General features: G+C 47.6%; 16 protein-coding genes, 1 long non-coding RNA gene, 2 other non-coding genes and 1 pseudogene across 31 annotated transcripts; 5 read left to right on the top strand and 15 right to left on the bottom strand.

Moving 5' to 3' along the window:
* The first annotated feature begins 20,575 nt into the window (after positions 1–20,575).
* BSDC1 (BSD domain containing 1) lies at positions 20,576–44,121 on the top strand. 2 transcript variants are annotated; one of them, XM_005906209.3, is made up of 11 exons: positions 20,576–20,732; positions 21,043–21,103; positions 26,507–26,623; positions 28,648–28,815; positions 30,090–30,144; positions 32,089–32,204; positions 32,601–32,669; positions 32,833–32,911; positions 33,904–34,383; positions 40,571–40,674; positions 42,142–44,121. In XM_005906209.3, the coding sequence occupies exons 1-11, from the start codon at positions 20,626–20,628 to the stop codon at positions 42,172–42,174; spliced, it is 1,389 nt and encodes a 462-aa protein (XP_005906271.2). In that variant the 5' UTR covers positions 20,576–20,625; the 3' UTR covers positions 42,175–44,121. The 2 variants fall into 2 exon arrangements, with proteins under 2 accessions (XP_005906271.2, XP_005906272.2); XM_005906210.3 differs by having other exon boundaries at positions 20,728–20,776.
* A 139-nt stretch (positions 44,122–44,260) lies between these two features.
* On the bottom strand, positions 44,261–46,345 carry TSSK3 (testis specific serine kinase 3). 2 transcript variants are annotated; one of them, XM_070384745.1, is made up of 2 exons: positions 46,134–46,345; positions 44,261–44,960 (listed from the first exon to the last, which is right to left on the bottom strand). In XM_070384745.1, exons 1-2 carry the CDS (start codon positions 46,243–46,245, stop codon positions 44,296–44,298), a joined length of 777 nt encoding a protein of 258 aa, XP_070240846.1. In that variant the 5' UTR covers positions 46,246–46,345; the 3' UTR covers positions 44,261–44,295. The 2 variants fall into 2 exon arrangements, with proteins under 2 accessions (XP_070240846.1, XP_005906269.1); XM_005906207.2 differs by lacking the exon at positions 46,134–46,345 and adding an exon at positions 45,672–46,112.
* Positions 46,203–47,595, top strand: FAM229A (family with sequence similarity 229 member A). Of its 3 annotated transcripts, none has more exons than XM_070384768.1 (3): positions 46,203–46,525; positions 46,607–46,753; positions 47,439–47,595. In XM_070384768.1, the coding sequence occupies exons 1-3, from the start codon at positions 46,389–46,391 to the stop codon at positions 47,593–47,595; spliced, it is 441 nt and encodes a 146-aa protein (XP_070240869.1). In that variant the 5' UTR covers positions 46,203–46,388. The 3 variants fall into 3 exon arrangements, with proteins under 3 accessions (XP_070240869.1, XP_005906270.1, XP_070240863.1); XM_005906208.2 differs by lacking the exon at positions 47,439–47,595 and adding an exon at positions 46,910–47,177; XM_070384762.1 differs by lacking the exon at positions 47,439–47,595 and adding an exon at positions 46,838–47,177.
* A 614-nt stretch (positions 47,596–48,209) lies between these two features.
* LOC138991243 (uncharacterized) lies at positions 48,210–55,077 on the bottom strand. The gene is made up of 4 exons (XR_011467215.1): positions 54,847–55,077; positions 53,284–53,349; positions 52,495–52,702; positions 48,210–48,341 (listed from the first exon to the last, which is right to left on the bottom strand). It is a non-coding gene; the product is annotated as an uncharacterized lncRNA (long non-coding RNA).
* A 12,202-nt stretch (positions 55,078–67,279) lies between these two features.
* Positions 67,280–69,650, top strand: MARCKSL1 (MARCKS like 1). Its single transcript, XM_005906206.2, has 2 exons — positions 67,280–67,566; positions 68,375–69,650. The coding sequence occupies exons 1-2, from the start codon at positions 67,480–67,482 to the stop codon at positions 68,882–68,884; spliced, it is 597 nt and encodes a 198-aa protein (XP_005906268.1). The 5' UTR covers positions 67,280–67,479; the 3' UTR covers positions 68,885–69,650.
* Positions 69,651–69,840: 190 nt separating this feature from the next.
* On the bottom strand, positions 69,841–101,866 carry HDAC1 (histone deacetylase 1). 2 transcript variants are annotated; one of them, XM_005906205.2, is made up of 14 exons: positions 101,709–101,866; positions 94,284–94,396; positions 82,143–82,260; positions 77,634–77,708; positions 75,800–75,938; positions 75,198–75,339; positions 74,031–74,123; positions 72,737–72,845; positions 72,515–72,655; positions 71,842–71,950; positions 71,613–71,743; positions 71,238–71,390; positions 70,672–70,720; positions 69,841–70,395 (listed from the first exon to the last, which is right to left on the bottom strand). In XM_005906205.2, exons 1-14 carry the CDS (start codon positions 101,755–101,757, stop codon positions 70,368–70,370), a joined length of 1,449 nt encoding a protein of 482 aa, XP_005906267.1. In that variant the 5' UTR covers positions 101,758–101,866; the 3' UTR covers positions 69,841–70,367. The 2 variants fall into 2 exon arrangements, with proteins under 2 accessions (XP_005906267.1, XP_070240815.1); XM_070384714.1 differs by lacking the exon at positions 101,709–101,866 and adding an exon at positions 94,700–94,843.
* A 4,440-nt stretch (positions 101,867–106,306) lies between these two features.
* Positions 106,307–127,813, bottom strand: LCK (LCK proto-oncogene, Src family tyrosine kinase). 2 transcript variants are annotated; one of them, XM_005906204.3, is made up of 13 exons: positions 127,695–127,813; positions 115,134–115,243; positions 114,741–114,822; positions 114,499–114,589; positions 114,183–114,281; positions 113,925–114,028; positions 113,593–113,742; positions 113,133–113,285; positions 112,801–112,980; positions 110,397–110,473; positions 110,152–110,305; positions 109,938–110,069; positions 106,314–107,487 (listed from the first exon to the last, which is right to left on the bottom strand). In XM_005906204.3, the coding sequence occupies exons 2-13, from the start codon at positions 115,236–115,238 to the stop codon at positions 107,285–107,287; spliced, it is 1,530 nt and encodes a 509-aa protein (XP_005906266.1). In that variant the 5' UTR covers positions 115,239–115,243; positions 127,695–127,813; the 3' UTR covers positions 106,314–107,284. The 2 variants fall into 2 exon arrangements, with proteins under 2 accessions (XP_070240804.1, XP_005906266.1); XM_070384703.1 differs by lacking the exon at positions 127,695–127,813 and having other exon boundaries at positions 106,307–107,487; positions 115,127–115,221.
* On the bottom strand, positions 124,531–124,603 carry TRNAR-CCU (transfer RNA arginine (anticodon CCU)). The gene has a single exon. It is a non-coding gene; the product is annotated as a tRNA-Arg (tRNA).
* Positions 127,814–129,390: 1,577 nt separating the features above from the next.
* FAM167B (family with sequence similarity 167 member B) lies at positions 129,391–131,709 on the bottom strand. Its single transcript, XM_005906203.2, has 2 exons — positions 130,730–131,709; positions 129,391–130,103 (listed from the first exon to the last, which is right to left on the bottom strand). The coding sequence occupies exons 1-2, from the start codon at positions 130,985–130,987 to the stop codon at positions 129,873–129,875; spliced, it is 489 nt and encodes a 162-aa protein (XP_005906265.1). The 5' UTR covers positions 130,988–131,709; the 3' UTR covers positions 129,391–129,872.
* A 2,943-nt stretch (positions 131,710–134,652) lies between these two features.
* On the top strand, positions 134,653–142,498 carry LOC102264329 (myotubularin-related protein 9-like). The gene is made up of 10 exons (XM_070384630.1): positions 134,653–135,604; positions 135,784–135,892; positions 136,103–136,228; positions 136,344–136,517; positions 136,980–137,206; positions 139,208–139,369; positions 139,553–139,694; positions 139,777–139,997; positions 141,976–142,127; positions 142,201–142,498. Exons 1-10 carry the CDS (start codon positions 135,420–135,422, stop codon positions 142,332–142,334), a joined length of 1,632 nt encoding a protein of 543 aa, XP_070240731.1. The 5' UTR covers positions 134,653–135,419; the 3' UTR covers positions 142,335–142,498.
* A 55-nt stretch (positions 142,499–142,553) lies between these two features.
* EIF3I (eukaryotic translation initiation factor 3 subunit I) lies at positions 142,554–150,411 on the bottom strand. The gene is made up of 11 exons (XM_005906201.3): positions 150,289–150,411; positions 150,103–150,195; positions 148,771–148,858; positions 148,403–148,468; positions 147,173–147,322; positions 146,960–147,087; positions 144,134–144,244; positions 143,934–144,023; positions 143,552–143,625; positions 142,945–143,037; positions 142,554–142,817 (listed from the first exon to the last, which is right to left on the bottom strand). The coding sequence occupies exons 1-11, from the start codon at positions 150,289–150,291 to the stop codon at positions 142,736–142,738; spliced, it is 978 nt and encodes a 325-aa protein (XP_005906263.1). The 5' UTR covers positions 150,292–150,411; the 3' UTR covers positions 142,554–142,735.
* Positions 150,329–155,779, top strand: TMEM234 (transmembrane protein 234). 2 transcript variants are annotated; one of them, XM_070384693.1, is made up of 5 exons: positions 150,329–150,427; positions 150,707–150,858; positions 152,032–152,098; positions 154,650–154,831; positions 155,009–155,779. In XM_070384693.1, exons 1-4 carry the CDS (start codon positions 150,412–150,414, stop codon positions 154,787–154,789), a joined length of 375 nt encoding a protein of 124 aa, XP_070240794.1. In that variant the 5' UTR covers positions 150,329–150,411; the 3' UTR covers positions 154,790–154,831; positions 155,009–155,779. The 2 variants fall into 2 exon arrangements, with proteins under 2 accessions (XP_070240794.1, XP_005906262.1); XM_005906200.3 differs by having other exon boundaries at positions 150,331–150,427; positions 154,650–154,742.
* DCDC2B (doublecortin domain containing 2B) lies at positions 151,232–160,794 on the bottom strand. 2 transcript variants are annotated; one of them, XM_070384656.1, is made up of 11 exons: positions 160,235–160,794; positions 159,300–159,351; positions 158,783–158,859; positions 158,468–158,599; positions 158,004–158,150; positions 157,861–157,900; positions 157,094–157,229; positions 156,587–156,690; positions 155,989–156,194; positions 154,405–154,524; positions 151,232–151,369 (listed from the first exon to the last, which is right to left on the bottom strand). In XM_070384656.1, the coding sequence occupies exons 1-9, from the start codon at positions 160,495–160,497 to the stop codon at positions 156,120–156,122; spliced, it is 1,026 nt and encodes a 341-aa protein (XP_070240757.1). In that variant the 5' UTR covers positions 160,498–160,794; the 3' UTR covers positions 151,232–151,369; positions 154,405–154,524; positions 155,989–156,119. The 2 variants fall into 2 exon arrangements, with proteins under 2 accessions (XP_070240757.1, XP_005906261.2); XM_005906199.3 differs by lacking the exon at positions 151,232–151,369 and having other exon boundaries at positions 153,857–154,524.
* A 177-nt stretch (positions 160,795–160,971) lies between these two features.
* Positions 160,972–163,863, bottom strand: IQCC (IQ motif containing C). Its single transcript, XM_005906198.3, has 5 exons — positions 163,775–163,863; positions 163,063–163,206; positions 162,589–162,853; positions 162,249–162,367; positions 160,972–162,128 (listed from the first exon to the last, which is right to left on the bottom strand). Exons 1-5 carry the CDS (start codon positions 163,814–163,816, stop codon positions 161,292–161,294), a joined length of 1,407 nt encoding a protein of 468 aa, XP_005906260.1. The 5' UTR covers positions 163,817–163,863; the 3' UTR covers positions 160,972–161,291.
* Positions 163,864–164,085: 222 nt separating this feature from the next.
* On the bottom strand, positions 164,086–168,207 carry CCDC28B (coiled-coil domain containing 28B). The gene is made up of 6 exons (XM_005906197.3): positions 168,117–168,207; positions 166,716–166,903; positions 165,407–165,573; positions 165,115–165,308; positions 164,877–164,899; positions 164,086–164,302 (listed from the first exon to the last, which is right to left on the bottom strand). Exons 2-6 carry the CDS (start codon positions 166,877–166,879, stop codon positions 164,248–164,250), a joined length of 603 nt encoding a protein of 200 aa, XP_005906259.2. The 5' UTR covers positions 166,880–166,903; positions 168,117–168,207; the 3' UTR covers positions 164,086–164,247.
* A 4,544-nt stretch (positions 168,208–172,751) lies between these two features.
* Positions 172,752–185,414, bottom strand: TXLNA (taxilin alpha). 2 transcript variants are annotated; one of them, XM_005906196.3, is made up of 11 exons: positions 185,267–185,414; positions 184,532–184,741; positions 183,338–183,676; positions 181,496–181,587; positions 180,742–180,912; positions 179,200–179,394; positions 178,055–178,174; positions 177,723–177,797; positions 177,118–177,210; positions 176,724–176,819; positions 172,752–176,024 (listed from the first exon to the last, which is right to left on the bottom strand). In XM_005906196.3, exons 2-11 carry the CDS (start codon positions 184,707–184,709, stop codon positions 175,698–175,700), a joined length of 1,686 nt encoding a protein of 561 aa, XP_005906258.2. In that variant the 5' UTR covers positions 184,710–184,741; positions 185,267–185,414; the 3' UTR covers positions 172,752–175,697. The 2 variants fall into 2 exon arrangements, with proteins under 2 accessions (XP_005906258.2, XP_070240723.1); XM_070384622.1 differs by having other exon boundaries at positions 185,226–185,307.
* Positions 185,415–190,474: 5,060 nt separating this feature from the next.
* KPNA6 (karyopherin subunit alpha 6) lies at positions 190,475–250,046 on the bottom strand. Its single transcript, XM_070384595.1, has 14 exons — positions 249,890–250,046; positions 209,641–209,774; positions 208,697–208,789; positions 206,407–206,506; positions 205,166–205,260; positions 204,046–204,177; positions 202,523–202,611; positions 201,653–201,752; positions 201,169–201,332; positions 200,922–201,000; positions 199,171–199,296; positions 198,728–198,855; positions 197,590–197,768; positions 190,475–195,675 (listed from the first exon to the last, which is right to left on the bottom strand). Exons 1-14 carry the CDS (start codon positions 249,891–249,893, stop codon positions 195,488–195,490), a joined length of 1,611 nt encoding a protein of 536 aa, XP_070240696.1. The 5' UTR covers positions 249,894–250,046; the 3' UTR covers positions 190,475–195,487.
* Positions 211,513–211,660, bottom strand: LOC138985038 (small nucleolar RNA SNORA79). Its single transcript, XR_011462275.1, has one exon. It is a non-coding gene; the product is annotated as a small nucleolar RNA SNORA79 (small nucleolar RNA).
* LOC102285949 (large ribosomal subunit protein uL1 pseudogene) lies at positions 228,396–229,111 on the bottom strand (annotated as a pseudogene).
* A 3,415-nt stretch (positions 250,047–253,461) lies between the features above and the next one.
* TMEM39B (transmembrane protein 39B) lies at positions 253,462–272,898 on the bottom strand. 4 transcript variants are annotated; one of them, XM_005906193.2, is made up of 9 exons: positions 272,750–272,898; positions 270,781–270,907; positions 270,052–270,271; positions 269,408–269,491; positions 268,948–269,102; positions 260,555–260,891; positions 258,970–259,157; positions 255,472–255,592; positions 253,462–253,876 (listed from the first exon to the last, which is right to left on the bottom strand). In XM_005906193.2, exons 1-9 carry the CDS (start codon positions 272,751–272,753, stop codon positions 253,634–253,636), a joined length of 1,479 nt encoding a protein of 492 aa, XP_005906255.2. In that variant the 5' UTR covers positions 272,754–272,898; the 3' UTR covers positions 253,462–253,633. The 4 variants fall into 4 exon arrangements, with proteins under 4 accessions (XP_005906255.2, XP_070240678.1, XP_070240682.1 ...); XM_070384577.1 differs by lacking the exons at positions 270,781–270,907; positions 272,750–272,898 and adding an exon at positions 269,606–269,688 and having other exon boundaries at positions 270,052–270,190; XM_070384581.1 differs by lacking the exons at positions 268,948–269,102; positions 269,408–269,491; positions 270,781–270,907; positions 272,750–272,898 and having other exon boundaries at positions 270,052–270,188.
* Positions 272,899–278,144: the final 5,246 nt, after the last annotated feature.

Below are 278,144 nucleotides of genomic sequence, written 5' to 3'. Positions count from 1 at the left end.
GGAGTAGACTCACAGACATAGAAAACAAACTTATGGTTACCAAAGGGGAAAGGCGGGGAGGGATAAATTAGGAATTTGGAATTAACAGATACATACTACTAATAGAAATAAAAGCAAAAATAAACAAAAGGAACCTAATCAAACATAAGCATTTGTACAGCAAAGGGAACCATAAACAAAATGAAAAGACAACCTCCAGATTGGGAGAAAATATTTGAAAATGATATGACCGACAAGGACTTAATCCAAAATATACAAACAGCACATACAACTCAAAAACAACAGAAAAACCCAACCCAATCAAAAAATGGGCAGAAGCTCTAAATAGACATTTCTCCAAGGAAGACATTCAGATGCCCAACAGACACATGAAAAAGAGCTCAGCATTACTAACTATCGGAGAAATGCAAGCCAGCACTACCATGAGGTATCACCTCACACTGGTCAGAAAGGCCATCATTAAAAAATGTACAAATAACAAATGCTGGAGAGGATGTAGAGAAAAGGAAACTTTCCTGTGTTCTTGGTGGGACTGTAAATTGGTGCAGACACTATGGAAAACAGTCAGGAGGTTCTTCAAAGAACTAAAAATAGAGTTGCCATTTGATCTAGCAATCCCACTCCTGAGCGTATATTCAGACAAAACTATAATTCAAAAAGATGCATGCATCGCTATGTTCATAGCAGCACTGTTCACAATAGCCAAGACATGAGAACAACGGAAATGTCCTTTGACCGATGAATGGATAAAGAAGTTGTGGTACATATATAAAAAGAACAAAATAATGCCATTTGCAGTAACATGGATAGTCCTGGAGGTTATCATACTAAGTGAAGTAAGTCAGGAAGAGAAAGACAAATACCATATGGTATCGCTTATATGCGGAATCTAAAATATGACACAAATGAATTTATCTACAGAAAAATAAAAAAGACTCACAGATAATAGAAAACAGACTTGTGGGTTCCAGGGGGAATGGAGGGTGGGGAAGGGATGGATCAGGAGTTTGGGATTAGCAGAGGCAAACTTTTATATATAGAGATTGGATAAACAACAAGGTCCTCCTGTATAGCACAGGGAGCTATATTCAATATTCTGGGATAAACCATAATGGAAAAGAATATGAAAAAGAAAGTATATCTATGTATAACTGAATCACTTTGCTGTACAGCAGAAATTAAAATATTGTAAAATCAACTATACTTCAATAAAATAAATTTGAAAAACCAGGTACACATTACACTGTATAGTACATGGAACTGTATTCATCCTGCAACCAAGAGTTCTCACCCCAAAATGAAAAGATCCTGCATGTCGCAATGAAGATCGAAGATCCTTCATGCTGCAACTAAAACCTGGTGCAACCACATAAATAAATAGATATCAATATTTTTTTAAAGCCTCTGGAAGTCATCATTTAGGCAGCCTTGGCAAAGGGCAAGAACTTATGATGCTCCATCTCTCATTGGGCAACCACAGTACTGGCGCCCCAGGATTTGATATGTGTGTGACCAATTGGGGACACGCATGCTCAGTCCCTCAGCCGTGTTCAACTCTTTGTGATCCTATGGACTGTAGGCCACCAGGCTCCTCTGCCCAGGGGATTCTCCAGGCAAGAACACTGGAGTGGGTTGTCATTTTCCTGCTCCAGGAGGTCTTCCTGACCCAGGGACCAAATCCACGTCTCCTGCATCTCCTGCATTAGCAGGCAGATTCTTGACCGCTGAGCCAACTGGGAAGCCCCATGTAGACTATGACAGGGCAATTTATGAGACAGAGGTCATAGCAGCTGCTACCGTGCTGAACCTAAAAACGCTGACAACCATATTCTTTCCAGTATAATCTCTGCACATACTGTGACCCGCCACAATCAACATCTGTTCTAATGAGGAGCACCTGGAATAATGAGATTGTTTCTCTCCAAAGAGAACCACTTGAGGAACAACAGATAATTCATCTCTTCTTGAGGGTTTCCCAAGGTTTTCACTGAGAGTGCATGTGTAAAGTAATTGAACAGCAGAGTCAGGAGCAGCTGGTCAATTTCTAACAGTATGCAAGGACAGAAGTTGCACACCTATCAGGAGACATCTGATTTGTCCTGAAAAATAGGGTATGAATATTGTGCACTGCACTAAGGTATGTCCCACCTGTCTCTCCCCAACAATTGATACCCAGGGCAAAGTCACCCCCTGGCATGCCACCTGCTCTGCATCTCCAGGTGCTAGATCATCATTTCTCTTCATCTCGGGGGAATTGGGAAGTGGTCACCACCAAATATGCTACTCCTCAATGGAAGTCAAGATATTTTTTAATATGTATCATTTTAACCCAAGAGCAACTCTGGGTTGACCTGCCAATGTGAGCAGCCAGCCTTATTCTTAAGTGAACACATTTTCCCTTGGGTGAAACACTGTGGATTTTTCCCAGGGTTGAGTGCTAACTCCTGGGTGACATCCCAAATGGCCCCTCAGTCCGTATTTTACTCCCAGTTGAAACCCTGACCTCATTGAGAATGGTTAGGTGGATTTTTGGCACCCTGGGAGGCACACAAATGGTCCTCTGCTCTGAGCAGCTCAATGTTGTTGCTGTTTTGTTTTGATTTTACTTTTTATTTCGGAGAATGTGTTTTCCACACTGCAAGGCTTGTGGAATCTTAGTTCCTTAATTAGGTATTGAACCTGTACCCTTGACAGTGAACATGTGGGGTCCTAACCACTGAACCTCCAGGGAATTCTCTGGAGAATTTTAATATACAAAGTACATTTATTGTAAATATGCCATGGGGGATTAAGGAAGTTCCCTAATGGGAAGAAACGAGTTAATAGCAGGCCTGCAACCCACTCCCTCTTTCTCCTGAGATGAAAGGGGAAAAAAATATCCCTGGTCAAATCTTGTATACACGCTAATAACCCATGCTCTTGGTAAACACAATAAGAGTATATACTTACTAGCAGGAAAGTAACAGAAAATCCTTATCTATGAAATGTTTTTAATAGGATACACCTGCCCTGTTTAAACTGCTTACTGTCAATAATCCTGGATTTTATGGATTTATGGAGAGCATGGCTAAGCAGAGAATGGGGAATATAAGCAGTGTAATTAATCCAATATAAGATGGAGATGTTCCACAACCAAAAGGAAGCAATGGCTCCCTACATATTGCTCAGAACACACCTCACCTGTTAAATCTGAAACTAAGACACATCCTTCTTTTCTTTTTTGTAATATGAATTTATTTATTTAGCTGTGCTGGGTCTTAGTTGCAGCATACAGGATGTTCCATCTTCTGTGCAGCATGCTGGATCTTTTATTTTTATTTAATTCAATTCATCTATTTTTATTTTGGCTGCACTTGGTCTTCGTTGTGGCACACTGGCTTTCTCTAGTTTCTCTGTGCAGTGTCTTCTCTCTGCAGTGTGCAGGCTTCTCTAGTTGCCATGGGTGGGCTTAGTTGCCTTTGGCGAGTGGGGCCCTAGTTACTGGACCAGGGATTGAACCCAAGCATCCTGTGTTGGTAACCATCCCAGGTGGCACTCGTGGTAAAGAACCTGCCTGCCAATGCAGGAGGTATAAAAGACATAGGTTCAATCCCTGAGTCAGGAAGATCCCTGGAGGAGGCATGGCTACCCACTCCAGGATTCTTGCCTGGAGAATCCCATGGACAGAGGAGCCTGGTGGGCTACAGTCCATAGGGTCGCAAAGACTCTAACACAACTAAATCAACTTAGCACACACACACCCTGCATTGGTAGCTCACAGTCTTAGCCACTGGATGACCAGGGAGGTCCCTAGAACACATCTTATTGTTAGAATGGAAGGACACGCTCTCTAAATGGGGAGCTCCATCTGCCAGTATTGGACTTCTCCAAGGGAAAAATACTTTACCTATGTTTTGTGACTGCCTTTTTCCTTTAAATCACTGGTCTAGTATAGGGTAAGACTATGACTTACATGAGTCTGATTCAAAAGTTCAGTTCCTCTTATTACCATTCCTTTCGTTTTTTTAAAAATCATGAATAGATGTTGAATTTTACAAACAATTTTTCTGCCTTTATTGAGGTGAATGCATGATTTTTCTCATTTAATTTACAAAGACAGTGGATTATGTTAACGGATTTTTAAATTGTCAAATGAATGTTGCATTCCTAGGATAAAATTAACTTGGTCATATGCTGGGAGCCAGTGTGAGGAACTCCACCCGTGGCAAAGGTCATGAGGAGGGAGGCTCGGCATACGTAAAGGCGGGATAGAGCCTCAGGAGTCCCCCTGGATATTCTTAGGCATCTACCCCCAAAATCAGAGTCTGCCTACTTTACTGCTTTGTGCTCTCACCCCTGACTTTACGGGGTGGGGGGGACTGTCCCCCACCACCATCTCGCTCTCTCTGATGAGGAGTTTACTTACAGCTCCAGTTAATAAAGTTCCTGGGCATAATAGGAGTGTTTAAATCCAAACCCCTCAGATGGCTCTCTAACTTGCCTGACAATTTACCTGGACTCCTACATCTATGCATATGATTGTTTACAGTCTCCCAACCGCAAGAGGCACAGGAAGCTTAAGATATTCAAATAGCTTAGAGCCTCTCAGAGAGTTAGAAACAGTCAGAATAAAACTAGTAGATTTCCTTGATGAGCCAATGCTTGCTGCCAAGTTTCCACATCCCCTGTATTGTATCCTTGGAAGTTAGTTGGTATGTAGAAAAAATAAGTAGTGGCCTTGGTGTTAGCAACTTTAGACCCTTAAGGTAATAAATTCTTTCCTTTGTTGTAAATCCACTGCACCTCTGCCCTATAGGAATGCAACTTTATCTAACACCTTCGGAGGATGGCGCCAAACTTTAAAATAATTACTCTTAGAGAAAATAAGTCTTATGGTTGACAAACCTTTGTCAGAGTCATAAAATGTTAATAGGCCTTCTGGCCAGAAGATGATATAAATCACCTAAACCATTTGTGTACGATAAGTTTGCAGAAAAGAAACCCTGGTTTCGATAAGGATCAAAGACTGCTGACTTTGCATGATTTCACATCCCCTATTATCCTCTATGTGCAACTTACGGTATAAAAGCCCCTGTTGAAAATAAAGCTACGGGCCTTGCTCACCAAAGCTTGGTCTCCCCGTGTCATTCTTTCTTTCACATTCTGGCTGAATACCCATCTGGAGCGTGGAGGTCCTCTGCTACCACTTATTTGCCTGGGCTTCTAAGACCCACTCGAGAAGGTGCGTAAGGTGGGGCACCTTCTGCTATTTGAGAGGGCAACTGCGGCCTCCGTGGTCAGAGCTAACCTGATGTCACAGGTTATATTGATTTTCCTCGTAAACCAAGTTATTCAGCCTCTTTTCTCCGCTGAATTTTCCTACTGAGCTATCCTCATTCTATTACTCTTTATATCTTTGATTAATATTTAATTAAAGCTATTGTATCCAGTTCACCGAAGCCGTCTCCCCTTCGAATTCCCTGGATCAGCCGGGGCTGGACCCCGGCAGTCATAAATTGTCACCTTTTTCATAAATTGCTGAACTTGACTTGCTAATATCTTACTTAGGGTTTTTGTATTAATGTTTATGATTGAGATGGGTCTTTAATTTTTATGCTTGTCCTATCCTCAGGTTTGGTTTCATGGTAATGTCAAATTCATAAAATGCCTTGGAGAATGTTCCCACTTTTTCTCTTCCCTGGAAGAACGCGTGTAGGATGGTATTTACTCCCTCTCTGCACAGTCCACTTCTCTGGACACTCACATCCACATGCATTTATTCTGAAACATCCAACGTGCTTATCTCCTCCCTGACAGGCCATGTAAAGTCCCAGCCAGTTACTACATCTCACTGAAAGTCTGTCTGTGATGTGCAGTCTTCTCTATCAAGTCCAAACGTGGAAAACACTACCTGCCTGTCATTCAACACTCCCAATATACAAAGATAAAGAAGAAAAAAGAAACCTGCAACTCAAAAAAAAGCTACAGTAGAGACCATGAACCCCCAGAAGTCATGGCAATTGTCCAACACTATTATTAAACCCTCTGGGGCAGGAATAGTGAGGATTTCCTGCCCAGTCAATATTGTAAATTCTTGGGAGCCAGGCAGCCCCTGGATCTGTTCTCTGGATCCTTCTCTGGAAGGATCTTCTTAGTCCATCGTTTTCTGTATCCACATCCGCGGTGGCACTGGAGAAAATGTCCTTCTAGGCAGCTGCCCAGCTGTTCTGGTTATTGTCTCTCAGCTTCAAACCCACCCTCAAGGCTCCGCTTTGTGATGCCAGAGCTGAGACTCTGGGAAATCACAGTTCTTTTTTTGCCAGCTGGCAGTAGGGGACCCCAGAGAGAGATTACATTTCTGGAAGAGGATGAAGATGTATCCTTCTTGCTGTCTGTTCCTATTCTCTCAGCATCATTTTGGCAATGATTTTGATTCTGCCTCACTTCTGTTTTCCTAAATCTGATCTAGAACCTTAGCTGCAAGCGAGTCTGGGAAATGTTTTTAGCTTTACAGCTCCTCAGATAGAAAGATGGTGGCATAGAGGTCAAGAGTCAATCCATGTATCTGTCACTTCATCCCACAGGCAGTCATGCTGGAGGTCCCATATGGGCAGAACACAAAACATGGAAAACAGCAGGTGCCAAAGCTGTGTGAGATGAATCCAGTGAAAATATAATAGCCTGACACCACGTTAAAATCCTAGAGCATATGGCCTGAACACATCGGGACATTTACTCCAAAGCAAAGGGCAAGGTTGCTGCACTTTAGACTTTCTTCCTCATAGAAGGAGCCCAGTACTTGATGGATCTCTTTGGATTTGGAAGGAAACATACACCATGATTCGTGCCCACAAAGGTCCGAATAGTCAGGGTTATGGTCTTCCCAGTGGTCATGTATGGCTGTGAGAGCTGGACCGTAAAGAGGACAGAGCACCAATGAATTGATGCCTTCCAACTGTGCTGTTGGAGAAGACTTGAGAGTCCCTTGGACAGTGAGATCAAACCAGTCAATCTTAAAGGAAATCAGCCTTGAATATTCACTGGAAGGACTGATGTTGAAACTGAAACTCCAGTATTCTGATCACCTGATGCAAACAGCTGACTCATTGGAAAGTCCCTGATGCTGGGAAAAATTGAAGGTAGAAGGAGAAGAGGGCATCAGAGGATGAAATGGCTGGATGGCATTACTGATGCAGTGGATACGAACTTGGGCAAACTCCGGAAGATGGTGAGAGACAGGAAAGCCTGGCGTGCTGCAGTCCATGGGGTAGCAAAGAGTCAGACACGACCGGGCAGCTGAACAACAACAACTCACAGCATGACTGGTAAACTATTCCTACCCATCTAGCAGTTTCCAGCTTTGAGGAAGGTATGGAGAAAGCAAAGTGAGAGAGGCCTCTCCAGCTGATCCAGGCTGCGGTGTAAGTAGTTCAGCCTTTTCATCCTGATGACCAAACAGATCCACAGCTCAAACTGCCAGGTAAATTAGGATGCTCTATGGAGCCTGGAAAGCCCCATGGACAGAGGAGCCTGGTAGGCTGCAGTCCATGGGGTCGCAAAGAATCAGGCACAACTGAGCAACTTCCCTTTCACTTTTCACTTTCATGCACTGGAGAAGGAAATGGCAACCCACTCCAGTGTTCTTGCCTGGAGAATCCCAGGGAAAGGGGAGCCTGCTGGGCTGCCGTCTATGGGGTCGCACAGAGTCGGACACTACTGAAGCGACATAGCAGCAGCAGCAGCAGCATGGAGCCTATTGCAAACAACGATAGAGGAAACTCTGTAGCCAGATCCTTAGGGTTTAGGGGTAAAGCCATGTTTCGTTCGGGCTACCCTAGTGGTTCAGCAGTAAAATAAAAACCCACCTGCAATTCAGGAGATTTGGGTTCAATCCCTGGGTCAGGAAGATCCCCTGGAGAAGGAAATGGCAACCCACGCTAGTATTCTTGCCTGGAAACTGCCATCAACTGAGCGACTAAACAACATGCTTTATTCATAAGAGAGAATTTCTCTTTTGTGAGCTAGCTCCTGGAGTTTTAATGGGCTCTGATAGACTGCACACCTGACCACAGGGCTCCAAATGACCCTGTGACCTGAGCTGCCCATTGTGAACTGGATGTTCTCTAATTAATTCTTACACCTGCAATTCTTCAGGGGAAATGGTCCATGTAAAACCTTGCCCAAACAGACCTGAAGGGGCAATGCGTAGGTCATCCCCCTCCCAGTGTACCCATTCCTGCTACATTGTTACGATAACTTCAACCCAGGAGCTTGAGAAGGAAAAATGGAGAACTGCTTTATGTGTGGCTCTGTAAAATGTGCAGGTATCAGCCAGAAATGTAGACTGCTATGGCTGGAGCACCCCATTCAAGATGACCCTGAAGGAGAGCAGAGGAAGGAAAGTGTCCTGGTGGCAGAAGACGGAGTAGAGCGTGTGGTTGTTTCTACTTTGTCTCGAAGGAGACATTGGACCATAAAGAAGTCTGAGGGCCAAAGAACTGATGCTTTTGAATTGTGGTGCTGGTCAAGACCCTTGAAAGCCCCTTAGACAGCAAGGAGATCAAACCAATCAATCTCAAAGGAAATCAACCCTGAATGTTCATTAGAAGGACTGATGCTGCAGCTGAAGCTCCAATACTTTGGCCACCTGATGCAAAGAGCTGACTCACTGGAAAAGACCCTGATGCTGGGAAAGATTGAAGGCAGGAGGAGAGGATGGCTGCACAGGATGAGATGGTTAAATAGCATTACCTACAAGGCACATGAGTTTGAGCAAACTCTGGGAGATAGTGAAGGACAGGGAAGCCTGGCATGCTGCAGCCCATGGGGTCTCAAAGAGTCAGACACAACTTAGAACTGAACAACAACCACAACTTGAAGTAGAGATGGCCTGAAATCAGGATCGATACTGAATCCCAGGCGATGGCTACTGAAGAAAACAAGATGAGAGTCTTGGGAACAAAAGCTGGGGACAGAGGAACAAGGATGCTGCTGCTGCTGCTGCTGCTGCTAAGTCGCTTCAGTCGTGTCCGACTCCGTGCGACCCCATAGACGGCAGCCCACCAGGCTCTCCGGTCCCTGGGATTCTCCAGGCAAGAACACTGGAGTGGGTTGCCATTTCCTCCTCCAATGCATGAAAGTGAAAAGTGAAAGTGAAGTCGCTCAGTTGTGTCCGACTCTTCGCGACCCCATGGACTGCAGCCCACCAGGCTCCTCCGTCCATGGGGTTTTCCAGGCAAGAGTACTGGACTGGGGTGCCATCGCCTTCTCTGGAGGAACAAGGATAGACCTGCTGAAATGGGCCCAGACCATGTGTTCACCGCTGTGGGTGTGATTGCAACAAGGCTCCCTATATGGGAAAAACTATTAGAGATTGGCTTTCAGATGGCAGACCGTGAAAGAGCAAGAAATGGTTTCATAGAAATGGTTATGTGGCCCCAAAGTCTAGTGGAGAAGAAAATATCTCCCCAGGTAGAACTATAAGAAGTAGGTTTCATTGTCTACTTTGCCTGTAGGGAGACAAGACCTGAGCTCAGGATCTGTACCGGGTCGTGGATTAATGATGTGACGAGCTCTAAGTTTTAAAAATTAGAAGTTCACGAGAAAGAAGTTTGCAAAAGATAGATTTCTATGAATATCCAAGATCATAAGACAGGAGTATGCCATATAAATGCTCACCATGGCCCCCCACTGAGGGGAAGTTTTTAATAACCAGAAAATAGGATGCCCTGTGGGTGTTAACTGGATGTTAACCGATGACCTTTCCCCCAGCCAGTCCAGCTCTTGTTCAATGGGTTCACGCACAAAAGACCATGACGACAGGGGTGGAGATTAGCCATGGGCTCAAGAATAGGAATATCCCTCACCAAGGGTGGTCAGACAACCAACGGGATTGATACCCAGTTTGCGCAAAGCAGCTAACAGCACTGGACCCTTGCATGCATGCATAGTAAGTCACTTCAGTCATGTCCAACTCTTTGCGACCCCATGGGCTGTAGCCTGCCAGGCTCCTCTGTCCATGGGATTCTCCAGGCAAGAATACTGGAGTGGGTTGCCATTTCCTTCTCCAGGGCATCTTCCCGACCCAGGGATCAAAACCGCGTCTCTTCTATCTCCAGCATTGGCAGGCGGGTTCTTTACCACTAGCGCCACCTGGACCCTTGAACTGGTATCAGACCTTAAGGGGAGCAGCCGGCTACTTGGGCAGCTTGATTACAGAGGACTCCGTGATGGAGGCACGAATTTGTTTCACTAGAAGAGGCACTTATTCCGGATATGGATCTGCTTTCCTTGCCTCGAACACCTCTGCCAGAACCTCCACCTGTGGACTAAATGCACAGTCTTGATATCCCATACAGTATTGTTTCTGACCATGGAACTCACTCAAGAAAATAAATGAGACAGGACTCACTGGCCTTGTTATGTGCACCATTAGCCAGTCTAGAATGGTAGAAAGGCCTACTAAAGGCCCAGATAAAGTACCAACTGTTAGACAACACTTTGGGAGGTAGTGTACCATCTGCAAGATAGAGTAATCCTCTGAACCAGGGCACTGTCTCTCCTGTAGCCAGTCACAGAGTTCGAGAATCAAGGGGCTGGATGCAGGAGTGGCTTCTTCTAACAATGAAATCTTTTACTCACTCAAAAATTATCTGTTTCTTGGGCTCCCTGGTGGCTCACTGGTGAAGAATCCACCTGCCAATGCAGGGGACACGAGTTCAATACCTGATCCAGGAAGATCCCATACACTGAGGAGCAACTGAGCTTATGTGCCACAAATACTGAGCCTGTGCTCCGGAGCCAGGGAGATGCAAGTACTGAGCCCACGTGCTGCAGCTACTGAAGCTCACATCCCCCCCCCCCCGCCCCCTGCCCCCGAGCCCGAGCCCGTGCTCTGCAACAAAGAAGGCACCATAGTGAGACGTCTTCTCACCGCAACCAGCGAGGAGTCCCCTCTCACCACAACTAGAGACAAGCCCAAGCAGCAACGAAGACCCAGCGCAGCCAAGGATAAATAAATACAATTATTTTTTAAAAAATGATCTGTTTCTTGACCCCATGATTGCAGGGAAGCAAGGTATGTTAAAAGCTTCTAGAGTCCAAGGAGGGGAATCCTCCACCAAGTGAGACAATTTTTTCCACCAAACCAGAAGTTGAAACTGCCACTCAGCCATTTTTTAATAATTTTAAAAAAATATTTATTTAATTTTTGGCTGTGTCAGGTCTTAGTTGCAGCTGTGGGCTTCTCTCTAGCTGAGGCACACGTGCTCAGTAGTCGTGGCATGTGGGCTTGTTGCCCTGCACCACGTGGGGCGTGACCTCCACCAGGGATCGAACCCACACTCCCTGCATTGGAAGGTGGATTTCTTAACCGCTAGACCACCAGGGAAGTCCTGACTCAACCATTTTGAGTACCTCATGCTGCTGAACAGACAAACAGAAAAAGAAATCAAGGTATCTCGTAGGGTTCAGAACTCTGGCTATCAAGGGGAAATAAGTTGTTACCACACAACAGGGGCCAGAGACTTCGGGACAGACTCACCTGTATTCCCTAAGAATCCTATTCCTACTACAAACCCTGTGATCAAAGTTACTGCAAGAGCGCTGCAATTCTAAACAAGAGAATCTGTCTGTTCTGTGGGCACAGAACTTGACTATATTGCTGACCGAAGGCAGAAGGAACCTGGAATAGTTAAGAAGGAAAATCATAAATACAAGATCAACTTTTGAATAAGTCAAAGAGGGACTTCCCTGGTTTCCCAGTGGTTAAGACTCTGCACTTCCAAGGCAGGGGGCGCATGTTCCATTCCTGGCCGGAGAGCTAAGATTCCACGTACAGCACGGCGTAGCCCAAAATAATAATACTAATAAATTAATCGAGGAGGTGAAGATTATAGCCTCTACTTGATCTTCTTTCCCCAGTGTACATAGTTAACATTTTTACATACATTTTCTTCTTTCTTCTCTCTTTTCCCCACTTCTGTCTCTTTGTGATTGTATATGGAGACTACCTTCACCATCCAGTCATAGATCACAGATTTTCAAGAAGGGATTGAGAAAAAGCTAAAGGGGGGACATCAAGGCATTGGGGTGCCTTTCCTGGAGGGTTAAGAGTGTTTTTAATTATACTGCTTTTTAATAACAACTGCTTTTTAATAACAACTGCTTTTTAATAACAACTGCTTTCTACTCTTTGGGGAGCAAGTCCCAGTTTGGGACACAGGGATATATGTTTGGCAACAAATGGGGTACATCGACAGTTAATGTTTGGGCCATCCACACTGTAGAGAGGAAAAGACTCCCTCTCCCTCCTAGGTTCCATAGCTGTGTCTATGAAATAAACTGATAACAGATGGATTAACAGGAGAAAAGGTTTACAAGTTTATTAATTTTTAATATTGGGTGCATGGGACATAGCAGGAAAAAAAAACAGTAAATACAAAAAAAAAAGGGGGGGTGGGAGTTAAAAGATTATACACTGACTTAGGGTTTTCCCAGTGGCTCAGTGGTAAAGAATCCCCCTGTCAATGCAGGAGAGACACCGGTTCAATTGCTGATGGGGGAAGATCCCACATGCCATGGAGCAAGTAAACCTGTGTGCCACAACTACTGAACCTGTGCTCTTGAGCCTGGGAGCTGCAACTGCTGAGCCCATGTGCCTCAACTTCGGAAGCCCACACACCCTAGAGCCAGCACTCCACAAGAGAAGCCCCCTCAATGAGAAGCCCGTGCACCGCAGCTGGAGAGTAGCCCCCACTCGCCGCAGCTAGAGAAAAGCCTGTGCAGCAACGATGACCCAGCACAGCCAAAAATAAAAATAAACTTTAAAATATTATACACTCACTTAATAAGGAGACACTTAGGGGAGAGAGTAAATGATTTGGGGGAAAAGATGAATGGGCCCTCAGAAGAATATATGATACAATAGATATGACATTTTGTGACAGTTTGTCTGGGAGTGGGGTCGACTTCTAGTCTCTTCCCTGGGATTTATGATAACTGAGTTCCTTTAGGAGGATCTGTCCTTAAGTAGATGAAGTTCAGAGAAAGCTTTTTCCTGAATCTGTCATTTTTCAAGTGCCTTCAATGCAAAATAATCAATATTCCAAGGCAACACATTTTAGGCTGACATTTCCTGAACTCCTTCAGCGTGCAACCCCAGTCTCCATTTGGGGAAAACCCTCAGTGTCTGTTACAGTCACAGTACGGAGATAACACTAGTTCTCACCTCCACTGCTATGTCCTTCTGCAGAAGTAAAGTGGGCTAGCTCTTTTGTCTGCCCACTCTCAGATACAGCCATGGAGCAAGTTTATGATGTACCAAGTCCCAAGAACAGTGCTTAAAGCAGCTGGAGTATATTATTACCATTCCTGTTTTTTCAACACAAGAGGCACGGGAAGGTAATAGGGCTTGCTTCCCTGAGTCAGTCCACAGCGCCACCTTCTGGAAGCCTTGGTGACAGCCACCCTGGTAGACAAAGTCATCAATCAACCCTTTTGCAGAAACATTTGCCCTGTTTTATTTTTTCTTTTAATTTACTTTCTAAAAATTAATTTTATGTATTTATTTTTGGTTGCTTGAGTCTTGGTTGCTGAGCAGGGGCTTTCTCTAGCTGTGAACAAGTGGGGGCTAATCTCTAGTTGCAGTACGCAGGCTTCTCATTGCGGTTGCTTCTCTTGTTGCAGCGTGTGGGCTCTAGAGAACCGGGTTTCAGTAGCTGTGGTGCAAGGGTCAGTAGCTGTAGTTCCAGGGCTCGAGAGCACAGGCTCAATAGTTGTGGCATATGGGCTTAGTTGCCCCAAGGGATGTGGAATCTTCCCAGACCAGGGATCAAACCCTTGTCTCCTGCTTTGGCAGGCAGATTCTTAACCACTGGACCACCAGGGAAGTCTCCTTTTGTAAATTATAAAGTGGTGCATAGACTTATCAGAGGCTGGAAGGAACAGGGTTCTGCCCAAGATCACACAACACGACATGTTAGGAGTACAACTAGCACCAGAGGGGTGCCAGGAAAAGTTTAACGACTGGCTTAGGGGCAAGGCACATAGCTTGTAATGTCTGTAGATTTGATGATGTAAACAATCCCACCTTCGGAGATTTTAAACTACCAATGTGACATCACGTAATACAGAGTTGGGAAGAGATTACAGTAAGTCACACACCATTACTTGGCATTTTCTATACAAAAAATGTAAGTTATTTCAAAGGCATAGATGATAGAAAAATGTATAAAAATATGAGTTTGGGATATTTATTGCCTTTGTTTTTATATAATTTTATTTTCTATATCATTTATTTAATCTTAAGTTTCTGTAATTTACATTTTTGTAATGGTTTTGTTCGGGCTCAGTGGTAAAGAATCCTCCTACCAATGTGAGGGATGCAGGTTCAACCCCTGGGTTGGGAAGATCCCCTGGAGAATGAAATGGGAACCCACTCCAGGATTCTTGCCTGGGAACTCTCATGGACAGAGGAGCCTGACAGGCTACAGTTCATGGGGTTGCAAACAGCCAGACATGACCTGGTGACTAAACAACAACCATGGCTGTGCTCAACAACCAGCATACTCAGCGCTAGAAGGCTGAACCAGAAACTTTCTGCTGGCTTTTAGACGTGCCCTGTGCTGCTTCCACCAGCAGCTTGAAAGTAAAGTGAAAGTGAAGTCGCTCAGTCGTGTCCGATTCTTTGCGACCCCATGGACTGTAGCCTACCAAGTTCCTCCGTCCATGGGGTTTTCCAAGCAAGAACACTGGAGTGGGTTGCCATCTTCTCCAGGAGATCTTCCCAATCCAGGGATTGAACCCGGGTCTCCCGCATTGTCAGCAGACGCTTTACCGTCTGAGCCACCAAGGAACTCCGCCAGCAGCTTAGGCATTTTCATTTTGTACTGGGTCCTACAATTTATGCAGCTAGTCCTGCAGCCAACTCTATGCTGGATTTCCACAGCAGAACCAGGGCAGGCTTTGGAAACTTCACTTCCAAGGATCATCCTGGGCCTGGCTGTCTTCCACTGGGGAAGCCCAGACTGTCTAGAGGAATCAACCAGAAGGGCATCCTAGCACCACTCCCGTCAGCCCTGCTGGACACGAGAAGCCTACTTTACTTGAATGAGTCTACAGCACCATCTGGTGGCAGCTGGGTGTTAGGGCTCCCTGGGAGCCAAAGCTGGGAGGCTCCTGGGACAAGAATCGTCCACTATGAAGGATCCAGCAATGCAGGAGAGGAGACGTGGTCAAAGGAGGTTCTGAGGGTCAGGGACAGGGTGAAATGATGCATTCATACTTCACCTTAGAATTAGAAGAAAACTCAGATGTCCCTAGACTGGTGAAAAAACAATGCCAAAAAGAAAAAAGTGACCAATGCCCATAACCCAGGATTAAAATCTACTTCCCCTGGCTCTCAATCTAGTGATCTTTAACATACCATTTAGTTCAACAGATGCTTATGAGTCTCTAACAGTGCTTAGGACAAGGGTGAAGGACTAAGGCAATAATAATTACCGTATTAAGGGCTTTCATATAATATGTTAGGGGCTTTTTTTGTTTCGTTGTTTTTTTTGTTTTTTTTTTTAAGCCAAGCCTCAAGGCTTGTGGGAACTTAGTTCCCCAACCGGGGGTTGAACAGAGCCCTACAGTAGTGAGAGCACAGAGTCCTAAACACTGGACTGCCAGGGGATTCCCTGTATTTTACTTATTTTACTTAATTCTCACAACACCCAGAAGTTGTATCCCCATTTTAATGATGAAGGCTCTCAAGCGAGGGAACGTTAACCTGCCCAAGTCCACGTTGCCGGGAAGTGGCTGGGCTGGGATTTGAATCCAGATCTACTTGATGTCATTCAAGGGAGCCAAGGCTCAGGGTGCAGGGAAGGACAGATGGGGAAGACCAAAGAGATCCAAGAAGGTCCTGCTCAGTCCACACACACTGAGGACCTCACGCGCGAGAGCTGTGCTAGGCCTGGGGATGGGAGGGTGAGAGTGGAGGACAGTCTTTGTCTGCAGCTCACGGCTGGGTGGGGAGGCAGGACACGAACCTGGACAAAGTGAAGGAATATGCTATGGTCAGAGACTTGATTTTATCATAAAGCCTTGGGTTCAAATCAGAGTTCTGCCATTTCCCAGTTGTATGACCTGGGAAAAAGTTAATCTCTTTCCATCTCTCTGAATCTCATCTTCTTCCACTACAAAATGGAGAACAAAAACACTCCCTACCTCATAGGACAATTGGGAAGATAACACAAGGAACACTGTGTAAGATGATTAATAAAGAGCACCTTTAGTGTGCGGTCACTAGATCACATTGCCTTCACAGCACAAGTCATTTCCTTATTTTAAAACCTCTGGACATCCCTGGTGGTCTAGTAGTTAATACTCCATGCTTCCACTGCAGGGAATGCCCCTTTGATCCCTGGGGAATTAAGGTCCCACATGCTGCGTGGTGTGGTCAAAACTTAAAAAAAAAAAAAAACACTTAATAAAACTAAATTTTAAAAGCTCTGGTAACTCTCCTCTATCCATGGATTAGGTTTGAATTTTTAGCTCTTCATCCAAGGTTCTCAGGAGTAAAGGAGTTAATGATCTTTACAATCTCATCTCCATCTTCTCTTTTCAATTTTCTTTTAGCCATTCCAGCTTGCTCCCAATTAGACTTGTCTTTGTCCTTACTCTCCTTACATGTTCTATTTCACTTGCCCTACCGATATTCCACTCCAGGCACCATTCTGCTGCTGCTGCTAAGTCGCTTCAGTCGTGTCCGACTCTGTGCGACCCCATAGATGGCAGCCCACCAGACTCCCCCATCCCTGGGATTCTCCAGGCAAGAACACTGGAGTGGGTTGCCATTTCCTTCTCCAATGCATGAAAGTGAAAAGTGAAAGTGAAGTCGCTCAGTCCTGTCTGACTCGTAGCGACCCCATGGACTGCAGCCCACGAGGCTCCTCCGTCCATGGAATTTTCCAGGCAAGAGTACTGGAGTGGGGTGCCATTGCCTTCTCCAAGGCACCATTCTAGGAACTCGAATATCTGGGGGAAGAGCATTCTGAGCAGAGGGAACAGCAAGTTCAAAGGCCCTGAGTCAGGAGAGTGCTGGGAATTTTCAAGGAATGAGAGGCCTTAGTAGATCAAAGTCAGGTCAACTTCAAGGACACTGTGAGGCTATAGTGGCTTTTCCTCTGAAATAAGAAGACATTGGAGATTTCTGAGTAGAAGACGACTGTGGCCTTTTCAGATTCAAACTCTGAATCCATTAAACAATAACACCCCATTCCCATCTCCCCCTGGCCCCTGATAACCACCATTCTATAACCTGTCTCTATGAATTTGACTATTCAAAGCATCTCATATAAGTAGAATATTACAATATCTGTCCTTTTGTGACTGGCTTATTTCATTTGGTATAACGTCTTCATGGTTCTTACATGTTATAGCATGTGTCAGAATTTCCTTCCATTTTAAAGCTAAATAACACTCCAACACGTATATGCGTGTACACATTTTGTTTATCCATTTCTATGTCAAGGAACACTTGGGTTGCTCTCACTTCTCGGCTATTGTGAACAATGCAGCTGTGAACGTGGGTGCCCAAGCATCTGCTTGAATTTCTGCTTTCATTTCTCTGGGGTATATACCTAGAAACGGAATTGCTGGATCACATGGTAGTTCCACGTTTAACTTTTTGCAGAATCACCATACTGTTTTCCACAGCAGCTGCACCACTTCACACTACCACTGTCGCATGCTTTTCAAAAGATTGCCTTCAGAGTGAACTAAGACTAGACTAATAGAAGGCAAGAGTGGACGCAGAGATACCAGTGACCCAGGTGTGAGACGATGGTGGTTTGGACCCACATAGTGGCAATGGAGGTGGTGAGAAGCTACTGGGTTTTTATTTTGATTTAAAGGTAGCACCAACTAGATTTGCCAAGGGATTATCTTTTGAGTATGAAAAAAGTGAGGAATTAAATTGTCTCCCAGGTCTTTGGTTTGAGCAAGTGGGGGGATATGGTTGCTATTGACAGCTTTGGAGAAGTTTGCAGGAAGTTGAGGCAGATACATCGGGAGTTTGGGAACATGTTAAGTTAATATGCCTATTATACAACCAAATACAGATAACGATCCTGGTGTTGAGAATACATGTGGGTTGGAGAGAAAATTCGGAGAATTGTCAGTGTGTAGATGGCATTTAAAATCATGTGGCCTGATGACATCATCTGGGGAAATGATGACAGAGATCGAAAAGGAGAGGGTCAAGGGCTGAGCCTTAGGACATTCTAGGGATAAGAAGTAGGTGTGAAAACAAAACAGCAAAAAACACCTAGAAGGAGACACCAAAGCAGGAGGAAATTCAGACAGGCAAGATGTCCTGGGAGCCATGTGAAAAAAATGTCTGAAGAATGAAAGTAATAGATTGTGTTAAATAAGATACTGATGGTTCAAATAAGATAAGAATTGCAAATTGGCCACTGCTCTTGGTACCCTAACAAAAGTAATTCAAATGACTTTGGAGAGGCAAAAACCTCACTGAAGTGAGATCAAGAGAAAATGGAGACATGTGAGTATAGGGAGTGCTTCCAGGAGTTTTGCTGTAAAGGGGAGTAGGGAAAGGGTGATGGGTCAAGAGAGGGTTAGGTTTTTGTTTGCTTGCTATTAAGATGGGAGAGCATATTCAAAAGCAGAGACATTACTTTGTCAACAAAGGTCCATCTAGTCAAGGCTATGGTTTTTCCTGTGGTCATGTATGGATGTGAGAGTTGGACTGTGAAGAAGGCTGAGCATCGAAGAATTGATACTTTTGAACTGTGGTGTTGGAGAAGACTCTTGAGAGTCCCTTGGACTGCAAGGAGATCCAGCCAGTCCATTCTAAAGGAGATCAGCCCTGGGATTTCTTTGGAAGGAATGATGCTAAAGCTGAAACTCCAGTACTTTGGCCACCTCATGCGAAGAGTTGACTCATTGGAGAAGACTCTGATGCTGGGAGGGATTGGGGGCAAGAAGAGAAGGGGACGACAGAGGATGAGATGGCTGGATGGCATCACTGACTCGATAGACGTGCGTCTCAGTGAACCCCGGGAGTTGGTGATGGATAGGGAGGCCTGGCGTGCTGCGATTCATGGGGTCGCAAAGAGTCGGACACGACTGAGCGACTGAACTGAACTGAACTGAACTGAAGATGGGAGAAGTAACAGCATGCATGATGACAGAAATAATCTTGTAAAAAGGGAAACAAAATGGAGTGGGGGTAAAGAATTATTATAGCTACACTCCATAGACAAGAGACAATGGATAGATAACTATATAGGCACCTACTGAAGAGCACAGGGAACTCTACTCAGTACTCTGCTGCTGCTGCTGCTGCTGCTGCTGCTGCTAAGTCGCTTCAGTCGTGTCCGACTCTGTGCGACCCCATAGACGGTAGCCCACCAGGCTCCCCCTTCCCTGGGATTCTCCAGGCAAGAACACTGGAGTGGGTTGCCATTTCCTTCTCCAATGCATTAAAGTGAAAAGTGAAAGTGAAGTCACTCAGTCGTCTCTGACTGTTAGCAACCTCATAGACTGCAGCCCACCAGGCTCCTCCATCCATGGAATTTTCCTGAAATGACCCATACAGGAAAATAATCCAAAAAAGAGTGGATATATATGTATATACATGGAGTCTTCCAGGTGGCATAATGGTAAAGAATCTACCTGCCAGTGCAGGAGACCCAAGAGATGTGGGTTGGATCCCAGCCCATTCTTGCCTGGAAAATTCCATGGACAGAACACCCTGGCAGGCTACATTCCATGGGGTCACACGACTGAGCAACTGAACACAAATGTATAACTTATTCACTTTGCTGTACAGCAGAAACTAACACAAGATTATAAATCCACTATACTCCAGTAAAATTTTTTAAAAATTAAAGAGAGGACGGGATCTAGGCCAAAGTATGAGGGCGCAGATGCAGCCAGGTAGCAGATGAGGCGGTAAGAACAACGGAGGCCTCATTTGGAAAGTTAACCACACACACAAAATCTTCCTCCTCCAGACACACACATACACAAACACACACACACAATTTTTCAACCCTAGACTACACACACACACACACAGTCTTTCTCCTCCAGAGTGTCTCCGGATTTCTCCCGACCACATCCAGTTTACGTAGTTTTGATCTGGGTCGCCAAAAATTGAGCTAACTAAATGTGTCTGTCTCCCCAATCTCCTGAGAGCGCCTCCCCCAAAGGTTGCATCGAAGACATCTCCGAAATTTCCTCCAAACCCCGCCCAGAGCTCCACGGACTGCGCTTGCTCAATTAGCCCGAAGAGACCCCAGGCTGCTGCTACGCGGCAGGTTTCATAAAGGGGGGCGGTCCTAGCCCTGCGCTCAGGGATACAGACGTTCGAGCTCCAGGCTGGCTCGCTCCCTGCCTCCTCTCTACCCGGTTTACAATTCGAGCCCTCAGCCACCGGCCGATCTTGACCCAAAACGGCCACCGTATCCGATGTCAGCGGATACCGACCTGGGTTCGATGTGGGGGGGCGGGGCTAACATTTGGGGTGGGGCCTGGAGACAATCCTGAGAGCGGATTGGACCGAGCTTTCAGGAGCGGAGTTTTAAGTCCGAACCCTGGACCGAACCTGAACCGAGTTTAAGGAGGCGGAGTCTAATGATGGAGCCAGGCGGAGATGGGGCTGAGGACGATATCGGCGAGGGGATTGGGCCTCCCGCTCCGGGGTGGTGCTTGAGGGGGCGGTGCCGTGTCGGAAGTCAAAGGTCAGTAAATAGTGGTGATGTCATGCGGGCAAGATGGCGGAAGGGTGAGCCCGTCATCCAGTTCTCCAGGCGTTGGGCCCCGAATTCTCCCCAGGGCTGGGGTGCTGGGCCAGGGTCCCCCGGGGGAACGGGAGGCCAGCGCGGGCCTGACGGAACTGAAAGGGCGGGGTGGAATCGCAGCGTGAGGGAGTGGGGAAGCGGCCTTCGATGCCCCAGCCCACGGGCCACATCTGAGAGGGGAACTGAGACCCGATCATTGCGCGGCCCCGAGTCTCACCGCGGGGCCGCCAGATGTATCTGTCTTCCACAGGGAGGACGTGGGATGGTGGCGGAGCTGGCTGCAGCAGAGCTACCAGGCAGTCAAGGAGAAGGTAAGCTGGGCCAGCGCCCTTCCTCCGGTAGGGCCTCAAGCCACCTCCCTGCACCCTGTTCCGAGCCTGAACCGCTGAACCTTGTGGGTTCCGGGCCTCGGGGACCAGGCTGACTTGGGCCCTCTGGGAGGACAGACCCCCAACTCAGACCAGTGTGACTCTACCTACAGTGAAACAAAGATGGCCTTAAAGACTGGAGCGACCGTGTCGTCGGAATCCGTGGGAAAGAGTGGTGTATTCCCACTTGGGAAATTCAGTTTTGTAAAAGAGAGAACATTTGATCTAGGCCTTGAAGAGAAAGGATTCTGCGATAGAAACTTACTCCTATAGTCCTATATGCAAATAGGAGTGTATGCCATAGCCAGCACTCTGACTCTCTGGTCCTCAGGATACCGACATTAGCCCAACAGATGCAGTCGTGGGCCTCCCCACACTCATGGTCTAGTGAGGAGACAGCAGTCCCTGTGGGCTGAGTGAGGCTTGGCTCTGCCCGTGGACAATGCCACTGTGTGTTCCTGTTTCTTTCCGTGCTGGTTTGTCAAAACCAACTCATCTGAATTCTGGAAAAAGTTAATTACCATTTACCTCAAGCATCTGGGGTGAGTCCTGCTTCAGGGCAACTCCAGGAGGCTTCTGGCTTCAGTTAAATCAATGCTCTACTCTGTGAGCATTTTTATCCTCGCCTGGCCTGCATACTAGCCTTTCAGCTACAGCCCAGAAAATCTGAGAATGGCCTGAGCTGTTTATGTTGTTAATGAAGACTCAGTTTCAAACTGAGCTTGAAGCTGAAGGGGAATTTCAAACTGAATTCTAATAGAAGAGACCCCAGAGTAGTTTGCTTCTTGTTGAGCAGTCTTCGGGAAGGAGAGTCTGACATTCATTTAGCAAATGTTGTGTGAGGGCCTCCTATATATTACTGTCAAGGTTGGTCTTCCCATAACACGAAAAATAGGTAGTTGATTAGCCTTCCATCTTTGTTCTCTCATTTGAAGCAGGGGGAGTGGGTATTGTTTCTGCCTTTGACAGTTCCCCATTTGAAAAGAAAAGACTTAATTTCCTACACTTACATGAACTTTGGCAAGATATTTAACCTCTTAAAGCCCCAGTTCCTCATCTGTAAAGTGGGAATACTAATAATACCTACCTGACAGAATTGTTGTCATGATTAAATGATGATATATGTAAAGCACCGAAACAGTATTTAGCACACAAGAAGTATTAAACAAGGACCTTTTTTTAAGAACTGAGAGTAAATACCAGCTACCATTTTCTATTAATTTTGTTCTTGGTCTTTCAGTGCTCACTATCCTGGCTGCGTCTGGACCACTCAGTTCCCAGCAACCCCCCCCCCAATTTTCTTGCAGCATATGCTGCCCCAGAAACTACAGCTTTGAGATTATGCTATAATCTGCATTCCTCTTCCTCTTACTTCCTCCTATTGTGTGTGTATGCGTGTGCATGTGTGTGTCGCACTTGCCCATGCACACTGGTGGGAAAATTACGTTGCTCTTTGCCTCTACCACGGATTCCCCAGACTCATCTGGGCCTGGTCTTGGGCCTCTCAGCCTCCACCCCCTACCCTAGCAAGTGTTTTCAGTCTCTTATTTGCTCCTCCCCTTGCCTTCAGTAACTTTCCCCAAACCTAACTGTCCCCTCACATTCCCTGTCGAACCACTTCCTTTTTTAATTTGAGGTGACAGCCTCGCCTCCTTTTTAAAACTTGAAGTCAACAACATCATGTTTCTTGGCTCCCCACCCCTGAAGCCCCTACATATAGCCTTATCTTTGTAAACACTCAACTTCACCTACCACTTGCCAAATCCAGTGGATGTTTTTCAGCCCTTATCTTCCTGGACCTTTTGCTGCTTTAGACACTAGCGGTCACTCTCTCTTTCCTGAAAGTCTACTCCCTTGGCTTTTATGGCATGATTCTGTCTCAGTTCTCCACCTGCTTCTCCAGGCTTTCCTGTTCCGTGAGTTCCTCTTCCTCTGCTTGCCTCTTAAAGCTGGCGTTTGAGGAACCTGGTCCTCAGTGCCTTGCGCTGTTCACTCAACAGACTCTTCCTTGGTGAGCTCTTCCATTTTCATTTTAGGGTGACTCCTAGTCCTGTCCTTGGAGCTTTAGTATTTGAGAATAGCTCCTGCGGGACAGTTGACCCAAATATCCCCCAGTCAGTACAGATACTATATGGTTTTTATATAGTACTATATAGAGACTATAGAATATATATATCTAGCTATATAGCTTCTCTCTACACTTGCTCCCCTTCACTGTTTCCTCCCTTGGCTAGCAGCACTGCAACCACCCAGTCACTTAGTTTAGTTGCCAGTAGCTCTTCCTGACTCTTTGTTTCCCTCAGTCAACACATCTATTTAATCACCAAATCCATCTTTTTTGCCTAATATTTCTTGAACCAGTTCCATCCTATCATCCTTACCAGGGCTGTCCTTATTCATATTCTTCTGTTTTCTCTCGTGGACTATTGCAACAGCCTCCTGACTGGTCTTCCTCCATTTCTAATCTACTCAAGTCTTGGACCTGTCATCCTTCCCAGTCTTAGGAGTGACATGTCAAAAACACGAATCTCATCATGTCTTACCTCCTTCAGACACTGGTGGTTCCCCGTCACCAACAGGGCTGACCAGGCCCGCCATGGTCACCCTCTCAAGGTTTCTCCCTCACCACTTCTGCTTTGCTCTTTATTTTCATTTCTCCCAGGACCGAAATGCTTGTAGGCCTCAGTATACTCCAGGTGCCACCATGCCCAGGCTTCCTCAGTAACTCCTGCTTATTCTTTAAGGCTCCGTCCAGACTTCTTCACCAAGTCGCTCCAGCCTCCCCACAGTACACTGGTCACTGCTCTGCCCTTGCACCTCAGCACTGTTATGTGAGCATTTTCCCCAGGAAACTGACCTTCGAGAGGGCTGGCACCATGTCTGTTCATGTTGGTCCCCTCAGAGCTCACAGTCAAGGGAGGGAGACAGCCATTTGCCAGATAATCATGTAAATGGTTAATAATTAAAACTCCCTGGTACATGCCAGTCTAACTCTATGCCAGGCTCTATGTCAGACACTGGGAGAGTATCAATGGAAAAAAAGGCTTTGTGTTCACAGAACTTACTGTTTACCCAGGAAGATAGACAGTGAACAGGTAATCAGAAATCCAAAGTAGAGGAAATGTTAAAGAAGAGAACGTGCAGGTGCCATGAGCAGAAGAGCCAGCCTGGTCTGAGGTGGCATCAGGGAAGCCCCCAGGGGAGTGACATGTAGGTACAGCTCTGAAGGAGGAACAGGAGTTATCCAGCTGAGGGGGTTCGTTCATTGTGTTTGTTCGCTTGAAGAGTTAGAATGTGTCAAGGAGAGGGAATGATGTATGCAGACACCCTAAAATAGGAAAGATACTGGAACACTGGGGAAATTTTGAGCATGGCCAGCTGGACCTCAGTAAGGGGCATAGTGGGAGAGTCTCCCAGAGAGGAGATTATATGGACCTTGTAAGTGAAGGGAAAGATTTTATACTTTCATACTTGCCGTTGGATACCCTGTAACCACTGAAGGCTGTAAAGCAGGGGCATCTCTGTCTGCTCTGACTTACAGAGTTTCCCCTGTTGCCATGAGGAAAAGATACTAAAGCCATCTTATGCAACCTGGGAGAAGGCAGTGGCACCCCACTCCAGTACTCTTGCCTGGAAAATCCCATGGGCGGAGGAGCCTGATGGGCTGCAGTCCATGGGGTCGCTATGAGTCAGACACTACTGAGCGACTTCCCCTTCACTTTTCACTTTCATGCATTGGAGAAGGAAATGGCAACCCACTCCAGTGTTCTTGCCTGGAGAATCCCAGGGACGGGGGAGCCTGGTGGGCTGCCGTCTGTGGGGTCGCACAGAGTCGTACACGACTGAAGCGACTTAGTAGTAGTAGTATGCAACCTGGGGGGTTTCCCTCAAGCTCAGTTGGTAAAGAATCTGCCTGCAATGCAGGAGACCCTGGTTCAATTCCTAGGTGGGGAAGATCCCCTGGAGAAGGGATAGGCTACCCACTCCAGTATCCTTGGGCTTTGCTTGTGGCTCAGGTGGTAAAGAATCCACGTGCAGTGCAGGAGACCTGGGTTTGATCCTTGGGTTGGGAAGATCCCCTGGAGAATGGAAAGGCTACCCACTCCAGTATATCTGGCCTGGAGAATTCCATGGGGTCGCAAAGAATTGGACACAACTGAGCGAATTTCACTTTCATGCAACCTGGGAGAAGAGTCCAGATGAAAGAGGAGGTTAGCCTGGACTAAGGTGGCGGTAGTGTGCATGGAGAAAGAATTAATAAATGACTCTTCCAGTCCAGTTAAGGAGTCCCAGATCTGAAATGGAGGCATTCCCACTTGCAGAGAAACCTCTGGCTGATAGATGAGACTTGCCAGGCTGATGAGAATGAGGCAGACCCTTCCCCAAAGAAAAAAATCACCAGAACACTCAAAAAGACACTTTAAAAATGCAGGTAACTATCCCTTATAAAATGAAAGGGCTTGCAGAGGTAAGCACAGAGATAGTCCAGGAAGATGTCTTGGAGTGGGTGAGGATGAAGACAATGTAAGACTTAGACAAGAGCTGAGGGGTTGCTGTCACCACTGGGTCTGAGCACAGAGTGAGAGGCAAACTGTCCGACGGAAGCGAGTGTCAGTTCTGCCCAAAGGAGCTCTGTGCATGAACAGAGCTCTGAGATGGTGGAACCAGGGCAGTCTAGGAGAGACTCTGATCCAGTATTTCTTTTAACACCCCTTTTGTTGAATACAGAAAAATGGCACACCTTTTTACTGGTATTGTCAAAATTTGCTCATAAAAGCTTTCTAAACTATTGCTGTTCCAAATCCAGCCTGTTTGTGAAACCTTTCACACAAGTAATTTCACCTGCTGTCTCGTATTTCAACTGAATTTCCTTGTAACAAAAAAAAGAAGTAAAAATAGAGAACACTTTCCTTTGATTAAAAAAATCCTTTCTCTTCCTGTTTGCAATTGGAAACAAAGGTCATGGCTTACAGCATAGCGATGTGATGCAGTCTGTCTTGTTTTCAGACTACACCTGCCCCCTAGCCCAGTCTGCTCATGAGAACCACTGCTCTAGGCCACATCCCTCATTACCTAGGAGAAAACCGAGGACTTGATGAGAGTTCCTCCTGGCCACAGAGCTTCTAGGTACCTGGGCTGAGCTCAGTCCCCTGTTTTCAGACCAGCAGGAAGTTCTGTGCTCTCTGCTGTTGAGTAATCCCAGGTCGTGGGATTGGGACAAGGAAGCATTATTTCTGAGCCCAGGTTCCCATGTCCGTTGTTTTCCACGTTTCTGTCTGGTACTGAAGCGCAGGAAACAAAGGGTGGTGGAGCCGCTGGCTGTCAGCGCTTTCTGTCTTCCCTTAGTCCTCCGAAGCCCTGGAGTTCATGAAGCGGGACCTGACGGAGTTCACCCAGGTGGTGCAGCGCGACACGGCCTGCACCATTGCGGCCACCGCCAGCGTGGTCAAGGAGAAGCTGACTGTGAGTACCACCTCCACCCCCAGAGCCTGAGCGCCATGTTTCATAACCTACTTGTTTAATTAATCACTGCAGACCCAGTTCTGCAGCGTCAGAAATGGCATGGTATTCTTTTTTTTCTCTGACATTTTATTTATTCATTTTTCTGACTGTGCTGGGTCTTTGCTGCTGCCCAGGCTTTTCTCTAGTGGCAGCGAGCGGGGACTGCTGTCTAGCTGTGGTGCGTGGGCTTCTCATTATGGTGGCTTCTCTTGTCGAGCACAGGCTCTGGGGCGTGTGGGCTTCAGTGGTTGTGGCTCCCAGGCTCTGGCGCACAGGCTCAGGACTTGCAGTGCGCTGCTTGGTTGCCCCGCCACATGTGGGGTTTTCCTGGACCAGGGGTTGAACCTGTGTCTCCTGCATCGGCAGGCAGCCTTCACCACTGAGCCACCAGGCATGCCCACGGCATGGTATTCTATTATGTGGATTTGACCAGTTCCTAGTTTCCTGATTCAGTTTTTTCCAGTATTGTAAGCAGAGCTATAGTGAACATTCTGATTGCTTAATCTTTGCCTTTAATATGTTCTTCCAAATAAGGTATTGAAAAGGATATAAGATGAATGTAGTTTTAGACCTTTTAATATCTACTGTAGAACTACCTCCAAAAAGTTTTTGCCAGCTTGTATTTTTACTGGTCCAGGTTTTACCAGTCAGAGATGTATACTGAAATTCTCCTCTGAGATAGGAGTTAGATTCTCAAGTCAGCATGAAAAGTGAAAATTGTATACAGTCAGAGATACCCCCCTGCAGAGCTCAAATTTCCGAGGAAGTATAGGGTCCTGGTTTTGTATTGCAACTTCCCCTTTAGTAGTAGAACAGACTTCAGTTTCTCTGATCACCAGTGGAATCAGCTGCCTTGTAATTAGAGGCGATGTTATGAAAAACATATTGTGGAGTGTTTTTAACCAAGCTTCTTTTGTTGAATCTTAGAAAATACTGTCTGCCTGCTGACCACAGCCACTGATGAGCATGAATGACAAGTAGTCACCCAGCTGAACCGCTGCATGTCCAGCCAGTAGCAGAGACACGACTTGTGTCCTTCATTTATTTATTCCTTTTTTAATTCAACAAATACAATTATATACCTGTGCCAACGTGTGCCAGGCACAGTTGATAGGTTCAAGGTTTAAAATGCCTGGGCAGCCTCATTGGAAATAAATATGACACTTTGCTGCAAGGTTTGCGGAGCTTGGTCTTGTCTCTCAGCACACCGTCCCTTCTTGCTCAAGGGCATTCTGACCAGCATGGCTCCAGATGGGTGCCCCACTTGCCCCTTCTAGGGGGTCCATGCATTTGCCCTCAGCTGGTCCCAGGCTTGTCTCTAGGCAGGGCTGTCTGTCCTCATCCTGCCCATATTTCCTCAGTCTTTCATACAAAATACCTCCTGAGCAATGATGATGATGAGATTGTAATATTACAGTACTGCTAGTTATTAAATGTTTGCTATGTGCCAGACATTGTGCATGCCTTATCTCTTAAAAAATCTCCAAAGTAACCCCCTGCAGGAAGTATATTTATCTGCATTTTATAGTTAAGGAAACAGACTCTGAGAGGTTAGGTCTCATTACTAACAAGTAGTAGAGCTGGGATTCAAATCCCAGATTGACCCGAAAGCTGGTACCTTTCCCATCTCTCTCCCTCTAAGTCCTTTTCCCTGTTGAATGTCTGTGCCATGGATCCTCTCCTGTCAATCTTTGATCAGCTTGACTGACCTTGAAATTTTGGCGAAACAGCCAGTCAAGGAGCTCTGCTCTGACCTACACAGGCCTACTGCGGCCCTAATCTGCACCCCCATCTGGGGGTGGTGACCCTGGCTGCCCCTCTGTCCGTCTCCAGCCCCAGAGATGGGGTGAACCGTTGTGAACATTTCCCTGGTCCCCCGACACAGTACACTTTGACCCCTGATGCTTCACCCTTCTCTACCCCATACCCCAGATTGCAGCCTGCTCCTGAGCCACTTCACTTCCTCTATTGGCTTCTCTTTGCAGACTGAAGGCTCCTCTGGAGCGACAGAGAAAATGAAGAAAGGGCTGTCTGACTTCTTGGGGGTGATCTCCGATACCTTTGCCCCCTCACCAGACAAAACCATCGACTGTGACGTCATCACCCTGATGGGCACGCCTTCTGGGACGGCTGAGCCCTATGATGGCACCAAGGTATTCACTAGCGGCCCTGGGCTCTAGCTTCCAACCTGAGCTCACAAAAGCAGTACATGTTCATAAGAAATAATATGTGTATATAATTAAGTTGGAGAATACCAATAAACAAGAAGATAATGATTTCTAAACCCATAATCCCATCACTCAAAGAGAACCACTGATTCTGATTGTTTTTCTTTTTAACAGAAAAGCACTTTATATATGCAATTTTTTAACCCACTTTTAAAAAATTTATAACTATTAGCGTCTTTCCTTATCACTATCATTTTAATGTCTTTAACTTCTTGCAGGTGTATATAGCATAATTTATTCAGTCATTTCTCTAGTGTTGCACATTGAGATTCCTTTCAGTTTCATCCATAACAAGGAGTGCTCGAGAGCATCTTTACAGGCATGAGTTCCACATTTGTGTTGTTTAAGATTAATTTTCAATTGGAATAAGTGTACAGGAGGAGTATGTCTTCAGAGCAGTCATATCAGCAACAGTAGTGTGTTTCTGCTGCATTGCATTTTCTCACCATTATTCTCACACTCCCTGAGCATCTCCCACACTCGCGGTATGGTGTCACAGCAGCCTGGCCTGCATTGTACCGTGTTGAATTTCCACCCCAAACATTTTTCAAGCATGTTTTTCAGCCCTAGTGTTAGCACCACCACTTAGTACACATTGAAGTGGATTGTGATATTTTTTTTTAATTACAGAAGTTTAAATTATTACAGTGAATCAACCAAAATCACTTGCTGAAGTTCTGATGCAGCCCACCCATGCTTCCTGTAATAACAAGGAAGGAAGGATGGGCTTTCCATGTACCAGCTAAAGTTCACGACTCCTGTGGCCCTAATGGGAGCACAGCTTGCAGTTCATTTGGCAGACTGGCTATGAAATTAAGAAATTCTTGATGAATTGTTTTAACTTGAGTTAAATATTTCAAAATTTGCCAGTGAGTTTTGGACTTTATTAATATATTTGCACTACTGTTTTTTGTATATCGTATAATTCAAAACTATTTTATGTGTATGATTTTGTAGCCTGCTTACTTTATTTTCTTAGTCCAGGGATGGAATACTGGGTGAAAGACCATTTTTCTAGGAGCTCCAGTTTAGGACTCCTAGCTCAGTGCTCCACTCATAACCCACACTGTTAATTACCAAGTGCCCTGTTGGTATGGTAGCCAACAGGGGAGAAGCTGGGTCGTGGTTGATTGGCAGAGAGGCATTGCTTTCTGTCCCCAGCACCCCAGAATTTCTCTTCTTTTTTCTTTTTTTTATAGGCTCGCCTCTATAGCCTGCAGTCAGACCCAGCAACCTACTGCAATGAACCAGATGGTGAGGGGTTGTGGTGAGGGGCAGGCTTGCTGGGCAGGGAGGCCAAGGGGGTCTGGATTGTACGCCCTGTTTGTCTCTGTAGCAGTGGTCAGGTAGCCTCTGTGTAAAGGACCAGAGCCGGGGCTGCTTTGAACCCTGCATCTAGTGGGATGGGTTGATGGTTGCCTTTCCTCTCTGAACGCAAACTGTCTTCATCCCCATCTACAGAGGCTTTGCTCCTCTCATCCCTTATCTTCAGTTGGGCTCCCTCCCAGCCCTGCTGCCCTGCCTGCCTTCCCTCTGGCCTGTTTGCTAAGCTCCTGATGTACAGCAAGCCCCACATCTAGAGAGGGGAACTGGTGTCTAGGTGGGAACTAGACACCAGAAATGAGTGGAACTCTGAATCAACCCTGTCCAGACCTCCAGGAACCTGCCTGCCTTTAGGAGAGAGAAATGGAATAAAGCAAAGATAACTAGAGATGGAGTGACTGCTTCCACAGAGAGAGGGGAGCAGTGGGAACCCAGAGGATGGCACATAACCCAGCCTGGGAATCCTAGAATGTGACACCTGAATTAAGGTTTTAACAATGAATTAGAAGTAAACTAATTTTACTTGTAGAAGTCGGGGGAACAGTGTTGAAGCATGACAACAGGACATTTGAAGGTCTAGAAAAACCTAGGCATTCGAGAATACCAGACAGAGAGTACGTGTGAGGAAATGAGGGCAGTGAGAGCTGCCAGGGGCACTGGACTGAGGGCCTTGGGTACCAGACTAAGAAGTTGGAATTTTGTCCTGAAAGACTCAAGGTAGCGGGTCTTAACCTTTTTTTGAGTCACAAAGGCCTTTAAAACTCAGTTGAAAATCATAAGCCCGCTTTCAATAGAATTGTATGTGCAGTATGGGAGTTCTTGAACCCTTTGAAGCCTATCCTTGGACCATAGTCTAAAAAGCCGTACTGTAGAGAACTGTTGAGTCTTAAGACCTGATGTGATCAGATTTTGCATTTTATAAAAGAGCCTTCACGCAGTGTTTTGTTAAGGACGAAATAGAGAGGGAGAGACAAGACAGGAAGACCAGTTAGGAAGCTCGGTAGGAATCCTCATGTCAGAGGTAAAGCCAGAACCAGGGAAGGGCCGGGTAGACTGAAGAGGAAGATGTGCATGTAAGAGACACTGAGGAAGTGGAATCCAGAGTGACTGCAAAAGGGAGGAGCCTGGGAGGGCCCGCAGGTCTCTGGTGGATAGGTGGGTGGGACAGGTGCGGGAGGAAGAAGGTGAGCATGCGCTGTATTTGCAGCATCTGTGCAGGTGGATGTGTCCTGGCACCTGGACCTCTGGATCTGGAGCCCAGAAAGGTAGCCTCAGCTGCCAGACTGAGGAACTGTCAGTGGGAGAAGGAGGTTAAAACTCGTGGTTTAGCGGAGGTCATCTTGGGAGAAAATGGAGAATGAGAAGAGATAAAGAAAGGAGAAAGAGGAGCCCACTGAAGACTCAGATGGACCTACTAGAGCAGGAGGAGGAAATACAGGCAAGAATGAGAAGCCAGGGGAGAAGACGGCTTCAAGAGGAAGGTAGTGATTCCCAGGGCGGAAGGTATAGGATGGCCACATGACCAAGGACAGAGAAGTTGCTGTTGGATCTGGCAGCATGGCGTCACTGGTGACCTGAGAGCAGTCATTGCAGAGAGGAGAGGCTTCAGTAGCCAAGTGTAGTGAGCTACAAACCACGCAGGCCCTGGAGAGAGAGGAGACTGCAGCCCCCCCGAGATCACTGAGGGGCCATGCCCTGATAGCAGGCACACCCATCCCTTCACCCTGCCTGATCCCCCACCTTGGGCCACGTGGCTTTGGAAAAAACCTTACCCTTTCCTCGTTGTCCGTGTCCAGGCTTTGGTGTGTTTTCTCTAAGCCCAGGGTTCTTTCTTCAGCCCCACAGAACTGACCATCAGTATCTTTCCCTCTCCAGGGCCCCCAGAGTTGTTTGATGCCTGGCTTTCCGAGTTCTGCTTGGAGGAGAAGAAGGGGGAGATCTCAGAGCTCCTTGTAGGCAGCCCCTCCATCCGGGCCCTCTACACCAAGATGGTGAGGGCCTTCCCGGCTCCTGGCTGAAGGTGTGGGGATGTGGGAGGGTCATGTCCAGAGTCATTGTGGAGTCCTCTGGCCTAAAGAGCAGCAGGAGGCCCTGTGGAGCCTAACCAGCCAGCTCCTGAGCCAGGAATCCATGTGGGGGAATCTAAGTCACCAGGCTTCTGGCAATCACGGTGAGAAATAGAAGGGCCAGCAAAGCCTGATGGGAGTTCTCTTCTACCTCCTGGGCCAGGAAGGTGGGTCTGGCAGTTGAAAGTGCTGTAAGAATCACAGCTCAGCTGCTTAGACCCTCTGAAATCCAGAATGACTGGGAGCTGGCTGATAAGGCTGGGGACATGGACCCCACACAACCACTTCTAAAGTCCCATCTCCACTGTCCCCTCCCTCCAGGTGCCTGCAGCTGTTTCCCATTCAGAATTCTGGCATCGGTATTTCTATAAAGTCCATCAACTAGAGCAGGTATGGTGGCCTAACCAGGGGAGGTACTCCACTCAGCCTTGGGTAAGGGGCTGGGTTTTGTTGAGGGAAGAAGGGGACAGAGGGTACCAAGAGTTCTGGAGTCAGAACCAGAGTCTGGGGTTCCCTGACTGCTCCTGGCCGTCTACTCCTCCCCCACTTTCAGGAGCAGGCCCGGAGGGATGCCCTGAAACAGCGGGCAGAACAGAGCATTTCTGAAGAGCCTGGCTGGGAGGAGGAAGAAGGTAAGAGGTATTGAGAGGCGATGAGCAAGTACCAAGTCCTGCCTGTGGGGGGCTGTCTGGGCCATTCTCGCTGAAGCCTTGAGGGACGTGGCGCCTCAGGAAAGGAGGGATTAAACACGGTGTTTGCAGGTGCCAAGGATAGTCTGAGCTACAAGGGGGTGTTTACCAAGTCTGGTGGCCCGGGTTTAGGCACAGAGGTTGCATGTGTCAGCTGCCAGCCCATGGACCAGCTGCTTCAGAGTAGGAGGAGCTTACTGAAATTCCAAATGTCCTTCTTCTAAGACTCTGGGCATGCACAGCATGCGGCATGGGGGGAATCTTCATGCCCTAACCAGGGACCAAACCCCCCTACAGTGGAAGCGTGGAGTGTTAACCTTTGGACCTCCAGGGGCACCCCAGACTTGTATTTTTAACAAGCTCTGCTGGTAATGTTAATGCCCAGCCAGACTTGGGAAGCACTGGCTTAGGGACAGAGCTGAGCTTCCTCTGCCTGGTAGCTCAGCTTATTAGGAGTGTGTTGGAGCAACCTGTATGATATGTTAACACAATTACTAAGTGCTTATATTATATGCCCAACCCGTACTAAAAGCTCTACACGTATGGGCCTTACTACAACGTTATTATTCCTCTTTTGCAAATGAGGCAGGTAGGTCAACGGAGAGTTAGGTGGCTTGCCCAAGATCATGCATCCAGGAGGGAGCAGAGCTCAACCTGAACCTCATCCCGACTGACTTTCAGGTCTTGGCTTTCTAAGCTGTCATGTTACCTTGGGCTGCACTTGTAGAAGCTGAGTGCCTGCCAGACATGCACTAGGCCTCATGGGTAGGAGATACTTTGACCAGCAGGGAGTACCTACAGAACTACCATGGAGAGGGGGTGAGGAAACCGACTAGAGCAGACTTTGATGAGGACCTGAGCTCTGTCTGGTGGTCTCCATGATGGCCTTGGGACTGACCAGAGTACATCACTCTCCTTCCTTTCTCTCTTGACAGAGGAGCTTGCGGGCATTTCACCCACGTCCCTAAAAGAGGCAAAGGTTCCTGTGGCCAGACCTTTCACATCCCCTGAAGGAGGACCTGGTCCCCAGAGCCCCTGTGAAGAGAATCTGGTGACCCCCGTCGAGCCTCCAACAGAGGTGACCCCCTCGGAGAGCAGTGAGAGCGTCTCCCTGGTGACACAGATTGCCAAACCGCCCCCTGCCTCTGAGGCCCCAGCGCTGCCCAAGGACCTGTCCCAGAAGCTTCTAGAGGCATCTTTGGAGGAACAGGACCTGGCTGTGGATACGGGCGAGACTGGACCCCCACCCCGAGCTCAGTCCAAGCCCCACACCCCTGCTTGCCGCCCCAGCGGTCCAGAGCCCCGGCCTCCAGCCAGAGTAGAGACTCTCAGGGAAGAGATTCTCACAGACTTACGGGTGTTTGAGCTGAACTCGGACAGTGGGAAGTCTACACCCTCCAACAATGGGAAAAAAGGTGAGTCAAGGCCAAAGCCCAGGGAGCATGCGGGGGTAGGGCAGGTGAGAGTTGCCACCTCACAAGGCACACTCGTCTCCTTGTCCCTTGTGAGGATCCTAGGAGAGGTGGCCTTTGTTTGTGATACTGATAATGATGACAGCTACTATAGGTTGAGTGTTTATTACTGTATTCCATTAATTCCAACATGCATTAATCCTCTGAACTTAAGATGCATCTTAGGATGACAAAATAAGATTTATGTCAAATCATGGGTTAAGGATGTAATATTGCAGTTAATTTCTCAGTTACCAGGGGAGCTTGTTAATTTCTAATTTACATCTCATTTCCCTATATTACTGTCCTCATTTTATAGTTGAAGAAAGTGAGCCTCAGATGTTAAGTAACTTGCTCAAATTCACACAGCCAGAGAGTAGCAAGCCCAGATTCAGACCTAGGTCTGTCTGACCTGAAACCCATGCCCTTAGCTACCACAGGGTGCCAGTTCCTGTCCTTTTGGACAGTTCAGTTTCGGGGTGGGACCTCCTATGACACTGATTGCTGCCAAGGGTCTTCTCCCCTGGATGACCTCAGCAAAGTCATTTAGCTTCCCCAGGCCTTCTTTAATTATTATTATAAAATACATGAACAAAGCTTATGTGTACAGTTTAAAGAAGAATAAAGTGAATACTCATGAACTTGCAGTGACCTAGCTTAAGTAACAGAGCTTTAGTCTCTTGTCTGCTTAGTGAAATTTGAGACAGGAGATACTTTGACTTTGTGTCGGGGAGGAACCTCTCTAACTCCTGCAGTTAAAGAACAGTGGTATCGCTGGTGTCAGCTTGTTTTGTTACATCCAGAGTACCTCTGCAGAGGCAGCCGATTGTCAGCAAGACCTCCCCTCAGCTCCTCACCCACAGGCATCCTGTCTGCCCACACTCAGCACCAGCCAGTCACCCAGCTTGCCCAGCAGGTGCACACTGGCCTGCTGGCAGTGAGAGACTGGCTTGCTGCTGTGGATGGAAATGGGCCCCTCACACCCTGCCCTGCTCTGCTCCCTGATGGAAACTGCGAGATGTCTAGTTTCCAACACAGTGCTTTCCTTCTGACTCTGAGTCAGTGAGGTCATCCATTGAGCTCCTACCTACTCTTTATGAGACACTGAGGAGGGAGGGGCAAAGGCTATGGTCTTTTATGATGAAGCAAGAAGCAGTACGGGGCAGGCTTGGTACCGGAGGAGTTCAGAGAAAGAAGGAACCGCTGGGCATGAGCAGGTGTTTCAGCGAGGAGACAGGCATTGTATAGGCGGGTTGGAGAGTTTGGGGTAGGTGCGGGTGGGGGAGCTGTAGTCCAGGCTGCAGGGTCCTACAGAGTCCAAAAAGCAGAGGGCATGGGGCATGTTGAAGGGGGTAACCAAAGCCCACTTTTCTGTATTGTTCCCAGGTGAGGGAGGAATAAGAAGGGAGGTGGGGTTGGCTCAGAAATACAACTTGAGATCCTAAACCAAATTCAGAAAGTTGGACATGGTGCCACAAAGCAGCAGGTCGTGCTGCTTGTGTTACATGCCCAACCTGTACTAGGAGCTTTACATGTAGAGGCTAAGCTAAGGGCTCAGCCTCTGGGGTTCAGACAGTTCTGGGTTCAAATCCCAACTTTGCTCATAAGCCATGTGACTTCAGAAATGTTACTGATCTTCTGTAAGCCTCCATTTTCTCTATAAGTTGAGACTCATTGTTCCATGATAGAGCCTCAGTCAGGGAAGAAATTGGGGTAGAGCCCTGCTCTGGGGAGATGATCAAGATAGTAAAAGGTACCAACCAGTCTCTGGACACTTCCTGTGTATATAGCTCTGTGCTGAGCACTTGATATGCATATCACTCAGTCCTCACCAAAAATCCTATGAGAGCTGTGAGATTTTCCTTTTTTCTTTTTCTTTTTTACTGGTAGGAAACTAAGATAAATCACCCACCCAGTAGGTATTTAGAGAAATGTGAAATAGCCTTTAGGAGAGTGCAGAGTAGGTGGTGGGCTCAGCAGGTGCTGTGGGGTTGCTGGGTGGATGGTACGAAGGGTGCTTCTGAGATGATGGTTATGAATTTTGAGAGAGACCAGTCACCGCTGTTGTACTTTTGTCCTGCCACATTCAGTCACTCAGGTGCAGGCACAGAGCAGGTGGGGAGTTGGACTGAATCAGGGTTGAAGTTTATCCAGGTGAACTCAAAAGGACAAAAGTCGAGTGTATGCAGAAGTGATCAGAATGGCGGTTCATAGAGTCTAAGCTGGGTAAGGGTGGGGACAACAGTGACACAGTTGGAAGGTTTAAGAATTACTGGTTCCATTTGGAAACGGGCTCCTGGAGAATGTGATGGGTAGAGGCTGGAAGAAATGAGATTGTGGAGAAGATGTGGCGGAAGCTTGTAACCATTTGGTCCAGTGCGTCTCACACACTTAGTGGGGCAAAGCTGGGGTCTTGGACTGAGAGGGGACAGTGGGAACAGAGTAGAGAGTAACATCTTAATAGATTTTTTGTCCTGGAGGCAGTGACTCCTTTTCCTTCTTGTGTCCACATCCAAAGATGACATGAGCGAGGCTTGGTCTCTGGGTACAGCAGTCTCTGGGGTGGCCAAGCCAAAGGGACTCCTGAGGTCCCAGGGTGATGCCTGTCATTGCAGAGCTGCTTCCCACCTGCATTTTGTGCCGAGGTCCATTTGATTGAGGAGACTAGACTTAGCCTGCTCAGGCGCCCTCAGCAGGGAGCAGGGAGGGGAGATTGGAGCGGGCCCTGTGGACTGAGGACTGGAAAGAGCCTTGGGCTTATGGCCCCGCTTCACCACTGACTGACCACCTGGGAGGGATTTTGGCCTCCATTTCTTCTTTGGAGAAGCAAAGATCCAATTAAACAGAATAAAATGAGCTGTGAGTGACAGCACTATGATGTTAGTAATCACTCGAAAACTCCCCATTCCTTACAAACAAAAGAAAACAGTAACACTCCATGGAGATGTCTTAAATTGTTGCATAGATCAGTTCTCTGCCATGTGCCCAGAGTAATGGCGATCTTACTAGTACTCTTGTTGTGTGACAGGACAGGATGGTGGGAGAAGGCAGGTGGCAGAGAAAGCCCAGATTCACCTCTCTGCCACTCGAAGCCTTTGTCTCCTCATCTGTAAACTGGGACTGTTTACATCCACCCTCTGAGATAAGTATAAAGTGCTCCAAAAATGTTACCTGAGACTCTCTTCTACCCAACGGGTTTGCCCTAGCATTAAGCCCTGAAGAGAGTTTCAAATCCCTGGAGGGAAACCTGAGGTTAGGAAGAGCTGTCATGACCACAGCCACAGCTCTGAAGGGAGAAATCAGCTGGGAGTCTGGCTTCTAACCCACAGGAAGCCTGCACTGACAGAGAACCAGGCATGAGCCACCAGAGTGTCCTGACAGCACAAGGAACCTTAAACGTGGAGTCAGAAGATCTGGGTCTTTGTTTGAGATCTGATCCTGACTGGCTGAGGGACCATGTGCAAAATTACTTAACTGTAGGACCAGCCTTTAACAGGTCCATTTGTTGAATATCCACTGTGTATGTATGTTACAACCGACTCAGTGGACATGAGTTTGAGTAAACAAGAGTTGGTGACGGACAGGGAGGACTGGCGTGCTGCAGTCCATGGGGTCTCAAAGAGTCGGACACGACTGAGTGACTGAACTGATGTATGTTACAGGCACTTTACATGATGCTGCTATTTGTCACACTGCTGTATCTCATACTGCAGGCCAAGATCTATACAGAATCATCCAGATTTCTGGGCCACCACCTACACCTGCTAAATCTGAATGAGGGGAATGGACAGGGAGGAATCTGCTTTCTAATAAGCTCCTCCGGTGGTTCTCTGCAAAGAGAATGGTTTTATTCTTATTTTATCAGTATAAATAAACTGAAGCCCAGAATAATTTGCCCAGGACTACACAGTAGAAAAAAGAGGGTTCCACCCAGGTTTGCTTGACTCCAGAGATACCATGTGCTATGTGCTATGTGCTTAGTCACTCAGTCGTGTCCGACTCTTTGCAACCCCATGGACTGCAGCCCGCCAGGCTCCTCTGTCCATGGGTATTCTTTAAGGCAAGAATACTGGAGTGGGTTGCCATTCCCTTTTCCAGGGGATCTTCTCAACCCAGGGATCGAACCTAGGTCTCCTGCATTGTAGGCAGATTGTTTACCATCTGAGCCACCAGAGAAGGCCAGAGACACTACCACATGGCTAGATGGGTGACTAGAGAGAACAGTGCAAGAACCCTAATAAGGACTGTGGGGCCCAGGCTTGGGGAGGTCTCAGAGCCTGGGTACGTGTGAAGGAGCAAGCTAGACAAGAAGAAACAAGGTATTTACAGGTGGTGCCCTTGGGGGATCAGAGCTTGCTTTTTTTAAAGATGCTTAAAAAAAAAAATGATTACAAAGTAATATATGATTTTAGAAAAAAAGAAACATTACCCCATGACCTCATCACCTAGCAATAACGATCGTTGGATTCTTATGGGTATTTTGCTCGTCCTTTCTGTGTGTGTGCATGCATCTGTGAGCATATTTTTTTAAATGAAACCATACTGCATGTATTTTTTTTACAGGAACTATTTTTGTCATTTTCTTCTCAGTAATAACTTTCACATGTACTTTTTTTATATTGTCTGTAAGAAGGCATACCCAAATACGAATGTTTGGAGCAGTGGCTGTCAAACCTTAGCAGGCATCAGAATCACCTAGAACAGGGCAGAGCAAGTGTTTTCTGTACAGAGCAAGGTCACAAATATTTAGGCTTCAGGGGACATACAGTTTCTGTCCCAGCTTCACAACTCTGTCTTTTCAACATAAAAGCAATCATAGGCAATATGTCAACAAATGGCCATGGCTATGTTCCAAAATTTTATTTCCAAAAGCAGATGGTAGGCTGGATTTGGTCCACAGGCCATAGTTTGCCAACCCCTGATTTAGAGAAAGAGTCCATGGATGTTTATTTAGTACAAACTATTTGTTCTTGTCACTTGGAATACATAAGAAAATAGAAGATCCCTGTCCTCCAGGAGCTCACGTTCTAGTTTCTCTATTATTAGACAACAAGCACGGGGAACCTGATTATGTAATACACTAGCAAGTGATAAATACAGTGGAAAAGACCATCCAGAGCAGAGTGAGGGGGACAGGGTTGCAATTGAAAATAGGATGATCGGGGCAGGTCACATTTAGATGGTCAGATATGAGCAAAGGTGTGAAGGAAGTGAGCAGGTTGGCCTGTGGGTATCTGAAGAAGAGTTCCAGGTACAGGGAACAGTCCTTGCAAAGGCCTTAGGTGGGAATGTGCCTGATATGATTCAGTAGCAGCAGGATCAGTGTAGGTAGAATGGAGTGACTGAGGCAGAAGAGGTTCATTGTTTATTTCTTCTGAGAGATTTCCATGGCTCCCAAGGAGTTTCTGGACCAAAATATTTCTCCACTACTCAGTAACTTACTTTTTCTCACTTAATCAGATCAGATCAGATCAGATGCTCAGTCGTGTCCGACTCTTTGCAACCCCATGAATCGCAGCACGCTAGGCCTCCCTGTCCATCACCAACTCCCGGAGTTCACTGAGACTCATGTCCATCGAGTCAGTGATGCCATCCAACCATCTCATCCTCTGTCATCCCCTTCTCCTCCTGCCCCCAATCCCTCCCAGCATCAGAGTCTTTTCCAATGAGTCAACTCTTCGCATGAGGTGGCCAAAGTACTGGAGTTTCAGCTTTAGCATCATTCCTTCCAAAGAAATCCCAGGGCTGATCTCCTTCAGAATGGACTGGTTGGATCTCACTTAATAGTGTAAGATTATTTTGCCATGCATACAAATGTTCTGTAGCCTAACCTTTAAAAGCCACATAACATTCCGTCATAGGACTATACCCTTTATTTTTATAATTCCCTAGCAGAGGACTTTTAGGTGGTTTTTTAAGTTTTTATCAGTGTTACAGCACTATAGTGAACATTCTCTTGGTTAAATTTTTTTACTGAATCCAGGGTTCTTCCTTAAAATAGATTCCTAAAAGTGGGATCACTGAGGCAGAGATAGCAGCATGTAAGCCCTTTGGTGTGTATTTGTCAGGCCCTTCTGAAGGGCTCCATCAGCCCAGCTCCAGCCGCACCACGTGCCCTTCCCATCTTTCACACTGTGGATCATGGTTCTAGGCTCGAGCACAGACATCAGTGAGGACTGGGAGAAGGACTTTGACTTGGACATGACTGAAGAAGAAGTGCAGATGGCACTTTCCAAAGTGGATGCCTCCGGTGAGGTGAGTGGGCCTGCTGATGGTGGGCCACAGGGAAGCAAGCCCAGTGATCCCAGGTCTGAAGACTCTCCCCACCAAGCCCTACTGGCCCCTCACGGTGGATCCCTTCCCATCTGAGGTGGCCGGCTGTGGGAAGGGAGCCAAGGCCTCCCGCTCAGGCCCTGAGCAGTCATCAGCAGGCTCAGGCTCTGCTTCCCCTGAGTTCCAGGGTGGCGGATAGGGGAAGTTCTTGACATTAGTCCTATCAGCATCACCTGAGGAACCACCAAAAAAACCCAGGTGCCGGACCCTGCCCCAGATCTTGTGACTCAGGGTCACCAGGTGTGGGACCTTAAGACCCTGGCCTTGGAGGCAACAGACAGTGTGATCGCTAGACCTGAGCCTCTGCTGCACCATCTAAACGCGGCACTGGTCGTTACCAGCTCACGCGTGGCGGTGGTGATGCATGTGCACCCGTTAGCACAGAGCCTGGGACGTGGGAGCACTGACAGGTGTCCTAAAACCACCGCAAAATGGAGCTCAGAGCCCTATTACTCTTATTCCTCACTACCTCTCCAAATGAGAAATGACATGAAGGAGAGGCTGGGCAAAAAGCTCTCACAGCTAGTAAGGGACAGGACTGAGGCTCCAGCCCACACCTCTGATTCACATAAGTGCTATATCAAGAACTGTCACACAACAACCCCATGATTCCTTCCATCACATAGCTCAGGGAACCTGCGATAAAGAGGGAACAGATTAGAGAGATGGGAAGGGCCTTGTTTTTCATATTGGGAGACTGAGGGCTGGGGGCCACAGTGACCTACGTGAGTATTTTACACCTGTGGCCTCACTATACCCAGAGGAAAGAAGGCTCATGGTGCCCTCTCATGCCATGGGGCTTTCACGGCTTTGGTGTCTTTGTAGCCCTTTTTAAAACCTGACATAAAACATACCTGAACAGTCATTCTGTAACTCATTATACCAGGGGATCCACTGACAACAGGCCAAGAGAGTTGCCTGGGAGACTTCAGCAGGGGATTAGGGTGCTGGAGCCCCCAGTGAAGGCCCAGTGAGTCCCTCTAGTCCTGTGCTGCACTGGCTTCTGATCAGAGTGCCACTTTCAAGGTCGCTGCCTCTTGGAGCCATGTTTTTCTCTGCTCAGCAGGAGACAAGTTCTCCTTAAGGGACTGACTGACTGGGTTCTTGCAGGCAGGGCGTCCCCTTGTGTCCAGAGTTGGCTGGTAGAAGCATTTCCTTTGAGTCTAGAACCATCAGACCCACCCCTTAGGCAGAGGGCTCCCCAGACATTCCTTGAGGCTAGTGTTTCATTTTCATAGGAGGGAGGGTCCAGCCCGGGAGAGTGGGGCTTGGGGTTGCAGGGAGGGCTATTCTGAAATGGGGCAGCTGGGGAGCTTGGGTCTGGACTTGACTCAGAGGAGTAAATATGTGTTCGTGCTCTCCATTATCTCCATTGTCCCCCCTTTGCAGCTGGAAGACGTAGAGTGGGAGGACTGGGATTGAGGGGAGCCAGAGCAAGCAGCTCCCCCACCCACAGCACTTCCCACTTCCCTCGCCCGTCTCAGCCCGGCCCCGGAAGACACTGACTAAGAATGTCCCCCAGTGGCCTCTGTCAGCCAGAGCTCTCGGCAGATTCTGGGTTGTTCCTTGTTGGCCCTTCGGGCCTCTGCTCATGTCTGGGAAGGGCCTCGCTAAATCCAAACCAGGAACTCTGACTTGTGCCAACCGTAGGATGACATGAGGGGGAGGAAACTTCCCCCACCCACCCCACCCCCCACTGGAAGAGCCTACATTTCTCTGCTGAATACCCGCTGTTCCTGGGGACTCTTGCTGAGGAGTCCCAAGGGACAGCCCTCGCCCATGTGCCTGTGTAGACAGAGGCTAAACCGCCGGTCTCATGGAGGACGCCAAAACAACACTCTGTCACCCATGAGCCGGCAAGGAAGGCCGTGCCACCTGCCTTTGGCTTGACAGGGATGGCAGACACACTTTGGTTCCTATCCCAGCGGGTAAGAGGCATTCATTTCTGGGAAATCTGCCTCCCTTAGGAATCTGTCCCTCCCAGTCATTTTCCATTCCTGGAAGGGCTCCTTGTGGTTCAGAATCTAGAGACCAAACTCCCTCCTTTCCCCCAGTCCAGGCTGGTATGTCCCTAGCACCTTTCCCAAGCCGTCTTCATGTCGGATGCACCTGAGTCCTTAGCCCAGCTGTGCCACCTGCAAGAGTCTGCTCTTGCCCTTCTTCCCTTCCCCAAGAAGGGAGGGGGCCACTTCAGGCCCTTCTGTGTGTTGCCTGGCGGGATACCTTGGCCAGCCAGCCACCAACTTTGACTCCCCCGTAGCTTAGGACACAAGCCAGGTACCAGCGGTACAGAGCAGTGATCAAAGCCGAGTACTTACAACTCTGGTAAGCCCGACTTCTCCGCCTCAACCCTTCTGCCTCTTGGAGGGATACGCTGGGGGTGAGCTGCTCGAGATTCTCGACAGGCTTCTGCAAAAGCTCATCCTCCTGAAGGCAGATCCAGTCTTGGTGGCTCTCACCCTCCACGCTGGTAAAGCTGCACCTCTCTTGGGGGGACGAGGGGCTGCAGGAATCCCTGGAGACCCTGGTGCTTCATGATGCTGCTCTGGTGATTCTTGTACATAATCTGGTGTGTTCACCAATGATTTAAAGGGATCGTGGTCAGGGACGCCAAGAGAGTGGTGGTCACTTCCACTTCAAACCTTCAATGAGGGGGTGGGATGGAGAGAATGCTGAATCTTTTTTTCTCTTTTTCATGGGATGGGGTTTTTCTCTTTGTAATTATTTCTTTAGTTTAATTAACCTTTTGGTTGTTTGTGCAATATTATATATTTTAAATTATAATGTATCTCCCAGAGTATTTTGTAGCTGGGATAAGAAAAAAAAAAGAAAAAAAAAAAAAAAGACTCTAACAGCTGTTAGTTTTGTAATTAAAAAAGAAAGAAAAAAGAACTTTGTCCTGAACCTTTTCCAGACTTGCCGTTAACAGCTATTAAAGAGATTCAACAGAAGCTGGAAGGTGTCTGGGGCTCTGTTCTTGTCCCCTACAGCAGCTGCCCCAGAGCCAGGGCAAGGCAGTGTGCAGGGTGGAGCCCAGGGGAGGGGTCAGGATGGGAGGTGGTAGCCTGCGTTCCAAGGAAGTCCCTTGTCTTCATCCCAGACTCACCTTGGCCTTTGGGGTGAGGAAGGGACAGGGACCCCAGAAGGCCTCTCACCAAGACAAGAAGTCAAGAGGCCGTTTCTGCATTCCCAACGCTTCTGCTTTTATTTGGAAAGGAAGATGCAACAACAGTGGTTCCAACTGTTCTTGGTCATTTTTCTCTCCTCCCCCTATATGTGTATGATTCTGGGGTCTATTTTAAGTAACTTTAGTTAAACACCTGTATGAAAATCACTTGTCAGCCATAATAAAAGGGACGTCTGAATGAGGCCCTCTGGTTCCATGAAGATCTTTAAAGGGAAAGAGAAGTAAGGCTGGGGAGGGTGTAGGTAAGTTTAGGATAAGTAAACTTAAAGTGTAAAATATATATATCACCATTTTAGAAGCGGGTTTTTGGGTTTGCTTTCTCCCCCTACTTTATTGGGGAGGACTTGCCATTGCTTTTACGAAGTGCTTGCTAGCCATGGATGCCAACTGACTTCTTCAATTGAAGGCCGGAGAATCATGTCTGGTTCCAGGAGCCGCTTGAGCAAGTCCTGGCATTCAGCCGAGATGCCCAGATGAGTGGGGAAGGACACCCCCTTCTGCTGCTGCCACAGCATCTTGGGGATGTCTGTGTCGTCAAAAGGCAGGCTGGCACAGAGCATGACGTGCAGGACCACGCCCATGCTCCAGATGTCACCCTTCCTGCTGTCGTGCGGGATACCCTGCAGCACTTCGGGGGCGGCATAGGCAGTGCTGCCGCAGAAGGTCTGGCTCAGCTCCCGGCGCGATTTGGGCAACACCTTGGCAAAGCCAAAGTCTGTCAGCTTCAGGTTGAAGCCCTGCAACAAGGCGTTCTCACACTTGAGGTCCCGGTGGGCCACGCCACAGCCATGGCAGTAGCGGATGGCCTCGACCATCTGACGGAAGAGGGCCTTGGCCCGGCTCTCGGGCAGTGGCCCCCCATTCAGCACACAGTCAAAGACATCCCCTCCTTCAGCCAGCTCCATCACCAGGTAGATTTTCCCGTCGGCAGACTCCAGCATCTCATACACTTGGATGATGTTCTTGTGGTCCAGAGTACGGACGATCTGGAGCTCCCGAGGCAGGAATCTCTGGATAAACTCTAAGGAAACAAAAGAGATGGAGAATCAAGTCCAGAAGAGCCTAACTCCTCCCTCTGTCTCCTGTCTTCCAACTTCTGTCTGCCCACCACGTCTGGGTTGTGGGCCTTGGTTCCCTTTAACAGCCTTCAGTGTCCAGCCGCCTGGACACTGCAGAGTGTTCACTTCTGTCTTTGTAGTTAATATATTATTCAAGGGAACTAGTCCGTCAGCCTCAGGGACTGTTGTGAGCAGCCTGTGAGACCATGGATAGCAAAGTGCTTTGGGAACTTTTAAACAAATCTACTAAACTCAGTTATGAGGCCTGATTTGCCCACAGCATGGTAAGCTAGACCCTCTCACCTGTGCCCCCTGACCCACAGTTCTTTCCATGAGCCCTGTCTTTTCCCCATCTCTCTCCCTTGCACCAGCTCCTGCCCTCTGCTACCCCTGGCCATGGCCTGGCCAATCAGTTGACCTCCTAGAATAAGAAAGGCCTAGTAGGCTCTGACTCTGCTTCTGAGGGTCCTTCACCGCCTGCCACATTCATTTTGGAGTTTGAGAAGGTGTGATTTTCCTGGACTTTCTCTGTTCCCCACTGACTGACTCCAGAGCCAGAGCCTCTCTTGCTTTCTTTAAGACTAAAGGGGAGGAGGGAATTGCTCCTTCTGACTGGAGGAAGCACCCACCCACCTCAGCCAGCCCTCCCTTCCTCCAAAGGGGCCCCAGCTCACCTTCTGGCCCTCCCATCTTGTCTATAATTTTAATTGCCACTTTTCTTTGGTGTTTTTTGGAAACTGCTTCTTTGACTTTTGAGTAGGTCCCTTCCCCAATGGTCTTGCCCAGCTGGTACCCATTGGAGAGCAGAAAGTCCTCCATGCTGTCTAGCACCTCCTTCCTTCCTATCACCCTCTCAGCTCATGCTGCCTCTGCGAGGCAGCGCTACTCCACCATCGCCCTCGGCCCGCTTCTTTTCCCCCCAAGGACTTCATCCGCAGCCGCCCCCAGCGCTACAACATTCTCCGTCTGGACACAGGAGCCGCGGGTGATGGGAAGGGAGAGGGTCAGACATTTTAAAACTCTGGCCCAATTGTGATGTAAATGCTGTGTGACCCTGGGCCAAAATGGGCAATGCCCCTATCTGCCCTCACCAACACCACCACTACCACCGCAAAACCCAGCACGGGTTAAGTCACCTCCGTGCCCCGCCCCCGCGCCAGGCAGTGAGTCGTAGCCCCGCCTGTAGGGGTTGCTGCGATGTCTGCGCTCGGCCCGGGATGCCAGGCTCTGTTCCGTGGACGCCCCCATCGGGCAGCAGGGGGTCTGCGCCACCCATGGCCAGAGCCCTCCAGCTCCCGGCTCGCCGCCGCGCTAAGTGCCCGGGCGGCGCGGGGTTCTCCCGGGTGGAGGAACGGGTTCTGTGAGGTCAGCGCGCCGCGGCCCGGGTCACAATGCAGCCCTCCCCCTCGACGCCCGGGCCGGGACGCGCCGCAGACACCTGCCCGGCTCCGCCTGGACCGGAGCGTCCTCCCGCGGCCAGGGCTCGGGCAGCTGCTTCCAGCCTGGGACTGGCCTCGGCCTCCGGCAGGTGAGCAACGGCCCGGGGGGCGGGCGCGGGGAGGGGGTGCCCGGCGGCCCGGGAGCGGCCTGACCGCCACTCCCCGCGCAGAGCGCCCCGGGGCCTGGACATGAGTGCCCAGGAGCCCCCGCAGGGTCGGAGATTCCCCATTGAGGCCGGAGACTCCCCTGGCCTTGCCGCCGCCCCCGAGTCCCAGGACAGCCCGGAGCCCGTAGCTACGGAGCACAACCCGGTCAGGTGAGGCCAGCGCCCCTGCCCGCGGCCCCTCCCCTGCCGGTTTTCGGTCCCCAGACCAACCCGCACCCACGGCCGAACCTCTAGGACTGATGCGCCCCCTACAGGATGGGACCGGCCGCCGCCTCAGCGCCCCCTGTCGCACCCCGCTTTCCGCAGGCCGCTTCGACGCTGCCCCGGCTGCCACTGCCTGACGCTGCTGCACATGCCCATCGACGTCTACCTGGCCATGGGCGGGAGCCCCCGGGCCCGCGCCACCTGAGTGCGCCTGCGCACGGCGGCTCCGCGGGAGCCGGGCGGGGACGGGGCCCGCTGCGGGCCACCACGCTGAGGTCGCGCGCGCGCCGAGCACGAGACAATGATGCACATTTTAAAATAAAAGAATGATGCACATTTTAATAAATCACAGCATAAACTGTTCTTTCCACTCCGGCTGGCCGTGTCTCTCTTATCCCGTCGGCTCGGGCCCGCCGGCTGCTCCGCCCCATCCAATATCACCTTTCCCTCTGCTGCTTCCTCCCTTGGGCCCAGCCCCAGGGGCCCGCCCTTCCCTCCGGGTCGGCTTGCTTCTGGCTGGGCACCAAACCCTCCCCTTTTTTTTTCACTGGTCACGACGCCCTCCAGGGCCGTGCTTCTGCTTGGGCGCTGCCCTCATCCTTCTCCCCGACACTCCCCTTTGTCTCTCCAGGAAAATCAGCATTACTGTTCTGGACTCTGGGGGCCCAGAAAAGCTTGAGACTGGAGGAGATGGACAGACAACTCAGAATAAAGAGAATGGCCACCTACCCCGGGCCCATTTAATTCTCCAAAGATGGAGTTTGGTTTTGCTGCCTTCTGTTTTGTGACCCTGAGTCTCTCTGGCTTTGTTGGAGGGATTAGGGGCTGCCCCACCATCTCGACCCCTGGTTTCTCCTAAGGACTGGTGGGGTCAGAGAGAGACTGGGGAAGAAGTCGTTTGAAAAACTGATTTCTTATTCCTATTTTACAGGTGAGGGAACTGAGTCTTAAGCCACTTGGGCCCTTGGCTGGGGCCCCCCAGGTGGCTGGTGATGCTAGTGCACTCCTCAGTGGCCTCAGACTTCAGGCAGCAAAATGCATCCCTAGGAGGAGCCCATGACAGGAGGGCTGCCTGGAGGCTGAATGAGTATTTCCCACCTTCTAATTTTGCTTTAATGAACCCTGTATTATTTTAATATCAGAAAAAAAAAACGTAACCCAAAGGTCAGGCTCAGTCTCCTGTCCCCTGAGATTTAAGGACACTTGACTCAACGCGGGGTTTCCCAGGTGGTGCTTGTGGTAAAGAACCCGCCTGCCAATGCAGGAGATGCAGGTTGGATCCTGGGTCAGGAAGATCCCCTGGAGGAGGACATGGCAACCTACTTGCCTGGAGAATCCCATGGACAGAGGAGCCTGGCAGGCTACAGTCCACAGGGTTGCGAAGAGTTGGACACAACTGAAGCGACTGAGCAGGCATGCACGCACATACATCCCTGATTATCTCCTCTGGGCAGGGAACATGGCTGCCTCAGCTTCGAAGTCCTGGGAAGTCAGCATTCCCTGGCAGTCCAGTGGTTAGGGCTCTGCACTTCCACTGCAGGGGGCACAAGTTCAATACCTGAGTGGGGAATGAAGATCCCAAATACCACACAACACAGCCCACCACCACCTAAAAATAAATCCCAGGAGGGGAGAGCTGCTTCCCCCAACATGATGTATCTATTCCTGGGAAGGGCAGTGATTGGCCCGTGTTTGGCCCAAATCACAAGCATATTCTTTGGGCCAGTTACCACTGTCAGAGAGATGGAAGACTACAGTTGACCAGGCTGAGCCACAGGTAAACCTATCCTTGAGGTGCAAGCACAGTCAGGTGATTGACAGCATCGCTAGACTAGAAAATAACGGGTAATGATGGAGAAAAAAGCATTGCAGGAGCAGAGACTGCTTATGCAATGATCAAGTACCCCTGGGAGGAAAAGAAGCCTGAAAAACAATGGATAGAGAGTTTGATAGGGGCCAGGGAACAATACAGCTCCATGGCAATGAGGAGCCTTGGAAAGTGTGACCAGGAGTCAGGCCACTGGGTTCTCTTTCAGGTTTTGTGCCTGTCTCAGTCAATACAGGTCTACTAGCCAGGCCTGTGCGGGAGGTCAGCCATGAAACTGACAAACATGACCCTTAACTCTCATGAAATTCACATGGCCTGGCAATGACCTGATGGGAGGCAGGTCCCTTCCTTCTGGACCCATTTCCTCACTGGCTTAAAAAAAATAAAAGCCTCAGCTGATCTCTATGGACCTTCCCAGCCCACAGAGGCAGAATTCTTCCCATTCTTCCTTTCTCTCTTATCTCCCTCATTTCCTTTCTCTAGGCTTCTGGAACCCTCCTTTCCTTCAAAAAAAAAAAACTTACTGCCTGGGAGTTTCCTTAGTGGTTAGGATAACGGCATTTCATTCTCATGGCCCCGGTTCAATCCCTGGTCAGGGAACTGAGATCTCACAAGCTGTGAGACGTGGCCAAAAAAGAAGAGGGGAAATCAAAAACTTACTGCCACTTTCATTTGTTTGGTTAGTGAGGGATAACAAAAAATACAGACAAACACCTTGCCAATAGGCCAGACTCTGGAGCTAGATAGCTCCAGAATGGCCAGGAGCAAGAGGAAAGGGCATTCCAGGTGGAAGGAATACCGTGGGCAAAGGCCTGGAGGCAGGGAAGTTTAAGGAATTCAGTTCAACCAACTTTCACTAACACCTACCTGGGCCACACCAGGTGGTGACAGGTCCCTTCCCCTTGGAGAGCTCAGAATTCAAGGGACCCAGGGATGAGTTAACAGAAGAGAAGCTGGATGAGGGAGACCTTGTGTTTGAACTTGTTCTGTAGGTGACAGGTAGAGTGCCAGGCTCCAACCGGGGTCACTTAACTATTTTTCTTTTCCTTTTCCATCATGTTCTCTGTTGCTTCTTCCTTTTTCCCCCAGGAAAAACCACTGGCCTAAACTCTAGTCCTAGATTTGAGTCCTGATTGTCATTTACTAGCTGTGCAACCTTGGGCTAATTACTTAGCCTCTCTGAGTCTCTTTCCAAATCTGTAAAACAGGGCTAATAACATCTGGTGGAAGGTTTCAGTAAAGTCATGCACCAGGCAGGAATCTCAGGCACAGCTAGCACTGAGCAAAAGAGGACACTGCCTTTGGCTTCAAGGGGCAGCAGAGAGCCAGCTAGCCATGTCCCCAAGGGCTGGGTATCTGGAATCTCTCTTGCCTCCCTTTGTCAGGTTCCTATCAGTCCTGCTCAGGAGCTAAGGAACTTGGGAGCAGGGGGCATTTTCAGGGGAGTCCCCAGGTAGGAAAAGCAGAACTGCCTTCCTCACTCTAGAGGATAAAGCTGTCCCCAGACCCAAAGCTACCCAGGTGGCGCTAGTAGTAAAGAACCCATCTGCCAATGCAGGAGACGTAAGAGACGTGAGTTCAATCCCTGGGTCTGGAAGATCGCCTGAAGAAAGGAATGGCAACACACTTCAGTATTCTTGCCTGGAGAATCCCAATGGACAGAGGATCCTGGTGGGCTACATTCCATGGGGTTGCAAAGAGTTAGACATGACTGAAGTAACTTAGCATGCATGCAGACCCCAAAGCAGGACCCCCACATCCCAGCCTCATTTTATGCCTGAGGAATGGGGAGGGGCCCAGTCAAAGAAGGATACTCAAATCCCTGCTTTCCCCGACTTCTCTCTCAAACACCTTATTAGCCAGCCCCTCCCTAAGGGACCCTCTTTTAGAAGGAGGGGGCGAAGTACAGATGGACCCCCCCCTCAGGTTACCATGGAGATGGCAGGGAAAGGGTTGCTGTATCGCCATGGCAACAATTGACGTCAGCACTACCCTTTCTCATTGCTTGATATGAGAGGGGGGCAGCCACCCCAACCACAAGCAAATCCCCCACAAAGCCTCCTCCCTTTACTGAGCCAATCAACCAAGGGGTCGACAGGCTTAATATAGCACAGGAGTTAAAAGCACAGACTCTGATGTCAGTCAAACCTTGGTTCAAATCCTCTTTGTGCATGGTTTTAGCTGTTTAAATTTGAGCAAGTCCCTTAACCCTGGAAGACTAGTATGTACAATGGGGATAGAAAGCTACATGCCTTCAAGGGTTAATGTGAGGACTGCAGGGGATCATGCAGGTGACGGGCATTAGGCCAGTTTATGGGAAGTGCACACTGATGTTAGTGACTCTCTAGAATCCTGGGGACCTGTCAGGGCATTGTGGCTTTTCAGATATAGATTCACAGCCCCTAAAAGGCTTCCAGGATTCCTAAGGACTGGCCCTGAGTTTGAGCACCTCAGAACTGGCGGCGGGGAGTGGAGGGCAGGTATTTCCTTGGCGGGACAGTGGATAAGAATCCACCTGCCAGTGCAGAGGACACGGGTTCAATCCCTGGTCTGGGACGATCCCACATGCCATGGAGCAACTAAGCCTGAACACAACTACTGAAGCCCACACACCCTAAAGCCTGTGCTCCACAAGACAAGCCACCACAATGAGAAGCCCACGTACCGCAACTAGAGAAAACCCACATGCAGCAACAAAGACCCAGAGCAACCAAAAGTAAAAATTAATTGATTAATTAAAGAAGGAATGGGGGAGGTGAATCCAGAGACAGTGGAATTTCCCGACTCTGAAGAAACCCCAGATGCCACTTTCCTTGAAACCTCATCACATCCGAACCCTGACCCAACTTCCTTTTCCTCCGCCCATCTGCCTCCTTCTCCTAGGCCTTCTTAGCAGCCATCTACCTCTTGACACTCCACTTGCTCCTCTAGGAAAAAGCATGGATGAGGGCCATTGGGAGACATCAGGCAATCTGACACCAGGTAGATCAGTGGGTTGGACCCCACAGGGATCCACGGTCCTCTCCGCACCCTCCCTTGGGGTGAAGACACTGGAATCATTCTCACTCCCTCTCATTTCCCCAGGCCCCAGTCCAGGTGCCCACAGTTGATTCTCTAATTCTACTGTATTGCCCTGAATCAGACTCCAATTGCTACTCATCTGGATTACTCCAGCGGCCCCCCAACCTATTTTTTTCTTTTTTTTTTTAATACTTTTTATTGATTTATTTGACTGAGTTGGGTCTTCATTGTGGCCCCTGGGATCCTCACTGTGTCATGTGAGATCTTTCATTGTGGCACATGGGCTCACTATTTGTGGCACAGACTCTCTAGTTGTGGCACTTGGGCTCACTACTTGTGGCACAGAGGCTCAGTTGCTCTGCAGCCTGTGGGATCTTGGTTCCTTGACCAGGGATCAAACCCACAGCCTCTGCAAGGAAGTCTCCTTCTAACTGGTCATATGGTCTTGTACTTCCTTCCCTGCTTGATTCCTCCAGCCCCGAATTATTCTATAAAGACCACAACCCAGCCATGTAATTCTCCTATTTAAATCTCACCAATGGCTCCTTTACATCACTTGCCCAACCACGAGGACACCCCTGAGTTCACAAAACCTTCTTTCCACCTTTCAACATGCTGTTCCTTCTGCCTGGAATAGCCTCCTCACTCACTTTACCCCTCAGATCTCCACCAATTGTCAGTCCTCAAAGAAGGTTCCTCTGACTACCTGTCCGTTCCTTCCCAGAGCAGCTGCTTGTCCCACTGTGTACTCGCTTCTTCCCTGATCCTCCCACTGTGTACTCGCTTCTTCCCTGATCCTTGCTGAATGCCTATTTACCCCATTACACTACAGACTCACCAAGGGCGGAGGCTGTGTCATATTCATCCTGACATCCTGGGGCCAAGAATGGAAGGGCTCAGGAGTTGGTAGAATGGTTGTCATTAGACTGGCTACTGAACAATGGCTTGATGGGTCCACAGAGGAGAGGCCGAGAGCGGTGAGGTGAAGGAATAGCAGAGGCGGTTGGGGGATCTGGAATGGCCTCCCTAAGGAACTGACCCTGAAACTAAAATGAGATGCGGTTACCCACACAAGGACAGGGCAGTGGGAAATATCCCCAACCCCGAGACTGGTCTGTGCCACGATGAACATAGTGCTGATGACACTGTGAAGAGGGAAACATTCAAGTCTTGGAAAGACGGCCGTAGCTGCTCTGTAAGAACAGACCCTGGAAGAGATGGCAAGTAGCAGCAGAGAGATCATTCAGGAAGCTGCAACCTCCCAGATAAAAGGCGATGGGGCCTTGGACCAGGTGTGAGCAGAGGAGATGGAGAAAAGCAACTGCATTTTAGACATCCTGGAGAGGACAGGATTTTGTAACTGCTTGACTATGAAAATGTAGAGACAGGGAAGAATCTAGAACCAAGCCCAGATTTCCAGTTCAGGCAACGGAGGAAACAGCCAAGCTGGGGAACATGGGAGGGACAGGTATGGGGCATGTCTTCTGTGAAGTGCGACATCCAGAAGAAGGGGGCCAGGAGACAGGTCTTGGGGAAGGGAAGAGGGGTATGGGAGAGAGAAGTGAGTCTCTGACAAAGGTGGGCATTAAAGGCACAGGAACTGACAAGATCCCTGGGACATACTTACAAGGCCCAAGAACACCCATGGTTAGGCAGTGAGCAACAGATGAGAAATTTGCCACATGGCGGCAACCTGTAAGATAGTAAATAAGTCAAGACTGCAGTGTTCAGAAAAACAAAGGCCCAAAAATATTTCAAATAGGAAAGAGTGTTTGTGTCAAAGTCGGTCACTGCTAAAGGGTCAAGTCAGATAATGACTCATGAGCATCCCTGGGATTTAGCAACAAGGAGGTCAGTGGTGACCTTGAGGAGCTGTTCCCGTGGAATGGTGAGGGAGGGAGCCAGATTGCAGGGGCAGGGTGGGGAAGTAGAAACAACATGTGCACACAACTCTTGCAAGAATCTTGGCTGTGAAAGGGAGCTGGAGAAGGACCCAGGGTCGAAGGAAGGCTTTCTTCTTTTTCAAAGATAGGAAAGACTAGAGCCTGTTTGTTTGCTGCTGGGAAAGAGCCATCAGGGAGTCAGAGGTTGGAGACAGGGAAAGGAGGAAGGGATGAAAGGAGGGAAATTCCCCAAGGAGAGAAAAGAGAAGGTGAAATCCCCAAATATGGCCACACAACTGGGGGGAGGGTGGTGACAAGCCTGTACAGGATTCCGGGGACTCCGAATAGCTGCCCACTCTTCCCAGCAGCCAGTGTGAGTCACTGGGGGAAACAGCCCAAACTGGCAGTGTAGGAAAGGGCACAGGGCCAACATGTTCCCCAGGGGGTGGGGGAGCAGGGCCCAGCCTGGGCTATGAGCCCTGAACCCCATGCCCTGAGCAGGACAAGGGCACAGGGAAGTTGTCTCACCCTTTGTAGGGGCAGGCAGAGCAAACTGGCTTTTCACTGTCCCTTTCTGAATCTGTTTCCCTTTCTGCAAAAAAACTTAGGTTAGGGTTTTTAACTTTTTGAGGGGACAGGAGGGTGGGACAGGTGTCAGGGACCCTTTCTAGATTTCTAGATTCCTTCCAGAAATATATGTGTATTTGAACTTGGCAGACAGTTTAGTGAAGACCCACAGACTCATCCCTGGCTTCCAGATAAGAATTCTGAACTAGAGTTGGCTGAGGAGTTTTCTGCCTCTGATTTAGTTTCCTGGAGCAAGGGAAAGGCTCCTGTAAGGGCCAGGGAGACAGAGGTGGGGAGCTCTGAAGCCTGGAAACAGTGAGGCCTTTTGAGGTGTGGCGTCTTCCTGAGCACACCATCAGGGGTGTGTAAGCAGAAGATGGAGGCCCCTGGTTGAAATAAAAGGAAGGGTTGATCCAAACAGCAGCTGACCTTTCCTGGGCCCCTCTTGCTGCCTCTGTCCTTGTCTTTCTGTCCCTGACCCTGTGGGACTAGCGTCTCAGGGAATCCCCCGGCAGTGGTGACCAACCCCCGCCCCTTGAAGCGGCTGGTGAAGAAAGACCACCGACTAGACCCCGCCAGAGGGCCTGGTGCCGCCCCACTCCTCTCTGGCAGCTGAGGCCTCCTGCTAAAAACAGCGGGGCCCGAGGGGAATATGGGCTTTCAGGCCTCCCCCTCCACGTCCCAGCAGGTATTAAAAGAGGCCGAAGAGGACCAGGCGGCCTGGACACTATGCTATTCACCGAGACTGCCCACTTGGTGGTGAATTTTCTTCTGTCCTGGTGAAGGGGTCCAGAGGAGGGTGCCGGCGAGATAAAGGCCCCGGGTCTGGCAGCTTGGGGGGAGGAGAAGCGCAGGTCCTTGGGAAGATCCTGAGAGGGGCCTCCAATCTCCCTTCTCCCCAGCATGGGCCAGGAGTGATCCCGACCCTCGCCCCGACGCGTCTGATCCGAGGCGGCCGCCTCCTCCCAGCGTGCCGCGCCTCCTGGGGTGACCGCTGCCCTGTCTCCCCTACGGGCGCCCCAAGGCCACGCCCCCTTACTGCCTGGACTAGGAGTTATGTTTCTAGGGCTGCCGGAGCCCGGTCTTGCTGGCGCCCGCGACCCGCCGAAGCCTGGGCGACTACTGGATGAGCCCGCAGGGCAGCCGCCCCCCGGGCACCTCCTGGCGCTGGCCCGCGCACAACCTGCTACTGCTGCCGGGGGCCACTGGGGTGGCGGACGGGGCCCAGGTGCACTGGCCCAGCTGCTACGGAGCGGGCCCGCGCCTCCTGTGAGCGCGCGGGGCGGGGCGGGGCGGAGGCGGAGGCCCCCGGAGGGCGGGGCGGAGGGCCTCGGATGGAGGGGCGGAGCCTACGGCGGGGGCGGGGTCTGTGGAAGGGGCGGATCCTCAGACCCGAGGGTCCGTCAGGGGTTGGATAGGCTGGCTTGACTGTGCCTGGGAGAGAGAGGAGGGAGCGGAACTGGGTGGTTAAGGGCGGGGCCTGAAGCAACTGTCCACGGAAGGCAGTGGGCGTAATCCCAGAGCGAGTGGGATTTGGCCCCGTCCTGGCGGCCCAGTTTTTCCTCCCTAGGTGGAAGCACAGGTGGCAGAATATTAACTACGAATACCTGGGCAGGAAGAAGGGAGATCTAGCTCCCCGGCATCCCCGAGAGCCGGTGAAGGGCGGGGCCCAAAGAGGGCGCGACCTCGGAGGGGCGGGCCTATAGGCGGGGCCTGGCGGAGGTAGGGGTGGGGAAGGGTGATGCCCGGACACGAGGTCAGTCCGCCTTGCCTTCCAGACTCGAGGACCCAGAGGGAATGAACCGCAGTGAGAAAGGCCCCGCGGGCTGGGCGTGGGGTTTCTGCGGGGTTATTCATCCCTGCCCTTTTCAAACCACCACAGATATTTTTAAAGGAGATTGACAGATTCGTCTCTATTAAAAGTTCTGTTCATCAAAAGACAACTAAAAGGGTAGAATAGAGTTTCAAAGAGGGCTCTTCAAACACAATGCCAACTTGAGCCCAGCGCAGGGAGTGTGGAAACCAGAATAGATCATGCCCTTGGCCACCAACTGGGTCAGTTTCAGGACAAGAGTGACCCCAGCCCCAGGCTTGGTGACCAAGCTGAATGACCTAAGTGAATTGGTCTGCTTGAAGGACACTCCCCCGTGTGTCTGTGTGTGCTTCACATTTGGGGGCATCTCTGAATGTTGCATCACTTCTGCACATGGTTCTGTTTCTCTGTGTCTCTGTCCCTTGTCTCTGTGTCCATTCATTTATTCAGCAAGTATTTATCAGGGCCTATTTTAGAGGGTTGTGTCAGATTTATATTCTGAATCACTGAGTTCAAATTGGTGAAAAGAATAGTTGAGGCTCCCTCATGGAGCTTACATTCTGATGGGGAAACAACAATAAAGAGAAGTCAGAGATAAACACCGTGCTGTGTTTGAGAAGGATGAAGTGGGCCAAGTGCTGTGTTGTATGGAGAGGGCACAACCTGTGTCTTGTTCACAGATCTAGAACAATGCCTGACTCATAACAGGGGCTCACTAAAGGGTGCATTAATGGATGGGTTGGCCAGGAGGTCCTATCTGAGGAGGTAACTGTAGATCAAGGCTTGAAGGGTGAGAGAGCAGCCACTTCAGACTCCGGGAAGAATGTTCTGGCTGGAGGGAACAGCCTGCATGTTTGTCTCTTGGGTGGCCCTTTGCCTTTAGCTATCTATCTTGTAATACCCCTTTGGCTATGTCTCTGTTCTTTTCTGTTGTCTCTCTGATGTTGGGAGCCGGGGGTGGTGGGTTGGGATAGGGGAGTGGGGATGAGATGGGTTTCAATAGGGCCCTCCAAGGTCTCTGGAAGTGAGGTCACTGCTGAGTTGATTCACTCCACTGGCCCACTCTGGCCTAACCTGCCTGGTCTGGACATTCCCCTGGAAGCAACCCCTCCCCTCAGCAGCCTCAGTCCCACGATCTCTGGCTCCTTCCCAGGATAGCATCCTGCAGTCCGGAAGGAAGTCCTTCGTTCTGTCTAACCACAGTCCCTGCTGCGGCAACCACAGCCCTTTCCTCTCATTCTGCCCCATGGACAGAGGGGAGGAGATGGGCTGGCCCTGTGGCAGCAGATCCTGCCTGGACAGAGAGCCCAGTAAAAACCTGACAGAGTGAAGGTGGCAACCCCTCTGCAACCACAGGGAGGGGAACCTCAGAGGGGCAAAGACGATCACGGATCTTAGGAGCCTCTGCCACATCCATTATTTCTTTTAATCCTTCAACATTCCATTTTATAGATGGAAACTCAGGCAGGTCCAGAGAGGAAAACAGGGCAGAACTGAGACCACAACCCAGGTCTCTTGATAAAATAGTTATAATCATAACACTTAATATTTATTCCACATTTACTTTCGGCCAGTTATTATGCTAAAACTTTTCATGCTTCATCACAACCCTTGAGGTAGGTACCATTGATGTTCCCATTATCCACATATAAGGAGACTGAGGCTCAGAGCCATTAAGTGACTTGTCCAAGGACACCCACAAGTTCACAGTAGAGCTGCACAGGAGCCAGGACAGTCTGGTGTGCTCAGCTGCACACCCTGTGCCCCAGGTCCCAGAGGAGTGTCACTGATGTCTGTTTTCCAGGAATTTGGGGAGACAGCTTCAGGTTCATCACATGATGGTCCCGAGGCTAACTTGTGCCAAGCCAGGATGAGCAGGAAGATGGCCCAGGAGCACTGCACAGTCCTCTGTCCCCTTTCTGTGGGTGAAGATTGTCCCTTTGCCCTCTCCTGGATCTCTGTGTTCCCGCCCTTCACTGACCAAATAAAGAGCTCTCTGGCTCTCCCTACTTTGGGGGGTAATGATCTGTGTCCTCCCCAGCCACACACACTGAGTTAGACTGAACCCACAGAGCTGGGAGGAACTTTGCAGCCACCCTTGAATGTCCCACTGCACCCATGACCCCCATGGGGTACGCTGGGTGAACCCAATGTGTTCTAGCTCCCCAGACTCTCGCAGGTCATAGAAAAAGGCAGAGGCATACACTAGCTCAGTAAGGTGCCACAGGAGGGTGACATTAGTTTGTTTGGGGCATAGTGATTCCTCTGTGAGGTCAGGAAACCCCCCACCACCCTCTTTTTTTAACCGTACTACATGCCATGTGGGATCTTAATTCCCTGACTAGAGATCAGGGGTCAAACCCATGCCCCCTTCAGTGGAAGCTCGGAGTCTTAACCACTGGGCTTCCAGGGAAGACCCCCAGGAAAGCCTTGGAGGAGTTCCTTGAGTTGAGTCTCCACAGATAGGCAGGCCCTGGGTGCTACACAGGAAGTAGCAATCCAAGCAGAACTGGCAGCACGGAGAAAGGTTTGGTGATTTGCAGGCTGCAGTGGTGTTGTTGAAGCTGTCATCCCGCTGAGGGAACCATGAGATTGGCAGCCAGGGCTCTCTGTCTAAGGTGGAGCTAGCTGGGCCTGGAGCTTCTAGGACCTTGAAAGCCAGGATGAGGGGTTGGACATGCTCTGGGAGGAAGTAGAGAGCCATGGAAAGGTTTAAAGCAAAGGAGGAACATGATCCCCTCGTGGCATCTCTAGGCCTACAGCCCTCCCAGGGTCTCAGAGTCCACTCTGGTGGGCAATGAGTGGTCTCCGGCCCTCAGATAGGTCCAAAGCCCTAGGCAACTGTCCCTGTCCCCTTTGCACTCTCTTGCAGGTCCTACCTGGGACTGAGGCTGGGAGTGGATCAGCTCAAGCCTCCCTGCAGGGATCTGGCAGAGGGGACTGATGGTTTGAGCCATCTTTGGGCAGGTACCCTGACTCAACTGCTCTGTGGTCAACAGCATCCCACTCCCCCTTCATAAGACTCACTTGTGACCCATCCCCTGTCCTTTTGGGGGGATGTCTCAGTCATATTAACAGGTAACTGCAGGACAGCAGCCCCCACTTCCCATACCCAGAGTCGGCTCCCTTCCTCCTCTAGCCCCCCTCCCTCCAACGGAACCTCGCCCCCATCTCTGGTGCTCTCCACTCCCTGAATGTCTCTGCACTTTATCTCCACCTCTGCCCTCTGCCCTTGCTAGTTCAGGCCACCTTCACTGTTGTCTGGACCAGTCTGACCAACCGTTCCCTGCTTTATCTTGCCTCCAACTCTGTCCTTTTTTGATCTGTGTCCTGAGCCTGTTGTTCTGTGTCTTGTAGGTCCCTGTGGCACATCCAGGGTGGTCTCCAAGGGAGCCAGAGTTCTGGAGAGATCTGGGCTGAAGATAGAGATTTCATAATGGTCAGCATACAGATTCTCCTATAGATACACATAGAGAAGGACAGAGAAGAGAGACAGAGACAGATAGACACACACATACAGGGATCTTCTCTCCAACACAGATTTCATTCCAGATGCCTAGATCCTAACAACATTCCAAAGGCACCTCGACTTAACCTGTCCAAAGCTGACCTCTCCATTTCTGTGGTGCCCCACTGCTCCTCCTCTCGACCTCCTGTGTGCAACTTGGCACCTCCTTCCCCCCATTTCCCAAGCCAGACCCGCAGGCACCATCCTTGGCCCTCCCTCCTGACTCCCATCATCCTGTCTTTTGTTAAGACTTGTTACTTCTGCCCCCTAAACCCCTCTATATCTCTCCTCCTCTGTCTTCCTCCATCTTCAGCAGCATCTGACCTGGCAGATCACACACTCCTTCTAGAAGCCATTTCCTCCCTCAGTCTTCAGGATACCCTGCTCCTGGTTCTCTTCACTTCTCTGCCCATGAGCTGAATCCACCTGCTGGCTCCCCCTCCAGAGTCTCAATGCTGGAGAGGCCCTGGCGGTGTCTTCTTGAGCCACTTCTCTCAGTGGATCTCGTCCAGTCCTGTGGCTTCAAATCTGGGAGGCCTCCAAAGCTCTCCTTTGGAGTCCAGGCTCATAGATCTATTAACTGCCAGCCTGATGTCTCCACGGGGACGCTAATAGGCATCTCAAACTGAAGCTCCAAGGCCCTGCTCGTAGTCCCCAGCCCTGAGGACAGAGTCTAGTCTAACCCAGGAAGTGTTGGTGTTGGCTCACTCTCCCCTCTCTCTTTAGTGCAGGTTCCTACCATCTCTTCCCATCATGGATTATTTCAACATCCCTTCTTACATAGCAGAGAAGAAAGACAATTCCAGGTGAATAGAGGAAGGCGAGCAGGCTAGGTCTTGGGGGAAAGCCCAGAGTGTGCTATGGGGAATCAGTGAGGATCTCAAATGTAAGGCACAGACTTTCCTCTGAGGGCAGTAGGGAGCCACAGAAAGGTTTGAAGCCAAGCGGGATGTGTTTGATTCTACATTTCTTTCATTCATTCCTTCACTCATTTACTCCATCTGTCAACAGATTATTCATTGAGCACCCCCTACTGGAAAGTAATTCTCAGGTAGAGGAGAATGAATGGAGGGGCTGGACTTGTGCAGAGAGACAAGTGAGAAGGCTCATGAAATGGCCCAGGTCCAGGTGAGAAGGGCCAATCGTGGAGATGGAGATGGAGGAGGATGAGCTGATGGCGGTGGCCTGGTTATGCAGCACCAGGTTCCTGGTTTGGGCAGCTGAGTAGTGGGAACTCTCAGCCCAGGAGTGTGGAATGTGTGGTGGGAGAGCCATCTCTTCCTCCTGGGGAATCTGGAAAGTCCTTGGGAGTGGTTTAAGAGAAAGCAGAGGGACTTCCCTGGTGATCCAGTGGGTAATAAGAGCCCATGCTTCCACTGCAGGAGGCATGGGTTCTATCCCTGGTCAGGGAACTAAGATCCCATATGCCACATGGCAAGAAAAAGAGAGAGAGAAAGAGAAGAGCAGAAATTCAGCAAGTAGAGAAGTGGAAAGAGGCATTCTAGGTGGAGGGAACAGACTGTTCAAAGGCCCTGAGGTAGGAGAAGATCAGCCCTGAGGACCTAAAAAGCCAAGAGAGTTGAAGATCAATAGGCCAAGAAGAAAGAGAAGGGAAGTGAAGCTGGGAGTCCCATCTCTGAGGCACAATCTGGAGCATTGCAGGCTGGTCCCCAGAGATGCCAGACCCCCCTATGCAGACAGATGGGAGGGAAGGAGAATGTGAGGAGGAGCTGCGAGGAGACAGATGATGTGCACGTCAAGGGGTGTCCAGAGTATGTCTTTTCTGGGAAAAATCACTAAAAGAAGGTCCCTGGGGGATACTTCTGGAGTGTGAGAGAAAAGGAAGAGAATCCTCAGGGTTCTGGGGAGAGGCAGATTCCTTTACCATTTAAGGAACTGATTGAGCCCAGTAAATTTCCCTCTGAACACTTCAGCATCCTTTGAACAGTCCCTCCACCACCTGCCCAGGAAGAAAGTTGATGGAGGGAATACAAGGTTATCCCAGGGCAGTCCTAGATACCCACCTCCTCTCTCTAGGGTAGGAAGGGAAGAGAATGGCCCTGGCCCAGGATTTCACGTAATCACACTTAGGAACATTGTCAACTTTTCCCACATGCTGGGCACCTCAGGTGCTTAGTTCTTAGGGCTTTATGTCATGATATTAGGTCGTTCATCTCACAATAACCCTGAGAAATGGGTATAATCATCATTCCTATTTTACAGATATGGAGACTGAGGCTCAGAGCAGGCCTAAAGACACATAGCTGAGACATGATGGAGCCAGTTCTTTACCACTAACATTGCCTCAACACAACAATACCTACTGAACCCTTCAGTTCAGTTCAGTTCAGTTGCTCAGTTGTGTCCAACTCTTTGAGACCCCATGGACTGCAGCATGCCAGGCTTCCCTGTCCATCACCAACTCCCAGAACTTACTCAAATTCATGTCCAGCAAGTCGGTGATGCCATCCAACCATCTCATCCTCTGTCATCCCCTTCTCCTCCCACCTTCAACCTTTCTCAGCATTAGGGTCTTTTCCAATGAGTTAGTTCTTTGCATCAGGCGGCCAAAGTACTGGAGTTTCAGCTTCAGCATCAGTCCTTCCAATGAATATTCAGGACTGATTTCCTTTAGGAGGGACTGGTTGGATCTCCTTGCAGTCCAAGGGACTCTCAAGAGTCTTCTCCAACACCACATCGTTGACTTTGAAGGTTTGTCTAGTCAGAGACTGAACCCTTGCCACAACCCCAAGTGGTGCCGGATGTCCTTGCTGTATGGAGTGGGCATTTTGAGGCTCAGTAAGGGGAAGGGACTTGTCCAGAGTCACAAAGCTGGAAGGTGGTTGGAACTTGGATCCAAATCATTTGGGGGAGGAGGCTGAATGGAAGAGGTGATGGGGCAAGATCTGAGCAGTGTGGAGAGGAAGGGGTGGGACTTGGCACTGGACTAGGAGAGAGTTTCAGTTTCCCTTTTAAAAGGACTTCCCCTAAATGGGGGATTTTGGCTGGAAACTTGTTAGCAATCCACATTCCACTGGTTTGGCCGCCTCTTCCCCCTAAAGGTGTTGAGGATCTGAAAAGAAACTGAAAGTTGGGAAAAGGGGAGGGGCGGGGGCAAGGGAGAGGCTATGGGCAGCCCAGAACTGGGTTGATTTTCTGGTGACCTCATTGAGCCTGGGGGAGATAGGCAGGTGAGCTGGGATTACACACCTCTTAGCTATTGGAGAAATTGAGCCCCAGAGAGACAGCTCTATTAGATAGTGGCTGGATCCTGTCCAGTTTGCACAACCACTGCCAACACACACACGCACACACACACACACACACACACACACCCCCCAGGGGAAGAGGGAGTGAAAGGGAGAAATAAAAGGGCTGAGTGGCCTAAAATCCTGAAAGGGAACTTTCCAGATGTCTTGTTTCTGTGATGTGGTGACTGGTTGGATGGTGGGTCCCAGGGAAGAGTCCCTGAGGTGCCCAGTATCCAGACTCAGGTTCCAGGCCCAGGACTGGCCTGCTAACAACCCAGCCAGAATCCAGCATACCCAGGGTGCTGGGGAGTCCAGTTCCAGGGATCCCGGTCCTGCAGCTGCCATGCTGTCCCTGCTGACATCCCTAATGGCTCCTCCCAAACCAGAAGCAGCGAGACCCTTTGTGGAGGCCGCTCCTCAGAGCTCCTGGAAACCACTTTCTCTTAGACCTGACCTCCTCCTCTTCTGCTTAATGAACACTCCACCTGGCTGGGCTTCAGAGTCCTCTATAGAGGGGAACACTGGATCATGCAGTAATGTGGTATAGCAGGCATGTCTTGGTAGCAGCTATGATTATTACTGTTGGTCATTCCTCCCTTTTCAAAACTCTCCCGAGTGGTCAAGGATCCCCATGATTCTGTGCTCTAGGGTTTCTCCTCCCCCTCCCATTGACTCCCTCCCTGAGGCCCTCTCCTGCTGCTGGCCTGGCTAATGGCAGAGCTCCCACTGCCCCAGGACTTCCTGGGTGACCTCATGCACTGCTTGGCTCCAGTCACCCTCTTACTAGCAGCAACCAGAGATCCAGATTTCCTGGGGTCAGTTCTGACTTAAAACTTTCTGTCTGTTATCCCTTTAAGGTCACTAGCCAGACCCTGGCCTTTGAGGCTTGGTCTTTGGCTTAGGAAACATGATCACATGCCTATGTGCTGAAGCATACAGGCTACCTCCTGAATGGCCCCCCAAATTTTCTCTGGACACCTCAGACTCAACAAGGTTAAATTCCACAACCCCCTTCCAGCTTTAGTTTTCCTCTGATTCCCTATCTAAGTGATGAGATCATGGACCCCAAACAGAAAACTCAGAAATCTTCACTCCCATGTCTCCACCCCATCCCTGTACCAGCCAGTCCCCAGATCCTAGAACCCTGTCTCTTTAACTTTGCTCTAGAACAGGCTTCTGCCTTCATCCCCACTCCACACAGACCATCTGCTGTTCCCTTGTGCTACTGGAAGCTTTTCCTCCATCCCCTGGCCCTCCCAGAGGGCCCTCTTCCATGCAACCCACAGGTCTCTCATCTGACCCTGCTCTGGCTCTTTCTTCTCCTCTTAAGGCGTTGCCAGCCTCCCCATTGGGAAACCCCTGCGGGCAGGGGCCCGATGTGACTCACAGCTGACACTCTGCCACGTAGGAGCAGAAGGAGGAACTCCAGTCTCTGTGCACTTGAATCACAGAGGCCAAGCTGTCACTGTACAGATGAGTAAACTGAGGCCCGAGAGGAGAGAGGACTGGCTGACAGTTAAAGCGGAAGGCAGAGCTGGGGCTAGAACTATAAAGTCTCTGGGTCCAGGTGATCCTCCCTGGAAGGAGATGGGGACCCTGGGGCTGGGAAATGGGCTGCTCCAAGTCACCATTCCTGAGGTCTCCACTGGGACCTAGCTGTCCTCTGGTATCTCTTCCCCTCTCCAGGCCTTGGCATATGCTGGTCCCTCCCCTTGGAAGGCCTGTCCTCCATTCCTGATAAGATCCTGCCCACTCACATCTCACCTAGTGTCTAATCTGATCTCCACCACAGGACCCTCCCATGCCCCCAGAGCTGTCTTTATGAGGTGGTGTTCTCTTTTGTCCTCCCCCCCACAACCTTCAGGGCTCTCCTGGGGTCCCACTCCCTTCTGTCCATGGGGACTAGGAGCATCTCAGGCCAGGACCAGGGTCTGAGCCTTTATGGGAGAACTGGGACAGATGGAAGATGTGGGAAAAGTCTAGTCTCTCAGCTTCCCTTCCCCTGCCCATCTCAGAGTGCCCACTCCTCCTGCCCCTGCCACTCTGTCCTGGCAAAAGCTCTCATCTCAAAGGCCCTGATCACCTCGAGCTGACCCATGGAGGCACACACAGCCACTCACACGAACACAAAGTAGTCACTCTCTCATGCACATACACTCATAGTCACACACGCAGTCACAGCCAGTCACCAACCCAACCTCAAGGACAGACGGGCACACACACCCAGAAAGTCTCAGAAAGTCATCAAGAGTCACCAAGCCTCTCTCTCTCACCCTTAATACACACTGCCAAACAAAGATGCGGACTCACACAACTGCAAAAGTACACACCTGGTCACACGCACACATATACCCAGAGTCACAAAGTCTCTCACACACAGACAGATACAGAGCAATACACAGTCACACACAGAGAGAAACAGACACACACAGTTGCACACAGGCCCCTGGAGATACAGAACAATGGGCGCATTGTCTGGGCTGGCAGCAGCTGGGGAGAAAGGAGCTGCAGTGTGGATGGAGGGGGCTGTGGGGGCTGCCGTACCACCCCCACTCACCCCCGCAGCATCCCAAGCCTCTTCCCCCTTCCAGAAGCTGAATTCAGCTGGGACCTGGATTTGCTGAGAGATTCAGCTCTCAGGTCCCCCTCCTCAGCCTCCTTTCATGTCTGGTGGGGGATGCAGGGCTCCCTTGTGGACCAGCCTCCTTCTGGAGCTCTGGGGACTCAGGATCCTTTAGCCCCTGATGGCTCCCCTCTCCTCCCGGGATCATCCTGACTATGCACCACTCATCCCCACCAGAGCAGAGCCTGGAAACCGGGGGCCTCGGGATCTTAACCTCTGACTCCAACCCCTCCAGGACTCACACAGCCTTCATCTGAGCTCTGCCAGCCGGAGCTGGCAGCGCCTGGCAGCATTGTGGGTCCCCTATTGTGGTCAAGACAGAAATGCGGGTCACGATGTCCATCCCTTACTGGCAGGGGTGGAGAAGTCACTGTCCTGTCAGTGAGTTGCCGTAGGGCATGGTGCGCCTTCCCGACCCAAGAGCTGGCTTTTCTTGCCTCCCACTCTGACCAGGCAGCCCCAGATCTCAAGAGAGACTGCTTCCAGGACTTTCCTTATAGCCCACAGCCCCTTTTTACAGGTCTCTCCAAACTCTGTCTTACCCTCAGTTACTGGTATCTGCTGTGTACCCTTGGACATGTCATTTTCCCTTTCTGAATCTGTCCACTCTGAAAAACAGGGCGTTAATGAAGCCAAGAGCATTCTGTAGTCTCTGAGTAGGGCTGGGGGTGGAGGCTACAGGAGTGAGCGCTGCAGGTAGAAGTCATCTCAGCCCTGTCGTCAGATCTGTGGGAGTTCCTGATTTCTCAGGCCCTGGGGTGTCTCCACACCTCACAGCCTCAGGCCTCCCAGGAGACCTTACTCGTAGGAGGGAGGGAACAAGGGAGGGCCGTGCTGAGCTGTCCAGGACACACAGCCTTGTTTTTGCAACACTTGGCTTCCGCCAGCCCCCATCTCCTTCCTCCTGGGGGCTGAGGGCAGCAGCCGGACGCACACATCCGGGGCCAGCCAGGACTCTGGGGTTCCCCCTGGCCTGGACTATTGGAGGAGGCTCCAGCTGCAGTTTCCAGTCACCACCCGGCCCCTGTCTCCAGGCTCCCCTACTCAGGCAGGGGTGAAGGCTGGACTGGGCAGCTTGGGGGCTGGCCTCAAGGGACCATCCAAGGCCCCTCCTCCTGAGGAACTGGAGTGTTTTAAGGGTTGTTGAGCCCCCTCCTGGGCTTCCTCTGCTGTCTTGGGGGAAACCCTGATGTAGGGGAGCGGATGTGACTGGGGAGTGCTGAAGTCAGACAGGTTATGTCCAGGTCTCTGAGCCTCAGGCTCCTCAGCTTTCTAATGGGGATGGAGATACCTGCTAAGATACCCCAGGTGGGACTTTGTCATGGGTCTGAGATAAGATGGACCAAAGGTGAGTTTGTCTGTGGGGGCTTGGTGTGACTGGCCACCGACTGACTGACAGGAGGGATGAGGGACGACCTCACCAGACTCACCAGACTAACCCTGCGGCCGGGCAGACGTCCTGGTGGGGCAGGCAGCACGTGGACGGGACCTCGGACCCATCTCCAGGCCTGAGGGGGCACAGAACCCAGCTAGGGCCCTGCGGCTGCCATGACCACATTCTCTGGAGCCCGCCGGCTGACGAGTCTGGGCATGTGAGTCCTTCGACCAGTTCTAGGGGGAGACTGACAGAGCTTGCCAATGCGGGACCAAGACGATGGGGGCCACTCCAGGAGCTAGGGCGTCCACCCTGAGAGGTGGACGGTGAGAGGAGGGGACGACTGTTCCCTTCTCTTTCCTCTAGGAGCCCCTCTGCTCGCGTAGGGACCCGCCTCCCTCCTTCCCGCCCTGGACCCCACCTGTCCCCGGGAGCCGAGTGGGTTGGGGGACCAGACCGCCAGCGTCGCCCACCGTTCAAGTGGGGCCCGCGGCCTGGGTCCGCCTCCGCCCCTTGATTGGGCGCTCATTTAAATGTCCGGCCCCGCCCCGAGCTCCGGGCGCATATATATAGGAGACTCGGCGGGCGGCAGGCGGCATTCTGGCGCGGAGCGGAGCGGAGCGGCGGTGGGCGCAGCTAGCGGGTTGGGCGCGGAGCGGGGGTGCAGCTTGGTTTCCCCCCGACACCCCTCCCCCTCAAACGCGAGCCCCACCCCTCCGCCGGCCAGGCCCACCCGGCCGAACTATCCCCTGCGGCGCGAGCCCGGGGCGGCTCCGGGCGCCCCCCCAGCAGAACCCCCCACCATGGGCAGCCAGAGCTCCAAGGCTCCCCGGGGCGACGTGACCGCCGAGGAGGCAGCAGGCGCTTCCCCCGCCAAGGTCAACGGACAGGTGGGTGCGCTCGGCACGGCCCGACCTGGCCCCCTCCTCTCGTACCTTGCCCCCTCTAGGGCCCCGGTCCGGGGCCGCGCGCTTTGTCCGGCCCGGGACACGCGGCGCCCCCTCCCCCGCCCGGTCCCTTTGTTCTCGGCGCCGCAGCCCCCGCGGGCGAAGCGAGGGGAGGGGCGGGGAGGGGGCGCCGGCCGGGCCCCGCCGCCTTCTTTGTTCGCGGCCCCGGCCCCCGGCGCTGCCCCCCGGCCGCCCCGAGTGCCGCGCGGGGAACAAAGGCGCTGCTGGGCCGCGCCAAGGGGGCGCCCGGGGGCCGCGGGGCGGGTGCCCGGAGGCGAGGGCACTCCCCCCGCAGACCCGACCTCAATATCCCAAGGCCTTTTTTAAGGGAGGAGCCGCGATGTGAGGAGAGCCTGCGGTGGGTGGGGGCCTTTTACACAAAGCCGGCGGCTGGGAAAATAGGCCGTCCAGGTGCAGGGAACAGCGCCCCGGGGCGGCTTCCCGCCCAATATCGGCTGTACGGCTCCCCCGCCCGTCCGGGATCCGCGGCCTCGGGCGGTCCTGCGCGGAATAGAGAGCGCGCCCCGGGAGAGGTGGGTGGGGGGCCCCGATACCCTAGCGCCTCCTGCCGGCCGCGGCCTCTGTATCCTTGTGCGGGGCAGGAGGGAGAGGTTTGACTGGATGCCGCTGGGGTGAGGCTACAACTAGGCTCTGGGGGTGCGGTGGAATGACTCGGGACCCCGATGTCTGGGTTGGCTGGGGGAGGGGAGTTAGAGCCCCGACCCTCATTGCGGTCTTCTCTGCCCTGCAGGAGAACGGCCACGTGAAAAGCAATGGAGACTTATCCCCCAAAGGTGAAGGGGAGTCGCCCCCCGTGAACGGAACAGAGGAGGCAGCGGGGGCCACTGGTGATGCTATCGAGCCAGCACCCCCTAGCCAGGGCGCTGAGGCTAAGGGGGAGGTCCCCCCCAAGGAGACCCCCAAGAAGAAGAAGAAATTCTCTTTCAAGAAGCCTTTCAAATTGAGTGGCCTGTCCTTCAAGAGAAATCGGAAGGAGGGTGGGGGTGATTCGTCTGCCTCCTCACCCACAGAGGAAGAGCAGGAGCAGGGGGAGATCAGTGCCTGCGGCGAGGAGGGCACTGCCCAGGAAGGGAAGGCTGCTGCCACCCCCGAGAGCCAGGAGCCTCAGGCCAAAGGGGCAGAGGCCAGCGCTGCCGCCAAGGGAGGAGACACAGAAGAGGCAGGGCCCCAGGCCGCAGAGCCATCCACTCCCTCGGGGCCAGAGAGTGACCCTGCACCAGCCAGCGAGCAGAATGAGTAGCTGGGTGGGGGCAGGTGGGTGATCTCTAAGCTGCAAAAACTGTGCTGTCCTTGTGAGGTCACTGCCTGGACCTGGTGCCCCGGCTGCCTTCCTGTGCCCAGAAAGGAAGGGGCTGTTGCCCCCTAGCCACGTTCCCTCTCCTTCTCTCCCTCCTGTGGATTCTCCCATCATCCATCTGGTCTTCCTCTTAAGGCCAGTTGAAGATGGTCCCTTGCAGTTTTCCCAAGTTAGGTTAGTGATGTGAAATGCTCCTGCCCTTGGCCCTACCTCCTTCCCTGTCCCCACCTGTGCCGAAGGCAATTGCTGGTTTTCTTCCCCAATTCTTTTCCAAGTAGGTTTTGTTTACTCCCCAATCCCTGAGCCAGATGTGGGGGTGCCTACACTCCCAAACCTTGAGTGTCCAGCCTTCCCCTGTTGAGTTTTTAGTCTCTTGTGCTGTGCCTAGTGGCACCTGGGCTGGGGAGAACACTGCCCCTGTCTAGGTTTTTATAAATGTCTTACTCAAGTTCAAACCTCCAGCTTGTGAATCAACCCGTGTCTCCTTTTTTGACTTGGTAAGCAAGTATTAAGCTTTGGGGTGGGCGGGAGGTCTGTAATGTGAAACAACTTCTTGTTGTCTTTTTTCCCCCTCCCATTGTTGTAAATAACTTTTAATGGCCAAACCCCAGATTTGTACTTTTTTTTTTTTTTTTCTAACTGCTAAAACCATTCTCTTCCACCTGGTTTTACTGTAACATTTGAAAAAGGAATAAATGTTGTCCCTTTAGTGGTGCTTTTTCATGAGTGGTCTTCTGGGGGTGAAGGTGAGAAGATTGGCCAACTTCAAGCTTTGATGGGGGGATTAAGACAGGTAAGTCTGGGGTTTCGTTGAAGGCTTACCCAGGTTCTCATGGACACCAGAAGGGCAGAGACGTGAACCCAGGGGATACTACAGAGTAGAGATGAGCTCAAGAGGGTATAGAAATGTACCATTTTATTACAAAGATTCTCACAAAAATGAAATATAGTATCTCAAAATGGAAACTAGACTACCAATCTTCACCTGCAGAACTGGGGGAAAGACAGAGAGAGGGCAGGCATGAGAACAGAACCAATCTAAAAATGGCTGATGTTACCTTAAGAGCCTAAACACAACAGGGAGTCCCTGAAGACCCAGCCACCCCTTCTCAAATGCTCAGCAAGGGCACCTTTTCAAAGCTATGAAGCAGGCACTTCAAGATTTTGTCCTATGGCTGCTTAAGTGGATCCCTTTTACCCAGTACCCATTAGGGTTCAAGAGTTTGGGAGGGACGGGTTGCAAGGCAGCTACTAGAAAAGTAATGTGTGCCCTGACCTCAGGGCCCTGGTTCCTGTCTAGTCCCTGGGGATATTTATATTTAATATATTTTTATATAAATACACAGAGAAATAGAAAATATAAAATCTGAAGGGTTGTGGGATAAAGGTAGGGATTTGGCAAGAAGCCAGAACTGGAGAGGTCTCTTCAGGCCAACTTGACCTCTTCCTTGACCCTGTGGAGAGAGCAGAAACTGGCATTAGATAAGCCACCCCAGAGGCCTCGGAAAAAGGAAAGGTACAATGACTTCCTCAGGCCCCTGGCTGCCCAGGTGACTGCTGAAGGCTGGGGCTTCCTAGCTCTGCCTAGAACTGCAGCAACTGACAGACTGGTCCCTGAAAGAGGCCTTTGTAAGCTGGACCAGCTGTCCCTGTGCTTTCCCTCTTGGTGTGGTGGGACAAAGGGGCTGGTGCTCCAATGCCAGGGAGCAGACAGACAGTTCTTTCCTCACCCTTTGGCTTCTTGCTTCTCTTCCTTGGTTTTCTCCTCTTCTGTGACTTCTAGAACATAAGAATACAGGGATGGTCAAGGGCAGCCCCCCGGAAAGACCCATGGGATCTCCTGAAACCCCTTCCCAGCATCATAGCTCAGTGGACATACAAAAGAGAAAAGTACATCCCAAGCCCTCCCAGCTAGACCTGCAGAGAACAAACAGGTTGGACCGGTTTCCCAGCCTGCTAGAGAGTAAACCCAGCGGGTGGAGGCAGCCCCCTGGGAAACTGCGGTGAAGCACTGGGAAAGGGCTTGGGTGGTATGTGAGCCTCGCCTGACCAAGGGGAGCCCAGGCATGTCCCTGGCTCTGGAACCTGGCAGGGCTCTATCAGTCAGTGAGGATGACGAATTGAGTTTCATTCTTCTGTGGGCCACTTCTGGGAACCACAGAAAGGCCCACGTAGCTGAGGGAATACCTCAGGAGCTGACAGTGCCAAGTCGGCTCCCCGCCCCCCAGTGCCCTACATAAATTCATCTTCCAGGGCCTGGGGCTCAAGACCCAAGTCCTGGCCCAACCAAACTCACCTTTCTTCTCTTCTGGATCTTTCTCTTTCTCATCCTCTGTTTTGACTCTCTTGGCTTTCTTGAAGTTGGAAGAGTTCTTGCGCCCGCCTTCTCCCTCCTCGTCAGAGTCGGAGAACTCTTCCTCACAGGCAATTCGTTTGTCCGAGGAACAGACTGGGAAGTAGTGGGACATTCCAGTGAGAGAGCAGATTCTTTATCTCAGCAAAGAATGCTTTTCTGCACATTCCCGCAAAAGACACCGAGGGAAGGGGACCTGGCCCTACAGGTACGAGCATTTGGGGTTCTCAACAGCTGGGCAGCTTGGAGAGAACATGGAGGCAAGTCAGAAGAGCCTACAGAGTAGGGAGGCAGAGGCCCCCGAGGTTTGGGTCTTACTTGAGATGCGCTTGTCAGGGTCTTCTTCATCCTCATCACCACTCTCCTCTGGAATGGCGTCCTCGGGGATGGCCTGCATCTGGACCCCAGGCGCGTGGGGCAGCATTCTCAGGTTCTCGAACAGCCGCTGTCTATGGCCAATGGTAGAGAGGTTGGCTGGGCTCTGGTCAGGGACCAACCGGAGCCTGAAATGTTCAATTAGGGGTGTGTGGGGCGGGGGTATACTCACTTGATCTTTTCCAGGTACTCATTAGTGTTCTGGTTAGTCATATTGGAAGGACTGATATGAAGTTTGAAATCTGGTCCAAAGTATTCGAAGTAGTCGTTGTATGGAAGCTCTAATTGGGGTGGGGGCGGGTGAGAGAATTAAGAGATCTGGCCACCATGGAACCCCGAGAAAAGCATTTGCAGGTTTATCTGGGCCTGTCAGCCCAACTGTCAAACAGAAGCAGGCCTTCAAGATGGGGTGAGACTTGGGTACCTGTAGGATTTCAACTGTTTAAAAGCCAAAGCCATTCTCCAGGGCCCACACCAGTGGTGTCTGGGTATGTGTATGTGAGTGCCTGTGTATAAGGAGAAGGCTGAAGCCCCTGGTTTAGAAAAATTTAGGCAATATTCATTGAGAGTACTCTCCCTCACTACCCCAATTACCCTACAGAGTATGAATTCCAAAGCTGTAACTACTGATAATTCTGTCCAGACCAGAAGTCAAGGGTGAATGGACAGGGGCAGCTAAAGGACTCGGAAAAAAGCTGATGGCTATGGTCTGAAAATCACAAGAGGCTAGCAACAGAATCAGAGTCTGAAAAGGAGACGCTGCAGAGCCAGCGGGAAGGGGGTGTGAGCTCAAGCACACAGGAGCTCCAGCACCGCCCGGCCCAGTCTGGCCCTGGAGCCATTACCATTAGGGATCTCCGTGTCCAGGGCCACAGCTGTTTCATATGTCCAGCACCGGGCGACATTACGAATGGTGTAGCCACCTCCTCCCAGCATCAGCATAGGCAGGTTGAAGCTCTTCACAAATTCCACACACTTGGCATGCCCTTTGGTGGGAGAAGGGGTGCCAAGTTACAGGAGCACCCAGCAGGACCCTGCCTGCCCATCCCTATGCTACCTGGACTCACCTTTGATGGTCAGATTGAAGCAACCTAACCGATCCCCAGACAAGGAGTCAGAGCCACACTGCAAGACAACTGCACTGGGCTGGAACATCTCCATTACTTTGGACATGACCTGCAAGGACACAACCTGGTCACCACCAGCCTCAAGAAAAGCTTTTGGGGTTCAGGCGGAAAAGTGTGGGTGCAGCACTTTCCTCTGTTCCTTATTCACCACTCCTACCTTTTCACTCTGCCCCAGGCTGCGGAGTAAAGGGAGCACCAATCTGGGCTTCCCGTTTCCCTACTTAGTTCAGTTTTCCAGGAGCTTTCTAGAGCTAGTTACGCTGAGCCTAAAACAGCCTCCTTATCAGTTCCCCACATCCTTCCCTGCTCTCCAGGTCCAGGACCACTGGCTCCAAGAAGCTCTCCTGACCCTTAGCTGCATCTGCTCTATGCATTTGGTCCTACAGACTTTGAGCCTCACACTACAGAGCTGCCTCACTTTTGTGTATCTCATTCTCACAACTAGATTCCAATGTTACTCAGGACAGAGACTGTAACTCAGGCTTCTCTGTCACCCTTACTACAAGGTATGTTTTAATAGTAGGCACCCGGTGTTTGCTAAACTACTATGCGACCTAACTAGGTTACTACTCTAGTAATGGTTGGTTCCTTGTTGCTCACAGGTGAAAATTTAACTCCTCAGCATGGCCCTCAAAGCTCCCTTTGAAATACTAACCCCACAAGTACTTTCTACCACATCCTTCAACACCCCTCCCCGCATCATACAGGCCTACTGCTGCATACTGGCACCCCCGTGCCTCTGCTGGTGCTGCTCCCTCTGCCACCCCTCCCCTCCAGCTCCCACCTTTTTCTTCACATGAGTAACTCCTCATTTCTCAGAGTCCTGCTCAAATGTCACCACCTCTGTGAAGTCACCTCTGATTACCCTTTCCCCAGCTCAGGCAGCAGTTTTTCTCTCTCATTCCTCTGTTCATCCCTCAAAAACAGCACTAACCACATGCTATTGGGGATGTGCCTGCCTTCCACACCATGGACTATACCATGGACTGTGAAGTCTTCAAGGACACAGATCATGCCTTAGACATTCCTGTATAACAACAGTGTTGGATAAAAGATTCAGATATATACTTGGAGAAATTTTGTCCTCTCAACTGGCCATACAGCATGCAATCCAGGGTTCAAACCCATCTCATTTCCAGCCAGCCTCTCGTTGGGGAGACATCCCTGAGGTGCTTTTGCTACCCCTCCCTTAGACCAATCCCATTTACAGCCCAGTGGTGGAAACGCCACTTACCGGCTTGAAAATGGCCTCATAGGACTCGTCGTCAATCCCATCTCGGAGAGGGTAGTTAACAGCATAATACTTGCCTTTGCCAGCTCCAATATCCTAATCAAGAAGGACATTAAAGTAAAACTGAAAAATGAAGCTAGGAGGAAGCTCAAGGGTAGGGGCTGGAAGGCTAAGGAAAGAGGCAGTGGTTCTAAGAGAGAGAAGCTGGGTCTATGAGGTGGGCCAGGGACAGAGCAAGTTAGCACCATTCCCCTCACTGGCGGGACAACTCTAGCTCACGTCTCTGGACAAACCACTGAGTCTGCACTCAGGCTGAGAATCATTTATGGGGCCAGAGGCTGAATATCCCACCCCACAGCATGAGATCTCTTCCTCTGGACTGAGTTAAAGGTGGCTGGACCACAGAATTAACACCCATCCCACAGCAACCCTTTTCTAGAACACTTTACTGCTCACTCTTCTACCCCCCCACCCCACCCTCAACTCTAGGGAGGTGTAGAAGGAAAGCAGAAAGGGAAGAATTCTTCAAAATTGTAAATGCTCAGTTATTCTAACACTTGCCATAGTAAACTGACTTAATGCCACTTTTTCACCCAAGGGGCACTGGCATGACAAAGTGGATGGTTTCATTGTATCCATGCTAACACAAGCAGAAAAGTTTAATGAATTAGCTTCCAGGGATTCTTATCCTGAGGTCCATGGATGGGCTTCAGTAGGAGGAAGTTGTCTATTAACTATTCAATATCAAATCTAAAATTTCATGTACATTTCTGGGGAGAGAGCAGCTTTCTGTCAGATGGTCAAAGGGGAAGGTAACCTAAAAATACTAAGAACCCTTAAGTTGGTTCACAAAGGTCCCAATTCCTGGCCTGTGAGAGAGTACCTGATATTTCTAGCCTAAAATTCAAGCTGTCTAGGACATCTTAACAGTGTAATGCAACTCAGCCGTGGCCAGGAAGGAAGTGCAATGAGTCAGGAGGCACCCATCCCTCACAACCCTGTATGCTCCATCATTCCCTTCTTCCAGAACAAGAGAGGGAAAGAGACCATGGCAGGTGTGTGGTCTCCGAATGGCAGAAGAGGCAGGAAGTGGTTTTTGGTGACATGAGATAGGAGAGTTAGAGCTGGCAGCTGAGGGTGAGCTGGTTGGCCCCTGAAGGGAGTTCTCACCCGTAGGTCCCCAGTTCCTGGGAAGTACTCTCCATATTTATGAAAGGACACAGTCATGACTCGGTCTGTGGTATAGAAGGCCTCTTCCACGCCATCGCCGTGGTGAATATCAATGTCAATATACAGCACCCTCTGGTGATACCTAGGATCAGAAGGGGGTCAGGGGGTTCTGGGGGCTCTTTGAAAGTGGGACGCGCCAAGGGCGCCAGGTCCCAGCTTACCGGGCTGGCTGCCTCCCTCAGGTATCTCTAAGCACCAGAGACGTGGAAACTGGCTGAAGGAAGGTGGAAGAGCGGCAGGGTGTCTCCAGAGGCCTGACCAAGCCGACCAAGTCCGATCTTCCTACTCTACAGCCAGGGTCAACTCCAGCCACACAGGGACATTCTGGAGGCAGGATCTGAGCAGCACCTGCCCCTGATCTTGCCGTGGGCTCAGATCAAATCAAGGCCTCGTCAAGGAGAGGATGGCCAGAGACACTCACCAAACACATCCTAGCCGGCACGCCGCTAGGAAAAGCAAACTAGGGAGGCAAACCCGGGGGAGAGGGAAGTGGGAACCTGGCCTAAGGTGCTCCTCCAAGAGACAAGGCCAGGCAGGCATACTTTAGCAGTTCCAGGATGGCCAAGACGATATCATTGACGTAACAGAAGCCAGATGCCTCGGACTTCTTTGCATGGTGTAGGCCCCCAGCCCAATTCACAGCGATGTCCGTCTGCTGCTTATTAAGTTTCACAGCACTTGCTGGGCACCGGAAGAAAGAACACAAGCCTGTCACAAAGTCCCTCTCTCCCCCTTCCCCAAAAAACCATGGGAACCCAGTGAGAGATAGGACCTGCCTATTTAACAGCTGAACTGTACAACTTACCAGCTAGCCCTCTCCCTCTGCCTACTCCAATGGGAATAAACACAATATTGGCTACTCTAAAAAAACTGTTTTCCAAACTGAAAGTGGTAAAACTCACTAGTAGGCCTTAAAATTGGTTTAGTGGGCTATGGTTAGTATATATATATATATATGTATTTTTAAATGAGATCGACTATAAAATAAAAATAGCAGAGTAACAATAAAGGTAACCACTTGTGAAACTAGCTGCAGAGCAAGAGAGGATGTGTGTGTACGAGTGCATCCATAACCTGGATTTTAAGTGTAAATGTATTTCTTACTGTGGTTCATGGTCAAAATATTTTGAAGACACCAATGTAGTAGACATAGGTTTGAAGTACAAATAGGTCCAAGAAGAAGTGAGAGAAAAATACACACCATGTGTGCAAATGCCTTTGTGTCAGTGTGACTTTAACAGCAATAAAAACATGAGGAAATCCCCTGGCAGTCCAGTGGTTAGGACTCCATGCTTCCACTGCCAAGGGCTCAAGTTCAGTCCCTGGCCAGGGAACTAAGACAGATCCTTCAAGCTGCATGGTGTGGAAAAAACAAAGACAAAAAAACACCAACACAGAGCAACTTGAGTGGACTAATTATATCAACTGAAGTTGGTCCATAGCATAGAATAATCATGTAGCCATTAGATACCATGCTAAACATTATTACAGATAAATTTCAAAGATTTACTAAGTAGGGACTGCCCTGGCAGTCCAGTGGTTAGACTCAGCACTTTCACTGCCACAGGCCCAGGTTTAATCCCTAGTCCAGGAACTAAGATCCTGCAAGCCACATAGCATGACCGAAAAAAAAAAAAAAAAAAAATATATATATATATAGATTTACTAAGCAAAAAACGTAGCAGGGAGACACAAAACTATACATACACATTTTTGTAAAATATAGATGAATATATGCTTGGTCTAGATACGTGCACAAAGGAAAAAGCATGGATGTACAAATACCAAAATGGTAATGATGGGCACCCATGGACAGTGTGATTGTAGTCAGTTTTTTTCCTCTGTATACTTCTTTGTTTTCTGAGATTATATTGGGAGGTGGTAGGGAGAGGGGAGGAGAAAAACCGATGATCACAGAAAAATAAATATTTGTTAAGAAATGGTAGGGTGATCCCAGAGATAACGTAGATATTACTAATGGAAGTGGGAGATATGTGGGGAGTGTTTCTGACCTCTAAATGTAATTACCATGCTCTTTTGTAAGACACAGATGATGACACTTCCTATTTTTACAGCACTTTGCAGTTCACAAATTACTTTTATGTTCAGCATCTCAACAACCCCATGAGGTCTGCAGGGAGTTCCTGTATACAGGATGTCTTAGTAGGAAAGGACAGGCAAGGACACATATCTATACCATGTCAGACTGAACCTGGCCTCGGACTGAAGCAGAATAAAATTTTAAGGACCTAACGTAAAAACCCACAGGACCATTTTACATGGTCACAGGTCAGCCTTACTGGGACAGTGGCCTAAAAGACAGACCTCACTGGTACAGCCCAGAATAGCCCTTAATGAAGGGTATATATTCCTTACCCACAGAGCCACCAGTAGACAGCTGACAGAACTCAAACAGGCCATCAAATACGGGACAGTCCTCACCGACGTTGACTTGAAAAAACACGAAAAGGTTAGTTTCCACAATTTCCTTTTGGTTTTGTTTACATATTTATGAGCTGATGGAAAAAACACAGCATTTGGATTCAGAAGGCCTGGGTTCTTGTCCAGGCCCTCCTGCTTACTTGCTGTGAAACTGGGTCCAGTCATTTAACTTCCTTGAGCTTTGGCTCATTATCTTTAACAAGCAATAATGATATCCACCTCACCTAATTCTTGAGAAGATTAATAGAAACCTTACATGGGAAGCATTCAGCAAGTAAATAAGTACTTGGAAAATGTTGTTTCATTCCCGAGGGAGACAAATTTAGCCTCTTATTCCAGCCTGGGTTTGTTCTGGATCTTACTCCAGCTGGTCAACAAGCAAGCGAAGAGCAGAGACTATACTATCCTCCACTGATGCTTAACAACATGCCGGACACCATGCTAAGTGCTTTATTTTTTATTTACCTATTTTTTTTTTAAATGCTTTAAATACTTGGTGTCGTCTATGCTCACACAACTTTCTTAGGTAGGATTTGGTCCTGTTTTATAAATGGGGAAACAGGCTCAATGAGGTAACTCCCAGTAAATGGCAGAGGCAGTATTCAAGGATTGGTCTGTCTGTCCTAAAAGCCCACGAAAATACACTCTGGCCTTTTCCCCAGTAATTTCACATACACAATCTCACTGAATCTGCCCAACAACTCCATAAAAGATGGACAGGACCAATATCAATCCCACTGTGCAGAGGAACAAACAGATGTGAAGTTAACTGACTTGCCCAAGGCTATATAACCAGGCAGTGGTAGAACCAGAGTCCAGGTGTCTTGACTCCCACAGTTCAGTGCTCTTTCTACTACAACAAATGACAACTGGAGGAAGGTTATTTCAGGCCTAAAAGGGTAAAAGTACAAACTAACACATAATGTGGAAACACATGCAAACAATAATGCAAATAAAATGAAAAAGACAGGAAGGGAAGCACATCTGAAGTCTACAGACTAGAGGAGGAACTTTACAGCTCCAAGTCTCCTCTCACAAAAAAGGAAACTGCTGAGATAGCAATGATACCCAGAAGTTAGAGGCAAGGCTGGGGCTAGATCCATGTTCTCTTGCCTCAGCCTTCACACTGCATCCACTATTATCAATAAAAATGGAGCAAAGACGGGGAGCCCTAGGGTGAGGAGGGTAGGAGAGCCCAGCTTAGACTGTGGTGACCTGTTGAGCCACAGCTGAAGCTCAAGGTTTGCAGCCGCCGCAAGAGTTACCAATCCTAGTCCTACCCTAAACTTGGGAGGGGGCTCTGATCTGGAGCCCTGCCAAGAACAGTGCTACGAGGAAGGATGGTGTGCATAAGGGGGCAAGCAGAAGGTGGCCCTCTCCCTCATTTCCCAGGTAAACACTGGGAGGCTGTGTCAATAAGAACTTTGGTCCCTGAGGCCAGGCTATTTATTTATCCATTGGCAATTGATTTCCCTCTCTGGCGGCTTCCTCCTTTGGTGGGTTTGGTCTGTCTGGGTTTCTAGCTTTGCCTATATTCCTGTTTGATGTGGAGCCCCCGTGGGAAGAAATTGGTATTTTAGAAATGAGAAAAAATATTTTCCTTCAGGCCCCACATCAATATGCGGCTCAAATGGCCATTCCATTATTCCCAGGAGCTGTGTGATTACCGACAGAAAAGGGGTAAAACGGGAGAGCAGACTCTCACTTGGACTAATCTATGAGACTAGGGAGGACTTTTCTATGGGTTTTCTCTCTTCCCACTATAAATACTTTTCTCATTCTTAGCCTGGCTTTAGACTGACGGGGAGCAATACTGGGTGAGAAATATGGGAGCAGATGCAGGTTGAGAAGGCAGTAAAAAACATACCGCAGAGAGAGACGTATGAGATTAAACACTGCCTTCAGGACAGTGCTACTCCTTTAGTGGTGGCGGCGGTGGTAACGGGGCGGAGAGGGGAGTAGGAGAAAAAGGGCATGTGATCAAATAGAGGTGTCCAGGGGCTTCAACTGTATTGGTAATATTTTCTTTCTTAGGCTGATTACAGGAACATGGATGTTCATTACATTATTTTTATACTTTTTGTGCGCCTGAAATATTTTATTTGCAACATATTTTAAAATACTCCAGGGACTTCCCTGGCATCCAGCGGTTAAGACTCCATGTTTCCAATGTGGAGGATGTGGGTTTGATCCCTGGTCCGGGAACTAAAATCCCACATGCCACACAGCACATCCAAAATAAATAGATAAGTGAAAATACTCCAGAGTCAGGAAACTAGAGTTCCATTCTCCGTTCTACCACTATCTTGCTGGGAAAGTCATTTCACCTCTGTAGGTTTATAAAATGGAGAAGCATGCCTCCACATTTTATTAGCACAAGTTCCTTTTATCATGTTTCTACCATGAGCCTCATATTTTGATAGACTACCTGCCCTCCACCAAAATGCATTTATTTATGTTCCCATTATTAAATATTAGATCAGAACTTCTAATTTAGATTCTCAACGTCTCAAAGTGAACACAAAGCATTTAAATTACATTCTAGCCAAGAGCAAGGAAATCTGACTTATTTGGTCTTCTTAGAGGTATAACTTCTCAGGTTCATAGTGGTGGTTTATTTGCTAAGCCGTGTCGCACTCTTGTGACCCCCATGGACTGTGGTCCTCCAGGCTCCCATGTCCTTGGGATTTCCCTGGCAAGAACACTGCAGTGGGTAGCCATTTCCTTCTCAAGGGGTCTTCCCAACCTAAGGACTGAACCCCAGACCCCCTGTGTTGGCAGGTGCATTCTTTACCACTGACCCACCAGGAAAGCCTAACTTTCTAGGCTAGGTGTTGGTAAATACTGAAAAAGAGCTCAGCTCGTCATCCCTGTTGTTCTCTCTGTAGACACCCCTGGTTATAAAGCACTGCACTAAGGGGCATCTCTCTGGCTCATGTCAGTCAGTACCCTGAAGTCCTTAGAAAGCCTCATCCTTCTTACCTCCACCTCCAATGATGGAAAATCTCAGACCTAATTTTTTAATGTACAACTTTAGAATGCTGGTTTTGGGAAAAATGGAGCAAACTGGGAGCCAGAACCAAACTACTGTACACCCAAGGGCCTAACATGTTGTCTGCCTTGGAAGATTTGAAAATAATAAAAGCAGTAAGTCATAAGAGCAAAAGCTACTATTCACTTTCACTGACAGTTGGTGCTTTAAATACATTATCTTACTTATCCCCCCAAACTCCGTTATAAAATAGGCACTACCGTCTTTCTTTTAAAGAGGAGAAAACAAGGCTCAAAGCGGCTAGGGGACTTCCTCAAGAACACATGCATAGGTAAGTGGTAGAGCTAACAGGTTTCAAACTAAAACATCAGAGCTCATTCTTTTGCTGCAAAACCAAGCTGCTTCACTAATGAGAGCCCTCTCTGCTGAGAGTAGAGCCTGATCACTGGCCTAAATAAGTTTTGGAACCCCCTAAAGGCATCGAGAGCAAAGGAATGAATCTGTCTCACCTTGAGACAGAATGAAATAAGACTCTGCCAATTTAGACAGTAAATACCTTAGATGGGGCAGCTGGTCCTAGAGTTGTGGGTGGCAAAGAAGCTTAATGCTTCCAAAAAGGTCTCTATAGTTCTGTAATCATTAGCAGTGCACAATTATTGTAACAGATAAATTTCTGCCTTAGGAATCAGACTACCTTGTGGCCAGCAGTAACAAGAAAGTGTCATAGGTTTCCTGGTATTCCAAAATAAACTATCATAAACTACTCAAAACTTCTAGACAATACCGTTATACTGTTTTATTATGAGATCTTAGGTGCTACATGATAATTTCTAAAATAACACAAGGGAGAAATCATGTATGATAGTTTCTTCCCAAATTTGAACATATTTTCCCCCACAACTAAAACAATCACCATAATTCCTACAAGCTGAGTGTGGCTTCTGAAATGATACCTGTGCTGGTTTCAAGTTCCAGGGGCAGGGGCAGAATCACCTCAACTCAAAGATGACATCACCTAGAGTCTGTCCTAAGTAGCTGCTAAATTCTCAACTAACACTCACATAGTCAGAGCAGTTACAGCTGCATGGATGCCATCCAGGCCACTTTACAAAAGAAAAACCTGAGAAGTGACTTGTTCAGTCAGTTAAGTGTCAGAGTTAGGACCTGTATCACCTGTCTCCCTCTCCCAGACCAGTGCTTTTTCCATTACAACAATCATGGTTTGGGGGGGATGGTGTTGTGAACCTAACTGGACAATGTTCAGTCTCTATTCCTTACAATCAGGAAACAAAGCCCGTCCTGAGACAAAAGAAGCACTGTGGTACCCTTAGGAAGCAGGGAAATCAGGTGTCACCTGAATGGGGGATACAAGCGAAGGGAGGGTGAGTCTCTCCAACTAGAAGGGGGACCTAATGGGGCTTCAGAGTAGAGAGGGAACAGAATGCACTTACATCTCTGCATCTGCTTGCTGTACTCGGACATGTTATCTGGGCGGATGGAGCGTAAGAATTTAATGTAGTCATCACTGTGGTACTTGGTCATCTCCTCAGCATTGGCTTTGTGAGGGCGCTAGAAGACAGAGGGGAGAAAAAGCATGTTATTCTTGACCATGGCCAGTCTTCACTCAGCATTGAGCTACACAGGATAAAAAGAAATTACTGATTAGATTCAGGCCTCAAGATACTCACAATCTAGTTAAGCAAACAAGATTATCAAAATATATTCAGTATCTCACAACCTAGACTGCAACTCAAGCTCTATTGCTTAGGCAAGTCTATTTGTTTTTTCCCATTTTTTAAATCTAAAAAGTTGTTTTAAGTTTTTAACTGTGGTGGCAAGTCTATTGCTTGGGCCTCAATCTCCTCATTTACCAAATAGAGATAACATCATCTACTTCACAGGAAAGTTGTGAGAAGTGGATGAGATTATTAAATCTCTTTGTAAATTGTTTTACAAATTATGACTTCAATATTAACTATAACAATATACAACTATGGGCCAAATGGCTCTAAGAGTTCAAGAAGAAGAGGTGACTAGTACTGACTGAAACAGATGGCAAATCCTTTATAAATCATCACCACACCAATAATTCTGACCACATCCTCCCGATAAAAACTTCCTTGAGGGACTTTCCTGGGGGTCCAGAGGCTAAGACTCTGTTCCCAAGACATGGGGCCTAGGTTCGATCCCTGGTCAGGGAACTAGATCCCACATGCTGCAAGAGTCTGCATGCCTGAACTGAAGATCCCACCTGCCACAATGCAGATCCAGCATGCTGTAACTGCGCCCAGGTAAGGCCAAATAAATAAATATTTTTAAAAAACAAAACTTCTTTGACATAATAATTTCCTGGTTATCCCAAGATTCTGATTCGGCCTGTCCTCTTTTTAAAAATTCTCCCAAAGAAATGTTTACTTAAAAAAAAAAAAAAAAAGACTTCCCTGGTGGTCCAGTAGTTAAGATTCTGAATTTCCACTGCGGGGGGCGTGGGTTCAATCCCTGATTGGGGAAGTTCCATATGCTGTGTTGGTACAGCCAAAAAATTTAATAAAAATAAAAGTTCTCTTCCTCTCATCCCTTAAAAGTGGGTCTCCTTCAAAGATAACCCTCTTCTTTTCTATTAACCCATATTTTACAGTTTATAAAGCATTTTCAGTACAGCTAACAGGAATTGTTTACTCTGTGCCAGCCACTGTTTCAGGCACTTTATTGCTATCCAGCATGAGACAACCTTTTAAAGTTATACTATTATTATCTTCACTCTGCAGTAAGGAAACTACAGAAGAGAGGGGTTAAACATAATTTGCCCAAGGTTACACAGCTAGTAAGCTGGAATAAGAACCCAAAGGTCTGGCTCTAGATACTATCTGACTCTCATTTAATCCTCCTTTATTGATGAAAATATTAAGAATGAAAAACAGGGGCTTCCCTGGTGGTCCAGTAGTTAAGAATCTGCTTCCAATGCAGGGGACTCAGGTTCGATCCCTGGTCCACGAAGATCCCACATGCCACAAAGCAATTAAGCCCGAGCTCCACGGCTACTGAAGCCTTTGAGCCTAGGCTGTGCTCAGCAACATGAGAAGCCGCCACAGTGAGAAGCCTGTGCACTGCAATGAAGAGCAGCCCCTGCTCACTACAGCCAGAGAAAGCCCAAAAGCAGCAGTGAAGACCAAGCGCAGACATAAATAAACAAATCTTAGAAAAAGACAGACACTGCTTTATTAAAAAAACAAAACAAACCCATAGTGAAAGAAGCAAGTACTAGATCCAAATACTAAGTTGTTTTCACTATACTAAGCCCTTTGCACTCTTGACAATGTTGTCAAAGCTCTGCTTTGGTGATCCCTTCTAGATAGGTGACTGCCCAGACTTTCACTCCATCTTAATGTTCTAAGCTTCAGATTCATAATTCCAATAGCTTCCCAGCCAATTCCACTCACAAATCCTACAGGCACTTCAAATTCTACTGGACATAACAACTTGTTGAGAACATAGAAGCATTCAAATTTAACTTCCAGAACTACTCTTCTGCTGTTTTTGTTAGTGAAGTGTCATCTTTAACTCTGTCCTTCTTGCCTTCTATTTCAATCCATTGCCAATCCCTTTCATTATACCTCCACAATGGTTCTTTTTTTCCCCCCTCCATAACATTGACTGCATCCACCACCTTATTTCTCCTCTGCTCCTCTTTCCCAGGTTTCCTATTCTCCCCACCATCCAGTCAGTTGCTCCAGACAAAAGTCAGAGCATCACCCTTGACTCCTCATCTGCTACATTCAACTTCTCTGGAAACTACTGCCAATGTCTCTGTCAAACCTGTCCACTTCCATCCCCAGGTCACACACGTTGGCTTGGATAGTGGCAACAATCTTCTAACTGGTATCACACCCTTAACCTTAACAACTGTGAATCTATTCTCAATTGTACAGCCAGAGTAATCTAAAATTCAAACTGAATCATGTCACTCCCCTCTAAAACCCTTCAGTGGCTTCAGTATTCACAAGATCAAGCTCAAATTCTTTAGTTTGACTTGAAAAACCAAAATAATTGGGTCCCTGCTCACCTCTCTAGAATCTTCCTAAAATATTTTATGCTCTAGCCTAGGGAACACCAAATTCAAAGCACTTGGAAGAGCCTGAGGTAGTTTAGCTAACTTGGTGCTTCAAACAAACAAATAAATAAAAACTAGTGAGGAAATCTGGGCCTAAATGCCAGGGTCTTCTGGGTTAAATTCCATTTATTTCAAAGGTTGGATACTAACATAAAGTTCTTAAAAATAATTCGTCATTTAAACAAGAATGTTTGAGAGGCTGAATTTTTCTCATGAAACAACTGTACCAATCTGCTGAGCACAACTCTACTAGCTGTTCTCTAAGGAAATTCTCTCCCATCTTTAGGCCTTTGCACATGCTATGGCCTAGAATACTGTTCTCTTCACATCCTCTATGCAACCTTTAGGTTGCAATTGAAAAGTTAATTTCCCAGAAAGCTGTCTTTGACCCCCAGAGTCTCAGTTAAGTAACTCTCTGAAGTGTTCCCCTGAGAACCCTGTACTTCCTTGTCATCACATTCAACCTGTATAGAAATTGAGCTGCTTATTTTACTCTGGGAGGCCAGAAGCAGGTCTGACTGTATTCTACAAAAACAAGACAGGGGAGGAGTTCACAGGCGACCTTGGTTAGGATTCCAAGCTTTCACTGCCATGACCCAAGTTCAATCCCTGGTCAGGGAACTAAGAACCTGTACAGCTTGAGCAAATGCTCAATAAAAATCTGTTGTCATAATAAATTAACTCTCATTTGGATTATTTTTTTGGTCTCCTCATCCGTTCCATTAATATCCAGTCTAACCCTCTTTCAATCCATCTTCCATAATGGTGTCACAAAAATCTTTAAAAAGTCAATGCCCTCTTCTAGAACATTCAATGACAAATGAAAAGATTTAAAAGTCTAGCATAGTAATCAAGGGGACTTTAAACTCAATTTTAAAGTCCAGCATAGGACGAGAAGGGGATCACAGAGGAAGAGATGGTTGGATGGCATCATTGGCTCAATGGACATGAGTTTGAGGAAGGTCCAGGAGATGCTGAAGGACAGGGTGTGGCGTGCTGCAGTCCATGGGGTCACAAAGAATCAGACACGACTGAGCGACTGAACAACAATAGTAATCAAGGAACTTTACAAGGTTCCTTTTCCAATCTAATCCTCCCTCCTACCCTCTTTCATAAACATAATCCTCCAGAAAATAACTCTTCTTCAACAAGACCTACAGGGTTTCCCACCACAGTGACTCTGATTAAGCCTTTCTACTATTTGAAATTCATCCCTATCCCATACCTCTGAAGGACAAAGCCAATCTCAAAAGCTGCCTCTTTTACAAAGTAAAAGCATATCTCAGCCTAAGAAACCATCTTCATCCCAGGCCACAAAGTTTCAAGGAATATGACCTCATAATCAAAAATCACAAAAGAGGACTTCCCTGGCGGTCCAATGGTTAAGAATCCCCCTTGAAATGTAGGGGATGCAGGTTCAATCCCTGGTCAAGGACTTAATATTCCACAAGCCATGGAGCAACTAACCTCACATGCCACAACCACTGAGCCCACATGCCACAACTAGGGAGTCTGTGCGTCACAAAAGAAGATTCTGAATACTGCAACAAAGACCTAACACAGCCAAATAAATAAATATTACAAAAAAAATCACAAAACACACAAGGAAACAAAGCACCAGAGGTAAGACGTCAGAGAAACAACTAATAGCAGAATCAGATCCTCAGGGACCTTGGACATACACTGAAATAGAAAAGAACAGCACTGAGAATTCCCTGGCAGTCCAGTGGTTAGGACTCCAGCACCCCCACTGCAGAGGGCATAGGTCAGATCCCTTATCAGGGAACTAAACCTGCATGCTATGGGGTGTGGCCAAAACAACAATAATTAATAATAATAATAATAATTAAAAAAAGAAAAAAGGATTGAATTTTTATGTGAAGTGAAGTGAAAGTCACTCAGTCATGTCTGACTCTTTGCAACCCCATGGACTGTAACCTGCCAGGCTTCTTAATCCATGGAATACTGAAGGAGGTTGCCATTCCCTTCTCCAGGGGATCTTTCCAACCCAGGGACTGAACACGTGGCTCCTGCATGGCAGGCGAATTCTTTACAGTCTGAGCCACCAGGGAAGCCCAAGAATATGGGAGTGGGCAGCCTATCCCTTCTCCAGGGGATCTTCCCAACCCAGGAATCGAACCAGGGTCTCCTGCATTGCAGGTAGATTTTCTACCAGCTGAGCTACTATATACCAGTAAACAATTAAAAATAAAAAGTTCAATTTGTGACACCAAAATGTATACTCAGAACTTATGAATAAAAGGAAAAGTCATGTGTTAAATTCTAAAAATAAATAAATAAAAAGTTTAAAAGATACAGTTTATGATAGCATTAAAAAAAGAAGTAATGGGGAAAAAAAATCTAGTAAAAGAGGTACATCACCTTTATGGAGAAAATTATAAAACTTTATATTGATAGCCAAATTCTCAACTCCCCCTCAACAGTGGAATGGATAAACTGTGGTATATTCTATAATTAATTACTATACAGTAATTAATATGAACAAGCTACAACTACACACAAAAAATACATATTGTGTAATTCCATTTATATTAAATTCAGCAAAATTAAACTATATTATTTTAAAATGGATAATTAGGTAGTTGAATTATGATCAACAGCAAGGAAGCAATTAACAGAAAAGTCAGAATTCTAGTTATCTCTGGGGGAAAAGAAGAAGCTACAATCAGGAAGGAACACATGCAGGTGTCTGAGGTACCAGCAATGTTTTATTATTTTTTGAACTAGCCAGTGTTCATGTGTATGTTTACATCAATTTGTTAAACTGGACATTTGTTTTATGCAGTTTTCTGTGTTAATATTTCATAATAAAGAAGTTAAAGGAAATCTTTATATAAGACATTTAAAAAGACGTAATTAAATGGAGATATATACAATGTTCATGGATTCAAAAACTTACTATTCTCAAGATATCAATTCACCCTAAGCTGATGCACAGAGTCACTGAAATTTCAACCAAAATCCTAGGAGATTTGTTTGTACCATTGATGAGTTAATTCTAAAATTAACAAGTGCAAGAGGAAATGTCAGTTGCTTGGTTGTGTCTGACTCTTTGCAATCCCACGGACTACAGCCTGCCAGGATCTTCTGTCCAAGGAATTCTCCAGGCAAGAATACTGGAGTGGGTTGCCATTCCCTTCTCTGGGGGATCTTTCCAACCCAGGGATCAAACCCAGGTCTCTAAAATTTATTCCGAGTACAAAAAGCAAGTCATTTTTTAAAAAAGAGAAACAAAGTGGGAGGATTTAATACTGGCTATTAAGACTCATAAAAAGCTGTTATAATTAAGCCACTGTAGTGACAGCATCCTGGAGAAGGCAATTGCTACCCTTTCCAGTATTCTTGCCTGGGAAATCCCATGGACAGAGGAGCCTGGCCAGGGCAATAAAGAGGCAAAGTCAAGAGAACACAGGCCCAGAAACAGACTCCAACATAGGACCTGGCACAAAGTAGGTGCTTAATACGTGTTTGTGAGATAAATTAATAAATATTGACATTTCAGATATAAAAGTGGTAGCACTTAGCTCAGTGGGGAAACAACAGACTTTTCAATCAATCAGCTGGAGAATATAGGTTTCAGTGGTTTCTTTACTTCAAATCATGTTAAAACGTCAAGTCTAGATAAGTGAATATCTGTATGTGAAAGGCAAACCTATAAAGATTTTTAAAAAATTAACATAAGAGAACACCTTAAGGGTTGGGAAGCATTTCTTAAGACATAAAAGTACTTTTAAAAGAAACAATAAATATGACTATGTTACAATTAAGAATCTGTTTATTAAGGATACATTAGATTGAAAAAGACCAGAGTAGAAAATATTTATAACAGTACACTGACAATGAACTACATATACCAAAATACATTGAAAAAACAAAAAACTACTCCAGGGGACTTGCCTGGTGGAAAAGGTGCAGAGATTAAGATCCCCCGCTTCCAATTTAGAGGGCTTAAGTTCAATCCCTGGCAGGGGAACGAAGATCCCACGTGCCACGTGGTCCAAAAATAAAAAAGAGAGAGAGAGGTAAAACTACTATAAATTGGTAAGAAAAAGAAAGCCAAATGACCCAAGAGGAAATGGGCAAAAGAAATGAAAAGATATTTCATAGTAGAGGACATACAGTTTTACTGGTCACTAGCAAAATGCAAATCAAGACTGGGACTTCTAGCAGTCGAAAGGTTAAGATTCTATGCTTCCAATGCAGGGAACACAAGTTCAATTCCTGGTCAGGGAACTGGGGAACTGGGATCCCATGTGCCATGTGGTACAGCCCAAAAAAACCAAATCAAGACCATAATTATAGTTCTTTTTTTCACCCATTTGATTGGCAAAATTTAAAGCCTAATTCCAAGTATAAGAGAGGATGTAAATCAAGGTATCTGTTATATATTGCCAGTTCATTCAACCACACTGAGAAACAACTGGGCACTTAATATTCACAAATCCTACAGTCCAGAAATTCTGCCCCCAGATGAAGAACCATAAGAAAATTTTGCATATATACACTTAGAGACATGTATAAGAGTATCAGAGAAAAACTGGTCCTAACATTAAAAACCTAGATACAGGACTTACTTGGTAGTCCATTGGTAGACAGTCTGCCTGCCAATGCAGGGGACATGGGTTTAATCCCTGGTCTGGGAAGACCCCACATGCTGAGGGGCAACTAAGCCCCTATGCCACAACTACTGAAGCCCGGGCACCTAGAGCCTACGCTCTGCAACAAGACAAGTCCATACACCACAAGGAAGAGTAGCCCCTGCTCACAGCGACTGGAGAAAGCCCACACGCAGCAATGAGGACCCAGCACAGCCAAAACAATGAATAAATTTAAAAAAACAGAGATACAAATTAAGATTATGGGAGAATGGATAAATTACAATATACTGAAATGATAAAATCTTATTCAGCAGAGAAAAATGAAAGAATTATAGCTATATGCAACAAGTTGGATAGATTTTAGTAATTATATATATTGTGAGACAAAAGCAAGTCCCAGAAGACTACACACAGCAGGCTACCCTTTTTAAGAAATTCAAGAACAAGTACATAAACACTATATATTGCTTAGGCACATATATACATGATAAACATAATAATATGATAAGCAAAAGAGTAATAATCACAAAATTTAGAAGCGTGATCAGGTTGTAAGAATATGAATGTTCATTGCATTATTAAAATATTTAAGTATTAAGAAAGAATAAATAAATAAAATATTTAAGTAAAGTGAATGAATAAACAAAGTAAATTTTTTAAAAAGATGGCCAAGCGTCAATCTTCTTTGGATGTTCATAAGCCAAGAAAAACAATGAACCTGATTCTATGCATCTAAAGGCCAATTACAACAGAAACACAAGAATAACCAGACAATCAAAAAGAAAAATGGGCAGAAGGCCTGAATGGGAACTTCAGTAGGGAAATCTGTAAAAAGATCCTCAACTGCACTAGTAACAAGAGAAATACCATCTTGGCATTATGTGCATGCCAAACAGCAATAAGGACGACTGTGTGCCTATATCCTCCGAGCACACCACCTGGTGAAACTCAAGCATATGCACCACGAGACATGTTCAAGAGTGTTCAGGACTTACCTGTTGGTCCAGTGGCTAGGAATCTGCCTGCCAATGCAGGGGACAACAAGTTTGATCCCTGGTCCAGGGAGATTCCATGTGCTACCGGGCAACAAAGCCCATGTACCACAATTGGTGAGCCCAACAGAGCCTGAGGGCCGCAACTACTGAGCCCATACACCTAAAGGCCATGCTCCACCGCAAGAGAAGCCACTGCAATGAGAAGCTTATGCACCACAAAGAGTGACCCTGCTTGCCACAACTAGAGAAAGCCTGCACACAGCAACTCCTATCTAGTGTAGCCAGAAATAATAAATATTTTAAAAAGAATGTTCATAGCAGCATTGTTTGTAATAGCTCAAAACTAGAAACAAACCAAATGCCCACCAATACCAATAAAATAGACAACTTGTGGTGTAGTCTTTCGAAATACAGTGAAAATAAATATATGTATCATCAACATGAATGACTTAGGAACATACTGGGCAAAAAAGGCAAGTCACATAATAAATACTGTATGGCTCCATTTATGTAACATTCAAACATGTAAAAGTAAAATATGTATCATTTAAGGATACATACTGGTAAAATTATAAAGAAAAGCAAGGAAATAATAAACCCCAAATTCAGGGCAAAGGTTAACTCCGGGGAAGACAGAATCAGGGAAGGACAGACAGGAGTTCTAACAGTCATGGAAACATTTCTTTTCTTAAACAAGGTGCTATTAATAATAACGTGATTCTTTATACTTTACATATATTTTATAAAAATTCTTTCATATCTACTCAATGTTTTATAAAAACATTTAAAAAAAGGAACAGAAGGCGATGAGTAAGAAGCCTGGGAATATACAAAATCAGCATCCAAGGCAAGGAAGAGAGCAGGATTCTTAATTATGTAAATAGGAAGATGCCTGGATGAAAAGTGAGGATTTGATTCTGGGAGAGATTAATTAGATGTGCAGAGAAAGAACTGGAGAAGGAACCCAAGAAGGTGAAATTGTGTGAAAAAGACTTCAACCTGTCTCCTTCAGGTATAGAAACTTCTGCAAGGAGAAGTCCAGGGAATTTCTTTCAGGAGTAACTCTCAAAAGCCATTAATTTCAGGGCATACACTAAAATAAATGGCTATTTGTCCTTTGGGAAAGGGATGCTAGGATCACAGCCCAGAGAAAGGAGAAGAAAGAAGAGATCAATGCAGAGAAGCGCTGTTAACAGAGGGGACTAAAGAGTCACACTCAGTAAAGAGGGTACAGGTTCAATCCCTGGTTGGGAAACTAAGATCCCACAAGCTTTGCAGTATGGTCAAAAGATTAAAAAAAAAAAAAATTTTTTAAGGGGGAAAAAAAAGATAGAACCAGAAAAGGAAAAAGATCACATGAAAGAGAACACGGTCTAGAGATTTCAGCAAGAGATTACACTGGGCTTTTGCTTTAGTTTACAATAAGAATACCACACAGATGAAGTAATCTCCAATAAGGTATTATTGTCTCCTATGACAGCCACAGTTAGTTACTTCCCAAAGAGCTATTCTCCCCCTTCCCTCTTTTTAACAGATCTCAATTTGGTTGGGTATATCCAGCCCCAAGGATCAAATTGCTGGTGAATGGTCTAAGTATGGCAAATGACCCAATGAGACTTACAGGGAAATCTGTTAGGAAGTTGCTAGGAAGAGCTTTCTTCTTTAATAAAAATAGAGTGTAGGGTAGGCACAGTGGAGAGTGATTCAAATCAAGGTTGCTATAAAGATTAAGTAAATAACAGTAGCCCTGGCTTGGTACTTAGCCATCTTCAATAAATGTTAGTTAATTTCTCCTCTCACTTAAAGATATGACCCTTTTTTTATTATTAATATCTCAGTATCACTCATGGAGGTTAATAATGTCCCTGGGTTATAACAAGTACTCAACAAAAATCTGTTGGATGAAAAAAAGAAACAGTGCTTAATGCAACTCTTGAAAATGAGAAAGATATGACTAGGTGGAGTAAATAATCTTCCCCATCAGAATGGGGTAGAAAGAGGCAGAATCTGATCTGGCTGAAATGGAGGGTTCTGAGGGTGGAGTGGCAGGGAAGGGGGCAAACAGGCCAGGTGAGCATGGCTGAGATGTGCAACAGGCAGCCCCGTGGAGCCTTGGTGCTTACCATTCCACATTCAGGTACCCTCTCTGTATCTAAATGCTAGTCTGTTCCCTAGAGTCCCTGAAAACCTCTGCTATCTTTTCTATTTTTCATTCCCAGATGCCCTTCACACCTGAAAATGCTCTCTGGTCCCAGTTCCATCTGCTCCTCCATCTACCTTCCCTCCTTGCTTTCCCAGCTGCCTCCAGGGGCTCCAGAGACATGACACGGCTGCCTGAGACAGAAGATTCATCTCCTTTCAGTCTCCGGAATGGTGGGGAAGGATGCTGCTGCTGCTAGGTTACTTAAGCTGTCAGCACAGACTTCAACAACCCTTACACTCTAACCATAAGGCAACACAGGCCCCCAACCCCTCCTTATTTTCTCATTTGGACTCTTGCAACATCCTCCTAACTTAGCCTCCCTGCTTCTCAAATGCATGCCTATTCCTATTTCTCATTTAAAATACTTCACTTGGGACTTCCCTAGTGATCCAGTGACTAAAACTTCACGTTCCCAATGCAGTGGGCCTGGGTTCAATCCCTGGGTTAAGGAAATAGATCCTGCATGCCGCAAGTAAAAGGTCCTGAATGCTGCCACTAAAGACCCAGCACACCGCAAAGAAGACGGAAGGTGCTGTGTGCCACAGCTAAGACCCGGCACAGCCAAACAAATAAGCAAGATGTTTTGAATAAATACTTCTTTTGTGTTTTACAGCCTCCAGAAAAGTTCAAATTGGGAAACTCTGGACCAAATTTGGCCCGCAGATATGTTCATGTACTTTTGTTCCTACATGTTTCAAACAAACTTGGGCCAACATTTTAAACCTTGGAGATTCTACGTAATAATCCAGAGTTCTGGCTTCTCTTTAAAAACCACTATGTGCTTGGTCACTCAGTCGTGTCCGACTCTTTGTGACCCTTTGGGCTACAGACTACCAGGCTCCTCTGCCCATGGGATTTTCAGTCAAGAATACTGGAGTGGGTTGCCATTTTCCTCCTCCAGGGGATCTTTCCAATCCAGGGATGGAATCCATGTCTCCTGTGTCTCCTGCATTGCAAGCAGATTTCTTTACCTGCTGAGCCATCAGGGAAAGCTGGAAGATGTGGCAAAAGACATCAGCTGGAGCCAGGCCAAATGGCTAGAAAGTCCATACTCTCTAGTAACTAGAGACTTGGTATCTACTTCAACACAGTTCCAATCACTTAGTTTTTAGGGACTGGATTTTTTTACCCTGGCCCAGCCAAATTGCTTAATATAGCACATCCAATTCTTGCTGACCTCTCCAGCTCTAGCTCCCCTCTCTCACACTTGTCAACTTTATACTGCAGCAATACCTGCACACTAAACTACTTTATTTCCCTAAACACATCATATTGTTCCTACCTTTCTGCCTTTTTGTATATGTTCTTCCCTCAGCCTAGAATGCTAGTCCCCTCCTGAACTTCAGGCTAATTTCTATTTAATCTTTAAAACATTGCTTAGCTATCACTTCTAGGAAACATTCCAAGGCTCCCTTCCACGTTCTGCCTCAATATCTCTGAATCTTATACATTTTTATATCGTTGCACACTGTAGTACAATTTGTTGTTCACCAGCACTAGAGTGAGCACCTTAAAAAACAAAGAATCTCTATCCAATGTCTGCCACGTAACAGTCACTCAACACATTTCATAAATGAGTAATTGAAAAAAAATGAGACAATGAATGATGTATGGGGAACCAGAGCTGAAGAGGCTAGGGAGGGGTGAAGTTCCCAGTAACTCACATAGATTTCCATCTTCCGGTAGAGACCATAGTTAAGGAGTAAATTATGAGTCATGCGGATTCGGTGAGGCTTCATTGGGTGGCCTTGTCCATAATAGTAATTTCCAACATCCCCTGAAGAAGAAAGAGTGACAGCTTCAGTGACACAGTTAGACACACACTCCCAGGAGAACCCACAGATTTTTACAACAAATTTCTAGGCAAATTCTGTCTGGTTCATTCTAGGCACCAAGATTCTCTCCCACCTCAAGGAAGGGTAACTTCAGAAGACAACGAAAAGCAGGGGGCCGTGGTGAGAGGAGCACTTAAGGATGTCTGTCTAGCCCAGTTTTTTCCCTTGGAACCCAAAGACATTAGACAGTGTGAGGGGGTCAGTCCAAAGCTACTTGGGGAACAGCGGCCAGTGAGGTGACTCACCTCACTGTCTCCAAGGAATTCACTCCCACAACAGAAAGAATAATCATCACTACTCAGAATTACTGTAAGTCACAGTTCACCTCCTGCACACCAGAACACTTTATGGTGTCAAAGCACTTTTGCAATCACTTTCTTACTGGATTCTCACAAATACCCTGGAAAATAGTCAAGACAGGGAGTATTATTCCCATTTTATAGATTAAAGACTAAACTCATCATCTCTTTTTTAAAAAAATTATCTTATCCCTTCATTTTGTGTTTGGCTGTGCTGGTCTTCACTGCAGCTTAGGCTTTTCTCTAGCTGAGGACAATGGGGCTACTCTCTAGCTGTGGTGCTCAGGCTTCTCATTGCAGTGCCTTCTGTGGTGGACCACGGGCTCCACGGCATGCAGCATGTGGGCTCAGCAGCTGTGGTGCCCTGGCTCTACACAGCAGTCTCAGTGATTGTGGCACATGGGCTGAGTTGCTCCGAGGCATGTGGGATCTTCCCAAATCAGGGACTGAACCCATGTCTCCTGCACTGACAGGCAGATTCTTTACCACTGAGCCACCAGGTTGGTTGGTTGTTTAGTCGCTAAGTCGTGTCCGACTCTTGTGACCCCATGGACTGTAGTCTGCCAGGCTTCTCTGTCCATAGTATTCTGGCAAGGATTCTGGCAGAGCCACCAGGGAAGCCCCATAAACTCACCATCTCTTCATTTATCCATAGCAATAACCTTCCACTGGTCCCTCTGCTGTCAGTTCAAACTATCTGCCACACCAGTTATTTTCCTAATATACAGCTTTGATAACATCACTCCCCTACTCAAAAGTCCTTAATGGTTCCCCATTTTCTATAGGATAAAGAATAAAGAACAACTTCAATAGGACTTTCTTAATCTATTTTCCAACTTCTTACCACAACCACCCTACCCCAACATACACACCACATACATATACACACACACACTCTGCTCTAGACGTTAGCAGGCAAATGGGTTAAATACAACTGGTTGCTTGATTTTTCTAAATAAGATGTTATTGGAATACAACAATGCCCATTAGTTTTATCATCTATGACTACTTTTACATTATAATGGCAGAGTTGAGTAGCTAGTTACTACAGAGACCCACCCATGTGGCACATGCATGCTAAGTCACTTTGGTTATGTCTGACCTGCCAGGCTCCTCTGTCCATGGGATTCTCCAGGCAAGAACACTGGAGTGGGTTGCCAACTCCTTCTCCAGGGGATCCTCTGGTCCCAGGGATCAAACCCACATCTCTTATGTCTCCTGCATTGGCAGGTGGGTTTTTTACACTAGTCCACTTGGGAAGCCCTCCCAGTCACACAAAGCCTAAAATACTTATTATCTGACCCTTTACGGAAAGTCTGCCGATCTCTTGGAAGAAAAGCTATGACCAACCTAGATAGCGTATTAAAAAGCAGAGATATTACTCTGCCAACAAAGGTCCATCTAGTCAAAGCTATGGTTTTTCCAGTAGTCATGTATGGACATGAGAGTTGGACTATAAAGAAAGCTGAGCGCTGCAGAATTGATGCTTTTGAACTGTAGTGCTGGAGTAGACTCTTGAGAGTCCCGTGGACTTCGAAGAGATCCAACCAGTCCAGCCAGGAAATCAGTCCTGAATGTTCATTGGAAGGACTGATGGCTGAAGCTGAAACTCCAATACTTTGGCCACCTGATGTGAAGAACTCACTGGAAAAGACCCTGATGCTGGGAAAGGGTGAAGGCAGGAGGCGAACGGGATGAGAGGATGAGATGGTTGGATGGCATCACCGACTCAACAGACACAAGTTTGAGCAAGCTCCGGGAGTTGGTGATGGACAGGGAAGCCTGGCGTGCTACAGTTCAGTCCATGGGGTCATAAGGAGTCAGATGCAACTGAACTGAACTGAGTTGAACTGCCAATCTCTGTTATGAACATGCTAGATTATTATCAGCTTCTTGAACGCGTTCACCTTCACACCAAAGTATCCTTTGTTCAGACTGTTCCTTTGACTTGGAACGTCATTCCTTCTCTGAGCATCCTCCTCACACTACAAAGCTCAGCTAAAGCTCCAGCCATAGTCCTAATCAGAATAAATGGTCTCTTCCTCTGCATGCAATTTATATATGGCACTTAATTTTGTATCTCAATTATTTACATATCTATTTTATATCTACAAGACTGTTCCTTGAAGGCAAGGACAAATATGCCCTGTACATCACACAGACTGAATAAAGATTCAAGGAAATGAACTGAGACTCAGAGAGTTATGTGCCTGCTCAAGATCACACAGCTAATGAATGAGTGTCAACCCTTCTAACTCCAAATCCAGGATGTTAAAAACTGTATTAGCAGGACTTCCCTGGTGATCCAGTGGTTAAACCTCTGGGCTTCCAATGCAGGAGGCATGAATTTGATCCCTAGTTGGGGGAACTGAGACATGCCCAAGTAGGGTGTTCAAAATTTTCAAAATTAAAAAAAAAAAACTTTATCAGGTTTCCCAGGTACCTACTTCAGTTTGCAATTAACCTAAAGGGCTCTGTAGTCTACCTGGTAGAAAGTTCCTGGGAAAATATTTCAAAATCATGTGAATTGCACACCCAAAGTTCTCTCTTTGGAAGTTCACTAGGATGAGGCAGATCTTTCATTACCAGTGAAACAAAGGGTCCCAACCTCTTAATCAATGATTTAGTAGTGCCAGAAACAGGCTTCATTCCAGGGAGCAATGCATGGTGGGGAATGCCACCAACAGCATCCAAGCTGTACTCCATTTCTCTTTAGCACAAACAGACATGGCCTGTGATAATAGGAAACTGCTAAACAGTTGAATATTTAGGATCTCATCCTTTTCTCTCTTTATTTTTTAAAATATTTATTTGGCTGCACCAGGTCTTCTTAGTTTCGGCACCCAGGATCCTAGATCTTTACTGCAGCACTGGATCTTCAGTTTCGGCATGTGGGATCTAGCTCCCCGACCAGGGATTGAATCTAGGCCCCCTGCCTTGGGAGTGCAGAGTCCCAGCCACTGAACCACCAGGGAAGTCCCTCTCTCTTTTTAAATAAACCTTATTCTTTAGAACAATTTTAGGTTTACAGAAAAATTGCTAAGAAGTACAGAGTTCTTAGATACTATACTATTTCCTCTATTAACATTTTAGTTAACTAGAAAGTATCTGTTACAATTAATGAAGCAATATTGATAATTATTTACTAAAAGTCCATACTTTAGATTTCCTTAGTGTTCACCTAATGAATACCTAGTGTTCATCCTCTTCATTTTAGTGAGGCCTGTGTTCTCAGGCAGTCACAAGCCAGAGCACAGCATGTAGCGGCATTCAACAGTCCCATACAGACAGACTTTGAGATACAGTAGGAGGGAAGGCAGTCAGAGACGTTTGTTCCCAGGGCTCCTCAGACAACTTTACCACCACGGGGTTGGGTAGAACACGTTCTCAAGGCACTGGCTGAGACTTCCAGAAAGTCAAAGTGTCAGTGGCTCAGTTGTGTCCCACTCTTTGTGATCCCATGAACCACAGCCCACCAGGCTCCTCTGTCCATGGAATTTTCCAGGCAAGAATACTGGAGTGGGTAGCTATTCCCTTCTCCAAGGGAGCTTCCTGACCCAAGGATTGAACCTGAGTCTCCTGCATGGCAGGCAGATTCTTTACCATCCGAGCCACCAGGTAAGTCCAAGTCTTCAAGATGCAGATCCCACTTGTGGGCAGTCAAGAGTCACAAGGTCATTGCTATGTTATATAAATTGGATTCCTGCTTACCCATTTCTCTGGTATAGATCTTGATCCCTAGTAACTCCCCTGCCTATCAACACAGAATCCAGCCAAGGTTAAGACTTGGGGAATTGAGATAACTTATCTAGAAAGCTAAGGGAGTATCTGAGGGTGGGGCCCAAACACATTATCCTGTCTTTTAACAGTTTTTAATCAGGTTGCTGAGAGACTTAAAAAAAAATAATCCTTATAGATAAGAGTTGGCCCTCCCCATCCACTAACCCTGGACTAAGGAGGGCCTATTGTACTATGTTATTTTATGTAAGGAACCTGAGCATCCTTTTGATGGGGTCTTGGAACCAGTCCAGCTGTTTTAAACTTTTTAAAACTTTATTAAAAAGGGCTTTCTGCACTGTTCTCATAGTTTCTCCATTTTATAGGGGAGAGGCCTGAGGCCTGTAAAGGTAAAATGACTTGCCCAATACTTCAAAGCTTTTGAGCAGCAGAACCAAATTTCAACCCCAAACTAGTGACCTCACTGAGAAACTCACAAGTAGTTTCTCAGAAAGGAAGAGATCACCCTTCTCTAAAGGTGGAGGTCTTTCCACTTTTTCTCTTTTTAAACTGAGAATGTGGAGATCACAAAAAACTGTGCAAACTGATAAAGCTATGAAGTCACAGACTCCAGCTTCAAATGGACCCTCACCACTGCCCAGCAATCCTTCAAATGTTTTTACTTGCTCCCTCTTTCATAACAGCTATCTCTCTTCAAGATTCCTATTCTACCCAATTGCCCTCCCCTACTCTCACGAAAAGGAATATTTTCTTACTTCCTGAAAAATATTTTCTTACTTCCTATCTCCTGAAAGCCCCCTCCACTTTCCATCTTCTCTCCTTCAAACATGCTTTTTCTTGCCACTTACCCTCTCATCCCAAAGGAACTTCCTCTTAAAAGAGGGGTGTCCCTACGTGTGCTCTGGTTTCCATCTCACCTGATCTCTCCTCAGGGACCTCCATCATTACTAGCCCCTCTCCCCAGTATCTTCAACCTCTCCCTAATTTCCATAAAAATTTGCACATACTTAACTCTCAGCCACTAATTCTCCTCTTTATCAACAACCCTCTCTCTGTCTCAACAGCTTCCTTTTGGGACTTCGCTGGTGGTCCAGTGGTTAAGACTCCGTGCTTCCACTGCAGGGGGCACAGGTTCAATCCCTGGTTTGGGAACAAAGACTCTACACACAACATGGTATGATTAAAAAAAAAAAAAGTTTCGTTAAAAAAAAGAGTTCAATCTAATGCCTCCTCTTCACTCATCCCTTCAGTCTACAGTAATTTAACTTCAGTTCTAAATGCTGCACAGGAAACAGTTCTTGCCAATACTTGGCCACTCCCTCCCTCTTTTGGCTACTGTAACCCAACACTTTCTGGTTCACTTACATCTCAAGTCATTCCCTCTGTATCTTTATTCACTTTATCAACAGTATTTTTTGAGAATCTACTACGAGCTAGGCACTGTTTAGGGGGGCCGCGTATACAAAGGTAGACAAAACATGATCCTTTTCCCTAAGGAGTTCACTGTCTGTAAGAAGTATGAACAAGTAAATGGGCAATTCCAGTACACGGTGACTAATGTACAAATGTACTCTACATACCCAGGAGTACAGAGCATGAAGAACACTAGACTTTTTCTCAGCCCACCTCCTTAGAATCCCACCCTGGACCCTCTTCTCTTTTCACCCTATACAACTTCTTATATGGGATACAAGGGTAACTGCATTCTCTTCTGTAACTAAAATTATCAGCTGTATGTATGTATGCTGACAATCATCAAAAATTTCTATCTTCTCATTTGTCTTCTAAACTGCAGACCTGAATGGCCACTGCCTACTGGACACCTCTACTTGGGATATCCCCCAGACATCTCAACAAATGTTTCTTTAAAAAACAAAACCCAACATTATCAACTGAAATGGTCTTCTACATTCAGCATGAAACTGCCCAAACTAAACACTGGGATCCTTGCCTTTTTCCTTACTTCTCCATTCATGCATTTAACTTCTGTCCCAGAGTGATAGTTCTAAGGTACAATAAATCTGATGATGTCACTAACCTGAATACGACTTCAATGATTCACCAGTGCCCAACTTGTGAATATAAATCCAACTTTCTTAGGGTGGTGTGCCCAGCCTTTCATGATCTGGTCCCCATTTACTTCTCCAGCCTCATCACTTGCAACCTTTTTCTCACCACTGCTCTACACCTTCTAGCACTGTGCCTTCAAATTTATGCCTCCACCATACTGTACATCCGGCCATTTTTCAAAGGTGCTCGCCTCTCTCTTACCTCTCAACTTGTTATCTTTATCCTTCCTGGGCCTAGTTAATAACTCTTGCTCTTCAGGTCCTAATTGAGATGGCACCTCCTTGCCTGACTTCTCAGGCTGGGCAGATACTTCGCTGTGCTCCCAGCAAACTCTGAGCTGTCCTTCCTCCCAACCTGATAGTGTAGAGCAATTTTTCTGTCATGGTCTATATGCTCCTCCAGACTGAGTGAGAAGAAGGTGGCAAGACCATCCCCTGGCCTCAGCCCCTAAATGATACCTAGAACAGAAGAAGCTGCTGCTCCACAGATTTCTGTTCAACGAAAAAGTTTGTTTTAACAAGTTGCATCCTTCTTCTTCCAACCCCAGGAGTCCCATTTCCCAGCAGCAACCGCAGGGCCCGCTGGGAGACAGGGGGAGGGGACTTGGTGACCTCTAGGTGCTGAGCCCTGCAGGCCTCTCAACAGAAAAGATGAGGAAGGAAAGGGGCAGTGAGAGATCTTAGGATTCTCAGCAGAACATATCACATATCACCCGGCAATCTTCTTCACCAGATTCTGCCTCCTGCCTCGGACTCAGCCTCCCCTCTAGGAGGCCGCCGCAAACTCCACATCAGACTTCAGAATTCCCCACCAAGGTGACCTCTGGCTTCCCGAGGCGACCCTCCTGACCTCGGACCCATCCCACCCACCCCCCCGCCTCCCCTCTAAGCCTCGACCCCCTTCCCTTCAGCCGTCTCCCTCAAGCTCCACCTCCTTTCCTCTTAGCCTCCTCCCTCAACCCCAACCTTTTCCAGCCTCTACCCTCAGCCTGGACCTCCTCCTCTCTGCCTCAGCCTCCTTCTCTCAGCCTCCTCCCTCAGCCTTTCCCAAACGCCTCAGCCTCCCCGCTCAGATCTCCTCGGCTCTCTCTCCCGGATCCCGCCCGGCTCGGGCCCGGCCCCGCCCCTGGCGCGAGGACTGTGCTCACCGTCGTAATAGTAACAGACTTTCCTCTTGGTGCCCTGAGTCTGCGCCATCTTGCTCGCCTCCCGTCCCTCCCGTCAATCGGTCCGTCCGCCCTCCCGCCGGTGGCTCAGCTCAGCGTCCGACCCGCGGGGAGGGGGCGGGCCTCCAGAGCGCCCCGCCCATCCCCGCCCGGGCTCACCTATAGCCGCGCAGCCCGGGCACGGCTCCAGCCAATCAGCGGCGCTGGGACGGCCCGGAACTCGGCGGGGGGCAAGGGCAGCCCGGCGAGGCCTCGGAGGGCCCCCTGGGCCTGTACCAAGGTCCGCGACGGGGGGAATGGGGCTGCCCCGGGACCGTACCATTCGTCCCGGGGGAAGAAAGTGGGCCTGCTAACTTGGGTGTCCCATTCCGCTTTGGGAGATTGCTTGGCGATCAGAGGCCAACTTTCATTTGACAGAGGCCTACGATGGAAAGTGACTTGTGCAAGGTCACTCAGCTAAGTTTGGAGGAGGAGAAATAAATTGACAAACAACAGGAAACTGCTATAGACGAAGGACTGTGCCATAGCTTTACCGACATTATCTCGGTCATCTCTGTTGTTCCTATTGGCGGCCTTGGAGTGGGGCCTTCTATCCGCATTTTACAGACAAGGATAATGAAGTTGAAAATTTTGTGACTTCCTCAGAGTCACACAATAATTACGTTCAGTTTTCAACCACAGATTTTTTTAAACGCTTACCCGACTCCAGAAGCACATATCACAATGGCAGAACCCAGCCTTTCTTACTCCAAATGCAGTCTTTCTTTTCAAATGCAGTCCTTTCTTACTCCTGATGCAGTCACCTAGGAGGGCTAAGGAGTGCCTTTAGATGGGAGAAAACTGTCGCTTACACCAGAGCAGAGTTTCTAAAGATACTGAAGCTATTAATATTTTGGATAATATCCAAATATGTTGTGGGGGGCCATCCTGTGCACTGTGGGCTTCCCTAGTGGCTCAGACAGTAAAAAATCTGCCTACAATGCTGGAGACACAGGTTCAGTCCATGAGTGGAGAAGATTCCCTGGAGAAAGGAATGGCTACCCACTCCAGTATAAGGATACTGGAGAATTCCATGGACAGAGGAGCCTGGCAGGCTACAGTCCATGGGGTCCCAAAGAGTGGGACATGACTGACTAACATTTTCACTTTGGCCACTTCTCTTAGATGCCAGTAGCACTGCCCTAGCCCTCTGCAGCTGTGACAACAAAAATTGTACTTAGACATGGCAAAATGTCTCCAGGGCAAGGAGGAGAGGATTGGAGGACGTATAAAAGCGCCCCCAACCCTATCCTTGAGAACCACTGCACTAGATCAATCAGTCAATCATTATTGAAAGCTAAGGGCTGAAAAGCACTGTGGTGGGCTATTAAAGAGGCAACTACAACAATATTAATATTTAGTGAGTGCTTACTGTGTGCCAAGTAAGTTACTCATGGTTCTACAGTCAATAAGATACATTTTTATGCCTCTTTACAGTAGAATCTGCCTGCCAGTGCTGCTGCTGCTAAGTCGCTTCAGTTGTGTCTGACTCTGTGCAACCCCATAGACGGCAGCCCACCAGGCTCCCCCATCCCTGGGATTCTCCAGGCAAGAACACTGGAGTGGGTTGCCATTTCCTTCTCCAATGCATGAAAGTGAAAAGTGAAAGTGAAGTTGCTCAGTCGTGTCCGACTCCTAGTGACCGCATGGACTGCAGCCTACCAGGCTCCTCCATCCATGGGATTTTCCAGGCAAGAGTACTGGAGTGGGGTGCCATCGCCTTCTCCAGCCTGCCAGTGCAGGAGACACAAATTCCATCCCTGGGTTGGGAAGATCCCCTGGAGAAGGAAATGGCAACACACTCCAGTATTCTTGCCTGGGAAGTCTCCTGGACAGAGGAGCAGGCTGGTGGAGGAGAGGGGCTGCAAAAGAGTCAGACATGACTTAGTCTAAAGACAGCCTGGGCACTTGTATTCCTCACATGGGAACTGCATTTGAGCCTTTAATTATAAAAGTAACAGGAGATCTAAGACTGGGCACTTTTTTTTTTCAGGCAAGGCTTTATTGGGGCTCCTAGGGCAGCAGCCGACAGCAACAGGGAGCGAGAACAAACAGGTTTTCGTGCTTGCTTGCTAGCTCCCCCACCCTCCACCGCCTGGGGGTGGGGGTGGGGTGAAGCTTGTTCCTTATATGGGGTGAGGGTAGGGGTGTGTCCAGGGGTCCGGTTGGAGGGTTGGCTTAGCTGTTTTGTTCAACCTTTAGGTGGTGTTGTTGGGCGCTTCTATTACAGAAACAGCAAAGAACCAAGAAATAATCCCTATTGCCAGTTCTGTGTTGCTGCTTCCCAGCCAAGAACCTTTCTGTGTCCCTATTTCCCGCTTAGTAAAATGGAGAGTGTAAGAAAACAAAGTTCATCAACTCTGCGGCTGCAGCCATGTCCAAAAAAAGGAGGAGGGTGGGATCAGATGAGGTCATGGGTGTGGCAGCATTTTATAAAATGTTGAACAGGAATCACCAACCCGGATGCCTACAGAGGTCAGGAAGGTGGTGTAAATGAGTGGATTTGTATTATAGTTACATTGGTTTGAGTCAGGTACTTTGCTTATTTTTAAAACTGGATTCTTTTTTTTACTTTCAGAAAGAAATATGTCCTCCCATCTTTCTTCAAACACACTGCCATCTTCAGGCATCTTTAATTTTCACACTTTGTAATAGAAATATGGTGTGCAAAAATTTTTCATTTGCCTCTTTATTATAAAAACCATAGCACAAGCATGATGATAAATAGCCACTAACACTTAGGTTCATAATCTGAGAGCAATAGGGTGTGAAAGGCAGAGCTCATGCCCAACCTAAAGGCGGTGGCCATTACTCAGCTCCATGAGGCCAGGTAAATCTAAAGGAGCCAAATCTTCCTCTTTTCTCAAGAGAAGACAGAAATCTGGAGTTTTTTGCAAAACTGCCCCAGTTTTATAAACTGACTGCTAACTCAGTCTATTTTCTTTTTTTAATTAATTAATTTTTTTATAAATTTAATTTTTTGGTTGTGTTGGGTCTTCACTGCTGTGCAGGCTTTTCTCTAATTTTGGCGAGCGGAGACTACTGTCTAGGTGCTGTGCTCGGGCTTCTCATTGCGATGGCTTCTCTTGTTTCAGAGTATGGGCTCTAAGGCACGGGGCCTTCAGTTGCGGCTCCCAGGCTCTAGAGCACAGGTTCAGTAGTTATGGAGCACAGGCTTAGATGCTCTGCACCATGTAGAATCTTTCCAGATCAAGGATGGAACCCGTGTCTCCTGCACTGGCAGGCAGATTCTTTACCATGGAGCCACCAGAGAAGCCCTACTTAATTAATTTAATTAACCCGCCTGCTAATGCAGGAGACATAAGAGACTGGAGTTTGATCCCTGGAGAAGGAAATGGCAACCCACTCCAGTATCCTTGCCTGGAGAATCCCATAGAGACAGGAGCCTGGTAGACTACAATCCATGAGTCACAAAGAGTTGGACTCGACTGCAGCGACTTAGCACACAGCACACATTTACTTTTTGGCTGTGCCTTGGCATGCAAGATCTTAATTCCCAGAACAGCAATCGAACCCATGCCCCCTGCAGAGGAAGCGTGGAGTCTTCCACTGGACCGTCAGGGAAGGCCCTCAATCTATTTTTAACACAGCAGTAAGAGCCATTCTTTTAAAATGTAAGTCTCAAAATGGCTCCTGCAGAAGCCACAGGCCCCAAAGCCCCACATGATCTATCCTCCGCCCTCAGGCAGCCTTTGTGTCTCAGAGCTTGCCCTTCCCAAGTTTCTTGCCCTTTGTCTCAAGTTTCTGCCTCAGGCTGTTCCCTCTGCCTGACTGCTCCTCCCCTATACCACTGACTCCCTCACCTCCTTCAAATCTTTGCTCAAAATTCACCTTCTCTATGAGACCTTCCCAGTGTATCCTCTTTAAAGCTACAAACTTCCCCCAAATATGACACTCCTAATTCCCCTTTCGTTGCTCTGTTTTCCCCTTAGCACTGTCACCTTGCAGCACACCATACCATTTATTTGTTTGGGATGCTTACTGTCTATCTTCCCTGTGAGCTCCCCAGAGACCTTATCCACTGCCTGCTGCTGCTGCTGCTAAGTCGCTTCAGTCATGTCCAACTCTGTGCGACCCCATAGACAGCAGCCCACCAGGCTCCCCCATCCCTGGGATTCTCCAGGCAAGAACACTGGAGTGGGTTGCCATTTCCTTCTCCAATGCATGAAAGTGAAAAGTGAAAGTGAAGTCGCTCAGTCGTGCCTGACTCTTTTCGACCCCATGGACTGCAGCCCACCAGGCTCCTCCATCCATGGGATTTTTCCAGGCAAGAGTGCTGGAGTGGGGTGCCATTGCCTTCTCCAGATCTATAATCTAGTAAACTATAAATCTATAACCTAGTAAATTTTACCAATGATTTGTTAGACATGAAGGGAGAAGTATGCTGCTGCTGCTGTTGCTGCTAAGTCACTTCAGTCGTGTCCGACTCTGTGTGACCCCATAGACTGCAGCCCACCAGGCTCCCCCATCCCTGGGATCCTCCAGGCAAGAATACTGGAGTGGGTTGCCATTTCCTTCTCCAATACATGAAAGTGAAAATGAAGCCACTCAGTCGTGTCCGACTCTTCGTGACCTCATGGACTGCAGCCCACCAGGTTCCTCCATCCATGGGATTTTCCAGGCCTAGTGCACAGTCAATGTTCAATAAATATTTGTTAAGTGAGTGGATTAACTCAGTATTTAAAAACACCTTAAAGGTGAATCAGAACATATACCTCTTGAATTAGTAGCTGTAAAAAGGAAAAGGCAGTCACTCTTATGCAATGGGAAAGGAAGGGTCTTGGGACTCATCTACTCTCTAGGAGGTTCTGGCTAGGGTGCCCCTAATTCTTTGGGGTGGAGGTTTGAAGGGGTTCAAAGAACACATACCGCAAAGTATAAGGACCTCCTCTTGGCACCCAACATCAGCAGGGCTGGAAAAAGTTCAGACATCCCTTCATCCCTCCCACCTTTCACCCCAATTCAGGGTGCCTCAGTTTCCATCTTCTGAATGTCCACCTCCCCCCGCAAGGAAGAGGAGACAGGAGTGGGGAGCAGAAAGATGTACAATCTTCGCCAACAGGTATTTATTGAGCTCCTTATGTGTGCCAACACCAAAGAGGAGCACACAGAGGTATTTTAGATAAGGTCCCAGCTCTCAAAGAGCATCTTGATGACCAGGGGAAAGGAAAAGGGGACAGGGAGAAGCAGGTGTTAATCATAGGCCTCTCTCCTCTCTTTGGTGGTCTTGGAAGTCAGGGGGGCGCCCAGAAAGGACAACTTGGACAAGTGTCCAAGACGTATATGCACAGGCCACACATGTACAAGACACATGTGCAGAGCCCACCCAACTACAGATCCTGTGTACAAGACACGAGAAGTGTACGTGTCGCACGTGGGTGGGCTTCACATGCTGAGTCCGAATGTGCACAGGCCACATGGGTATGACCCAGGAACTGCACCCCCCAGCCAGGTTGGCTAGGTGGTGGGGGGCTGCAAGCCCCCGTCACCTAGGCCCCTCAGGGCTGGGGCTGGTACTGGCCCTCCGTGGCTGTGAAGAAGTCCTCCAACACGCTGCGCAGGTAGTCAAAGGTGGGCCGTTCTTCCGGGCGCTCCTTCCAGCACAGCATCATAAGCTGGTACAACTCCTCCGGGCAGTTGTCAGGTCGTACCATGCGGTAGCCTCGCTCCAGGTTCTGAATCACCTCAGGATTGGTCATCCCTAGAGGTTGATGGGAGAACTGACATCAAGGCTCCAGGTTTCGGAAGCCCAGAGACAGGGGTGATGGTCAAGAAGATATTTGACAACAGGTATGGTGTGAGCACCAATCCAAAGGGATCTTGGTCTTCATCGATGGTAAGGATGGTAAGGCTATATTGGCAGTACCTTCGAAAGGTCAGTCATGCCACTTAGAGTGTCTGCTATGGCTTAAACATGTAGAAACACAGACGTGTTTGGCTGTGAGTCCTTGAGTGATCCACTGAACTTCTTTGAGCCTCAGTTTCCTTATTTAGAAAATGGGATAATAGGAGCTCCTACCTCCTAGAGATGTTGTGAGGATTGAATGAGAAAGTGTGTACACGGCCCTGAGGATGGTGCCTGGAGGAGGAGATGGAGCATAAAGAGCGCCTGTGATGATTATTATTTGGTGGGGAAGGATGAAGCCATCAGGGCCTAGTGCAGGATGGGGGCCCACAGCCAGGACAATGGGGAAGTTTCTCCAGCTCTGGGAACAGGCACATGAGATGCTGCATCAGGAAGCCAGGTGGATCCTGGGCCTCAGCCAGGCAGACCCTGCATCGGGCACAGAAGATTCACTAGGCCCCTCTGTGACCCAGATGAAGTCATCTTTGGACCAGTTCCCTCCCTTTGTACTGAACCTGGCCCCACCAGCGAGGCCCATTACATGTGGACCCCAAGAGATGGTGCTCTGGAGAACCGAATGGTCACAGCAGAAATAGGCTCCCTGTTTCTAAATTACCTGTGTGGCCTCTGGTTTCTCCTTCCTTCTCCTGAGAAGAGAAGCCTAACTCCTAGACATCCTAGCAAAACAGTAGTTTTACTCCTACAAAGCTTCAAACTGGAACCTAGTCAATAGAGACCTCTCTTCCTCAGGCCTTGCCCCTGGGAGCCTCTAGCTATGTGGCCCTCACATTTAAAAATCAGGGCACGGAAAGATACAGGCTAGGAAACAACACTGATGCATAGAGTCAAGGGTGCAAACCAATTGGCTACACCCAGCCTAAATATAGCCCACAGACAGACCCACTTTGACTTGGCCCCGTATTGTGTTTTTAAACAATCTGAATCATCACCAATATTTGGAAATGGGCAAATTTTCCTAAAACTCCAAGCTTTGGCTTTTCTTGAAAATACACAGCTCTGCTTTTTGGGCCCCTGTGTCTTAATAGCAACCATCTGCTGGTGCAGACGAGTTTACCCAGGTCCCCATTACTCTCCATAGTCTCCCTGACCCTGAAACTATGCGTCAGTTGCCATTTATCATCGTGCTTTCATTGCCTTTATTCTTCTAGTAGAAAAATTCTCTAAGGGAGCAGTGTGAGCTCTTGGCAGGATGACAAGAGTATGTTTCTAGCCCCAGCGCTGCCCTTGAACTCTTTGATGGGGCAAGTCCAGACCAGGAAAGGCCTGCATACTCACACCTAATTCTAAGGTGTTTTTACCTTCCCAGGAGCAAAGTTCTGTGCACACTGCTCAGGATGTGGGAAGCTTCTGCCAAGTCTGGCCATCGGGCTGCACGAGCTCCCAACCCGGTCTTTGTGTTCTGTTTCCTTTCCCCAGCGTTTCCTAGCAAGTTCCTTCCAAAAAAATTCCATTCCTGCCCTGGCTGAATTCAGCGGTAAAGAACTTTGTCGAGGAGATAGAGGGAGGAGTGGGAGAGAGTGGGAATTGGTTGCTTACACATCTCTCTCACTCTACATGGAAGGCTTTAGAGGGAAAGGAAGTCAGTGTTTCGTGAGCATCTACTATGAGTCAAGCTCTTTCAAAAATAATCTTGTTTCTCATATCATGAAACTGAGGCTCAGAAAGGTAAAGTCATCTGCCCAAAGTCACCTGCCCAAAGTGATTAATAATAAAACCTAACACCCTTGAGTGTTTTGTATGGGTCAAATACTGTTCTAACCTCACGTTTTACAACTGGGGAAAGAAGCAATAATCTGATCAAAGTCAAACAGAAAGCATCAGTGGCAGATCTTGTAATAAAAAGCAGGCCTTTGGGAACTTCCGCAGCGGTCTAGCGGTTAAGACTTTGCCTTCCAATGCAGCAGCTGCAGGTTTGATCCCTAGTTGGGGAACTAAGATCCCACATGCTGCAAGGTGTGGCCAAAAAATAAATAAAACTTGGAAAAAAATGAAAAAAGAAAGAAGGCTTCTTGCCTCTCAGACCAGATCCTCTTCTACCTACTAGGCTGCCTGTGTTAGAGTTAAAGAAAAGAGCTGGGATTATTGAAGGAAGAGAGATTCAGGGACAGAAATGGAAGCCAGACCTAGGAGATGTGGCACCTGATCGGGGATGCACGAGTGCCATCCCTAGGAGAATAGAGGGGAAGCAGCTGGAAAGGTTCATATTCTGAGCCTGGGAGGAAGTAGAAAGACATGAATTTGCTGCCCTTCCCCATCACCCTTTCAGCTCCTGCCTGGACCCCGACCTGGGTAAGGGATGCGACCATGAGTGACAATCTCCGTCAGCAGGATCCCAAAAGACCACACGTCCGACTTGATGGTGAATGTCCCATAGTTAATGGCTTCTGGTGCTGTCCACTTAATGGGAAACTTGGCACCTGGAGGGAGGGCAGTGAGGTCACCAGGGTCTGCCAGGCCAGACCCCGGAGACCCCTAACTTCCCTCATATCCCATACCTACCCTCCCTGGCTGTGTACTCGTTGTCCTCAATGAGGCGTGCTAGACCAAAGTCCGCGATCTTGCAGCTCAGGCTATGGGACACCAGGATGTTGGCAGCCCTCAAGTCACGGTGGATATAATTCTGCTCTTCAATGAATGCCATGCCCTCTGCAATCTGCAGACCAGATATAGGTCAGCAGTCCTGGGCCAGATATCTGGATCCCATTGCCCTGTGCCCATGCTCAGCCCCTCCCTAGTCTCCTTACTTGGGCTGCCATGTCCAAGAGTTTGTTGATAGTCAGCTTGATGCCTTCGGAGGTCTTGAGAAAATCCACCAGGCTTCCTGTGGACATAAGCAAGAGTTGCTGACCCAAATTGCCCCAGGGGAAAGCTCCCAGACCCTTCTCCCCTAAGTAGGGGTCTAGAAGCCATGTCTGATGTGTGGAAAGGAAGAGTAAGAGCTGAAAATGGAGGAGTATCTGTTCAGAGTAAGGGTGCCTGAGATGTGTGATGCCCTTTTCCTGGGGACTAAGATGCCACTTGGAGGGGTCTGCAAGCTTCTTGCCACGAGTGGGGTGGAACCTGAACTCCTCAGCCAGGCATCCAAGCCCTGAATAGTCCACATCTGCAGTTTCTTCTCTTCCCTGCACTCCTGCCTCTTTTACTCCATCTACCCTAGATAATTGTGAGATTTTTCTCATAGACCATGGGTTTCCACTCCAAAGTCTCTTTGTCCCATTTCTTCTGCTACAGTTTCTTTTTGGTCATGGCTCAGCTAGACTCCTCCTTTAAAAACCCTCTCTAGATTGTACCAGGAATAATAAATTGTATCATCATCATCATCTACCTGCTAAGACTTTTCTATGGCATAAACTCGTTTTCCTAGGGTGCATAATTAAAGCAAGGTTTCTCTGATAGCAAGATTCTTATTTTGTCCATCAATATTCCCAGCCTTCAGTGGATGCATGCTCAGTCACTAAGCTGTATTGGCTCTTTGGGACCCCATGGACTGTAGCCCACCAGGCTCCTCTTGTCTGTGGGATTTCTCAGGCAAGAATACTGGAGTGGGTTGCCATTTTCTCCTCCAGGGGATCTTCCTGACCCAGAGACCAAATTGCATCTTCTGCATTGGCAGGCGAATTCTTAACCACTGAGGCATGTGGGAAGCTCCTCCCAGCCCACAGAAAACAGCAATAAATGTATGCTGAATATATTAAAATAGGAGTATGAAAATAGGTATCATGAGGGAGTGAGGGACCATCTTTCTGGTAGCAGAGGGTAACTAGAAGAAGACCAGGGATTAGAGTGGCCGGAACAGAGCTAGTAACCACTGGCCCTTCTCAAGAGATTAAAACCCTGTGTGAAGATGACAACAACCTGAATGTCCCCATTTGAGTGCTGAATTAGTCACAGACAAAACCTCACCCAAAGGCAGCAAATATGTGGACAGACACTGTCATTCCTCCATTGTGTCCATGGCAGATATTGCTAATCAATCCCAGTGCTCACTTCCAATGAACCTCAGAATCCTCAACACAGAGCTCCAAGCAACTACCAATTGAAGGTGGCCTGCTACTTGCCATTTTCAGAATCCATTAACCAATTAGCTTTTTTCCCTTCCTGAAAGAAGGACAGATTTTATACTCCCAAAGAATCAGAGCCAGATAACAACAAACTTACTGAGCCATTACTATACAGCAGACATTGTTCTAACTGCTCTATATGCATTAGCATTCATCCTCACAAAGATCCTACAAGAAAGTTACTATTCGATGGACTTGAGTCTGGGTGAACTCCGGGAGTTGGTGATGGACAGGGAGGCCTGGCGTGCTGTGATTCATGGGGTCGCAAAGAGTCGGACATGACTGAGAGACTGAACTGAACTGATTGCATTATTATCACCATTTTTACAGACGAGGAAACCATGGCAGAGAGAAGTGGTGATAACCCCAAGTCCACACAGTCCTCAAGCCAGGATTCCAATCCAAGCAGTCAGAGTCCTTAATGACTACTACTTTCTGGATAAGCCTGTTTAGATTTCTGCTGGTATTCTTGAGGGAACTGAGCACCAGAGGCAGGACAGAGACTTGGCCCAAAGCTGGGCCTAGAAATTCCTATTTATTTAAACTCCCCTTCTTTGGGCTCTCAATCTGTCCAACAGTGGGCGAAGGGATGGGGAGAGGCTCATCAAGAACTGAAAAAGAGGGCCTTGGAACAGATCAGACCTCCCAAGGCTGGGAGCAGAAGATATAGAAAAGGAGCTAGGGACCTACTCATCTCCTGAGATCAAGCATCCTTAGATCAAGATAAGGCTTTGAAGAAGGCAAACAGTACTGCAGGTGAGGGAAAATGGGCGTTGAGTCCTCTTCCACAACCTGAGAGGGAGGCCTCGCATGCTGCAGTCCACGGGGTTGCAAAGAGTGGGCCACGACTGAGAGGCTGAACAACCAGAGCCTGCCACCTCAAGCTGGGCTCCCAGATACGGTTCAAACAGCACACCCTCTTCTCCACACACCCTCTGGTCGCCCCTGAAGGTGAGTCTTTGAGGGCTCAGCAAAATTCCTGTAGGAAAACCTCAGTGCACAGCCACGCATAGCTCCTCCCCACTCCGGGAAGGGGCAGAGGACACGGCAGCGCCCCCCAGCGGCCGCGCACGGCGGCGGCGCCCACCGTTCTCCATATATTCCGTGATGATGTAGATGGGCTCCTGGGTGACCACCGCGTAGAGCCGGACCAGCCTCTGGTGTTGCAGCTGCTTCATGAGGTTGGCCTCGGCCAGGAAGGCATCGGGGGACATGCTGCCCTGCTTCAGGCTCTTGACTGCCACCTTCGTGTGCCCGTTGTAGTACCCTAGGGCAGGGAAGGGTTGGGAGGGTCACTCACAGCCCATGTACCCAGAGCTAGGCAGCTGCCCTGAAACAGGGTACTGTCGTAGAACTCTTAGGACCTCGGTAGACGCCTCCCCTCCCCACCTGCCCGCAGTCCTGGAGGGCCTCACTCACCCATCCACACCTCTCCGAACTGGCCAGCCCCCAGCCGCTCCACCAGCTTCAGAGTCTCCCTGGGAACCTCCCACTCATCCTCCCACCACGGCTTCTGGGGCTTCTGGGTCTGGCAGGGGCGGCTCAACCGTGTGCACAGCCCGTCCGAAGTATCTATGAGGTCAAGGGAGGGGCGAAGGGCTGTCAATAAGGCGGAACGGAACTGGGGGTTGGGGGGGGGGGCGGGTGCTCACTCAGTCCCCACCTGGGGAAATGGTCAGGCAGGGGAGGTATGGGGCTGTCACCTGATCTCTGAGGCTACAAGGTACCGCCCCTCACCCACTTGGGTGGGGGTGGGGGGAATGAAGGAGCATGCTGAGAGATGGGCCGGGGACGGGTGGAGGGGGACCCCCGAGAGGAAGTGGGGGAGACAGGCTGATAGGGTAGGGCCCAGGTGAAGACTCCTGCGGTGTGTGCTCACTCATGTAATGGCGGACCAGCTCGTGCAAGCCGGGAAAAGTGACGCGGGGCGAGATGTAGAAGCCGCCTTTGTCCAGGTTACGGATCTTGTAATGTTTCACCACTTCTCCCTGGGTCTGGTCGAAGTCCCGGACCGACAGTGAAAACGATCCTGAACGAAAGAAGGGATGAAGGAACGCAAAAGACGGGGAGGGGTGGCCTTCAGCGAGTCGCCCCTCCGCCAACGCGGTTCCCACGCCCCCCATTCCCGCGGGCTCCTCGCACCCCGGACCTCCGCTAGCGGCCCCAGCCCACGGCCCCCTCCCGACGCCCCGCAGCAGCATCTCCGCTCACCCGCCGTGCTCTCGCTCTCCCGGATCAGGAAGGAGCCGTGCGTGTTCCCCGGCGCCAGGAGCTGCCTCTCCGCGTCCTTGCGGCTCAGAGTCTTGAAGAACCAGCTGCTCAAGGCAGAAGCGAAGGCTTCTTGGATCCGCTGGTCCGGTCTTCCCCCATTACCCTCAAGCATTCACCGCCACCACCCCTAGCACCTCTCCTCTGCTCCGAGGTCCCTGGATCTGCGTCCCACCATTCCCACGACGCGTCCCCACTCACGGTTCGGGCTCCAGGCTGTTCGCTTTGGCCACAAAGTTGAAGGGGATGAAACCTTCCTGGCCCGTGGTCAGGGACTGCGCCTTCCACCACTCGCCGTTCCTGCGCGACGGCGGCAGTTAGCATGGTCTGCATAGCCTCGGACTCGGATGGAAACCCTCCGTCGGAGCCCCCAGTTAGGCCATGCCACCCCACCCTCCAGCTCAGCACTCCGAAGCCTCCCATTTTTGTCTGCAAAGCTCCCACTGCAAGCCGGGACCGCAGGGGTTTGCGGTACTGGAGATACCCTAGGATGGGCAGGGCGAAGGGGGGCACTCACTGCTCCAGGATACGGAGCTGTTCACCCTTCTCGAAGCCCAGGTCTCCGTCGTGAGAAGGCTCATAGCTGTGCAGGGCGATAACCAGGTTGTCTGTAAAGACAGGGGCAGTCAGGGAGAAGACTTCTGGAGCAGACTGGGAGGGTGAGTTCAGGAGTTAGAAGTTGGGGATGGGGGAGGAGATGGAGGCTGACAGCCAAGGATCCACAGGCCTTGTCTTTCAGGCCCTGCTGGTTGAGGTCACCTTGCAGTGGAGAAGCTGGGGGGTTGGATCCCTCGTAGGTGACCAGTGGATCACGCACTTCAGAGCCATTCCGCATGGGCAGCTGTGGGTGTGGGATGAGAGAAGTCAGAGAGCTGGAGACTGGGTGAGACCCTGGCTTGCCTCCCCACTCTCCTGCTCTCCTTCACTTCAGCTTGGCTGGATCTTCTCATTGAATTTGCCCACCACTTGCTGTGGGACCTTAGAAGAGTCCCTTTCCCTGTCTGGGGTTCTTTTCCTTTCTGTGTGGCAGGGGGGCTCGCTGTCATCTCCAGGACCTGTGAGATGGCATCATCATCCCTATGATCTGTTCCTTTCTCCCCACGCCTGCATCCCACCCAACTCCCTCACCAAGCCCCTTGTCTTGCCTCTTACCGTGGTCTTGCCATCCAGTGGGACTATGGGGTAGTGGCAGTTTTCACATACATCGATGTTTTCCATCCAGTCATCTTCTGGGTTTGAGCTGCAGCTACAGCCCATGGTCCCTGGGGGAATGGAGAGGGGGCTGAAAGGGCTCCCCCAACATCAGACATGCTAGGGCCTAGCCCTGGGAACTTCCAGAAGTGCCTGAGATTGTCAGCCCCCCAGCCGCCATTCTCCAGCCGCAGAAAAGCTGAAATGGGGTCCTAGCTCCCAATAAAGTCACACGTGGCCCCCGCTGAGACCTAGGCCCCGCCCTCCCACCTGGGCCGGGTAAACCGCCACAGGCACCTTTGTTAGTCTGGTTGCCCACTTCCTGCCTCTCCCCTCTCCCACTCTCTCAGCCCATCCCCCAAGTTGGGGGACTACCTACTAGAGATCACATACACTTCCCCCAGCCCTAGGGGAGACCTGAGTTTTGATCCTCCCCTACAGTGGGGTGCGTGTACCTCACCGCCTAATTACAAGTCCCCCCTGCTGCCAATGACACTGAATGAGGGACCCTCTCTGCAGAATGTCAGCCATCAGGCCTCTGCTCCCCCAAATCCCCCACAAAGTCTGCTTCAGAGGCTTCTTTCTGCTTCTCCCTAGCAGAAAACCCCTCAATGGCCCTATGGGCCATACATTTTTTTTGTATTTGTTTGCTTGCTTTAGCAGTGGAAACTTTTTGTCAGATGAAATCGAGCGGAACCCCGTATATAAAGCAGGTAAAAGTGGAGCTGTTCTGCCTGAAGCAGCATGGGGATCTCACCCTGAAGTCCCCAGGAGTCCCTACAGAACCTCCTCGCCCAGGGCTGGTCCTCTGGACCCCTGGAAATACCAGTCCTCAGATAAATTAATTTATGCATTCAAGAACCTTTAATATCAAGATCAAATCCATCTCCTCAGTCTATTCTGCAATACACACACACGTGTACACACACACACAGAATCTGTCTTCGGAGCTCCTCTTCCCCAAAAAACTCACACTCTTCTTACAACATGCCTTGCATGTGTGGTTCACCTGCCGTGAAATACTCTTGCCCATCTATTGAACTCTAGCTCAGTCTTCAAGGTTCATCTCAGATATCACCTTCTCTGTGAAACCTCCCCGATGCCCAGTGCTCTTTGCTCCTACAACACTCCACTCTCACCAGCCACAATCATCAACTTCCACCGAGTGCCAGGATGACACTAATTTATGTGTCAGTCCCCCTGCCTTTGCTACCCGCTTGGTGAGATCAGGGATTCAGCAAGAGCAGAGGTTGTGTTTTATTTGCCTGAATGTCCCACCACCCAGGACAATTCTTGTTAATAAATGTTGACTGATATGTGGTGGGTTAATGCACAGATTCTCCCATTTGCAAAGGTCTTAGAAACCACCAAGTCTAACCTCAGATTTTAGATGAGCAAACAGGACCAGAAAGTTCTGCTCAAACTCACAACTGTTACGGGCAGAACAAAGCTAGAGCTGCTAATCCATGCTAAGGTCAACTAGAAATGGGGAGCAGTGGTGGTTTTTTAGTTTGTAAGACTTAAGGACCTATTCAATTATAACTCAATTAAAGAAAAAAAAGAAAAAAAAAAAGATTCAAGGATAGTCCCTGGAGTTATGTTCAAATTCTGGGAATAATACTCATTATGTCACTTTGCTGAAATCATTCTCCTCTAGTTCCACTCTGCCTTTCTGTCAACCGGGAATTGTCATCCCTTCCTCAGAAGCTTAGATAAATGTTGGCTTGGTTTAGAGCTTAGAAAGATTTCCAGGAGTGCTCATTCTGCCCTACCAACCCCTGCTTTGGAAAGTGGAAGAATATGACTGATAAATAATCCTCTTGGCTTTAAGCTCACATTTCTTTTTTTATATATATATTTTTATTTTATATTGGAGTATAGTTGATAAGCTCATGTCTGTTAAACTGAGATACTTATAACCTTTCATGGGTACCGGAAGTCACGGGTGTGTACCTCTCAAAGCATGAGTGTTAAACACATAGTTAAGCCTTATTCACGTAGTTAAATAAACAGATCTATTACAAATAGAGGAAAATACAAAATGTACATGAAATTTTAAGCCAAATCAAGAGACTTTCAAGGAAAGGTGTTCGCGCATATACTCTTCCCCTCCTACTTTAGGAGTCCTGGGGAAACATTTGAGAAATCTTGCTCAGCTCTGTGGCTGCAAATGGCTTTTTTATTTTTTCGATTGCTACTTTTATTATGGCTTAGAACTGATTAACGGCAAAAGCCTCCAGAAAAGAACTGTTTACATTCTGGAACCAGCCTTAGATGAGCTGACTGTCTAGGGTCTGAGGTACTGAGCAACCTGTTTTTTGTGATAGTCAAACAGCCCTTGGAAAACCACCAGCTGGCTATATTATACAGAGAACACCAACATCAGATAAGGTGTCAACTTAGATCAGTAAGTCCCTTCTAGGCCTGACATTCTCAGGGGCTTTGGAAAGGGTAAGAGCAAGATGAGAAAAGCCTGGGGTTGAGAAAATGGGATGAACTGGGGTGCAGCAGTGAGGAGAGGCTGGTAGACCTGCAGAAGAAATCTATGCTGAATCTAGGGCTGGATACTGCACGTGGTCCAGGCTGGGGTCACATGCGGGGAGAAGAGGAGCCACCTGGCCTTGGGCGAGGGTCCAGGAAAACATGCAGGCAGGACCTATACCCTGGGTAAATCTGGACCTGCCAGAGAGGACATGATGATGTCCCTGAAGACTGGGACCAGGTGAAAAAGAATGAAATATTGCCATTTACAGCAACGCGGATGGACCTACGATTATCACACTGAGTGATGCAAACCAGGAAGAGAAAGACAAATATGACATGATATCACTTATATACAGAATCTAAAAGCTAATGCAAATAAACTTATTATCACACTGAGTGATGCAAGCCAGGAACAGAAAGACAAATATGACATGATATCACTTATATACAGAATCTAAAAACTCATGCAAATAAACTTATTATCACACTGAGTGATGCAAGCCAGGAACAGAAAGACAAATATGACATGATATCACTTATATACAGAATCTAAAAACTCATGCAAATAAACTTATTATCACACTGAGTGATGCAAGCCAGGAACAGAAAGACAAATATGACATGATATCACTTATATACAGAATCTAAAAACTCATGCAAATAAACTTATTACAAAACAGAAACAGACTCAGACTTAGAAAAATGATCTTGTGGCTACCGAAAGGGGAAAGGGGTGGGGGAGGGGAGGGATAAATGAAGAATTTGAGATGAACAGATACACACCACTCCATATAAAAGAAATAATTTACTGTATAGCAGAGGGAACTATATTTAGTATCTTGTATAACCTATAATGGAAAAGAATCAGAAAAATATATATATGCATAGCTGAATCACTTTGCTGTATACCTAAAACTAACACCATATTGTAAGTAAACTATATGTCGATTAAATAAAAGACTGGGGCCAGGAGTGAGAAAAAGTCAAGCTGTGTAAAATTAAGGAAAATGGTACTTGGTAACTGTTGGGTATCTGACCCTTAGCGTTTCTTGTGTGACTTGTTTAGTGCCCACGGAGCCCTCCGGCTTCAGGTTTCAGGCCCTGCCCTATACAGAAGTGTGAGTTTTGGAGGATAACACCTGGCAGCAATCAGAAGACCCCAAGACCTGGCAGTGTCAGACATAATTCTGGTGAGTGGCTCCCAGCCACTGGGAGCACATGCGCCTGTGAGGCCCCAGAATAACACTGTAGGCTTGCAAGTGATCTGTTTCTCAGTTTGACAAATTGCATTATTGTTTCTTCAATGCATACTTGGTGGCTTAGCCACTTGGTTCCCAGGTGGCTTAGTGGTTAAGAATCTACCTGCCAATGCAGATGCAGGAGACATGGGTTTGATCCCTGGGTTGGAAAGATTGCCTGGAGGAGGAAATGGCAACCCACTCCAGTATTCTTGTCGGGAAAATTCCTATGGACAGAGGAGCATGGCAGGCTACAGTCTGTGGAGTCGCACAGTCGGACACAGGTCGGACTTGACTGAGTGACTGAACACACACACATACAAGGCATACTTAGTTAAGTCTCTGCTTAAAATGTGAACTAGAAACAACAAAATTAGTACCTAAATGAGGTAGTTTAGTCAGCAAAACCCTCAAAATCATGAGAGCCATGGGGGAGCGGGGAAAAGTACGACAGGGGAAGGGCAAGTAAGTCCTTAGAGGGAAGAGTTTAGAAGCAAGAGTGTAGGGACTTCCCTGGTGGTTCAGTGGTTAAGACTCCCTGCTACCAATGCAGGGATCCTGAGTTCCATCCCTGGTCAGGGAACTAGATCCTACATGATACAGCTAAGAGTTCACATGCTGCAACTAAAATCCCAAGAGTTGCAACTAAGATCCAGTGCAGCCAAAATAAATGAATAAATAAAAGAAGAAGCACCTGTGTAATTCACCAGGCTCATTTTAAAGACGGAGATGGTGTCAGACCAGAGGAGCTAAGTGGTTTTTCCCAATAGCACAGGAGGGCTCTTGGCAGAGGCAGAATTCCAATCAGGCCCCTACCTCCTCTATCCAGGTACTCTGCTCTGTTCTTCACTTCCTGGAAAACCTAAAGAGTGTAGGGAATCCTGAGAGGTGATGGAGACAATGGAGCAGGGAAGGAGGTCTGACAGAATGAAGTCTACTGTCCATCAGAAATGTGACATTGCACTGTTAATAGGCCTTTCTCTCTGAGACAATTCTCCATCTATCTCGAATGCATGTTTTTGGTTTATTTATTTTCAGTTTTTTGGCTGTGCTGGGTCTTCGTTGCTTTTTGCTCAGGTTTTCTCTAAGTTGCGGTGAGCAGGGGCTATTCTTCCCTTCGATGTGTGGTCTTCTCGTTGCAGTGGCTTCTCTTGTTGCAGAGCACAGGTTCTAGGCGAGTGCGCTGGGTGGTTGTGGCACACGGGCTCAGTCACACCTCAACATGTGGGATCCTCTGGGACCAGGGATTGAACCCATGTCCCTTGCACTGGCAGGCAAATTCTTATCCACTGCTCCACCAGCCAAGTCCCCAAAAACGCATGTTTTTGAGTATGCATTTCTCTGGCTGGTGAATACAAGTTTGTGCCTACCGAGGCACATTAATCATTGAGCATCATGTTATGTGTACATACCCATGGGTGTGTAGGAGTCCATGTATGCAGATGGCTGTACAATGAAATGGGGGCATGTATGGTTTGTACGGGTCCCTAAGTAATTGTGAGGTTATATATGCATATATTTCTTTGTACAAAATGTGGGTCCCATTCTAGTCTGATCAAACCAGGTTAATAAATGAAGTTAGCAAAAAGAAAATAAAAATTAAAGCTTAATATAAATTTCTCATTGAAAGTAAGAGAGGAGAGGAATGAAGAAAGAAAAAGAAAGAGGAAGCAGATCCAGAGAATCGCCAGGACTCTCAGAATCAGTAACAAAAGGCAGATGCTGGAGTGAATGAAACAGGACATTCTTTTCTCCCAACTCAAGAATTCAAGGTCAATGTGTGTGTGTGTGTTAGTTGCTTAGTCATGTCCGACTCTTTGCAACCCCATAGACTATAGCCCACCAGGCCCCTCTGTCCATGGGATTCTCCAGGCAAGAACACTGGAGTGGCTTGCCATTTCCTTCTCCAAAAGGAACTATAGAAAGAAAGAAAGTAAAGTCATTCATTCGTGTCCGACTCTTTTCGACCCCATGGACTGTAGCCTACCAGGCTCCCCCATCCATGGAATTTTCCAAGCAAGAGTACTGGAGTGGGGTGCCATAGGAGGAACTTTGTAGATTCTAGACCTTCTCTGACTGGTGTCTATAATGTTCTCGGTCAATCTCAAGGTCTGTCCATGGTCCACAGAGGGCTTTGTGCCAGTTATAAAGGGCCACCCCTCCCTGGGGTTTCAAACTTGGAGAGTGGAGCGAGGGCTAGATTTCAGGTCCCATCTGTCTTGTCGCTTCACAGAGCCCAACACACACAGCGCCCTGCTCATTGCAGTTTGTTTAGTCACTGTGGTGTCTGACTATTTGTGGCCCCATGGACTATTGGCTGCCAGGCTCCTCCACCCGTGTAATCTCCCTGCTCATACTCCCTGTAGAATTGGTCAAAAATCCCGGATTTCATGAAGTACCTGGACCAAATTTTCTGATCCCAGAGTTGTTTAGGAATCATGCCACAGTGAGCTCTGTTTTGCACTTCCCTGGTGGTCCAGTGAAGCAGTCAATGCAGAGGGCTTGGGTTTGATCCCTGGTCAGGGAAGTAGATCGCACTCGCTGCAACTAAAGATCGCTCGCGTGGCAACTAAGACCCGACTCAGCCAAATTAATTCGTTACTTTTTAAAAACTAAGAAAACCTGAATACAGTGTGACTAAACTAAATAACTATTATTTAGTTAATAATAAAGCATTGGTATTAAAACAACAACAACAAAACCATAACAAGCTCTGATTCTTGCCAGCTCGTTCACTTTTACCAACTCCATAGATATCATCTCACTTGACTGGGCCTAGAATGTGTTTTGTCCCCTTAAAAAAATATACAAGACTTTCCCTCCCCTGAACTGTAAACCTATTCATTTATTGAACATTCTGTCCAAAATGTGTGCCAGCTTCTTGCCCAGGCAATGTGTGTGTCAAGAGCAGGCAAGCTATTTCACTGACCCAGGCTACTGCCATACTATGGGCCACATTGTGGCAAAATCTGTTAGGAATAATTTAAAGCATTTTCTTGGCCTTTTTCTTTGGTCAAGATTTGATTATTGGCGAAGATACATATGTTCAGTGAAGAGCCTGGGCTGTGGATGCCCGTGCCGAACCCTTAGCACGGTACTTGAGAATCAGGGTTGACAGGCATGGCAAGTAATTTCTAGTGGGTAAAACAGGGATGCATCCTGAATTCCTTCCTTTTTCACATGTTCCTCTTTGATATAATACTGGTTTGGAATAAACCCTGTGAGTTCACAGAGTTCACAAAAACAGAGAACAAAAGGATGAGTCTTTTCTTATATGCAAATAAGATGGATTTAGTCTTACAAACTGAGAGTGGTTTGAACACAGAACTGATTCTCCTAGTTAGTTATTGCCATAAACAAGGGCAATAGAGTGATTATTCTAAAGCTTGTATTTTGGGTAGAGGTCCTCCAACTAGTAACTTGTATATATTGAGTAATTCCTCTTATTGAGTCCCCTTCCTTATGTACCTCTGTCTGTATTTTGCATCATGTAGGTTTTATCAGGACGAAGTATTACTTAAAATTTGGCAATCCGCACCACTCTATTAAAGTTTCCGGGAGTCTGCTGATCAGAGAGGTTCAGCTCACCATGTCCATGTCATGGTCATCCAAGTTCATTCCCAAGGCCTCCCAGCCGTTCCCTGACAGAGGACCTTTGGGCAGGTTACTACACCTGTCTAAACCTCCCTCAGAGAATTCCTGGGTGGTCCACTGGTTGGACTCCGTGCTTCCATTGCAGGGGGCACAGGTTCAATCCCTGGACTCTGGTCAGGGGACTAAGATCCTGCATGCCTCGCAGTGTGGCCAAAAAGAAAAAGAACATAAACCTCCCTCAGTTCGTTTTTCTTCAAAATGGAAATTAAAAATGGACCCGCGTCCACGGCTGTTGTGAACATAATATGTGATCTAGAGATGACCTCATATAATAAAGTACTTAACATGGTACACAGTAAGGACTAAGTAAATGAAAATTGTTATTTGAGGCCAGCATGGGTATTTCATGACCCCAGACTTAAACATATTCATTTTCCTTTTTGATTTTTGGCACTTCCACAGACCATTTTTCACGTTTAATATATTTACCTCAAATGAAAACTTTGCTACCATAAATGGAAAACAAGTACAGAACACGGTAAATCGAGTGTACTTTTTTTTAAAAAAATGGAAAATTAGTATCACCATCTATAAATGGAAATCAGTATATATTAAAATAAACACAGGGTATAATACCTAAATTCACATTTGCACATGTTCATTCATGACCCCCTAAGATCACTCACCCGCATCAGTGACGAGGTATCTGGGGAAATGCCGCACTGTGGAACAGAGCTCTGAGCTTAGGCCTCACTTGGTAGGTGAGAGGAGGCATGACTTTCTTACGTGGTCAGCCTACCGATTACAATTTAATGGGTACATCTTATGTGCCAGGCTCTGATCTAGACTTTCGGACACACAGGTGAATAGTCAGAGGTTCCTGTCCATTTGACTCTGCCCTCTGCGACAGAGGTGGGTGCCCCACTGGTGGGTCACTCTACTTTCACAGGAGGCAGTAAGGCCTATCTTTAGCTCACTGGTCAGTAACTCCTGACAACACTAACAACACCAAACAGCAATACTGTCCAGGAAGCAGCATCTTAAAATCACCACATTGCCCACTAACCAAGTTCACAATATTTAGCTAAAACCACTGTGGTTTTCGGAGAAGGCAATGGCACCCCACTCCAGTACTCTTGCCTGGAAAATCCCATGGACGGAGGAGCCTGGTAGGCTGCAGTCCATGGGGTCGCTAAGAGTCGGACACGACTGAGCGACTTCACTTTCACTGAAAAGGTGAGGTAGATCTCCACATAGACATGGAAAGATGTTCCAGAGATAACATGGCAAGAAAGTCACAGAACAGAATATAGAGTATAAGCCTATTTGCATTTATTTTTTAATGTTACATTTATTTACCTGTTTGTTTATTTTTGGCTGCACTGGGTCTCTGTCGCCGTGTGAAGACTTTCCCTAGTTATGGAGAGTGGGGGTTACTGTCCAGTTGCCCAGCGGCGTGTGAAAGCAAACGTGTCTGTGGACACAGGGATAGAACCTGTGTCCCCTGCACTGGCAGGCTGACTCTTAACCACTGGACCACCAGGGAATCCTCCTATTTGCATCCGAGTATGAGTATGGATACCTAGGGGATTCTTTTCAGCCAGATTCTGTGCTAAGCCTTCATTTGCATGACTTCATGTTAGTCACATAGTAATCCTATCAAGTAAGTGCTATTATTATCCCCATTTCACAGATGCAAAAACTGAGGGCTAAATGGGGTAAAGCTATTTGTCTGAGGCCTCATAACAAATAAGTGATAGAAATAAGTAGCTGAACCTCAGGCTATCTGTTTCCAGGGATTAAGTTCTTAACTAATATGCTTTTCAGTGGCCACGTAGGGGAAAATCTAGAAGGGTGTACACCAAACTGTTCACAGTAAGCATAGCCCACGAGTGAGATTGGAGGGAGCTGCATTTCTTATATTTCTGTATATGTCTCTGTACTGTTTAAAATTTTTTTTTTAATATTTATTTATTTTATTTAGTGGCACGGGGTCTTAGTAGCAGCATGCAGGATCTTTAGTTCTGGCATGTGGGATCTAGTTCCCTGACCAGGGATCGAACCTGGGCCCCCTGCACTAGGAGCACAGAGTCTTAGCCACTGGACCACCAGGGAAGTCCCTACTGTTAAAATTTTTAGAAGCAGCCATGTGCTAATTTTATAATTGAAAACCAGAAAACAACCAAGTCCCCACCAACGCAAAAACTCTGGTAAGACACACAATCCTTTGAGAAGAATCAACCTTACAGCTGTCCTTCCACTGCTCCCCTTGTCTCTGGAGGTGCAGGCAAGGAACTAGGGATACAAGAAAAACGGTTCTGCAACCACCGAGGTCTGAGAAACACTGGGTTAGACAAAAGCAAACAGCTGCCTTCTCTGGGGAGACTTTCAGAGTTTCCACAAGCTAACACTGATAGAAATTTCACACGGGACACTTCATAGTTGAGGCCGTATTGATTTGGACCCAGAACTGTTTTCTTCCCGGACGCCTCATGGGACTAGCATTCTTTAGACCAAGCATTGGAAATATAGCTCAGATACCTTCCAACCAACACCTGGATGGAGGGCCCACTTGCCTCCATCCCACCCACAAACTCAGCTCCCCTCAGCATTGCTTTCACTGAATTGAGCTTGGCCTTGAAGCCATCAGCTTGTGGGTGTGTGCATGGATTTATAGGATCCCACTGTGGTGTTGGAGAAGACTCTTGAGAGTCCCTTGGACTGCAAGGAGATCCAACCAGTCCATCCTAAAGGAAATTAGTCCTGAATATTCACTGGAGGAACTGATGTTGAAGCTGAAACTCCAATACTTTGGCCACCTGTTGCAAAGAACTGACTCATTGGAAAATACCCTGATGCTGGGAATGATTGAAGGTGGGAAGAGAAGGGGATGACAGAGGATGAGATGGTTGGATGACATCACCAACTCAATGGACATGAGTTTGAGTAAGCTCCAAGAGTTAGTGATGGACAGGGAGGCCTGGTGTGTTACAGTCCGTGGGGTTGCTGAGTCGGATACGACTGAGTGACTGAACTGAACTGAACTGAACTGATGTGTGATGTATATGTGGTCCCTGCCTCTGCCTCTGAACATCCATGCACACCTACATTTTCCAGTGATGATATGAATGGTATTTAGGCTAGGGAGGGAAAGATTGTGTGTGTGTGTGTGTATCTATGTGTCTGTAGGAAGGTATTGTGGGACCCTCCTCCAAGACAGACCCTGTGGGCCAGCCTAGAATTCTCACACCCACTAGAACACACAGGAAACAAGCTCATTTGCAAAGCTACACCACAAGTGTAAAGGAATGGGCTGCCCACTGGCCTGCCAAGGTGCTGAGTAGGAGTAATTCCGGGTATGGACAGCTCCCCCCGCCAACACCCCCACCACACATACACCCTTGGGTGCACCATTTGCAGGAGAAATGGTTGCCTAACCTCTGTTAAGCACCTTCGGCATGCCAGGTACTACCCACGGAACATCACGGCCATTTTCGCTTTGATTTCCCACCAGCACTCTGTAAGGAGGGATTTATTATTGCCTCTTTACCAATAAAGCAACTGGAATTGGAGAGGTGAAGTTATTTGTTCAAGGAAATGGCAGAACCAGAATTGTGCCTGGGTCAGCCTGACTGTGAAATGCATGTCCTTTGCGCTACACCAGACCCGCTAGCTCTCTTGTGTTTGGTCTTGCCCTGAGGTCTCTGCCCTCCTAGGACCCAACGAACAACCCAGAGACAGTGACCCTGGCTGCATATCCTAGGTACTCTGCAAAATGGGCCTTTGTTCTCATAACCGCCTGACTCTTCCAGGAAGCCTTCCGATCACCCAAGGGAAGCCTCCTCTCGACCTCCTCCGGAGCTTCCGCCCATTCTCTTGCTTCATCACTTGGCCTTTTTCCCTTTGAGAAGCACCTCTGTCCCAGAGCCTCGAGGGCGAGGGACCCTGAATCATCCTTCAGCACAGGCTGGGTGGGGGATGGCCAATGCCAATCCAGGGTCTGGATGAGTCTAGGGAAGACCCAGCTTGTTTTCTAGGCCCCACAAGAGGCTGCAGGCCTTGGAGCTGGGGACAAAAGAAAGACTGCAACATGGCTGAGAGAGTGGAAACTGTTTCAAGAAAAACTCCAATGGCAGTGGGGGAGGCAGGGGAAACCTGGAAAGTGTGGCTCAGGTGGGGATTTACCCCATAAACTGCAGGGTGAGAGCTAAAATGAGGGGGTGGACAGGGAGCTGATTCTGCCTCCCTGGGCCTCTGCCTTCCCAGGGTCTGAAGCAGGACCCAGCAGGACCCACTGGCCCTAATCAGGCAGTGGCAGGGGTGGGGGAAGTGGACAGGAGGGAGCAAAGGCAAGAGGAAAGGACATCCTGTGCACACTTGGCAGGGGCAGGAGTGGCAATTTTCCAGATGGAAACCCAGACGGTCCTTGCCCAGGGCCAACAGCACCCCTGTCCAGGATAAAAATAGCCCTTCCTCTTCCCTTCTCCCATCATCCTCTCACCCCCCAACTTCCTGGAGTCCTGTCAGATACTTCCGCCCCAGGCCCCATCCCAGATGATAAATATCCCCCTGCATGCCCATCCATTCCCAAAGGAAGACCCCCTGCCTCTCTCAAGCAGTGTGGGTCGAGGCTAAAGTCACTTCTCACGTGTCTGTCGGGATGCTCTTGGTGACTCCCCTCACTCTCTCAAGAGAGTCTTGTCACTGGGGTCTGCACCCAGTGACAAGCAGAAGGACTCTTGGGACCCTTGACACAAGCCTGTCCATCACCTTGCTCCAAGGGGGAATCACATCCTAGGCCATCACCTCTCCCAGGGCCATCACCCTCTCTGCCTCTGCGTTGCTGACGGACTATGGGGAGGGAGCGCTTTGCCAATCTGGGGCTCAGGAGGCTTATCCATCATGGGATGAGGGGCTGGATGTAGAGATTTCTGAAGGCCTTTTCAGTACCTAAGAGATCCCCAAGGAAAAAGCTCCCAGTGAGGTTGGCGCTGATGGCAGGCAGTGTGGTAGAAGCAGGAGGCAACTACACAGGAAAGAGGCAATCTGGCTGTTCAGCCTGCCTCCCACCTGACCTCCAGGTGTTTCTGACCCCAGCCTGAAAGGCTGCTGCATCCCGGGGGAGCCTGACCCCAGGCCCAGCTGCAGCCTTCTGCTCGCAGGTCCCACACCCAGCCCTTAGGCCCCTGTTCCCGGCACTCCTTACCTGCCCAGCCCAGGAGCCCCCTGGCCCCATTCACATGGTCTTCCTGGCCTAGCCCGGCTGCCCAGACACAGCTTCGGCTCCCCTCACCGTCGTAGCCACCGGCTGTCTCCCCGCGCCCACGTCCCACCCTGACTTCCTGCCTCCTCCTGAGGGCTCCGCAGCCAACCGGGCCCCAGCAGCCCAACCGCAAGCCTCCAGCACCCCCAAGCTTCCTGCTGCCATCGCCCCCTGCCTCTCAGCCCTCGAGGGTCCTTTCACCCCAGTCCAGGCCCCATTCACCTCGAAGGTGGCACCCGGAGGTGGAGGAGGATACTGGATGGAACTTCCTCCGCCCCCCCAGGGAGCACCTGGACCAGAGATTCAAGGGCCGCCTTGAAGCCCCAGTGAGCAAGAGGCAAGTAGACACCCACTCAGCTTTCAGTGAAGGGCAAGCTGCACGGCTGTCAGTCTGAGGGCCAGGTGACCCTTGTAATACAGTCGGAGGGCAAAAGTAACATCACCTCAGATTCAGGGGGGAACAACATCCCTGGAAAATCACTGGAGGGGGGATACGATGCTAGACAGTCAGATAGATACCAGGCGCACACAGCTGCTAGCCACACAGTGGAACCACAGCCATGCCATCTCAGGGCATGGGGCAAGAGCTTTATTATTTGCAGAGGGGAGGCTAATACCCCTCTTACAGACAGTCTGCTGGACAACAGGCTGTTCAAGGAAGCAGACAGGACAACCCGGTATCTTTAAGGGAGTAGAGTCACAGCCTCTTTTGTGGGCAGAGGGCAGGACAACACCCCCTAATTATGGTTGGAGAGTAGGGCAATCCTTCTAACTCAGGCAGAGACAAGGCCACAGCCCGTCAGAGGCGAAGGCCTGACACCACCTCCTGCAACAGGTGGGAGACAGAACAAACACTCCTGCCCAGGCCCCAGGTGCAGGCGACAGACAGGCAGGAGGCAGGGACCCTGTCACAAGGGTCAGGCCAACAATCTCCCTTTCCCCAGGAGCCAGGCTGAGGGCCAGGTCACCAGTGTTATGAGGAACTCTACGTGGCCTCTCGCGGGCCCAAGAGCTGGGCCTTGACCGCACCCATCGGAAGACAGAAACCTGTTGCCACCGCCTGAGCCTGTACTGAGGCAGCAGGCTGGGGGAGGGGAAGCCCACAGAGCATTGTTGGGGTTTGTGAGGTGGAAGCTGATGCTGTATGCACCTTCAGCTGCTGCGGAGAGAAGGGGGAGACAGGAAATGGGTGGGGGGAAGAGGAAGCCTGAGTTGGAAAGTCAGACAAAGAGGGTGACACAGAAACAAAAGCTGAGAAACACGAAGTTTTTTTTGAAAAAAAAAACAAAAAAAAAAACACAACTAAAAAACAGCCCTACAGAATGACACAGAGCCCAGAGTCTCAGCTGCAGGCCCCAGCTCCCCTTGCTATGAACCTGAGCACTTCACAGTCCATCTCTGGGCCCCAGGACAACAGTAAGAACACGATTGGGGCTAGTGATAATAATGCACATTTTATTGAGGACTTACTGTACATTATCTCACTTAAAATGTATCTACTTGTGGAGTTGGATTTTCCATTGTAAAGATAAAGAGACAGGTGCAGGGGTTAAGAGAGCTCCTCCAGGTCTGATAGAATCGATGTTGCAGTTGACATTGAACCCAGGTCTACAAGATCCTGCGTTCTTCAGCTGCTCATTTATCTGAGTCACATTCCATAGGGGTGATTTAGAATTTAGGTTAAATTCTTTTCCAGTCCTGATCTGGATGCGATAGAGAGATAGAAGTGGAGCTGCAGGGGAGATGAGTATCCATCAGGGCTTCTCTACCCTCAAGGCCAGCCTCCTCTCCCGAGGTAGAACCCGGGGCCCTAGCAACCAGCGAGACAGTGAACCCGGGCCTGAATAAAGGACTGCAGAGACCTTGATGGGAAGCAGAGATTTATTGAGGAGACTGAGGGTCTGTGAACTCCTCCCCTTCCTCCAAACCACCCTCTTCCCCCATCCGGGCAGCAGGGCCCCAGGATGCTGCAGCTTTAAGCTCCCAGAGCGCTGAGCATCTCCCCAACTCTACCCCGACCCTTCTCCAGGTGCTGGCTCCTCTGGGGCGCCCCTCTCTTCCTTCGTCCCAGGTGGGCTGGGGAATGGGTAGCAGGTGGTGCAGGAGACACGCAGGGATCCCTTAGCAGAGGGTGAAGCGCCGGGCACTGATGTTCATGCGCGTGAGGCCCAGGTGCCGCAGTGGCGGGGCCAGGGCCAGGCCGGCCCCGGGCTCCATCTCCAGCTCCATCTCGGCCTCGTTCAGCAGCTCTTGGTGCAGGTGACAGACTTGGTCCACCTTCAGCCGGTGCAGCTGGGCCCGCAGCCTAAGCAGCTGCCCTGCCAGCTGCCGGTCCTGTGCCTGCATCTCCTGCTGCAGCCGAGAGGGGGCATGAGCCCGCTGAACCTCCATTCCCTTCCGGTCAACACCCCGGGGGCTTTGCCCTGGCTATGTCCTTCCTACCCCCTCATATCCCGGCTCTATACAGCCCATCTCATAGATCTTGCTCTAAAACCAAGCTAAACAAGTACAGGTACCTGGGGCCTGATCTTAGATCAAATCGATGGAATCTCCAGTCTGGAGGCTGACATTTTTATATTTGCACATATTAGATTAAGAGCCACCTAGTTAATACTGGCCTCCTCTGGGGACAGCGTGGTTAGTGCCTCCTTTGTATCTTTGGAGTATAGCAATTTGCAGAGGAGACTGGGAGGCCATGCCTTCCCCAGCTATCCCTGGTGGCCCCCAAGGGCAGGACTCTGTCCTCTGAGCCACAGGAGCACAAGGTCAGTAGACTGATGGACTCCTTCTTCAGTAAGGCTCCCTGAATAAAACACTGGACAAGTCCATTCCTGGCTCCTCAACCCTGGGACAAAGCCACAGAAGAGGGCAGTTGCTGGAGGCAGGGTCTTTCTCATCCCCTCACCATACCCAGGGTTTTCGGCCCTGAGGACTGCCCTCAAGGCCCTCTGCAAGGCTGCCCACCCCACCAGACTTACCAGCTCCCGTCGGAGCCACTCAAGGGCAGAGTCCATTGAGTCGAATCCGCAAATGGCCCCAGGTCCCCCGGGCTTGGGTCTGGCTTGGGCCCTGTGCCAGGCCTGGCTCTGGACCCGGGCTGTCCACTCCAGGTATGATGGCCGTCGTGTCTGTAGCTGCAGCTTGGCCGTCAGTGCCTTCACAGAGTCCAAGCTCTCTGCTTCGTCATCCTCCTCATCTTCACCCACTGCCTGGAATTTTAATGGTCCCAGGGACATGGTAGGGGGTGAGCAGTGACAGGGAAAGGCTGCAGCTCTGGGGTTAGGGAAAGGCTGGCAGTATTACCCAGGAAGAGGTGGGAGAAGCTGAGGGTGAAAGAAATGTGCCAGGGAGTGTGCGATGGTGAATGTTCAAGGTGGGTCAGGGAGGCTTGAGTGTGTCAGGGTAAGCAGATGGGTGTAGGAGGCTGAGTGTGCAAGGGCTGGGATTTTCCTGGACTGCTATCCCAGGAGCCACGTGATGCCCATCCGGGTGGGGGCAGGAGGAGCCCTGCGCCTCTGGCCCCTTGGATGAAATTTATTGTCTTTGCCCAAAAGGAGACACCCAGTTCCCAGAAAGGAAGTTGCTCCAGGATAAGAAAAGCATCGTCCACACTAGAGTCTTGGCCCTCTTCCCAAGACCCAAGTTAAGGGATTGGGGAGGGGATAGGAGGCTGACAAGCTGCCCCCAGTCCTGACTCATGACTGTGGCCCTTCAGCAAAGGAATAGTGTCCAGATCCTCAATTTGGGAGTCAGGAGACTTGGGTTCAGGTGCTGGCTCTGTGGGACCTTGGACAAGTCACTGACTCTGTTGGGACAGATCAGTGATTTCAAGCTATATTCTAAGGAACTTTAGGTTCCCTTGGAGATCCCACAAGGACTGTGTTCGGGGTAAGGGCAGAGCTGTGGATGGGCTCCTCGACCTTCCTCTCCCTGCCCCTCCCAGGGCTTCAACCAGAGCATTTCCCTTTTTAAAACTTTGTGTTGAAATATAACACACACCCAGAAAAATTTACATGTCGTAAATACATGGTTTGATGAATTCTCCCCAACTGAATCAGAGTGATGTAAACAGATCAAGCAAAGGAGTATTACCATCACCCAGGAAGCTCCTTTGTGTTGCTGGTCTAGACCAACTCTCCTAAGGGTAATGTAACCAAGCACAGCTTGCTCAAGTACCTACAGGTGAGAAAGCCGAACTCTGACAGGGTGTTTGCAGCAAAGTAAGGGTTTATTGCAGGGGGGCCAAGCAGGGGAGTGAGAGACAAGTCTCAGATCCACATCAACTTGGTCTTTGAGTGTTAGGTTTTTGCTTTTTGTTTTTAAAGGGGAAGAACTGGACTTCCCCAGTGGTCCAGTGGTTAAGACTTCCACCGCAGTAGGCACGGGTTCAATCCCTGGTTGGGGAAGTTCCGCATGCCACGTAGTATGGCCAAAAGAAAGAAAGAAAAGAAAAAAAAAAGGGGAAGAACAAAGAGGCTGGGATTAATCATCACCTTGTGATGTTTCTGTGACATTTCTTTTTTTTTCTTTTTCTGTGACATTTCTTAATAGTAGTTTCAGAGTCAGAATGTCTCTTCAGTTCAGTTCAGTTCAGTTCAGTCCCCGACCCCATGAACCACAGCACGCCAGGCCTTCCTGTCCATCACCAACTCCCGGAGTCCACCCAAACCCATGTCCATTGTGTTGGTGATGCCATCCAACCGTTTCATCCTTTGCTGTCCCTTCCTCCTCCTGCCCTCAATCTTTCTCAGCATCAGAGTCTTTTCAAATGAGTCAGCTCTCCGCATCATGTGGCCAAAGTATTGGAGTTTCAGCTTCAACATTAGTCCCTCCAATGAACCCACAGGACTGATCTCCTTTAGGATGGACTGGTTGGATCTCCTTGCAATCCAAGGGACTCTCAAGAGTCTTCTCCAACACCGAAGTTCAAAAGCATCAATTCTTCAGTGCTCAGCTTTCTTTATAGTCCAACTCTCACATCCATACATGACCACTGGAAAAACCATAGCTTTGACTAGACAGATCTTTGTTGACAAAGTAATGTCTCTGCTTTTTAATATGCTATCTAGGTTGGTCATAACTTTCCTTCCAAGGAGCAAGTGTCTTTTAATTTCATGGCTGCAGGCACCATCTGCAGTGACTTTGGAGCCCCCAGAAATAAAGTCAGTCACTGTTTCTACTGTTTCCCCATCTATTTGCCATGAAATGATGGACCGGATGCCATGATCTTAGTTTTCTGAATGTTGAGTTTTAAGCCAAGCTTTTCACTCTCCTCTTTCACTTTCATCAAGAGGCTCTTTAGTTCTTCACTTTCTGCCATAACGGTGGTGTCATCTGCGTATCTGAGGTAATTGATATTTCTCCCGGCAATCTTGATTCCAGGTTGTGCTTCTTCCAGCCCAGCATTTCTCATGATGTACTCTGCATATAAGTTAAATAAGCAGGGTGACAATATACAGCCTTGGCGTACTCCTTTTCCTATTTGGAACCAGTCTGTTGTTCCATGTCCAGTTCTAACTGTTGCTTCCTGACCTGCATACAGAAATGTTTCTGGTTTATGATTATCTGGCCAGGTGGCCCACGGCTGGGGGCTGATGAGTTGTTACCTCATCTTGTCCTAGAGAAACAGCTTGAATTTGTATGTTAATGATAATACCTAGGATAGCAATTTCAGTACATTAATGATATTATGGACAATAGCAATTTTAGACATCTGACTCTGTGGGTTTTTTTTGTTTGGTTGGTTTTCAGCCTAGGCACAAGGCATGGGGGATCTTAGTTCCCCAACCAGGGTCTTAACCACTGGACCACCAGGGAGTTTTCCGACTCTTGTTGATTAGTGTTCATCTAGCACAGAATTGAAGTCAGTTCAGTTCAGTCGCTCAGTCTTGTCTCTTTGCAACCCCATGGACTACAGCACACCAGGCTCCCCTGTCCATCACCAACTCCTGGAGTTTACTCAAACTCATGTCCATTGAGTCGGCGATGCCATCCAACTATCTTATCCTGTCTTCCCCTTCTCCTCCCACCTTCAATCATTCCCAGCATCAGGGTCTTTACAGTTTTACAGCCAAGAATTTACAGTTCTTCGCATCAGGTGGCCAAAGTATTGGAGTTTCAGCTTCAGCATCAGTCCTTCCAATGAATATTCAGGACTGATTTCCTTTAGGCTGGACTGGTTGGATCTCCTTGCAGTCCAAGGGACTCTCAAGAGTCTCCTCCAACACTACAGTTCAAAAGCATCAATTCTTCAGTGCTCAGCTTTCTTTATAGTCCAACTCTCACATCCATACATGACAACTGAAAAAACCAAAGCTTTGACTAGACAGAGGGGACAAAAAGATAAAAATGTTTTGAATAGAGTGATTAATCATAAACTCAGTAAGGGAACTTGGTTTCTGGGGAGCCCAGTTTCAGTAATACTGCCCTAATTTTTGACAGCCTGGATTAGTTTTGCCTTTTTGTATACTTTCCAGTGTTTCTCAGTCTTTAACATAGATCCCAATCCCCTGGAAACTTATTAAAATAGACTGCCCCATTCCCAGAGATTCAGATTCAGTATGTTTGGGGTAGAGCCTATAATTTGCATTTTTAACGAATTCCCATCCCAGCTGATGCTCCTGGTCTGGAATTTTACAGTTTATACTCTTTTATATCTAGTTCCTTTTATAGAGCAGTTCCAACTTTGTGTTTATATTATGTATGTGTGTATGGGGGGAATCCACTTATGATTTCATTATTTGAAAGAAGGGTTTTGCACACACACAAAAGCCTGGAACCTTGTAGACCAGAAGGCTCTTTAAAGGCAGGAGTACCTTTTATTTTTCATAATGATTATCACTTAACACATTATAGGCATCATTGTTTAAGAAATAAAAGAATATCTGGATGGATGGGTCCTCCAGTAAATAGATTTAAACTCTTGTAATTTACCAGCTTTAGTGTGTCTCTTGCCAGACTGAAAACCCTGTGAAGGAAACCCTCCTCAGCCACCCTTGGGTCCCTAGGGCCCAGCTCAGTGTATAGGCAATTCCCCTTTGGTCAAAGGATGGAGAGAGGAGGGATGGGGCTCCAGAGGGCAGAACTATACCAGAAGTGGCCCCCCGTAGAGGGCGCCCTCAGGCAGGGACTGCCAGCTGTGGTGGGGGAGGGGTGCCAGCTACACAGCTGCTTGCATTTAAGGTGGACCCAGGGATTTCCCCACCCAGCCTCAGCTGTAGGACAGGATGCAGACACTTCCTAGTTTCTCACTCACCCTTTCCACCCCTCCCACCAGGGTACAGGAGAAGAGACGGGTATTTTTGTTTGTTTTTTAAATCGGTGGGAGTGCCAGCACCTTAGAGACTTTTTTTTTAATGCCTCCTGCGACCCACGAGGTCTTAAAGGACTTTAGCAAGATTTTTCTCCCCCACTTCACAGATGCTGAAATTGAGGTTTCCCTAACAGATTCTAGTCCCGGGGTCCTCACTAAGAAGTGCTAGCAATGGGGTGGGGGTGGGGGAATTCCTGTGAAACTGTGAGATCTCTTCCTCCAAGGGGCCTCCTTAACAGCTGTCCTGCCGGCGTCGCCAGCTGCCCAGCCAGTTCCTGTCCCTTTCGGAGCCCGCGCTCACCCCGCCTGACGCTCGGAGTCAATCCCTGCCGGGCGTCAGGCCCGCCGCTGGAGGAATGGAGTTCGCGGAGATGATCCGCACCGGCCAGGCCCAAGCCGAGCTCCTGCGGGGTCCGGAGGAGCCCCCACTGCGTGGCACGCTTTGCATCACCGGCCACCACCTGCTGCTGTCGCCAGGGCCCCAGGCGACTCCAGACCTGTGGCTGCTGCTGTTGCGTAACGTTGACTCCATCGAGAAGCGGTGAGACGTGGCGGGGGCGTCCCCGTAGTCGGGGAGCGCGTGGCTCGGTCGGGAGAGGGGAAAGGGCTAGCGCAGTTGGAGCTGGTGCCCCGCTGCATAACGTACAATCTTAAGAAACTCATTTCTTCTCCCCCTGGTGGGGGTCAGTGGACATTAAACCTAAAGGTTGTGCATTCCAGGGTCGCGGGTGACTCGGGCACCATCACGCTGCGCTGTAAGGACCTGCGAGTGTTGCAGCTGGACATAGAGGGCGTGGAGGCGACGCTGGACATTGCCCGCTCCATCGAGGTATGCCAAGGATGCAATGGAGGCACTTAAGTTGCCCTATCCCGTAACGGGAGGAGTCAGCAGGGTTTACTTCTCTAGGGGGCTCAGGATCCGGGTTTGTCCCGGAGCAAAAGGGGATGCAGGGTGGTCTGGAATGCGTGGAGAGGCAGGAGCTGCGGAACGGCGGACTGGATTCCGATCTTTTCCAGATCCCTTGACTTCCTTCCCCAGGCGCTGTCCTCCCTGGAATCGGTCATCACCTCCTTTCCGTTCTTCTACCGTCCCAAAGGTTTGAGGTTAGGCGACGCCTGGCACTTCCACCCTCCCGAATGCTACTACAAGCGAGTAGCTCGTGAGGTGGGCGCGGTCGTGCGGGGCTGGGGATGTGGGAGAGCCAGGTCTAGAAGGGGCGCGGGGACCGGTCACGCATCGGGTGCCATAGACTGGGTCTTCACTCGTCCCTGCGCCGCAGACCAACGCGTGGCGGCTGAGCGAGGCGAACGAGGACTTCAGCTTGTGCCCCAGTTACCCCCGCGCCGTGATCGTGCCTCGCGCCGTGGACGACAGTGCCGTGGCGCGTAGCGCCCGCTTCCGCCAGGGAGGCCGCTTCCCTGTGCTCAGCTACTACCACGCTCCCAGCGGAACCGTGAGCCCCGCCCCTCCCCAGACCCCGCCGCTAGGACCCTCTGTCTCCCTTTTTGGCTCCACTCTGCACTGGCCCGCTCTTCTGCGGTCCGGGCCGTAACATGGCCCCGCCCCCTCGGCTTATCGTGCCTTCACCGGTGCTGACCCCGCCCTTCTCCGCAGTTTTGGAGTCTCCCCTGCCTCTGGCTCCGCCTCCGGCTGGTCTGGCCCCCTCCCCGAAACCTCCTCTTCTTTTGTCCACCCGTGACTCGCCCACGGCCTACTCTCGGGTCCCTTCCCGCTCTTGCCACAACCCACCGAGACCCGATTCGAAGCCCGTAGGGTTCCTGAGCTCCATCTAGCCTGCCCCAGCCAGCTCTAGATGCGCTCCAGTGTGTACACCCGGCCTAAGGGATGCCCTGAGCGAAGTTCCTGAACCAGGCCTGGGTGGGTACAGTTTCTGGAGCTGGATCCCTGTCTGCAGGTGCTGCTACGTGCCGGTCAGCCCCTGACTGGGCCCCAGAAGCGGCGTTGCTCTGAGGACGAGGAGCTCCTGAGAGCTGTGCTGGCGGGGGCTCGGCCCGGGGCCCGGGGCTTCATCGTGGACACGCGCTCGCCCCAGGCCGCCAAACAGGCCCGCATGACTGGCGGGGGCACCGAGGCCAAGGCTGCCTACCCTGGCTGGAAACGACTGCACCGGCCCCTGGAGAGGTAAGGGGCTTTCTCATGCCCTCCTAAGGTTCTTTCCTCTAGGACTGTTTATGGATGGGGGTGGGGGACTGGTGTCTTCTAGGAACTTCCAGGACTGTTTGATCTTTCCTGGTAGCCATCCTGCCAGGTGGGCATGGCCACTTGCAGGCACCCACTGACAAAGCTCTTTCCTCTCTAGGCATCCCAACTTTGCCTCGAAAGAGAAATCTCTTCTTTACATTAAACTGAAATTTGCCTTCCAGGAACAACTTCATCATACACACACACACACACACACACACACACTCTCTCTATCTCTCTGCCCTGGTCCCAGCTCTGCCCTGAGGGCTGTACCCACAGTTGTTATCTGTTCCCACTGTCTCCAGGTGCTGGTAGTACCAAGAGGAGGTCCTGAGGGACTTTTGTGCTTTGAGGAGAGTGGACTGCTCCCCTATCCAGAATACAAAACTGTTTATTCATTTATTTGACCGACATTGACCCAGCAGAGAGGCTGAGATGGTGGCCAGCCCAGACATGGCTGGCAGATTAGCAGTAAACAGGCAATTAGAGTTCAGTGTGATAAGCGGCAGCACTCCCCTCTTAGAACAGGTCATCCTAAGAAAGCTTCCCTGAGAATAGGGTGCTTTAGTGAGATCCGAAACACAGCAGGGGTAAGCCAGAGGGTGGGAGGAGGACAGTCCAGGTGGAAGGCCCTCCAGGTGTGTAGCAGCAGGCAGCCTAGTCAATTGCCCCGTTTTGGACTCAGGTGGGATGTGGATTCGATCCCTGGGTCGGGGAAGGTCCCCTGGAGGAGAGCATGGCAACCCACTCCCGTATCCTGGAGAATCCTATGGACAAAGGAGCCTGGTGGGCTACAGTCCACGGGGTCACAAAGAGTTGGACATGACTGAGCAACTTTGCATACACAGCACAGTGTGTTGGGAGTATGGACTCTGAGGTGGAGGTAGGGAGGCTAAAGGGGCGACCCGGGCCAGAGCAAGGGTCTTGAGTACCATGATAATGGGCTTAGATTTTATCCTAGAGGCAATGGGGAGTCATTGAAGGCTTTTAAATGAGCCTGAAAAAAGTACCAATTAGATTTTCTGGCAGAAGGTTCCTGGTGATCTAGAACAGAACAGTTCCTGGGAAGATTCCAGAATCTGAAGAGTATTCTATACCTCTTGTCAGGCTGGTTCTCCCAAGGGAGTACTGTGTAGCTCCCATTGGGCTGGGGTACATCAAGGGAACTGTGACACCTTCATCAAATTGGGAGTTTCCAGAGCATTCTTTCTGGAGCTATTAGTAATTGCCCTCCGTTCTCCCCCAGGAGCATATTGGACACCTTCCAACCTGGGAGGCTCAACTTTCAATGTCTTATCTTTTTGCCTTTTTATACTGTTCATGGGATTCTCGCAGCAAGAACACTGGAGCGGTTTGCCAGTCCCTCCTCCAGTGGACCATGTTTTGTCAGAACTCTCCACTATGACCCGTTGGTCTTGGGTGGCCCTGCATGGCATGGCTCATAGCTTCATTGAGTTACATAAGCCCCTTCGCCATGACAAGGCTGTGATCCACGAAAGAGAAGAGGGAAGCACAGCGGATGAAATGGTTGGATATCATCACTGACTCAGTGGACATGAACTTGGGCAAACTCTGGGAGATAGTGAGGGACAGGGAGGCCTGGCATGCTGCTTGGGGTCACAAAGAATCGGACATAACTTAACGACTAAAAAACAACAGAGCATTCTGTTTCTCCAGGAGGCTATGCTATGCCTCTCCAACAGACTAGGTTTCCCCAAAGGGTCTTGGGTCTCCTCCAGCAGATTGGGGAATCCTCAAGATTAGGGAGTCACTTCCATCAGATTAGGTGGGCTCTCCAAAGGGTCTTGTGTCCCTCTTGTCAGATGGGCTCCTCTGAGGGCTCTGTGTCTCCCTCATTGGCCTGGAGCCCTTGTTCTGAGGCTGTTGTGCTCACCAGAGCTTTAGGCTGGAGGAACAATGACCAGACTCTTGCTTGTGCAGGGGGCGGCCCCTACAGGAGAGCTTCGTGCGCCTGGTGGAGGCCTGTGGGGACCTGGAGCAGAGCATGGACCGCTGGCTTAATCGACTAGAGAGCTGCCGCTGGCTGTCACATGTGAAGGAGACTCTGAGCACCGCCTGCCTAGCAGCCCAGAGCATGGAACAGTAAGACCCCCACCCTACAAGACAGGGAACAGGGCAGGGTGGGCAGGGCTCTCCATGCCTGGATGCACAGCCATGTCTCAGTAAGCAAGCAAAGGTAGCCTTCAAATGGGCCCATTCTATTCCTGACCTGGCCACTCCAGGCAGGGAAGAACAGGCCACTGTTGATGAGCCCTGGGCCCTCAGGGAAGGGGCCTGCATCCTGGTACATGGCGCTGAAGGCACGGACAGCACCCTGCTCATCACTTCACTGGCCCAACTCATCCTAGACCCCTTGAGCCGAACCATGGCTGGATTCCAGGAACTAATAGAGAGAGAGTGGGTCCAGGTGAGTGGCCGCCCAGCCCAGCACTACCCTCCTCTATCCAGAAACCCCACGTCCTCATGCCCATCGCTCTGCCCTTCCCCAGGCTGGCCACCCCTTCCAGCTGCGCTGTGCTCACTCAGCCTTCTCCCACGCCCGCCCCAAACACGAGGCCCCCACCTTTCTCCTATTCCTGGACTGCGTGTGGCAGCTGGGCCGCCAGTTCCCGCTGTCGCTGGAGTTTGGGGAGGGGATGCTATTGGCGCTGTTTGATCACGCCTATGCCTCCCCTTTTGGCACCTTCCTGTGCAACAATGAAAAGGAGAGGTGAGCTAAGGGGGTGTCCAGGTGGGCCAGAGGGCAGGCACAAGACAGGGGCGGGGCGGGTACCTACTTCCTTAGAAGACATCTTTGGGAACTCCTTGGTGGTCCAGTGGTTAGGACTCAGCGCTTTCACTGCTGGGGGCTGGGTTCAGGGAACCAGTTCAGGGAACTACGACTGCCCCTCCTCCCTCCCTTCCAAAAAAGAAGGTATCTTTCCCTTTTGAGTTTCTCTTGTAGAAAACCGTGTGTCCTCTCCTCTCCTGCCTCCGGATCTCACACGTTCCCCTAACTTCTGCAAAGCTAGAAATGAGTGGGTCCACAGTCAGTTCTTCAGACCTCCTACCCTGTCCACAGCCAAGAACCATGCACTCCTAGCTTAAAAACAAGGACTGAAGGGGGAAATTGCTGCCAAAATCATTTCTGGGGCTCTCTACCACTTTGCAGGGTTGATTCTAGTGAAGCAATAGATTGGAGGTTGAAAGCTGAGTCAAATTGTTGGGCTCAAATTCTGGCTCACCATTCACCTGATGAGTGATCAAAAGCAACCCTGAGTCTGTTTCATCAGTAGCAAGGAGGTGATCATAATAGTCACCATGATCTAGAGGTGGGCTATGTGTGTGTGAGAGGATTAGCTGAGTTAAAGCATAAAGTGAAGTTGCTCAGTCGTGTCCGACTATTTGCGACCCCATGGACTGTAGCCTACCAGGCTCCTCCCTCCATGGGATTCTCCAGGCAAGAGTACTGGAGTGGGTTGCCATTTCCTTCTCCAGGGGATCTTCCCTACCCAGGGATCAAACCCGGGTCTCCTGCATTCCAGGCAGACGCTTTAACCTCTGAGCCATAGCAAGTGCCTAACACTGTGCCTGGCACAGTGGGCACACAAGTGGTAGCTACTTTCATCATTTGGTTGACTTGTTGCTCCCATTGGCCGTCTTTCTTTCATCAGACTGAGACAAGGGGAGGGAGGGTTCACTCCTCTCCACGAAGGCGATTGTATATTTAGTGATCTTTTCTTTTCCAGTGGCCTCCTCGTCCTGTTGCTTTCACTAGCTCTGCTTATCCAGGTTAAACTTTTTACCTCTCCCCCTCCTTCATATTCAGCTTTTCTTCTAACAATTTCTTTTCTTAGTCCTTTCCCATCCAAGGCCCCTTCTACTTCCCTAATCCAGACTTTCCTTTCCCTGTAGACCATTGGAATAGCTTCCTCACTGCTTATAGTATCTTCACTTTCATCTTTTTTTTCTCTTTTAAACTCATCAGTCTAGACCTATGAGTGTTTACACTGAGCCCTTTCCCGCTTCCTTGCTTTTGCTCTTGTATTTCCATGTTTTTGCATACCTGGTGAATTGCTGCTAGAAAGTGAAAGAAAGAATTGCTGCTAGACCCAGCTAAAATGGCACACTCTTAAAAACATTTTTCACTATTTATTGGGCTGCGTCAGGTCCTGGTTGCAGGATGTGGGATCTTGGCTGCGTCACGGGGACCTTTTGCTTGTGGTGCACACTGGTTGTGGCACACGGGCTCAGCATTTGCTTGTGATGCACACTCCGGTTGTGGCACACGGGCTCAGCATTTGCTTGCAGTGCAGTCTGGTTGTGGCACACGGGCTCAGCAGTCGCAGTGCCCAGGCTTAGTTGCTCTGTAGCACGTAGGATCTTAGTTCCCTCACCAGGAACTGATCCCACATCCCCAGCATTGAAAGGCAGATTCTTAACCACTGGACCGCAAGGGAAATCCCTCAAATGGCACATTCTTAATTAGCCTTCCATGATCCTTTCAGGCAAAGATAAGCAGAACTCCTTAAGAACTAGGACTTTGCCTTGTTCCTGCGTTATCGTAGTTCAGGATCTGACTCCCAGTAACATTTGCAGGAGGTGTTATCACTGCCCTGGGGGAGCTGTCACCCTACTAACTGGAGTCCCCACTCAGAATCCTAGAGTACACAGCAAAGTCTGGAAGCTTATGGTCTCACTCCCTCCAGATGCCTGTGTGAAGTGAGAACTCGAACACACTCCCTGTGGTCTGGGCTCAGTCAGCCAAAAGAGCAACGAAAGCTCCGGAACCCGCTCTACGTCCCCAACCCCCTGGCTATCTGGCCCTCGGCGGAGCCCCAGAGCCTGCGACTGTGGCAAGGTGACCCTCCTCCTCCTCTCTGGGGTAGTTCTCGCCTCTGGTCAGCTTCCTTACCCGTCCTCCTCTTCCTCAGGCCTGTTTCTGCGCGGGACCCGTCCGCCTGAGCCTTCAGAGGTAGCGTGGGAGAAAGTGTGGCAAATAGTGACAGATCAGGAGAAGACAGAAGGCTCTCAGCCAACAGATTCAGCTTCTGAGCCTGGACCCTAAGTACTGGTCCTCAGATGGTGGTTGAGATGTTCCTGGAACCTCTCCAGGCCCCTCAGCACCTCTGGATCTTGGGAGAATGCCTACAACCCAGCCCGGATCCACGTGTTAAGTGTCCAAGTGTAGTTGGAAGGTCCAAATAATAAAAGCATCCATGATTGGTATCAGCTGGCTGGGGTGTCACTGAGAAGGGAAAATGATCAAATATCTGACCAGAAACCATTTATTTCCAAACTAGTTTATTTCATAGAGTCCAAAAGCTTCTGTGACCCTGGCTCAGATGGAGATCCGGCTTTGTGTGTGTATGGCCGCATGGTGAGGCTTGCAGATCACCCGTGCCCCTGTAGTGGAAGTGCAGCCTCCTGACCACGGAACCGACAGGGAATTCCCAGAGGTCTGGCTTATTAAGCTTCAAACTCAAATTCAAAGTACTGTGGGTCGAAGTAGTGGATGCGGACGTAACCATCTTCGCCGCCACTGCTGTAGCTGGAAGAGACAGCCAGGGCCCAGTCAGAGGCCTGCCCTTTGGGAAGCAGGCCTGGGGGACAGGACGTGGGAAAGGAGCAGAGGTGGGCAAACCAGGGCTGGCTCAGCCCCCTTCACCAGGCCCTACCTCTTGCCATCAGGATGGAAGGCAACACTGTTGATAGGTCCGAAGTGACCCTTGACTCTTCCAAACTCTTCTTCAAAGGCCAAGTGGAAGAACCTGGAGGAAAGAGCAGGGTGGGAAGCAACAGTTCATTCGGTCCCCATGTCCTACCGAAACACATCAACGGGAACCATTCCCCAAACAAAACTATAAAGCAGGGAAACTGGGATAAGGGGGAAATGAATGAGAACAAAACAAGATGAAGTTGGGAGAAGATTGGACCCAAATGTCTTCCTTGCTATGTGCTGGGCAGTGCTCTTAAAAGCTTCACAACTATTACCTTATTTAATCTGCATAGTCTTATGAGGTAAGTATAATATCACTGTGCCCATTATACAATCAAGGGTGATTGGGCACAGACAACTCCAGTGATGTGCAGGGCTTCAGAGTGAGCCCAAGAGTTCATGCCCTTAAGTGCTGTATCAGACACTTGTCACAGGAGGGCCCCCAATCTGGTTGCACTCCCTAGCAGCCAGTGAATTAAGCAAAGTTTCCTCCATTATCCGGTTTCTGGCCATTGTGAGAGACACTTCATGATGTTTCTGTTTGGAAGCGCTCCTTCCCCCTTTACCTGGCCTCGAACTTGCCAATCCTGGTGGAGGTGGTGGTTACATCCATGGCTTCCTGACCACCGCCCAGCACCACCTGAAGGGAAGAAACTCTAGATGGGCCCAAAAAGCAGGCAAGTCCATTTTCCGTTTCTTCCCCCAACCCTATAAGCCTTTAGTATCTCCTACATCAGACTGGGAAGATATTAAGGGTAAGGAACAAACATCCCTCAGCCACCTCCTGCCCTGCCCCCGGGGCTTTCCCATCATTCACCCTTGTTCCTGCTGAGATCTCCTCTCTGCCTGACACTATTTTCCCCCAAAGCTCTTTTCTTAATTGCTAGACAAACTAGATCCTGGAAACATTCTGAGTCTTTAGCAGGAAACTCAGGTGGGTTTCCTTACATGATCGTAGTTGGGAGAGAGGGCAGCTGAGTTGACAGGTCGTTCTGTCCTGAAAGTCTTCTGGTGTTCAAGGGTTGTGGAGTCGAAGAGCTAGAGACAGAAGGCCAGGGAGATGTCTGTAAAAGGAGTCTTCTTGGGGGAAGCTGAGAGCCCTGCGGGAGGGTGGGAGCAGGCCCGGCAGACTCCTTGCCCAGGCTCACCTTGGCAGTGTTGTCCTTGGATGCAGTGACGAACATGGTCATATCCCTGGATAACTGGATGTCATTGATCTGCCGGGAGTGCTCCTTAACATTCACCAGAACCTCCCCAGACTGCGGACAGAAGAGGGAGGCTCTGATCACTCCATTCCCAATACCCCAGGCTCAGCCAGGACTCTGGACCCTTTCTCGTCCCATGAAGGAGAGGGGAGGTCAGGTCGGGCCTGCCTTAGTATCCCCTGAATCAACATTTACTCCCACTCCCAAGCCCAATCTAGCCCAAGTGTGCAGGTTTCATGAACACTGCTAGTCCACCTAGGAAAACAGACACTTATGGTGACACCTATTAATTAATCATCATGTAACAGTAGAGTAGTTCCATTTAATCCTTCTTCCAAAAAATACTGAGTGGCTACTATTTGCCAGAAGCAGAGAATGAGATGGTTAGACAGCCTCACTGACTCCATGGACATGAATCTGAGCAAACTCTGGAAGACAGTGGAGGACAGAGGAGCCTGGCATGCTGCAGTCCATGGGTTTGCCAAGAAATGGACACAACTTAGTGACTGAATAACAGCAGCAGCACCAACACTGTTTGCCAAGCATTGTGCTAAGCAGGTAACAACACATTTTTTTTTTAATCCCCACAACAATCCTATGAAGTGAATATTTTACCACAATTTTAAAAGGAAACTATGGTTCAGATAGGTGGTGTGACTTGGAGAGCTCAAAACCAGTAAAAGGCAGAACCCAATGGAATCTCCTTCCCTCGCAGGGTCTTGGTCACAGTTCATGAGGACCGATGCTCATCCAGCCTTTTTTCAGGTCTTCTCAAAGGGCTCTTTCATCTGATTTCCCTTCCCACTTACAGAACCTGCCAGACTACGTAGTACAGAGTTTAGAATCTGCCCTTAAACGTACTTTTCTATGGGAGTTCCCTGGTGGTCCAGTGGTTACAACTCAGTGCTTTTACTACTGAGGGCCTGGATTCAGTCCCTAAATGGGGAACTAGGATCTTGCAAGCCTTGCAGCATGGCCAAATTAAAAAAAAAAACAACAAAAAACTTCTCTTTGCCTCGATTTCTCTATTTAGAAAACAAGATTATTAAAAGCCCCTAGGAGTAACTCCCTGGTGGTCCAATGGTTAGGACTAGTAACAAACAAACAAGTCCCCAGGATCCTGTAAGGACACTGTGTGTGCGTGCTCAGTCATGTTCGACTCCTCGTGACCCCGTGGACTGCAAAACCCAAGGCTGCTATGTCCATGGGATCTTCCAGGCAAGAATTCCAGAGCAGGCTGCCATTTCCTCCTCCAGCGGGTCTTCCTGACTCAAGGACACCGGGACTGGGTCTTACCTGAATGTGAGTGATGGGCGCCTGGCATGCGTGCTGCAAACATTTGTGAAGATGACTGAACGGCCTCAAGCACTGGGCCTCACAAAGACCCTCAGAAGACTGCCATCTCCTTCCCTGAGTTCCTTTCACCTACTGTCAGGGAAGACTGTATCTTTGTCTCCTCCGTGGACACATGGTAGGGAGGCATCTGGTGCCTCCATTTTGGGGAAGAAGCACCAGTTTTGCAGTCAGGCCTACCTGAGGGCACAGATCAGCTCCACCGTTGGCTAGCATCAAGCACTGTTTATGGCCTTGACCTTGGTTCCCGTTCCTTCCTGCAGGTAGGCCTGGTACTTTAGTGGACCACAGCCAGTGCTTATTGAGTGACTGACCAAACTTTACGATATTACATCCCAGCATTCCCCAGAAACCCAGGAGCCCACATCAGAAATCTGAGACAGAAATCTGAGACTTCACCCTTTCGGTAACCCTCCCTCTCATCGGTCACCCTGAATGTCTCCTGTCAGATACCCCACATCCCTGTGACTACTTCCTAGTTTTTATGCATTCTCCAGTCTAGCCTGTGAGAGCTTTCTAAAGGAAAAAACCTGGGACTTCTCTGGTGGCCCAGTGGTTAGGAGTCCATCTTACAATGCAGGGGATGTGGTTTTGATACTTGGTTGGAAAACTAATATCCCACATGAAGACTGAGAGGCACAGCTAGAGTTCATACACTCTGGGATGCTACCACTAAGACCCGATACAGCCAATATAAAATCAATCAATATTTTAAAAAATAAAAGAGAAAACCTGATCATCATAACCATTTGAAGATTTCCTCCTGCCTAAGGGGAAATCACAGCTCCCTTATCTCTGGATCCGCAATCTAGTCCTGGTCCCCCTTCCCCAACACCACATTCCAGAGAGACCAAACTCCCATTCCTGAAGAATCTGCCTACTCCCTTAACTCTGTGCCTCCGCACACTCTGCTCCTGTGTCTGTGGAACAACTCTCTCTTCTGGCTTGAAGCTCCATTTATTCTTCACAGCTTAATGTACAGGCCACGTCTTCTGTGACAGACGGCACTTTCTGTACTTGGTTGAGCCCTCAACAGTGGCACAGCTCACAACCTGACCCATGTGCTAACTGTTTGCCAGCCTGCCTCCCGGAGGGCAGGGTCCATGTCTGATTCCCTTCTTTGTCCTGAGTCTAGCATGGCACCTGCCACTCAGTGGGGGCAGGGACACGCTTAATTGTGATCACTGGTCACATGTCCTGAGTACTCTATGACAAGTTTTTCAAACACCTGAGGTCATCTGATGCTTGAAACATCGTACAGATAAACAGGCTCTGTGAAGTTATATAATACGACGAAAATCACATACTTAGAAAATGGTGAAGTCTGTGTGAATCTGGCCCTCACTCTTAACCCCCAGGCTCATCCTGCCTCTCACAGAGAATCATTCTGATGGGCGTAGGCCTCACCCACCTTACCTTGGCACTATACTGGTTGAGCTCTCCACCTTCGTGGCCTGCGATGATGCACTCTCCCAGAGGTCCCCAAACGGCACTGGTGATCTTGGAGTCGTTGCAAGGGATCCTCATGTAGGGCTCATTGCTGTCTGTGTGGGGCAGCACGTCAGGCCCTGGGCTCTGGAGCCGCACCCCTCACCTCAACCCCAGTCCTGTGCCCCAGCCCCGGCTCACCGATCTGGCTTGGATCCCGCAGGTCAAAGAAGCTCACGAAGCACTGGTAGCCCATCTGCTTGTCTGTGGAGAACATGATTATGTTGCCCCCAAAGTCAAAGCCACAGGTCCGGACTGCTGAATTGGTCTTGAGCAGGGCCAGCTGCTTCCCTGGGAACAGGCAGAGTCTCGGTTAGGCCCTGCCCCCTGCTGATCCCGGGAGGATGCCCTCTACCCCTGCCTATCATTACAATGCACTGTTCCTCCTACACTGGTGACTAGCCCCCTGCCCTGTCTTCTTCCCTCACTGCTGTGCTTTGGCTCAGGTCTTTTAACTTCTCCACAGTCCCTCCTCAGACATCCCGCCACTGTGGCACTCACAACGGACTACATTTTATCTGTCTCCACCTCTGTGGAGAATGTGCTTCTCCACAGCAAAGACCTCCTCTAACTTCTCTGCATGTCACCAGTGCCCAGCAAAGACCTGGGAGAGATCTGGGTACCCAGAAAATATTTACTAAATGGAGCAGTTTAATAGGCTCCCATCTTCTGTCTGTTCCTGCAATGTTCTCCACTGCTACCTGGGCTTGCCAAAGCTAAACATGGTTGGGGACTTCCCCAGCAGTGGTTAAGACTCTGCCTTCCAATGCAGGGGGTGTGGGTTCGATCCCTGGTCAGGGAACTAAGATCCCACTTGCCCACTTGCCACGGTGTGGCCAAAAATTAAAAAAAAAAAAAAAGAACTAAACAGGCTCTTCCCTGCTCAGGACCCTCCACAGCATGCCGAGTCCTGCAGAGCAGTCGTGTTCCCGAGCTCACACTCAAGGCCTGTTCTGGCCCCAGCCGCCTCAGCTCTCCACTGCTGTCTATTTCACCCCCAGGCAGCAGGAGCTCCTGCCAGATCAGATGACTTGGACGACACTCGCTGTGCTTTCACTCTTGCGTGTGCCGCAGCGATCACCTCACATGACACTTACTTTGGGAAACCTTCCCAGGCTGATCCCATCCCCACTTCAGCCTTCAGTTGCCTCCCCCTTGGCTTTCACAGTGCACTGTGCTACCTCTAACAAGGCTTATATCTCACTGGAGTGCCTCTTTTCACCTCTGTCTTCCTTATTTTCTTGTCTCTTTTTCCCTAGACTGGGAACCATCTCTGAATTTATCTCTATTTCCCCAGAACCTGTTGGCCTCAATAAGTATACTATAGGTCCTCACTGTTTGCTGAAAAAGTGTAGAAGGATCCAGGCTTACCTGTTTCACAGTCCCAGAGACGACAGCTGTTGTCAGCTGAGCCAGTGAGGACATGCTTGGTGTCCCCTGAAGAGGGTGTTAAGAAGCATGACAGAATTCACCTGAGTCCTTGTCCTCTTGGAAGGCCAAGTGAATCATCTCCCTATTCAGCACCAGAGAGCCTTCCTTCTCTCATCCTAACCTCCTCATTCAGAACTGGAACCTGTCCTAAATGTTCCCCGAACTAGTGAACAGACCAAGGAGTAGGAGGTAGATAGCATCATTCTCCTGACCCCACCAGAGCATCTCAAACTCTCAGCTTCAGGTCAGCAGCTTCTCCACGGCTGGCAGACCCTGGGAGCACAGACTCAGAACAAAGATAAGGATACAGTCCGCGTCCACACACCACACAGCTCCGGTATGGCCCATGTAGGTGCCCAGTCTCTCACCATTCACAGAGTACCATACATTGACAATCTGGAGGATCAAGGACAATGTGACAGGATGATAGGCATCGCAGGCAGAGCCATGGCCTATTTTGCCCCAGAAGCTTCTAGCCAGGCCAGATTCTACCCTCCCCTGCGCATCTCTTGAGGAACAGCAGGTTGCTGGTTAAAAGACCAACTCCTGGATTCTCCTCCTGGTTGCAAAAAAGTCTCCATCATACCAGCCTTTTCCCCAGACTCCTAAACCCTTTGAGGAATAAAAGGTCGAGTATCAGCCTAGCAAAACAGTAGTGTTTTGGTGTTCTGTCCAAACGGGAGCAGTTGGTAGGAGGGAAACCTGGGTTCCAGTCCCTGCTCTGCTACTATCTCACTGTATTATCTCAAAATGTGTGCTTTTCCCCTCTGAACTTCAGTTTCCCCATGTGTAAACTGGCCGGGACAATAACGCCTTTTTCAAAGGGTAGCTGTGAGACTCCAATAAAATAATGTCTAAGGAACTTAAAATGTAAACATCTAACATTGATATGGTACTCACAAACACTCTTTATTCAAGTAAGCTCTTTATTTGAATAATCTCACTTAATCCTAAAGACAACCCCAAGAGGGAGGTACTATTACTACCCATAGTTTGTAAAAAGGGGCACTTAAAGTTTATAATGGTTAAATGGCATGTTCAAAGTCACACTGCTAGTGAATGCAGGACTCAGGATTCAAATCAGGTCTGTCTGGTTTCAGAGCCCCCACGTTTAGCCACTAGGGTTAACTTTCTCCATATGGAGGTGCCTCAAAACGCAGTACTCAGAGGGGCTGTTTGCAGTGAGTGAGGCAGGAACAGGGATGACTGAAATGATACCAGGGATACCTTCTTTAAGGCCTTTATCTCTCGCCGCCCCAGGATCAACTTCCCCCTTCTCCAGGTGGTCTGTTCCCCTATCCTTGTAGAATAGTTTTGTTCTTCTCCGGAATGAGCTCCTCTCCGCCCCATAAACAAGATGACCCACGTCCCTGTTCCCTTTCCACAGGCCCCTTGTTTTCTTCTCCCTGGCTACTCCCTCCTCCTATCAACAATGGAGTCCTTTCCCACATCTATCGGTGTAATGCTCTCGCCCTCCAAACCCCGGGATGATCTCTCCCTACTTCTCAGAACGGGGCACTCCTTGGTTTTTCTCGCAGCAAAACTAGCTTGTCCACCCTTCGCCCCGGGAGAATGAACTCGCCCGCTCCCGGGCCCCCTCCGCAAGGTCCCGGCTGGCCCGCCCTTCGGCCGACGCTCACAGGGTCCTTGGCCACCGTGAAGAGGAGGTCTCCCTCGCGGTTGTACTTAATCTGTGTAATGGACCGCTCATGGCCCTGCAGCAAGATCGGCTTCTGTGGGGACAGGACGGCAGTGTCAGCGCCCAGAAATGGCCCCTGCCCCAGCCCGGACCCCCACGGCAACACCTTTAACACAGAAGAACTCACCATCCCGGCGGTGACGCGAGGAAAGCAGCAACGTGAGTAGAACCGGAAGAGGCTTTGGCGCCACTTCCGGATCACGAGTCTCCGCCCCCTTCGTTCCCGGAAGAGGAGAGGAGCGGCGTTGCCATGGCGGCGACCCTGGGTAAGCGGGCCCCGCCCCTGCCCTGGCTTCCAGACCGCTATCCCAAGTTCATTTCTTACACCCCCTCACCACCTAACCCCGACCCCTGCTACAAACCCGAACCTGGGCTCCAGGATCCATCTCCCCGGCTTCGCGGGGCCTGTCCTACCCGCCAATCACACACGGGGCGTCGGAGAGCAAAGAAGGGATGTCGGGGCGGCGGGGTGAGAATGGGAGGCCGGAGGAGGGCTAAGGCCGTGCGGTGGGGCGGCGGGGGATGTCACTCGTATCTCCATCCAGGGCAGGTGCTGGCTCTGGTGCTGGTGGCCGCTCTGTGGGGTGGCACACAGCCATTGCTGAAGCGGGCCTCCTCCCGCCTGCAGCAGGTTCATGAGCGGACCTGGGCCCGGCAGTTGCTGCAGGAAATGAAAACCCTCTTCTTGAATCCCGAGGTGCGTCTGTGAATGAGCCCTCTGTAGAGAGTAGCGGCTAAGAATTTGGTCTCTGGAGTCAAACAGATCAGGGTCAGAATCTGCGCTCCACCACTTACTCTCCGGAAGCTCTTGTATGAGTCTTGTTTGCCTTGAGTCTCAGTTTCGTCATCTGTCAGTTCAGTTCAGTTCAGTCGCTCAGTCGTGTCTGACCCTTTGCGACCCCATGAATCTCAGCACGCCAGGCCAGGCCTCCCTGTCCATCACCATCTCCCGGAGTTGACTCAAACTCACCTCCTTCGAGTCGGTGATGCCATCCAGCCATCTCATTCTCTGTCGTCCCCTTCTCCTCCTGCCCCCAATCCCTCCCAGCATCAGAGTCTTCTCCAGTGAGTCAACTCCTCGCATGAGGTGGCCAAAGTACTGGAGTTTCAGCTTTAGCATCATTCCTTCCAAAGAACAGCCAGGGCTGATCTCCTTTAGAATGGACTGGTTGGATCTCCTTGCAGTCCAAGGGACTCTCAAGAGTCTTCTGTAAAATGGGGATAATAAGGGTAACAGTCTTATGGGGCAGTTGTGAGGGTTAAGTGAGGTGAGGCACATAAAGCACTTAGCAGTTGGCCTTATACATATTATAATTAGGTCTCAAGTCTATGATGCCCTGAGCTGCTATTAATATTTTATTATGGTGATCCTTCCAACAGACTTTTCCAGAGGGAGGGCTTAGGGCTCAAATTGGCCCTGGGGAGGGGGGGATAAGGGAGAATCTAGAGTACTACTTCTGAGCTCAGTGCTGCCAGTCTCGGCTGGTGGGAAAGACATAGACACAACTGCCTCTCAGGGCTAAGGGCTTTGAGTGAGGTACAAATAAACTGCTTTGTGAGTTCAGAGGAGGGAGGCTGGAGCTAGGCGACTGAGGGAAGGTTTCTTGGAGAGAGGAACACTGGCACTCAGGGACTTGCAGGATGGGGTGGATAGAAACCAGCGGGGCTGAGGGGGAGGGCATTCAGGGCAAAGGCATGGGGTTCAGTCAGTGATGTTCCCTCTGCCCTGGAAGGGTCCTTTTCAGATGACTTGGGCCCTAGGCCCTCATAGCTACCCCTCCCTCCAAGGAAAGGCTTATCTCGAAGCTCAAAGAAGGCAGCCCTGCTCAGTTAAGCAATCACACTGACTGCAGTTTTCTTCTGTTTCCAGTACCTGATGCCCTTTTCTCTCAACCAGTGTGGCTCCCTTCTCTATTACCTCACCTTGGCGTCAACAGGTGGGTCTCTGGCTTAGAACCGCTATGCTTAGGATGGAGGGAATGTCTCAAACACCTTGTTGCCATGAATGAGGGATCTGGTTCCATATTTGCACCCTCTTCTCTAGGCAGTAGGGTATGGTGGGTTGGTTATGAGTATGCTGCCAGGCAAAGGGTTGGTTTGAAGCCTGGCAATCTTGTGCAGCAGCAGAGAAAGAAAGTTCCTTTGGCCGTGTGGAGGGTTTTTGAGTGTGTGTGTGTGTGCGCACTATGCAGTTTATGGGATCTTAGTTCCCTGACCAGGGATCAAACCCAGGCCCACTGCAGTGGAAGCACAGAGTCCTAACCACTGGACCGACAGCAGATTGCCCAAGGGCTGCCTTTGACACTCTTGCTTCCACTGCTAACTGCCTGCCTAACCTTGGGCAAGTCTCTTATTTGAACCTTGATTTTTTATGGTTGACTTCATAGCACTGAGAGAATTAAGTTCAGTTTTGAGAAGCATCCGGAGCAGTACCTGGTGCACGATGGACTGGAGGAGCTCAATAAGGATACATTTCTTTTCCCCTATTGTGTGTCCTCCCCTGCATCAGATACTGTTCTAGTTTTACACATTTAAAAAAATTCTCAGCTCAACCTTATAAAATGGACATGATTGTCTCCACCAAGGCAATGAAGTTACAAAACTTTGGGCAACTTATTTCACCTCTTAAGTCCCACAGCATGTCAGTGCAGAAGCATGTGAAGCCGTCTATTACTAAAGTTCATGCTCTTGAACTTTGCTAACAGAAGTTTTTGCTATAACTTTGCTGTAACTCACCTGAAGTCTCACCTGGGCCCCCCCCTCCCAGGGATTTGAGGGGAGTTTGGACCCCAAATAACCCTGGGAAACCCCTCAGAAGTCATGGGAGAGGCTAGGCCCACCTCCACATCTGCCATGTCAGCTTCAACTAGCATCACTCCACTTTCATCTGTTTTACATTTTGGGCTTCTCGTAAGACTTCATTTAAAGCAAAGTTGGAAAGCCTCTGGCACTCCCTGCTGCCCAGAACACTGAGTGCTCTGGAAAAATGCCTGCAGTTAGCCATTTACCAAGTTTTGAGCAAATTGGAATTTCAGGATCCTCTTATCTCACCACTTACCCTGCCTGTATCCATTCTAATAATCAGAACAGTGGTCACTATTCATTCAGGCAAGGATATACACATGTTATCATATTTCATCTTACAACAACCCTTTTGTAAGACGATGCTGTTATCTTGCTATCACTGTTTTTCAGGTAGGGAACAGGCTCAGAGTGATTGATCTAGCCAAGATCACGTAGGGAAACCTGGGTCTGCCTCACTCCAGTGTCCTATTCTTTCCTCACACTATGCTGCTTCCCTCTCCCATCTACTGTTGCAAACCAGTCTTTAGCAACCACTACATTCTGTGTTGTGTAAGGTTAAGGAAAGCGCTCTGAGTAGGTGGCAGTTGTGTCAGTTTCTTGGGTGGCTAATACCAGCCATGGCCGCGCCTCACAGGGGATGAGCAGCTGCGCGGTTCTCTCCTCCTCTGCCTGGAACAGGTGAGGCCTGGGAGGGCTGGGAAAGAATGTGCTGAGGAGCCAACGTGCACAGCCTGCCCGGCAGTTATGAGTCTTGCAAACAAGTAACTCAGTTTCTGATTTATCCATTAGTTTTTTTGGTTTTATTTATTTATTTATTTTTTTGGTATGTGTTTTAAGAACACAACATAAAATCTGTCTTCTTAAAAAGCTTCAAATGTACAAAATTTAAGTGTAATAAATTTCAAGTTAAGAGTATTGTTAACTCCGTTAAGTCTTTTTGAAGTTTCATTTATTAAAGTCAGAGCTTCAAAACGAAGCAACAGATCCTGGACTGTGGTGACCTCTACTTAAGAACCAGCCCTGTGGGGCCTGTCCTGTACCTGTTCCTGCTGCTGACGTTTTTTTCTCTTACATAATTCCATGAGGCCCAAGTCCGAACTGAAAAGAAACAAATGTGCTTCACCTGCTGTTTTGCTTCGTCCTTATCCATTTAGTTCTACTACCTTTAGAGTCAGGCAGACCTCGGTTTAAATCCTCAATTTGCCTCCATTTCTGTGGTGTCTTTGAGCCTTTGTTTCCATTATGATGCTAATGTGCTTCCTGCATTGTTGTTATGAAGACTGATTCGATGTGTACACAAAGCGCTGGCACATAAAGTGTGCTTGTGTTTGGTGTTACTGCCGCATGCTATTGTGTCCTTTGGCTTTGGGGTACCTGTCTGTCCAGATGTCCTTGAGATCACAGTAGTTCTGTTTGAGTGCAAAGACCTCATCCTTACCAGCAAACCAAGATGGTCCCAGACCTTGTAGTTTAGGTCTTCTTGCTGGAATCCTGAGGGAGCACTGAATTTGAAGTCAGGAGACCTGAGTTTGAATCCTGAGCTTTGCTGTGACATTATCTGAAAAATGGGATCATGAGACACCTTTTTTAAAACTGTCTTGATGATGTAATGAAAGTGTTTTGTGCTTAGAAAGACTTTTTTTTTTTTGCATCTCAGAGATTCTTTTCATTCTGATCACTCAGATCTGACCCTAGCTGTGCCCATCAGTAACTCTCTGGCCATCATCTTTACACTGATTGTTGGGAAGGTCCTTGGAGAAGATATTGGTGGAAAACGTAAGTCAGGACACTGCAAATTCGGGAAGCCGCTACTTGGACTTTGACACCCTGGGTTAGTTTTTTCCAGAGCCGTTTCCTGTGACCAGGTGAGGAGAGGCTCTTCCCTCATCCTGCCCTTTCCTCTGTAGCTCTCCTGCCTCCTTGTTGCCATCAGGGTTGCCTTCCCCTGGGTAGTTCCCATCTGAGCCCTTCCCTCAGCCCTGCGTCAGCTCCTACTGGCATGGCTAGTCTCAGAGCTCCTCAATTTCTACCCATTATCCCAGGAGCATTTGCTGGCATGGTGCTCACCGTGGCAGGAATTACACTCTGCATCACAAGCTCAGTGACCAAGACCCAAGGGCAACCGTCTGCACTTTGAGTGAACCAAGGCCACCTCCAGCTCTGCTATCTCCAGGAAACCCTTGGGCCATGAGGTAGAGGCAGTGAGCCTGGGACTTAGGCCTCCCACCCCCAGCCCCAGGCCCAGCCTCAGCTTCCTCACCTCCTGAGATAATAACTACCTCATGGATCGTAATAAGAGAACAAGAGTGAAAGGGTTTTGTAACTTTCACATGCTGTTCAACCACTCAGATTTAGCACAAGAGACTTCACCCTCATCCTCAGCAGCCCTCGTGCCCCAGCAGCACCCTCTCTGCTGTCACGTCAGGTCCCCAGACCTGTCACTGTTACTATGGCCTGACCTGGACTATCCCAGCAGCTGGGTGGTGGACTGCAGAACCCCAGCTGCAAGGAGAAGGCCAGCTATAGCCTCTGAGCCAGAAATGAAAACAGGAGGCCTCCAGGGCTCAGCCTTCGCTGGCTGAGGGGGGAACTGGGGAAAGTGCGTAAGAATGGCAGATGATGTGCGGGAGAGGAGCTGGCTGTTAGCCTCCCTGTCCCTCCCGTGAGGTGGGCGTAAATCCTCAACTGCCTGCCCCCCTCAAATGCCCGTGGGCCCCGGCACTGCCCAACTCCAGCATGTGGAGCGATGCTGGGTGAGCAGTTGTTGTTGAGTCGCTAAGTCAGTTGTCTGTAATAAATCTGTAGTAAACAGATGGAGATTAGTAAGTATTCTTTTATTGTGACAGACCCGCTCCCATGTTTGTGGTCTCTCCCCCAAACCCAGCTGGCTACTCCTTTCTCTGGCCAGAGACTCTCATAAGGAAACAGCCTCTGTAGCTGGGGCTTCTCTGCTCCAAAAGGAAAGAAGACTGGGGTGTAGGTTTATGAGCAGCAGAGCCGGACTGAAGGGGTTGCATCATACCCTGTGAGCCCAGAGGAGACGCTGGTTCCTTGAGAACAGGCTGCTGGAGGCTGAGGATAAAAGGTGACTACAGAGTGAAGGTCCCCAGTTCCTGGCTGGAGCTGCTGGATCTCAAGATGGTGGAGCAGGCATCAGGCTGAGATAGCCGCCCCAGCCCCAGGCTGTTTTTCCAGGAACAGCGCCTCTTCCACAATCTGTGCTATCCGCTGGAGGAGGAAGAAGGCCACACAGAACGGAGCCATTAAGCACCCCAGTCCAGCCTCCAGCCTTTAGCCTGGGGTTTCCCAACCCCAGGAAAGGAAGAGACCAGAAATCTGGATCCACCATCTCATTTAACATAGGAACTCGGGCTCTGAGAAGGTTAGATTTGTTCACAGTCACAAGGGAGAATTGTTCCTGCGACCGAGGGCTGCTGGTTTCCAGCTCAGAACTCCTGTCCCAACATATGGCTTCCAGGGACTTCCCTGGCTTCCAATGCAGTGGGTGCAGGTTTGATCCCTGGCTGGGGAACTAAGATCCCACATGCCGCAGGGTACAGCAAAAAAAAAACCATACAAACAAAACAAAAGCCAACACACAGCTTCCAGCCCCGGCCCACCTGATCCAAGGGCTCCTCTGTCTGGGTGTCTTCATCATCTGCTACTTCCCGGGCCCCTGCCGTCTCCTTCCTTGGGTGGGGAGCCCTATACACTCCCTTGGTTCCTGACGTGGAAGGCAAGAGACCAACGCCGAGGCTGAGGAGCCCTCAACATTCTTTCCTTAGACTTTATCAGCCCTCTCCCCAGCCCTGAGCCTCGTTCATGACCGCAGAGGATGGAGGTTAGTTCAGGGGCAGGCTTTTGGCCCCCATCCCCAACCCTTCCAAATCCCACCCCTGAAATTCATGGCTTCGAGTTTTCACATGCTTCTTTTCATAAGCCAGGTCCCCATGAAAAGGCAAAGGACTGGCTATGCACACGAGGGAGCAGGAGACAGTTGTGCTGAAGTCAAGACCAGCTCTGGACCATGGAACTCCCTCACCCTCCTGTGTCATCCCCAGCAGGCACCATCCCATGTCACTGTCAGAGGCTGGCTGAGAAGGCCTTGAATTCTGGGGTCCCCTCACCTGATGGAAATGAGAGCGTGGGGAGCATGCTTCTTGGCTCAATAGCTCGTTGGGGTCTGGCATAGAAAGCAGATGGCTCAATTTGTCTGGCTTCGTTTGGAGAGAACCGGCTTGCCTGTGCTCTGTGGCCCTGGGCCTGCGGAGGGAACACTGAGCGTGAGCCATGGTTGTAGGCTGTCCTTACCTTCTCCACTCCCAGTCCAGGTGTGAATGCCTCTGATGCCTTTGGCAGCCTGGGAGAGGAGAAGCCATCCATCTTCATAGCCTGCATCTTCCCTCCCTGCTCCCTCTTCCATCAGGCTGCTTTATCCAGGGACATAGTAGATGATGTCTGGTGTTCTAAATGACCAGTGAAATCAGGTTGTATCCTCCTACCCTCAACTCGCTGGCTCATCTCTTGGGAGGGCTCAGGCCTGGGATAAGATGGGAAGCTGATAAGCATTTTGGACCCTGCTATGCCAGATATACTGATTTTCCCAGCATCCAATCTGGCATCAGGTCCAGCAACTCAGAGTCCTGAAGATCTTCACAGAGCCCAGATAAGCTGGCTTTCAGACCTGGTTCTGATCTGGCTGCTGTCAGTCACTGTGTTACCCTGAACAAATCACTTCACTCCTCTGAACTTCAGCCTCTCCTCTGGAAAATGGGAATAACAATCTTTATTTCACAAAATTATTGAGAGGATACAGTACAATAAGGTCAGAGCCTCAGCGGGAAGCTAGTCACTTCCTTCTTTCCCGCCCCCCACAACACCCTGGGTCACCTACCACCTGCTGGTGGGGCCTGGACTTTGGACCTGGGGGACGCCTGCAATGAAAAAAGAGAAGGCTTATAGCGGGCAGAGCAGGACATGGAGTCAGGGTGGCTTCCTTTGCTCTAACCTGCCGCCCCTCCCCTCATATATACATACCAGCAGCCCCTGGGCAGTGAGCGACTGGGCACCAGCAGCTCCAGATAGGGGAGGGCCTTGAACTCATCCTCTCCAACGGCCACGTAGTAATGGCCGCTCACCAGAGCCTCCCTTGCTGACAGTGGGAGCCCGTCCAGGGTGCAGAGCCTGGGAGAGAGAGGTGAGTACATAAGGGCCAGTGAACAAGGTGGGTCTTGATAGTCAGCAGACTGTGAGGGGGTGGGTACAGCTCTTCCAAGGTGCCTGGCCCTGCTGGGGAGCAGCTCTCCGGGCACCAGGGCCAGTCCCCCAGGCTCCACCCTGGCTCCAAGGGCTGGGCCGGAAGGGCCTCTCCCTCTGGCACAGAAAGAAGTCCCCTTTGGGGAAACATGCTTTCATTTGGCCTTTTCATCCTCTAGGAAGGCCAGAACCAGTGGGGCGGCTCTCTTTGGGGACATTCAGGTTTCCGCAGTTCCCAGACTCACTTGCGCACAGCCCCGCTCTGTAATTTCACCTTCTCCTTCAGGAGCTTCAACACTGCTTCCCAGTCCTCGCTGGCAGCCTGGGACAGCTTCAGGCTGAACGGAGGACTTAACAGGTCCCCATTCCTGAACACACTGGGACAAAGAGCAGCCTGGTAAGGGGATGTGAGCATCCATGTGAGAGGATGAAGGATGGCACCGGGGCCAGAAGACAGTCTGAGACCCAGTGCACGGGCTCCTGGAACAAATCCACCTACTTTTCCTTGGCCTCACTGAAACAAAAATCTATGCCCCCGCCTCCCCAACACGGGCACTTACTGGATATAGCAGGGGGAACCAGCAGGTAGCTGCCGTCCAAGGGCCCCATCACATAGCTGCCGAGTCACCGGAAGACCCTGAAACCCATCAGGTCCCCAGATCAGGAACGCATTGAGGCCTTTGGTCAGGGGTAGGTCAGTCTAAGGTGGGTAGGGTGAGGGAAAGGAACCAGACTGGGGCGGAAGAGGGGATAAGGAGCGTGAGACTGGTCACAGCTTTTACCACAGGGTGCTTCTACCTCCCTAAGTCACATTCTTAACCCCCTCCCATCCCTCTGTTTTATAGCGTCCTCTTTCCTCTGAGGACCACAGCCTGGAGATAAAAGGTTGCGAAAGGCGCAGGGAACAGCATTTTGAAATCCTGCACCCTGGGAAGGGTAGCAGCTGGCTCCAGAGTAGGTGTGGAGACAGGCAGATCCAGCTGCTTCTGGGGCCCCTGACCTCCCAGACCAAAGTGGGAGCCATCTCAGAGGAGGGGGAGAACAGAGGGCTAGGGGCTGGCCTGCCCCAGGACTCACTGCCAATCTGCTGCTCTTCCCACCTGGATCCTTCCCTGCAGGGGGTAAATAGCTGAAAGGACAGAGAGGTCACAGGTCATCTTGGGGAGCCAGGGGACCTCAGCAGCCCAGCAGCTGCCAGAGGAGGGGGCTGGGGCCCAGCTCACCAGGTCTCCCTTCCCAGTGAAACAGTCTCAAGTCACCTCAGTCCAGAAACAGATGCTGACACTTGAACCTGCCTTAGGCCCTGCGTATATCAGGCTGCACATCCAGTCCAGGGCACAAACCACATAATTAAAGGTCTAAATCCTCCTGTATCTCAGAGAAATGTTCTCCTTCGCAGGGTATGTGGTTTCATCTCATTTTGTATGAGACAGAACAAGGACTCCCAAAGTAACACGGAAGTGACCAAGTCCAGATTCTAAGTCTGTCTAGCTCCCCAACTCCTGGCTCCTTAGGTTACAGCGAGCAACCTCTCAGCTGAGAGTGAAAGAAGACCTGGAAGCCAGATCTGAGTTGGAAGCTCAGACACTGAAGTCTCCCATCTTGGAAAGCACAGCTACACCCTGTAAAGGGTGGTCCCAGCCTACTGGAGAACATGGGATGTCTATGGATAGATTTAGAGTATTTGGTGGTGGTGGTGATGGGGGTGATAAGGATCCCATCAGGAGGAGCCTTTGGAAAAGGGGGCTCAACTAGCATGAGAATGTTGCTCTTACCGTGGTTTGGTCCTGGCTGGATAGGCATGATCAGTGTCAGACTCTTGACTTGAACAGTGGCTCCACCTGTGTTGTCTACTCCTGGGCAGCTTAGGACTATCTTGATTTACCCTTCCAAAGACTGGGAATAAGACCACCCACCTCACAGGACTGCTAATGTCTACATAGTCAGTACTGAACTGCTGCTGTTGCTATTACCTCCCTCCCCAGGCTTTTGACCACCCTCAGCCCACTCACGGGAGCTTGTGGAAATGTTCGAAGCCAGCAGCCACATACAGCCCTCCGTTCTGCAGGTCTGCCAGGTCGGTGACAGGGTGGCCGTAAGGGGTGTAGAGAGCACGCACGGCCACTGGGGCCCGCACAGCCAATGTCACCTCACAGAGGAAGGTCTCCAGGGTGGGGAAGCGGCGTTGAGTCACCACCAGCTGGCGGCCTGGGGAGAAGGGGTCCCCGTTCCGGTACACCACTACCCTCTTGGCTGCTGGACTGCCACTGGCCATTGTGTGTCCCTGGCTAGAGACGCAGAGCTGTTGCCAGGCAACTAAGACAGGGTTGGGAGCAATGCCAATCAGAGGTGGAGTCCTGCCTTTTCACCCAGGAAGGCAGGGAGAGCCTCCATAGGAGCATCTGTCTGCATTCAGGGTCTCATCCAGTCTGCTCTTGGTGGGGCCTCACAGTAGGGTGGGTCTGGTCATTAGGTATGAAGGAAGAGCCGGGACTCAGTGAGAGGGGCAGTGGCAGAGATCACACTGAAACACAGATGTTTAGTACTGGGTTGGGGCAGGGATTCTCAGAGCCTCCCTGCCACTCTGTAGCCCAACAGCTTTGGGGGGCTGTTCCCCAAGAATGCTAGTCTGCTCCTGGGCTGTGGCTCTCAGCCAGCTGTGCAGAGGATGCCCCATGTCAGCAGGAAGTGAACAGGAGGTCCCAGAAGCTTGTCCTGACCAGGGGCAGAATATAAAATACAACCAGGCTCAGAATCTAACAAAAACCTTTATTCTCCATCTTTATTTATTCTCAACCTTTATTCTCCAGCTTGACTTGCCCCAGGTTGCTCCCTATCCCCAAATGTGGGCTGAGCCACAGGCAGAGGATGAAAGTAGCCTCCTGCCTTCTCCCTCTACTGGTGCCAGCTCTGTGCTCCAGCTTCTCTTGGCCTCACTAGCCACCAACACCCAGGAGCAGGGGCAGGAGGCACAACTGGAACCAGGGAACTAGGATGAGGTCCTGTCTCCCTCACTGCCCTTTCATAGCATCACCCTTTGGAACCTGGTCCTCCCTGGTTCCCCAGGGTCTAGCCTGCTGGTCCTGTTTTCCACTGTCTGCCCCTCCAGTGATCCTCTCCTGTGTGGCCTGACCCTGTGGACAGTTTCTCAGGTGGCCTTGACCTAAATGGTACAGCCCTCTGGTTTTGCCATCCTTCATGGCTAGATTCACTGGGGCTTCTCTCTATGGAGCTTTTATCACTGGGGGTCTGGCCCTTGGGTGGTTTATTCTTCCAGAGATCCAGGCCACCATGCTCTGCCAAAGACCCATCCCAGGTGACATGGTCCTCTGAGACGCCCAACTCTTGCGGCACAGCTCTTTGCCAATCAAGCTCTTTTGGGCATGGCCCCCTGGGAGAGTTGTCTTCAATGTTTGGGTCCTTATGGAGTGTGGGCAGCTGTGTCCTGGCCTTTCCAGGACAGGAGCCCTTAGATTTGAGCTCTTTGTGGCTTTCATCCTCTAGAAGTGTTGTCAGCTGCAGGCAGGTCTCTCCAGAGATCTCTTCTCCACAGTCCAGCTCTTTGGTGAGCCTCTTCCCTGTGGCCTGGTATTCCGACGGTGTGGGCAGCTGTGGTCCAGGCCATCTGTAGGATGGGTCCCTGTACTTGGCCCCAGCAGTTGTTTTATCTGGAGTGGCCAGTCCTTCTGGGAATTTGTGGGCTTGTGATCTGAGCCTCCAGCAGGAGGCATCCACGTGGCCTGGCTCGCCAGGGGTCCTGCCTCTGTAGGGCTGGTCTTCCAGCGGTGGGCCTGGTTGTGATCCAGCTTTTTCACAGCTCTGTCCCCCATGATCTTGGCATAAACTGGGCTCATGTCTGTTCTGGTTCACTTCTGGGGATCTCAGTGTTTGTTTGAGAACTAGGTACTGTTAGAGAAAAGAAGAGACACTGTACCAGGCAGGACTGCTTGGGTCTGGCAGGAGGCTTTTCCCTCACCCCCACCCTTGGCTTTAAATGTGCAAAAAAGGCTCCAAATTAGTGCCTACCTCCTTACGGCTATTGATGGCCTGTTGTAGCCACAGCAGCTCCATGGCCAAGTGGCTGCGGTGGTTCTGGAGCTCCTGGAGCTCAGTCTGGCTGTGGGACAGTCCTGGACCTGCAGCTTCTGTGAAGGAGAACGAAGGGAGAAAGCCTTGAGGGGACAGGCACTGGGCACTGGCCTAGTCCTTAGACCCTGGCACCTTTCCCCTATGCACCCATAAGTCGCCCCCAACCAGAAGGAGGGAAGAAAGGGATGCAGCTTATCTAGCACAAGCCTTCACTTTTCAGATGGGAACGCTTAGGCCCAGAGGGCAGAGGCCTGCCCTGATCTAGGTAGAGGTGTACCTGGGTCGTTCATCCTTGACACGTCTCTGGTCTCTTGGCTCGGTTTCCTGGTCCTCCTGCTCTGCTCATCCTGAGACCAGGCACTGGCATCTCTGCAGGGAAGACTGCTGGCGTTTGTGAAGCTCTCTCCTGACTTCTTCAGTATCATATCCTCCCGGACGGTCTCTTTCTCAGTTTCTTTACATGCGAAGCGGCTCCATAGTTCCTGCTCTGGATTTGGTGCCCTCTCTCCAGTGGCTTTCCAGGTCTGACAGGATTTTGCCTTCTGAGAAATCAAGGGTGTGAGAGCCCCAAGGCTAAACCCTCCAAGGATCTGGACATTCTGATTTAGCATACCAATTGATGAGGACTAAGGATTGGGGTGTGAGGAGGTGAGTCTGTTCCCTTTTCCATTGAGGAACGCTTATTGGCAGGTAATGTGGAATGCCCTTGCCCAGGTCCCTCTTTATTTTTTACCTCTAGGGTGTGTAGTACCTTTGGGAGAAATCGGGGCCTGGGAATCCAGCCCTCAGTCCACTGAAGCGTGCCCAGATCACCCTCGATCTCTTGTACAATAGCTTCATATTCACCTCGAAGACTCTGGAACTGGCGTCGGACCAAGAAGCCCCGGATGCAGGCCTGGTGTGGAGAACGAGGGGAGAGAAAACCCTTATCACTGCAACATGGGGATATCTTGGGGAACGCTCCTGGAGAGGTTATCGCGTGACTGCAAGAGGGGACCCGGCCCCGGGGAAAGGACAGGTGACACTGTGCGTTGGGGCTCCGGGGATTCGAGGGAGTGTGCTGGACTGGATCCAGCACAATTCTTCGACTGAAGGCCCTTCCCACCCTTTCCCTGATCCCGTAGGAGCTTGTGGTGGCGGTGGGGGTGGGGGTGGGAGACGCGTGAGGATCCGTGCTGCTGCTGCTAAGTCGCTTCAGTCGTGTCCTACTCTTAGCAACCCCACGGACTGCAGCCTACCAGGCTTTTCCGTCCATGGGATTTTCCAGGCAAGAGTACTGGAAAACTGCCTTCTCCGAGGATCCGTGGGGTCCCCACATTCTTCAGGCCGGTGGGGTGGGTCAGTAGCTTCGGACATGGGCACGCGGGCAGGTTACTAGACGTGAGAGCCTCATCTGGTCCATAGGTCCCACCCAGTCTGAGAACCCGTAGAGGGAAATCACAGGCAAGCCTCCCGCCCCGTACCTGCAGCGCCGTCACCTTCCGAACCAACCGCTCCCGGTCCATCCGGGCGCAAACTGACCCGCCCGGCGCCTGCGCAGTGCGTCACCGGCCTGCGGCGCGGGCCGATGGGCTCAGGCCCCGCCCCGCCGTCTCCGCGGCCTCCTTTGGGTTCCGGCCAGGACCCCGCGTGAGCGGGTGCTGTTCCTACACACCCCGAGCAGCCCCGGAGAATCTAACTCCCCGAGCGGGACCTCCCAAACCAGAACTGTGTTGCGCAGGGGCGTCCCTGCGAGAGCTGGGGCCCGGGCGCCCCTGACGAGTAAAAGGCGCAATGAGAGAAGACACAGACCGCTTTCTTTCCTTCTGGTTTAATTCCATTCAGTGCCCCCCTCTCCCATAGCACCTGGGGGGGCGGCGAAACACCCACTCAAGTCTGTAAGAAAGTCACAGTTTGAAGGAAATGAGAAGGGACAGTCAAGGACTGGGTCTTACACCTACACAGCTGACGGCTCCTCCGGCTCGGCGTTCTCGGCCAGGTGCAGCTTCTGTCTGTGCGGGTCAAGGACTGTGACGCTCTGGACCCCAGGTCCTTCCAGCCCTATTGTCCCAGCCTGCACAAGCTTAGTTTCCCCAACTGTGCAAAGGGGCGGGGGTCAGGGACTCGGGTGGTCCGTGATCTAGGGTTGCAGCCCTTGCTGGTCCCTCTTGCCAGGTGCCTTACCCCCTCACTTCTGGTTTAGATCATGCAGGTGTGTGTGCACTACTTCTGTTAGGACTAGATGGGAGATAATCCAATCAGTAAAAATAATTGTTTAGTGCTGAAAGAATAGGGAGACATCAGACAAGCTTTGTCATAGATTGGTGTAAGCTAAAGTGGCCTAAAAATATTTTGGTAAGTATGTAGAACATAGTCCCTGCAACCACTCTTCTTTCACCTAACATTTGGGGAATTCTTTCTGCACCTCTACCAGGGTAGGGGGAGTTTGGCGCTAATTCTGTAGGACTGAAAGGGGTGAGGACATTGGTTATCTGTAAATATTCCTGCAGGGTGGTGGGGAGGCGGAAGCTGATTTTATATCTGGGAGGGGAGGACACCCACTGTCAAGTCCCCTAGAAAGGATACATAGAATTACTAAGATCTTCCAGCTGTCAACAGAAAGAGAAAGGGGGGTTTCTGTAAGGAGGGGCACCAGGCCAAATTCTGGATGTTCTGGGGCTCAGCTTCTGGTGGGCATTGAGAGGCCCAGAGCTTTTGCCTCCATGCACCCCCACTTTTTCACCTAGGGGCCAGGAATGGTCTTGGAAGCATGGTGCCCACCCCCTGGTGCCCTCAGGAGCCAAAGCCCCCAGCCCTGACCCACATTGCTAAGCAGCTGGTCCAGGTTGCGGTCAGCCATTGTCTTCTTCTGCTCCTCAGGCAGCCCGTCCGTCACCCCGTCGTCCTCTTCCTCCTCATCTTCCTCCTCTCCACACACATCTAGGCTGAAGTGCAGCCGGGCCAGCTTCTCCTGCATCTCCCGCACGTGCTCCAACTGCTCAAAGGAGCATTCCTTCCCTGGACAGCACCTGTCAGCTCTGGGAGCAAGCTTGGGACCACGGTCCCAGTCTCGCCCCCCAGAGACCCAGCCCTCCAGCCCCACCCCCAGGACTCACCGAAGGCCTGCAGCCGGCCTGAGTGGAAGTCGTTGAGCAGGTTCAGTAGCCCCCCTTCCATTTCATAGACGTCGGTCACCTCGGTCAGGAAAGAGTGCTGCAGGGGCGTGCCTGCAGAGCCACCTGCACCTCCTGCCAGCACGGGGCGGCACTTCTCCTTGCCTACCCTGGGTGAGTGGGCGTGGCCATGGTCACAGGGTGGGGGAAGCCAGGTACCCCAGGTCTTTTGTGCCATCTGTCTATGCACTAATTCATCTTTCTATCTACCCATCAACGTAAGTGGATATTTGTTCTTCTGACCCTGTCTGGGGCACTCGGATGCATTAAGGGAGGCAAGTGGATGAAGAGGGGTGAGGGTGAGAGGTCAGAAGAAGTCATTTTCTTCCAGTGGTACAGCCAGAAGCACGCCTGGAGCAGGGCTCTTGGGTCCCTGTCTGAGCCCTCACTCTTTCCTCCTGTGATCACTTGGCCTTACTGGTCTTCAGTGAATTTGGGGACAGTTACTTCCTTAGTGCCATGAGAGCCATTTTACCGCTCCCAAAAACATTTTTCTGCCCCTCTTGTATATAAAAACCATTTTTTGAATGTTCCATTGCCCACAGGAGAACACTGAACGACCGTCCCAGCTTGGCCTCCATGCCTCTCCAACTGTACTTCCTACTATTTCTGTCCCAGCCCTGGGCTTCAGCTACGCTCACTTGGCCGTGTCCAAACGTGCCTCTTAGGCAGGTGGTGTCAAAGGCACAGGGAAACATAGTAATCAGAGGAGGAATGCGTGTTTAGTGGCAACACTATAGGGTAGACACATTACAGGGTAGGAGGCAAGTTTTCAATCATTAAAAAAATTAAGTGGAGAATTCAAATTGTTTACTTTTTGTATCCCCTCACCATTTCCTGCCCCATGACACTCCGGGACCACCAAACCACTTTGTGATTCCTGGAACCTTGCAGGCAATATTTTTCTTCCATACTTCTGGCAGGCAGGACCCTCAGCTTAGAACAGTCTCTGTCTCCAGTGTGCCCAACAGCCTTCTCTGACTCACCTCCTAGAAGTCTGCTCACTCCCTGCTCTGAGGTGCATCATCACACTGGGTGAGCCCTGTGACCCACCTGGTCTTTTCCCAACACACCTGAAAGTAGGGACTGGGTTTGAATTCTCAGGGGCCAGTGGAGGGAGGGGGAGCCCCAGGGAAGGCATGGATTCCTGCATAGTAATTATAGGCTAAGCCCCCCTTTACCTTGCTGCCCACAGGGCTCAGGCCAGAGTTAGGGTCCCTCCCTCCTTGCCCTACTTCCCATCTGTACCTACCTCTTGAACTTGGTCCGCTGTTTGGGGGATGGCAGATGAGGGAGTCCCAGGGCCAAGGAGCCACTGTGGCTGGTGGGCACTGGGACCCTGCGTAGTGTGCCTGGGGGCTGGGCTGGCTGGGTCAAACAGGGCTTGGGACTCCTTTTCTTCTTCTTGTCCTCCATTGGAGGCTGGCTAGGCCTCAGGCCCTGGGAGGGAGGCGGCCCCGCTGAGATGGTGTGGGCAAAGCCATCCCTCCCTCCAGCTATCCCTGAGAACTGCAAAGGATGGCCCCAGGACCTTCTAACTATCCCCCCATTACTCCAGTATGGGCAAGGCCAGGTGCCAGCACCTACTGCTGAGATCACAGCTGTGTAGTTGAAAGACCTGTGGCCCAATCCAGGTGCCCTCTGCCCTCGAACCTTAGCCTGAAACCTAGGTCTTGCCTGAAAGGAGTGGACCAGACACTATTCTCAGCTGCAGCTGCTCCCGGGGTTTCCAGTCCCCGTAGCGGAGGGGGTGGAGCCGGCGGAGGAAATGTAGGGGGAGTCTAGGTGGATGTGAGCTGGCAGGAGCCCAGCTGGGGATTAGGGGTGTTTTAGACTCCGGTTCTATTCAGCAACTGCCTGGACAGACCCTGACGAACCTCAGCATGGAAGGGGATCAAAACGTGCATGGGATCACCTGGGAAGACCCCATGTCGAACCCCTAGAGGATGGGCATCAATGGTTGAGCTGGCAGGGCTCAGTCCCCGCACTTAGACACTTGGCATCCTCTCTTCCACCCCACCCCCAACGGTAAACACCTGGAGACTCCCGTTAGTTCCCTGGGACAGACTTCCAGCTGCTTCACCCTCCCCAGTCGGGAAGTCCCCTCTTGGCTGCAGCTGTAGTCAGAGAGGGCCGGGTGGTCCGGCAGGGCAGCCGGCAGCCTGGGCCTCCAACAAAGGCTGCGCCGAAGCTCGCACCGCTCGGCCTCCCTCCCGGCCCGCCCCCTCGGCTTCCAGGTCCGCGGAGGTCCTTCGGCCTGAGGTCTGGAGGCCCTTTACGGGGTTTCCCCAAGCTGCTTACTTCCAGGTTCCACCAATAAGCCCGACTCCGCACTCTGGGGTGGCGCCTGGGGCATAAGCATTTAAAACGGCACGAAGCCGGCTGGCACTGAGGGGGTGTGGTGCTGGGGAAACAAGCGCGTCAAATGCGTGGCCCAGCAGCAGCTTAGTCCAATTAGAGACGCGAGAGAAGAATTACAGCGGGAGCCCCAGCTCCCCAGGAATGCGTGGTGGCGACCTGGGATCTATTTTCCACAATCAGTCTCTAAAGTCGCGTGCCAAAAAGATCTCTCAGCTCGGGAGCCAGGATCCGAAATGAAGCGAGAGATCAGCGTCATTCCGCCTCTGCACCCACCCCCAAGGGGGAAACTAACCTGAAGATTTAGGGTCTGGAGTGATGCTTCCGTGCGAGTTCCCTCCGCCCTCAGCTCTCTCCAACAAGGGAAAAGGAATGGGTGGAAGCTGAGCTCGCAGTAGGTAATTTGCATTTAAAGAGAAACTGACCTTTTATAGAGTGAATGGAGTAAGATGGGAGGAGCATCTCCGTATTTATTAAGTTGTCCCTTTTACTCGACTTCACGTCTCCATTTGAATTAAGGTGATGATATTGGTTATGTGAGGACAATCCAAAAAACCCTTTCACTGCCTATCAGTTTAAGAGAGAAGCTACAATCCCTTGCAAAATGGTGGAAGCTTTGTCAGAAATGGAGGAGAGAAAGAGGTGGGGAGCTGGGAGATAATGAATGAATGCATATATATATTAATATAAAATACATAAAAGATGATGCTGTTAAAGTGCTGCACTCAATATGCCAGCAAATTTGGAAAACTCATCAGTGACCACAGGACTGGAAAAGGTCAGTTTTCATTCCAATCCCAAAGAAAGGCAATGCCAAAGAATGTTCAAACTACTGTGCAACTGAACTCATCTCACATGCTACCAAAGTAATGCTCAAAATTCTCCAAGCTAGGTTTCAACAGTATGTGAACCAAGAGTTTTCAGATGTTCAAGCTGGATTTACAAAAAGGCAGAGGAACCAGAGATCAAATTGCCAACAACCATTGGATCCTAGAAAAAGCAAGAGAGTTTCAGAAAAACATCTACTTGTGCTTCATTGACTACGCCAAAGCCTTTGACTGTGTGGATCACAACAAACTGGAAAATTCTTAAAGAGATGGGAATACCAGACCACCTGACCTGCCTCCTTAGAAACCTGTATTCAGATCACGACAAGAAGCAATAGTTAGAACCAGACAGAACAACGGACTGGTTCCACATTGGGAAAGGAGTATGTCAAGACTGTATATTGTCACCCTGCTTATTTAACTTATATGCAGAGTACATCATGCAAAATGCCGGGCTGGATGAAGCACAAGCTGGAATCAAGATTGTCAGGGGAGAAATATCAATAACTTCAGATATGCAGATGACATCACCCTAATGGCAGAAAGCGAAGAGGAACTAAAGAGCCTCTTGATGAAGGTGAAAGAGTGAGAGTGAAAAAGCTGGTTTAAGATTCAACATCCAAAAAATGATCATGGCATCCAGTCCCATCACTTCATGGCAAATAGATGGGGAAACAATGGAAATGGAAACAGTGACAGACTTTATTTTCTTGGGCTCCAAAATCACTGCAGATGGTGACTTCAGCCATGAAATTAAAAGACACTTGCTCCTTGGAAGAAAAGCTATGACAAATCTAGAAGGCATATTAAAAAGCAGAGATAGTACTTTGCCGACAAAGGTCTGTCTAATCAAAGCTATGGTTTTTCCAATAGTCATGTAGGGATGTGAGAGTTAAACTATAAAGAAGCCTCAGCGTTGAAGAACTGATGCTTTTGAATGTGTTACAGAAGACTTTTGAGAGTCCCTTGGACTGCAAGGAGATCCAACCAGTCCATCCTAAAGGAGATCAGTCCTGGGTGTTCATTGGAAGGACTGATGCTGAAGCTGAAACTCCAATACTTTGGCCATCTCATGCGAAGAGTTGACTCATTGGAAAAGACCCTGATGCTGGGAGGGATTGGGGGCAGGAGAAGAAGGGGACAACAGAGGATGAGATGGCTGGATGGCATCACTGACTCGAAAAACATGAGTTTGGGTGAACTCCGGGAGTTGGTGATGGACAGAGAGGCCTGGCGTGCTGCGATTCATGGGGTCGCAAAGAGTCAGACACGACTGAGCGACTGAACTGAACTGGACTGCAAGGAGAAACCTGTCAATCCTAAAGGAAATCAATCCTGAGCATTCATGGGAAGTACTGAAGCTGAAGCTCCAATACTTTGGCCACCTGATGGGAAGAACTGACTCATTGGAAAAGATCCTGATGTTAGGAAAGATTGAAAGTAGGAGAAGAAAGGGACGACAGAGGATGAGATGGTTGGATGGCATCACCGACTCAATGGACAGGAGTTTGAGCAAGCTCTGGGAGCTGGTGAAGGACAGGGTTGCCTGGCATGCTGCAGTCCATGGGTCAAAAAGAGCTGGACACAACTGAATAACTGAACAACAACAAATATGAAACACAAAAAGCAGCAGCAGAAAGAAACTGCAAGAGAAGACAACCATCTTTCAAGTGAGTCCAGGTCCCCTATTATGCATTTTATGTATCCTTTTTTTTTTTCATATCGCATTTTATTTTTTTTTAAACTTTATATAATTGTATTAGTTTTGCCAAATATCAAAATGAATCCGCCACAGGTATACATGTGTTCCCCATCCTAGACCCTCCTCCCTCCTCCCTCCCCATACCATCCCTCTGGGTCGTCCCAGTGCACTAGCCCCAAGCATCCAGTATCGTGCATCGAACCTGGACTGGCATCTCGTTTCATACATGATATTTTACGTGTTTCAATGTCATTCTCCCAAATCTTCCCACCCTCTCCCTCTCCCACAGAGTCCATAAGACTGTTCTATACATCAGTGTCTCTTTTGCTGTCTCGTACACCGGGTTATTGTTACCATCTTTCTAAATTCCATATATATGCGTTAGTATACTGTATTGATGTTTTTCCTTCTGGCTTACTTCACTCTGTATAATAGGCTCCAGTTTCATCCACCTCATTAGAACTGATTCAAATGTATTCTTTTTAATGGCTGAGTAATACTCCATTGTGTATATGTACCACAGCTTTCTTATCCATTCATCTGCTGATGGACATCTAGGTTGCTTCCATGTCCTGGCTATTATAAACAGTGCTTCGATGAACATTGGGGTACACGTGTCTCTTTCCCTTCTGGTTTCCTCAGTGTGTATGCCCAGCAGTGGGATTGCTGGATCATAAGGCAGTTCTATTTCCAGTTTTTTAAGGAATCTCCACACTGTTCTCCATAGTGGCTGTACTAGTTTGCATTCCCACCAACAGTGTAAGAGGGTTGTATCCTTTTAACAGTCCTGAAGGAAGGTAGTCATTGTCCCATTTTACTAAAAGTCGACAATATTCTTTTGAGGGTAATACCACTCCCTCCAGAGCACCCATTCTGGTAGGCGATGGGGGTATATTCACCCATTCATGAAATGACAAGACCAAGCCTACCCTCTCCCCACCCCCAGGCCTAGGGGACACGTGTGGGGAGCATCAGGTCAGAGCAAAACCAGTGCGATTACCCAGCACTTAACACCAGTCCCCAGGAGGGAAACCTGAGTATCTGATGAAGGCTCAGCCAGCGCTGCTGGTGCTGCCCCAGGAGGCCAGATCAATGGGGCAGCTATTAAAAGACCAGTCAGAGGCTCCTAGCTCAGGTCTCCTGAGAAGCATCTGATGCAACAGGAGGCTACCCTGCAGTCTCAGATAACTGCCCCAGGACAGCACACCACCACCGCACTTACCTACCCCTCCCCCCACCCCACCCCCACTGAGCAGGAGCATATTTCTTGGGCCTGGGCCTCACTGAGTTCCAGAGGGGTGGGCACCCTTTCCAAAGGCACCTCACTGGGGCTCTTTCCCAGGTGCTTCTAACATCTAGACTGCTCCAGAAGGGAAGACATTAAGACTTCTTCAACAATCAGTGTGGACACATAAGCCTGTGGAAGCCTGGAGGGAAGGACACTTGTCTCTGCCATGTGGCGGGTATTCATATGTAATCCTTTGGGCCAGACCAGCCCAGGTGGAGAGACCAGGATGCTGGGTGAGGCACCAGTAGTATGTCTCCCTTATAGGAGTCTCAACTTTTACACCTCACCTCGGGTGGGAGAACAGGAGTAAGAAACACACCCATTCATAAGCATGAAGTGCAGCTTCTGATCTTGGGATGGAATGCATGAAATCAAAGGGACCTGGAGGTTCCTGTGTATTCTCTTGGGTGGGCCAGTGCCAGAGATACAACCCACGGTGGACAGGCCCAGTGGCAATGGCGACAGCATCCACTCACCTTAATTTGGGCCCCACTAGTTGGCCTATGCCACTCTCTAGTCTCCACTCTTTGTGCCTTTCTCACAGACTTGACTGATTCGTAAACATCAGTGGTTCCTTCTCTCTCGATCTAGCCCAGATTCCTTAGCCTGGCACAGTGGCTCATGGTGGTTTGGCTGGGCTCATTTCCTCCCACTACCCTCCAGAGCACCCGCTTTGCCAAATCAACCACTTCCTCACTGAATGTCGAGCTTCCACTTGCCTTTTGGGTCCTAAGACTCTTCTGGGATCCAACTCTATCCCCTTGGTGAAGGGAACAGGACCTCTTCTCTGTTCCCACAGCACAACCAACTTTTCTGTATCCAAAAGCACCTTTCCCCCTCACTAGCCCATGAGCTCTCAGAGGCCAAGTTTTGATGGGAAAAAATCATATATATCTGATGAGCATCATGCCAACTTTGCCAAGGACTCTGCTCAGGCAGCTGAAGTGAACCTGCTAGTGTCCTAAGCCTTCGGTGACTGCTGGAAGGCAGGAGGGCACTCTGGAAGGTGCACCATACCAGGGCAGAACCAGAAATGTCACAGATCTGGACACAGCAGTGATGGCGGATGGATCCAAAAGTAGCAAAGGACCACGAAGGTTGGGAGAGAAAAAGTAAGGCAACAGACTCTTTATTTAATGTGGTTTTAAAATACATCAAGTCCCTGGCTGTTGTGAATACCAAAAGGAGACAAAAAAGCTGTCTGCACAGCTTCAAACAAATCTGGACGGCCAGGCTGGGCCATAAGGGAAGCAGTTACAGGGACAGAAGGCAGCACCCCTCCCCCAGGCAGGTGCCTGGCTGTCCCTAGGGTGACCTCCTCTGTGCTGTGCAAGGTGGGAGGGCTGGAGCAGCAGCAGGAGAACCACCTCAGCAGGCCTGGGCCCTCCCCTACCGACACCAGGGTGGGGGCGGGGGCGGGGAAATAACCATCCTTTACAGACATAACATTCTCTCATAGAAAGTGCCTGAGCGCAGCCCATGGTCCAAAAACCGCACAGAAAACAAACTTTTTAAAAAGTGCTGCTGCCACCTCTCAGAATCTGGTGTACACGAAGCTCTCAGCTGGCCAAGACCCTGAACACAAGTTACTGTCAGCAGAGCCTCACCCACGGTGGTCCCCTAGAGGAAAAGCTAGCAATCTAAGAAACCAACACAGCTCTTGGTCCAAAAACTGAGGTCATGGGCATAAGACCTGCCCCAGTGAGGAAGGAACTGGCCTTCATTCATGGATAGGCCACTTCTTCATCTGGCCCAGGACCCTGGCTGGTGTGGGCAGCACCCAGGAACCTGGGCTGACTTTGGAAAGCAGAGCAAGCAGAGCAGCTGTAGTGATTGAAAAGATTTGGTCAACGGAGACAATGGGACCCCACCTACAGCCTGGCCTGGATGGCTACAGACGGACGGCTGAGCTGAGAGCAGAGCTCCTACCCTGCACAGCTGGGGCCACCTTGCTCACCAAGCAGCTAGACTTGGCTTCTGAAGACTGTAACTTGCCACACCATACTGGGCTCTGGCAGTCCCCTCCCTGCCAACACTATAGGCTTTAAGAGGTAGCTGAAGTGGGGCAGGTGATCCTGTGGGCCACTGCAGGCCTCCCTGCTCTTTGAAGGGGGCAGGCAGAAACTTCTGCCTCTTCCCGTGCTTCCTTAGCCCAGCAAACCCTGTTGGCAGCTCTTCTGTTCCTCAGCAGAGCAGGATCTCAGCCAGAGATGGCAAATAGGTCTCAATACTCACACTGGCTGCTGGGGGAATCTTGAGAAATGAGGGTATACCAGGAATCTAGCAGGAAATACTCAGAAGCAGATTAGTGGTACCACCCATGGATGAAGAGGGGAAATGGCGTGTCATTCATTTGCCATCTCTGGTTTAAGTCCTAACGTAATTCAGGAGTACTTCACACTCTTTATGAACCTTATCACCTGAGGGATTTAAGAGCTGTTAAGAGCGGGCTATTTGTGGAAGATGAAAGGAGCTATAAGACAATGAACTAACTTCAAGGAAATACAGCAAGAAGCAAAAACTCATCCACTCAATCCATCTTGGTCTATGGCTTCCACAGCTACAATGAAGCTGAGGCCCAACTGGAGATGGGATTATGGTACCCCCAAACCCAGCGTACCCCTGCTTCCTGATGCAAGACTCATACATTCTGCTGTCCCAGAAGTGTTTCGTATAAAGACTGGCTAATGCTCTGGCAAGTTTGCAAACTGTAGGTTTTTCAGAGTACAGAGTAGCATGTGTGAGGGGTGGGAGTCGGAATAGAAACAGACACAACTATCTGTAGCCATTCTGCGGACTTCTGGGGCTCAGTCAATGGCTGAGTCTCATTCTTATCCGTTAGCTGTTGGACAAGACCTGGGGGGTCTCACACAGAACAAGTAGGATGTCAAGGAGGGCATATCTCAGCTCTTATTACGTGGGTAACAAAATCAGGGCAAATCTCAAAAAAGAATGCACATTGTGGGCATGGATATATGAAGCAGACTCATCAAGCCAAGGGGACGGTTGGACCCAGGGCCCAGCATCTGCCGCATGGAGACAGTGATGGCATCAGCAGTGGACACCCAGGACTGAAGCCACTGGTAAGCTTGTGGCAAAGCCATGGGGACCCTTTCCTTTCTCTTACTATAAATAATCTGACTTCATCAAGCAGGAAACCTAAGCACCAATGTGGCAAAGGTGCCAGGCAGGGTGCTGAGGCGGGTGGGGCGCTAGAGGCCAGGAACCCAGGCACCACTGGTAGAGCACCCCCTCCTCCTCAGAAGAGCCTCAATACAAACACTGTCATGTGCAAAACAAACACCAAGGAAACCAAACCCCAGACCTTCAGAAAGAATCCTTTGGGTGATCTCTTGTCCGTCATTTGTGCAGGCTAGAGAGGCACCTGTGAATGATAAGGCTACTGCGAAGCATCATTGGCCTGGTCCTGGCACCACCAGCACGCAGGGGAAGCGGCACCTGAGGGGCTCCCTACCAGCACATCACCCTGCACAGAACATGCTCCAGGTCCCTCGTCCTAGGCAGGGAAGCAGTCTGATCACCAGCTCCGAGTGCTCTGTCAACACTCTGCCTGGAGACCCCTTTTCCAGGTCAAGGCAAGCAAAGGAGCTTCCAGGGGAGCTAGGAGAGCTGGAGCTGCCCAAGTCCCGCTAAGAGAAACACAGTCATGGCCTGGGTGTGTCACCTGTCATGAGCTCTGAAGGGCAGGGAGGGAGGGGTGAGCCTCACATCGGGCAGGGAAAAGCTCAAGACACTTGTCCTGCCAGCTTACTGTGACGGCAGCTCCCCTTTAAGACGCTTCAGCTCACAGAAGAGCCACTGACTTGATGTGTACACACCCTCACCTGTGATGCAAGCCCGTTGTACACTTACAGATATAAATGTATGAGGCCCTGCACATATGCCGTACGTATGCAGAACTGACCCATAAAATCCAAAACTGCAGTCAGATGTCAGCCAGGTCAGAGCACCCTGGGCCTCAGCGGTGGGAGCCTCGCACAGGCCGGGCCTGGCTGAGCAGCTCGCTCCCTTTCCAGAGCGCCCCCTGGCATGGGCACCCTAGGCGGTGATGGAGGTGGATTCCTGGGGCCCCGTTTGGCCTGAAGGGTCTGTGCTCAGTGCTCCGGGGCAGCAAGGAGCTTCTGTGGCTCTTGGGGAGCTCGGTGTTTGAACCCTAGGCCCCTCGCTGCCCTGCTCCTTAGAGGCGTTGGCAGCCTCTGCCCTTCGCTCAGGGCCACTGTCAGTGAGGGGAGCCTGGCTGCCAGCACTCAGGTCCTGCACCCTCTTGTTCAGGTCATTGCGCTCTGACTGCAGTGCTCGGCACAGCTTCTCCAGCCGCTGGATTTTCACCTGCAGGCCCTCCAGCTCTTTGTCCCGGAGTGTTTTCTAGGGAGAGAAATGGGGCCTTCAGTTCCATATAATCAACCGCCCACATACTGCCACTTGGTAGAAAACGTTCACCATTCACATTTTAACAACGCTGGGCACTGGCCAGAGTCAAAAGCTGGCCCCTTTCGAGTAAACAGTCCTGGTTTATGCTGAGACATGACTGCCAGCTGGAGACAGGTGTGGTATAGAGAAGGGGCATGGCTTGGAGGTGATGGATTCCTCTGTTTATTCACCAGATGGCCTTAGCAAGTGCTTGGCTTTTGAGTCTGTTGCCTTATCAGTTAGCCTGGACTACTAACATCACCTCACAGATCTTGAGAGAGCTCAGTGAGCTGGTGCATCCACACACGTAGCAGGGTCTGGCACACAGCAGCCTCTCCATCAATTACTTTCTCCTCCTTCACCTCAAGCCACAAAATCAAATTATCTGCACGGCTCTGCATGCCAGCTGCACACACATCGGCGCCCCTTGCTTTTCCCTCCTTTCTTCCATTTGCTCTCTTTGCTTCCACTACAGACCTATCACTAAGCTCACTACCTCCCTTGAGGAGACAGCTGGTGCCTCTGGACTTGGACAGACATGCGCATGAATCCCAGCTTCACTTGGGGCTCACTGCATCCTTCTTGGTAGAAAGTACAGGAAAGGGCCAAGAATTTCACAGACCCCCAGCCCGCTGCACACCGTACTCAGCCCACCTCCTCGGCCATCTCAAGCAGGGCCTTGTTGCTGCTCTCCCACCGGGACCGGTACATGGTGGTTTCCTTTTCCAGCTTCTTGATCTTCTTAGTCATCTGGGTTATATGACACATAGAAGGAAATGGTCAGGGGGTCAGGTGATTTGTGCATCTGTGTCTCCAAGGTGGGAAACCGTCCCAAGGGGGCGAGATCAGTGCTTTCTGAGCCACCTCAGGGTGTATCCAGGTAAATACGCCCACTCGTACCCCTCTATGGTATCAATCACATGTTACTGTAAACGGTGCCACATGAAGCACTCCACGGATGGGGGCTTCCTGAAGGCAGGCCTCGTGTTCAATTCAGAATGAAGCTGCTTGCACCCCCAGAGCCACCCCCAACCTGGACCACAGTTACCTTTTCCATCTCCTGTTTGAATGTGGTGAACACCTCACTACTTTTGGAAAGAGTGTTCTGGAACTCCTCAAACTTCTCAGTGTACAGGGCAAGCTGGGTGAGAGGGAAGCCCACAGGTAAGACTGGGCTTTTCTGGAGGGCACTTCTGGTCAACACACTCAGACCCACCCTTAGCCCTCTGACCCAACAGTTCTGTTGAGATACCAGTTTTCCTTAAAACAAAACAAAACCCATCTATTTGGAAGGATATAATCTAAAATGTTAAGCCTAAAAAGTAGGACTGGGGGTGATTTATGTATTTCCTGTAATCTTCCTTTTCAAACTCTTCTTCCAGAATGAAGTCTAATTTACATAATTAAAATCACCTGTCCTGTCTCCGCCTCCTCAAAAGGAATACAACACTTTGGACCAGGAACAAGTCCTTCTAGCTTGCCTTCCCACCTGGTCACCACCACATAGGTGCCAGCCAGGTCCAGAGAGAACAAAGGCTTGGCAAGGTCACACAGGAGTCAAGGTGGGCCTAGAATGAGGGTTCCACTTCCCTCCCCCAAGATGGGGCTCGGCTTGGGGACCATGGAGGCACGTGGGAGGCTACACAGTCTTACCTGCTGTTTCAGGTGGGTCTCCTGCTGCTTCATCAGCTCGCACATCCTCTGGGACTCCACAGCCTCTTTGAGGAGCTATTTCAGGACCCCAGACAGGGGTCTGATTAGACAGGACCCCAGATTCCATCAGAAGCCCCGAGAGGCTGCATCTGGACTGTTTTAGCCATATGCACCATGACCCCCCGAGGCTTCCTGCTCTCAGATGGTTTCTGAGCTAGCAGTGCCCTGGCCTAACCAGACAACAACCTCTCCCGGGCACACCTAACTGTGAGCTGAGCCAGAACCCGACCCACCTCCTTCCAGAACCCCCACCCCTGGGGCCTGAGCCTCACAAAATCCTTCTCCCGCTGGTGCCTCTCCTCTGCCTCCTTCAGCATCTCCTGGGCCTGCTGGAGCTTGGCGTCCACCAGCTGCTGCTGCAGGTCCTTGTGTTTGAAGACTTTGTCAATGTGCTGCAGGAAAGCATTGTCGGGGTGGGTGTGTGGTTTCCATCTGTTAGGAGCTTTTCTTAGGGAGGCCCAATAGCTATAGGAAGCTCCACATGCAGAGACCAGGGGACTGCCCAGTCTCCCACTTCAGTATGACATGCTGGACTCCCATGTGTCCCATAGGTTGTGGGCCCCAAGTCCCTGGAAGGTCTACTTCCCAACCTCACCTTGTTTCTTTCCCACTGAGTTAGTCTGGCATGAACGGGATGAGATCACCTCCCAGGAAGCCAAGTAACAGATACACTCAAACCTTTAGCCTCATTACTCCACTGGACTGAGAACCCGCACTTTTGTAGCCCAACTCCCTAGTAAATGGGAGTACCAGGGGGAAAGGAGAGGGAAGAGGAAGAGGGCCCTTCACTTGGCCCACAAGGGCCAAAAGACAGTATGCAGGGACCCAAAGAGAGGGATTCGAGTGCCTGGGACAGCAGTCAACACTAGTCAAGGGAGTGACATCCTGCCCTTTCAGGTGGTGGGGGCAGCAAAGCAACAAGTAACTGGAGGGCACAGCCCCTAGAGTCGATCACTGAACACAGTTCCAGCTCCTACCCTGTGATTCCAAATTCTAAAATACTCTGAAAACTGAAATTGTCTTAAGTAGGCAGAGAAATTGACCCATATCACGGTAGGGCTAATTATACACCTAGGTGAGAATACTCAGAAGTTTAACTACATAAGCATTAACGTGTCCGATTTGGGGTGCTGCCACAAATCCCTGCTGGGGTGCAACAAAATACATGATCCATGAATATAACTCCAGTCTAGAACGTGGACAGTTTTATTCCAAAGGACATCTGGCCCTACAGTTTAGGACAGGGCACTACGGATCCAGCTGTGTGGTCACAAGCAAGATTCCTCTCATCACCTCAGTTCCTCATCTAGATCCCTCCCAAGGTAAGAAGGGGGAATGGGTGAAGGGATGAAGCCCGGAAAGTGATGCCTGGTGCTGGCACCCACCCAGACTCCTCAGTCCCCTGGCGACCCCTCACCTCCTCCCGCAGCTCATATTGCTCAATCAGCTTCTTGAGCCTTTCAGCCAGCTCCACGTTCTCCTGGCGTAGCTTGGAATTGCGCTCATTGTGCTGTTCCATCTGCAGCTGGATGTCATTCAGCGTCACCTGGAAGTGCGAGGTCACTTCCTTGCGTTTCTCCTCCTCCTCCCGGGCCCGCTGCACACCTTCTTCCTGGGCAGAGAAGTCACCCCCAGCTCCATCATCCACCGCTTCCAGCCTCACAGGGCTCTCCCACCAGTCCATGGATGCTTTCCCTCCCAGGGAGGGCTTTAGCCCTCCCTGCTCTCCCAGTGAGGAGTAGCCAGGCTCTAAAGAGATGTCAAGCAATGGGGGCTTCTAATGGACCCCTCTGTAAACAGGTGACATCAAGCCAGAGACTCCCTAGAAAAATGTAGGTATACAGGTAAGTGCCTTTCTAAAGAAATCTAGATCTCCTGAAGCCTACTCATCCTGGTCTCAGAATAAGTTTGGAAGGTCTATTAGTCTCAGTTAAATGTGCTTTTATCTGTGACCCCCTCACCCTGACCAAGTAGTTAAAATTCAGTTATACCCAGGGTTGGTAGGGTTGTGCAGAATTAGGCACTTGGACACTGTTGGTGGGAAGGCAAGATCTACTAAAATTAAAATCTGATACTTTTTGACCTAGACATTTCACTTCTGAGATTCAGCCTATGGATAAATCCTATATAATTAGCCAGGGATATACATAAAAAGAACTTTCACTGTAGCTCTGTAACAGTGAAAAACTGGAAACAACACAAAACATACTAACTAGGGTACTGATTAAATGCAGTATATCCATATAATGCAACTGTTAAAAAGAATGAGGCAGGCTTATATAAATGATAGGGAAAGATGAGGCACTGAGAAAATGGAACAGGCTATGAAACAATACATGTATAATAATTTCATTAAAAAACAAACCTATGTTACATTTTATACTCAGGAAACTTAGACGGCTATGCTTAAACTTACATATAAGTAGGTTTGTTTCCCATCAGTTTCTATTGGGGCTGGGGTTGAGGATGGTGGGCAATAATTACCTTTGATTTGTTAGACTTTTGTCACCTTTTACTCTGTCATATCTATATTAAATTTATAACATTTTAAAACATACAGTAAAACTGAGCAAAACAAGTTGCAAAACATGCATACTGATGCAAAGGTTTAAAGAAACACAAAGGGTACATTTAACGATATGGAGGTCACAGTACTGACCAAGCCTTAATCATACTGACCCACCCTAGGCGAAGCGCAGCAAGGACCAAGGCCTGACTGACAGCCCTCCGGGAGAAGAGCTGCTCCCCTGGACTCTATGAAAGGACAAACCTGAAGCCCCTCGTCCGGATTCCCTCAGCACCTTAACCTTTACCTCACCTAATACAAGTGCACGTCAAGTGGTAAAGCAGCTCAAAGCACAGCGTCACTGAGGAAATCTCTTTCTATCCCAAAGCACGTGCTCCTTTTAGGGGGAAAGCTACTGAAGACGAGTGAGGTCAGGAAAAGTGGATGGCCCACCTTGAGGGAGCGGTTATGGCGCTGCAGCTCACGGCAGAGGCTCTCGAGCTTGCTGCGGGCCAGGACAGCCTTGCTGTGCTCGCCGCGCAGGTGGTCCTTCTCCTGCACCAGCTGGCTCTGCTTCTTCTGCAAGAGCTTCATCTGCTTCTGGGAGTTCCGGTGCTCTTCCAGCTGGAGACAGGGACAGAGGAAGAGCTTCGTGGGGACTCAGGGTCTCCAGAGTTGACCCAACTCCAGCCATTGCAGCTCAGGCTAGACACTACGATGGTGCTTCACACATTGCCCCAAATAACCCCAAGGGCCCCATATCAAGGATACAGAAATGGACGCTGAGGATCAACCAGCAGAGGCTCACAGCCAGCAGATGCCAGTTTCTCTCCAAGCTGTGCCTCCAGATTCAAAGCTTGTAAGACTCTCCAACCACATTTGCCCAACTCTCAGGACACCTGTGTCCACAGACCAGCCCACCTGCTACCCTCTTCCTTATATACAGCAACAGACCCTGATTCCCCATTTCTCTCCTCAACATGATTCTGAGTATCATGTTGGCCTTTTCGTTATTGACAGATAATCCTTCTGCTTCCTGGCCTCAGACCTTCACCTCCTTCTTAGACCTGGTCCTTTCCCAGCTCAGCTCAGCTCCCCTCCCATAAGCCTATTCAGGGCCATAGGAAGAAATATAATGCAACTTGGGGTAGTTAAAAATGTGCCAAGCTCCTAGGGCAGGGAGGGTGTGTGAAGGGGGAGCACTGACCAGCTCAGCATACTTCTTGCACAGAGCTGCGAGCTTCTCCTCAGGGGTACTCAGCGTGTTCAGAGTCTGCATTAGTAATGTGATCTCCTTTCCTGCAAAGCACAGGGAGCAAAGGCATGTACCTCCTTTTCTGGAGGCCCCCTTTGGGTCTGGGCCCACTATTCTCGCCTATCAGACTTTTCATTTCTGTTTGCTGACCTGGCTGCCTTCCCTGCTCTTTGGTGTGCTTCAGGAGCACTGGGACCCACTCAGTTCTGCCCACCAGTACAGCCCCAGTACCATCCTGAGTGCCCACCACAGAGGACACACTCAACAAATACTTGTTCAGTGAAGGACTGAGGGAGTTCCCTGACAGTCCAGTGGTTAGGACTCCACATGTTTACTACCAAGGGTGCAGATTCAATCCCTGGTCAGGGAACTAAGATCCTGCAAGCCACGCAGTGCAGCCAAAACAATCAATGAATCAATCCACCCATTACACAAAGATCTTTAAAAAAAAGAAAAAAAGAAAAAAAAAAAGAATGAGTCTCTATGAAATCTCAGAGATGAGCACCAGGAGTGGGAGAAAGAAAACTGCCTGCTCTACCTACAGGTGAAAAAAAGGTATCCCACCTGTGAATTCAGTGCTGTTTCAATGCAAAGAAGGGCTTCCTTGGTGGTTCAGCGGTAAAGAATCCGCCTGCAATGCAGGAGACCTGGGTTTGATCCCTGGGTTGGGAAGATCCCCCCGAGAAGGAAAAGGCTACCCACTCCAGTATTCTGGCATGGAGAAGTCTATGGACTGTATAGTCCATGGGGTTGTGAAGAGTCAGACACGACTGAGCGACTTTCACTTTCAATGCAAAGAAGGCCCTTCTGAAAAAGGAAGGACACAAAAGGAATAGGTCTCCTCAAGAACACTGCACTCCAGTCAACACAGGCAGCCAACAGTGTACTTTAAAATGACTATACCCCTGCCAATAAATAAACATACCTTTCAATATCTGATCATAAGATGAAAAAAAAAAAAACCAACGCTTCTTTAAATTAGGATAACAGGGAGGGGATGGGGGAGTAGTGACCCCATAAGATGTGGGTATAATATCACCTTTGCTTCTTTAACCCACTCACTCTCCATCCCCACCCAAGTGACTCCTCCACTGCCTGTGCCTGGGGCCACCATGCACAGCACTGTGCCAGGTTCCTGATGTGTCAATCCCTGGAGGCTCTGAGAGACCAATGCAGAGAATGCAAATCGTTGGCACACAGGCCAAATCCAACCCACAGATGGGTTTTGTTTGGCTCCTATCCTATTAGTTGCCAACTGTTACAAATCTAGAGATTTCACCTAACTCTATATTTTTGGCTAAAAAAAGCAGCCAGCTACAGTTCTAACATACTATCAACTCACTGGGACCACGTGGCAGTCAAGCCTTTGGATAAAGGAGGCATTCTCTTGGTCTCCTGGGGCCCTCTGGCTAAGCTTAACTTATTTGAGTTTTCAACTCTGGTCTAGTCCAATTCTCTTATTGTGTAGAGAAGTGAAAACTAAGGAACAGAGAGGAGAAACGTCTTGCCTAAGGTCACACAGCAAGTTAGAAATGGTGATAGCACAAGATGCCTACTGATGACTCCTGCTTCCCATCTTCTCAAACAGTATATTGGACTTTGGTTTGCACTTGTTCCCCTAATGCAATGAACAACCGCACACCTCTACGTGATGGCCCCACTGTCCTGGCTTTGATTAGACTGTCGTTTGGCAGCTCTGGAAGTCGGGTTTCTTCTGAATCCTCGCAGAGCAGGCTAGCCCAGGTATGTCAGGTCCAAACTCCCTCCCCTCACAAGTAGCTGTTCTCTGCTCACCCAGACCCTTGGCTTTCTTCTTCTCCTGTGGCCTTCGGTGGTCTCGGTCTACGACCTCATCACTGGTCCGGATCTCGTCCGGGCCCGGCTCCCCCTTGGAGATTTCCTTCTCACCATTGACTACTGGAGTCTCTGGCTCAGGCTCCCCATTCCTTGAGGCATAGGTCCGGGACTTCTCTGCATCTTCGGGTTCAGCAGGCTCACCCTGTGCCACATCCTCACCTGGGCCCCCTTGACTGTTGTCCACGCAGTATGTACTGAGGATGTCTTCCAGCTGGCGGCTCAACTCCTCAGAGACATCACGGAGGGCTCCAGACTGAGCACTCTTGGCTTGTGCTCCTACAGGAGAGGATGAAGGGCAGAGAGGGAAATAAGATGATTAGGCTGCTGGTTGGGGTTTTTCAGGCCCAAACATACTGGTTTGGGTTAAATGTTGCCTAAATTCTCTAAGCCTCAGTTTACTTCCCTATAAGCCAATTATTTCTCACTACTGCCCAACCACGCTTGTTTTGAGCATAAAAGAAATCAAGTAAGCAGACCATCCAACACACAGGGGTGGCACCATGTAGCAGGAACTCTACATCTAAACTCTAGTCCATTCCCTTCTCCACCCTGCATGTTGCCTCTTGATATTAAAAAAGTTTCAGGGAATTCCCTGGCAGTCCAGTGGTTAGGACTCTGGGCTTCATGGGGTAGGAGGAGGTTCCATCCCTGGTAGGAACTAAGATCCTGCAAGCCACTGGGTGCTGCCTAAAAAAAAACAGTTCTGGAGGAGACAGTGCTTTGGGAAATCAAGATTTCTCTTTACTTTCTTCAACTAATACATCCTTCCTTCACTGGTTGAGGGAAAAAAAAAAAAGCACCAGAAATGCCTCAAGTATAAACATCAATTACCCACTGGTGAATGAGGTGTTTCTAACCTGGATTTGCTGGTTGGGAGTCTCATCTGACTGCCAACCTCAACCTGACTTAATCCTGTCAGAGCCTTGTCTGGAGGTCTGCCCCTGTGCTTTGAATGGGAGGCTGTATCCACTGCCCAGCGCCTGGGGGTGCTGCGCAGACTCAGCGCTGGCCTCCTCTCCACATTTCCTCTCCGCTGGGTAAACAGTGGCCTGGGCCTCTAATTCCAGAAGCTAGACCGGCGCGCCACAAACTCCTCCCCCTGCGCATTGGAAAAGCAGCGCTGGCACACACCCTCTGCCTTCCCTGCAGCCTGGCTGGTGGAACCTTCAGCTTCTGTCGCAGGAGCCGACTGGCTGGGCCGCCCCTGGGCTCCCTCAGGTCCTGCTTCCGGTTGCCCCGGAGTGTTTTTGGGGTTGGAAGTGTTGCCTGATTGCTTGGAAGGCCCATTCTTTTTGTCTTGGTTCTTCATTGTAGTTTGCAATGTCAGGTTAGGAACAGATCCTATAGAAACAAACACATTGCTATTTTCCAGACTCTTGAAAAGTTCTCCTCAGCCTGGATCAGAAATCCCAGTATCAGGGGGCGCGCAAAGCTTGAAGCAAACCGGCAGGTCTTCACCGGAGGGAGTCAGCGGTTCTCCCAGTCTCTGGTCAGTCCGGTGTGCCCAGTCAGGCCTCCTTTTTCCAGAAGTCACTTCCCAGCACAACAATGGCCCACCACAGCCCGCACGCGGAACAGGCTCAAGGCCCGGGACTGACGTGGCGGGACGCTGGATTCCCGGTTCCTCCCCGCCCCCCAGGCCCCATGTGGGCGCACCCTGTCGCGCGCGCGCAGCCACCCACGCCCCGCGCGCCCAGGAGCCGCGCGCGCGCGGCCCGCGCATGCGCACAGGCCACAGCCCTGCACCCCCCCCCACCAGGCCCGAGCCCTCACATTGAACCCGCGCGATTCCCCGCACCGGCCAAAACCATCTGAGCCCACAGACCCTCTGCTCGCGTTGTTCCCCCTAGCCGCCGCCGTACGCACCCCCACCGCCGACGCCCCGACGGCTTCGCCCGCTCTGGCCTCGCACCGGAAACCCTGGATAACTGCTGCCGGCAGAGCCTCCTGCTCGCGCCGCAGCCAATCAATAGCCGGCGCTAGCGCGGGGCTTGCTGGGAAAGATGAAGCGAAGGCGGCCTCCGAGGAGGGTGAGTTGGAAAGGTGGGGGAGGGAAAGGACTACGCGTCCCTCCGTGCATCGGGGCTAACCCCTGACTCCCAAGATGCAATAGGGCTCCAGTCCTCGGAGCCGCAGACTCAGGAGGTTCGAAAGAAGCCAGTCATTCTACACAAATACTCACGTCAACCTCGTTTCTATCACGCAGAAGCTATGATTCAGCTCCTAGAGCCTTTCGCCTGGCTACTTTTTTCTGCACGCCTCCACTACCCCGTTCCCTTCTGCTGTGAACATCTATGTGTGTGTGTCTGTGCTTAGTTGCTCAGTCGTGTCCGACTCTTGCGACCCCACAGACTGTTTGCAACCTGCCAGGCTCCTCTGTCCATGTGAACATCTGTGACTGTCTAGGAACTCTGAGGAGTAGGGGGAGAATACTGGTCTGGGCATCAGACCTGTATTCCCGTCCCAGCTGCATCACTAATTGGCTGTATGACTGGGCATTCTTTTCCCTCCCAGGGTTTCAATTTCTGTATTCAAATAGAAGTTTTTAATAGTTTTTTTTTTTTTAAACGTTACTTTCCCCAGTATCTCAAATATTGTACCTTTGTTATTCCCAATTTACAGCTGTGGACTGTAAGACACAGGTTAGGTATCTTGTCCAAGGTTACATCGCTAGTGACTGATGAGGGCAGATTCAAAGCCAGGAAGTTTGGCACCCATCCTAACTATCTGACTCAGTCAGTCAGTTCAGTTCAGTCGCTTAGTAGTGTCCGACTCTTTGCGACCCCATGAATCGCAGCACGCCAGGCCTCCCTGTCCATCACCAACTCCGGGAGTTCACTCAGACTCACGTCCATCTACCTGCCTCTTACTCAGAATAACCACCCATGGTAGGCTTTCCTTGAGGATGAATCAAGATAACTTGGAAAGTAACTTATTTTTCCATCTTCAATACCAGCTCGAGTCGCTCTTTGGAAGGTACTGAGGGGGCCCTGCCAGGGGAAATTTGGCCTTAGCAGATTCCGGAGTGTTTTCTCTGCCTGGCGCACCGTCTACAAAGTTCCAGTTGCACTGGGGCTAAACAGGAAAAAAAGGCAAGCTTTTTTCCTTATGAGACCACAAGACAAATGTGAGACTGACTGCAGTACTTGATCTATTTGTCTATTAGTGAAACAAAAGGCAACAACCTGTGTGCTGGATTAAATGCCTAACTGGTATGGCTTCTGTTTCCAGCCAGTCCTATCCATGCCCTCAGCCTTTGTTGTTCCATCTATACTTTTACTATTTCCAGGACTTCCCAGGTGTTTGTAGGTGCTGTTCTACCTTCCAAAATTCCCTTCTTGGCAAAACAAAATCTTTTGAGGCCCACTAAACTCAAAGGCCACTTCAGAGCCTTTTCAGTTCTCTGCAGTTTGTTTTAGCTTTCTAGGTCTGGACAGAGTTGTATTCCAGCATTAGTGGGGAGGTGTTGAGTTTATTTGCTTACAAGTCACTGAACATCGCAAGAACTGTTGGCTAAAAGCTCTAGTCCTAAAGCCTAGCATCAGTCCCCAGGGGGCTGAGACGGCAGAGAATATTTTTAATTATTTTGCAAATTGGGCATTGTTTTAGAGCTCTTCAGTTCAGTCGCTCAGTTGTGTCAGACTCTTTGTGACCCTATGGACTGTAGCACACCAGGCTTCCCTGTCCATCACCAACTCCTGGAGCTTGCTCAAACACGTGTGCATTGAGTCGGTGATGCCATCCAACCATCTCATCCTCTGTCATCTCCTTCTCCTCCTGCCTTCAATCTTTCCCAGCATCAGGGTCTTTCTTTGCATCAGGTGGCCGAAGCATTGGAGTTTCAGCTTCAGCATCAGTCCTTCCAATGAATATTCAGGACTGATTTCCTTCAGGATTGACTGGTTTGATCTCCTTGCAGTTGTAGATGACTCAAGAGTCTTGAACTGTCACGATAGTTGAAAAGCATCAATTCTTTGGCGCTCAGCTTTCTTTATGGTCCAACTCTCACATCCATACATGACTACTGGAAAAAACAGAGCGTTGACTAGATGGACCTTTGTCAGTAAAGTACTATCTTTGCTTTTTAATATGGTGTCTATGTTGGTCATAGCTTTTCTTCCAAGGAGTGTCTTTTAATTTCACTAGAAGTCACCATCTGCAGTGATTTTGGAGCCCAGGAAAATAAAGTCTGTCACTGTTTCCATTGTTCCCCATCTATTTGCCATGAAGTGATGGGACCAGATGCCATGATCTTCGTTTTTTGGATGTTGAGTTTTAAGTCAGCTTTTTCACTCCTCTTTCACTTTCATCAAAGCCTCTTTAGTTCTTCTTTGCTTTCTGCCGTAGGGTGGTGTCATCTGCATATATGAGATTATTGATATTTCTTTTGGCAATCTTGATTCCAGTTTGTGCTTTATCCATCCTGGCATTTTGCATGATGTACTCTGGATATAAGTTAAATAAGCAAGGTGACAATATACAGCCTTGATGTACTCCTTTCCCAATTTGGAACCAGTCCGTTGTTCCATATCCAGTTCTAACTGTTGCTTCTTGACTTTCATACTGATGTCTCAGGAGGCAGGTCAGGTGGTCTGGTATTCCCATCTCTTTAAGAATTTTCCAGTTTGTTGTGATCCACACAGTCAAGGCTTTGGCGTAGTCAATATAGCAGATGTTTTTCTGGAACTCTTGCTTTTTCTATGTTCCAGTGGATGTTGGCAATTTGATATCTGGTTCCTCTGCCTTTTCTAAAACCAGCTTGAATATCTGGAAGTTCTTGGTTCATGAACTGTTGAAACTGGGCTTGGAGAAGTTTGAGCAATACTTTGCTATCGTGAGATGAGTGTAATTGTGTGGTAGTTTGAGCATTCTTTGGCATTGCCTTTCTTTGGAATTGGAATGAGAACTGACCTTTTCCGGTCCTGTGGTCACTGCTGAGTTTTCCAGTTTTGCTGGCATATTGAGTGCAGCACTTTCACGGCATCATTTTTAAGGATTTGAAATAGTTCAACTGGAATTCCATCACCTCCACTAGCTTTGTTCATAGTGATGCTTCCTAAGGCCCACTTGACTTCGAATACCAGGATGTCTGGCTCTAGGTGAGTGATCACACCATCGAGGTTATCTGGGTTGTTAAGATCTTTTTTGTATAGTTCTTCTGTGTATCTTGCCACGTTTCTAATCTTCTGCTTCTGTTAGGTCCATACTGTTTCTGTCCTTTATTGTGTCCATCTTTGCATGAAATGTTCCCTTGGTATCTCTTATTTTCTTGAGGAGATCTCTAGTCTTTCCCATTCTATTGTTTTCTCTATTTCTTTGCATTCATCACCGAGGAAGGCTTTCTCATCTCTCCTTGCTATTCTTTGGAAGTCCGCATTCAGATGGGTATATTAGAGCTCTTAAGATGTTAAAATATTTTTCCCTAGTTGGAGAGACTTCAGAGCAATGCTCTTCCCCACCCCTTAGGCAGTGTCTACCAAGTAACATTGAGAGGCAGTATTGAAATAATGGTAAAAGGTGGAACTCAAGCTCAAAAAGGTTTGGAATTCAGGTCTCTAAAAACCAAGGCCCTCATTATTTCCAGAAAAGCATGTGGGAAATCTCTTGAGGTAACATATGAATCAGGCCTTGATGGATTTGCGTAAGAATAGGGTGTTCTAGGCAGAGATAAAAAACAATAGAACAAAGTATGCATGGGGTGAGAGGAGTGATGTACGGAGAAGGGTCAACAGTGGCCTCCAAGGGCCAGCTATGAAAGTTGCTCAGTTGTGTCCAACTCTTTGCGACCCCATGGACTATACAGTCCATGGCCAGATTCTCCAGGCCAGAATACTGCAGTGGGTAGGATAGCCTTTCCCTTCTTCAGGTTATCTTCCCAACCCAGGAATCGAACTCAGGTCCCTCCCCGCATTGAGGGCCAGCTTTTTTTTTTAACCAGCTGAGCCATAAGGGAAGCCCAAGAAAACTGGAGTGGGTATCCTATCCCTTCTCCAGTGAATCTTACCAACTCAGGAATCAAACCAGGGTCTCCTGCATTGCAGGTGGATTCTTTACCAACTGAGCTCTCAGGGAAGCCCTGCTAGGTAATGAGTAAAACAGACAGGCAAGGAATAAGAAAATTTGATAGAAAAATGGGTTAAAAAGTTACTTTTTCCTTTGCTATAAGAGGAAATGGGAACAACATTAAAATCTGCCAGAGAGCCCACTGGTAATGGTGGTAAACAGTAATAGAACTCTTGCAGATTGTCTTCAAGCAGAAACTCAGGCCTAGGAGTGCCAGATATTTGGGGGTGGGGAGGCTGTTTTTTTCTCTCTAGTTGCGGCGCACACTGGTTGCCAAGCAGGGGCTCTAGAGCAGTTTCAGTAATTGTGGCACGTGGACTCTATTTGCGACCTGCTGGCTTCGTTGCCCTACAGCCTGTGGGATCTTAGTTCCTGGACCAGGGATCAAATCTGCATTGGAAGGCAGATTCTTTACCAGCGGACCACTAGGGAAGTGCCAGCTATTTTTAAATACAGCTGCATCTTTTAATGCTGGCAATGAATTAAAACGTAAGATGCACTCAAGCCAACTACAACCTTCCTTTTGAGTTGTATCAACTTTTTGGCTGCTAGTCTAATTGCTACATTAGGGATTGGTGTAAACCAAAGTGAGTAGTTTATGAACTACTTTGGGCTCAGTGGGCTGTGAAGTAGTGATGAAATGATGTGAAAATCGTAGAGAAACTCTAGAAAATGCAAACTAAACCATAGTGAGACGGAACTCTCATCAGTGGTTGCTGAGCTTTAGGCAGAAAGGAGGGATTCCCAAGGGGCATGTGGTGATAGGTATGTTCACTATCTTGATTGTGGTGATGGTTTCATGGATGTAGATTTATCAACACTTAACAAATTGTTCATTTTAAATATGTGCCATTTACTGTATGTCAGTTATATTTCAATAAAGCTGATTTCAAAAATGCTTTGTAGCAGAAGCAGGCTGTTGACAATTCTTAATTCCACTTGTTAGGCCATAAATTTAAACACCTTCACTTCACTGACTTCCAAGAAATACAGTCTAGGATCACTCCAAAGAACACTATTTAGAACTTTGCAACAGGTTTTTATTTTTGCTTTATATCTATTACAGTGTTTGAAACCTAAAGAAATACATTTTCTCTTCAAATTTGGATGTGTATATAAATATCATTTGTCTGGACTCAGCACACTCAATGCCATGGTTTCTTGGCCTATATCTGCTCTGAAATCATCAAGCTTTGTCTGTCTACCCAGGGGCCCTGAGAACATGGAAAACAATAGCTAGAGTTTATAGTTCTTAAAAGCAAAATAAATTTGGAGAGAAAAACCAGTGCGGAAACAGGTTTGATTCACCTTCCGAGGGTCTGTAGCTGGGAACCCAAGATGTTTCTGAGGGACCTCTGCTGTCTTGGGTAACTGGAACCTCACACCTTATTTGCTTCTTTAGTGGTCCAACCAAAGGCAAGTCCCACAAAAACTGGCTGAAAGAGCCAATACCCAACTCCAGGGCTTGAGGATTCTCGCCACGGCAGTTTTCTCTTCCCAAACCCAGAGGCTGAACATCTGACCTAGGTAGGGATGCAGGGCTTAAGTTTAGCAGAGGGGTTCAGGTATGTGCTAATGTGCACAGCAGCAGTCAGGCTGGCCCAGAAGTAGTAAGGTGGCCCAAACACACTCACGGCCTTTATGACACACTACACAAACCTTTTTCCTGGGGTGTTCTAGGTCTAAAATTTAATGGTGCTTCTTCTAACTCACAGCCAGGTTTGATTCTTTTTTTTTTTTTTCAGGTTTGATTCTGAACATAGCCCAGGCCTGATGCAAAATGCCCTCTCAGAGGAAAACTAACAGCTTTAATTTACAGACTTATTTGGTTTGTACTGACCTCAAAATTCTTCCCTTACCATGGTCTTCATCTAGGGGTGGGGCTAGGGAACAGTCAATGGGATGACTGAATCCTTTATGAAGGCCTTGGCCAAAGAACAGCTATTGCCTACCACATGGATCCCTGCAGGGCCCAATTCTCAGCTTGCTGGCTTAACAGAAAAATAGAAAAGACAGAAAAAATACTGGACAAGATTGGTCTAAAATGTCCAATCCTAAAACAGCTGTGGAAGAAACCTACTCTGAGCAGTTTCTCAAGTCTCACATGTACTTATTTCTAGGATAGTCCTGCCTGGAAGATGTTGCTAGCCTTTCCTATGGTTGTGAGCCTTTCCTATGGTTCGTGCACTGAGCCTTGCACCCTTCCCCAGCCTGCCAAGGAGGCCCCCAGCCAGCACCCTATGGGTCCCTGTAGTGCCTGCAGAGACCTGTAGAGTCTGGCTCCCTCCCTTCAACTGAGAATCCAGAACATGAGCCCCAAAGATGTATCTACTGAAGAATATTCAAGATGACGGACACCAAACTAAGTGAGTCTTGGGGAGAAGAGACGTGGCCTGAACAAATGAGCTGAGAGCCCTTCAAAGAAGGGGGCGTGTGGGAGGAGGAAGTATTGATAGGCATTCATCTCCTTACCTTCTATTTTGCTAGAAAAGGTAACTCTATTATAATAATAGAGTGTAGGGGGAGGGCAGGCATATGTGAGAAAATGGAAGTCCAGTTCATTCTGCTAGAGTTTTCAGATTAAACTGGTCTGGCTTGAGGGAAATGGAAAGTCAGTACCCGAGAGCCTTCTTTTGCTCTTCCCTGACTAAGCATAGTAGCAGCTATAATCTGTGTAGTTCAGCTCTAAAAAATAGAGCTGTTGGAAAGTCTTCCAAGGGAAAAGAGAATGGGAGTAGATCTAGGGGTTCTAGGTAAAGGGGAACACAAAGGGTCCCTGAAAGCTGAAGTCTTCTACATCTGTCCTTGGAAGGGTCCTTTGTACCCACTGCCTGAAGTAAACAGGCTGGCCAGGTGAGGATGGAACCTGTGTGGTTCTAACAAGGTTGCAGCCAATACCAAGGCCAGCCAGTCACTGGGGATAGCTCAGTCTTCTAAGACTAGCAAAGATGGGTGGGTGTGGGATGTCCAGAAGGGCTGGCAAAAATGAATAGCTGTTCAAAACAGTACTTGAACACTTTAGCTAAGAAAACGGTTCCTTGTCCCCTAAATCCACACCTAAACATCACCAACCCACCAGAGATTTTAAAATGCAAATAACTGTGTGCCAAACCATTAACCTTTCAAATACAGGTCTTCTCTGGCTGTTCCCTACAGCAGGCTGGGGAGCCCCTTCATCCCTGTAACATCCATTCAGAAATCTGTCAGAAAACTCTGCCTTCACCTGGGCCAGGGTCTGCAGTCCAGAGGGGGGCTGTCCACGAAGAGTGACTGTCAAGCCTGGGCTAAAAAGAAACAATATTTTGCTTCGCAAGATGAACAAAGGAGAGGGGGACACAAAAGACGATGTTACCATCTCAGGGGGCTTGAAGAACTTCACCTGTTAACTGAAAGGAGGGTCAGAGGAATAAAATGGGAAAACATAGTCTGAGGAAGACACTAAACAAAGGAAAGCTCCGAGAGGCCATGTTAGCTGATGAGAAATTTGTCCTCAGGTTGTGCCCTGGGAGACACTTCAGCCTTTGGAGTCCTTGGAGAAAGCAGCCTTCAAGCAGTAACTGATAATCAGAAGAGTCTTCTATTTAGTACATGTCCCAGATCTGAAGCAAAAGTAGGAACAGCTGGGCAAGGCAGGATGTGTACGTCTCACAGGAAGAATATGGCCCCAGTGTCAGGGACTTAACTATTGCTAGAGATACAAGAAGTAGTTCTTACTCAAATGCTCTGGCTGTTGGACAAGATCAAGGGGTGGGGTGACTTTCTTTTGAACTGTAGGAGTAATGGAGTCAGCAGGCCAAGTGAAGAGGGTCCTGCCCCTTGCCTACCAGGGAGAGTGGGGCTTGGTAATTATCATGGCCAAACTGCAGAGGAGCATCTGACTCACTGAGGTGGTATGGCTCTGCTATCACTTTTCAGTGATAACCACTAGTCCCAACCATTTTTCTCAGAAAACGCCTCTGGAGTTGGATCTCAATACTCGAAAAAGAGGGCAGATTCAAAACCAATGGGCAAAAGGACCTGAACTTTTTATCCGTAAGCAGAGTGGCATGGATTTCACCTGAGCCAGAGGTGGGATACGTAGGAATGGGAGCAAGAATGGCATTGTTTCTGGGGAAGGGAAAATACAGCTTGGACCAGGGCATCTCTAACTGATCTCTGTGGGGAAGCAGCGACAGGGCAGACAGAGTGTGCCTTCAGCTCCACCACTGGCCTACACTTAGCCAACAAATTGCTCCACTCACCCCATCAGCTGGGCTTTACTTCATTACTGTGTAATCCACTGATGCATAGAGGCAAGCCAGTGAGGCACTGCAGTAGCTCTACTCAAAGGGAAAAGGCAAGGCATTGGGATTTTAAGTGTCACAGGAAGGGCAATATCCAAACCATGTACAGGGATCCCAATCCAGGAAGTTATCAGTCACTCTCAAAAAAGTCCTGAAGCTGCTGTATTTCTGTAGTGAGAGAGAAAGCCACCTGTGATAACTCACGTGGACAAGGGCATTTGAGACTGAATCTGAGGAGGCAGACTGCTGTCTGGGTTTCCTGATGCGAGCAGGATGCTCAGCACTAAGGACCAGAGTGGTAGACTTGACCAGGCCCTCGAGCCATTGCTCGCTTCAGGTACTGGGACAATCAGACTAGGCTGACCTGTGATACGAAGGCTCCAGAGCTAAGGGTTTGTCCAGGTGGTAGCCTGGAACCCAAGCAGAGAGATGGATCAAGTTCAGGCTTCCTGAGCCAAAGAACTTCCACATCTCTTTTTGGTCTTCCTCACGGTATCCTACTTACAGAAATTACAGGGACAGTTCTTCCTCTTGAGACCAAATAAGATTGACCTACCTAATATATAGAATATAAAAAAATACAGAACTTTTTGACATTCTCTCCTTTGGAAGTCAAATATACATGATCCACCTACGGAAGAGGAAGAAGAAGGAGAAGAAAGGCCAAAGGCAAGGATCCCCTGGCTATCCCAATACATGACACTCTCACTCCAACCTCCTCTGCAACTTATGGGTCACCCGAGCAAGGACTTTCTCCTCAGGAGAAAGCAAGGACCATAGCCCTCTGTCGCGTGCTTAGGAGAAAATACAGCTACCTCAGAGGTTCATTTCAACTCTGAGGGGAATTTTCAAGTAAACAAATGAAATCAGGTCGCACCATTGGAAGGTGGGTAGGAAACATGGGATCAGTAGCGACACATGGGAAGCCCTGTCTGAAGACCTGTGTTCCTCCTTGCTCACTCCCACTGGTGCACATGCCCCAGCAGAGTGAAGGGGATCTCCCAAACTAAAGAGGTCTGGGCAAGGGGTTAGAGGAAGGGAGGGGCCTTTCTCTCACGGTGACCTCCCCCTCAGTCTCTAGTCCCAGACAATGCTGGCAGCTGGGTTTCTTAATACCAGGAACTCATGGCTCTGGGAAAGAGCAATCTTAATACAAGAAAAAATGTGCAAAAGAAAAAATTAAATAATTCAATCCAAGCATACAAGATTAATATTCTGTCAGAGCAAGAACACTTTGTTTTGGATTTCTCCCATCCCCTCCCACCCCCCACCTCTGGAATATTCCATCTGCTCAAGTACCCAAGATAAGAGTTACACAGATCAGGGCAGAGGACTGGGAAGGATGAAGGAAGATAATAGGGAAGGAAGTCACCACTAAAGAAGAAAAAAATAAAAATTAAAAAAAAAAAAAAGGTGCAAAATTGGTTACCTCAGTCCTCCTTTGTCTACCCCTGGGCTCCTGGGTTAAAGACATATGTGCAGCCAAAATATAGTGTAAGGAAGAAAAACCCAACACGTCCCCTTCTTGTCACAAAACCCAAACGTGAGCCTCAGATGGTTCTGTCTGTCCAGAGGGTGCTCCCTCCAGGGAAGGGGTCGGAGCAGGTCAAGAGCACAGTTTCCAGGGCAGCAGAGGTGTGTGGTGGCTGATGGTGGTGGGGCTGGTTTCCCGCCCACCAGAGGGCTGCTCTTCCGCTGGTTGGTGGTGCTTCCCATCCCCTCCCCTCCCTGGAGGCAGACATTATAGCTGGAAGCCCTCCATGGGAGCCTCAGGCTGCTGGAAGATGAACTGCTGTTGCGTCTCATCCACTTGGGGAGCCAGGCTGCTATCATCATCTTCTACACCAAAGTAGTGCTCAATGAGGTCGAAGGCCTTCTGGTAGATCTCCTGGTTCTCATGGCTCTGCAGAAACTCAATTTTATCCAAGCCTATGGTGGCAAGAAGGAAGTAGGGAGATGAATGAACTTGGAGTGCTTTACTATGGGTCCATAAAACATGAATGTATTTTGCCTTCCCTGAGGTATATTAGCATTTATAAACACAAGTAATATGATTAGGTCTCTCTTTGATCTGAAAGAGGAGAGCTGCGATCTTTAGTTAAAATTACATAACTCCAAAGGAAAACAACTAAAATGTCAGTTATTAATCAGTGGTTTAACCTGGGCAAATTGTTAACCATTCTGAATCTCTTGGAGATGAGCAGTGAGTCAATCCAGTACCCCTAACAGAACTTGCCAAGGAAACCATAAACAAAACAAAAAGATAACCTGTACAATGGAAGAAAATATTTGCAACTGACAAGGGCTTAATTTCTAAAACATTATTAACAGCTCACATGGCTCAATAATAACAACAAAAAGCCCAACCCAATCAAAAAATGAGCAGAAGACTTACACAGATATTTCTTCAAAGACATATAGATGGCCAAGAGGCACAAGAAAAGATGTTCAACATCACTAACTATTAGAGAAATGGAAATCGAAACTATAATGAGGGTATCACTTCACACCAGTCAGTATGGCCATCAGCAAAAAGTCTTCAGGGGAATTCCCTGGAAGTCCAATGGTTAGGATCGAGCAGTCTCACTACCAAGGCCTAAATCCCACAAGCCAAGAGGTATGACAAATAAAAAACCAAAAACAAACCAAGTCTACAAATAATAAATGCTGGAGAGGCTATGGAGAAAAGGGAACCCTCCTGTACTGTTGGTGGGAATGTAAACTGGTGCAGCCACTATGGAGGTTCCTTGAAAAACTAAAAATAGACCTACCATATGATCCAGCAATCCCACTCCTGGGCATATATCTGGAGAAAACTACTTTGAAAAGATATATACACCCCAATGTTCATAGCAGCACTATTTACTATAGCCAAGACATGGAAGCCACCTGAGTGTCCATCAACAGATGAATGGGTAAAGAAGATGTGGTGTACATTTACCATGGAAAATTACTCAGCACCAAGTAAGAATAAAATAATGCCATTTGCAGCAACATGGATGGACCCAGACATAATCGTACTAAGTAAAGCAAATCAGACAAAGACAATTATCATATGATATCACATATGGGGAATCTAAAAAAGATTGATAGAAGTGAACTTATTTATAAAACAGAGACTCACAGAACACAAACTTATGGTTAATAAAGGGGGAAAGGTGGAGAGGGATAATTATGAGTTTGGGATTAGCAGATACAAATTGTGTGTGTGTGTCTGTGCGTGCGCACACACACACACACACACACACACACACACACACACACGAGTTGCTCAGTTGGATCCCATGGACTGTAGCCTGCCAGGCTCCCCTGTTCACAGAATTTTCCAGGCAAGAATACTGGAGTGGTTGCCATTTCCTCCTCCAGGGACTCTTTATGACCCAGGGATCAAACCGCATCTCTTGCATTGGCAGGAGGATTCTTTACCACTGTGCCACCCGGGAAGCCTTAGATACAAACTACTATTAACAAAATAGATGAACAACAAGGACCTCCTGTACAGCACAGAGAACTTACAAGTATCTTGTAATAAGCTTGTTTATAATGGAAAAACAAAAGAAAGGAACTTGCTAGAAACTCAGCTGAAAACATGCCTTCCAGCTCCTTATCCTATTATCAATTCTGGAGCTTTATTTTTGCATCTGTACCATAACCTACTTACTGGGTACAGCCTATCAGAAAGAGAACTGATCTATTGCTCCTCAGAAGAAATGGAACTTGTGGGATAAAACTTTGCATTCAATGCTGACCACATACCCTCACATACATATACTACTTCAGAGGTTCTGAACTAGAACTGAACTCTACTTATGACAGACATTAGTTTGGGGAGAAGGCACATACCATAGGCTTCCTCGATGAGCCCACAATAGGGATTGACCCCTGAGCCACTGCGCTTGCCCTCTTGCTCTCCAAGCCGAAGGATGTTCTCCAGTCCATTGAGGGCCACTTGCACAATCTTTGAATCCATCACAGTCAGCAAGTCGCACAGGGGTTTGATGCAGCCCAGGGAGACCAGGTACCTGAAAGGCAGAGACCAGTTAAGTTCTAAATCAAGACAAGATAAGGCAGGTGCCAGGCCGGTGCTCGGGGTCCCTGGGTCTCCTTCACACATATCAATGCTCTTAGCAATTCACTCTGCCTGAGCCCTCATAAACACCCAGGCTTTATTTCAGTCTCTTCACCCCGTCAATACTACTGGTTTAGCTCATTTCCATGTAGAAGGCTGCCACAGATTTCTCCTCCTGGTCTGTAATGTGTCCCTGTAGCAGTACTACCTACTCTGAAACATCATTTCCCTGCTTAAAATTTTCACAGTCCAAGCTCTACTCTCAATACAATCAGGCTCCTAGGCTTTTTTAGCTTCATCTCACATTATTCCCTTCCAAGAATATTACATTCCAGTCAAACATGTGAATGTCTCTAGGTTTCTGATTTTTGTACTTTTACTTAGGCCTTTTCCTGTCCAAAATGCCATTCACAAACCTATATCCTCAAAAGCTATCCTTTTCTCCTAAGGTTTTATAATATGCTGAATATACTCCCCCTTCCTAAGCTACAAGCTGAAGGCAAGGTACTTCTCTAATTCCCATCACTCCAACTCAAGTTCATAATGGAAAGCAGAATCAAAGAGCATCTTCACACAAAACAGCTTTCCTATTTACTTCTCCCAAGTATCACTGTCAAAAATGATTTCTCAAGGAAACTGCCCTGAATGAGCCATCGCATGGTTCTCTTTCATTTGTATGAGTAATTGTGAATTATACAGATTTAAATTCTCTTGTGGGTAGAAAGAGACAGAGGAGAGATGAATGTCTGTGTCTTAAGTGTCCATTCTTTAGGAGGGAAAAGAGGCTACACTCTAGCAGCTTATCAGTTAAACCCTACTGAACAGGGGTAGACCTATCCCAGCAAAGGCAGTTAACATAAGCTGACAGGTAGAGTAAACATATCACTCAAACAATGGGAAGGACTATGGTACCTGATTTGTTCAGGGGTTCCTCCTGATGTGGCATTGGTGATGGCCCAGGCTGCTTCTTTCCTTGTACGGAACTCTGCTTTCTGAAGGATTTCGATCAATACAGGGAAGATGTTTGCATCTATGACAGCCTGAGAAGAATTGAGGGTTCGGGGGTGGGATATGAGGGAAAAAAGTCATTTCAAGGAGAATAAGCAAATCCAGAACACAAATCAGCTAAGATTTAGACACATTCCCCTTCCTCAAAGTTCTCCTTTGTCCTTCCCATATACATAAGGTGATGCAGAAGAACCTGGGTTCTGCTCCACAGAATCTTTGACCAACAGCATACATTGATCCCAATTTCAAAAGAGAATTTTTTTCATCTAGAAGGCAATATCCCACAAAGTCTTGTGATCCTAGGCCTTTCTACCACCGCTCCTCAATCTCCCAACTGCTTGTTCTACCTGTATCTGAGCCCTGTTGCCAGCAGTGATATTTGAAATGGTCCAACAAGCTTCCTTTCGGATTGACTCCTTGGAGCTGCTCAGGAGGTGGAGGAGGCAAGGGAGGGCTGAACAGTTAAGAATGACCTAGAACACCAAAAGACAAATTGAGATAAATTGGACTTAATCAAAATGTAAAACTTTTGTGCACCGAAAGACATCTTTAAACAGAGTGAATTACACAAGTCACAGAATGGGAGAAAGTATATTCAAATCATATATCTGATAAAGACGAATATCCAGAATACATTAAAAAAAAAAAAAAAAAGCTGAACATAGTTTAAAATTGGCAAAGGACGTAAACAGACATTTCTCCAAAGAAAACAGGCAGGGCCCCAAGCACATGAAAGATGCCAGACACCGTTACTCAGTACGGAAGTGCAAGTCAAAACCTCAGTGATACAGCTTCACACTTCATAGGGCAGTTATTCTGTTTTTCTGGCCGTGCTGGGTCTTCATTGCAGCATCCAGGCTTAGTTGCCCCACAGCATGTGGGATCTTAGTTCCTCAACTAGGGACTGAACCCGAGTCCCCTGCATTAGAAGGCAGGTTCTTAACCTCCAGACCCCAGGGAAGTCTCTAGGATAGTCTTAAAATTATTATATATAAAAATTTATTATAATAATTATAAAATTTATTATAAAAATATTTTTATTCTTAAAAAACCCAGGCAATACAATTGTTGGTAAAGATGGTAAAAAGATGGTAGAAACTGTTGGTAAAGATGTGGAGAAACTGGAACCTGGCACATTGCTGGTGGGAATGTAAAATGGTACAGCCATTGTGCTAAACAGTATGGTGGTTCCTCAAAATCTTTAAACATAAAATTACCCCATGACCCAGTAATTCCACTTCTGGGTATATATCCCAAAGAACTGAAAGCAGGGACTCAAACAGAGATTTGTATGCCAACAGTCAATGCAACATTACTCACACTAGCCAAAAGGTGAAAGCAACCCAAATGTCGATCAACAGATGAACGAATAAACCAAATGCGGCACAGGTGTACCGAGGAATATTATTCAGCCACCGAAAGGAATGAAGGTGTGACATACTAAAATATGAAATGAACTTTGAAAACATGCTAAGTAAAGTAAGTTGAAACAAAAGAACAAACATATATGGTTTGGCTTACGCGAGGTTTCTAGAGGAGTCAAACTCCCAAGAGACAGAAAGTAATGTGGTAGTTACCAGGGGATGACGGGAAGGGGAAACGGGAAGTTATTATTTGAAGAGCACGGAGTTTCAGTTCTGAATGATGCAAAAGTTGTGGAGATGGATGACTGTGATGGTTAAATGACAATGTGAATGCACTTAATGGCACTGAACTATACTTACTACTAACAGAGGACTAACATGAGGTTACCCATGGGATCCTAAAGGTTTAGTTAGGAAGTAGGGGTGAGGCTCCAAAGATTTTAGTATTTCAAAGGTACCATAACAGAAAAGCTGGGACTTTACCATGTCCCAGGTAGTAAGTCAAGTTATTCCATTCAGTTTTTCTTCAATAGCACCCAATGGATAATGACTTGCTTCCAATTTATACAAAAAGTAAAGGCAACCAAGTTGCCCACAAATCATACAGAGTGGCAGAGTTGGAATTTTTCCTTCAAGCCTATGCTTTCTCTCCTAGATCACACTGCCTCCCCCAGGACTAAAGTCTACGGCAGGGAAGGATTTTGCCCACAGACAGCTCTCCTCCTCCTCCTTACCTGGGTCTGGATGTCATCCCCGGTGACGATGTTACCCACAGCTCTCAGAGCAGGAGAAGCCACTTTGTTATCGTTGTGCCTACAGAGGAGGGAGATGTGGTCAGCAGAGGCCCAGCACCAAGCTTTTAGCTCTGCTGACCACCGAGGCCTGTAGCACTCATGGGTCCAGACCTTTGCACAGGGCAGCAGACTGCTGACTGCAGCTCTGAGCTTGGAATCTGCACCCTTTCTAACTAGGATCACTCACATGAGAAGCTCGACCAATCTCCGGCAGACTCCAGAGTCTATGACTGCCTGGATCTTCTCATTGGGGCCATCAGATAGATAAGAGAGGGCCCAGCAAGCATCTGCCAGCAAGTCTGAGTCGCTGCTGAAGAGTAGGCGAGACAGCACGGGCAAACAGGGGGAGACCTATTGGAAGCAGAGAGAGAGGGGTTCATAGGGGGACAGGGTTACATCAGCTCTACCACTAACTTCCTAACATGTCCGAGCCCTCCTCTACTGCGTAAGTCTAAGGCCCAGAGATTTCTACTACATTAAGCCATTAGGCCCACATTTTCACTTTACCACCCTGGCACATGAGATCACCTACTTCACTGATGATTGCCTCTTTGAGTTTCCCGTGGATTGAGACTCTGAGGGTTCCCCAAAGACTTGAAAACTCCTATGTCAAAATTCCTCCATATGAAGGAACCTGCTATTACTCAGGAACTGGTAAGAAGCTCTCTTACCTTTGCAAACTCTGGGGGTGGGTTCTTTCCTCGGCAGAGGTTTGACAGGGCCCAGACCGCATTCCGGGTCATTGTCAGTCGTGTGGACTTGGTAAGGAGTCTGAAGGAGACACAGAAGCCAGATCCTGACCAATGATGCCCTTTGCATAGAGCCGTTGTCTATGAGCCCCTGGAGCACATCCAACCAGACCCTACGACTCTAGCCGCCTCACTGTCTTTTCCTACCCATAATTTAAGTGAGTTAGTTTGGTCCAGGGGGCCAACCTACATCTTCATAGGGGATTAGGACCAGATGTGGTTGTTAAGCCCATAGCTAATAAGGACAGAGAGCTGGACCTTGAATAAGCATGCTAAATGAAGTTTTAGTGTGAGGGCTTTAGCTATGCAGTACGGATTGATTTTCTGTGACAGGCCCACGAAAGAGTTCTAATAGTAGCTTACGAGGTTGTGACTTCTGAAGAAAAACTCCTCCTTCTGCTTTGGTTTAGATGTAGCTCTACTTTAAGGGCATAGAGGAAGGGATGGGAGCATCAATATGACCCTGCATGGGGTCTTAGATCTGTGGTTTACAACAGAGCTCTCCAATGTACCTATGCATAAACCCATAGAAAATCAATGCATTTTGCAGAGAAGGTTAGGTTTTTCCAGATGGGCTACTTCTCCCTCTGTCCTCTGGCTCAGAAGCAAAAGACACAGGCCAGTGGCACAAGGCTCTTACTCTCAGAAGATAACTTTTACTCTGTCAACCAGAATGCACTTTTAGTTAGCATTTTTGGATTTACTCATCATCTTAAGGTCAACTGTCCCCCAAAGATCTGCTACATGGCTGCCCTACAGATGCCCCAGGTGCAAATGACAGTAATTACTCACGTTAACAAAGGATTGAGGATGGAACAGTTCAAGACGTAATCTCGGCAAACGGAGCTGTCTCCAGCTATGTTTCCCAGTGCCCAGACTGCCTAAAAAAGCGAGGATGGAACTGTCAGCCACAGAGCCTAAGCGGCTTCTGTGAGCACCCAGAGTGACACACGGCGGTGACCAGGACGAACACCCTGCCACGGCCTGAAACATACCCAATAAGCTCAGGCGCCCTCCTTGCTGACATCCTTATTGCATGCTTGCTCTGTGAGGACTTTTCCTCTGAGAATTCCTGGGTTCAGGGGGGAAAGCAGGCTGCCACTGTCTTGCAGCCAGAGAAGCCAAACCAAAAACCTCCTTATCCTCACCTCCTCATCTCCCATAAAAGGAGAAAATGATGGGAAACTTGCATTCTTGTAGTCTCATAGGACCAACCCTAATGTCTTAGTAGAGGAAAAATCCCCAGTACCACTCCACTTCTAGTCAACCAGTAAAACTCCAGCGGAAGAAATGGAAGTAGGGTTTTTGTGATCCATAGATGTTGAAAAATGGGTACTGTGGTGTCTTTTTCCCAATACCACCTGACACCCAACATGTGCAGTTTTCTTCTACATCAATTCTCTGATACCGTGTCAGTGAAAAGTGAAAGTTGCTCAGTTGTGTCTGACTCTTTGTGACCACATGGACTATACAGTCCATGGAATTCTCTTAGGCCAGAATACTGGAGTGGGTAGCTGTTCCCTTCTCCAGGGGAATCTTCCCAACCCAGTAATCGAACTGGGGTCTCTTGCATCGCTGGCAGATTCTTTACCAACTGAGCTACCAGGAAAGCCACATCAATTCAGTGGTAGGGGGCTCAGTCCCACAAGACTGGCCTCACTTAGATACTAGTTACAACTCCCAGGTGCCACCTATACTTTTACCAACTGGCTATAAATTCAGGAGTTCCACATTCTGCAATGATTTACAGAACTCAGGAAAACTGTACTCATGTTTAGCAGTTTAATAGATACAACTCAGGAAGAGCTAAATGGAAGAGATGCAGAGGGCAAGGCATGGGGCAAAGAGTAGGGGCTGCACAGAACGCCTGTGCCCTCTCCAGGCAGGTCACCTTCCCAGCACAGTGAGTGTGCACCAACCCAGATGCTCTCTGAATCTCACTGTTCAAGATTTTTATAACCCAATATTTACCCCCTGTAACATCCCTAGGGAGGTTGGGGAGGAGGGGTGGGAAGAGTGGGGGTGGGGTGGGGTTAAAAGTTCCTATTCTCTAATCCCAAGTTTGGTCTTTCTGATCACTAGCCCTCCCTTCCTGAAGCTATCTAGGGCCCCACCCTGAGTCATCTCATGAGCACACACTCAGGTGTGTTGCAAACGTGCTCTTTAGGGATAACAGAAGACGCTTGGATCACTAAGAAAATCCCAAGGTTTTTAGGAGCTCTTTGCTCTTAACCTCTTAACTGGGGATAAAGACAAAATACATTTTTTATTATACCGCTGACATCATCAAGAATTAAGTCAAATTTGGGTATTACCTGTTCCTGTACATCCTCAAAGTCCGAGTTAAGCAGCTCTATAAAAATGGGGACGGCCCCTGCTTCAATGACAATTTTGGTCTGCTGAGAGGTTCCAGAGGCAATGTTTGTTAGAGCCCAGGCAGCTTCAAACTGAAAGTGAGATTAAAGCCATGACTGAGAGGTCATTCCAGACAGAGCAGCCGTGCCTACCAGCTGGCTCAGAGCAGCTACGTCTCCTGCCCCTGACTTGAAAAAAAAAAAAAAAAAAACAACACAAGCCTTTCCCTCTTCTCCTTTAAAAGAAAGGAAGAATTACTGGCAGTGACATAACATAATAGGAGGACAGAGCTAGGCTTCCATGGTCCCAGGTCTGGTCCTGCACCACCACAGCCCCCATGAGTCTTTGGGCAAGCCACGTTTTTTTTGTTTGTTTGTTTGTTTTTCCTAGAGGCAGAGAGGTTGAAAGAGTTAGGAGAAGGAGAAAGAATGAAAGAAAAGTAGTGAAACCTGGGAGCAACACCAAATCTTTACTATTCCCCCACCACCTCAGTAGGTTGTTGCTGCTGAGTCGCTAAGTCATGTCTGACTCTTTTGCGACCCAAAAGACTGAAGCCTGCCAGGATCCTCTGTCCATGGGATTTGCCAGGCAATAATACTGGAGTGGGTTGCGGCAAGCCATGTTTTGATTTCCTGCACTTCACTTTATTCGTTTCTGAAACCAGGATAAAAGTGAGATGTCTCTCAAGGACCCTTTCAGCCAAATTTCTAATAAGTTCTCGTACAGTGGCTCATCACTCATTTGTGATAAAAGAGACCCAGAGAAGGAAAGTGGTTCACTCCAGAATTAGAAATGGACTAGAACGTTTTGTGTATGTATATGTATACATACGTACATACATATATACATATTTATTCTATATTACAACCTCTGAATAATGAACCTGTCATATTCTGGTATCTTTCCTTTGAGACTGTTTTGGGGAAGAGTTTGTGGCTCTCTTACTTGAGGCCAAGTCCTCTGAGGTTAACAGCATCCCCTTAAATGTTTCATTCTCAGAGCTGTGTCTGCAGAAGCGTGCCATAGCAATTTCTTGGCAAAAAGAACATTCATCTGGTACCTCTCCACCCTGGGCCTCACCTGTAAGGTACAATTCTCATTCCTCTTCAGAAACTCCACAAACCGATCCACCACTCCTGGAGTGTTGATAACTTCGTCTATTGGAGGACTGGGCTCTGGGAGAGGGACAAAGGAAAGAGAGGAGAAGTCAGGAGAAGGGCTGGGTGATGCATTCACTGGGGTCAGTCCACCATCCTTCCTACATACTCCCCACCATCCTTATAAACACTCCCAAGCTTCCTTCTGGTGAGGTAGTTTTAACAATAGCAGGTCATTTTCAAACTGTATCAAATAGTTGAGAATCTAAAGAGTAAAGCCAATCCTAATCTAAGTATGCTCACCTTTGGCTTTCTAAATCTAAGCAAGTAAATAACCTTACCTACCTAAGCAAGCAAGAAAGTACGAGAGAGATGACCAAAGTAGGTGCAATGCTAGTCTAAACACTTCCCTTCTAAGATCAGCATTCTTTTCTTGGGAGGAAGAAAAGTCCTCCCAAGGTCAAAGGACAAAAGTCCTTGGGAGAAAAGAAAATATTTTTCCCATCATACATCAAATTTTTACTGAGCAAAAAATGTGTGCCAGACGTGGTTCTGGGTACCAAGAATACAACAGTGAATCAAACCAAAAGTCTCTGTCCTCATAGAGCTTATATCCTAGTGAGAAGAAATACTGTTATGTTTGAAGGTAATAAGTGTAATAGGAAATAAAATACGTAGGGCCAGGTAAGGAGATTAAAAATGCTGCAGGGGGTGGGGGAGCTGCAATTTTAGATATGGTGTGAGGGTAGGCTTTGCTGAGAAAGGCAGGATCTAACCACAGAAATGAAGCAGCTGTCACACAGATTGTTGTTCTTTAGTTGCTGAGTCGTGTCTGACTCTTTTGCAACCCGATGGAATATAGCCTGCCAGGCTCCTCTGTCCATGAGATTTTCCAGGCAAGAAGAATACTAGAGTTGGTTGCTATTTCCTTCTCCAGGGGATCTTCCCGACCCAGTGATCGAACCTGCTTCTCCTACATTGGCAGATGGACTCTTTACCACTGAGCCACCAGGGAAGCCCTGTCACACAGATATCTGCAACTAAAGGGTATCAAGCAGAGGGAACAGCCCATGCAAAGGTAAGAATGTGCCTGGCTTGTCCAAGGATGCCACAGCCAGCAGGGCTAGAGCAGAATGAGTGAAGGGCAGTAGTTGATGAGGTCAGTGAGAGGAAACAAGAGGCTAAGTCATGCAGGGCCTCCCTGGGGAAGTCTAGGCTTTGTACCTTTGGAGAGCAGTTTCCGGAATTTCTGTGTGGTTGCTAACTGCAGGTCAGGATCATCAGAAAAGAGCATCTCCACCATCTCTCTTGTGATCACACTCTCCTAGGACATAAAACAGGTTCATGATTTTGCAAACCAACACTAGAGCCAGATATAAGCCCATAATCCTGTTTGGCATCCTGAGACTTGAGGGCAGGGCTTCCCTGGTGGTCCAGTGGTTGAGAATCTGCCTGTCAGTGCAGGAGACATGGGTTCAGTCCCTGGTCTGGGAAGATCCCACATGCAGAAGAGTAATTAAGCCCATATGCCACAACTACTGAGCTTGTGCTCCTAGAGCCCATAGTCTGTAACGAGAAGCTACTGCAATGAGAAGCTCTTGTACCCCAACCAGAGAGTAGCTGTCACTAGAGAAAAGCCTGCACGTAGCAATGAAGAGCCAGCATAGCCAAAAAAAAAAAAAAAAGACTTGAGGCCAAGAGGAAGGCACAACAGCAGCTCACATGTTTAATCCATAGCTGCTTCAAGCTGGAACATTTAGAAGTCATTCTTAGCCTCTGAGGCAACTGAAAGCTCCTCTTAAATGTTTCCTCTGGTGTTTTCACCAGAGACAAATCCCTGCTGACTCCTTAAGCTGACTGGGGATTAGGTTGGTGCAAAAGTGATTGCTGTTTTGCACTGTTGAACTTTGCCGCCTGATATTGGAATACATTCTTAAATAAATGTGGTTATGTTATACATCACTTTAATGTGCATTTATCACTTTGTTTTTTTGCTAATGACTTATTAAGTTCAGTTCAGTCGCTCAGTCGTGTCCGACTCTTTGCAACCCCATGGACCGCAGCACGCCAGGCCTCCCTGTCCATCACCAGCTCCTGTTTTATTACTTGCTGTTTATTTTATATTTATTTTAGACTAGAGAAATGATGTTGGACAAAAAGCAAATTTGAGCTATTTTCTTATTCGAGTTCAAAATGGGTTGTAAAGTGGTGGAGACAACTTGCAGCATCAGCAACGCATTTGGCCCAGGAACTGCTAACGAATGTACAGTGCAGTGTGTTCAAGAAGTTTTGCCCCCTGGTACTCGCGAGGAATGTCCACATCACCATCCCTTCTCTCCTTTGTTGCTGCTAATGACAATACTCTAATGACCTACTCTACTATTCGAAAACTATTTTTATGTAATTAATGTACGCTTTCTTGTTTATAAATGCCTGATTTTTTTTTTTTTTAAAAGAAGTTTTGCAAAGGAGACAAGAACCTTGAAGATAAGGAGCACAGTGGCCAGCCATCGGATGTTGACAATATCAATCGAGAGGATCCGTGGAAACTTATCCTCTTAAATCTAACTACATGACAAGTTGGTGAAAAACTCAATGTTGACCATTTTATGGTTATTTGGCATTTGAAGCAAATTGGAAAGGTGAAAAAACACAATAGGTGGGTGCCTCAAATTAAAAAAAATTGTTGTTTAGAAGTGTCATCTTCTCTTATTATATGCAACAACAATGAATCATTTCTTGATTAGATGTGATATGAGACAAAAAGTGGATTTTCAACTGATGATGACCAGCTCAGTAGCTGGACCATGAATAAGCTTCCAAAGCATTTCCCAAAGCCAACTTACACCAAAAAAGGATCATGGTCACTGTTTGGTGGTCTGCTGCCTGTCTGATCAACTATAGCTTTCTGAATCCCGGTGAAACCACAACATCTGAGAAGTATGCTCAGCAAGTAGATGAGATGCGCTGAAAACGACAATGCCGCAGCAGCACTGGTCAATGAAACGGCCCGATTCTTCTCCAAGACGATGCCTGACTGCCGTACAACTAATGCTTCAAAGGTGAACGAGCTGGGCTACAAAGTTTTGTCTCACCTGCCACATTCACCTGACCTCTCACCAACTGCCACTTCTTCAAGCATCTCTTTTTCTAGGGAAAACGCTTCCACAACCAGCAGGAGGCAGAAAATGCTTTCTAAGAGTCTGTTGAATCCTGAAGCGCAGATTTTTATGCTACAGGAAAAAAAAACTTATTTCTTGTGGGCAAAAACAAATTGATTATAATGGTTCCTGTTTTGATTAATAAAGATGTGTTTGAGTCTAGTTAGAATGATTTAAAATTCATGGTCTGAAACAGTAATTACGTTCGCACTAGCCTAATACAAAAGGGCCCATGGAATAAAGAGATCAGCATGATTGCTGGTAAAGCTACTAGATGATATGAACTGCTCCATTTCTGTTCTGTAGAAGCAAGTAGTTCTCAAGCTTGCCTGAAGCACATGCAAGGGTCTTACCCCAGTGGTAGAGCTCACATAGGAGTCCATGAGAAGACTATCAAACATGGCGGCTTCTTCATTGATCAGCTCCACATTTCTCCGTTTAAAAAGCTGAAAGGAAAGAGAAGAAATGGTGTATAGAAACAAGGAACAAAGAACAACCTGATGTTAAATTACGGCATGACTGTCAAGGAAATGCTAGTGTATGAGAAAATGCCAAACTTTATCTACTGATATGGAAAGATATTCAAGGGCTTTACTTTCTATGTTACATCTATTGTTTATATTTTTGGAGAACATTTTTATAAGCAAATCTTTTAAAATTTCTGTGCCCTTTGTATAAAAGGGCACAGATATATATATATTATATATGTATACACACACCCTATATATATCCTATATATATATATATATATAAACACACACACACATGTATAAGGACACACATATATAAAAGGCTTCAAAGAAGAGAAATAAGGGTGGGCAAAAGCAGGTTAGCATCCAGACCTGGGCAAGGAACCAATTTGGTGGTGATGTGTGGCAGAGTGCAGATGATGAAGCATTAATAGTCTCAGTTCTAGAGAGACTTACAAAGAATGGACTCAGGAAATAGAAGGCAGCCCAGAATGGTTGACAAACTTCTTAAAAGGCCAGGCTTGAGACTGGGCCTTGAAAGCCAGACCTAACAGTGACTACTGAGTAAAAACAAGGGGTTAGCGCTGGAAAGTTATATTGAAGACAATTAAAATGATAACAAGGTGTACGAAATTATGGAAGAGGAATAAGGGACAGTTCTTTCTCAAAGCTTCCAACATTTCTTCACAACAAATCAAACTGGGTGAGTGGCCCACAGAGCTAAGCTACTTTCCCAAGGGGAAAGTGAGAATGTGAGGTGGAGGCCAACCATGGTGGCTGAACCACCTCTCTAAAGAGCACATTTGAGAACACTCAGGTTAACTCACTTGTTGCTCCCGTTTCTGCTTCCGGAGCTGAATGCCCTCTTCCTCTCTTCTTCGCCTCATTTCCTCAGGGTTTAGGGCATTGTTCTTGTAACTCTTCATTCGATAATTGTCTTTCCCTGGGCTCGCCATGGTCTCTGGAAGAAGGGAAGACACAAACACACTGGCAAAGGCTCTTAAAAGGACAGCATTTTCTGCTCACTGGCTTCTCTCTCCACCCACCCTCCCCTACTAAGGAGGACTCACAGCTTCCCAGTGAAGCCTGATAATCTCAATAACTGCCCCTGAGATCTCTATTACCACCCCCACATCAACAACACAGTTTCCTTAACAAGTTTATTAAATAAGTGCCGTTATAGCAATTGATACAAGCTTAGTAGTTAAAAGGTGTAGGCCCTGGAGGCAGATTGTACGGATTCAAATACCAGCTCTTCCCTTTTTAAATTTGTTTATTTACTCAGCTGTCCCAGGTCTTAGCTGCAGCATGTGGGATCTAGGTACCTGATCAGGGATAGAACCCGGGCCCCCCGCCCGGGAGCATGAAGTCTTTGGTCACTAGACCACCAGGGAAGTCCCAATACTGACGCTTCTTCTTGTTAGCTGTGCAACCTTCAGTAAGTTGCTTTAAACTCTGTGCCTCAGGAGCCTATCTTTTAAAACACAGAGTTGTTAGAAGGACTGTACAGCTTAACACATGTGAAGTACTACTTAGACCGAGAAGGAAATGGCAACCCATTTCAGTATTCTTGCATGGGAAATCCCACAGACAGAGGAGCCTAGTGGTCTACAGTCCATGGGGCCACACAAAAGATTTGGACACAACTTAGTGATTGAACAATAACAACTACTTAGAACAGCACTAGGCATATGGTAAATGTTGACAAGCCACGATCACTTCCATGACGAGAGAAAAGTTACATGACTTGCTGAATAAATGCAAATATATTTAACCTACAAGGTGAAATACAGTGTACCCAATTCAGTGGAATACCATGCATATATATATTTTTAAGTAACTCATATGGCCGCTCCTCTATTTTTTAAAAGAAATTTAAAATTTTATTCTGTAACATTTGCTACATACAAAAAAGATGAAACATGTTAAGTTACCAAACAAAATAATACAATGAGCACCTGTCAACTCACCACTAAATCCAAGAACTAGATTAATATACCTGAATCTAGTAGTAAGGTCTCCCCCTGTCCCGGGCTCCTCCATCCCAACTCCAGCCAAAAGAAAACTGCTATTATGAATTGTCATTATCTTTGCTTTCATTTTTATGAATCACATATATGTACGCCCCTAAATACTGCATCATACTATGTTCAGTCTACTGAGAATTATCCCCCCTCCATTGGATTTCTAAGATTTACCCATGTTTTTGCATGAAGCCTTATTTCATTAATTTTTCCTATGTTATATTATTTCATTGTATAAACACATCATCATTTGCATTTCCCCAGTGATTAGTGATGTTAAGCATCTTTTTCATGAACCTGTTGGCCATTTATATGTTTGCTTTGGAAAAATGTGTATTCAGATCCTTTGCCCAATTTCACTTGCAATATTTGTGTTTGTTTGCTACTGAGTTGTATGAGCCCCTTATATTGTTGTTGCTGTGGCGTTTCTCAGTCGTGTCTGACTCTTTGTGACTCCATGGACTGCAGCACACCAGACTTCCCTGTCCTTCACTATTTCCTGGAGTTTGCTCAAACTCATGTCCATTGGTTCGGTGGTGGTTGATTTGGAGATGGATGTATGGCATCACCGAGTCCCTTATATATTTTGGATATTAATCCCTTGTCAGATATGTAGTTAGGAAATATTTTTTCCACAGGTTGCCTTTTCATTTTGTTGACCATTTCTCTCTTTTTAATTGTTTGACTCTGCAAAAATCAGAAGGCACTGACAGACAGTCACCCAATTCCCATGATGCCCTGAGTGAAGGTAAGTCAGCTTAGACATATGATAGGCTAAAATCCCACTACTTAAGGCTCCAAGCAGTGAGAGAAACAGCCATCAAATGCTGACCTTTTTATTTTTGGGGGGGGAGGGGTGCTGTGCAGAAGCTTTTAAGTTTTCTACTTTAAGCTTTCTAGTTTATGGGTCCTACTTGTTTATCTCTGCTTTTGCTGCTTGTGCTTTGGTGTTTTATCACCCTCCCCCCTCCAAAAAAAATCACTGCCAAGACTAAGGTCTTTTTTTCCTGTGTCTTCTTATAGGAGTTTTAACAGTTTCACGTGTTACCATCAAGTCTTACTTCATCAGCTAAGTACCATGTTGCCTTCCAAAGTGATGCCAATTCATATTAGCTTAGCAATACAAGAGCTCTCATTGATACTCATCCTATTACTCAGAACAGTCACTTTTGCCAATCTACTGAATATAATGTACTTCATTAGGATAAAGATTTGCATTACTAATAGGGTTATTAGATTTTATTTTAATTAGCCATGTTTCCCTTTCTGTGAAAAATGTCTGTTTATGGTATGTCAAATATTTTTCCATTGAATTACTTGTCCTTTTCTTATTGATTTATAGTTCTTAAGATATTCTAGTTATTAACTATTTGTTGATTATTTGTATTACAAATATCTTCTAGTCTCTTTTCACTTTTTTTCAATTTTCACTTTATGGAGTTCTTTAACAAGTTCTTAACTATAATGGAAGTTTTGCTTTAATACCTAGCTCTTTCTGTGTGTCTTGTTTAATAAATCCTTTAATGCTCCCAAGGTCAGAAAGATACCCTGTGATGTCTTCTGAGAGTTTTAAGGCTTGCCCTTTACATGCCAGTGTTTCATTTGTCTGAAATTTAATTAATTGGATATAAGCCTTAGGAAGTTAATATAAAGTCTGAACATTAATGACTTTGGTACACAGGTTAGGGGAAAAAAAGTAGAAAGGAGAGAGAAATCATACAGTAGAGAGAATCAAGGGTGAAACTCGGATCTTTCAAAAGACTGAAAATAGTCAAATCTCTGGTTAGATCTCTCAGGAACAAAAGAGGGCACACATTTTAGAAATGAAAAAAGAACATAACTACAGGTAACTGAAAAGATAAAAAAAGGGAATATGAACAACTTTATGCTAGCTAACTTGCTTGAAAAGACAAATTTCTAGAATAGTATAACTTGCTAAAAGTGACTCAGAATATCTAACCTAGCCTTATTACCATTAAATATACCGAATCAGCACTAAAGAATATTTCCACAAAGAAAAATGCCAGGTCTAAATGGTTTTACAAATGAGATTTTAAAAAGTTTTTTTTTTTTTTCTTTGGCTGCAATATGCAGCTTCTAGGATTTAAGTTCCCTAACCAAGAATCAAATCCAGGCCCTTGGCAATGAGAGCTCAGAGTCCTAACCACTGGACCACCAGGGAATTCTCGAGTTTTACCAATTTTTTAAATAAGTTGTTTCACTCTTACACATACTTCCTTCTGGAAAAAGGACATTCTTTTGATAACAATACCAAAGAAGGATAATATGAGAGAAGGTCCTATAATTCACAAGGATGTGCATGCTCAGTTGCTTAGTCATGTCTGAAGCTACAAAAATTCCAAATAATACCAGCACAAGGTGAGGGAGAGAAGAATTAGGAGTCTGGGATTAACACATATACACTACCATATATAAGGTATGTAAACAACAAGGAACTACCGTGTAACACAGGGAACTCCACTCAATATCCTGTAAAACCTATAATGTAACCTATAATGGAAAAGAATCTGAGGGACTTCCCTGGTGGTCCAGTGTTTGGGACTCTGTACTTCCCCTGCAGGGGACATGGGTTCAGTTTCTGACTGGGGAGCTAAGATCCCACATGCTACATGGTGCAGCCAAAAAAAAAAAAAAAAATCTGAGAAAGAATACACACACACACACACACACACACATACATATAACTGAATTATTCCTCTGTACACTTGAATCTAAAACACTGAAAATTAACTATACTTCAGCAAAAAATAAAATTTAAAAGGATAATGAAATAACATCATTAATTGTACTTTAGACTTTTTCAGACAAGCAAAAGCTGAGACTGTCTCTAGCAGACCTGCGTTGTAGCCACTGTGCTCAGTCACATATGACCTGTATGATTCTTTGCCACCCCATGGACTGTAGCCCACCAGGCTCCTCTGTCCATGAGATTTTTCAGGCAGGAAAACTGGAGTGGGTTGCCATTTCCTCCTCCAGGGGATCTTCCTGACCCAGGGATCAAACCCACTTCTCTTTTATCTCCTCCACTGCAGGTGGATTCTTTACCCACTTAGTTATCAGGGAAGCTCTAAGACCTGCACTAAAGAAAGTCTAAAGTTCTTCAAGTAGAGAGAAAATGATGCCAAAAGGTAATTCAACAAATAGAAAAGTAACCAAAAAAAAAAAAAAGAAAAGGAACCAAAAAGAAATTCTGGAGTTGAAAAATATAATAGCTGAAATGAAGAATTCACTAGAAGGGTTCAACAGCACATTTGAGCAGGCAACAGACAGAAGTAGCACGCTTGAAGATAGGAAAATTGAAATTATGCAGTCTGAGCAGAAAGGTGAATAGAGAAAAGTGAATAGAGAGCCTAGGGATCCATGAAACTCCAACAATCAAATCACAAAATATGCATTATGGGAGTCAAAGAAATGGGAGATAAAGGGGAAAAGAATTTTATAGAAATAATGGCAAAAAAAAAAAAAGACATCAATGTACACAGAAAGATACTCAATTTCAAGGAGGAAAATTCAGGTCTACATCTAGAAACATAATCAAACTATTGAGAGCCAAATATAAAAGGAAAATCTTGAAAGCAGCAAGGAAGAAGTGACTCATCACATACAAGCCAGTTTTTCATCAAAAAGGCACTGAGATCTTTAAATGTATAGATATTGAAAGCGCTAAAGAAAAACGTTCAAAGAATTCTGTATCTGACAAAACCGCACTTCAAAAACAAAGGAGAAACCAAGATACTCTCAGGCAAAAGCTGAGGGAATCTGTTACCACCAGACCCGCTCTATAAGAAATGCTGAAGGGAGTCCTTCAAGTTGAATGAAAGGACATTACACAGTAACTTGAAGCCAGCGAAGGTAACTACATGGGGAAATATAAAAGCCAGTTTTCTAGGATTTTTGGTTTGTAATGCCACTTTTTATTTTGTATATGATTTAAAAGAAAACGTAGGACTTCTCTGGTGGTAGAATAGATGGGGATCCCCCTGCCAATACAGAGGACGTGGGTTTGATCCCTGGTCCAGGAGGATTCCACATGCTGTGGAGCAACTAAACCTGTGCATCACAACTACTGAGTCCGAGAGCTGCAACTACTGTGTGCCCAGAGCCTGTGCTCCTCAGCAAGAGAGGCCCCTGCTCGCCACAGAGAAAGCCTGCGCGCGGCAAGGAAGACTCACTAAAAACATGGAAATTATTAAAAAGAAGACAAATGCATAAAATAATGAACAAAACTTTGCTCTGTATGCTATTGAAGTTAAGTTGGTATCAATTCAAACTACATTGTGATAAATTTGGGATGTTAAATGTAAAGCCCACAATCTCTCTCTCTCTATATATATATATACATACATACACACACAAAATAAAAATATACACAAAGGAAATGAGAAGTGAATGAAAACAATTCACTACAATAAACAAATTAAACACAAAAGGGGAGGAAGAGAGGGACAAAAAGGTATAAGAAAGAAAGAAAAAAGAACAAAATGGCAGAAGTCTTTTCTTATCAATAATTACATTATACTTTCTTTTTGGGTAATGCCAAGTGGCTTGCAGGATCTTAGTTCCCTGACCAGGAATCAAATGTGGGCCCCCAATAGTGGAAATGCAGGGTCTTAACCATGGGACTTATTACCAAATTCAGACTTAAATTGAAGAAAGTAGGGAAAACCCATTAGACCATTCAGGTATGACCTAAACCAAATCCCTTATGATTATACAGTGGAAGTGAGAAATAGATTTAAGGGACTAGATCTGATAGACAGAGTGCCTTATGAACTATGGATGGAGGTTTGTGACATTGTACAGGAGACAGGGATTAAGACCATCCCCAAGAAAAAGAAATGCAAAAAAGCAAAATGGCTGTCTGGGGAGGCCTTACAAATAGGTGTGAAAAGAAGAGAAGTGAAAAGCAAAGGAGAAAAGGAAAGATATACCCATTTGAATGCAGAGTTCCAAAGAACAGCAAGGAGAGATAAGAAAGCCTTCCTCAGTGATCAGTGGAAAGAAATAAAGGAAAACAATAGAAAGGGAAAGACTAGAGATCTCCTCAAGAAAATTAGAGATACCAAGGGAACATTTCATGCAAAGATGGGCTCGATAAAGGACAGAAATGGTATGGACCTAACAGAAGCAGAAGATATTAAGAAGAGATGGCAAGAATACACAAAAGAACTATACAAAAAAGATCTTCACGACCCAGATAATCACGATGGTGTGATCACTCACCTAGAGCCAGACATCCTGGAATGTGAAGTCAAGTGGGCGTTGGAAAGCATCACTACAAACAAAGCTAGCAGAGGTGATGCAATTCCAGTGGAGCTATTTCAAATCCTGAAAGATGATGCTGTGAAAGTGCTGCACTCAATATGCCAGCAAATTTGGAAAACTCAGCAGTGGCCACAGGTCTGGAAAAGGGCAGTTTTCATTCCAACCCAAAGAAAGGCAATGCCAAAGAATGCTCAAACTACCACACAATTGCACTCATCTCACATGCTAGTAAAGTAATGCTCAAAATTCTCCAAGCCAGGCTTCAGCAATATGTGAACCATGAACTTCCTGATGTTCAACCTGGTTTCAGAAAAGGCAGAAGAACCAGAGATCAAATTACCAACATCTGTTAGATCATGGAAAAGCAAGAGAGTCTCAGAAGAACATCTATTTCTGCTTTATTGACTATGCCAAAGCCTTTGACTGTGTGGATCACAATAAACTGTGGAAAATTCTTCAAGAGATGGGAATACCAGACCACCTGATCTGCCTCTTGAGAAATCTGTATGCAGGTGAGGAATCAACAGTTAGAACTGGACATAGAACAACAGACTGGTTCCAAATAGGAAAAGGAGTACATCAAGGCTGTATACTGTCACCCTGCTTATTTAACTTATATGTAGAGTACATCATGAGAAACGCTGGGCTGGAAGAAGCACAAGCTGGAATCAAGATTGCCGGGAGAAATATCAATAACCTCAGATATGCAGATGACACCACCCTTATGTCAGAAAGTGAAGAAGAACTAAAGAGTCTCTTGAAGAAAGTGAAAGAGGAGAGTGAAAAAGTCGGCTTAAAGCTCAACATTCAAAAACGAAGATCATGGCATCTGGTCCCATCACTTCATGGCAAATAGATGGGGAAACAGTGCAAACAGTGGGAGACTTTATTTTTTGGGGCTCCAAAATCACTGCAGATGGTGATTGCAGCCATGAAATTAAAAGACACTTGCTCCTGGGAAGAAAAGCTATGACCAACCTAGACAGCCTATTAAAAAGCAGAGACATTACTTTGCCAACAAAGGTCCATCTAATCAAGGTTATGGTTTTTCCAGTAGTCATGTATGGAGTGAGAGTTAGACTGTGAAGAAAGCTGAGCACTGAAGAATTGATAGTTTTGAACTCGGGTGTTGGAGAAGATTCTTGAGAGTCCCTTGGATTGCAAGGAGATCCAACCACTCCATCCTAAAGGAAATCAGTCCTGAATATTCATTGGAAGGACCGATGCTGAAGCTGAAACTCCAATACTTTGGCCACCTGATGCGAAGAACTGACTCATCTGAAAAGACCTGGATGCTGGCAAAGACTGAAGGTGGGAGAAGGGGACGACAGAGGATCAGATGGTTGGATGGCATCACTGACTCAATGGACATGAGTTTGAGTAAACTCTAGGAGTTGGTGATGGACAGGGAGGCCTGGCGTGCTGCAGTCCATGGGGTCGCAAAGAGTCGGACATGACAGAGCAACTGAACTGAACTGAACCACTAGACTGCCAGTGAACTTCCAAGTAATTATATTATACTTAGTGGCCCCTGGTGGCTCAGATGGTAAAGAATCTGCCTGCAATGCAGGAGACCCAGGAGATATGGGTTTGATCCCTGGGTCGGGAAGATCCCCTGGAGAAGGGAATGTACCCACTCTAGTATTCCTGCCTGGAGATTCCATGAACAGAGGAATTTATATAGATTAAACTCTTTGGTCGAAAGGCAGAGATGGGCAGCAGATTAAAAAAAACAATAACCATGATCTACTACTACATGCTGTCTGCAGAGACTTACTGTATATCTGAAAACACAAAGAAGTTGAACGTAAACGGGTGAAAAAAGACATTCATGCAAATGGTAAGCAAAAGAGAGCTGGGATGCCTATACTAAATATCAGACAAAAATTTTTAAGTAAAAACCTGTTACAACAGTCAAAGTAAAGGGAAAACAGTTCTACAATAACATTTAGAGACTTTAATCGTCACTTTCAATAATGAATAGAACCTAGACAGAAGATCAACAAGGAAATAGGACTTTTACATTATAACTCAGTTAGATCTAAAAGACACATAGAACAGTCCCACCCAGCAAGAGCAAGTATTGCCAAGTATGAATGCATGGAATATTCTCCAGAATCAACTGTATTAAGGCACAGAGTCTCGGTAGATTCTAAAGGATTGATATTAGACAAATTATCTTCTTTAACCACATGGAAAGAAACTAGAAATAACAGTAAAAGAAAACTGGAAGATCCATAAATATGTGGAAACCAAACAACAGACTCTTAAATAAGTTGAAAGACTCACACTTCCTGATTTCATAATTTACTACAAAGTTACAATAATCAAAACAGTGCGATGCTGGTGTAAGGATAAACAAAAGAACAGAATTGAGAGAGAATTCTATAATCAAGAGAACAGAATTGAGAGTCCACAAATAAACTCATACATCCGTGGCCAGTAAACTGATTTTTAAAAATATTTTTATTTACTTATTTGACTGTGCTGGTGTTAGCTGAGGCATGTGGGATCCAGTTCCCTGACCAGAATCAAACCCAGGCCCCCTGCATTGGGAGCAGGGAATCTTAGCCACAGGACCACCAGGGAATTTCCCCAGCCAATTGATTTTTGACAAGGGTATTAAGTCCATTCAATGGAGTAAGAATAGTCTCTTCAACTGGTGCTGGGACAACTAAATGTTCATATACAAAAGAATGGAGTCAGATCCTTAGCTTATACCATACAGAAGACAAAACTTAAAATGGATCAACAACCTAAATATACACAGACCATAAAACTCTTACAATAGAACATGGGTAAATTTTATGATCTTGGATTTTGCAATGGATTCTTAGCTATGACATCAAAAGCACAAGCAAAAAAAAAAAAAAAAAAAGACATTAACAAGGAAGTAAAAAGACAACTTACAGGAGAAATAACTTTCAAATCTATCTGATAAGGGTTTTAATATTCAGAATATATAAAAAATGTCAAAAAAAAAAATGTCTACAACTCAACAGCAAAGACAACTCAATTTAAAAATAGGCAAATGGGGGCTTCCCTGCTGGCCCAGTGGTTAGGAATCTGCCTCCCAATTCAGGAGACACTGGTTCAATTCCTGGTCCGGGAAGATACCACATGTCATGGGGCAACTAAACCCATGCTCCACAACTACTGAGCCCACCTATCATAACTACTGAAGCCCTCTAACCGCACTCCACAAGAGAGGTCACTGCAACAAGAAAACCATACCACCAAGAAGAGAGCAGCCCCCTCTCTCTGCAACTAGAGAAAGCCCCTGTGTAGCAATGAAGACCCAGAGCAGCCAAAAATAAATGAAAAATTAAAAAAAAAAAAGGATAAAAAGTAAAAATAGGCAAATGGGACTTCCTGGTGGTCTAATGGCTAAGACTTGATGCTTTCAATGCAGGGGACCTGGGTTTGATCCCTGGTCAGGGAAGGAGATCCCACATGATCCCATGCATATTCAACTAACATGGTGCAGCCAAAAAGAAAATAATAAATAAAAATATTTTTTAAAAGACATTAAAAATGAATTGATAAACAAAACGTGGCATATACATACGATGGGATATTATTCATCCATAAAAAGGAATGAAGATTTGACACATGCTACATTCTTGGGCTCCAAAATCATTTTGGATGGTGACTGCAGCTATAAAATTAAAATATGCTTGCTCCTTAGAAGGAAAGCTATGACAAACCTAGACAGTGTGTAAAAAACCAAAGACATCATTTTGCCAACAAAGGTCCATCCAGTCAAAGCTATGGTTTTTTCCAGTAGTCATATATGGATGTGAGAGTTGGGCCATAAAGAAGGCTGAGTGCCAAAGAACTAATGCCTTCAAATTGTGGTGTGAGAGAAGACTATTGAAAGACCCCTGGACTGCAAGGAGATCAAAGCAGTCACTCCTAAAATAAATCAACCCTGAATATTCATTGGAAGGACTGATGCTCCAATACTTTGGCCACCTGATGAGAAGAGCCTATTCACTGGAAAAGACTCTGATGCTGGGAAAGATTGAAGGCAAAAGGAGAAGACAGCAGCAGTGGATGAGATGGTTAGATAGCATTACGGACTCAATGGACATGAATCTGAGCAAACTCTGGGAGATAGTGAAGTACAGAGAAGCTTGGCGTGCTGTAGTCCATGAGGTTGCAAAGAGTCGGACACAATTTAGCAACTGAACAACAACAACACTGAAGAACCCTAAAGATAGTATGTTAAGTAAAACAAGCCAGGATAAAGGATAAAGAAAAGGATAAAGATTACATGATTTCACTTACATGAGGTACCTGGAAACTTATCGAGACAAAAAGTAGATTAAGTTCAGTTCAGTTCAGTTCAGGCGCTCAGTCGTGTCCGACTCTTTTCGACCCCACGAATCACAGCACGCCAGGCCTCCCTGTCCATCACCAACTCCTGGAGTTCACCCAGACTCACGTCCATCGAGTCAGTGGTGCCATCCAGCCATCTCATCCTCTGCCGTCCCCTGCCCCTAATCCCTCCCAGAGTTTCAGCTTTAGCATCATTCCTTCCAAAGAAATCCCAGGGCTGATCTCCTTCAGAATGGACTGGTTGGATCTCCTTGCAGTCCAAAGGACTCTCAAGAGTCTTCTCCAACACCACAGTTCAAAAGCATCAATTCTTCGGCACTCAGCTTTCTTCACAGTCCAACACTCACAGCCATACATGACCACTGGAAAAACCAATTCCTTGACTAGATGGACTTTTGTTGGCAAAGTAATGTCTCTGCTTTTCAATATGCTATCTGGGTTGGTCATAACTTTTCTTCCAAGCAGTAAGCGTCTTTTAATTTCATGGCTGCAGTCACCATCTGCAGAGTACATCATGCAAAATGCCAGGATGGATAAAGCACAAACTGGAATCAAGATTGCCGACAGAAATATCAATAACCTGCAGTCACCATCTGCAGTGATTTTGGAGCCCAAAAAAATAAAGTCTGACACTGTTTCCACTGTTTCCCCATCTATTTCCCATGAAGTGATGGGACCGGATGCCATGATCTTCGTTTTCTGAATGTTGAGCTTTAAGCCAACCTTTTCACTCTCCACTTTCACTTTCTTTAAAAAAAAATTTTTTTTTCACTTTCACTTTCATCAAGAGGCTTTTTAGTTCCTCTTCACTTTCTGCCATAAGGGTGGTGTCATCTGCCTATCTGAGGTTATTGATATTTCTCCCGGCAATCCTGATTCCAGCTTGTGCTTCTTCCAGCCCAGCGTTTCTCATGATGTACTCTGCATATAAATTAAATAAGCAGGGTGACAATATAGAGCCTTGATGTACTCCTTTTCCTATTTGGAACCAGTCTGTTGTTCCATGTCCAGTTCTAACTGTTGCTTCCTGATCTCCATACAAATTTCTCAAGAGGCAGATCAGGTGGTCTGGTATTCCCATCTCTTGAAGAATTTTCCACAGTTTATTGTGATCCACACAGTCAAAGGCTTTGGCATAGTCAATAAAGCAGAAATAGATGTTTTTCTGGAACTCTCTTGCTTTTTCCATGATCCAGCAGATGTTGGCAATTTGATCTCTGGTTCCTCTGCCTTTTCTAAAACCAGCTTGAACATCAGGAAGTTCACGGTTCACATATTGCTGAAGCCTGGCTTGGAGAACTTTGAGCATTACTTTATTAGCGTGTGAGATGAGTGCAATTGTGGGGTAGGTTGAGCATTCTTTGGCATTGCCTTTCTTTGGGATTGAAATGAAAACTGCCCTTTTCCAGTCCTGTGGCCACTGCTGAGTTTTCCAAATTTGCTGGCATATTGAGTGCAGCACTTTCACAGCATCATCTTTCAGGATTTGAAATAGCTCCACTGGAATTCCATCACCTCCACTAGCTTTGTTCATAGTGATGCTTTCTAAGGCCCACTTGACTTCACATTCCAGGATGTCTGGCTCTAGGTGAGTGATCCCACCATCATGATTATCTTGGTCGTGAAGATCTTTTTGTATAGTTCTTCTGTGTATTCTTGCCATCTCTTCTTAATATCTTCTGCTTCTGTTAGGTCCATACCATTTCTGTCCTTTATCGAGCCCATCTTTGCATGAAATGTTCCCTTGGTATCTCTGATTTTCTTGAAGAGATCTCTAGTCTTTCCCATTCTGTTGTTTTCCTCTATTTCTTTGCACTGATCACTGAGGAAGGCTTTCTTATCTCTTCTTGCTATTCTTTGGAACTCTGCATTCAAATGGGTATATCTTTCCTTTTCTCCTTTGCTTTTCGCTTCTCTTCTTTTCACAGCTATTTGTAAGGCCTCCCCAGACAGCCATTTTGCTTTTTTGCATTTCTTTTCCATGGGGATGGTCTTGATCCCTGTTTCCTGAACAATGTCACGAACCTCATTCCCTAGTTCATCAGGAACTCTATCTATCAGATCTAGGCCCTTAAATCTATTTCTCACTTCCACTGTATAATCATAAGGGATTTGATTTAGATTTTGAAGTAGATTAGAGATTAACAAAGTAGATTAGAGATTATCAGGTACAAGTGGAAGGGAGAAATGAGAAATTATTGCTTAATGGAACAAAGTTTCTGTCTGTAGTGATGAAAAGCTTGGAAATGGATAGTGGTGATGGTTGCGCAACATTGTAGATGCAACTGATGCTGCTTAATAATGATTAAAGTGGTGAATTGTGTCATGAAGGGTGAAGTGAAGTTGCTCAGTCATGTCCAACTCTTTGCGACCCCACGGACTGTAGCCTACCAGGCTCCTCTGTCCATGGGATTTTCCAGGCAATAGTACTGGAGTGGATTGCCATTTCCTTCTCCAGGGAATCTTCCCAACCCAGGGATGGAACCCAGGTCTCCGGCATTGTAGACAGACGCTTTACCGTCTGAGCCACCAGGGAAGTCCTCTGGTGTCATATTTTACCACAAAATTTATAAATAGCAGCATATGTCCTCCAATTAAATTAATATAGAATCTTAATTGCTTTTTTGTGTGTGTGTGTAAGATTTTGTATTTGTCTACTTGTATTCATTCATCACAGGGCCGATTATATTTTCTTATTTTCTGAGTTCCTGATGTTTTGCCATTTGGGAACCTACAAACCCAGGAGAGATCTACACTCCCATGGCTAGCTAATTCCTACAGATAACAACATGTCTAAGAGCATGCCTTTGTAAAGGAACCAACCCAGAGTCACATTTCCTTTATCTTGCCTGTATACCCAGGAGGCAATATTCCTCTGCTTCATCCTAGGGCCCCAAAAGTAGTGGGTAACTAGAGACTACTCTTATAGCCCAAAGCCCTCCAGATTTATTCAAATTAGCCAATACTAAACTGCTTATTTGACCCTGCCTTCACTTTCCCTCTGAAACTGCAATAAGGATCTGGCCTAAACCTTTTGCTTGCTCGTGCCCCTTCTGCCCCCTGACCACCCTGGTGTTTTCCTCTGTGACCCTGTGTGGCAAGTGGTAACTCACCTCCCACAGCCGGCGGACCCATAATAAACTTCCTCCTGCCAAGCCTCATTTGTGTTTCCTCCTGTGGCCTCAGTGACTTTATCATATCTTACTCAATATTGACATTTTAAAAACAACATCACTATTTAAAAAACTGATAAAAGTGAAGCTGATTATGTAGAAATATGAGCAGAGGAAGCCTTATTAACTTGGTCTACCCTTTATAGTCATTTCTTATCCTTTAAATTTCTAGTCTGAAACAGTTACTAAGTATTACAAAAGGGATGAAAAATAAATTTTAGAGGCACACAGAAAGGGACAATTAACTCTAATATCACCTTTTTTGGGGAGTGTTTTGGGGTGATCATAATGAGAGCTTAAAAAGAAATCTCCCAAAGGTAAGATTAGGGCTGGTTTTTCAAGCAGGAGACCACCTTGAGGATTCAAGTGCAGTAAGAAAGTACATAAATTTGAGGGGGGAAGTAGTCTATTAAGAGAATCTGCATGAAAGAGAAATCAAAATGGAAGCAGTTGAGTTAGAGATACTAAGGAAATGAAGCTTCAGAAAAGGTGCCTCTGTTCATTCTGGAGAGCAGCTAGGCAAACCACAGCAGCAGTAGAGGTTGTATGATGTACAAGTTTCTACACCCACTTAGCAAAGCCCAGGTCGATTTACTGTTAAAAAAAAAAGTTCTAGGGGAATGCAGTGGCCTCCTTTTGGGGTCCCTGATCACCCCTATGCCTGGAGACTAATAGGCACAGGACAAATTCCTAAAGGCACCACTATGGACTGCTGTTCCCCAATACCTGACATATGGTTTTTCATAACTCTGAGCCTGGGCTCTCCTAGACAGCCCCCAGAGGGCTGTCTCTTCCTTCAAGCAGAGCTGACAGTGAAGCTGGAAGGAGAACTAGGCTGTGCTTTAGTCACCATGGTGACAAGAAACTATCACAAATATTTGCTTATGACTTCATTGGAGAAGCCAAACAGGGGAGGTTAGATTGGAAGGAGGAACATTTGCAGAAGCACATCTGGAAGCAGCAACCAAAGGAATGCTGGGACTCTCATTCAGGGACTAGCAGGCAAAGGGGCTTTTTCATCAAGCACTCCCTTACTTGCTAAGCCTGGACCAAGAAATCCACAATACAAACATACCTTTTCAAACATCTGACTGTCTTAGGCAGACTTTGAGTTTTCTTAGTTGAAGAACTCTCTGAATAGGTCCCTGAAATTGCTTGCACCTCTTGTTTCTAGGAAATAACTGCTACTGTTGCCATGCGTTTCCTAAGCTCTTAGAACCAAGGAACTAGCAAGAATAATACAAAATAAGTGTGGACTCTGTTATGGCCTGAATTATATCTCATCCTCCACCAATTCATATTTTGAAGTCTATCCTAATACCTCAAAATGTGACTGTACTTGGAGATAGCTTTTTAAAAAATGAGGATACTGGAGTAAGGCCCTAATTCAATATGACCAGTGCCTTTATAAGAGAAGATTAAGATACAGATGTACATAGCAGGAGAACACCATGTGAACATGAAAACAGCTATTTGGAAACCAGGAAGAGAGGTCTCAGAGTTAGCCAATCCTGCTAACATCTTGATCTTGGACTTCTAGCCTCTAGAACTATGAGAGGATAAATTTTTGTTGTTTAAGCCATCCAGTCTGTTTTGTTATTTAGTCTTAGCAAATTAATACAGGCCCTCATTGATACAGAAATAACCTGAGTCTAAGGTCACACACTAAGGGAGTAGCCAGATTATTGCAGTACTCCATTTAATCAATGGTATGTTTAAAATTTTTAAGATTCATAAAATTTTAAAATTATGCATATTTTCTCAGAAAAAGACATAATACATATAGCCAACAGTCCTGTGTATGGAACAGGAATGACACTGCTACACTCACATCCTGGGCAGCCACTGGGTCTAGGATTTTCCCAATCTATGTCTTACACTCATGGTCTGTATTTAACACTATGAAGCAATCATTCAGCCTTTTAAAATTATTTCTTAGGGTTGGAAAAAAATTATTTCTTGGGGGCATTTCCTGGTGGTCCAGTGGTTAGGATTCCATGCTTTCACTGCCAAGAGGGCAGGTTCAATTCCTGGTCAGGGAACTAAGATCCCACAAGTCTCTGCTGTTGCTACTGCTGCTAAGTCGCTTCAGTTGTGTCCGACTCTGTGCGACCCCATAGACGGCAGCCCACCAGGCTCCCCCATCCCACAAGTCTCTAGGTATGGCCTAAATAAATAAAGTGACTTCTCTTGTCCTGGTGTTAAACTGAGTGAGCACTTCTCTTTGCAGAGGGCAAGTTTCTGATAAGATATCACTGTACTGTCTCAGGCATAGAGAATGAGCTAAACTTAGTGCCTGTTCTTTCAAGAATGTAAGAGACCTGACTCCTCCCAGACTCAAACAGCTTTCTCAGCTTAGGTGCCTCATTTACTTCTCACTATGAATTCTCTATCAAATATGCACTGGCTGTGCTGCACAGCTTGCAGGATCTTAGTTCCTCAGCCAGGAACTGAACCCTCAGCCACGGCAGTCAGAGCGCCAAATCCTAACCACTGGATTGCCAGGGAATTCCCAAGGAGTTAATGATTTTTAACAGGACGGTTATAACAGGACAGCAGGGACTGTACTCACATTCAATTTTGGGTTAAAAAAAAATTATTTCTTGGGGGACATTCAATTTTGTACCAGACAAACAAAATTTAATTTCAATAAGAGCTGGGGTGAAATTAGCTGTTAAACAGCCCTTCATTTGCAGACAATCAAACAATCAAATAAACCCCAGCATCATACCTCTCTTTTCAAAAAATGTTTCCATTTACAACATCTAATTGAACTCTACCACAACCAATGAGAAATATTAGTCAACTGGAGCACATACACTTAACAGCTAGGAGACCAGGTTCAGAGGTGCTATGATTTGCACAGGACTATTTAGCTATTAAACTGTGAAGCTGGGACTGGGACCTAGACTCTAATTTCATAGCCTTCTCTTTTCATCCAGTCTTGAAGAACTGCTTTGTTTCAATTCTCTGAAAAGACACATAATTCGATTCGATTTGGCTCCTGACCTTAGACTAGGTTCTATCCATCTTGATCTATTTACTCACTTTAAGAGTTACTGACCAATGACTCATTTCCATTAAATTTTTATCTTGTTTAAAAAAAAAAAACAAAGTTACTGGCAATCAATTCTCTAATAGGTGCATAAGAACTAGTACTAAAGACATCTGCATGAAAGATTTTCCCCCTCAACCCACCATATGACTTTTAGAAACTCAACTTCATAATATAGGTTTTTCTTTTGCAGTGAGTTCTCTCCCTAAACCACAAATCCAATCAACCATAAAATCTAAAGTACATCTGACCCTTTGTGAACACCTGTACCATTGGAATTAATGAAATAAAAATCCTCCAAAGTGTATAAACCCACCATGATGCTGGGATTGGAAGGGTGGGAAGATAACATAAGTGATAGATAGAGACTAATAAATACAATCATTTTTTAAAGATGTTCTAAAACTTACATGGTCCCGTTTCTTACCAATGATGCCATAAGAAAACACAGACTGGCTTAAATTTTGCCTGTCTTCTTGCTGGTCTACTTAGCAGATAACTACAGTGAATGCCTACAAAGTTGATGGCAAAATTTTGGTACTTTTTAAAAATTACATCATCATTATTTCAACATTTGGACACTTTTAATCTATAATGTTCCTGTCCTCCTTTCCCCCAACCCTTTTGCTTACTTGTGATACTGACTCTGAAAAGACTAGTTGTCTTAATGAATGCCCTACATTCTAGTTTTGTGTCATTAATTTATACCCTTCAGTTCACTTCAGTCGCTCAGTTGTGTCCAACTCTTTGCGATCCCATGAACCGCAGCACGCCGGGCCTCCCTATCCATCACCAACTCCTGGAGTTTACCCAAACCCATGTATGTCCATTGAGTCGGTGATGAAATCCAACCATCTCATCCTCTGTCGTCCCCTTCTCCTCCTGCCCTCAATCTTTCCCAGCATCAGGGTCTTTTCCGATAAGTCAGCTCTTAGCATCAGGTGGCCAAAGGATTGGAGTTTCAGCTTCAGCATCAGTCCTTCCAATGAACACCCAGGACTGATCTCCTTTAGGAGGGACTGGTTGGATCTCCTTGCAGTCCAAGGGACTCTCAAGAATCTTTTCTAACACCACAGTTCAAAAGCATCAATTCTTCTGTGCTCAGCTTTCTTTATAGTCCAACTCTCACACCCATACATGACTACTGGAAAAACCATAGCCTTGACTAGACGGATCTTTGTTGACACAGTAACCTTATGCCCTGTTTTTCCTGCAAAAGGGAAGTTAGGTCTAGGGGTTAGAACAGATTTAAGTTACAAATATATTTGGGGGAGGGGACTTTCTTAGTGGTCCAGTGGTTAGGAATCTGCCTGCCAATGCAGGGGAAATGGGTTCAGCCCCTGCTCAAGGAAGATTCCACATGTTGTGGGGGCCTTTAAGCCTGGCGCCACAACTACTGAGCCTGGCACCTGAGCTGGCACCACAACTACTGAGCCTGTGAGCCGAAACTACTGAAGTTGGCATACCTAGAGCCCATAATCCACAACAAGAGAAGCCACCCAATGAGAAGTCCACTTACTGTAACAAAGAGTTCACCGCAACCGTAGCCCGGTTCACCGAAAACTAGAGAAAAGCCAGATGAGTGACAAAGACAGTGCAGCCAAAAATAAATAAAAATTAAAAAAATATATACATATTTTTTTTTCTTTTTAGCAAGAAATACAGGTGATATATATATATATTTTTTGATGGTTTAGTATAGTTTATTAAGCTGTGCCTTAGTACAGATGCTGGGGCTTGCCCATGGTGCTCTTAATGTACAAGGCCCTGATGTTCTGCCAATTTTTCTTGAGCAATGACACCAGGAAGTTGACAGCTAAGTGGATGTTGTACACAAGCTCATCATCTGTCATCTTCACATGGCCAACAGCCACTACCAGACACAGCACCTTCTTCATCTGGAACTTGATCGTGGACTTCACTTCATCAACTTTGGCCACCATGTTCCCACTGTGGGTCAGCAAGGAAGGGAACTTGCCAGCCTTGTTCAGGCCTGGGCCCAGGATTCGGGGGATCTGCTTGATCAGAGACTCTGAAGCCAAAAAGGCATCATATTTCTTGGCCAGCTTCTTGACCAGTTTCTTATTCTTGTTGAGTTTTTTCAGCGCCTCGATGTCCATGTGGGGGATATCCACAGCCTTGGCCTCATCACAATGCTGCTGGTCCCCCAAGACACACACGGAGAACTTGGGGCGGGGAGTGGACTTAAGCCTGACGGTGCCCGAGAAGCGTTTGTCCTTCTGAGGGTCATAGTTCTTCAGGCTGATCTGAAGCTCCACCGTCTCCAAAAACTTTCTGCGCTTGCGCTGGTTCCCGTGCAGGACTTCCCGCACCGCCTCGTAAAGGGTGTTGCGGGAGACTTTGCTGCTCATAGTTCCTTACGCCGCGATAACTGGAAAAGAGCTACAGGTGATATTTTATGCTGCATACCACATCACATAGGAGGCATCTAATGGCAGGCTGTCCAGATGGTACTAAATCTGATGGCAATTAGATCTCTCTTCTTGAAAGTCATCTACATACCCTAAGTCTCCATTCACATACAATTAATGTAACGTTTCTTGAATATTACACATTTTACATATAACAACATAATGAAATAACCAATTTTTAAAAAATAGGCATTGCTGAGCTTTTCTGGTGGTCCACTGGCTAAAACTCCACACTCCCAACGAAGGAGGCCTGGGTCTGATCCCTGATCAAGGAACAAGATCCTACGTGCCACAACTAAGACCCAGCGCAGCCAAATAAATATTAAAAGGAAAAAAAAAGGCACTGCCAATACTGTAGACTCTGTGAGCTCTATTTCACTCTTCTAACTCATCAAATCTGACTTTCATTCCTTCTACTCCAAAGAAAAACTGCTTTTATCAAGGTCACCTACAAACTCCACATGGACGGAAATTTCTGTCCTTTTTTTTTTTTAATTTTCAAAATAGTTTTATTTATTTATTTACGGCTGTGCTGGGTCTTCATTGCAACTACCTACTGATGCTTTCAAATTGTGGTGCTGGAGAAGTCTCTTGAGAGTCCCTTGGACTGTAAGGTGATCAAACCAGTCAATGCTAAAGGAAATCACCCTGAACATGCATTGAAAGACTGATGCTGAAGCTTCAATACTTTGGCCACCTGATGTGAACAGCTGACTCATTGAAAAAGACCCTGGTGCTGGGAAAGACTGAAGGCAAAAGGAGAACAGAGTGGCCGAGGATGAGATGGTTAGAATAACTGACTCAACAAACACAAATCTGAGCAAGCTCCAGGAGCTAGCGAAGGACAGGGAAGCCTGGTCTGCTGCAGTCCATGGAGTCACAAAGAATAGGACACGGCTTAGTGACTGTACACACACACACATCAAAATCTTCACTTTGGTATCCGAAACTAACAATTTCTAACTCCCCCCATGTCGTCAATAGCAAGAGTATTTACAAGTTACTTAATCCAAACCCTAAGTTAAAAAACAAAATCATCCTTGATTCCTTCTCTTCTCACATCTCTTTGATCAAATCTACTGACAAATCCTGAATGTATCTTGAATGTATTTACATCTCTCTCACCCCTTCCCTGGTAGCTCAGCTGGTAAAAAATCTGCCTGCAATGCAGAAGACCCCGATTGACCCCGGTTCAGCTCCAGGGTTGGGAAGATACCCTGGAGAGGGGACAGGCTACCTACTCTAGTATTCATGGGCTTCCCTGGTGACTCAAACAGTAAAGAATCCACCTGCAATGCAGGAGATGGGTTCGATCCTTGGGTTGGGAAGATCCTCTGGAGGAGGGCATGGCAACCCACCCCAGGATTCTTGTTTGGAGAAACCCCATGGACAGAGGAGGCTGTGGGGCTGCAGTCCGTGGGGTCACAAAGAGTTGGACACAACTGAGTGACTAAGCACAGCACCCCTTCCCAAAGTCATCTCTTGCCTGGCAACTACAACAACTCACCCCCAACCCACCACCACAAAACAAAACCAGACTGTACCACTGCTCCCATGTAAAATCTTCACATAAAGCCCTGTCTATATCTTCATCTCATCTCATTCAATTTTTCACCCTCAGTCATCAAATACTCCTGTCACAATGGCTCTCAGTATTTGGAAACTATCAAGCTGTTTCTGGACTCAGTCCTCACATTTCCTGTTTTCTTTCAGCCCACAACTCTCTTCCCTAGCTCTTAGAATTGCTAGGTCCTTCCCCTGTCACCACAAAGTAAGCGACTCCATTTTTGTCAGAACACCTGTTTTATTTCCTTCATTACACTATTTACAATCTGTATCTGTTCTCCTCCATAAGCTGTGTAAGTTCTACAAAAACTTTTGTTGTATTTCCAGCATTTATGCTATATACAAGTATTTGCTGAATGAATCACTGTTTAAATACCTACTCAATACTTACTGAACACCTACACTGTCCCAGATATATGGTCTAGCCATAACAGATGCTTAACACGTGTTTGCCAGCAAGTATAAGGTAAGGGAAGAAAGGTACAGCAAAGGAATCTTCCTTGGGACTAGAGGGGAGCAGATCTTCTAAAAGCAGATTTTAAAACGATTTCTTCCTAGAAATCCAGAACCCATAAGTTTCCTCCAGAATGGGTATGAACACTGAATGGAAGCGCTCCGATGTAAGGACACACACACATGCGCACAGAAAAGAAAAATAACTTAAAAGAAAAAAGACTTCAGGACACAAATGACTCAGAAAAAGACATTTTCGACAGCCGCATCCAGTAACCTTGTCAGAATTCATTGTATTTGACTTTCTACTTTGCCACTGACGATCACTTTGCCCTCTTGAAACTCTACCCGTGGTTCCGAGGGCACCACCCTCTGCCCTTCTCTTACCTTTCTAGCCACTCCTCCTCGGGTTTCATAACACCAACCCTTCAGCGTCAGTGTATCTACCTTTAGTCCTCTTCTCAGCAGAAGCAGCCTCCTTTCCCAATGGTCTCCCTTAGCTTCAAGGTCCACTTTTACACCAAGTACCAAGTCTCTAGTGTCACAATCTGTCAAGTGTACTTTCAAATGCCTAACTGGCTAGCTCCACCTCACTTTCTGTATCCTTAAACCAGTTACTTTCCCTAGCTTCCCTGGTTCAGAATTCATGCCATTACCATTCACCTGGTCTTAGAGTCACTCATGAACTTTCTATTCCTCTAAGATGACAGCTGTACCAAAGATTCTGTCCTTAACTAAACTCTATCCAGGCTCCTCTGAGCCCTTTTTCGAGGAGGCTCAACCATGGCCTATAAAGATGTGAATAAAAAACACTAATAGTTTCTAACAGCTCAAGGTCACATTGCTAGATGACCCCAGCCACACTTAAAAGTGCCTGCCTGGGAAAATCTCAAGGCTGCTGAATGAATTTACTGTTTTAGCTAGCATCTGAAAATAGGGTTCCTGTTTCCCAGGCTCGGTGGTAGGGTAGGAGACTACTTTCAATAAGTACCAGCAGCAAGCCCGGCTGGTTTCATGTGAACCACCTCCCCTTCCTTGCAGTTTGTAATTTTTCATTTTCCTGACCGTACGGAGTTCTCTCTCACTCCGACCCTTGTTCCTTCATCCTTTCTTTTTCTTTTAAAGTTAACTCTGTACAAATCAACGTTGAAATCAGTTCATAATTTTCCCTATTGCAATAGTATATTACTTTTTAAAATCTGTCCTTACCACTTTAACTAGTGTCCAGCTTTGTTTATCTGTGACACCTGTTACCATAAATTGGTTCCCACTGACAACCATCAAGGACCCTGTTTTAGTCACAACTCATCACCTCTCACTTCCAGATCATTAAATCTTTGAGATTAAGAATCTATAGCACAGCACACAGCACATGAATACTCTCAAATATTAAACTCAACATTTAAAAATTTTAGTTTTACAATAAATTCAACAAAATAAAAATACCAAACCCAAAATCTGGAAAAGGAATATACACATTTGTATAGAAAATGAGAAAAGATGAATGTAGATAAGCAGAACCCAAGAATCATTTAATTATTAAAACTGACTTGCATTTTGTTGTGTCAGCTACCTGTCAGCCAAAATAAAGCAATTATGAGTGAGCACTTACATAATTCTTATTATCCATGACTGTGCCCTTTGAAGCACAGAAGTTTAAAATTTTCACTAAGTCTAATTTATCTTTTTTTTTGGTTGGGGGGGAGTGAGGGGTAGCTTGTGCTTTCAGTGTCATATCTAAGAAAATGCTGTTAATCCAAAGTCATAAAGATTTACTCCTATGCTTTCTTAAAAGTTTTATAGATTTAGCTCTTTACATTTAAGTCTTTGATCCACTAAGTTAATTTTCATGTGTAAGGCAGGAGTCCAACTTCATTCTTCTGCATATGCATACCTATTCTTTTTAGGCATTATATATAGCAATAGCATGTTAGGGTAATCCTGTGATTCACACAAGTCCTTTCTAACGAATTTAGCACTAACATGCCTTCAAAGTTTTTGTGACAGAACTAATCTACTAAACTAACAAATTATTGCTGTATATAAGTTCCTTTCATGTGTCATGCTACTTATTTCCATGTCCTGCTAGGACACCTCTGTCAGGCACCAAGGCAGGCAAGGAGCATGATGCTCCTGCTGAAAATTACATATCTGTGTCCTCACTGCTTGATGTGAATGAAGCACTCTTTTCAAGTCCAGTCCAGAATGTTTTCCAAAGCTTCTAACCATAGTGGAATGTTTTTATCTATTAGATCTGGACTATAAATCAAGATATCCCTTTTGAAAGCTCTTTCAAAATGCCAAAGTCATCTCTAACCTCTACAGAGGGTTATACCCTCTACAGAGGATATGTTCCCAGGGACAATTCAAATTTGATCGGTAATGAGTTAGTAATAATTTGCTTAGCTTTTAAGTCTAAGCTCATATAAAACCCCCATTTTAGAGGTGAGAAAATTGAGGCACAACTTGCAGAAGGCCTCAGATAATAAGTGGGAGACACTAATCCAGATCTTTCTGACTCAAGTCAAAGCTCTATTACATATATTCTACTTTAACAGCATACTAGCCACCGGGAACTCCTTTGTTATTTCTTGGAAGAAATGTCAATGTTCCTTCTTGGATTCTACCACCCTAACCATTGCCTGTCTAAATCCGTCAATGAGATGTGGTCCAGTTCTTGCCAAGATAGGGAATACAAATGTCAGAAGATACCAAGACAGATACGAACAGAAGTAGAAAATTGTAGGGACTAGCAAGTAGTTAGGTAGTCATCTGAAGGCTATCTGCCACTTTAAAGGAAAAACAAAAACAACCATTTGAATTAATCCTCCCAGTTCTGGTGTAGGGCTTGAAATCTATTTTAAAAATTCAACATTATGTGAATGGGCAGACCATCTCCAAGGGTTTGTTTTAGAAATACTTAGGCTGAGAGAAGGGAGCTGTGCTGGATGGACCACCAGCAGGCACACTGGGAACAGACTATCTGATTTCTGGTTTGCTATTTAACAAGTGTGCAGCCTTGGGTGTCACTTAGTTCAGTTCTGTTCAGTTGCTCAGTCGTGTCCGACTCTTTGCGATCCCATGAATCGCAGCACATCAGGCCTCCCTGTCCATCACCAACTCCCGGAGTTCACTCAAACTCATGTCCGTTGAGTCGGTGATGCCATCCAGCCATCTCATCCTGTCGTCCCCTTCTCCTCCTGCCCCCAATCCCTCCCAGCATCAGAGCCTTTTCCAATGAGTCAACTCTTCGCATGAGGTGGCCAAAGTATTGGAGTTTCAGCTTTAGCATCAGTCCTTCCAATGAACACCCAAGACTGATTTCCTTTAGAATGGACTGCTTGGATCTCCTTGCAGTCCAAGGGACTCTCAAGAGTCTTCTCCAACACCACAGTTCAAAAGCATCAATTCTTCGGCTCTCAGCTTTCTTCACAGTCCAACTCTCACATCCATACATGACCACTGGAAAAACCATAGCCTTGACTAGATGGACCTTTGTTGGCAAAGTAACGTCTCTGCTTCTGAATATGCTATCTAGGTTGGTCATAACTTTCCTTCCAAGGAGTAAACATCTTTTAATTTCACGGCTGCAGTCACCATCTGCAGTGATTTTGGAGCCCCCCAAAAATAAAGTCTGACACTGTTTCCCCGTCTATTTGCCATGAAGTGATGGGACCAGATGCCATGATCTTAGTTTTCTGAATGTTGAGCTTTAAGCCAACTTTTTTTTTTTTTTTTTTAAGCCAACTTTTCACTCTCCTCTTTCACTTTCATCAAGAGGCTTTTTAGTTCCTCTTCACTGTCTGCCATAAGGGTGGTGTCATCTGCATATCTGAGGTTATTGCTATTTCTCCCGGCAATCTTGATTCCAGCTTGTGCTTCTTCCAGCCCAGGGTTTCTCATGATGTACTCTGCATATAAGTTAAATAAGCAGGGTGACAATATACAGCCTTGACGTACTCCTTTTCCTATTTAGAACCAGTCTGTTATCTGGATCTCAATTTTCCTACCCTTACCCTCTCTACATCAGAGTTACAGTTAAGGTCCTATGAGGATACACACGAAAAGTGCTTTGTGAAAAATAAAATGCTCTTCTGGCAAAGTAAGACTGGGTTTGGTAATAGTTTTTCAAACTTCTGGAATTTCTCTCAGAGCTCTATGACCAAGCAATACTGCAAACAAGAAAACAGTACTGAAACAGTCCGACAGAACGAGGCTCTCAGGGGGTTATTTGCAAGCCTGTCAGAACTGCTAATCACCAAGACAATGGGAGAGACTTCTCTATGGACAATTGGATTAGTCCATAATGGAGCCATAATAAGGCTGCTCATATTCTGGCACATCCTCACAGGACTGGGCTGAAGAATGATCACTCCAGGAAACAAAGCTGAATCTATAAACCAGGAGGTCTGGTTAAAAGATCATGTGGGGAAAACTATCTTTTGTACACACAACTAATATATTCAAAGCTCGAGACCTAAGAGAAGCATGGCACTCTGAGGTATCGAATCAACCAGATAGTTGATAGTCCCAGTTCTCTAGTCCTAATTCTCTCCTAGCATTTACTAGTCCTTTTAGCCCTTGAATCTATATATATATAGATATATATAAATGCAATGCTTAGACCTAGGAATGGGGAAGTAAGGGGTGGCGAGAGATACAGGTGAGGTCTACGATAGCTACAGGCTTCCTTTGATGGCTCAGAGGTAAAAAATCCGCCTGCCTATGCAGGAGACATGGGATCGATCCCTGGGTCAGGATGATCCCCTAGAGAAGGAAATGGCAATCCAGTCCAGTATTTTTGCCTGGGAAATTCCATGGACAGAAGGAGCCTGGTGGGCTATAGTCCATGGGATTGCAGAGTCAGACACAACTTAGCAACTAAACAACAGGATAGCTATAGTCCGATTTCTCCAGAAGAAAAGCTCCAAATATCCCTTGTAGACTTTGCAGAATCTAGAGGCTCTTACCTTCCTAGGGACACCCCGCTGCCACTACCACGAGGTGCTATAAGGAACTATAATGAATTACTTAAAAGTAGGAAAATCAAAGCGCTCACCTTACACTTACATCAATGCCAAAACACTCACTGAATAACTCCCAAGTACTCATACTGCTCAAGGAATCAAGGGGGAAAAAATCCAAATGGTTAAATCTCTAAACTGACTCATATAAACAAGTGATTTATTATTCACTTAATAAAATGTATGTGCCAGGCACTCTGCTAAAGTTTCTGCCTTCAGGAAGCTTTATAATCTAATTTAGTTTCACACCATCAGGAACCAAAAAGGACTTTCCTGGCAGTCCAGTGATTAAGACTCCATAGTTCTTCTGCAAGGAGCTCAGGATCAGAGAACTAAGATCCCACACACCAAGGAGCAGGGCCCAAAAAAATTAAAAAAAAAAAAAGAATCTAAGTGTGCAATGACATCACAGGGTGGAAGTGAGAACTATTTTTACTGTGTGGTGAGCTCTGAAGTAGTCTTTGAAGGCTAGATGGTTATTATTTCTGAAGGCAATTGTGGGGGAGGGAGAGCAGTCCAAAGCAAAGAGATCAGAAAACCCAAGGCTGGTTTGAGGAACAAGACCAGTTGGGTTAGAGAGGTATAAACACAAAGGCCCACAAGCAGAATGTCTCTGAGACACAACAGTGAACTGCTGGTCCCTGTCCTGCAGCACTGCACCCCTGCATCCCGTCTTCCGACAAGGAGGGTTCTGCATTACCTGTGGGAGGATTACACAAATCCCTCTGTTCAGGTCTTCATTTCAACCTTTGGTTAACAGGAGAAAGAGCTTTTCCAACAGCCATTCTGACAAGTTAAAAGTAGGGTTTCTCTAACCTGTATAAATTAATCCAAAAAGGAGCTGGCTTTGGAATGTGATCTTCTGAGACCCTATGTACAAAGAGCCTGAGACAATGTTGGGAAGAGCCAGACTAAGAGGCCACACAAAAGGAATCCTCTCTGTCCTCATTAGAGGACTACAGACAGACACTCAGTGTTGCCCCTCAAACCCTGTCAACTCCTTCCAATATATAGTAAGATAGAGCATTGATTTGGGAGTCAGGTGAACTGCTTCCCATCCCACTCCTGTGAATCTCTGCTTCTCATTTTAATAATAAACTTTATAGCCCCATATGACTGATGAGGTAATGTGAAAGTGTCTAGGCCCTAAATGCTGAATCAGTGGTATTTCCTTTTTTGTTCCAGATCCTACTCTGAAAATCTTCAATTCCCCATGAGGGCAATTTCCTGGAAGTTAAGAGTCAAAAAGAACAATTCTATTTCCTTGCTCTCCACTAATAGATGATTTTTCCTCTTCCTTTCTCCTAACACTGTAGCTCCTTTCTCTTCATCTTTACCTTCTATTCCATCTTCATTCCTTCCAAAGCTAGACTGTAAGAACCAATGAGCCAGATTTTTTAAAAAGGGCTGGTTCTCTAACATTTACCTCACTGCAAAATAAGCAATTCTAATCATGTCTCTTTACAATTATTGTTTCTTTGGAAGATTTAAAGGCTGATGACTTTCAAATCCACATCTGCAGTCATACCTAACACTCAAGGTGTTCCTTCTACCCATGTTCCATAAGCACCTCAAATGCTTTAAACAAAATTTTTTTAAGTCAGCATTGTCTCCATAAACCTGCTCTTCATTCATTCTTTATACACTTCATTGACCACAACTCCTTATTTGGATTTCTGAAATCAAAAGAGCACTGAAATTAAGAATGTTTTTAGTATATATAACCTCAAAATACATTTAAGCAACAAAATCTGAATAAAACTAACATGAGGGGACTTCCCTGGTGGTCCAGTGGCTAAGACTCCAAGCTCCCACTCCAGGGGGCAGGGTTCGATCCCTGGTCAGAGAACTAGATCCCACATGCTGCAACTAAGACCTAGCACAGCCAAATAAATAAATATTAAAAACAAAAACTAACATGAGACTACTTCAGTTCAGTTCAGTCGCTCAGTCATGTCCGACTCTTTGCGACCCCATGACTTGCAGCACGTCAGGCCTCCCTGTCCATCACCAACTTCCGGAGTTCACCCAGACTCACGTCCATCGAGTCAGTGATGCCATCCAGCCATCTCATCCTCTGTCGTCCCCTTCTCCTCCTGCCCCTAATCCCTCCCAGCATCAGAGTCTTTTCCAATGAGTCAGCTCTTCGCATGAGGTGGCCAAAGTATTGGAGTTTCAGCTTCAGCATCATTCCTTCCAAAGAAATCCCAGGGCTGATCTCCTTCAGAATGGACTGGTTGGATCTCCTTGCAGTCCAAGGGGCTCTCAAGAGTCTTCTCCAACACCACAGTTCAAAAGCATCAATTCTTTGACGCTCAGCCTTCTTCACAGTCCAACTCTCACATCCATACATGACCCACTGGGAAAACCATAGCCTTGACTAGATGAACCTTTGTTGGCAAAGTAATGTCTCTGCTTTTTAATATGCTATCTAGGTTACTCATAACTTTCCTTCCAAGGAGTAAGCACCTTTTAATTTCATGGCTGCAGTCACCATCTGCAGTGATTTTGGAGCCCCAAAAAATAAAGTCTGACACTGTTTCCACTGTTTCCCCATCTATTTCCCATGAACTGATGGGACCAGATGCCATGATCTTTGTTTTCTGAATGTTGAGCTTTAAGCCAACTTTTTCACTCTCCTCTTTCACTTTCATCAAGAGGCTTTTTAGTTCCTCTTCATTTTCTGCCATAAGGGTGGTGTCATCTGCATATCTGAGGTTATTGATATTTCTCCCGGCAATCCTGATTCCAGCTTGTGTTTCTTCCAGTCCAGCATTTCTCATGATGTACTCTGCATATAAGTTAAATAAGCAGGGTGACAATATAGAGCCTTGATGTACTCCTTTTCCTATTTGGAACCAGTCTGTTGTTCCATGTCCAGTTCTAACTGTTGCTTCCTGACCTGCATACAGATTTCTCAAGAGGCAAGTCAGGTGGTCTGGTATTCCTGTCTCTCTCAGAATTTCCCACAGTTTATTGTGATCCACACAATCAAAGGCTTTGGCATAGTCAATAAAGCAGAAATAGATGTTTTTCTGGAACTCTCTCGCTTTTTCCATGATCCAGCGGATGTTGGAAATTTGATCTCTGGTTCCTCTGCCTTTTCTAAACCAGCTTGAGCATCAGGAAGTTCACGGTTCACATATTGCTGAAGCCTGGCTTGGAGAATTTTGAGCATTACTTTCCTAGCGTGTGAGATGAGTGCAATTGTGCAGTAGTTTGAGCATTCTTTGGCACTGCCTTTCTTACAGCCCTTATTAATCTCACTCAGTGTTCAAATGCTTTGCCAGAAAATATTAATCATATTTGACTATACAGGGCTCTATCCCAGACCCTGCTGAAGGTGTTATCCACTCAAAAGGGTGAAACCGGTTAATGAGAGAGGGGAAGAACTTAGACTTTACAATGGTATGTGGCCCTCCAAAGCTCAACCTTTATCAATAATGTTTTATTCCCTAGTATTTAATTTTTCTTGCTGGATTTTCTTGAGTATTCCATGAGCAGCAGTGACACTGACTTCATGAAAGGCTGACAAAAAAAAAAAAAAGTATAGAAGGCCTGTACTACAAAGCTTTGGCAAACAGATGGCCACGACTGGGGGACTTTCTCTTCACTGATGGCTGAATTCTGAAGTCATATGACAAGAGTGGTCTGAGCAAGGAGCATGCCTGTTATGTGGATGTTATTTATGTTTGATCCCCAGTGCTTTTGTATGTGACATGGGTTTTGGTAATTAAAACTTTACATTTTATTATTTAATTCTACAAATTAAAATTTGTTCCAATTAATTACACCAAGTGCTAAAAATAAACAATGTTAACTATCCGAATGACTATCTAGCAGCTTGTTATTTTCTCATATCAAGCAAAAGTTAAAAAGTTTACTTACAATAATTTCAAGAAACTGACTTTTTCTATTGTTTCACTTTTGCTGCAAAATGAACAGCTTTGTATAATTTTTAAAGTTTTGATTAGTTTGTTTCTGTATTTATAAATACTAATTTGCATATGCAATTTGATATACTTTATATAAGTAATTAAATCAAAGTTACCCAGCAAATACAGCTATAAAATTTAGCTAAATGTAAATTGTCTTAATTTAATCTAAACATCTTGTTCAGTCATTCTGAACCTTGCATTGAACATAAAGTAAGTTTCATGTTTACTCTTTTTATGTATAAAGCAGAGACATACTTATTGTACATAAAAAACCATACAGTGTATCTGTGTTTTAAAATTTTCTGGGAGGGACGCATTAGGGAAAAAAGATGCCTAAGAAGCCTTCTTAGGAAGGTGACAATAAATGGAAAGGTTGAGAAAACACTGATAAAAACAATTAAGGATCTGTACCAGTCAGTATCTTCTCAGCTTTTCAAGACAAATCTTGTGAGTCACCCTTGACAACTCCTTTTCCCTTATCCTTATATCCAATCACTAAGAAAAGTGGCTTTATTTCCTAATTTAAGGATCTGTACCAGTCAGTATCTTCTCAGCTTTTCAAGACAAATCTTGTGAGTCACCCTTGACAACTCCTTTTCCCTTATCCTTATATCCAATCACTAAGAAAAGTGGCTTTATTTCCTAATTATTTCCGGACTCTGTCTCTTTTTCCTACTGCCATTATCCTAACTCTGATCTTCATGATCTCTTGCCTAGACTTTACAAGAGTCTCATTAATCTGCTTCTTTCTCTTTATTTCAAACTTCTTGAAACAGTTTGTCTCTCATCTCTCATCTTAGTTCACTCCAATTTGCTTCCATGCTGTCAAACTGTTTTTGTAAAAGACACTGATGGAACGCATGATGCTAAATTCAATCTCAGTCCTTATTTTGCTGGTCCTCTTGGCAGCACTCAATTCTGACAGCCATTTCCTTCTTCCTAAAACCCTCTTTTCAGATGCCCCTGGTGATCCAGTAGTTAAGAATCCAACTGCCAATGCAGGGGACACAGGTTTGATCCTTGTTCCAGTAAGATTTCACATGCCTCAGAGCAACTAAGCCGGTACACCATACTTCTGGTCCACTCTCTAGAGTCCGTGGTCCGAGAGAAGCCATGGCAATGAGAAGCCTTCACGCTGCAACTTGAGAGTAGCCCCCATGCTCTGCCAACTACAGAAAGCCCACTGGCAGCAACGAAGACCCAGTGCACCCAAAAATAAATAAAATTTTATAATAAATAAAAAAGTACTCTTTTCCATTGGTTTATGAGACATCACTCATTAACTTTCTTCAAATTAAGGCTGCTGATCCATTTCTTCCTGCATATTAAAGGTTCTCTTGTCAGCCCATCTCCCATGATACATTTTTCATAGGTACTATCAGTGATTCCAGCAGTTTCAGCCACCACATAATAAACAGATGATCAAACCTCTATCTCCAACCCCAAGCTCCACTCTTGAGCTCCAGATTTTTCTATCCAGTTGTTTTTGGGACATCTTCCCTTGGAGGTCACAGAGATTGCTCGAAATGTCCAGATTTAAACTCAACTCAGTTAACAGCAACACTATCCACTCTGCTGCTCAAGGCAAGAGGCCCAGGAGTCATGCTTAATTCTATTCCTGTCCCCCAACCACTTTTAGCCTCCCAATGAAACCAATAACCAAGCCTGGTAATTCAAAGTTTCTACTGTGATCAGAAGATGACTGCTTCTTGTCAGGAAAGCTATGACAAACCTAAACAGTGTGTTGAAAAGCAGATACAAAAAAACAAAAAAAAACAAACAAACAAAAAAGAAAAGCAGATACATTACTTTGCGGACAAAGGTCTGTATACTCAAGGCTACTCCAGTGGTCCAGAGGTGGACCATAAAGAAGGTGGAGTGCTGAAGAATTGATGCATTTGAACTGTGGTGCTGGAGAAGATTCCTGAGAGTCCCTTGGACAGGAAGGAGAGCAAACCAGTCAATACTAAGGGAAATCAACCCTGAGCACTTGTTGGAAGGACTGATGCTAAAGCAGAAGCTCCAGTATTTTGGTCTTCTGATGCTAACAGCTGACTCACTGGAGAAGTCCCTGATGCTAGGAAAGATTGAGGGCAGAAGAGGGTGTCAGAGGATGAGATGGCTGGATGGATTCACCGATGCCATGGACATGAACTTGGGCAAACTTGGGGAGATGGTAAGGGACAGGGAGGCCTGGTGTGCTGCAGTCGATGAGGATGCAGAGTCAGATACAACTGAGTGACTGAACAACAATATTCTCTACTGTAACTCTCTCTCAATCTCTATGAACATCTCTTGCTAGGACTACCATACTACTTAAGAACTAACTACTGGGACTTCCCTGGTGGTCCAGTGGTTAGGAATCTGCTTGCCAGTGCAGGGAACTCGGGTTCCATCCTGGGTCCAGGAGGATCCCACATGCCGAGGAGCAACTAGGCCCATGAGGCACAACTGCTGAGCCTGCACTCTGGAGCCCGCAAGCAGCAACTGCTGAGGCTGTGCACCCAGAACTGGTGCTCTGCAGCTGGAGGGGCCACCACAATAGGAAGCCTGACCACAACTAGAGGAAGACCTCGCTCAGCAGTGAGGACCCAGCACAGCCAAAAATAAATTAAAAAGAAAACAAAACAAAAAAAAAACCCCACCAACTACTTGAAGAATCTCCTGATTAGAATCTTCTAGCAGTCTTAATTTATTCTCCCCAGAGCTTCCAAGTAATATAAATAAATAAATTTGATCATGTCACTTCTGAGATTAAAACCTTTCAATGGCATTTCACTGTCATCAGGGTTAGGTCTAAATATCATTCGCCGAAATGCTACCAACCACCAAGCCTAGCGATCTTTCTCTTGTGAAATCATTTCCACCCTGCTGCTGACAAATCACATCCATAGGTCAGGTCTCATTAGCTTAATGGCTTTCCCTGACTCCCCTAGGCTGGGGTGGATTGCTCACTCAAAATATTTATTCCATAATGGTCTCCAAAGTATGAGATACAAAATCAACTGGGACATAGGAAGAAAAGCATACATGTATATTTTTACTAATATACGTATATAATATGTACTTATACATTAGTAGGGCTTACCTTTATTATATATTAGCCTATTAATACTGGCAATTTTTACCTGTTATTATATATTAGCCTATTAATACTGGCAACTTTTATCTGAGGGTGAAGAAGTTCATTCACATTTTATCATACTGCATCACACTGTGGTTTGCATCTCATTAAGTGGATTTATAGGATAGCTAGTTTTAACTAAATTAACATTTACAAAATAAGCAGCTTAGAGTTCTGTCAAGAAACTGAATGGAAGAGAATGTTAATGATGCAGGGAAAAGGAACAAAGAAACAGCAGAGCTGATGTCTCTGGAAGTAAATGATCCTAAGTACCAGAATTTTACTTGCCATATCACAATAAAACAACACAAAATAACATAATGACCAGCTAATCAGATCTAAGGAAGCCAAAGACTTAAAATTATCTTAAAGATTATTTATTTATTTTTGGTCACACAGCATGTGGGATCTTAGTTCCCTAAGGGATTGAACCTGGGCCACTGCAGTGTAAGTGCCGAGTTCTCTCTAGTGGACCGCTCAAAAATATTTTTTAAATACACAGAACCTGGTAAAATACATAGATTACTTGAGACAGTTTATAAAATATATAGAATATTAATGAAGGCAAAACTTATCAATAAGACAGGCAGTTTGGGGGCTATATTTGGCCTCAAATATTCTTCTATTTTTGTTAGCTTAATGTTTTTAGATTCTGTTTCTTAAAAACATTTATTTATTCATTTGTTTATTTATATTGAAGTAGATATCCTTAGATTTATCTGTTTATTTACTGGCTGCATCAGTGGCTTGCAGAATCTAAGTTCCCCAATCAGGGATCGAACTCATACCCCTTTCAGTGCAAGCTCAGAGTCCTAACCACTGGACCACCAGGGAATTTCCAAGATGTTTTTAGATTTTAAAAATTAGCTTGCAACATCTAAAAATGTTTAATCCATTAAGAAATCATATGAAAATTCAGATTTCCAACTTCTGGGGAAAGGGATTGTGGAAAGGCCTGGGAAGTTATGCAATAAGGGAACATTAGACCTACATTCTGTAATGGCAACAACTGGCTGGAACTCATCAATCAGATCTCATGGGACTCTAGTTGCCTGTCAGTTTCCATTTGGTTAATTTTACTCAATTACCCATTAGAATTTAAACTCTAGGATTTCACTAGAAAAGTATACTTTTGTCTGTTTCATTCACTGCTATATTTCCAGGGCCTAGAACAGTAGCTGACACACAGTAGGCATTCAAGAAACATTTGCTGAAATTAATGATGAATAACTGTTGCCTGTCTCATCATGTTTCTGACAAGTGTTGATAGTATTTTTGCTTTCTGGGCTTCCCTGGTGGTCCAGTGGTTAAGAATCCACCTTGTAACACGAGGGACACTGGTTCGATCCCTGGTTTGGGAAGATCCTACATGCCATGGAGCAACTAAGCCCACGGACCACAACTAATAAAGCCCGCACACAAGGAGGAGTGGCCCCCACTCACCACAATTAGAGAAAAGCCTACATGCAGCAACAAAGACCCACCACAGCCAAAAATAAACATAAATAAATAAATCTTAAAAATATTTCTGCCTTCCCCTAAAAGACAAATTGATTACTCTTTTATATTTAACACAAGGCCCAACACATACTAAGTACTTTATTTGCTCACTGAGTGACTAATAGCAATTAGTTATCATTTACTGAGTACTCATGGTGTGCTGAACACCATGCTAAAATGCTTTACAAGCATTCGCTCATTTAATCACCTTAACACTCCTATGAGGAAGATATTATTGTCATCCCTGTTTTACGAGATGAGGAAAAGAAAGCTCTGGAGATTAAACAACTGGTTAAAGTTCTAATGGAATTACAGAATGAAACATCTGTAACACAAGATAAAATATGAAAAGGACTGTATGAAAGGCAAGAACAAAGTGCTACAGAATTCACAAGAATAGTTCACTTCCAGTTTGAAAGGCATAAGGTACATATTTCGGAAAGGTCCCTGAGGGAGGTAGCCTTTAAACCAGATCTTGTAAAAGGGGCAAGATTTCCATAGGAAAAGACGGGCGGGGAAGAGATTGCCTTTGTCACTTTCTCTACCAGGAAAGCTGAAATACACACCTAGGAGGTAGTCTGAGTGGAAGGAAGGGTATGTGGATAAATATTAAATGGAGTCAGTAGGAAGGCCTTCAGTACCACACCCTATGGGTTATGATTTTATCCTGCAGACAATAAGGAGTCCATGAAGGTTCCTAAATTAAGGAGTAGGGTGACAAGATCTGACGGGTGTTTTAGCAATACTGCTGCAGCAGAAGTGGTTGTGGTATAGGAGGTTACAGAAGAGATTTGGAAAGTTCCTGAAATAATGACACCTTTACAACTTACAATATTTTCTAACATCTAGTATTGATACTTCACTGACACTTCATTAACAACATTAATAAACAGTATTATTATATTTTCACATCAAGGAGCCTGAGACTCAGCAAGTTTAAAGACCACAGAATTAACAGTCTTTTGGGGACTATGCTCTGAGAAAAACATACACAAAACAATTTAGGGACAACAGAAGACATCAGTAAGAGGATCATAGTATCCAACAACTGCCAATATAGGAAAGGAAGAAGAGTAAGGAACCAGTCTTACCAAGGTTAAGATTTCTCTTATGCCCTAGTGTCTGGACCAATGGTCTGACCATTAACAAAACATGCAGGAAAGGCACCCCACGCGGGAGTGAGTCTGAAGCTGGTGGGACACTTAGTTTAACACCTTCTCTGTTGCTGTTATGAACTATGGGGTGGGTGGGGAGGCAAGGCTGGAAGGAAACTAAGAAATGTTCTAGATTACTCCCTGACCTGCAGGGGTTATCAGAAAGGTTTTGTTACTTGCAGCAAACTAGAGGCAACCTTCAGTATCGAACAGGCCAATGGCAATGACAGTTCCAAAAACATCACGAAGAGATCAGATTCTTTCCATCTTGACCCTCACTCTTAGAACTGCCTGCTCTTTATTTATAAATTCTGCCTCATGAATTCCCAGCATTGCGAATGGCAATTTCAAGAGTCAGAAAAGGGCTCCTTTCTTTCCAGAGGCAGAACACAGTCCTTAACAGCCCATATTTTGGTTAGCACCAAACTGCCTGAGGAAGTGATTCTTCTATTTACTAGCTCTGACCTTGCATTATTTATTGAACCTCTTTGTGCTTCAGTTTTCTCAACTAGAATGTGAGAATCTGAGAAATAAATGAACTAGTATTACAGTACTTAGTGCCTAGCATATAGCAAGTTCCATAGAAGTATTATTACTATAGCTTTCCCATTTCTTTTTTTTTTTTAAGTTCTCAAACTTTGGTGAGATACCTGGGTTAAAATATATAACTGGCAAAAATGAATACAATTTCGCAAATAAGAAAGGCTTTTTCAGAAATCCTCCAGGCTTCCCTTCACATGTAATCAGCCAAAATCTGTATCACCTGCCTATGCCTAAATCAATCACTGTCTAGAGAGATAGAATTATGATTGATTTAGAGTTTGTATCAATCAAGACTAGTGGGCTATATCAATCACCCCGGGGCTGGGAAGGTGCTGCCAGATTCCTGGTTAGCAGGATGGTAGGAACCTGATAAAAACAATCAATGTCTGCCAAGACTTAGTCTTGAGAGTTTGTGGTCTCTGCTAAGGAGGGTTAAAACAAGTACCTTCCAGAGCGGCAAGCATCACCTCCACAAAATTCCTAATAGCAATGAAATAACTACAAAGGTCTGTTAAGGCTAGTGAAGTCTGGCACAGAAGAAACAGTATAGTACAGGCCAGAGCTTGAGGCGAGTATGCTGGTCAGGCAGTGAAGTACAACAGGGTCTGGACATGGAGGTGTGAGGCAGGCTGTATGAGTGTCCCCAGCCCTAGGGCTTAGATCACCAGCCTTGGCCTAAACACCTGTTTACTCATTTATAAATGAGGATAACCAAAACCACCTTCCCAGGTGGAGCAAGTGGTGAAGAACCTGCCTGCCAATGCAGGAGACATTAAGAGATGCAGGTTTGATCCCTGCGTCCGAAAGATGCCCTGGAACAGGAGCATGGCGACCTACTCCAGTATTTGTGCCTGGAGAATCCCCATGGACAGAGAAGCCTGGCAGGGCCACAGTCCATAAGATCGCAAAGAGTCAGACATGAGTCAAGTGACTGAGCGTGCACACAAAACCATCTTGAATTTGATGTTAGGATTAAATGTAAGGACACATTTCACTCTGTGGTATAAGGATCAGAAAACAAAAACAACCAACCCACACATAACAAAACAATAACCCACAAAACCCACACAAAACATCACCACCAACAGCTGAGTATTCAGAAAGACAAAATGCAAGGTGGGATGGGGTGGGGGGAGGGGCCTGAAGTCGAGTTGCAGAGAAAAAGGGGAAGCTACCTGACTCTAGACTAAAAATCCCCTTCAGGACCCTGGTCAGGTTTTGCTGCTCTATTGAAGAACTTCCATTTCAAAGTGTACCAGAAAAGGACTAACGTGATTCTACTTAGAGGTTTCTCTGCAGCAAAATTGGTAAGAATCTCACCTCTGGGTTTGCTGTAACTAATGTGTTCTATTCTCTGAAGTGGTTTCCCAATCTGTAAAAATTGAGTAAATCATGGCCAAATTTACTTCATTGGGCTTAATAAACTAAATATTAGCTCCTTCCCTTTTGAGGCAGCAATGCTGCTGAAACTGAAGGCCAATACAAAATCTATAACATAAAAGTCCCAAAAGTTTTTCATTCATTCATGAAGTTGCAGTTATTTGTTACTGCAAATAACAGGCCTATCAGCCTTAATGGAGGATTCTGGAAACTAGAGTGCTTAAAAGAAAGGAACAGACACAGAAGGTGAAAAAGAATCTCTTTTGATATTTCTAGAGCTCTTGTGCTTGTGTGCTCAGTCGTGTCCAACTCATTGTGACCCCATGGACTGTAACCTACCAGGCTTCTCTGTCCATGGGATTTCCAGGTAAGAATACTGCAGTGGGTTGCCATTTCCTTCTCCAGATCTTCCTGACCCAGGGATTGAACCCAGGTCTCCTGTGCTTCCTGCACTGCAGGCAGATTCTTTACCTACTGGGGTAAGCCACTGGGGAAGCCCTACTAGTCTCTAGACAATGTGGTATCTCATTTAATTCTTAAACACCTGGGTAACACTGCCCCCTCCCTCTCTCTAGAGATAAGGAAAGGCAGGCTCAGAAAGGAAGGAAAATAACATTTATTGTGAACTGTGCTAGCTGTTTTCCATATGCATTACTGCATTTGACATTTAAGTGACTTCTCTGGATGAGAGCTAGGAAGTAGTAGGCAGGATTATAATACCAGATCTGATTCTAAACTCATTGTTGTTCAGCTCAAGGGAATAATTTGTTTCCTCAGGATCAGGGATCTTACAAAACTCAATCCTAGAATCTCATTTAGCTCCCCACCTCCAAAACACCCACAATAGTTGGGGTTAGCAATTCACCTTGGAGTTGTTCAGTTTCTTTCAGATTAAAGATTTCAAAGTGGGCCCACTAGCAAACAAAAACAAAACACCTTTACAACTCTTGCCTAGGATTAAAAGCTTTCTTTCCCTCTTTTCCAGCCCAACCACTAGAGGGCCAGGCCACAAAAAACAGCAGCTATAAACTAGAGCTCTGGAGCGATCCACCTGGTTTAAACCACTTACTGTGTGACCTTGCCTAAGTTACTTTACCTCCCTAAGCCTCAGTTTCCTTATCTGGGATAATAGCACTATCTCAATATTGTGCAAAGTAAATAAAACGTGACATGTAAAGCAATCAGAACAATGCCTGCATAACAGGAAGAGCTTGGCAAATTTAACAGCTTTTATTGCTGGAGAAGAAGTACCACTGATGGGTCTGTCCCTAAGTCCAAAGACTTCGCCATCGTAATCTCTCTGAGCACTGGCTTTGCTGATTGGAGTCCTTTTAGAAAGAGCAACAGGTCGCTCCTTTTCTGCTACTCAGGGCCAGGCCCAGAAACCTAAAGTCCCCGACCTATACATGACTACGAGGTATTGGCGTTGGTTTTCTACCACTACGAAGGCTGTCACTCTGAACTCAGCCGAACCACCCCATTTCCGCCTCGGCTCGGGAAGTTCTCCAGGCCTTCAGCGGCCCAGGCTGCTTTTGGCATGGCTGCCCCTGGTTACCAGGCCTAGAGCCGGATCGCCTGGCGTACCTTCGCCAGAGGACTTTCTCTCTCAGACGTAGGCAGGATTTCCCTAAGTTCAGGGGAGTCAGTGAATCCAGTTAATAGGCGCGTCGGTCAGACACAAGCCTGGAGAGGGCTCCCTTAGCGTCGTCCGGGCCTGCCACCCGGAGCCCGGCCCCCAGTCCCGCCGCCTGGGGCCCGGCCCCCAAGCCCAGGCTCGGCACAGACCAGAAGGTCGGCCGCTTTCTAGCCTCCGGGAACGCGTGCGATCCGGCGCAGGGCCACCACGTGGGGGTTCCAGAAGTGACAAGGTATTCCCGGAACCAACCCCCAAAGACTGCTCCCCGCATGGGCCCTAACCTGGCCCCAAACTGGCCTGAGCTGCGCTCCCGACCTGGCTTCTCCCCTCAAATCTATTTGGAGGAGGTTTAGACATCCTCTACACCCTGGAGACAGGCTCTCGCCAGACTCCAAGCCCCGAGACTGTCTCAGCCCGAATCCCCAACTGCCTGGTCTCCTTACTCACCCATCGCGGCTCCGCTCGCTTCTACTTGGCGGCGGCAGCTTCAGCGGCACCTTCAGCAGACAATATGGCGGATCTGCAGGACGGCAGCCCGGAATGGACAAACAACTTAACATTCAATCCCGGGAAGAAACGCGCTTTTGGCCCCAACCTCTAGTTCACACAGACGAGCTCGTTTAAAGAGACCGCAGCTGCTAAAGGCGGCGAACTGGGATGAGATATGAAAGGAGTGGGTGGAGGAAAACTGGGAGGGACACTTACTAAATAAAGTTAAGCTGCTTAAGATTTCTCAGCTTCTTCTACTATTTCCTGTTTGTAGTGAGTTCTCCTCCCCTAGAAACTTTTTCTTCCAAAAAGGCATTCCTTCCTTTTGTATTTTTTTTTTCCTTCCTTTTGTATTAATAGTTAAAACCACGCATAGACCCTGAACTGGATATGAATAAGGAGTTATCCGGCAAGGTAAAGTGACTTGCCCAAGGATATAGAGATAAGGAAATGAAGAAATCTAAAGTAAACCTGATTACAATCCTATTGGGAGATAAGTAGAAAAATGACACTGGTGCCAGGCTTTATAGTTGACAGAGCGCTTCATTTATCCCTACTGCGAGATCTCTGCGGGCAGAGGTCGGTTCTGTATCCTTTATTACTGCTCTTCAGCACCTAGCACAGTATATGGGACAGTGTATGTGCTCCATAGTTAAGTAAAAGCTAAGTCGCTCAGTCGTGTCCGACTCTTTGTGACCCCGTGGACTGTAGCCCACCAGGCTTCTCCGTCCGTGGGATTCTCCAGGCAAGAATACTGGAGTGGGTTGCTATTTCCTTCTCCAGGCGATCTTCCTGACCCAGGGATGGAACCCAGGTCTCCTGCATTAGAGGCAGATGCTTTAACCTCTGAGCCACCAGGGAAGCCCATAAACGTTTATTAATGTGCTCCATAAATGTTTATTAAATGAATAAACAAATGAATGAACAGACCTGTGAGTTACAACAAGGAATATGATCTCCTTTTTTGGAGATGAGGAAATTGAGACTCTGAGGTTCAAGTGTCTTTTGCTGTTGTTGTTGGCTGCACCCTGTGGCGTGTGGGATCTTAGTTCCCTGACCAGGGATCGAGCCCTCATCCCCTCTAGTGGGGAGACTGTAATCTTAACCACTGAACCACCAGGGAAGTTCCTTATGTGCCTTTTGAATCATGAAATTTATGGCTGGTACACATCAGACCTCCCTTTTTGCATAATCGCATTCCGTTCCTCCTGTTCCCCACTTCAACACACAGAGGAAGGCTAGTCTTTAAGTCATGGATCCCAAGAAGGAACTATCTTTTGGGAGCCAAGGTCCTGTCACAATAAATTGCCATCTCTAGTTGTGTACCCAGCCTATTGACAGAAGCAACTCAAAAAGCTAGTTCTAGGATTCGGGGTCAGGAAAGGGAGCCTTATCTTTCTCTTCCTACTGCCGCTGCTCAAGGTCAGACCCCTTTGTTCTCTGCTGGTCTGTTTTAGCTGTCTCCACACTGGTCTCCTGTGTCCAGGTTCTCCCACTTGCACCCACTATTTGGCTATGGTGAGTCTTAGTTGTGGCACTTGGGATCTTTAGTTGCGGTATGCAGAATCTAGTTCCCTGACCAGGGATTGAACCCAGGCCCCCTTCATTGGGAGCTCAGAGTCTTAGCTACTGGACCACCAGGGAATTCTCCCCACCCCTACCACCCCAATCTCTTTAAAAGCAGACACCTTATCATGTTAGGCTGGTCCTTACTGGCTTCTTGGGCAACTCCCCACCAGGCAATCCAGGCTCCATCCATATTTGGGAAACCACATTTCCCCATGTATGCTCCTATCTTCTTTTGTGCCTTTCCATACGCTTTTTAAAAAGTATCTTTGTTTTAGTTATTTACTTTTGGCTGTGCTGGGTCTTCCTTGCTGGGTGCCGGCTTTGGTTGTGGCAAGCAGGGGCTACTCTTTGTTGTGGTGCGTGGGCTTATCATTGCAATGGCTTCTCCTGTTGTGGAGCACCAGCGGGCTTAGTTGCTCCAAGGTACGTGGCAGCTTCCCCGACCAGGGATTGAGCCCACGTCCCTGCATTTTCAGGCAAGGTCAGCCTATGTCCTCTCTGCTCCCTAGTGCCCTGGACACACATTTTCCTCAGCACTTGGCACCCTAAGTTGTTCACGAGGTCTCTCTCTCTCCTGGTTGTCTATGGAAGAGACTGTATCTTCCTCATCTTTGTCTCTGTCCCAGTGCCTGGCACAATGCCTGACTCAACAAAAGCACCAAAAACATTTGCTGCAGTGTCTGTCTTCTATGCACCACCAAGGGAGTGCCAGTATAACTTGTGGCTGAACAAGGGCTTAGGGGACATGCTCAGACTAGATGAGTGTCTATAACTGTGTCTCTTTTCCTGCCAGCCCCTGAGCCCTCCATCCTATGCTCCACGGGGACCCAGGAGGGCTTCCAAGCAGCTTCATTTCCATTCTTGCCCTTGGCCTTGCTCACATCCCCTCCCTTGTTGTTCGGTTCCTAAGTCTTATCCAACTCTTTGGGACCCTGTGGACTGCAGCATGCCAGGTTTCCTTGTCCTTCGCTGTCTCCCAGAGTTTGCTCAGACTCATGTCCATTGAGTCAGTGATGCCATCTAACCATCTCATCCTTCTTCTTCTGCCCTCAATCTTTCCCAAAATCAGGGTCTTTTCCAATGAGTTGGCTCTGTATCAAGTGGCCAAAGTATTGCAGCTTCAGCTTCAGCATCAGTCCTAATGAATATTCAGGGTTGATTTCCTTTAGGATTGACTGCCTTGATCTCCCTAGCCTACAGCCATTGAGCCTCCCTGATCCAGTCCCTGCAGACCTTTCCAGCTCCAACCCACCTCTGCCCTACTTTCCTTATCTTCCCTGTTCTAGGAACCACATTCTGCTTACCCTCCCCGGCTACACCAGAATGTTCCAAATCTCTTTGCTATTGCTCTGCTTGAAGCACCTTTTCCTCCTCTTGTCCCCCTGTGAAGTGGCTGATACAACTCAGACTGTCCCCTCCTCCAAGAAGTCCAGAGAGCATTCAGTGTTCTCTTCCGTGAGCTATTCTGTACCTTGTAACTGTTATAATCACCTGCGTGTAGTGACATGTTTGTTTCTATGTCTCGGCATCTTCACCATCTACCGTGGTACCTGGCACGGAGCAGGGTCTCAGAGACAGCGTGCTGAGAATCAGGACATCACATCAGGATAGCAGTGTCATCTTTCAGAGGGTTTTGGGGCCCAGCTCTACTACTTCCTAGCTGTGTTACCTTGGGCAAGTCACTGTAGCTCCCTAAGCTTCTGTTTTTCTTCTATAGGAGTGACAGCACCTACCTCCCAGGGTTGTCATAAAAATGGGATTAAGGATAGTCCTGTACTACATGGAGGGCAGCCTCTGGCATACAGCAGCTACCACTGCTACCTTGATCTCTGGTGTTTCCTCATCCTTTCTCCACTGGAGAAGGCTGCACACATGGGGCTTCCTGGCCCAGAATCCCACACCTCTGCTTGCTGCCTGATAGGCAAGAGGGGAAAGAAATACAAAACACAGGCTTATTGGGAGTATAAAAATAGGACTTTTTTTCCTCATAATCACATCAATTATCAAAGAAACAGTATGTAACAAAAATACAAAGCTCTGGTGGATTTTTTTGTCTGTTTTTGTCTTTTTTTGCCCCTCACCCATCCCTCCCATACAGCTACTTCCCAGGGAGCCCCTGGGTCGCCCTGGGGCTCAGGAGAACCGGTGGTCTAGGTCCCTCTGGGAGTTGGCCGAGTACGAGTAGGCCTTGCCCAACACCAGGCGGTCCCGGAGCAGTTTGAAGAAGGCGTAGTAGTTGCTGAAGAGGATTAGCGCCAGTGAGATGGTCTGGTGCCACTTGTCCGAGGACATTAAGGAGTACAGCTGGTAGACGATGACCGCGCCCTCCAGCAGCAAAAGGATGTTCAGGATCCGCAGGGGTTTGCTGAAAAAGAACTACCCAGGAAAAGAGTAGGCATGGACTGGAAAGTAGGCTCCAGAAATCTGCCTCTTGGATGGGGGTGCTGGGTGGCCAATGAAGGGCTCAAGCTCTTGGGGCCCCATGCAGACTTGGGTGGAGAGCTGGACTTCATGGGGTTGGGTATGGACCTTGTCACCTCTGCCTTTATTTGTGGGCCGCTGCCTCCCTGGGACTTCTTGGTGGTCCACTGGTTAAAACTCCACCTTCTAATGCAGGGGGCATGGGTTTGATCCCTACTCAGAGAACTAAGGTCCCACATTCTGTGGGTACAGCCAAAGAAAAAAAAAAAAGATGACTACTGCCTCCTACATAGTTGTTTAAGATCCTGATCAACTTCTACCTTTCCCCAGAAGCTTTTCTTGAGAGGTCTGGTTTGTCCTATCAAACCTTTTCTGGTTGAAAAGCAGTATGTGACCTTCTGGGTACTGTCAGGCCTGAACAATGTAGTATCTTACGACAAAGACATGTAAAGTTATTAGAGACTCCACAGCTTGAGTCCTTCACTACTGTGTGCGCAGCATTCCTCGGCTAGGCCAGAAGCTTCCAGGGAACATGGACACATATCACTCTTCCCTGATGTCCACAGGGCAAGGTAGAATATATAGGAGTAAGAAAAATTTTCTGATCAATTTGAAAGAATGATCAACGTCCAGGGATCATGATTCTGCAGGGGCCAAGGTACCTAAAACCTCAAGAACTAATTACAGGATGGGAGGAGGAGTGGCAAGGAACAGGAGTCCAAGAGACCAGCAAGCCGGGCTCAGCTGTGCACCTGACAGCTGCAGGACCTTGGGCAGGTCCCCTTCCTGTCTGGACCTCAGGTTTCTCTACTGGGAAATAAAGAGATGAGCCCAGATCTGTGGTTTTCAAACTGTGTTCCTTGGAGCCCCAGGTTCCAGGGGGGTCTTTTAGGAGCTACTGCAGTGTTGAGCAGGACGTAAAGGGAGTTCCAACCCTTTCAAGCAGAGCTGCACTGTGAGGTCCTATATACTGAACTTTAGTTTGACTGCGTTGGAAGAAAGGATTCTGACAGTAAAATAAGTAAATGAAATTCACCAGCCTAGATGATTTTGAGCAGCCCTTTCCATTGTGCTGAGTCTATGAGTTAATACCATTAGTTCCCAGGTTTCCCAGTAAGGCATCCTTGGAACAAGTTAAACTCTTTGAGTCGATTTCAATACCTGAAAACTGGGACAGCCCTGGTACTTCTCTCTTACACAGGGTTCTTTCTGATGAAGCCTCAACAGGAGGGTACATGGGAAGTGCTGACCACAGGGCCTGGCACACAGTAAGAATGATGGCTGTAAGGATTTTCACCACCAGGAACCCCTCCTTTCATTGTATTATCTTCTCCATCCAAAGTTTTCAAAGATCTGGTACCAAGTGCGCTGTAGTGGTAAGTGATAATCTGTATACTGTCCTTGTGCACTGCACAGGTGCACTCTCTTCTTTTGGATTTGGGAACTATGGAAAATAGCCTCCTCTTGCTATGACATCACCTTCCTGCCCAGCTGGCCCTCCTGCCCTCTAGATTAGGCACCACCCCTCCTTCCCAGCGGAGGAGACTCACGTGGAACCGGAAGTGGGAGACGTCAGAGGGAATGGCCACATTGTAGTGGCCCACTGCTTTGTAGACGTTCTTGCTGTGCTTCACCAGCACTCCCTGTGGCCACATGCATTCTTCAGTCCACCTGGAGGCACAGTCCAACAGAGCCCCTTATGTCCAGCTCACCCACATGAGGAGATGCAGACAGACGGGGCATGGGGGAACCACCAGGCTCTACTCTCATTTCTATCACGTAGATACAATGACTTTCCTTTTCTGGGTCTTAGCTGCCTCTTCTGTAAAATGGGTTAAGAATCACGAGAAATTCACGGCACTGGAGTCAGAAGATCTAGGGCTGACACTCATGTCTCTGACAGATTTCAAGAAAACCCTTTTCCCTCTTCCCTGGGGTCATTTTCTTCATCTAGCCTCCCGTCAGCCTCACTTCTAGCCTCCAGGCATTCCACTGCACAACTGCCCAAGTGGTGTTTGTAAAATACCAAGATGAGCCTGAGTAGTTTCTCCTCAAAACCCTCTGAAGGCTTCCCAGTGCCCTTGGAGTCAAGCCCCAAGGATGTGTTCTGGCCGCCGAGGCCCTGTAAGGCCTTCCATGACCCACACCACACAGCGCCTGCTCAAGCCACCCAGAACTGCCTCTAGTTCCTCCAGCATACCTGACTGCTCCTGTTTCTCCATCAAGGTGCTCCCTCTAGCTGCAATGCCCTTCCTGACACCTTATCCTTCTGGCAGGCTCTATGCTGCTGCTGCTAAGTCGCTTCAGTCTTGTCCGACTCTTAGAGACCCCATGGACTGCAGGCCACCAGGCTCCTCCGTCCATGGAATTCTCCAGGCAAGAGTACTGGCGTGGGGTGCCATTGACTTCTCCGGCAGGCTCTATGTCATCTTTCAAAACCCAATATCCTTCAGAAAGTCTTTGTCAAACTCCCCACAGAGTTCAGCATCCTTTAAATGGTTCCTGAAGCTACTGCTATTGGTTTACTTTCCCCAATGTGTTTTCATCTATTTATTTCCCTGTATCCCTCACTAGTCTGGGAGGGCTGAAAGGAAGGGATGGCATCCAGTTCATGTCCGTGTTCTCAAAGCATGCCACACAAGAGGCCTGGCACAGAGAGGCCCCCACAGGGCATGTGAAGAAGGCTGTGAGACCAGTGAATTTTCTCCCATTGTTCTTTGAGATCTCCCAGAAACTCCAAAGGGTCCTGGGCCAGTTAACTGAGAATCACCGTCTCCAAGAAGCTCAATCTCATTGAGCTATTGATTCTTTCATTTAAAATACAGTTACCATGTTATTTCGCAGGTTTGATCCCTGGGTTGGGAAGATTCCCTGGAGAGGGAAATGGCAACCAGCTCCGGTATTCTAACCTGGAAAATCCCATGGATAGAGGAGCCTGGAGGGCTACAGTCTAAGGAGCGCAAAAGAGTCAGACACAATTGAGTGTGCATGGGTGCACTCACACACACACCCCCTCCATGTCATATGTAACAATACCGATGAAATCACAGAGAATATGCAGAATGAAAGAAGCTGGGCCCAAGAACATCTACTGATTTACTTTATGTGAAGTTGTAGACCAGAGAAAACTAGCCTATGGTGAAATGAAATGAAAGATGGTTGCCAGAGAGAGGGGGTCCTTGGGAAGGGCAAGGAGGAATTTTCTGATTCTTTTCTGATTGGCTGAAATTTTCTTATCGGCTGGAAATGTTCTGTATCTTGATAGGGGATGGGTTACATGGTGTGTATGCCTTTCATCAAAACTCAAAGAATTGTGCACTTTTTAAGACTTACACATTTCAATTGTATGGAAATTTTACCTTAAAAAAAAAAAAACCAACAAAACAACTATACACAAAAAACACAAAAAATCTGCTGTGGACCTATCAAAAGCCAGGCATTTTGCCAGGAGTGAGGAGATGGCCAAGTGCTTGACAGACAAGGACCCTGACCTCCAAGAGCTTTAGTCCTGGAATGATGGGCAAGTAACCAAGCAAACACAGCAGAAAGTGTTAGGTGCAATGCTCATAGTTCTGTGGGGGTGGGGGAGCGCAGAGCAGGGACACTGAACCTATCCTGGAGGGGGTCAGGAAAAGGGTTCCTGGAGGAAGCCATGTGCTAGAGGATGAATAGGAATTAAGCAGGAAAGGAAAGTTGGAAAGGCCATTTGAGGCAAAACATGTATCAAATTCAAAAGTCTGGGTACAGAAGTACAGACAGAATTTGAGGATCTGAAGAGACTGGGTCTGGCTGGAGCAGAAGATAAGTCGGGTTAGGGGGAGAAATGAGGCAGAAAAGGCTGGCAGGAGCCAGTTCATCATGAAATGCCATGTGAAGGAGCTTGGATCTTACCTGCAGATCATGGTGAGCCATGGACAGGTTTATCCTTGTATTTAGCCATGTACTATCGTTCTCTTTTCCCCTCATCTCAGAACCTTAAGCTAAGCCAAGCCCCAATTCGGCCCATTTGGCAATACCCATCTGCTTTCTGAACCACCTGGATAGAGGAGGGACCTTGACTGGCATGGAGGGCCAACAGCAGGAGGCTGAGCCTCTGTGGCCTCCCTCTACGAACCTGTCCTAAGGGCCTCTTCTCTGCCAGGCCTCGTGCTGGGCCCAAGACTCAGATATGATACAGGGGTGGTCCCAGTCTTGAGGACCTTCCAGTCTAATGGGGGAATACAGACAGAAAAATTAGCATAAGTGGGGTGTAAATACTATGAAGAAGGGCTGTAGAAATGCTAAGCACCAGGAAGGAGGGGCCAGGCTGAGGGGAGGACAGCCCAGCCCCTCAGGGCTCCTGAGCACCGTGACATTGGCCTCCGCTCTGATTGCGATGCCACCCTGCAGCTGGGCCTCTTTTACCCCACTCAACCTAACTCTTTGTGTACATGCTTATCACCCACACCTGCCTGTGTACTCCTCAAGGGGTCAGATCTTAGCTCTTTCCTCCTGCGGCTCTACTTCCCTGGCCAGGTTATGACATCAACTAACACAGCACCATATCCTATTAATCAAACTGAGGTTTCTTTAAGGCCCACCTTGGAATGGGTCCCTCCACTGTTCAAAAACCTTCATAGCTCCCCTCTGCCTAGAGGTCAAAGTCCAAGTTCCTTTGTACAATACACAGCACCAAGCCTGGGATGGATTAGGTAGATGCAATGCTTGCTGAAACAGTAGACGAGCCAATGACCTGAGTCAATGATAGGTGAGTGGAAGGAGGGAAGTAATGAATGAATGAATGAATATATCAGCCAAGGAATGAGTACTTAAGTCAGCGAATGAGAAAGTTGACGAGTCTAAGAATTTACTACCTGCCCCTTTCCTATCTCCAAGACACTGCAAGTTACCCAGGGACAGAGGGCATGTCCTTCCTGGGCCCTGCCATATTCTACTCTGGCTATGAGGCTTAGCATACAAGACATGCTCAGTTAACTATTTGCTGACTGACTGAATGAGCTGATGGCAGGGGCGGGGTGGGGCTGGGGTTGGGCCGAGGGCAGACTCACGGGTGCTGCAGCACGTTGGAGCACAGCGCCGGGTCCACCTTCTGCCAGCAGCCCAGGTGGGCAGCGGCCTTGTGCAGCAGGTCGCAGTAGCTGGCAGGCAGCAGGTGCTGCATGAGGATCACCGAGGTGCTGATGGACACCAGCAGGAAGAGCTCGCAGGACCAGCGCTTGTCATAGTAATGTGTGTTCTGGAGGCAGTGGGAGGTGAGTGAGACCACAGACACCCGTAACGGCCTCACGCCCTCCCCTTCCCTGACTCCCTCTTTCCTCGGAGATCAGGACAGCCCTAGACAGACCTCAGGGTGGCCTGAGACCAAAGATCAAACACCTAACAAAGGCAGCTTAATCATGGGCTTAAACCTTGTGCCCACTACTCAGCTTCCTCTTTTTTTTAGGGGGGGTAAGAAATAGATATATTTAGAGAGAAATACAATTCACAGAGTGTGGGCCAACCTAGAAGGCAAGAGGCCTCAGTTTTCTACAAAGAAAAATTACTCTCACTCTGAGCCAGAGAATAGGTCCTGGGATTCAACAGAAATGAGCTCACATCTTGGCTCCGCTGCTTAGTCACTATGTGACCTTGGGCAAGTCACTTTACTTCTCTGCAGTCTAGTTTCCTCATCTGGCAAATGAGGATAAGAGTAGCCACCTCTGAGAGGTGTGAGGAGGATACTATTACTCAAGAAAGCTCTAGCATGTTGCCCAACAGACGTGAAGTCTTCTCAACCCCCAATCCGTCAGCGCAGCCCATCCTGGGAGAAATGTGATGAGCCGGCTAGGGATGTGCCTTCCCAGAAGGCGGCAAAAGCCAGAGGTGGAGCATAGGCTTTTGAAGTCACCCAGATCTGGATGAATCTGGCTTTTGGACTTAATGATAGAGTGGGACGCTGTGACGTGCCTGGGCCGAAACAGCCACACCGAAATACAAAGTGAGTCCTTTCTGTTTTCAAGTATCAAGAACCATGCCGTGTGCCCCTCACTGGCTGGGCAACCTTGTGTGGGCCATGTTCGTTCAGCAAGCCTTCTTTTTTCCACTCTGAAATGGAGGCATTTGGGATTGACATGTATGTCCTACTATATATTTAAAATGGATAACCCACAAGGCCCTACTGTGCAGCACAGTGAACTCTGCTCAATGTTAACTGGCAGCCTGGACGGGAGGGGACTTTGGGAGAAAAGGGATACATGTGAATGTATGGCTGAGTCCCTTTGCTGTCCCCCTGAAACAGCCACATCATTGTTAATCCGCTATGCTACTGCTAAGTCGCTTCAGTCATGTCCAACTCTGTGTGACCCCATGGACAGCAGCCCACCAGGCTCCTCTGTCCACAGGATTCTCTAGGCAAGAATACTGGAGTGGGTTGCCATTTCCTTCTCCCTAATACAAAAGAAAAAGTTAAAAAATATATATGTAAATAAATAAATTAAAAAAAGTGAGGCAGTAGTCACTCTGGCCCTCGAGAGAACAGATGGGAATCTCATCAAGAGCAGCAGCCTCGTTTCTCCAAGCGGGAGGGCTACTGGAGCACAGGCAGCAGGTGGGGTCCCAGACAGACCCCTCCTCTCCCTGTGCTAAGCTACGCACCTTCACGAACCAGACAGGCACAAAGGCCACGTAATAGGCGCTCAGCATGGCGCTGACCAGCACCTCCTTCATGCGCCAGTTGAAGTCCATCTTGAGGAACTCCACCTCACTGCGGATGAGGCTGGGCGACAGGCAGCAGGCGTGGGTGGGCATGGCATCGGGGCCGTACAGCTGCTTGGTGTGCTGCTTCCACGTCTCCCGCAGTGTCAGCAGGTAGTCCCGGCTCCGAGCCAGGCCACTGACCGCCTCCCGGGGACCCATGGAGGCCACGTGGCTGAAGAGGTTTGTCTTGCGGAGGTCACAGTTCAGCTGCAGGAACGGAATGTACATCCCAAACCTGCTGGGGAGGACAGTGGTCAGGGCAGGCCTGGCCATGGGCCAGGATCCCAACCCTTAACCACCCAGGGAATCTTCTTTCCTCCTTGGGCTTTAGCTCTCCTGGCTGCTCCGAGGGGAGATTCTACCAGTCCTTAAAGCTATCCAGCCTCCCAGCCAGTGATCAGTCATTCAACACCTGTGTTAGCCCCGCGCACGGAACAAGCCCTGTATGGAGTGGCGGGAATACGGTAGGAGACAAGACCCGAGTCTCAGCCCTCCGAGTCTACTGCTGTGCAGCAGAAGTCATAACACCACACATTCCCTGGGCACATCCTGTGCTCCAGATGCTGCACTAAGTGCTTTACATGCACTCTCTTCTGTTTCTCCTAACTCTGTGTTAGGTACTGTTATTTTGTGCCCTTTTCAGCAGAGGAAGCTGTGGTTCAGAGAGGTGGAGGAGGGGCTCTGGAAAAGTCACACAGTTAGTAAGGAAGTTATAGAACTGGGATTCAAATCCGGAACTGGCTGGTACCCGAAATCAAGACAGACACTCAAGAAACACTAAAAGCAATTCATTAATTAAAAATGTACATGCTTCCACAAAAGAGAGGTAGATGTGGCCAAGAGTGCCTATAAGGGCAGCTCTTAAGTTTACAGAGAGGGACAGTTCAGGAACAATATTTGCTGTGTGTCTATTATGTACTAGGCACTGAAATAGACCCTTAAACAGTATAAACCCCTTCCTCTGAGGCTTAAGTTAACCTTAAGTTAAGGGATGGAGTGTGTGGCTAATATAATTTAAGGAGAAAATTAGACAGACTCACAGCTAGGAAGAGTAGATAACTAAACAAGGTAAGTGCCAAGCACAGCACATGGAATGTCCTTATAGGTTCTTTTTACAGGCATTCCTTGTTTTAGCTTATGCTATGCTACATCACTTCAGTCATGCTGGACTCTTTGCAACCCTATGAACTATAGGCTACCAGGCTCCTCTGTCGATGGGACTCTCCAGGCAAGAATACTGGAGCTGGTTGCCATGCCCTCCTCCAGGGGATCTTCCCGACTCAGGGATAGAACCCATGTCTCATTATGTCTCCTGTATTGGCAGGTAGGCTCTTTACCACCAGTGCCACCTGGGAAGCCCTTCAGTTCAGTTCAGTTCAGTCGCTCAGTCGTGTCCAACTCTTTGCGACCCCATGAATTGCAGCATGCCAGGCCTCCCTGTTCATCACCAACTCCCGGAGTTTACTCAAACTCACGTCCATCGAGTTGGTCATGCCATCCAGCCATCTCATCCTCTGTTGTCCCCTTCTCCTCCTGCCCCCAATCCCTCCCTGCATCAGAGTCTTTTCCAATGAATCAACTCTTTGCATGAGGTGGCCAAAGTACTGGAGTTTGAGCTTTAGCATCATTCCTTCCAAAGAACACCCAAGGCTGATGTCCTTGCAGTCCAAGGGACTCTCAAGAGTCTTCTCCAACACCACAGTTCAAAAGCATCAATTCTTCGGCTCTCAGCTTTCTTCACAGTCCAACTCTCACATCCATACATGACCACTGGAAAAACCATAGCCTTGACTAGACGGACCTTTGTTGGCAAAGTAATGTCTCTGCTTTTCAATATGCTATCTAGGTTGGTCATAACTTTCCTTCCAAGGAATAAGCGTCTTTTAATTTCATGGCTGCAGTCACCATCTGCAGTGATTTTGGAGCCCCAAAAAATAAAGTCTGACACTGTTTCCACTGTTTCCCCATCTATTTCCCATGAACTGATGGGACCAGATGCCATGATTTCTTAGTTTTCTGAATGTTGAGCTTTAAGCCAACTTTTTCACTCTCTTCTTTCACTTTCATCAAGAGGCTTTTTAGTTCCTCTTCACTTTCTGCCATAAGGGTGGTGTCATCTGCATATCTGAGGTTATTGCTATTTCTCCCGGCAATCTTGATTCCAGCTTGTGCTTCTTCCAGCCCAGCGTTTCTCATGATGTACTCTGCATGTAAGTTAAATAAGCAGGGTGACAGTATACAGCCCTTAAGAGCCTCTCAATTTTCCCAGGTCCTCAGACATAGCTCCAGAAGGGTCCCTGGGCTGCCACCAGGAGCTACAGCCAATGAAAATTCTACTTTTTCTTATCTATAGTAATGTTCTCTTCCTTTATTCTGAACTTCCAAGAGGGGACATAGTGTTCTTAGGCACTCATATAATTAGCCTCTTTGGGTTTTTGCTTCTGATCTATCTAATGGGAATGCTACTACTTTCCCTGCATTAAGATTTAAGTAAGATAACAGATAGGGCTTGCCTGGTGGCTCAGATGGTAAAGAATCCACTTGCAATGTGAGAGACCTGGGTTCAATCCCTGGGTTGGGAAGATCCCCTGGAGGAGGGTATGGCAACCCACTCCAGTATTCTTTCCTGGAGAATCCCCAGGGACAGAGGAGCCTGGCAGGCTGCAGTCCATGGGGTCGCAAACAGTCGGACATGATTGAGTGACTAAGCACAGCACAGCAGAAGATAACAGAGAATTTTGGTCAAGAGCATAATCTTTGGGATCAAACAGGCCAGTGTTAAAACCCCAGCTCTGCCACTTACTAGTGCTGTGATTTAGGACAAACTATATAACCTCTATGAGCCTCAGTTTCCTTAACTTGCTTTAAGTGACATAGCTTGTATTGATTCTCTATTATGCTAGTGTTTTCACAAATACTCTTTCATTGATAATCTTCATAACAATGCCCAGCATGGTGTCTGGCCCAGAGTAGAAGAGCAGTACGATTTTGTTTAGAAAAGAAAGAGGCCAGTGATTCTGTGGGACAGAAAAGAACACTGAAATGGGATTCCCAAAACACTCCTCAGGATGCTCGGTGGGAATGAGGGGGTGGGCACCCGCACGAACACACAAGGGCTCAGGCTCAAACTTAAGGACAAGTACTTAAGAATTGTCCTGGCTTTGCCGCTAAGAAGTGCAGATACAGTTACATTATTTGATAACAGCAAATGGCTGCTCCGACAGGTCAAAAGTTAGAAACATCTTCACATGCGTTCTCTTTCATCCTCTCCATCCAAGATGTGACAGTATCCATGTAGAAAGTAAATAAAGAAAAGTAGAAAATAAATCCGTATCAGCAAAAAAGAATGGGAGTGGGGGTTATCAGTACATAACTGATTCTGACAAATTTAGATGGCAGATGGAAACATGTTGACAAATGAGGAAGTCATCATCTACAGCAGCACTGTCCAACAGAAATATGAGAGTCACATATATAATTTTACATTTCCTAGTAGCCACATTAAAAAAAGAAATTAACTTTATACTCTATTTTACTTAACCTAATATATACAAAATATTATCATTTCAACATATAAAATAATTATTTGTGATATATATGAGATATTTTACTTCCTTTTTTTTTGTGCTAAGTCTTCAGAATCTGGTGTATATTTTACACTAATAGTACATTTCAATTAAAACTAGCCTATTTTAAATGTTTAATAACAATAGGCAGCTAGAAATTACTAAACTGGCTAGATGGTCACGAGAGGGCTACACTGGGGGCAGGAGCTGATCTGTCCAGAGTGACCCAGCAGAGACTGGCTTGAAGTGGGCACCTTTGATCGAGGGTAGAAGTAAGAAGCAGGGCTGAACAAACTGGATTAAAAACAATCTGTATTCATGAGTCATTCCCTTTATTCTCCTACACAACTTACACAACCCGTCCTGAAAAATTCTTCCCTAAAGAGACTGAATAAACTGGGAATTGAGGTTTTCAGTGGGGGCATTCCAGAGTAATACCTCTCTTCCCCTCTCTCGTCTATGGGGGCCCACAGCTTAACAACTGGCACCTTACTCACTAAAGCAAAGTCTACCAGCCAGTGAACCCTGCCCACATACTCAGAACTCCCAGTCAAACCTCCCATTCAGGTATACAATGGCAGAGGGAGACAAAAATGCATTCCAAGCTACTCAGTCCTCCACTTTTTTTTTTTCAGGTAAGAAGTGGATTTATTTAGAGAAAAACACTCCACAGACAGAGTGTGGGTCATCTCAGAAGGCAAGGTCGGCCTCCACTATTAAATGTAACCAGACAACCAAAGAAACTAATATGCTTAGCAAACTAGCAGAAACAGGAAAACCGATTCCGTGGAGAGACAAAACTGAAGGGACACAGGAGATTTTAAAAACAAGAACAGAATGCTATGAGAAAAGATCAATCAGAAAACAAGAGGCCTCAGAGATGAAAAACAAGATTGCTGAAAAATATCTCAATAAAAAAGCTGGAAGATAAAGTTGAGAAAAATCCCCCTAAAGGGAAAGTAAAAAGAGAGAGAGAAAGACAGCTAGAGAAAGAGAGAAATCAAGAGGGGAGGGAGGAGAGGAAGAAAAGGAGAGAGATGAAAAGTATGACAGACAATGTAAGAGAAACAGACAAGCAATCTATGAGGTCTACCACCCGACGAAGAGAAGTCTTAGAACAGAAAAAAATGCAAGGGGAGATAGTAGAAGACAATTTCCCTGACTTGAAGAGACACCCAAACCTCAGGGTTAAAAAAGTCCTAAAGTACTGATAAGACGGAACGACAAAAGCTCCAAATCAGACACATTCTTGTGAAATTTCAAATAATAAAAAGATAAACAGAATATTTTTAAAAGCTTTTAGAAAGGAAAAAAACAAGTCTTCTACAAAGTAACTGGAATCAAACTAACATCAGATTTCTCATTAGAAACACTGGCTGCTAGAGACAATGGAGCAACATCTTCAAAACTCTGAGAGAATATGAATTTGAACTTGAAAATCTATATTAGGCCAAACCATCAATCAAGTATGAGGGCAGAATAAAGACATTTTTAGACATGCTAGGAAAAGAATGTATATACCTCCCACATAACCCTTGTTAAGGAAATTACCTGATAATGCACTCCAGCAAAATAAGGGAGAAGACCAAGAAAGAGGAAGACATGGGATCCAGGAGACAGTAGATCCAACCCAGAAGGGCAGCGAAGGAAAGTCCCAGGCTGAGAGCTGCACAGCAGGCCTAAAGAGCAGCCACTCCAGACTGGAGCAGGAGGATGGAGGGCTCCAGGAGGGATGTCTCTGGGGGGAAATATGGACTCTAGGCAACAGGAAGCATGACTGACAGGCTGGATAAACTTGAGGATATGTTCAAGGCCCATCGTTCTTTTGTCAATGAGAAAAAAGAAAGGCAATTAGAAACTCCAAGAAAAATAAAAGCTATATGAGAAAGTTACAATCTAAATATGAAGCAAACTAAAATGTGGCATGATTTTAAGCAATTGATGGAACGTAAGGAAAGAGAAACCATTTGCCTTTGACACTAGGAACATTCTTTTTTAAGAGGCCCAAGATTAGAATTCAGGAACTACAGCGAAGCAGTATCTTTCTATGTACACTACTCAGTCCCGCAGTGAATAACAGCCTCATACTCATAAAAATATCAAGGCCACTTATTGGTTTTTAATCTTTAGAATTAGCCCAAAGAAGACTTAAACATGACTATGTAGGAGAATGTGAATGTCAAATGTGACACAGCTGCCAGGAAGTGACAGGAGGAAGAGGGGAGGAAAAGAAATGATGGGTAGGGCTCTGAATACAAGGGTGACTCAAGGGATTAAGACACTGACTAGTGTTGATGGAATAAAAAATACTAACATACTCATATTATTGAAAAAGAGGACCAACAGGAAACTGAAAATAATAATAATTGTCAAATACTAGGAACAGCATGGATAGAAAGTGAACTAAACCTTCCACTGTCACTGCAGGAAACTGATGGACATGTGCATGTAGGGGTGGGTGTGGGTGTGGGTGTGTGTGTGTGTGTGTGTGTGTGGTATGCTTGTCTATAAAGAACACTTATTTCCAGGATATATAAGAAACCAGAAACACTGGTGGTTACCCCTCAGAAGGGAAACTGGGTAGTAGCTGGGAAAGAGAAGTCAAAGGAAGGATTTATCATTCTACATTCTTTTATACATTTTGCAATTTTAATGATGCAAACCTATTACTCCACTATAAAATCAATCAATAAATATTTAAAGAAATAAAAGCACAAGGATATTAGAATTACGGAGGTGACTCAAAAAACACTTAAAACCAGAAACAGTGAAAGAGGTTGCCTATGAGAAGTGGGACTAAAAATCTGGAGGGTAGAGTTAAAGGCTGTTTTCCATCATAAGTTGTTTTTAGCTGCACTGCATGGCTTGCAGGCTCTTAGTTCCTCAAATAGGGATCGAACCTGTGCCCTTGGCAGTGAAATTGCAGTCCTAACCACTGGACCACCAGGGAATTCCCATCATCATCAGCTTTTTAGCACTACTGGATTTGATCATACATTATATATACTTGTCTCATATTAATAAAAACTCAAAAAGTTAAATAATGTAAAATAAAACAAAACATGAACACTGGGTAACATTTGAGTAGTGTCCAGAAAGGGTTGAATTAAGGCAATTTTTAACATTTCTTTCAGTACAACCCTGGAGGACCATTTGTTAATATCTATCTATAGTGTAAAATATGCCTTTTGGTGCAGTAATTCTACTTCTGGGAATCTGCTATACAGAAATATTGGATAAATGTGCAAAGATGTGCAGAAGAATGTTCCCTGCCTCACTGTTTTCAACAGAGAAAAGCTAGAAACAACTCAAAAATCCACCAATAGAATACAAAACAAAACACACGGTGCAAAATTTACTCAATGGAATATTGTGCAGTGAAGAAGTGAAGTCACTCAGTCGTCTCCAACTCTTTGCGACCCATGGACTGTAGCCTACCACTCTCCTCCATCCATGGGATTTTCCAGGCAAGAGTACTGGAGTGGGTTGCCATTTCCTTCTCCAGAGGACCTTCCCGACCCAGGGATAGAACCGGGTCTCCTGCATTGTAGGCAGACGCTTTACCATCTGAGCCACCAGGGAAGTCCTATGGAATACTATGAGGCCATTAAAAAAATGAGACAGACCCATATATAGTGTCATGGAAAAATATCCACCTTATATGACCATGTGAAAATGTAATAAATTATGCAATATCATGCATAGGGATTAATCCCATTTCTGTTTTAAAAAAATGTACGTGTGTGTACTTGCAGAGGAAAAATGTGAAAGGACACACTGCAAAGTACAGTTTTCTAGAGGACTGAGATTATGTGGGATTTTCATTTTCTATGTTAAAAGCCTCTGTAAAGTTTAATATTGTTATATGACACACATATCTCTGACGATTAAAACCCAGTTATAACTAAAGCAAGTGTGACTGGGCTCCGATCATGACAGTGCCCTTTTGGTCATGCAGGGGAGAGAAAGAGAGGAGTTTCCCAGGAAACAGAGATGGACTGGCCTGAAGAAGTTCATGATCCAGAAAGCCCAGGGGTTGGGAAATGACTGTGAATGCCCCGGCAGCCAGGAGCCTGCCCCAGGAACAGCCAGAGTGCAGGTCTTGCCAAAACTCTCCCCAGTTCCAGGCCAGGAAGGGGCAGGCCTGGGCTTCTCCCAGACACCGTCTTCCCTCCTCAACAATCTGGGTTCTTGCAAGATGAAGGAAGTGGGCGAGCAAAGTAGACACACAGACATACAGATATGCATGTGAAGACACATGCACGCACACACACACTTCATTCACAGACATCTACACAGAAACACGCACACACACACAGATGTGTGCATGCACACAGACCTGGGGGAGACACCGAGAGGTTACACAAACACCAAGACGCACAAAGAAACAGAAAGAAGCAGAGAGAGAGCAAAGGAAGAGAGAGCAAGACGAAGCCCGTGCATCCCTGCTCTGGAGCTGTGGGAGACACACCCAGATCTGAGCCCCCTTCTGACCTCCCCTTCAATGGCACCTTGGGGAAATTAGGCCTGCCAGCTGTTTCTGCTCCTGCAAAAGAAGGCTAATCATCCCAAGATCAGGATGGTGCTATCGGACAGTGTGAGAAGGTTCTGTTGCTGCCTGCCTGTGCGTCGGCTGGGCACAGGGGGGCCCGGGGCCCAGCCACTCTTGGGGCAGAGGTCAGGAGCAGGTGCTGGGCAGTGAGGGGTGAAGTGAGGGGTACTCACGGATAGCAGAGGAACAGGAGGTTCAGGAAGGAGTAGGTCCTGAAGAGGTGAATGAGGGAGCGGCACAGACTCCAGCCTGTTGCCGTGAGAACGGTGAAACGGGTGAGGAACAGCAGGATGGAGCGAAAGAGGGTGACCTTCCCCCTCTGAGAAGCCTGGGTCAGGGGAGATAGGACGGGATGGGGCCTTGGATGGAGGTCATGGGGGCTGTGCCCAAATCCCACCCAGCATGGCCCACGATTCCCCCCGCTGCAGGGTGGGCAGAACCTGTCATGGCAAATCCTTTCCCTGGATGCCCAGGAAACTCCAAGAGCCAACAGGATGAACGCTCTTCACCAAGTTCAAAGGGAGCCCCCAAGGAAAGGCCTCAGGGATCAAGGGCTGGGTATGCCTCCGTGGTGCCCCCAGGGAGTAAAGGGGAGTCCCAAAGTCCCCAGGCCAGCCTCTGGGACCCAATCACCTCCTTCACGATGGACCCAATGAAGCGGCGGCCCAGAACGATGGTGGTCACCATCAGCAAGTTGAAGTCGATCAGGTGGAAATTCTGTCGGGGGCAGAGGCTGGGGGTCACGTGGGCCCCCTGCCCATATGTGGGCTTTTCACATGCCCACCTCCCCCTGCCCAGTCCTTTCCATTGGGACTGTCCCCACTCTCTGACCTTCACAGGCCTCCAGCTGAGTCAGACCAGGAAAATACCTAGAGGAGTGGAACAGGACCCAGAGGAGGGAAGTGGGACAGTCCCTGGAGACAAGAGAGTGGTGTGTGAGCCCTCCTGCTCTGCTCACCCGGCCCCTGCCCCGCTCTGGCACAGAGCTCATTCCTCTCCTTGAAATAACCATGTATGCCTGCTCCCCACAGGACTTAAGACTCTGTGCTCCTTGACACAAAATCTGAGTCAGATTCATCTCTGCTGCCCTTACGGTGTGTAGAGTGGTGCTGAGCACATCGGGGTGAGTGTTCAGATGTCATCGGTTCCTTTTACACCTCCCATGCCCAGTGTGAGGCCAAACACACAGGGTGCTGGGCGAGACAAGCTAAACTGAAACCAAACGTGTCACTCACTCAGGTACACACACACACAGCGGGGCCTAGCTGGGCACCTACCAGGGAGGTGTGGGAGGGCGGGTGGGAGGGCGGATACCACCACACTGTCTTGTAGATGTTGATGTAGTGGACGAAGAGGGCTATGAGCTGGCAGAAGAAGAGCTGCAGTTCAAACAGAATGCTGGCCTGGACTGGCAGCTCAGGGATCTTGCAGTGCTGCAGGGGCACGACCGTCTGGGTGGCCAGTGGAGGGCTGGAGAGGCCCGTCCCCGAACTGCTCCTGGGGGTGAGAGGGCACAACATCAGGAGCTGACCGGAGAACCCTACCAAGAGGGGCTTCTGAGGCACAGGACTGTGGGGCAGGCTCAGAAAAGCAGCTGACAGCAAGGATGGATGGAGTCCTCCTACTTCTTCTGCCTCTCAGACAAAGAAGCTAACAGAGCCTTTCCCTATCCCTCCCTCATCTTATTCAGGCTTTCCAACATTTCCCAGGAAGGAAAGGAAAGGTGAGGAGAAGGGGGCCCAGAGAGGGGAGACAACTTGTCCAAGCCACCAGTGAATTAGGAGCAGAACTGTGAGTGGAATCCAGGCCTTTGGGTTTTTTATATTATGTCCCAAGTTACCTGTCCCAGGGACTGCCCTCACCCAGGGACGTTTCTTCTGATCCCTGCCCTTTAAGCCCCCATCTGGCATCTGGGGTATCACATCCTAGGGCTCAGTCAAGGACAGCTCTGTCCAAACTGCTCCTCTGAGCCCACAGGGAAGTGCAAGAGACAGCAAGTAGTTTACCTGGTGCGGGAACGGACACTGGTGACCGATGCGCTGGAAGTGTGGCCCCCACCCGAGCCCCCAGAGGATCCTGGCTCACAGAGTGGATTTCGACAGTAGGATGTCCTGTTGGGACCTCTTCGTCCTCCTGTGGGGCTCAACATAAGGTAGATCCTCAAGCCAGAAGGCATATATCAAGGATAACAACTTGGTGTCTCATTTCTTCACTCAATCACAGAGACCCATGATCGGTTCCCCTGCCTACCACTTCAAACACATCTCCTGCCATTCTCTGCCTCGACCCCATGCTTCAGCCAGCCTGGTCTTTATCTCCTTGGGCAAACCAAGCTTACTGCTACCTTCTGAGCTTAGAGTACAGCATTTCCTGCCATTCTGTAGGTATCTGCCCCCTTAACTCTCTATCTTATTTCCATTTTTCTTTTCACAGTTCATTCTTCATCTTATTCATTTGTTAACATATTTACTGCCTATCTTGGCAGTAATGGAAGGTCAGTGAGGTCTGTCTCTTTCACTGCTGTATCCCCTCCCTCTACCACAGTGCCCAGCCTAAGAGTAAGTGCTCAATAACAACATGTTGATGAGGGAAGAATCCAGCAAGGTAGATTACCCAGATTAGTAAATTCAGTTTACATGGAGTCACAGGTGGTATGGGGGTCTGGGTCCTGTGCTCTTTGAGCCGCTATACGCAGCTCCTTTGGGATACTACTACAAGTCCCTGTAGGCTTAGGATTCCTCCAGGACCCGAGATCTGGCTTAATGGGCATCCTGAACTCTCACAGTCAGGATTCAGGGCCTGAGCAAGTGTCAAGGCAGAATGGCATGGTTGTGAACCTAACACACAGACCTACAACCTCTTTTTCTCGGCTGAGCAATTTAGCCCAAGCTCCCAGGTCCTGCAAAAAGCTCCTGCACAAAGCCCCTAGGCAGCACCCCAGTCCCAAAGTTATGTGTGTGCTCAGTCACTTAAGTCGTTTCCGAAAGTTAATGTGTGTTCAGTGAGACCCCATGGACTGTAGCCTGCCAGGCTTATCTGCCCACAGGATTTCCCAGGCAAGACTACTGGAATGGGTTGCCATTTCATTTTCCAGGGGATCTTCCCAACCCAGGGATCAACCCTGTGACTACTGCATTGGCAGGCAGATTCTTTACCGCTGAACCACTTGGGAAGCCCAAAGTTAAAGCCTTGTTCATATCTCTTCATGACTGCACAGCAGCCTCCACAGACACACACAGCCCTTGCCCTAGCTTTTCTGCCTGGAAGCTTGTCCCTAACGTCTCCAAAAAAGTTCTTGTCCAGGAACTTTGCCCCAACAAGCCCCAGCAGCGCCAAAGCTCTGTTCATGTGCTACTGTACCTGGCTTAGAAAACCCCACACAGGCCACCCTCAGTCCAAATGCTCTACCCACACCCACTCTCCTCTCTTTAGAAGCTCTGCACCCACATATAGCCTCTCAGCCCAGAAGCCCCGCCTACACACAATTGCCAGCTCAGAAAACCCGCCCACTAGCCAATAGAAGCTCTCTCTGCCCAGAAGCCCGGCTCCAGAGGGGGCTCCCTTCATCTGGAAGGTCTCCTTTCCGCCCCACCTCCCCAGTACAAAGCCCCTACTGCCCAGAAAATCTGCCCCTGCACCAGAGCCTACAGGTTAGGAGCTCCGCCCTTAGCACGAAGGCCACGCCCACCGGCAGCCCCGCCACGCTCTAGCTCGGGACCCACTCTAGTGGGTCCTCATCAAAGCCCCCAGGAACCTCCACATTTTAGAAGCCCCGCCCACCCCTCCAATGTCCCGCCCCCACAACAGAAGCCCCACCCGCAAAACGACAGGAGGGGGCGGGGTCTCCCTGGGCCCAACATCCCCTCCCCCTCCCCTCGCCGGGATCCTGTCCGCGTGGGGGAGCAATTAGCAGCCTGGCCATCCTGACCCCGGAGCCCGCCCGTTCCCGGGCCAAGCCCGACCCGTGCCGCTCACCCATCTCCTCCCCCCGGCGCTCTCCGCTTCGCCGCCGCAGCTCCTGCGGGCAATATGTCGGAGGCGACGGCGGCCGGGAGAGGACTAACCGCCGCAGCCCAGTCCCCGGGTATCAGCTGCGCGCTCCCGGCCCGCCGCCAAATTTGCATACAAGGCGGGCTAGAAGCTGGGAGCGCGCTTCTTAAAGGGGCCGTCCTGGACAAAGGCAGTGCCGCGCGCTCTTTGTCTCGCGATCTCCCACGCCCTTCCTGCAAATGCTGCTGGAAAACCCGAGAGGGAGGAGAACCTATCTCCATCTCTTCCCTTATCTGCCTTCTCCTAGCGCCTTTTCAGGGCCGAGGGAAGGGGCTAGAACCTCATCTCGGTTCCTGCATCCGTGGGTGGTCCACTGGCTCTTCAAACTGATCGCGTCCCAAATTGGGCTTTCATCTTTCTCTTTGGCCTTACTGCTCTTAGTCCATCCCAATGAAAACTTGGGAGTCATTTCCCCCTTTTCCTTCTACCGCCTATCCAGTCTTCCACCTGGTCTTCCTGATGCTCAGTTCAGTTCAGTCGCCCAGTCGTGTCTGACTCTGCGACCCCGTGGACTGCCGCTTGTCAGGCTTCCCTGTCCATCACCAACTCCCGGAACTTGCTCAAACTCATGTCCATCGAGTTTGGACGTCGAACCACCTCATACTCTGTCGTCCCCTTCTCCTTCTGCCTTCAGTCTTTCCCAGCGTCACGGTCTTTTCTAATGAGTTAGCCCTTCGCATCAGGTGGCCACAGTATTGAAGCTTCAGCTTCAGCATTATTACTCACTTCTGAGAATATGTGAGGAAGAATATCCTTCTTTCACTACATTAGTTCAAATCCTGATTCTGCCAGTTCCAAGACTTGGAGTCCTGTTTCTTGCTCTTTATTGGTAACTTTCACCTTACAGGGCTTGGTGAGGATTAAATGGAATAATGCATGGAGAACAGAGTCTGTTTTGATAAATGTTAGCCGTCATTACTGTTAAGATGTATGGCAAGCACTTAACCCAGAGGGAGCTCTCAATAAATGAGCTGTTACTAGTAATTGTTACCATTTCTTCCCTCATAAGACCTCTAAGTTGTCTCCATCATCTGGTACCTCCATCAATTAGCACAGTGTTTGGCACATAATAGACAACAATATTCAATTAATTAAGTGATTTAGGTATTTAATTAATAGAAATTCACAAAGCTTACAGTTAAGTGGGAGGAGGTCGGTGTAAAAATTATAGTAAAAATCATTAGAAAGGAATGACTGAAGTGGAGGAAAACAGGAAAGGGGGATGGGAGGTTGTAATTTTAAACAAGGTAGTCAGTAGGTTTCATAGAGGTGACTTTTGAACAAACACTTGAAGGAAAGAGTGAGTCAGTCATGTAGATATCTGGAGGAAGGGGGCAGTCCAGGCAGGGCCCTCAGTTACAAGCACCAAGCACTCCTGATGTGTTTAAGAAACAGCAAGGAGGCCAATGTGGCTTGAAATGGAATAGACATGAGAGTCAGACATGAGAAAGAATGGACCTGTGGCTTTTACTCTGAATGAGATGGGCGCTACTGGAGGGCTTGAACTTCCTTTTTTAAAGAATCACTCCAGCTGTCCTGTGAGAATAGACTGTAGGGCAGAGGGGTGGAATCAGGGAGACCAGGATGCTATGGCAGTGATCGTAGCAAGAGATATTGATGGTTTGTACCAGACTGGGTAAAATGAGTCATGATTGGAGTCTGGATTTGAAGGTAAAGTCAACAGGGTTTATTGACAAATTTGGATAGGTGTGCAAAGAAACACAAATAGGTGTGCGAATGGAAGAAAGAGAAGATGATTGCCCCATGGTTTTTAGCCTAGGCAAATGGAAATATGGAGTTTCATATATATACATCTATTAAATTATAGAGCTATATTAATAAAAAAGAGGCCTTCCTTTCTGGGGAAAAAGAGGCTTAGGAAGGCAGAACAACCACATCACAAAGCAGGTCACAAAGTAGGGTAGAAACCAGGGCTGAAATTTCTTTCTCTAGCCAAAGAAATTCTGGTTAGAAGAGCTGGTTCTGACCTCTTTAGAGTACTGAATTTGAAGTGTATCTTGTTAGTTACTGAATCCCCAACACGTGGCAACCACCTGGTGTGTGATAGGTATTTATTTGGGATCAGTTCAGTTGAATTTAGATAGTGGCAAACCAACTCTTGAAAGGAAGCCAGTTGGTAAGGGAAGCTAAAGGATTTCGGGAATATTCCATAGACAATGACTGAAGCTGGGCCATTCCTGGGAACTCATTTTAACTCAGGTCAATAAACATTTCTGAGCATCTATTATATGTTGGCCAGAGGATACAGAGGTGCTGCTCATTAGTGAGAGAGACGCTGAGGAGAATCAATAAATTATGACCCAATGTGATAACAGCAGAAGTATGTACCAAGTTCAGAGGTGGATGGAAGATGACTAATCTTTACAGGCGAGGTAATCAATGGAAGGCTTCATAAGAGATGACATTAGAGCTGGTTTCTGAGAATAGAAGTTTGGCTGTTACAGTCCTCAGGGTGGAAGCAATAGCTTGAGTCTGGTAATTGCCTTACTGGGGCTGGTGGCAGGGGAATGTCTTGCTGTGCATCTACTATGTGGAAGGTACTTGACTTTGTACATGGCAAATACTCAGGAAATGTTTGCTGAATTGATTTTTTTAAAACATTTAAAAATTTTATTTAGTTTTGTTTGCACTGGGTCTTCATTGCTGCTCGTGGGCTTTCTCTAGTTGCCACGAGCAGGGATTACTTGTCTTTGGGGTGCACGGGCTTCTCCTTGAAGTGGCTTCCATTGTTGTAGAGCACAGGCTCTAGGGCATGTAGGCTTAGTAGTTGTGGCTTATGGGCTCTAGAGCACCGGCTCAGAAGTTGTGGTGCACAGGCTTAGCTGCTCCGTGGCATGTGGTATCTTCCTGGATGAAGCAGAATTCTTATCTACTTTGCCACAAGGGAAATCCTGCTTAATTGATTTGAGGGTGTTCAATTAACCCAGGGTAAGGGGTGAAGGGCACTCAAATGGACCACTATGCATGTGACCCGTTTACCTGTGGCTCCTGCTCACCTTGTAAAGGTTGACTACTGATTTTACCTGCCCAGCATTCACTCCTCTTTCTTCTGATATGAACACTGATTTTCCCTTGGGAATCTACCCTTCCTCCCACTCTCTCTGTCCATGAAGTTTAGGGTGGCTGCCTTAGTTCCAGTGTGTGCAGATGCCCCTGGCCTGACAAATCAAAGCATTCCATCCCTGCCACGTCAGGCTACAGGGACTGGCTGGTGTGAGGGTGGAGGTGTGTTAGTGACCCAAGTTTGGCCAAATGAGATGCAATCCTAGGACTTTTGCCACAGCTATTGGGAAATAAAATTTCCCCCCTGTGAGATGGCTAAGGAAATAAAATATAAACTTGAAGTTCTTGGTGGTTATCTTGCCACCTTTTGGGGAGAACTTAGCTGACAATGAAAGAAACACAGAAAAGTTAGAGAGTCAGGAGTCATTTTCTTAACAGCATCATTTGATCCAGGTATATCTGAAGTCTTTATGGACTTTTCTGTTACAAAAAGCCAGTTTTGTATCTGACAATTGCTACTGAAAGAATCTAGAACAACATACACTTCCATCTCAGCATCTACTAGAAACATCTAGGGCCTTAATCCTTTTACATCTGCCTCCTACAGGCTCTGTGGAGAAAATAACCGTACGATGGCAGGATGTTCATTAGGTTTTTGTCCTCTAGATCTGTGCCCACACATCTCAGCTGTTTTGTGACCCCGAGGCCCTCGCTTCCCTCCTGTATGTCTTCATTTCCTGATTAACTTGCTCTCTATTGGCTCTCCCAGGAGTCTTGAATTTTTGAGGAAATGCCACTGGCTCTGCGCCAGCCATGTGTCATTGGACATCAGGAGTTCAGATCTCTTCCTTGGTTCTGTTATTCTGGGACCAAGGTTGGCAAGTCTGTCCTCAAGATCAGTAGTTTTCAGCCTGGATTATGCAGGCCTCTGGGGGTCCTGAAACCACAGGATAAAATACAATACTGCTTCCTGGAGTGTCAGTTTTATTCATAGCAATGTAAGGCAGTATTTTCAATATTATAGTTATCCAGAGCATCTTCTCTGAGCCAGACTTACATGGAATCAAATCCTGGCTCTACCACTTGTGAGCTGCGTGACCCTAAGAAATTACTTAACCTCTCTGTGCCTCAGTTTCCTCAGTACAAAGTGAGGATAGTATAACTCACAGATGTAGAGAACAAACTAGTGGTTACCAGTGGGGATAGGGAAGATGGGAGGGGCAAGATAAGGGCAGGGGATGAAGAGGTACAAACTGCTATGTATAAAAGAAATAAGCTATAAGGATGCACTGTATAGAACAGAGAATATAGCCAGTATTGATAACTCTGGGGGCACGCTGGGTCTTGGTTGCAGCGTGTGGACTTCTCTTGTTGTGGAGCATGAGCTCTGGAGTGTGTTGGCTCAGCAGTTGCAGCACAGGCTCAATGGGATCTTAGTTCCCTGACCAGGGATAGAATCCACATCCCCTGCACTGGAAGGCAGATTCTCAACCACTGGACCACCAGGGAAGTCTCTGCTTATAATAACTTTAAATGGAGTATAACAGAAAAATGTTGAATCACTATGCTGTACACTTGAATATATTATCACAAAGCAACTACATTTCAATTGAAAAAATATTAGTACCTATCTTAGGAGATTATGATGAAGATCAAGTTAGACAGTGTAAAGTACTTAAAACATACCTGGTGTATAGTAAATGCTATTTAAGTATTACCTATTATTAAAACATGGATATATTATGAAGTAACAAGAAAACTAATGTGAATTTAAGATTGATGACTTTTGAAGAAATGTCACCTAAATTTCTGCCTCAGTTTCCTAGATTTGTCCTTTTTGACAGCAAGAATACTTAATACTTAATTTTTTTTTTTTTACAAGAGAATCCAGATGTCTTCATGTTCTTTTAATTTCCTGGGTTATTCTGACTTCCACATATACGTTAATCTCCCCATCTAACCTTCCACATCTCAGAGACACTTACCCACTTGTTCTCAGACATTTGTTCTCTTCATGTCTTATATCTTACTAGAGACACAGCATGTGCAAGCTTGAGAAAATGTTGTATTTTGTTAGTTTTCCCAATATAGATGAATTTGGTATGTAACATACTGGAAGGATGGGGAGATGGCAACAGAGAAAACAGCATGAGCGAAGATCCAGAGGTAAGCGATAGGTTAAGTTCATACCACTTGAGGGTCTTGAATGCCACATGCTACATACAGTGGTGTTTAGATTTGATTTCACCTAAGTCTCCTTATTGCCAAATTCAGACTTAAATTGAAGAAAGTAGGG

Source organism: Bos mutus, chromosome 2 (assembly GCF_027580195.1).
Source record: "Bos mutus isolate GX-2022 chromosome 2, NWIPB_WYAK_1.1, whole genome shotgun sequence".
In the NCBI taxonomy this organism is placed as follows: Eukaryota; Metazoa; Chordata; class Mammalia; order Artiodactyla; family Bovidae; genus Bos; species Bos mutus.
Note: the sequence above shows the minus strand (reverse complement) of the source record. Positions and strands in the feature narration are given on the sequence as shown.

What these genes read in the sequence shown, in the direction of transcription:
- FAM167B (XM_005906203.2), bottom strand. Translation starts at nt 130,987, where the DNA reads ATGTCCCTGGGACCATTAAAATTCCAGGCAGTGGGTGAAGATGAGGAG. An exon ending in AGTGGCTCCGACGGGAGCTG is followed by an intron (nt 130,104 to 130,729) that starts GTAAGTCTGGTG and finishes TCTCGGCTGCAG; the next exon opens with CAGGAGATGCAGGCACAGGA.
- KPNA6 (XM_070384595.1), bottom strand. An exon ending in ATGTGAGCTCTACCACTGGG is followed by an intron (nt 206,507 to 208,696) that starts GTAAGACCCTTG and finishes TTTATGTCCTAG; the next exon opens with GAGAGTGTGATCACAAGAGA. An exon ending in ATGAGAATTGTACCTTACAG is followed by an intron (nt 204,178 to 205,165) that starts GTGAGGCCCAGG and finishes TCTCACTTTCAG; the next exon opens with TTTGAAGCTGCCTGGGCTCT.
- FAM229A (XM_070384762.1), top strand. Translation starts at nt 46,389, where the DNA reads ATGCAGCCCTCCCCCTCGACGCCCGGGCCGGGACGCGCCGCAGACACC. An exon ending in CTGGCCTCGGCCTCCGGCAG is followed by an intron (nt 46,526 to 46,606) that starts GTGAGCAACGGC and finishes CTCCCCGCGCAG; the next exon opens with AGCGCCCCGGGGCCTGGACA. An exon ending in ACGGAGCACAACCCGGTCAG is followed by an intron (nt 46,754 to 46,837) that starts GTGAGGCCAGCG and finishes CCGAACCTCTAG; the next exon opens with GACTGATGCGCCCCCTACAG.
- LOC102264329 (XM_070384630.1), top strand. Translation starts at nt 135,420, where the DNA reads ATGGAGTTCGCGGAGATGATCCGCACCGGCCAGGCCCAAGCCGAGCTC. An exon ending in TGCAACAATGAAAAGGAGAG is followed by an intron (nt 139,998 to 141,975) that starts GTGAGCTAAGGG and finishes CACTCCCTCCAG; the next exon opens with ATGCCTGTGTGAAGTGAGAA. An exon ending in GAGCCTGCGACTGTGGCAAG is followed by an intron (nt 142,128 to 142,200) that starts GTGACCCTCCTC and finishes CCTCTTCCTCAG; the next exon opens with GCCTGTTTCTGCGCGGGACC.
- IQCC (XM_005906198.3), bottom strand. Translation starts at nt 163,816, where the DNA reads ATGGACCGGGAGCGGTTGGTTCGGAAGGTGACGGCGCTGCAG. An exon ending in GGCCCCGATTTCTCCCAAAG is followed by an intron (nt 162,854 to 163,062) that starts GTACTACACACC and finishes TTGATTTCTCAG; the next exon opens with AAGGCAAAATCCTGTCAGAC. An exon ending in GTCAAGGATGAACGACCCAG is followed by an intron (nt 162,368 to 162,588) that starts GTACACCTCTAC and finishes TCTCCTTCACAG; the next exon opens with AAGCTGCAGGTCCAGGACTG.
- MARCKSL1 (XM_005906206.2), top strand. Translation starts at nt 67,480, where the DNA reads ATGGGCAGCCAGAGCTCCAAGGCTCCCCGGGGCGACGTGACCGCCGAG. An exon ending in CCGCCAAGGTCAACGGACAG is followed by an intron (nt 67,567 to 68,374) that starts GTGGGTGCGCTC and finishes TCTGCCCTGCAG; the next exon opens with GAGAACGGCCACGTGAAAAG.
- HDAC1 (XM_005906205.2), bottom strand. Translation starts at nt 101,757, where the DNA reads ATGGCGCAGACTCAGGGCACCAAGAGGAAAGTCTGTTACTATTACGAC. An exon ending in CTTCAATCTGACCATCAAAG is followed by an intron (nt 72,656 to 72,736) that starts GTGAGTCCAGGT and finishes CTCCCACCAAAG; the next exon opens with GGCATGCCAAGTGTGTGGAA. An exon ending in GAGAAGCAAGAAGCCAAAGG is followed by an intron (nt 70,396 to 70,671) that starts GTGAGGAAAGAA and finishes CTCTCTCCACAG; the next exon opens with GGTCAAGGAAGAGGTCAAGT.
- DCDC2B (XM_070384656.1), bottom strand. Translation starts at nt 160,497, where the DNA reads ATGGCCAGTGGCAGTCCAGCAGCCAAGAGGGTAGTGGTGTACCGGAAC. An exon ending in GAACATTTCCACAAGCTCCC is followed by an intron (nt 159,352 to 160,234) that starts GTGAGTGGGCTG and finishes CTGTCCTTTCAG; the next exon opens with CTATTTACCCCCTGCAGGGA. An exon ending in TCACTGCCCAGGGGCTGCTG is followed by an intron (nt 157,901 to 158,003) that starts GTATGTATATAT and finishes TTTTCATTGCAG; the next exon opens with GCGTCCCCCAGGTCCAAAGT.
- BSDC1 (XM_005906209.3), top strand. Translation starts at nt 20,626, where the DNA reads ATGATGGAGCCAGGCGGAGATGGGGCTGAGGACGATATCGGCGAGGGG. An exon ending in AGCCCTATGATGGCACCAAG is followed by an intron (nt 28,816 to 30,089) that starts GTATTCACTAGC and finishes TTTTTTTTATAG; the next exon opens with GCTCGCCTCTATAGCCTGCA. An exon ending in CTACTGCAATGAACCAGATG is followed by an intron (nt 30,145 to 32,088) that starts GTGAGGGGTTGT and finishes TTCCCTCTCCAG; the next exon opens with GGCCCCCAGAGTTGTTTGAT.
- TSSK3 (XM_005906207.2), bottom strand. Translation starts at nt 45,816, where the DNA reads ATGGAGGACTTTCTGCTCTCCAATGGGTACCAGCTGGGCAAGACCATT. An exon ending in CAAGATGGGAGGGCCAGAAG is followed by an intron (nt 44,961 to 45,671) that starts GTGAGCTGGGGC and finishes TTGTTTCCTTAG; the next exon opens with AGTTTATCCAGAGATTCCTG.
- CCDC28B (XM_005906197.3), bottom strand. Translation starts at nt 166,879, where the DNA reads ATGGAGGACAAGAAGAAGAAAAGGAGTCCCAAGCCCTGTTTGACCCAG. An exon ending in TGGACCAGCTGCTTAGCAAT is followed by an intron (nt 164,900 to 165,114) that starts GTGGGTCAGGGC and finishes TTCTGTTGACAG; the next exon opens with CTGGAAGATCTTAGTAATTC. An exon ending in GAAGATCTTAGTAATTCTAT is followed by an intron (nt 164,303 to 164,876) that starts GTATCCTTTCTA and finishes TGACCCGCACAG; the next exon opens with ACAGAAGCTGCACCTGGCCG.
- TMEM39B (XM_005906193.2), bottom strand. An exon ending in TTGGGTCCATCGTGAAGGAG is followed by an intron (nt 269,103 to 269,407) that starts GTGATTGGGTCC and finishes CCCCTGACCCAG; the next exon opens with GCTTCTCAGAGGGGGAAGGT. An exon ending in TCCAACGTGCTGCAGCACCC is followed by an intron (nt 255,593 to 258,969) that starts GTGAGTCTGCCC and finishes CTGTGCCTCCAG; the next exon opens with GTGGACTGAAGAATGCATGT.
- TMEM234 (XM_005906200.3), top strand. An exon ending in CCTCACCTTGGCGTCAACAG is followed by an intron (nt 152,099 to 154,649) that starts GTGGGTCTCTGG and finishes CTGATCACTCAG; the next exon opens with ATCTGACCCTAGCTGTGCCC. An exon ending in AGAAGATATTGGTGGAAAAC is followed by an intron (nt 154,743 to 155,008) that starts GTAAGTCAGGAC and finishes CCATTATCCCAG; the next exon opens with GAGCATTTGCTGGCATGGTG.
- LCK (XM_005906204.3), bottom strand. Translation starts at nt 115,238, where the DNA reads ATGGGCTGTAGCTGCAGCTCAAACCCAGAAGATGACTGGATGGAAAAC. An exon ending in CACTGGATGGCAAGACCACG is followed by an intron (nt 114,823 to 115,133) that starts GTAAGAGGCAAG and finishes CCACACCCACAG; the next exon opens with CTGCCCATGCGGAATGGCTC. An exon ending in GTTCGGAGAGGTGTGGATGG is followed by an intron (nt 112,981 to 113,132) that starts GTGAGTGAGGCC and finishes TCCCTGCCCTAG; the next exon opens with GGTACTACAACGGGCACACG.
- TXLNA (XM_005906196.3), bottom strand. Translation starts at nt 184,709, where the DNA reads ATGAAGAACCAAGACAAAAAGAATGGGCCTTCCAAGCAATCAGGCAAC. An exon ending in AATATGAGCTGCGGGAGGAG is followed by an intron (nt 178,175 to 179,199) that starts GTGAGGGGTCGC and finishes GCTTTCCTGCAG; the next exon opens with CACATTGACAAAGTCTTCAA. An exon ending in ACCAGCGGGAGAAGGATTTT is followed by an intron (nt 177,798 to 178,054) that starts GTGAGGCTCAGG and finishes GTCCTGAAATAG; the next exon opens with CTCCTCAAAGAGGCTGTGGA.
- EIF3I (XM_005906201.3), bottom strand. An exon ending in GTGGTGTGTGGACGCGGACT is followed by an intron (nt 148,469 to 148,770) that starts GTATCCTTATCT and finishes CACCCTCTTCAG; the next exon opens with GGGACACCAAGCATGTCCTC. An exon ending in TTCCATCCTGATGGCAAGAG is followed by an intron (nt 142,818 to 142,944) that starts GTAGGGCCTGGT and finishes TGTCTCTTCCAG; the next exon opens with CTACAGCAGTGGCGGCGAAG.